Source organism: Mastigoproctus giganteus, chromosome 7, assembly GCF_048544385.1.
Source record: "Mastigoproctus giganteus isolate SK-2022 chromosome 7, ASM4854438v1, whole genome shotgun sequence".
Lineage (NCBI taxonomy): Eukaryota > Metazoa > Arthropoda > Arachnida > Uropygi > Thelyphonidae > Mastigoproctus > Mastigoproctus giganteus.
Window position 1 is genome coordinate 90,491,672 of NC_143581.1, and position 288,358 is coordinate 90,780,029.

The 288,358-nt window shown below is 36.8% G+C and overlaps 2 protein-coding genes across 3 annotated transcripts; one reads left to right on the plus strand and one right to left on the minus strand.

Moving 5' to 3' along the window:
- Positions 1–31,755: 31,755 nt before the first annotated feature.
- ecd (ecdysoneless cell cycle regulator) lies at positions 31,756–184,235 on the plus strand. 2 transcript variants are annotated; one of them, XM_090377004.1, is made up of 14 exons: positions 31,756–31,972; positions 38,207–38,321; positions 59,269–59,356; positions 64,334–64,512; positions 78,945–79,086; positions 99,049–99,099; positions 117,350–117,478; positions 117,806–117,940; positions 149,629–149,821; positions 154,909–155,023; positions 166,429–166,595; positions 170,577–170,672; positions 179,478–179,647; positions 184,000–184,235. In XM_090377004.1, exons 1-14 carry the CDS (start codon positions 31,768–31,770, stop codon positions 184,171–184,173), a joined length of 1,959 nt encoding a protein of 652 aa, XP_090233130.1. In that variant the 5' UTR covers positions 31,756–31,767; the 3' UTR covers positions 184,174–184,235. The 2 variants fall into 2 exon arrangements, with proteins under 2 accessions (XP_090233130.1, XP_090233131.1); XM_090377005.1 differs by lacking the exon at positions 99,049–99,099.
- A 27,339-nt stretch (positions 184,236–211,574) lies between these two features.
- Positions 211,575–268,961, minus strand: LOC150083066 (uncharacterized). Its single transcript, XM_090377006.1, has 3 exons — positions 268,762–268,961; positions 230,563–230,745; positions 211,575–212,567 (listed from the first exon to the last, which is right to left on the minus strand). Exons 1-3 carry the CDS (start codon positions 268,846–268,848, stop codon positions 212,322–212,324), a joined length of 516 nt encoding a protein of 171 aa, XP_090233132.1. The 5' UTR covers positions 268,849–268,961; the 3' UTR covers positions 211,575–212,321.
- Positions 268,962–288,358: the final 19,397 nt, after the last annotated feature.

Consider the following 288,358-nt stretch of genomic DNA (forward strand, 5'->3'; position numbering starts at 1 on the left):
ATGAAAAAACTAATATTTTTCTTAATTTGACTTGAATCCATAAATATTGGGCAATTTTTGATTTTTAATTAGAGTTATGGAAATGAATTCACGAATGGTCAAAATGATCTGTAAAGAATATTGGTATACATGATGTTTTCAGACTGAAAACTGGGACACTATTTTTTTTTCTTTCGTAATGTTAAGTTAAATAAAAATAGCATTACGAATATATTTGCGTAGTCCACCAAACTGGCATAGAATACCAAAAAGTTTGTAGGTGTTTTCTTCATTAATTTATCATTAAATAAGTGTTATTTATTAATGTAACTTTTTTTTTTCCCCCTCCAGATTGTTGCGTCATCGGTGTGATCACACTCTTAGTTTCTCCTGCTTGTGGAAATTTTACCCACAGATATCAGCGACAAAGAATTTTACAAGAAAGTATATCGTTTTTGTTTTGACGTTAGACTTGGTGACATCGTGTGCTGAAAATTACGAAAATTTGTGTTAGATGAATATAGCTTGGGATGGGGTGTACTTATGGTATAGCTTGAACCTAGAGACCATACATCGTATTGCTGTTTTTGCATGTGCATCATTATCGGATACAGCGCCAAGAAAAAAGTTGTAATATAATATCCAAAGCTTCTTTCAGCTATTTATCCTGTTAACCACCGTGAAGATATATAAATTCCAGTTAAACCTCACAACTTTGACACTTCACAACGCTCTGATACCTATTGTTCTCTAAAGGTCTGGAGAAGGTGAATCTTGTCACAGGACAATTCACTAGCTGAAGAAACTGAACTATCTTATACGGAACTTGGATCTGCCAAAGAATTTAGTACAGCTCTTGGGCTCCAGGTTGAGTGAAAAGAATCTAAATGTATCTGGCGTTTATTTGCTTGGTATAGGTACAGAGATAAAGAATTAACTTCCTTTTACTCAAAGGACAGATCTCTTGTGTTTTGTTCTGACATAAATGGTTTGAATGCACTTGAGTGTGTTACCTATGATCTATCGGAATGGAGATGTTTTACTGACTGCTCGAAAACAAGCTTAAAAGTAGTTCTGCTACACAATGGGAGTATATAATCCCTAATTCTGGTCGCATACTTCGTGCACTTAAAAGGGAACTTATGGCTATCTCTATTAGAAAATGTGAAATATCATGATCGGATAATTTGTGGTGACTTAAAGGTGCTAACCATACCGCTTGGACAACAGGCGAGTCACAATTTCCTTGTTTGTGCGAATGGGACTGCAGGGTTTGAAGCTGATCATTGAATCAGAAAGCAGTGGCCATAAAAAGATTAATTTCACACCTGGAAGCAGAAATATCATCAATGATCCACTTGTCTCTCCACGAAAGTTCTCCACCGCTTCGTATAAAACAGACTTAATGAAAGTTTGAGGTGATACATAAAGAGGGAGGATGCTTTCGTTACGCTATTTCAAAATTTCTTGAGATAAGTGATGCCAAACTCCACGCCGCTGCTTTTTTTTTTTTTTTTTTCTTTTCAAGCTGTTGTGATGCACCAACATGATAATTTCACAACGCATATCTCAGAAGTAGAGGTTTGGTTAGCATTCAAGGGTGATAAGAAAAACTTTGGCCATTTATGAATGAAAGGACTACGAGAAAACTGTCAATAGAATGCTTAAAAAAAAAATTACTACCTAAGTGTGAAGGTTCATTTTCTGCACAGCCAACTTGAATACTTTTCACAGAACCTTTAGCGCAGTGAGTGAAGAACAGCGCAAAACGTTTCTCAGAGATCTTCATACTATGAAGAAAAGCATTGAGGCAATGATGGCAGACCGCTGTTGGTGTCTGAAAAGGGATTGATCTAATGAATACACTTCAGAAAACCGAAAACTGTCTGCTGAATTTTTTAAATGCATTCCACGGTCTTCTACCTGTGAAATTATTGACTCCCCTAGATCTCTTAAGGACACAAATTATTGTCCTTTAAAAGAAAACCTAAACAATTTTTTTTTTCTGCAAAACGCGTAGCAAAAGTATAACTCTTGGAAGGAGAAGCATTCAAATAACGAAAGCATTTCGTGCTTAAATATTGAGTATATTATAGAAAATACCTGTTGGCCATCTTTTTCTGGTTCACTTATAAAATACTTCATAAAAGAAACACTAAAAAAAATTCTTTTGATTCAGCCTATTGTTTTGATTTCGTTTTGTCTGAACCAATTCAAATTTCTTGGAAAATTGTTATCAATATTCGACTGCAAATGCACTGTACCAGAGGAAGCCAAAATCTTGCCCTCTTTTCGTACAGTATGGCACGGATCCTAGAATTTATAGTAATTTTTCTTTGCCTCTCGCGTTTACAAATTCAACCTAAAGTTTCCATTTACTTTTGGATCGTCTCGGCAATAAGGTTTTTCTGTAACCTTCTGCTTGGAGAGACAAAAAAAAAAAAAGTAATAAATTAACATTTTCCTCCGTTATTTCCATCTTTCATTTCTACATCCATCCATCCATCCAACCAAGCAGGCAAACGGATATGTAGATGCCTCGTACCCATGGTTGATATGGGCAAAAAGAGACACTTCTAAGACTACTGATCCATTCCACTCCTAATTTATTTTGGCGTATCATTGGAATATTTTCTTTCATGAATTTTCATTCTCCAAGCAACGCGGTGAATTCTCGCAACTAGTTCAGAACTCGATATAATGCCATTTTTACTGGCATTGCAAGAATTAACTCCCGCTTATGATTTGGATTAACTGTTGCTCGTAGCCCTGAACCAGGATAAGCTTATAGAATATTCATCCAATAAGTTGAAACACTTCCTAAACTACTTTCAATTATCCAGACCGCTTAAGCAACTGAAAAAACTGCATCATCGACTCGTAGACCTCGCATGACAGAAAATGAGTCTAGTCCGCCTCACTACTACTTCTACTCTGCCATCACTTCCCCTGAACATCTGTGAAATTACTTTATATTGTGATTTGTAGCCGTCAATAAGCATCAAGTTATTTAAAATACCAGACCCTATTTATTGTTAACATTTTCCAAGCGTCCTTTATTTCTTTCTTTATTTATACAAATTTCTTCAAGAAATGGTTTGCTTTAAAAATGGAGAATATCTAGAATAATTTAGAAAATTCTCTGTTCTTAAAACATGGTCTTTACTTCTAACATATTTCAGACTCCACCAACCACTGGTTGGAATTGGATTTGTATACTAAATTTCTTTTGCGTCCTTTTCGAAACAAATGTTGATCTTGTACTTGTCTGGTGGTGCTTTTCGTATCTGTCTAATTTCGGCTCTATAATGCAACCCAGTTCTTTGTTCAGGAAAAGAACACTTCATATCCCCTTGGACAGAACAAATTCCCAACTTAAACCTGTGTGAATCCTTGGAATGCCACTAAAAAGTACGAATCATCGGACCCAAAGGTAACGTGCTATGTTTGTTTCCAACAATAAACCAACAGATTACAAATCACTTTTTACGCTTACGTTTTCTGCAGTTGCAGTCCAGGAATGTTAAGAAGGGTGTATTTCTCCTAATGTTAAATTAACTGATCATGTACTTTAGTTAAAATGCGGATTGTCAAAATACAATATATTTATTGGAGAATGAACCGCATTATGGGCCGCTTTCATGCAGAAAATAGATCAATGAATGGGAAGAAGTCCATCAGATCACCTAGAAGGAATAGTCCTAATTTCTGTTGTAAGAACACCTCGAAGAAGTAAATATTTGTTCAAAAATTAACTGAAAGTGTCATTTGCAGTTAATTTTCTTTGGGGGGAGAGAGAGAGAGAGAGAGAGAGAGAAAGAAAGAAAGAAATCCCTCCACGACAGTATAGTGGTTCCGCTAATCCTCGCTGGTTTAAAAAGGTCTAAATTCGAATTCCATCGATGATTAGAATAATTTCTAAATGCCTTTTTCGATGTTGGCGGGGGAAAGATTAAGGTTATCCTTCCGTTATTCCGAGTTTTCCAGCCTGCAGGAAAAATCGTGCGGAACGCAGATAAAATACCCAATGTTGCTAAGTGTCCCATGTCGATGATGCACCTAAAATCCAACAATAATCCCTAGGAGAGAGAAACACTTAATTTCCCATTAGGGTACCACATTTTGTTCGCGCTGAGATTTAATCAATTCGAAAATAGCGACTTGAAGAAATTTCTGTAATGGGACACTGATCATGGATTATTTCATTTGAAAACAGTCGAAGGCTTTAACAGACAACAGTCTGGATCAGCTTACAATAGTTTATTCTACATGGTCAACGTGCTGTTTCGCTAAGCAAATTTACGGTGATAGTAAGAATTAACTTACTAGCCTAGAAACATTTCAAGGACTTATTTTTAAACAACTTTAAGCTTATGGGGCGCCTCCACTCTTTCACGAAGCATTAGTGAGACGCAATTGGAAAATCACCAATCTTACATTACATACTACGCACCTTGTTAAAAGAATCTGACTTGTCAATGGTTATATAAGATTTGGAGTTTCTGAAAACTAGTTAGCATCAAGAAAATCTCCAGACTTACATAAAAGGGAAGAGATCAGGAGAATAAATCCTCCCAAATTTGAAATGACTTGTCTTTTCCAAATCTTTTTGTGTCACCAATTTTTGAAAATCAAATAAGGTCAAAAACTGTGATGGTTACGAGAATAAATATATCCTTGAGATAATTGCCAGATTAGTATTAGCAAGCCAAATGATGGAAAGAAGCGGACCTTTTCTGCATCAGAAACAAAAACGAAATAAATTTAATAATATAAAGTAGTAAAACGAAGAAGAATATTCATGTTCTCATTCCCACAAGGTAATTGTCCAATTCGGCTTCTGAATTTAACTAATTTACTACTTTGGGAGGCAACTAATTCCAGTGTTCGATAACCCGTAAGTGAACTTGATGAGATCAAATATTCTGTTATTCCTTTGTTATATTTGTACCCGTATTTCTTCTCTCGCAAGGGAGAATAGACCTTCCTCATTCATTCAACCCCTTCGGCGCTTTATACACTTCAATCATATTCCTTCAAATCCTCTTCATAGAGGGCACTGTTCTGTGATTGATGAGTTGACATTACCCGTGTGTGTGGTTCTATGAAATTGAGAGCTATGTGGATAAATCTTCAGAATTAATTCGTGCGTAAAAGTTAATTAAAATGTGCATTATTATATATATTAAGCATGGTATTTTAGCAAGTTTCAGAAATAAGAGAAACTGATTAAATTTTTCTGAAGGTGGTCGCGCTAGAATATAAACAGAATATTTTACTTTCATGTTAACTTCGCTAATAAGTAATCATTTTTACTGTTATTGTAAGTAAATAAACTTAGCTTCATGATACTCTTCTTGAAGAACTTCAAGGGAAGTACAGTATAAAGGTAGGTCTTAATTTTGTTTTAATGTTTATTTCACACAAGTTGATCATCGTTCCTTTTGGAGTCTCTTGTATTACTGTGTCTGAATGCTTTTCAGACTATAAGCGGGTGTATTCCATCGATTGAGATACCTTGTGACATTTTAGCTAGTTTGAATTACTGTACGTGTTTTTTTTTAACTGTGTATTCATAAGCTTATGCAAAATATTAGTGGGGTATGGTCAGCTACCCTGGATTCGTTATAATTCCTTTCACTATTTTTAAAGCGTGATTCGTGATCATCACAAAAGACTAATACTGTTCGTTGTAATTCCATATGCATTAGCTCACAGGTACCAACAGAGTAATCCATAAGCAACGACATTACCCAAAGGTTGCCTACAGAGAACGTAAGTTGATACTTGGCTAAAATATCTTGCTCTGGTAGATATTTAACTAGTTCTTCCACTCCCTCCCGTCCAAAATGCAACGTAAGGAAGGCGTTGCAATTTTTCACAAAGACTGAAAAAATAAATTAAAATCTGGTCACAGACAAATAGCGTTTATCTATTGTTGACTAATACGTGGAAGGAATATGAACCATTTCAAGGGTGGATGAGTAGGAATTATGACTCCAGAAGTACAGAGAAAGATAATTTTTGAGTAATCAGAAGTGCTTAGTTACGAAATACTATTTAGAGGTTACAGGTTATAATCGTAAGTAGAGCATACGAATTCTTAATTTGTGCAAGACTGGCCATTCTGCAATTTGAAGTTATACAACATGTTTACTTAAATTTACTAGTACTTTCTCATTTTATATGTCGAACAGAAAAGGTCTTGAAATGAACCTCATTCTTTCCAACGTATGAGGATGTTCAACAGGTTAGTCTAGAAATATGAAAACAGACGTTATCCTCCATGACTTTACGATGATAGTAGGGGCTAACTTACTAATCTAGAAACTTATTCAAGTACTTTTTAAACAGTTTAAAAATAAATTGTTTAAAACTCATTTGGAAAAATCTGGATAAAGTCCTGTCAAAGCCGAGGAATGTTTGAAAACTGTGGTTAGTCGATCCAGCAGAAAGGGGATTGGGATTTCTATGTGTTTCAGCCAGTGCAACATGTAAATAAGGCTCATGAGTATTTGCAGTACTGTAATGCAAATTCTTAGCTTAAATGTCAGCTTTTCCGCTATGTTAACGCGGAATGTGAAATATTTTCTTAGCTAGACTGAAGGGGGACATTGCTGGTCATAAAATTTGTCCATTAATTTTCACAAAATGTGATATAAAATAATACTTGGGAACTGAAGGATGTTATATTCCGTTAAGATGGAATTATTAATCCAAATGTGTCATCTGCTTTCTACGACTGTCCTGCTTTACTTTTGTATGAATGACAGGGGCAGAGCTAATTTACAAAAATCTGCTGATTAGTATTAAGAATGAAGGTAAGAATTGTGCTTCGATTTAAAAAGAAGCAAAAATACGGAGAGCAAAACGTAATCAGATTTAAAAAGTTGCTCTTTAGAAATTTAAAACTGAAACATCTCTAGATTTTTAACGATAAAAGTAAGAAGCCTAAAATGTAATGAATACTGTTATTGATTTATACCTTATTCTTCTATTTTAGAAGTCGGCTTTGAAAACTTACGCATTTGATTCTTGAAATATTAGCTTACAGTTGGGGAAATCTTGAGCGCTCGATTGAAAGCAAATTTGAGTGAAAAGAAAATTGAATGTTAATTTAATTCAAATTATTTATATTTTTGAAACAATTGCTTTCATCGTTGTGGTTTCGTTGTTTAGACTCGAAATACGTAGGCGTTAGTACGATTGTCTTGCGTACACACCCATTTTAATAGATACTAACTTTTTTTTATCCCTTGAGCAACTAGGTGCCTCTGTTGAGATGGTTATTAGTTTCCATGCGAGTTATTAACGTTCATAACACTGTCAATTTATTTATAAACTATGCATTTTATAATGTTTGGTTTAATAAGCAACATGTATAAACTTAGTGTTTGTACATTCATTTTATATTACTCTAACCTCTTCCTAGCCATAGTTTTAATATACATGGCTGAGGAATTTTTGGTTTCTACTAAATGAATAATCAGTTCGTAAATTATACGCTAAATGGAGCATACTGTTCTCTGGAGCTAAAGTGAATTTACGTAAATGTAACAACGTTCATTAAATATGGATAGAAGGGGGGAGCCAGGAGTTTAGTGGTTACCGGTAATTGTCTTATGGACCATTGCTGGTCAATACCCGCCATCCACAAATTAAGAGATAATACTCGTATCTCAAAGCAGCGGTTAGAAATAATTGTATTTATCGTATTGTTTTTTTAATTAACAGTAACGTTATAATTCTTTGTCGTTCTTCTTCTTGCTGTTCTTCTTCTTTGGGAGTCGTGATCTGAAGTGGCTTTTATTTGCGTAGACCAGTAGTCGTTCCGTGATAAAAGGTCATTTCTATTTTAAAGAATAATAATGAAAATAAAAAAAAAAAGTCGAGTCGGCTGTACAGGAGACTAAAAATGGTCGTGCACGCCACCGAATTGAATTTATAGATCGCGAACAGGAACTATACTAGAGCAGAAGCGTGGCCAATTTGAATTATAAAAGAGATCCTGAAGCACAGTTTTACTGTGCACCCAGAATAGTGATTCAGCGTAATTACTGTTGCCGTCATACTACTACGTACCTGCCCCAGTTGCCCACGCAAAAAGGACCAGTCTATTATTGTTCTGGTGCTATATTTTTCGAACCTTACACACGCAATATAAGCAGCTAATGACATGCACACCTAATACACATGTAATTATTGACTTTTTCTTTTTTTTGTGAGATGTGGATAAAAGCCTGTTTCTCACATTTCGTCCAATTTTCATATTTGTCTGATGGCATTATTCATTTCTCTATTCCTGTTACTGCTTTAAAAAAAAGAAAGTGGTAACATTTTTTTCTATAAAAACCCCAATACCACCTATGGCAGATGGTTGAGTATAGCGGCATCAGTGCCGAACCAACATTCCCCCCCCCACAAGTTGATAAGGTATATTCATTTTAGATCATGTCGGGACCAATCGGAATTCTCTTGGGGTGGGGCGATTTATAGTTACCCCACCTCCATTTAAATACGAGTATTCCAGATCTGAACACTGCGAAGTGAAGGTGATGTCCGTTCCGAGACTCTCCAGACAAGATTTCCACGCGTTAGAAAGCGAGACGTTCTCAATAACACACATGGTTTTGTTAAAGGAAAATCATGTTTGACTAACTTAGTAAGCTATTTTGACACAGTTACTCATGAGCTGGATGTGGGGAACAATTTCAACATAATTTATTTGTATTTTAGCAAGGCATTTGACTCGGTCCCTCATGAGAGGTTATTGTATAAGGTAAAATATGTTGGGATTACTAAAAAAAATTTAAGATGGGCGGCTGCAAGGCAGAAAGCAGGGGTTGTGATTATTAGATATTCTTCAGATTGGTGTAAAGTCGGAAGTGGAGATTCCGAGATCGGTTCTTGGACCATTGTTGTTTCTGATTTTCATGATGGGATAGAAGGCTTGATAGTAAAAAATTGCAGACCACGTAATGATTGGTAGAGTAATGATCAGTACCAAGCAGCGCTCCTTCAGGGTGACTTGAACAGGCTGCAAGAATTAGTCAGAAAAGTGGCGGCTATGTTTTAATGCAATAAAATGCAAGGTCTTACACTTGGGGAATAGCAACTCTAAAATAAATTATACGCTTGATGAGGTCGAATTAAAAGCATAAGAGGAAGAAAGGGATCGGGGAGTTTACACTGCTCAAAAGTTTTCTGAGCAGTGTAAAAAGGGAACCAGGAAAGCCAATGATGTTCTATCGATGATTAATCAAACATTATCCTGTAGAGATAGAGGGGTTATAGTCCCACTGTATAAGGCAAATATAAGACTACATTTGGAACTGTTCAAGTATGGAGACTTCATCTGAAAAAAGACTGAGCTTCTTGAAAAGATCCAAAGACGAGCGACCACATGAGGAAGACTCCGAATATGTGGGCTACAGAGATCTGAAACCAGGCACCCTAGAGGTAGCATGATTGAAGTTTATAAGGCTCTGAGACGGTTGGTAAAATGAACGAAAGCGGAATTTTCAGTAGAGAATTCCAGGACTCGTAGCCATAAATTCCAATTACAGGATAAGAGGTATAGACTAGATTGTTGGAAGTTTTGTTTTAGCCAGCGTTAATCGCTGGAACAGTTGTCTTCACGGGTAGTTGAGGCTGACGGTTTGAATAAATTCAAAGGTTCACCTATGCTAGGAGGGAAACAATTAATTTGTATTTTCTTATATACTTTTTTTTCTTTTCTTTTCTGCTAGTGCAAAAAAAGCCTCTACCTGCCTTGCACTGTATGGCTATTTCTAATTTCTGTTAACCCAATCTTTCTTGTTACCAATTTCAGCAATTCAGATAGTGAATTGTATTCGGCCTGCAAATCGACTTAAACAACTGATTAATTAGTTGACAGTGATCGACTGATTATTAGATAGTCCATTTTAGTCAAAGTAATCGATGTTAGCGCATAGACTACTTTGACGTAGTTTACCAGTTCATATGGTCGTTATGGTGTGTCAAGCGTGTTTACGGTCAATTTGTGTTGTGGGGACTGAGAAGCCCGAAATAAGCCATGAGAACTCCTACTTCCTTCTCCAATGATCTCCGATCATTGGAGAAGGAAGTAGGAGTTCTCCTCAATGGAGGCTAACTACAGCCTCCATTGAAGAGAACTTAAATTCCTCCACTTTGTGGATTTTCACTTAGATTCCGGTGATCAGATTTTTTTTTTTTTTTAAATGTTATGTACCTGTCAAACTGGCAATGCGACACGTGAGATTGTTTAAGTGTCACGAACACTTAACCATCGCATAACTCATTTCATAAACGCAGTCTCTTTCACAGATGACTGTCTCCTTTGAGTTTACGTTGTTATGCTTTACGAATGTCCATTAGAAACAGTTGAATCGGTAAACATGGTTTATCTCGTAAATGGTTATAATCTGTTATAACTGCAATCTTCATTATCTTAAACGAATATTACAGACATGCGAGATTATATTCCTATAAACCAACGATCATTCCTGTTATGCTCAATAAAATCTTTAGAAAAGTACTTATGAAATGCATGCTATTTAAAACTTTAATTTAATTTCTAAAGAAAATGGCGCTGCTGGGGGAAAAAAGGGATTGTGGGGTTTCATTTAAAAAAATATATTTTTTTTGAATTGCTCATTTACTGCATTATCTAATTCATCGTATTAGAGCAAAAAAAAAATCCTTATCTTTGAATTGTTAATAGGCTATAACTAATTATTGTTATTAATAAAATTTCTTATATGCCATATATAAAAAAAAATCACATGTCGTTCGTACCTGGATTTCTGATAATGTGGCCCACTATTAAAAAAAACTTGAACCGCCCTTCCCCAGCCTACATAGTACTGATATGCAGAGTTTGAGGCCCGTGTAGTTGTCTGTGCTGCATTTGTCAGTGGCTGTATGCCTGTTTGAGTGGAAAAACTGGAGTACTCAGAAGAGAAGACCCTTAGATCGACTCACTGAATGGAGTTAAATGAGTACGAAATTTCATGCAGCTTCCAGCTGGAGTCGAACTACCAGCTAATCATTGTGTTCTGATGGGCTATTGCAACATGCACTTTGTCACTGATATAATAATTAGAATCTTAAGTTGCTATAAAGTCTCCCTCTCCCCCACTCAGTAAGTACACCACGGACAGCATGAATATTTGTGAAGTAATCGGCTTGTGGCAGAATGATTTCAGTTATCTCAGAAATAGTTTTGTTGTGTGCTTGCTCGAGGTATTATTGGTCGCTCTCAGTCCTGTAAGTTCTGGAGATTATTCAAGTGCCTCCCCCGAAAGCATTCCAGCATGAATGATCACTCCTTATCCGTATTTGTCCATTTATGGTCTTAACTAAAGCTCTAAGCCTACGTAGCGAACCATTTCAATAACAGCCGTTACTTCTAATTTACATGGGTTTTATCACGTTTCATTATCATTGTAAAACAAAAATCGATTTTTCTGAAGTTCAGAAATGCAGTGGTGGCGCCATCTCCTGAAAAATAATGGAATTGGTCTTAGAATTGATGTGCGACCACCGCGCGCATTTCCCAATACATCTGGCTTTTTTGGGAAACTTTTCTCATAATAGTATACCCATGACACACTCATTGACGGGGGATAAAGCCCCCAAGAACCCCAGTCTTTACGAAAAATTCTTTAGTGCCCCCCTAAAACGAGGTTTCTAAACCCATATGTAATATTTAGATGTGGCCTAATCACTGTAACCTTATAGGAAGAGAACCTCTTTTTCCCTGTGGCCAAGTTTCTGTATATAATTGACAGGACCCCCCCTTCCCCCCGAGAACTGTTCAGCAGCTTGTTTACACTGTTCAGAGAATTTAATGGGGAATTACAATTACTCCTAGATCTTTTTCATAGGCCACTACTTTGAATTTAGTACCATACCAATGCTATGTTATTCTGGGATAACCGCTGCTCAGAAGCAGTATCATACATTTGTCATTTTACAGCCAATCTGCTTATTTCAGTTTTAAATATATATATATTTATACATGCCCCAGGATAGCAACATGCTAGAAGAACAGATAATTTTGCAATCATTTAATGTTAACAAAAGTTTCACTTTTAAATTTCTACAAAATTAGATCTAAAGCTATTAAAGGAGCTAGAAACTTAGATTATTCCAGTCACAAGTGAATATAAGCAAATTCATCTTCAAGCATCTGCATCCATGTATTTCTTTTGCGGACAAAACATGACTGGCTTGTTGAATATATCTAAGGTATTATGTGCAAGCATCGTGTTAATTATTTATAATTTGCTTCTGATATTCCATCCTTTAAGTCTTCCATTTGGAGTGGAGACAATTATAGACATCGAAGGAGTATCTATTCTATATGAAAGAAGTTGGCACGGAATGTTGATATAACGATGAGGTTCCAAGGTTTACTTTTAAAGTAGTATAAAGAACCAATCTGGATATCGTTTACATACGAAGACACGTTTTTGGTACAATGGAGGAAAGGAGGACCTGAAGACCGATACATAAACAAACAAACAAAATCGCTGGATTAAGGCACTTAGCAGCATAATTCACAAGCATGTTAAGTTTTTCTAGAACCTGTAGAAGTAGCATACCCCGATTACTGTCATTAGCCACTAGTCCACCTTATCATCGAAAAACTTGTACATCAAACTTATATCAATATTTTATTTTAGCTCTATAGAACCACACTCATTACGTTACCCCATGAAGAACAGTGGCCATTTATAACTACTGTCTCATTCAATCACTATCATAATAGTAACTTATCCTTAATGCTAATTGCCCTAATTTATACAACTGTCGTACATGTGGTACGGTATCAAAGGCATAAAAAGAAATATGACAAAGGATTTGGTTGCTGTTTGTTCAAATGCATTCGAAAAAATGTTTTCAGGCGTACTAAGAGAACTTTACAAGTGAGTAGTTGGTCAGGTGACTACTTGAAAAGATATCAGAAGCTTTTTTTTCATTCTAATATCTGGTTTTCTTTAAATTGAATTAAATTCGGTTCTTAATTGCCAAACCTTGTACTTTGAAATATACAACTTCACCCCGATATGGAAGTGTATGATAGTGGGATAGCTAAAACAAGAAATAACGATAATAAAATGTAAGTGAAGAGGGTAATATATACACAATATATTTTTGATATTGGGGGGGGGGGGAAGAAACTCCCAGGAAGTCACTAGGTTCTGGACAAAATATCGACCACAGAACACACGAAATTTACAGACAGTATACACGAAGCAATATGGCCCTAGTCGCTTAAAACCCTACTACAACAACTACCTCCTTCTACAACAACAGATGGTGTTTGTTGGAACGAGCAACAACCGCTGGATGAAGACAAATCCGCATATCAATCCATCAACCAATCCTTCCTCAATTCGAATTTATGCCCCCTCGTTGCGTAGTCTGAACAAGAGGATGGAGGCAGTCTGCATTTAGCTTACCCAATCCATTCAAAGCCTTACAGTTCAATCAGATCTCCTCGCAGGTGCCTAGTCTCCAGACTGCAATTTGCAGAACTAAAGCCCTTTTTCCTGATACGAGCACCCTTTTGTTTCTCTCTTTCTCTCCCCCCCCACTCATTCATACAGATCTACATAATTCCTATAATGAGGCCTTACCTGTGTGGCCTGACCATTCCCTTATACCAAGGATAATCACCTTTCCCTACTGCCGAAATTCCAGTACTGTATATATTGACAAAACCCCATGGAGTGTCCTGACAGTCCGTCTGTACTGCTCAGAGAACTTCATATCTGACTGCACAACTAGTTACCTCCAGATCCTTTTCATTCTCCACTACCTGAGCATGAGACTTTAATACTTTAGTAATCTGGGATTACTTTTATCCACATGCATTACCTTGCCTTTGCTAATGCTTCAATTGTCACTGCTCAGCTTATCGGCCTAATTTATCCAGATCGTGTTGCATATCCTGATTGTCATTAACCACCTTGTCAACCTTCATATCATCTGCAAACTTAAGACATTAGGTCTTTTATGCCTTCATTAATAAACATAGAAAATAACAGTGGGCCTAGCACTGAACCGTGGGGATGCCACTAATAACATTAGTCCACGAAGGGCAATGTACATTGATAACCTCTGTCTTCTTCCACTCAACCATCCATTTATCCACTTTCTATACTAAGGAAGCTCTTCAGTTGAACAGATGATACAGAAGAAGATTCTACGCGTCTGTTTGGTCCGAACGACAGACGCGTAGAATGCAACTGGGGAGACATCACAGAAAATATTTAGTTATGATGCTCGGATGGTAAACACCGGTACGCCCTCCAGAGGACTGCAAGGGTTTTTTCTTTGATGTAAGGTATATTGATGTCATGCGGCACCAGGGGTTCCCCCATCTCCGCGTTGCTTTCATTGTGGGTGTACCAGTTTGCTGGGAATGCCAGAGATTTAAAAGTGTGTGGGTAGTGTACATGTTCGCGAAGTGCCGCGCTAAGGTAAATTGCTAATCCCAGGTAGCTCCTAAACCGGTGTAATGCGTGACGTTATTGATAGGAAGGCCGCCATCTAATAGAACTGCGATTTTTTTTTTTTTTTTTGTTTGTTTGTATGTAAAAGTGACTTGCATCTTATTTTTATGTCGTACCTATTTAATCCTTCATATACTTATAGTAATTCAAAGAATACTTTCTTCAACCTGTTTTCCTATCCCAGCTATTTTTTTCCCACATTAGTGTGTGCTCACTGTTAATTTAGTTATTTCCCATATTTTTTCATGGTAATTTTCATGTTCTGCAAATATGCGAGTATATTTGACAATGTATGACATCACGCTACCGTCAAGCACTTGAGGCATCCCATCCCAAAACTTACCAATCCCCAGATGAAAATTTAGTTATCATACTGTTCGTGTTCCTTGCTGTTACAATGCCCTAATTTGCTTGTCTCATGTTCATTATTGCTGTTTTCCCTCCCGGTATTCATTACATATTCTGATAACTCGAGTAAGTGAATGTTGATTTTGTTAGTGGTTTAACAATAATCAATACATGCACTTTAAAATTAGAACTGTGACATGATGCAAGAAAGCAAAGCTTATGCAGCTCTAACTGGCGAAGAGGAAAAAGAAAGAAAAGAGAATCTGAATTTACACATTCCTGCTAAAATAATTAATTTATCCAAACCTCCTTTAAATTTAATCGAACTACCCATTTCCACAACACCATCTGGAAGTTTATTCCAACAACCAATTACGCTTTGGCTAAATTCAAATTTCCGTGCATGTATTCTGCAACAATCTTTTTCAATTTAAAAGGACATTTTAAATTGAAAAAGAACCCTTTTAAAGTGTTATATGCTTCAATCTCACCACCACGCAGACGCCTAGTTTCCAGAAATTTTGCTTTTCAGAACCTCAGTAAGAATATCCTTTTGCGTCGTTAACTAATTTTGTTTCTCTTCTCTGCACCCTTTTTAACAGACCTGCGCCCTTCCTGAAATGAGGACTCCAAATTTGTACACAGTATTGCAGATATGGCCTAACCGTTGCCTTTTACAATGGCATAATCACCTCTTTATGATTATTCCACTGTTTTTACATTGAGGAAAAATGAATTGGTTTTGCGTAAAACTACCCAACCGAATTTAAAATGTGATTAATGGTAGCTGAAACTGATATGACATTAAACTTTGAAAAACATTTACTTTGAGGTACTTAGGAATACGCGAAACATCAAGTTGTTTGCCGGTTTTCAGAACAGAAGACAAACGAAACCGGCAGCAACCAGGTTTAGTGGTCACAGCGATGCTCAAGCTATATACAAGTATATCAGAATCAATCATGCACAAGCTTAACAGCATTTTATTTAACTAGAAACTGCAGTGAGTTAAGAATGTTTGCTTGCCAATTATCCACATAAATCATATTGTTTTAATTTTCTTGGGTCGTCGCTGAACTTGCACCACCTCAAAGAAAGTGTTGATTCATATGCTGAAATTGCATATTTGAGACTTAGCACAGATTTCAGCATCATAAAGTGTAGAGTCCATGCGTTTTAAACTATTAGTCAAGCAACAGTCTAAACAAAGCATGCTGCGCTGTCCATCCGGCAGTGCGCATGGAATTATCCTTTGAAAGTCAATTCCAGTATTCAGTAACAATGAATTGACTCTCATTTCTCAGATAGTATAGACCAGCTTGCCATTCTCGGCCTGTTTGCTTTTATTCTCAGGGATTTAGTGCATCTTAAGGTATGGCACGTGCCACTCACATAGCTACCAGAAGAGTAGTGACAATATTTCAACAGTTATAACTGGTCGGCAAAAAAAAAAAAAATAATAATAAATAAATAATAATAAACATTTTTTTTTCGCTCCCTGTTAAAATTCAGGGTGATTCTCGTAGATTTGATGTTGCTGAATTCTAATATGGCAAACATGTTTGAATCACACCTACCAGTTTTAAGAGAGAAGGGATTCAACTCGAAAACTAAGTTTCTAATAAAAAAAAAATCTCCTATACTTTAAGAAAATATTACATACAATACTAAATATTGAACAATGGATCTATTAATCTTATTCTATTTACAAAAAAAATTATCTGATAACAAAACACTTGACTTTTATAATCGTCCATTGATGTCTCCTGCGCGAGATTCCAACAGCAGTCTGCCAACATATTTGGACTCCATTTTCCCTGGTATCTTTTTGCCATTTGAGAAATATCTTGGTGAAACCTTTCAGTGTTCATTGCAGACCGCTCCCAAGTTTTCAGGAAAAAAAAAGTCTTAAATAGGAATGTAGGAAATGAAGCTTTAACGACATGTTGCATCCCAACGCGAAATTTGTGCCGACCTAAAAGTGTCAGTAAAGCTAATACTTTTAGGTCGGCATAGATGTTCCATTTGTATTCTTGATAGCATATATTTTTCAAAAGAAATTGTAGGTTCTCGTACGTTTCTTCATATGAACTGCATGGGCCAATTGTTTTGATGGATACGATCGTGAACCATTACGGAGTAAACCTGCTTTCAAACTGACCTTGGATGAATCAATGAAAAGCCTCCACTGCGCGGGGACGTGCTCCAGATGTAACTCCTGCATTAATTCCTGGCTGGACATTGTTAGAATAAAACCAAAACACCATCCATGGAGTAATAGGTCGTTATGTTGGATTGCCTCTTCTTATAAAAAAAAATGGCGTGTGCACGAAATGTGTTTTATTTTATGTGAAAACATTTTTAGGAAACGTACACTTGAGATTGTATTTTTAAACACTTTTCATTAATCGATAGTAGATGACGAAAGAAAACAAAAACCGTTTAAAATCGAACGGCTAGAACCGAAGTTATGAACGATGTAATGTTTTATGCTCACGCTCGCTACACTACTCTACTGAATCAACGTTAGTGACTGAGTTAGGATTCACCTAGGAAGTGAAGTCATTTGGGGCTCGCATTTTCGTTACCAATCTGTTTTACTCCAGTCCGAAAAATTTTGTGGTTGAGTATTCCGTTGATATAACGGAATATGAAGAATATTTCGTTGCTAAAGCCATGATCCTAGTAACTGAAATTTGATTTTGGAGAGGTCCAAATCTCTGTCAACCCGTTCATTTCTTTCTGAGTGATTAAATGTGGCTTTGCAGTATCAAGGGTTAAAAAGTTGGGATCTGTACCCCTTCTGCATCTTCCGGTGACTCCTTTTCCGATCGTGAATCAGAGTCAAGTCCAGTTTCTGGTGGCTCGACGTCTCTGTAGCCAGGTGGGCAGGAGCAGCAGTGCGTAGCACACGCTTCTTGATTAGACTGAGGTTCGAGCCCGTGACCACCAAATACGGAGGATGCGGAAAGGTCAGGGAATGACAAATGACCACCAAGGAGCAATATGGCCTTAGTTGCTAATGCTCCTAAAAACCAAATAACAACAACATTCTGGTGGCTTTGGCACTGGCTTTGTATCATCGTGAGAAACTGGCCTTAGAGCAGAAGGTATTCCATTTAAATTCTCCAATAAGACACCACTACCTAGGCCGAAGCCTATCCGTGGATATTGCCTTAGTGGGAATTATTTACTCGTTGTTTAGAATTCTAATTTTTATTATTAATAAATTTAACTCAACGGCCTCTTAGCCTCCCATGAGAAAGATACGACCGTGACAATATGTCCATCTGTCTTAATCATGGGAGTTTCCATCCCTGCTGCTTGGAGGCGATGCTCTACTATCTATCCATCGCATCCTTAATAGTCGTACCAGAATCATTATCTATCGTACTCATCACCTCCGATAAATTCCTTTTGTTAATAAGAACTTTAAAAATCGAATTAACTTAAATGAATTTCTAAATACACAAGGGAATCTATCCTTAAGTGTGTTAAAAAACAACCCCCCCCCCAAGTTTAACAGGCGGTGGTCCCGAGAGCCAATCCAATAACTAGGATTAACTGGCGAGGGCACGGAAATGCTCTAATACAACTCAGGAGAGGAAATTTACCCCCTCCCGAGCTTTTGAAAATTTCAAAAATTGAACAAAATTTACAAGATCCTCTTCCCCTCTACACTTTGCTCAGTTCTACCATGATAGCGGTCCCCCCACCTGCCCGCCCCGGACTGCTTGGAGGTATGAGCAACGAACACAGCTTTTCAAGCTTCAAGCAAGGGAGAGTCTGCAACTCCACAGAAAAGGCACTTACTAATCAGCAAGTAACTATCCAATTGCCAGTATCGCCCCCGGGGCAGAGCAGAAGGTATGTTGAGATACTTTACGTTATGCTGTGATTTCTCAGAAAAACCAGAAATATTAGTTATGCAAAAGTAACAATCTCTTTTGTGGTCTCGCGGTTTCCGACATATCAACGGAACAGCAAAAGACATCGATTTTTGACTACTTCTAAGCCAGCCTGTTAATGTCCTTGAAACGAGCTACAGGAAATCTTTGAAGCCTCCTTGATCTCCGACCATATATATCCAAATAGTGTTTGGATATATGGTCGGAGGCTTTTCGCACAAGTTGTGACAGTGACTTCCACTGCGATTTTAATACCACTTCTCCGCAAATGCAGCAAAAGCAATCCGACTTATTTTTGAAGTACATGAAATATGTTGCAAGAACGCAACATATTTCATGTACGGTTGAGGGACGCGCACATAAGAACACAAGTAAGAAATTATAGATTATTCTTTTTAATTTGAACACAGTTCAGATTTACACTTATGCCCACAACGCTTGTTTGCGAACACTAATTTACTAAAACACTTGTTCACCACTCGCTCTCTGAAACAAATACACTTTTTGAAATACGAAAATCTTTGCTTAGTGTGGAACTCACTGCAATATATACCGGTAGAGAAGTTTCTAGAAGGCTCACAATGTTTCCAGAGAACTCCGTCGAAAGTACACTTTTAAATCTCTGTCCTTTACGGTTATTGGTAAGTGTAGTCTCGTGTACCGTTGTTCATGTCCATTTAGCCGTTGGCCCCACACTTGGCCCCGTGGAGGCAGACCAGGTACACCAGTATTTTATGTAAGTACTCTGGCAGGTCCTGCCACCTAGTTTCCTGATATTTCAGTGGGCTAGGAACTGGAAAAAACAAAACAAAACGCGGTACGATTGAGCGCTGAAAGGGTTCGAGGCCGAGAGGAATACTTGTACAATGGAATTTGAAAGTTTTAAATTTAGAGTGTGGGGCTTACGCTGTGAAAGTGAACAGAGTAGAGGAGAGACTGAAGGCTGGGGGGAAGAAACAGGAAGTAAAGGGTCGATAGAGGTGGTCAGTGGGGCAGGCCCATATCCCACCAGGAGGAGAGGAGATTGATTACACTCTTTCCTCCCATCCGGGACGTGTAAAGAAAGTACTGTGCAAGACACCACAGTTATAGGATCGCCTCTGGCGTTGCCACCAGCTCTATGGCGAGGTCAAGTCCGGTAGAATCATGTCCGTGGTAGTTCTAGAGAGACTTCAACTGCTAAGGCTGTGAGTCACTCCTGGGACAAGTCCCGTCCTTGCAGTTCAGGCTGTTGAGATTGCGGCTAGCTGTCATCAAGTTATAATCTTCTTATGTTTCAGGGAGGAGAAGCCTGGTTGGGACATGTTTTTGTCTTTGGTTTGTCATAGTAGGATGGCAATTTGCGCCCTTCTTCTCGTAAAGAGATTCTGTGCGAATCGCGACAAAGCTTTATAATGTTCTTCCGTTTCAAGGAGAAAAAATTCTTGTCCTCTAGGAAGATATCTCACGTTTGTAATCAGAATACATCTTAGATCCTCATAGATGGGACAGTCAAACATAAGATGGTTCCAGTCTTCTATCTCTCCTCAAGTGCAATGTGGGTTTTGTGTGAGTCTGAAGCTGGCGAGCTTTGCGTTGAAGTGTAGTTTTATTAAGTATATTGTATGGAGTCCTGGGAAGAACCATGATGGTGATTTCGGGAACACTCTATTTGTCTGTGGAAAAAAACTTGCGGGTGATCTCTCCTTTGATAGTACCAGTCCATCTGTTTTGCCACTCCTGCAGAAGGTGGTTCTGAAGGCATACTTTTTTATCCTTTCTATTATTAGTGGGATCAGTTGTAAAATTCAGAAAGGTAACTGAGAATCCTTTGGAAAGGTAATAGAGCATTCCAGTTCTGACGATTTCTAGGTCTAGTGGGAGGAACTTTTAGTGTGTAAAGTGCAGGAACTGTCAATGTATAGTATGTTGATGTCATACGGCACCAGGGGTTCCCCCATCTCCGCATTGCTTTCATTGTGGATGTACCAGTTTGCTGGGAAGGCCAGAGAGATTTAAAAGTGTCTGGATCTTGAGTTTCTGTAGTGTTGTGTACCGTTGTTCTTCTGGCCGTTCAACCGCTGGATCCCTACTGAGGCCCAAAGTTACCCCACTTTCGTCCCGTGGATGCAATCAGACCAGGAACCCAGTAGACTTCGATTTACTCTAGCAGGTCCTTCCGCTTACTTTCCTTAGATTTTGGCGGCTAGGACGTAAAAAAAAAAAAAAAATGTTGGGTGGGGAGATTACGCTGGAATTGGATAGGGCTGAGATTTTGGGCGAAAGGTGTGATTTGGGGTTGATTAAATTTTGAGGTGTAGGGAATACGCTTGTGTATAGATAGTGGGGGAGACTGAAGGTTGGGGGAAAGGCAGAAGCATGTTGGAACTGTTTTGTAAGCTGCATAAAAATTTGAAGACTGAGCGACTTTTTGCTATTCTCTGTGGGTAGCACATTTGGTAGAATCGCCGTCCTTCCCACATCGGCTGAAAATGACCTGAGTTCGAGTCCTGTCGATGACCGGTGGAATTGTTTGGGCCTTTTTCACAACGTGGCTGAATTGGTAGATCTCAGGCGAGTGTAGCATGGCTTCTCTACCGGAAACTCGGGTTTTTTGTCCAGCAAACAAAAATTTTTACCGCAGAACACTCGCAATTTACAGACAGCATTGCACGGAGCAATATGGCCTTAGTCGTTGATGCTCCTAAAACCCGACTGCAACAACAACGTCGTATTCTGTTCCAGAAAATCCGCAAACATTGCATAGGTGGCGCATTTTTCAGGCCGTGATTCTTAGGAGAATCGTCTCTTTCGGTTCTGCCCCCAGCCACAGAAGTCCTACCTTGTGCCCCATGCTCTTTGCTGCTCTAGTCGGGTGCTTGGTTTCCGTTTAAATACAATTTAATTGAGTAACAATGAAAATTATTCAATTTAATTGATTAATTTTATCAGTTTTGTAAATTAATCAATTAAATTGATTAATTTATATTACTACACTAAGCTAATAGATTCCTAAATGCAATGTACGTATTACGCGTTCAAGTTATAGGTTATGTACGCAGAGTTTTATATTAGTTATATACTTACTAAAAGTAAAACTTCTTAGATAAAAACAACAATAACAAAAAAAAAAAAAAAAAAAATGCTAAACTAAGTGATTAGAACCTTCTAGCTACTTATTTATCGCAATTAAAACCCTACAATTTCACTGCTACAATATTCTCGCCAAAACTGATAGAAAAGCTCTACGAATAATAAGTCGTAACTTCCAAAATCTTTAGCTAAATTTACAAATAAGCTAACAAAAGTGACTAAGACCATTAAACTATTTGCCAAACACAATTTGATACTTAATTAATCAAAAAGACCGTAAACACTTCCACAAAACTTATCTGTTCCCACAAGCTCAAAATTCTTCGTCTGCTAGCGACTTAAGAAGGAACTTCTAGCTGGACGACAAACCATCTGGAATGCTGTTTGTTGTCCAGAGAAAATAGTTCGTTGTTTCTTTTATTATGAGCATGCTAATATGCGGCGTAACCAAGATATTATTTTCAAGGTCTCTATGGGTTTTGACAATTGGTATAGCTGTATTATACAGGGTGTTTCAGTTAAACGTTTCAGAACTTCTAAGAGGGGTAGGGTACATCCTGACAACTCGAAATCATATAGCAATGTGGGGTCGGAAATGCTTTCCTGAAGCGGTGTTGTACACAGAAGCACCATAAAGAAAAGAGACCGTAAGTGAGAAATCGTTTTAATAATACATGAAAAGGAGCAAAAGGTACATGGATTAAAGTAAGTGTTCGAAGTTTCTTCCACGGGCTACAATGCACGCCTCACATCTCCGACGCATGGACATCCGAACATTCTGGAATACTCCAGGCGAATTTCGAATTTCTTCGGCAGCTACTGCGATTCTTGCAACCAGCTCCTCAGCATTGTCAACAGGGGTGTCATAAACTAGCGATTTCATATGACCCCAGAAATAAAAATCAAGACATGACAGGTCGGGTGACCGAGCAGGCCAACGCACGGGACCACCACGTCTGATCCACTGTTGACCAAATGTGACATCCAGGTAGTTACGAACATCTCCGCTATAATGGGCAGGGGCTCCATCGTGTTGGAACTACATTGACTGTTGCGTCGATGCCGAAATCTGTTCATCTCTCAAAAGTTGTTCCAATACACTTGCTGCAGAAAGATCAAGTAGATAGGTCCGGTTAGACGACACGGTAACAGGTAAGGTCCGATGAGGTGATCTCCCATAATACCGGCCCATTCATTGACCGAAAATCGAATCTGTGCTGCACGACGTCGCACGACGACTTCTGTGTACAATACCGCTTCAGGAAAGCATTTCCGACCCCACATTGCTATATGATTTCGAGTTGTCAGGATGTACCCTACCCCTCTTAGAAGTTCTGAAACACCCTGTATAGTAAATAACGTGACTCATCCGACCAGCATATCTTCTAACATCCAACTTGCATGCTCTTTGCATCCAGGTGAATCTTTTACGCCGATGAACCTTGGTTAGGAGAGGATGCTGTAGAGGTCGTTTGCTGGTATAGTGTGGGGGATGGTTTGGTAGAGGATAGTTATTCTGGGGGGATAATAGTTTTTCTTTTTTTTTTATTATTTATTATTTATTTCTTATTTTCTTTAATAATAAATCACGTTAACCTTCCAGACCCACCTCTTTTAACTTTGTATTTCTCACTTAAATTTCCCCCTTAATTTACCACCCTCCACGTTAACACCTGACTTGTATACTGCACAGAAGATCACAGATTCTGGGGGAATAATAGTTCGTGTATGTCTCCTCTGGACTGGCTGAGTATTCAGAATGACTCAATACTACACATGATAAACATATACAAATTTGTTTATTTCACAGTATATACATTAAAGAATTGCATCATACAACATCAATTGGTATAATGTTAATAACTGGCATTATATGTGTGTTAAGATGTAAAATTAATAGCAAATGATATAATATGTCTCTTCGTGTCTTTCTGCTTTTTCTCCTTCTGGTTTAGGTTACATCTCATAACATTATTTTTTACTTTCTAACAGTTAAACTTCCCAACTGGAATTACCGCAGTGGGCTTAACACCTCTATGGATATTGTCCTAGATTTATAAATCCCCGCTATAATCTTTCATTAATTTATCCCTTCCAAAATAATTCAATCTTAATATCTTGTAACGTTTCAAGTACATAGAACACCTTTACTTCTTAACTTAGAACATACCAGTCTCAAGTACATGTATCAAACTCTTTTTTGCTTTAACTCATCCTTGAGATGAAGTACATACATCTATGAACCCTTTTCTTCCTTTTACACTAATCAATACCAAATCTACTATCAACTAAATAAACATTTTTTTAAAGTCCTTCTCTTCAAATCTACTATCAACTAAATAACCATTTTTCTAAAGTCCTTCTCTTCAAATCTAGCTTAAAATTATTATCTCGTACTTACATATTAACTTAGGGAATCACTCTTTACACTACCTTTTCTCAGTTTAGGGGCGACTCATCATCAACAGCATAGGGCATCATCAGGCTCCAATTGGAATTTTTCATCGGCAAAGGAACTGCTGCTTCTACAGGGATTCTCCTACGTTCAGGAACTCGCTCTTCTTTACATACGGCTATTAAATAAGTTGCTCCGGCCTGCTTTTTGGGCGTCTGATCAGTTCGACGAAACTGGGAAGCATAATAGAATTATCAGGACTCTTCTTACTACTTTATTAAGAAGCCTGGCTATGTAGCTCTTCCTTATCTTGCTATACCGAGGCTTTTTCGATCCCCCCTTTTTTTTTTCAGCTCCAGCATAGGTGTTTCCATCTTACAACGGTTATCTCCTTCCTATTCCAACAACTCTTAAACAGCAACTCATTACTCTGTCCGCTACCTTCTGGCGATTCTCCCGGCACTTCTCGGGATTTCTTTCCAGCCGCACATCACTCAGGCATCTCCACGGGAACTCTCAAAAACTTCCAAACTGCCAAAACTCACAACTCTCCCACAAAAACCTTCTCATTCCTTTCTTGCATCTGCCTTTTGTTTCAGCCGCTCATTCTATTTTGATCCAATCGTCGTTCGTTCTCCATCATCTCATTATTCTCATTCGCTCTCTCCCACTTCTTCCGTTTTTCTTGGCCCTTCCCTCTCCTGGGGTAACTTCCTGTTTACAAAATTTCCAGCAACTTCGATGAACTACAGGGCGTCTAGAAATTTCTAGATATTTCCTTGTGATCATTCCCGATTCACTTACCGCCATTAGTCCACTCTTTTTTTTTTCTACCGCTCCTTGAAATTAATAAGTACTCAAGGAGTCGGTCTGTTTCATCTATGGGCTAGCTATTTCTACATAGTGTATATCGCATCCAGGGTTTTCTTCACCCTCTTAGTTCTTAAAATCTTTCTCTCCACAAGGGGGAGTCGGTTCCCTTGTTCTTTCCTTCCAAAGAGCTGCTCACTTTCTGTTTATGCGACCATGAACTGGCCTTGCGGTGCTCCCTTTGTACTAGTGTTCCAGTGCTCCTATTGTCTTGTGTACCGTCCTGCTACCCCCCGTTGTTACGTTAATCCTCCCCTACTTGACTGTATGGTACAGAGCGATCGCAATCTAAGCTGAAATCATCCTATGTAAATAATATTATTTAATATATACATATTTTTTTTCTTGTTATGTTATAATATTTATAACATAACACTCGCTAGGATAAGTGTAAGAATTTTGTTCTTACAATAGCCTACATGTGCGAGCGTGTGACGCATGGTCACGCTAGATATTGTTCTGGGTTAGCCCATGTTGTATTCGGTAGTCAATTTTTTAACAGTGCTGCGCCTGTTCGCCTGTACGAGTTGTTGGACCTGGCGCTCACCTCTAACATCAACCTTTCGCTGACCTTTGCAATTTGCCGTCAGGTCGGTGTTTGACCATTTTGACGCCAGTCCTGGTACACTTTAACTACGGCGGCTCTCGAATACCCCACCAGTTCAGCCGTTTGGGAAATCGAGGCACCCACAATCTGTCCTTTATCAAAGTCCTATAAATCCTTCCTTTTACCCATCACGTTCGGAATTTTACTACCTACTGAACCACTAACATCTTATCTATGCTACGTAGGTCGACTAACTGCGCACTCTCGTATCTCACATGGTCAACGGGTCGCATTCAGTTTTCATAGGGAGGTCATAATTTAGTGATCACTCAGTGTATTTTCCAGGGAGGACATGCTATGCAGCATAGATCTGCATGGGGGTTCATTGGTCTGACATGTATTTCGATCTGACGGTCTGGCGATGATATCCCAGATATCCGACGAGTTCAGTTTTCGGGACACAAGCTGAGAGAAGACAATAACGTTCATAGAGATGATCTGATACATCCAATAAATCACATTTCGATTGGACAGCAGGGCAGATTTTGAGATTGTAGGTTAGACCGGCGATCTTATTCATCCATTTTTAAATTCAGGATTCCAGTGATAAGAATCTGGTGTGGTAAGATAGGGTTGGAGAGAACCGTACAGTTGAGGTGCATAAAGGAATTGGGATTATATAGCGAAGAAAATACACTGAAAGGATAGAATTCATGGGATACCTGGTTTCTCGGCAACGCGACGCTGTCACCCCTTTCGCTAGTGGACGAATCCACCCCTTGGCAGGTTTATAGATACACTGCATCACTCCATTCATGTAGATGGTAATTCGATGTCAGTATGGATAAACGTCGTGAGTTAACCGACTTTGAAAGAGGGATGATAATAGGTGCCCGATGCATGGGTCACTATCGTGGAGTGGTACAGAAATTGCGCTATCACCGTTCGACAGTATCATGAGTGTATCGGGAATATGCCATTTTCAGAATAACGTCTCATCGTGGACAGTGTTTTTTTTTAGGAGCATTAGCAACTAAGGCCATATTGCCCCGGGATATATGGTGGTCATTCCCTGACCTTTCCGTATCCTCCGTATTTGGTGGTGACGGGCTCGAACCCCGGTCTAATCAGGAAGCGTGTGCTACGCACTGCTGCTCCTTCCCACCTGGCTACGGAGGCGCCCTGTGGACAGTGTTGTGGGTAGAGAAAGGTGGGTGCGAACATGGCCGTCGACATCTGTCTCGCATTGTTTCAGCCAACCAGAGAGCGACAGTGGCACAAATCACAGCCGACTTCAACGAGGGAGGTGCCAGAAACGTCTCCACCAAGACTATCAGGCGATCATTAGCTGCAATAGGTTATGGGAGCTGCTGATCCACTGAGTCCCATTGCTAACACCATGACACAGGACTCTACGTCTCAACTAGGTGAAAGAACATCGGTACTGGGTCTCCTGGTCTGATTAGTCCTGTTTCAAGTTATTAAAGTGAACAGGAGGGTGCGTATCTGGTGGAAACTGCACAAAGCTATGCACCTGTCATGTAAACAAGGAACTGTTCAGGCAGGTGTACTGTCTGGAATAATCTGAGGCATGTTCAATTGGCACACGTCGGGACCTCTGGTACGTCTAGACTCTCAATGGTCCAGGTTATGTGTCCATCCTTGCAGACCATCTGCACCCCTTCATGGTCATCCTGCACCCACAGGGCAATGTACTCCTGAAGCAGAACAATGCGCCTTTCCACAGAAGACAACGTCTTCTGTGGAAAGGCACATTAAATCCAGTATTCCAGGGATAAGAATCTGGGAGCTGCCGATCCACCTGAGTCCCATTGCTAACACCATGACACAGGACTAGAACATGATTCGAAGAGCATGTTCTAGAGGTTCCGCAGATTTTACCAGCATGGAATGACCTTCCCCGTTCATCGGACATGAATCCTGTGAAGCATCTTTAGGATGCTGTGGAAAGGTCCGTTCGAGCTTGAGATCCTCCATCCAGGAATATGATGGAATTATGGACAGCGGTGCATGGATGGAAATACCTGTAGATCTCTTTTGTGAACTAGTGGACTCAATGCCTCGCCGTGGGACTGCACTTATCCTGGCGAAAGGTGGGTCTACCCGTTACTAGGTAGGTAGGTATCCGATGATTTCTGTCCATTCAGTGTAGTTGATGATAAGATACAGATTATGAAAGTTGGAGATTTCCAGTTTCACTACTCATATAGCTGCATATGTTCATTTTTCTAGTGGCATTAAAATGAGGCAAGAACATAAGGTCTTTGTCCCAGATGATGCCCAAATCCTTTTAGTCGGGTGAATTTTTTAACTAGGGAGTTCTCTATTATGATGTTAACATCATTGAAATCTCTCTTCTTGGTGGTAGGAAGTTGTGCGGTTTATATGATTGAGCGAATTTTAGTATATCAGCTATTGCGTTCTTAAGCGAGTAATTAAAGTTTTCGTTGTGTATGACTTTATTCGAATTGATTCTTAAGCGTATCTTTCTCATAAGACTAAGAGAGAGAGACTTTCGGGAAGGATAAGTTGTTAGATTTAATGGCGCACCAGCTGACAGCTATGCGCACCTGCGGATTGATAATAACCTCTCTGTATACTGACACAACTAATAGCTTGATCACCTGGTGGCACAACTCCCGCGTCGCTGTGGTTGCACCTGGATGATATATTTTCTTTTAGGATGATGAAGAGTATATATATATTTTTTATCTATACAGGGTGATTCATTACCAGTGCGACAAACTTGCAGGAGGTGTAGGGGGCACAAAGACGAATCGGAATCACATAGCATTGCAGGGTCCGAAATGCCTTCGTCATGCTGTAGAGGACGTTGAACGGGAGGTCGCGTGAACAGCGATCCCGCTGGAAGTCAGCATTTGCGAACCGGTTCCCGAGGCATAGTGTTTTGTGGAAGGCGCCACTGGTGGTTTCCCACATCTGCACCATGGTACTTTGTGAAGAGTTTTACAGAATCTCTGTAAAAGCCAGAAAAAGTGTGGTGTCTGGTTTGTGACAGAGCAGTGCTATGTTCTGTTGTTCTGTCTCTGGCTGCTTAGCCACAGGGCCCCTAAGGGAACTCCACGTTGCCCGCCACCACCACTGGGAGGTGAGCCAGGCTGCCCATCATACTCTGGCTGGCCTCCGCCAGGGTTGCCTGAGCTTCCTGACCGAGACCAAAAAAAAAAAGAAATTAATAAAAAAAAAAATAAATAAATTATAATAAAAAAATAAGAATAACTAAATAAAATAAGTAATTAAGGTAACAGATTAAAAAAGAGAGAGAGAGGGGCATAGAAGAAGAGAGGATTAGAGGGTGAATGAATTAGGGTGGGTTGACAGGGAAGAATAAATCCACCCTAGTTTAGGCGAAGTATAGGAAAGGGTGTGGATTTAAAGGTCACAGGGGACAGGCGCCACTGTGTAATTGCCAATGGCATAGTGCCTGTAGATCCCGCATTGTGGTCAGTGCCAGCAATCCCGCACCTAGATCGGTGCCAGCAGTATATCCTACCCATTTCGGGTTTGCAATGACTTTTAAATCCCGCACTCCAATGAGTACAAGCATCCCGCACCTTGGATGGTGCCTGCAATAGATCCTTCTATTAGGGTTTGATGATTATGTCTGCGTTGTTCTGGGGGGATGGAGAATTATCCCATGCCGGTTCGGTTTAGTTCTTGAGCTCTGAGTTCTGCAATCTTAGTTTGCCTAAGTGCAAATGTTTCCTGCGCATAGGTGGTTAATGCCTTATAGGTATCTTCCTCGAGTAGCAGAGTGAATTCTTGATTGCGAGTGGTGAGGAATTTAAGCCTAATGTTGTTGTAGCTGGGGCACTCATACATGAGGTGCCCCCAGGACTCCTCTTTGCCGCAGTGACAACGTGGATCATTCTCCATTCCCATGGCGGTCAGTTTTTGTTGGAAGGATCCATGGCCGGTGATGATAAAGTCACATGGAGGCCAGGCGAAAACCAGGGTGGAGGTTCTGGGTGAGTTGAACATCCTTCCAAAAATGAGGCCTCCAGACCTGTACGCAGTACTCAAGGCTTGGCCTGACCAGTGCCTTATTCAGAGGGATAATCACCGCCTTTTCCCTGCTAGCAAAATTCCTATATATCATTGACAAAACCTCATGACCTGCCCTGGCAGCCTGTCTGCATTGCTCAGAAAACTTCATATCTGCCTGCACAATTACTCCCAGGTCTTTTTCATTTTCTACCAACTTAAGTGTAGTACCACACAGTTGGTACGTTTCTCTGGGGTTACTTCTACCCATATGCAGTACTTTGCATTTGTCAAGGTTAAACTTCAGTTGCCACTTCTTAGCCCATCTGCCCAAATTATCTAGATCCTGGTGCAGTAGCACACTGCCATTACTGTCATTAACAACCCTGCCAACCTTTGTATCATCTGCAAACTTCGACATTAAGCCTGATATACCTTCATCAATATCATTGATAAATATACAAAACAACAGTGGACCCAACACCGAACCCTGTGGGACTCCACTAATAACATTAGTCCACGAAGAGTAGCACCCATTGATTACCACCCTCTGTCTTCCCACTTAACCACCCTTTTATCCATTGTAGCAACTTACCCTTAATACCAATCTGCTCTAATTTGTACAATAGTCTTTCATGCACAACAGTGTCAAAAGCTTTCCTGAAATCCAAATATATGATATCAAAATTATTTGTTGCATCCAGTTCCTTTGTAACCACATCATAATATCCTATCAAATTTTTCAGACAAGACTTTCCTGGCGTCTCCGTAGCCAGGTGGGAAGGAGCAGCAGTGCGCAGCACACGCTTCTTGATTAGATCGGGGTTCGAGCCTGTCACCACCAAATATGGAGGATGCGGAAAGGTCAGAGAATGACCACCGCATATCCCAGAGCAATATGGCCTTAGTTGCTAATGCTCCTAAAAACTAAAAATAACAAAATAACAAGACTTTCCCTTAACAAACCCATGCTGTGTCTGAATTATTGCTGCACCCAGTTATGAAGTTAAATTGCCAAGGTCTAGATGCTCCTGCAATGCATCTTTAACCAGTGACTCCATCATTTTACCCGGAACAGAAGTTAAACTAACTGGTCCGTAATTACTCATGTCACCCTTCGATCCCCCTTTGTGAATTGGGGATACATTTGCACATCTCCAGTCAGTGGGAACCTCCCCTGAGGCCACGGATGCTCTCATAGTTATGGCTAAGGGTTTGCTTAGTTGTTTTACCGCCTCCTTTAATATAACTGGATAGATCCCATCCACCCCAGGTGCTTTTGTTATGTTTAACTTCAACAATTTATCCTCCACTTTGCTCTCAGTTATTACAAAATCATTAAGTATCCTGGTACAATTTGATAACCTTGTGGCATTTTCAAACCTTAATAATTCCTCATGTGTGAATGTAGATGCAAAATACTCATTCAGTTTGTTTGCTATCTGAGCAGGATCATCAACAGTCGAACCATCGATGTCAAGTGGACCAATCAGATTCATCCCCTTCCATTTAGATTTATATAAGTAAAGAAATCCTTGCTGTTTTTCTTGGCATCTTTTGCCAAGGATTTCTCGTAATCTGCCTTCGCCTGCCTAACCTCCTTTGTGACCTCATTACAGACTAGTTTATATCTGCCATAGGCTTCTGAGTCGCTTGATAATTTATATGCATCCCATTATTTTTCTCATGCATTTTTCTTCCCTGTTACGAGTCTCATTAGTTCATTAGATAACCATTTAAGCCTAAACCTTGAACAATATTTCTTAATAGGTATGAAACTTTTAGTAGCTTTCACGATTAATTCCTTGAATGTAACCTTTCCTCTTCTTTTCTCTTCCTTCAAGTAATCTCGGTATTTCACACTGCAGAAACAGAGGCTGATACATAATCAAATACACCTGATTTACAGATACAGTTTTTGATACCGACGCCTTAGCGTCAAATAAGCTAACTTTGAACAACTAACCAGCCTCTTTAAACCTTTTTTTTTTTTTTTTTGTAATAATGATCTTTTGTTCCATTCAGCCTTACGCTTCATCGCCACCTAGCGGATAGCTTATTGTGTTGACAGCAGTTAGAAATTCATGTCTAAGTATGGCTTGTTTCAGACCTGCGGTTTCTGGTGATTGTGTGTATTATATGCTTTTTCCTAAACTTGATGATAAAGAGGCGCCAACCTGTAGCAGAAAGGTATTAGAGGATATCATAGATGAATATACAGCTAAGTTAAGCCCTTATCTTTCTGAATATATCTGGCAGAACGAACCATTCAAACTGAGTGTAGCCGAGAAGCAACCAGGTAATTTTTAAAATTTACACTATTTTTCAGAGGTTGCAGGCCTTATTCGTAAAAATTAACAACTTTAGATGTCAAACACTAAATGCTAAATTAAATGTATTACGTCATGGTGGGATCACCTCTGCGTTCTAAAGGACGCTTGCCCTGCTTACCTGCGTCTGGTTTTCCAAAATATTTTTACTATTGGTGAATTCTTTTTGACTGCTCGAAGTCTTGCCTCCGTTTCAGAACCGATTTTCCGGCCATCATATAAGGTTACTTCTCTGCCACAAGAATATATGGTATGTTAAATTTGTTCATTACGCTTTAATACTAGTGATGCGAGGAAGCAAGGTTATACACATGCCTTCTAATAATTTGACCAGTCCTTTAAATGTATTCATGCTACCTACTTTCACAATACTAAGTAAACGTTTGCCGACAATCAATTACATGCTAGCTGAAAACAAGTTTCTGGACATCTATCGGGCTCCAGGGTGCATAAGTACGCGTGCCTTGAGTGACCTGAGTTCAAGCCCGCAACTGCTGAATATGGTGCTGTTTGTTGTACTCTCTGTCTTGTGAACTCCTCTGAATGTATGGTCATCCCAGAGTATAAACAGAAAATTTATTTATTTTTATCCACAACCATTCTTTTTCCAATTTAAATGTATATACCATCATGTGTTGCTAGAAAACAAATAAAGATGTTTAGTTTATTTAAAGCTTTGAACAGCTGAATCAAGTCTCCCAGAAAAATTCATATTTTTCAGACACTGCAGTTTACTCACAGTTTGAGTTATTCTTTGTAAGAGTAATCTAATCTATTGTGCTCCTGATTAATCTTGTTGCTTTTCTCTACACCCATTTTAGCAGATTACATTTCAAGTATTTTGACCAAGATGAGCTCTGCAGCAATATCTACATTTCAGTTTTTTTTGATTGATATGTACAACAACATGGTTACAATTCAATTATTTTGATCAGGATAATCTGTTGCACAGATTCTCTTGATCAAAATCTGTCAGACATTATACTGGATCATCTAGACTAGACTGCAGTTATAGTTCAGACACAGCATGGGTTTGTTAAGGGGAAGTCTTGTCTGAACAATTTGATGGGATACTGTGACGTGGTCACAAAAGAACTGGATGCAAAAAATAATTGTGATATCATATCCTTGGATTTCAGGAAAGGTTTTGATATGGTTGCACATGGAAGACTACTGTACAAATTGGAGTGGTGTGGCATTAAAGCACAAGTTGCTACAATGGATAAAAGGATGGTTGAGTGGGAGAAGTAATGTACCAACTGTGTGATACTATACTCAGGGTAATAGAGAATGAAAAGGACTTGGGAGTAATTGTGCAGTCAGATACGAAGTTTTCTGAGCAGTATAGATGGGCTGCAACACTAGCTCGTGGTGTCTTGTCAATGATATATAGGAATTTTGCTAGAAAGGATAAGGGAGTGATTGTCCCCTTGTATAGGGCAGTGGTCAAGCCACACATTGAGTACTGCATACAGGTGTGGAAGTCTCATTTTAGGAAGGATGAAGAGCTGCTAGAATGAGTACAGAGAAGGGCAACGAGAGTGGTGAGTGAAACAAAGGGTTGCTGTTACCAAGAAAGGCTTAAGTTCTGAAAATTGCAGCATCTAGAGACTAGGCACCTGCAAGGTGATCTAATTAAGGTATATAAGGCCTTAATTGGTTTGAGCAAGCTCAATGCTGATGGGATTTTTCCTCTTGTTTAGATTACTCACCTGAGGGGACATAAATTCAAATTGAGGAAAGACAATTGTAGAATAGATGTGTGAAAATTTGCCTTTAGTCAGCAGGTGGTTGATAGTTGGAACAAACTTCCATCTGTTATAGTGGAGGTAGAAAAAAGTTCAAGGCAGACCTAGACAGGCATTTGGAATGAAGGGATGGGTGAAATGGGAAGGTTCTTTTTTTTTCTTTTTTTTTTGGCTAATGCTATATAAGCTTGCTTTCTTGCATATAATGGTGAGTAGAGTAATAAGTTTATACAGTTGTTGTAATTAAACTGAATGGCTAAGTTTAAAGAATGCTAGGCTGTGGTTTTATTAAGTGTTTTATTAAGACATACAAAGTAGTGCAATGCATCAGTTCTGTATGTAGTAAATTGCTAAGGTCGGTGAAATGGCATTGTTTTCATTACATCTCATTGTGAATACCCTTACAAGTTAGCTATCAGTGGTGGGGGGGGGTAGGTACCTGATGGTATTACAACTGACAACCCAGTTATGAAGTTAACTCCACAATTTTATTTTAATCTTTAAATAAGTCCTTAACTAATGTTAAAGACTAAAATAAAATTTAGGGCCAAGGCTCAAACCATGATATTTACTAAACTTACAAGTTCTGTATGTAGTAAATCACCAAAGTCTGTGAAATGGCATTGTTTTTGTTACATCTCATATTGAGGCTTTAGCCTTCAATTTTATTTTAGTGTTTAACTATTATATGCTGTTTGGCATCTCTCATATTGTGGGGCTAACTTCATAACTCCACTGGATACCCAACCACTGATGAAGAGCCAAATAGTCTGAAACAGCCATCTGGGTGGAAGTATCCACTGAAAATAAGTAACAATGGTCTTCTCTAATGTGGAAGCGCCACTTATTTCAAGTAGTACAATGACAAGCAACTCATTGTGAAGGTATTCACAATATGAAATGTAATGAAAATGATGCCATTTCGCTAACTTCGGTGATTTACTACGTACAGAACTTTTGGTGAGAGCCCAAGTTTCACTTCCGTAAGTCATGGTGGGGAGTATACGTTGGTTCATTATTTTACGTTTCAGACTAATTGGGATATTGCTCCTCAGTATGTGATGATATTTCCTGAATGCTATCCATCCAAAATTTATTCTTCTCTTGACTTCCAGCCATTTATCACTGTTACAGCCAATGACTTATCCAAGATAAGAATATGAATCCACCTTTTCAATTTCTACTCTTTCCATGGTTATATCCCTTTCTATGGCATACTTGTTCATCATTACTTTTATTTTAGCCATATTTATCTTTAGTCTGAAATCCTTACTAACTCATTGCAAAACTGATTTTCCTCTAATTCTTCGGGATCATGGCTTATGATCATGATGTCATTTGCAAGTCGTAAATGGTTTAAGTACTCTCCATTCACATTGACTCCTTTCTGCGACCAGTTGAATCTTCTGAAAACTTCCTCAAGGGCAGCAGTAAACAACTTTGGAGATATTGTCTCTCCTTGTCGAACTCCTTTCTCAATTTTAAATTTGCTACTATCTTTGTGTAGTCTAATAAAGGAGGTAGCATTCTCATATATTTTCTTCAAAATCATAAAGTATGGGGTGTGTGTATGCTTTGTCTTTCCAGTGCCCGAAACATTGCCTTATGCTCTATGGAGTCAAATGCCAAGCATAATGGTGTTTACATTCGTTTGCTTTCTCCATTAGCTGTGATATGTGAAGGTGATCCCTAGTTGAGAATCCTGTCCTAAAACCAGCTTGTTCTTTTGGTTGGTTCTCATCAAGTATTCTTTCTAATCTGCTAGTGATGACCATTGTGAACAACTTGTAGATCTGGGACAACAAGGAATTGGTCTATAATTTCCATTTTCTGATTTGTCTCCTTTCTTATGCAGCAAAATTATGATTGCATTATTCCACTCCTTAGGCATCTTGCCTTTCCTAACATATTTTGTGAAGTCTTGCCAGTTTCTGTGTCATGTCTCTTCCTCCCAGTTTTAACAACACAGTAACTTCATCTTCATGTGGGGCTTTTTGATTCTTCATTTTTATCAATGCATGTTCTATCTCATCAGGAAGGATATCTGGGATGTTGTATTTGTTGCATATTTGTGTTATTTATTTTCCCCACTGCTGGAATCATTCCCTTGCTTATGTAATACTTCATAGTAGTCTTCTGCTATCTGAATTATGCCTTCTCTGCTATTTATAAGTACACTGTCACTATTCTTCAGTTTCGGCATCATTTGTCTTTCTGTATTACTGCTCATGACTTCTGATTTAAATCCTTTGTTTTCCCTTAATGCTTGCCTTTCTACTTGCCTTGTGTCAAATCATATGTCCTCTCTGAGTCTCTTTCTCAGTATACTCAATTTTGGCCTTGTTAGTGTTTATCTTGTTCTTTATTTGTTGTGTTCGGTTCATCATGACAAGTGTTTCTTGACTAATTTTTTCTTCTTTGGATTTCTTTTTACCTGTAGGTTTCTACTATCTTTGTAGAAAGTTGTATTCCTCGTCGATATCTTGATCCTGTAGGAGCTCAAACTTGTTCTTAAGTTCCAGTACATACTGCTTTTTCTCCTCTTCTCTCAAAGACTTTCAGTTATTATTTATTCAGGTTAGTCTTTTCTTTCTTTTCTTACATCTATATCAAGTATGCATCTTACCATTCTGTGATCACTCCCAACATTTACCTTGTTCAGGATGGTAACATCATTCGGAATATCTTCTGTTAGTGAGAATGAAGTCAATTTCGTTAGCTGTTAATCCATTTGGGCTTTTCCATGTCCACTTTCTGTTCACCCTTTTCTTGAAAAAAGTGTTCACTACTGACATTCCTTGAGATTCTGCAAATTCCACCTCTTTCATTTCTTTCACCAATTCCAAAATTTCCTATAGTTTCCCTTTGTATGCTGTTTTGTCTCTTTCCATCCTTAGCCTTGAAGTCCCCCATAATGATGGTGTAGTGAGTTTTCTGATCATCTAAAAGTCTCAATTTCAGTGTACATTTCTTCAACCTCTTCATCATCATCAACATGGCTCGATGTTGGTGCATAAATCATTATAATCTTTAGTTTTTACCTCTTAGAAATCCTGAGTAGTAATCTTGACACCCTTGGTGATGTACTTTGGTATTCCAAAATGTTGTTTTTTATATCTTTTATGGACTGAAAAGCTAACTCCACCTTCACTCTTTTCACTGTTTCCATTGGTGTACAACAGATTTCCACTTGATAAACTTGTGATTCATTTCTTCTTGTTTCAGCCAAGCCGATAATATTCCAATTCACATGCTATTAAATTTTATACTTTTTTCTTGTAACACTACAATTCATAAATATTTCTTTATATTATTTTCAATGATCTAAATGTATGAATAATATTATATTTAATTGTTTTTCATTTTGCTTTACAATTAATATAAAAATGTGTTGTTTAATTTAAAAAATGCTATTCAAGGTTTCATGTGAAACTTTGCTAGTTTTGTGTACATTTTTTGGCAATTATATTGAAATTTATTGAGAAGTGTTATTTTCTAATATGTATGTTGCCCGATATACGGCTCACCCACAATTTGTTGTATTTACATCAATATTGGCCTTCTGATGAAAAAGTTTGAGAACCACTGGTCTAGAAAAAAAGGTCAATTCTGATTTCATAGCATTCCCTCAAAATTTCAGTGCTTACTTAAAATATTTTAGCAATCTTTGTAACAAATTTTCATGTCAATGGGTTGACTTATTTTGTTATAAATCATGAATTATTACTACTTACAGATGTGCCTGAAATGTAATGCACCACATACATTAACTAACTTGTTAATTCAATGCTATTGCCTAGAAGGTGAATCTATTAATCATTTAATTAATAGGTAGCTTTAAGTTGGCAAAGGAGCATGCTATCTAACGAACATTTTGGAGTTTTTCACATTTAAAATTTCTTATTTTATCTATAGCAAACTTTATTTTATTTATTTGTTTATTTCCTTAAATCAGTATTTAAGTGTCAAACTTTGTCAGATATGGAGACACATCAGATGACAGTTGGAGACATCTTGTATGATTTCTGGTGTTATTTCCTTGTTTGGTCAGTTATGGCAAGAACGTTACATATTTATTTCATTACCACCTCAACAAGGGCATATTTGGTGTGAAGATGAAATATGATTAACAAAATTGTGATGGTAGTTGTTTTTAATACACTAATGGATACTAGGTGGGATAAGATAATAGCTTATCTCTTCCTATTTTGTTATGGGGGGGGGATTTACCTCAGAAATTTTTCAGATGAGTTTTTAAACTGGGTGGAATAGCTAGTTGGGTGTAGAATAATCCATATGTTATAAAAAATAAACTTGTCAGCATTTTCCCTTTTTGTATATTGGAGATGTAACTTTTAAATTGTCATGGATGTAGAAATGCTAAATGCTAACTCTGTATATGTCATATGATACAAAAGCAAGTAAGGATGTACACTTAAAATATTTAATTTATAGGCATTCCATCACACATCTGTGGGTCAACAAATTTTGGAGATAATATAGAGGATGAATGGTTTATTGTATTTCTTCTCATTACATTAACCAAAGATGATGAAAATTTAGTCATTAAGTAAGTATTTTAACGTTTTATTGCATATTATATTGATTTAGAATAGTTTCTGTTCCAGAAACTTATCTAACATCACTATAATAATGAAGTATATATTCTTAACTCAAGTTTGTTATACAACCAAATGCATGTCATTTGAAAACAATGTCATCTCTACAAGCACAGTATTATTAATTCAGTGGTGAAAGAAAAAAATTTTAAAATAGCTACACTTTATCATTATTAGCACTAGCTGTTTCCAGATATTCAGAAAACTATAACAGTGCACACATGGTACCTTTACTTCATCAGTAAATTTTTTGGAGGGGGGGAACAAGAAATACTTTACAATGATAAAAACTTCAAAAATGTATCCTTAATTCTGACACTACAAGCAACACGTCTAGTCTTGTTATTGTTTTAGAAACAACAGTCTTGTTATTCAAAGAAATATTTCTCAACTTACTATACAGCCATCTTGGGGTAGTGAAGTGGATTGGGCAAAAGTGTATGGTAAGTTACCATAGCAGTGGATATTATTTGATATACATTATGCTTTAGAGAATTTTTTTTTTTTTTGTGGCTAAACTTTCCATTTAAAAAATAATGGTAGACATTGAAATTAGAGTTATCAGACATCCCTAAATCTTCCTGACTTTTACAATGTACCCTTGAAAGCTGACTCATAAGCAGGGTTTCCTCTAAGTTGGATGTCTGCCTGCGTGATGGTGTACTAGTTTTGGAAGTGCTGCAAACTATTCTAGAATGCAGCCATTCTAGAATAGTTTGCAGGTCCCAGCCTGCCAGGGACTCCTCATGAAGGTTTCACTTTTCTATTACTGGAATATTAATGATGCTTTATCTTTTAATCACCATATTTGCAGTAAAACTTGGAAGAACCACAACAAAAATAATCCAAAAGACATTTTTTTACTGAAAATATATCTCCTAACCGTCACTGATAAGAGATTGCATTGTCTTATCTTATCGAAAAATATTTAAATCAGGAACCATCCACCTCAAGTAGTATTGCAATTAAAAATGAATGATTCTTTCGTATGATTTTTAATTATTACTAATAATTTTTATTTATTTATTTTCATTTTCCAAAAAAATTGAGCACTGGGAAAACTAAAATGAGAGTAGGACCGTAATAATGAGTAGGACACACACACACACACACACACACACACACACACACACACACACACACACACACACACACACACACAAAATGGGGAATTTTAACTTTATATTGACTGGAACTTTTGGGTTTGTCACCTGCAGAGGAGCAAGAAGTTTGTGGATTTATTGGATGACTGTTTCCTACATATGCTATATAAGGTTGTTTTATTGCATCATGTCTCTACTAATGCTAACATCAGCATATTAGAGAGGCAGTGAGGGGGGGGTGGAAATTCTTGATCAGATTATGAACAGCGACTCTTCGTGCATTAACTCACTAAACATTAGCCAGATATGCTTAAATATGTAAATACTCTCAAGGGCAAAGAGAGGGCTTTTGCTTTCATAACGGTAACTTCAATTGTCTCAGAGTTTTAAATTCTTTAAAGTTGGACAAATTGTTGTGTTATCAGTAGCAGATTCTAAATGGGAAGCATTCAAGGAAATAATCACTTTTAATACTGACCAAGAGATACTGTTCAAGACACAGACAGACCTAAATGGATGTCAGATGTGCTGATAAGACTTGTGGCAGAGAAGAAAAATCATGGGATGCATAAAAATTATTTGGTGATACATAGGCCTACAGTAGACATAAAGTAGTCTACACTCAAGTCACAAAGGAGGGTAAGCAATCTAAAGAAGATTACGAGCGTTTTTTTGAAAGTATGCAAAGAAAAGTAGCAATATTTATGTCAACAGAAGGAAGGGGATGAATTACAGTCGTCCACTATATGTAAATGGTTTTACTGATGATCATGCTCTGGTTACTGCATCTACTGTAATCAACACGGGGTATTTTTTAGGGACGGGGATGCCTGAAGTTTACCAAATTCTAACAGAGAGCTAAATCATTTTCTGATAACTGAGAGGGAAGTGAAAAAGAATTTATTGAATTTAAACCTATAAAAGGCACCTGAAGGTCAGGAAATCTAATGAATTATACTGAGGGAGACAGCAAAGGAGGTAAGCAAACCTTTAGCCATCATTTTGAGAGCATCCTTTGATTCAGAGGTCCATGGATCATAGATGTATGAATGTATTTACAATTCACAAAGGGGGAAAGAATCAAAGGGTGAAATATTTACAGACCTGTAAGCTTGACTTCTTTTCCAAGAAAAGAATGGAGTCACTGGTAATGAAGGATCATCTAGACAAGAATATAGTTATACTGTATTTACAACATGGATTTGTTAAAGGGGCTCACATCTTGCGAGTATGGGCTTGGCACACCCAGGGTCCTGAGCTGGATTCATCATTCTTCTCTTCCTTGGTGATTTTCTCTCTCTCTCTCTCTCTCTCTCTCTCTCTCTCTCTCTCTCTATCAGGGTAACTTGGGAATTTTTTTGGCTGGTGCAGCATAAGCCCCAGGCTTTCTTGCATCATATGGCTAATAATAATAATAATAATCTTATCTGACCAATCTGATTGGATAATATGAAATTAACAAAGGAATTGGATGCAAGAAATATTTTTTCCATTGTATACTTTGATTTCAGAAAAATGTTTTCTGTTGCACATAAGACTGCTGTAGAAACTAGAGCAGTATGGATGAGATCTAATTTTAGAAGTAATGCATAAATAGAATACTGAACTGTGGTGGGGGGAATACAAAAAGTTTGACCATTTTAGCCAATTACCTATCATTTTATAATCTTTCCAACTTTAATCAAATTTGTATTTTTATCACTGAACTAACTACCCAATCCATGGAACAAGATATAAAAAACTAGATGTAGCTTTACATTTCCAAGAGTAATAGTTTCCCAAGTAAAAGTCTGAAATAGCTATAGACATTTGAGTTGACTGTGGTTCAAGTTCATGTGACTGTTAAATATGGGGATGTTGTATTCTTTTTATTTCTGTTTAGCCCTTCAGATCTTATGTTGTAATTCTGGAGTATAAATAGAAAATTTATTATTTATTACTGAGAGTTTTTTTTTGCTAAATTTTCTAATTAAAAATGTTTATTTGGTTTCTCTTTATGTAAAACCCTTTTCCTCCCTTCTGAAATTTTATTTTCATTATACATGAACTTGCTTTCAATTTCATGTTTTCCTCAATTCTGATTTTTTTTATTACCTTTGAAATTTGTATGTTTTCTTATTACCTTTGTTTTGTATGTTTTCTGTCTTAACTACTTAGATCTCTCCTATTTTCACCCACTTATTTTATAGTTAAAACTTACTTTAAACCTTAATTTTTAAACCTGTGAATAAGATGGGAAATCAGTTACATGATCCAATTCTCACATTAAAAAGAAGATAATTTACCAAAATACTAATAAATGTGTAAAGATATACAGCCACTCTCCGACTTGTGTAAGGGTTCCATTTCACAGAACTCTACGTAAGTCGGAATTTCCCTAAATGCTTATGCAGCACTCACAACTGTGCGCACTGAATTTGATTGAAGCAAAAAAGAAATGTTTGACGAACATATAAATAGAATTATTTATTCAATTTTTTTATCTCATGTGCAGGAATAATTATAAAAGTGTACAAAATTGCAAAAATTTCAAAATTATAAAAAGAGAGAGGAGACAGGCATAACGTCAGCAAGTTTTTTACCATTCGAGCATCGTTGCCAGAATTAACTCTCCAACTGATAAGCGTGCTGCTGCAGAAGTTGAGGGCTGTGGGGATTTAGAAGGGGTTGTTTCCAACACACCACAAAATTTCCCTGCAGCTGCAGAATCAGCACTGGCAACTTCACCGCATATTTTAATATTTTGGAAACCAGTGCGATGCTTGAACCTATTAAACCACTCATTGCTTGCCATGAACTTAGCTTGGGGTTTGCCATACTTATCCTTAATATCTTCATAAATACTTCTTGCTTTTGCTTGAATGGCCATTTTACTCAGGGGCACTTGCTTCTGAATCTGATTTTCGATCCATGTTATTAATAGCTTTTCCATCTTCGATATAGCACCTGAACACTGTTTTGCGATTGCTGTTGATCTTAAATGCGTTGATCCTTTAATATGTTCTTTTATACATGCATTTAAAATAGTATTCACTGTTGAAGCAGCGAGACCTAATTCTGTGCAGTAGATGACCAACTTTGTACTGCTTTGTACTTCTTAATTAATCATCTTCATTTCTAAATCAATTTTGTTTTGTTTCCTAGCACTTGCACTTTCCATTAGTCGCTTTCCCTTCACCATTGTAATAAGTAAATAGGAATGAAGAGAAGATTCTGAAAATCTATTTATGATTTTTATATGATTGAAGATTTCAGTGAAAGGTAACTCATTTCACCATAATACCTGTAACATAGAAACCCACAGAATTCCAGTTTTCAGTATTATCGCAAATGCAATAAGATCGAGTTTACTACCCGTTTATAATAGATTGCGCTAACAGAACAGCCCAATAAACCGGAAAGTGCAGATTGTTTTTATTGTTTTATGGTAGTGACCTCCAGAAATGTGTTTTAGAAAAATATCACAAAGGCGTTCAAAATTGATTCTTATAACAGAACATATGATAACAATGAAAGAGTAGTGCAATTTCCATTATAAAAATGGCCTTTTCGAGAGATAAATAGCTTAGTTATATACCAAAATTTCAACTTCCGAGGTCTTGGAACGAATTATCAAAAAAAGAATGTGTTATTGGGTTCACATTATGATATTTTCACAATACATCCATTTTTCCCTATGGGATGTAAAATATGTTTCCATGATTTTTTTTAGATTTGCACCTGGCCAGCAAAAACTTAACGTAAAGTCGAATTTCCATAAGTCGAGTATTATGTGAGCCAGGTAGTGGCTGTATATGTAGGTGATATAGAGCACGAATGGGAAACACATGAATGTATAAAACATGTTTTGATAATACAGAAAGCCAGATGTAATTGATCACAAATTTGTGTATAATGAAAATAATTTTAAAATATTAGGAGGGATGAAAAGATTTTATTTAAAAGAAAATGAAAGGAACATTATTTATTAGAACATTTAATGAAAGAACTTTCAATAGAAACAGCTGTAAGCATATTTCAGACCAGTGGAAGAGGTTATTTAATAACAAAATAAGATGTATATGTGGGATATTTGGGTAATTTTTAACCAATTAGAAAGGTTCCTGAGTCCAAGACTATTCTTGCATATCGTTGGGTCTCTTTTGGGAATTATATTTGTGTTTTCTGGATTTTATTTTAGTTTGGAAGTAATCAAGGCATTGATAAAGATATTACTGTAATATACTTACATGCTGATAAGTGATTTTATTGTGGTGTAAAGAGTACAGTCAGTCCTCGTATAGCACGATAGTTGTGTTCCTAGAAACCCTCGTGCAATGCAAAATCGTGCAATATAAACAACAGGCTCAATGGGAAAATAGGGTTAGGTGCTGGCCACCTAAGATTGAACACACATTTGTAACCAAAACATTACCAAATACAATAAATAATCGTAATAAAATACTTATGTATTTTATTACGATTATTATTGCTAATGCTTTTACTTCTATCATAAGCAAACTTGTTTTTTGTTTGATTTTCTATCCAAACAGTTGGATAGAAAACAAACAAAAAAGAGCCGTTGCATCTTTTCCAATTCTTTGTGTCTTAATCTAATGGATTTCAATTACACTTTGAGTTGTTCCTGCTATGAAAGTTGTTTTTATTTTCTCTGCATTCTTTGTAATTCTCGGCATTGCCTCATTTAGGTCTGTAGCACGTGCTACATCATATGGTCTTTCATTTCGCTCAAAGCGTTTCACAGTTCCATATTTTTTCTCTATCGACAGTGGCGGACTGGCCATAAGCCTTACCTCGGAAATCCCGGTGGGCCGGAGGCCGGTGTGATTTTGGCCATAAACCGTAGTATGAGGCCACTATAAATTTTTCTGGGTAAGAATTTTTGACCCAGTCCGGCTCTGTTTATCGATATTGCTTTTCTTTTTCTCTCCGAATCTGCAGTGTCTTCACCAGGGCGCTTCCTTTTCACACCTTTTTAAGTATTTTACTCATTTTTACACACAAATGATATTAAGAGTAGGAGACCGGCGGAATTACTTAGCAAATACAGGTCACTGTTGAAAAAAAGCCGTGAATTAGGGTTGAATTTGAAAGTGTCTGCAATTCTGCCCAGACACGATAGGAGGGAGTATATGATGAGAGCCTTGTCGATCAATTCGGCCCTAGAGGGATTGTGCAAGGCTCAAGGGGTAGAACTTTTTTCAGCCTGGACTGTACTTGTTAACAGGAGAGATTGCTTCTACAGGGATGGGATACACTTAAATAGAAAGGGTGCAAGAATTTTTGCTGATGCTGTCAAGGCAGAGTTAGGTGGGTCGGAAAACTGCTAGTTGGGGGGGATACAAGGACTAATAGATTAACAATAGCCACTGGCAGAGGTGGAAGTGATTCTTGCACTGCTTCTATTGAAATGAGCAGAAGCCTGAAAAACAAGATGCAGGATATTTCAGGGACTGCTGGGAGTCATTGCGGTACAAGTAAACACATGCGTTGTGTTAGGGTAGCCAAGAATAGAAACGGGTGCATGTATACCTGCGTGTACACCAGTGCTAGGAGTTTGGTAAATAAATTTGATGAATTTGAGGTATTGCTCAAAACATCAAAGGCAGATATTGTTGGGATATCAGAGACGTGGTGTCACACAGATATAAGGAATGCGGAACTGGAATTTGGGGAATACAATGTGTATAGAAAGGATAGACAGGACAGGAGGGGTTATGCTATTAGTTAAGAAACACAAAGTCCAAGGAAGTGAAGCCAGTCGACATCGCTGGACAGGGCAGTGTCGAGTCAGTTTGGTGTGACATAAGCATAGGGAAATCAAAATTGAGAGTAGGAGTGTGCTATAGGCCTAATGACTCTGATGAGTATAATAAGATATTGTACAGGGAAATAGAGTGGGCCAGTAAATCAGAGAGTCTTATAAATGGGGATTTTAATTTCCCAGATATTGACTGGAATTTGTGGGTTGGTCACTCGCACACTAGCAAGGCTTTTGTGGATTTATTGGATGATTGTTTTCTACATCAGTATGTTCGTGAGGCAACAAGAGGGAGCAATACTCTTGATCTAATTATCAGTAGTGATTCTTCATGCATTAAGAATCTGCAGATAAATGAACCACTAGGTGGCAGTGATCACAGTGTGTTGAAGTGGGATTTACTCAAGGAGGTAACTACCATCAGAGGTAAAGGGAAGGGTTTTTGTTTTCGTAAAGGCGACTATGATGGTCTGAGACAGTATTTAAATTCTATACAGTGGGACCAACTGATGATGTTACCAACAGCAAACTCAAAATGGGAAGCATTCAAGGAACTAATCTTGGAGGCTACCAGGCTTTACATACCAACTAAGAAATATTGTTCAAGGTTTAGGCCTAAATGGTTGTCAGATGAACTAATGAGACATGTGGCAGAGAAGAAAAATGCATGGGATACATACAAATTAATGGGTGACATGGAAGCCTATGATAGATATAAGTTGGTCTGTAACCAAGTCACAAAGGAGATTAGGCAGGCAAAGGCAGACTACGAAAAATCCTTGGCAAAGGATGCAAAGAAAAACAGAAAAGAGTTCTTTACCTGTTTAAACTCAAGAAGGAAAGGGATGAATCAGATTGGTCCACCGGATATTGATGGTTCAACAGTTCAGGATCCTGCTCAGGTGGCTAACAATCTAAACGAGTATTTTGCATCTACATTCACGCATGAGGAGTTATTCAGGAAGGAGAATGATGTAGGTAAAGTAAACATTGGCAGTGAGCTGGATGATTTTGTAATAACTGAGAGGAAAGTGGAGGAGAGATTGTTGAGGATAAACATAAAAAAGGCACCTGGGGTGGATGGGATCTATCCAGTTATATTAAAGGAGGCAGCAAAGGAAGTAAGCAAACCCCTAGCCATAATTATGAGAGATTTTTTGGACTCAGGGGAGGTACCCATAGACTGGAGATGTGCAAATGTAACCCCAATTCACAAAGGAGGATCAAAGGCTGACACAAGTAATTATAGACCTGTTAGTTTAACTTCTGTTCCAGGTAAATTAATGGAGGCACTGGTTAAAGAAGCACTGCAGGATCACCTAGACAAGAATTCAGTTATAGCTCAGATGCAGCATGGTTTTGTTAAGGGCAGGTCTTGCCTGACCAATTTGATTGGATACTATGATGTAGTCACAAAAGAACTAGATGCAGGGAATAACTTTGATATTATATATTTGGATCTTAGAAAGGCTTTTGATACTGTTGCACATGGAAGACTGCTGCACAAATTGGAGCAGTGTGGCATTGGAGGCAAATTGCTGCTATGGATTAGGGGATGGTTGAGTGGCAGAAGACCGAGAGTGGTAATCAATGGGCACTGCTCAACGTGGACTAATGTTATTAGTGGAGTTCCTCAGGGTTCAGTGTTGGGTCCGTTGTTGTTTTCGGTGTTTATGAATGATATTGATGATGGGATATCAAGTTTAATGTCCAAGTTTGCAGATGATACAAAGGTTGGCATGGTTGTTAAGGACACTACTGACGCTATGCTGCTGCAACAGGATCTGGAAAGGTTGAACAGATGGGCTGAGAGGTGGCAAATGAAGTTTAACATTGACAAATGTAAAGTACTACATATGGGAAACAGTAACCCCAGAGCAACGTATCAACTCTGCGGTACTACACTGACAGTGGTGGAGAAAGAAAAGGACCTGGGGGTAATTGTGCAGGCAGATATGAAGTTCTCTGAGCAGTGCAGACGAGCTGCAAGAGTAGCTCATGGTGTCTTGTCAATGATATACAGGAATTTTTCTAGCAGGGATAAGGAGGTGATTATTCCCTTGTATAAGGCAATGGTTAGGCCACATCTTGAGTACTGTATACAGGTCTGGAGGCCTCATTTCAAGAAGGATGTAGCTGCTGGAACGGGTACAGAGAAGGGCAACAAGATTAGTGAATGGAACAAAGGGTTGCTCTTACGAAGAAAGGCTTAAGTTTTGCAAATTACAGTCTGGAGACTAGGCACCTGCGAGGTGATCTGATAGAGGTGTATAAGGCTTTGAATGGTTTGAGCATGCTCAATGCCAATGGGATTCTTCAGCTTGCTCAGAATAATCAGCTCAGAGGGCATAAATTCAAAAATTGAGGAAGGACGGGTGTCGGATAGATGTGCGGAAATTTGCCTTTGGCCAGCGGGTGGTTGGTTGGTGGAACCGACTTCCATCACTTGTTGTTGAAGTTGATAGCCTAAACAAATTTAAAGCTCAACTGGACAGGTATTTCGAGCGAACGGAGGGGTGAAATGGGAGTGGTGTGTTTTTTTTTTTTTTTGGCTGATGCTGAATAAGCTTGCTTTCTTGCATCATATGCCTCTACTAATGCTAATGCTAATTACAAAACGAAGAGGCACGCTTGATACACATAAACAAAGCTGCGTGCGTGTAGCAACTGAATAAACAACACCGTAAAGGCAGAGATACACTATTAACACCTCACGTTTTACTAAAGCACATTTCTAGGGGTTACTACCATAAAACAATAAAAACAATTTCCAGTTGCGTTTCTGCTTGTGGAATCTGTTATATACTGGTAGTAAACTCGATCTAATTGCATTTGCAATTATACCGATAGCTGGAATTGTGTTGGTTTTTACGTTATTATGGTGAAATGTGTTCCCCTTCACTGATAAAGAACACATAAATACATTTTCAGAATCTTCTCTTCATTCCTATTGTGTTGCGTTCAGTTGGGGTGATTCCGCGTTCGACTGCCATTTCTTGTAAACACAAAGGCGAATCGTGTATAAGCGAATTCGGTTCGTCTTATATATGATATCGTTCCCCTATTTATAAATCGTGTATGATTGAATTCGTGTAATGTAAACACGTGTTATACGAGGACTGACTGTATGTGTAATTCAGTCTTTATGAATAACCCCCCATGAAGAAAACAGCAAAATGTTTTCTTTCTTAGAATCTATTGATTACTAATCCATACTTTCTCTTTGTTTGTGAAAAACTGTGATATTCATTGTGTTATAATCAGATTGAGCAGGGAGATCATAAGCAGCAGCTTTTGTTCATCATTCAAACAGTGCAGATTTTTTTTGTCTATTTCTGGAATTCAAAGCATTGTTGGATATCCACGGCACCCTTTTATTCTAGATCCTGACAGCAATCCCAAAATATTGCAATCAATAAAAAAACATGTGAACAAGATATAGTATTGTTACATACACTCATTTTACCACTTCTAAAAAGTTTCACTCACACTTTTTCCAATCTTGACACAAAATTAAATGTTCACTTTTTGTTGTATTACTTAATGCAATGACAACATCTCAAACAACACCACAACAACTGTAATACAATTGTGTGTGAACAACTTAAACATGCAAGTAACCTTATGGTTTGTTTGTTATTTGGTTTTTAGGAGCATTAGCAACTAAGGCCATATTGCTCCGGTGATATGCGGTGGTCATTCCCTGACCTTTCCGCATCCTCCGTATTTGGTGGTGATGGGCTTGAACCCCGGTCTAATCAAGAAGCGTGTGCTATGCCCTGCTGCTCCTTCCCACCTGGCTACGGAGACGCGGTAACCTTATGGAGGGACGCAGATGTGTAGGTCAGCTGCCATGGGGCAGTCCTTCATGGTTCAACATGCATGAAGTGGACTCAGTCATGGAACTTATTGCTTGCACTACTATTCTTTACTTTTATAAAACACATTCTTCTAGACTGTAGCCAGTACTACAATTTCAGGAACGCAAATTTTCAGATACACTAATTTTAACATTATCTCATTTTATAGGAGACTGCATATTTGGCTGAATTCTTTGTTCTTAAAGCAACTTTAATTATTTATAGATTTTAGTTTATATCACAACTTTTAATCTTAATGTGAGACTTCCATTATGGCATATAGATATAAGTGCAATTTGGCACTGATTAGTAACCCTTGTGTCATTAATCATAATATATGATTGAATTTGATTATAACAAGCACAGGAATAACAAGTAATGAAAATGTGTAAAGATATACACAGTGAGCAAATAAGAAAGAATTTTACAGAAATTCTTAACTCTATGTCATGATCTTGTTAACACCTTTAATGACTGTGGTAATTAAAAGCATCACAGAAATAACAAGCAATGATGAAAGTGTTGTGTTAGGATTATCATTTCACCCTTTCCTGAGACTGGGAAAAATATTGTACCATTAATATCAGAATGTTTTTTGCTGTGAGCCACCTTAGCAACTTTGTTTTCCCACTATACCCATCTTGTCGATCAAATTATTTTATGTATAATTTTATTAGGTGGTGTGCTTATTCAGTAAATGTTTGATTAGGGGTACAGTGTATCGAGGTGTCACTGACAGAGAAGCTGATATGTGCAGCCAGTGTTCACGTGTTGAGTTGTCACGAAATGAGAATTAGCACCATTAATAAAAAAATTGATACTTGCTAATTGCATGTCAAATTTTGACAAATAGCCCAGGGGAATACTGTACATATAGGAATAAAAGTTAATCACTTAAAAAATGCATGTATAAGCCTTTAATGAAATAACGAATGAAATTTATGCTTCCTTTCTACAAGGTATCTCATATTGTTTCTGTAAGCGGCCGAGAAGCTGTGAAGTAGCAATGAAAAGATTACTCCCTCACAGTATAACCAAGGTCAGTGACGTTACTGTTTATGTCCAATAATAGCACGCAAGGTCACCTGCCATTGTTCTTACGAAGAGGACTGTGCCTTTCAAAAGACCCTCTGCTAGTTAATCTGCAGTGGTGTGAAATCCAGTACTGTTGCTTAAATGTTGTTTAAATTTAAGAATGTTGCTAGGAGTGCCTGTTGCTTAAATTAGGAATCTACTAAGCATACCTTTTAAAATTCACTCGTTGAATGAATTGTAATGAATTCTGAAGAATTTTAACTCAAGTTCACGGATACGTTTAGTACAAAATTATTTCAGAAAGCAATAATTCTGTGTTGGTTATTTCATATTTTGTATATTGTATATATTTTTTATATTTTCATCTCAAAAGAAATTCTATGTACTTATTGTTAATTACAATGGCTCCACAAATGCAAATTATTTGCCAATTGTGCAAAAGGAAATGGAAAGACTTCCTTTAATGCAATGCAGAATGTGGTCTTGTGTACTGCATTAAATGCATAGATATGTCAACAGTGAACTGGAAAAAGATGTCACAGGCAGCGATTGACTTGTGGAAGGGCCCTTGTTGTTTAAATCACAGGCAGTCAAAGAAAAAGCAGATGAAACATGAAAATAACTTAAGATCCAGCCCATTTGATCCTTCAAGCCCTCCCGATGGTGAACCTCAGTGTTTCAACTGCCCCTCATCATCAATGGATACTCAGCAGAGTGGGCTATCTGAGGCCATACCTCATGACTTGGCATCATCGCAGACAAATCACTCCTTCTCTCGCCTCCTTAACCAAGAAGTTTCACAAAATGAAAATCCAAATGAGCTGACCACAAATCCGTGATGGTCTCTTCTTGATGAAACAAAAAAATTAGGTTGGGGAAATGTGAAACTGTGTGAATTTAATTATATTTTACTACAGAAAATTTCAGAGTTGACAGATCTTATTTGAAACTCCAGTAGATTATTAAGTCCTACGTACAATCGAATGAAACCTATGGAAAATTCTACTTTCCAGCCAACCCCTGCTCCTGTTGCAGAAGCCACTTATGCATCTATTGTAAAGAAACCTTCATATCTTCCAGTATATGCTCCTGTTGCCAGTCAGTCCCAGAAAACATCTAAGAATGGTAATCAAACTTCAAATCCACTCCTAGAAGACGTCACTTCCTCTAGGTGGCGGACAGATCACATCGGAAGACAACGGAATCTATTTGCCTCTAATCACACAGGTAGACGTTGACATCCTCCTCCTGTTGTGGGAACAGCCACCAAATCTACAAGCAGAGCAATTCCCAGAACCAAAAGTTTGACCAAGAGTATTTTTGCCTTAGACTGGAACCCTAGCTCTGCAATACAGAAGTAGAGCAGCATATCAGAACTGAACTGCAGATAGAAGCAAAGGTAATAAAAATAATTTCTAAACACGAGTCGTACAGTTCTTTCTATATTCACTGTCAGCAAACAGACTTTGATGAATTATTGAAGGACCATTGTTGGCCTGTGGGAGCCATCATTCGGCCTTTCTGTGGATGATCCCCCTCTTCCTGGTACTAGGTTACCAGCTAGTGACTTAGCTATCAAAACAAGTGAGCATGAATGACAATCTGTGTGTTTTTCAGATATTCAGGAATCTCTTCAGCCTATCAGAATTTGAATGACACTAACTCATCTTTCTACCCTATCACTTGCCAACAATTAAGCCAAACAACTTATGCCTTACTGCAGCATTAAAAGTTGCAATTACTGTATTCTATATGAATGCACATAGTCTTGTAAAACATAATGATGAAATCTTCGCCCAACTGACATCATGGTATCTGCATCCAGACCTGATGGTTTTTATTGAGACCTGGTTCTCTCCTGAGGTTTCAGTCCAAATTCCTGACTACTCTCTTTTTCAAAGTTGCAGAGGCGATTCAAAAGGTGATGGAGTTGCTATTTATGTTCATAGTCATCTGCAATTCTCTGCCTTTCCTATCTCAAATCTGCCTCATCAAGCTTGTGAACTCACTTTTATCCACATTGCCTCTTTGGTCTTAGACTTAGGGTGTCTATACCGACCTCCCTCAGCTTCAGTTAACAGCTTCCTTGTAACTCTTTACACTACTCTATCTCATTTCACAAGCAATCCTAAGCCTTCTACTGATTGATGGCTTTAATATTAACATTATTCAAAGCTCTTCCTCTCAGGTGCAAGACCTCCAAGATGTCCTAGATAAATTCAAATTGAGGAAAGACAGATGTAGGATAGATGTGCGGAAGTTTGCCTTTAGCCAGCGGGTAGTTGGTTGGTGGAACAGACTTCCATCCCTTGTTGTGGAAGTTGATAGCCTAAATACATTTAATGCTGAGCTGGACAGGTATTTGGAATGAATGGTGAAATGGGAGCGTGTTTTTTTACTGATGCTGTATAAGCTTGCTTTCTTGCATCATATGCCTCTACTAATGTCATTACTTCAAATGGTTTCTCTGTTCTTACTAATGGAGGTATCCCAACTAGAATGGGAGAGTCCCACAATTCCCTTCTTGATTTTGCAATTGAGGAATGCTCTCTCACCTATGCAATACTTGATACAACTATTTTGGATAATTGTCCCATTTTAATGGTAATTAAAAATGAGATACACGAAGCAGAGATCATGCACACTCCAGACTCTCTCAATAAGCTTTGTCACGACCTGCAGCAGTCAATGTGGGATGGAGTGCTTGCTACAAATGATCCTGAAATTGCAACAAACTGCTTTTTTAAGCATACCCTAAATAGCTATGGAAAATATGTGTCATATATCAGGAGCCCAGTGAATAAAAAGACAACCAAGCCAAGAGGGAAAATATGTCAATTCATCTCAAATAAGATTTGTAATATGTTAAAGAAAAGAGACAACCTTGCAAGAATTGCTAGAGCAACAGGAATCGAGGCAGATAAAATTATATACACAACGTACAGAAACAAAGTCACTGACTGCATCCGGTCAGTGAAAATAAAATACTATAGTGCTCAACTTACAGGTATCATAACAAGCAAAAAAAAAATGGACAGTTTTGAACAAGCTATTACTGGGAAGGAAACTGAAATCATGGAGCTACGTTGGAGATGTAGTTTACAATGAGGTACTCATTTCAGATGACGAGCTAAAAGCTACTGCTTTCTGTAACCACTTTATATCAAGTGTGAATAACCTCTTTCAAGACGAACTTGACTTCGGAGACAATGAAATGAGAGAATCTGCCAAGTATTCAATCAGAAAACCCTTTTTTCTTGTTCCCCTCTCCGATAAAGAGATTTTAGGGGCAGGAAATCAACTGAAAGAAAAGGGAGCCCCTCCTGGCATAGATGAAATATCTCCTTCTCTGCTGAAAAAGGTCCTTAGCTCAGTTCTTAAACCACTGAAGTATATTCAATCTGGTAAATTCCCTCCTCAATTCAAAAAAGCAATAACTCTAATTTTCCAAACGGAAAACGTAACTCTATCAACAACTTTCACCCAATACTCTCAGTACTCTCAGCTGTACTCTCAGTTTTTGCAAAATTATTCAAAAGCACTTCCTAATTCATTTCACAAATATACGTGGTCTCATTTCTAATCTCAACGATGTCCATTTCCACTTCCAGTCTGCCAAACCCCATGTACTTTTTCTGACAGAATCTCAGTTATCGGTTGATTCAACTACTGCTCATCTCAGATGCCCAAATTATTCGCTGTATGATTGCTTTCGCCTCAAAGGTGGTACTTGTGCATATGTCCATTCTGATATTCCCTGGCAGAGACTTGGCAATTTGGAATCTCCTCTCTTTGATCTTCTCTGGCTTAAAATCTCTATAACTCATTGTGTCAAATTCATCTGTTGTCTCTACCGTTCTCCCAACTCCACTAATCACTTGGAGCTCTTTGACTTCCTCTCTTTGCAACTTGACTTTCAACAGTCGAACTTTCCTAAGAGTGAGGTAATTTTCCTTGGTGATTTTAATGTTCACAACTCCAGCTGGCTTCCATTTTCTAGTCACACCGACCCAGCAGGTCGAGATGCTGAGGCTTTTGCAATTACTAATGACCTAGCACAGATTGTTCATTTACCTACAAGAATACCGGACAATCCTAATCGTACAGCCAATACACTTGATCTTTTTCTCACAAACAACCCTTCTAAGTACACGGTCGAAGTGAGAGGTCCTTTAGGCACTTCAGATCACAACTTGGTGATTGTCTCTTCTCCAATGGAACCTTTATCGCATGGCTATTCCCAACCTCGTGTTGTTAGGCATAATAAGAATGCAAAATGGGATGACCTGTGAGACTTCTCTTCTTCTTTTCCTTGGTCGGATTACTGTTTCAAAACTTCTGATGTCGTTTGCTCAGATAGTGTCAGTGAAATTATTCTTGCAGGAATGGAATCCTTTATCCCACATTCCACTTTAAAATCTCGTCCTTTATCTAAACTCTAGTTTTCCAATAAATGTGCTAAGGCTGTTCAAGAGAAGAACGTTGCATATCGTAATTGGCTTGTTTGTAATTCTTCAGTTTCATTTTCTGCCTACACCAAAGCTCGCAACAATTGTAAAGCAGTTATTAATCAGTCCAAAATAGAGTTTGAACAGGCTAAGAGTAAAAAACTTGCTTCTTGCCCTAATGGTAGCCGATCATTCTAGTCTCTTGCCAAAGCTATTGGCCACAACTTTTGCCCATCTCTGCTCCCACCTCTGTCCAGACCAGATGGTTCTGTTGTCACTTCAGCCAAGGATAAAGCTGACCTGCTAGCATCCCATTTTTCTTCCAGCTCATATATTGATGATCTTGGTAAAACACCTCCTCCCACCATTCCCAACACACCCAATTCAATGCCTCCTGTGGTCTTCCGTCAAAAGGATATTAGAAGGATTTTGATGAATCTTGATTCCAAGAAAGCTACAGGTCCTGATGGTATTTCTCCACTTGTTCTCAAAACCTGTGCTCCTGAACTTACTCCTATTCTTTGCCGCCTTTTTTCACTTTCTTATTCCAAAGGTGTTTTTCCTTCTGCTTGGAAATTTGCTTGTATCCAGACAGTTCCTATCCCTCCCATCCAATTATCGTCCCATTGCAATTACTTTTTCTCTTTTTAAAGTAATGGAGAAATCAATTAACCGCCAACTCTTAAACTACCTAGAAGCCTTCCGTCTGATCAACAATCACCAGTATGGATTCCGTCAGTGTCGATCCATTGGTGATATTCTGGCTTATGTTACCCATTTATGGACTAATTCAATGGAAAGGTTCGGTGAAATACAAGTAGTTGCTCTTGACATCTCAAAGGCTTTCGATCATGTTTGGCATAAAGGTCTTCTAAACAAGCTTCCATCTTATGGTTTGCCAACTGGTTTTAGTAATTGGTTATCCAGTTTTCTCTCTGATCGCTCACTGAGGGTGATGGTAGATGGCTCTCTGTCTTCTAACTTCTCCACTAATGCTGGTGTCCCCCAAGGTTCAGTTCTTTCCCCCACTCTTTTCATCTTGTATATTAATGACCTTCTTCCATTGACTGGAAATCCTATCCATAGTTTTGCCGATGATAGCACATTGCATTCCTTAAATGCCGATCTTCAGGTAATTCTCCAGTGGGGCAAAGACAACTTAGTTGATTTCAACCCTTCTAAAACTCAGTCTTGTCTTATATCTCGCAAAAAGGATTCTTCTGCTCCTATGCTTATCTTTAGTGACACTCCGATTTCTAGGCAAAATGATATATCTATTTTGGGGATTACCCTGACTTCTAATCTCTCTTGGCACAAGCACATTACAAATATTGCTTCCTCTGCATCTAAAAAACTTGGTTTTCGCTTTCGGCGTTACTTTTCTTCCAAACAGCTGCTCACTCTGCATAAATCGCAAATCCGCCCTGCCATGGAATATTGTTCTCACATCTGGGGTGGTGCCTCCAAAACCTCTCTCAGGCTTCTTGATTCCATTCAGAAGAGGGCAGTTAGGTTAATTAATTATTCGTCTCTAACAGAGTCTCTCCACTCGCTTTCTCATAGACGTACTGTTTCTGCTGCATGCCTCTTCTACAAATACTTCCATGGGCACTGTTCTTCTGAATTGGCATCTATAATTCCCGCTCTCTCTTTCAAAACAGTCCGAACACTTGCTGCCACCAGCCATCATCCATTTACTGTTCAACTTCAAACCCACAGAACCAACTTTTCATCTTCCTCATTTATTCATTCAACTGCTGTTTTCTGGAACAACCTTCCTTCATACGTATTTCCTGAAAATTACAATCTACAGAAGTTCAAGTCCAATGTCAACAAATATCTTCTTTCGTCTTCTGAACGTCCAACCCAAGCACAGTACTATGTACTATAGGTTCTAATACCTCTCGTGTTTGGGGTTCATATAAAAAAAAAAAAAAAAATTCTTCATAGCAGACTCGTGGGTTTTCTTGAAATAAATCAGCTCATTCAGCAGCTGGAGTATGCTTATCGTTCTAAATGATCCACTGATCTTGCAATTGTTGACTTCTGCTCAAGGATCATTGATAGTCTTGAAAAGGGTCACTATGCTATATCAATGTTTCTTGACATCTAATGCTTTTGATTAATCTAAAGCTATGGTTTATGATTTTGCATAAACCATAATATTGTATTCAACAAACTCAATCTTGGCTTGAGAGGGAAAATTAACCTTCTGCTTGAAGACTACCTTACTGATTGGCCGTTTGTCATAAGACCAAATCAGTCATAATCCGACATCAGTTTTTTCTCCCTTGGAGAAATAACAGATGTCGGAGTATGACTGATGAATCTATACATCGATGAATTTCTCTCTCTTCTTCCATCTTCCCACATAGTAGCATATGCCGATGATATTTCCATTCTGATCACAGATAAAGACCTTAATCAGCTTCAACTCAATCTCTGCCTTGCTCTCTGTGATGCATAGTTGGCTTCAAAAGAATCAGCTTATGCTGAATCCAGAAATATCAAATTATATGGTGTTTAGAACGAAAAACAAACCACTAAATATTGATTTCGATGTAAGATACAAAGAAAAACAACTTGAAAGGGTGAATGAAACCAAGTTTCTTGGAATCTGGCTAGATGATAAGCTAAGTTGGGTGAAACAAATGATAACCCTATGAAAGAAAACTTCATCACCAGCGGGAATACTCGCCAGGGCCTCTGCCTGGGTGTCTTCTTTCCTTCTCAGACTAGTATTCCTTTCTTTAATTCAACTGCATCTCACCTATGGAATTATCTTATTGGGTACCACCAGCCAAGAAAACCTTGCAAGAATCAACTCCATTCTCAATTGACGCATTCGTTCAATTTTGGGCCTTTCCTGGAATGCATCGGTTAGTTCGAGATACAAGGAAGTCAGACTCCTCGGCATCCATCAGCTTCTACAGAAAGCCGAGGCTTTCTGTAGCAGCTGATAGATGAATAGTTCGTAAATTTCTGTGCATATATCTCATCATTTAATTTAATTGTAAAAATGTTCAATGATATTATAAGTAGTGATGGTTTATGAAGTCTTCTGTAAAGAAATGTACAAAAAACTCTAATTTATTTGTCTTTTCTGTCGAAAATTACCTGAACAATTTCAGAACTATATATTTTTCAATTGTATATTTCATTGTTTTTAAGGGAATACCCCCTAAAAAGCCATTGGCTTATTAGGGGGTATTCATTTTGCTGTTATCTCTCAAAAAAATGTAACATAAAATAGGGATAAATAAATTATTATTATTGTTATTTTCTTGAAATACATAGAGAACAAGGCTGTTGAAGCCTTGTTCTCTATGTATTTCAAGTGTTCTCTATTTATTTCTTGTAGAAATAAAAATGCCATGAAATTCTCAACCAGACATGTCTGATGTTTTTGAACTCTGAGCTACTTTCAAACATTTGTATATAGCTGTGGATGATTTAAATTTTTATTTTAAGCATTAACTTTAAAAGTATTGTACATGCTGGCCATTGCCGCTTTCTGTATGTAGCTGTGAGCAAACTGGGTTTGCTTCATAGTGCATTGATCTCCTATTTCGGAAGATTTTCACAAGTTGCCTTGGTATTGCACTGCTCCAATGGAGAAGTGTATTGCTTATTATTTAAAGTGTGTGCCACTACACAGACCAGGATTTGAATCTGCTTGGAGTTCCATTAGTGGGCAAGTAGGCATTGTGAAGAAACCCAAACAACCCTGTGACAAGATATATCCACTTTATGTGGGATTGTGCATGTAGATATAGTTAATTTCAAAGTAAAAGCCTCAAAATAAGTCAAATTGTAAAAGTCATTGTACACCAAATGGGTTTGCTGCTTAGTTGCAGTGACTGCTACATCAGACTCGGCACATTATAGCTTTAGTTGCTAATGTGCCATAAAATCCAAAACAAACCAAATATCAGACTCATATTGTGAAGCTGCAATCAGAGCCAAAATCTAGGTATGGCCAGTGGAATTCACTTTAAATAAAAGAAGTGCACTTCTCTATTAGAGAAGTGTGTTGCTTTTATTTTTCCTCCACAAGTGAATTGTTTTTATTCCTCCATAATATGAGATCAATGCACTAAGTAGCAAATCCAATTTTCTTACAGTATGAGGTTGCACCTGGTGTGTACAGGGACCTTTTCTAGCTTTCATAGCTTAAGACTTTTGTCCTGAACTTAATTGTCTACTTTAGAAAGTATAAATAAGTTTAGATGACAGAAGTGCCAGATCAGTATAAGGCGGCATTAAAACAGATAGGTGGTGTTTACAAATTAGTTGACATTTGTTGCAGCAACTTTTTTCACAATATAATTTGTTCCCTTCATGGACAAAACTATGCCTGCAGGCTAAACATTGGCTAGGGTTCTGTGCTTTGTCTTAAAAAAAATTAAAAACTTCTTGTTTTTCGAGTTTATAGCGTATGATTTTAATGACAGTACCTGTCATTTGGTAAGTTATGTCAGTACATACTGTGGGTGCATATAACTGACAGTTCTTTATTTTATTTCATTGCTACTTTTGACACAGGAGAGAATTGTTATAATGGTTACAACACAACAGATTTAACAAGCATTTTTTACTGAGTCCTCTGTATCTCATTTTAACTGTTCTTTCATTGTAGAGAATTTTTTTGGAAATATTGGAGCTTTGTATTTGTAATGTTTATTTTACAGGGTAGAAGATAATGATGGAGAGTTTTTGTTAATTGAAGCAGCAGATTACATTCCAAAATGGCTCAATCCTGACACAAGTGAAAATAGAGTAAGTACAAATATATTTCTTAGCTTTTGCCCATCACTGTAGGCCCTTGTGTCTGATGATTGAAGAATTCCTTAGTATATCATTTATGGGGTCCAATCCATTGATATATCAGCCACCAGATTCCCCTTTCACAATTTATAGTATATTGTGTCCCACTTAGCCATTGTGTAATTTTCTCAGCGTGCAGTACAATGATAGGCACACTTAGTTGTTATGGTAGGCCAACTTTAAGCAAGTAGAAGAGTCATGCTTCATGACATGCTTCATGTAAGCACTCAGAACTGACCTTCTCAAAACAATATAGGTGATATATGAAAATATATCACCTATATATATATATGTTTGTGTGTGAATGGTTGGGTTATCAGACAGTTTGAAAACTGAACTAATATTTAGGAAGTGATGAAGCTAACCAGCTATTCAATTTTTCCAAATAGTCTCCTTAACACTATGTACCAATTGCACTACTTCTGTACTAACAAAAGTACTCAAAGACATACCCTTTAGCCATGCATTGCCCACTCAGATAACACAGCAAATAGATGACAAGAAGCACACTTTCACAATTTATAGTATATTGTGTCCCACTTAGCCATTGTGTAATTTTCTCAGCGTGCAGTACAATGATAGGCACACTTAGTTGTTATGGTAGGCCAACTTTAAGCAAGTAGAAGAGTCATGCTTCATGACATGCTTCATGTAAGCACTCAGAACTGACCTTCTCAAAACAATATAGGTGATATATGAAAATATATCACCTATATATATATATGTTTGTGTGTGAATGGTTGGGTTATCAGACAGTTTGAAAACTGAACTAATATTTAGGAAGTGATGAAGCTAACCAGCTATTCAATTTTTCCAAATAGTCTCCTTAACACTATGTACCAATTGCACTACTTCTGTACTAACAAAAGTACTCAAAGACATACCCTTTAGCCATGCATTGCCCACTCAGATAACACAGCAAATAGATGACAAGAAGCACACTTTCACAATTTATAGTATATTGTGTCCCACTTAGCCATTGTGTAATTTTCTCAGCGTGCAGTACAATGATAGGCACACTTAGTTGTTATGGTAGGCCAACTTTAAGCAAGTAGAAGAGTCATGCTTCATGACATGCTTCATGTAAGCACTCAGAACTGACCTTCTCAAAACAATATAGGTGATATATGAAAATATATCACCTATATATATATATGTTTGTGTGTGAATGGTTGGGTTATCAGACAGTTTGAAAACTGAACTAATATTTAGGAAGTGATGAAGCTAACCAGCTATTCAATTTTTCCAAATAGTCTCCTTAACACTATGTACCAATTGCACTACTTCTGTACTAACAAAAGTACTCAAAGACATACCCTTTAGCCATGCATTGCCCACTCAGATAACACAGCAAATAGATGACAAGAAGCACACTTTCACAATTTATAGTATATTGTGTCCCACTTAGCCATTGTGTAATTTTCTCAGCGTGCAGTACAATGATAGGCACACTTAGTTGTTATGGTAGGCCAACTTTAAGCAAGTAGAAGAGTCATGCTTCATGACATGCTTCATGTAAGCACTCAGAACTGACCTTCTCAAAACAATATAGGTGATATATGAAAATATATCACCTATATATATATATGTTTGTGTGTGAATGGTTGGGTTATCAGACAGTTTGAAAACTGAACTAATATTTAGGAAGTGATGAAGCTAACCAGCTATTCAATTTTTCCAAATAGTCTCCTTAACACTATGTACCAATTGCACTACTTCTGTACTAACAAAAGTACTCAAAGACATACCCTTTAGCCATGCATTGCCCACTCAGATAACACAGCAAATAGATGACAAGAAGCACACTGTATGTAGCTTTGATTCTCAAGAGAACTGCCATCTACGGTTCTCTCCTGAACTAAAGCATTCCCACTACTTTGAGCTTTTTGCTTTGCTGCTCTTTTTTGAGGTATAATTCTAATCAAAATTAATTTAAAATTACCACACAAACTAAAAGATAAGAATATAACAATGCAGTGCTGTTATTATTATTATTATTAGCCATATAGTGCAAGGAAGCCTGAGGCTTATGCTGCACCAGCCAAAAAAAAATTTGAGTACCCTGAGAGAGAGAGAGAGGGGGAGGGGGAGGGATCACCAAAAGAGAGAAAAATTATGATACCCAGCTCAGGACCCTGGTGTGCCAAGCCCATACTCACCAGATGTGCTATGCTATTGCATCTCTAAATAATGCTGCTCTGACTTTCTAAATCTTTAGCAAAATACATAAATATGCCAACCTATGTGATTAGGATGTTTGAGTTGTTGATTTAGTACAATTTAGAACACTGTAATTACTATTATGATGTTCTACACTTCAAGTTACCAATTACAAGATACAGTAGTCGACTTTATATTATAAGCATCTGAATGATTATATCAACTTTTAACCCTTAAGGCCATCTATCATGGCAGGGTCTGGTGCCTTGATAGATGGCCTTAAGGGTTAAAGTTGATATAATCACACAAGATATGTTCTTGCCAAAATCACCAATAATTAAAGGCTCTATGAATATTAAGTTTTGACTTATTAAATCCTGTTAAATTTAAAAATAGGCTAATGTACATTATTAATAAATCATCAAGATTAGGATAATTAAAACTATTTATTAAACACAATTTAGTATGCTAATTAAGTAAAAAAAAGTCAGTTTCCAGAAACTTATCCGTTTTTCAGGAACTCAATTTTGCACTGTCACTCACACTAACCTGAAACCAAATATTGATTTTAATCAGCTTATTAAATCAAGTGCTTTGAAAGTTATATGTACAGACAGGAAGTTAGTTCTGTGTGCACTGTGGATAAGCTACAAGAAGGGCTTGTGATTTATTAAACATTTAATAAATCATTCTTAATGATTTATTAAACATTTGCTTGTAAAAATAGGGAGGTCATAATCCTATTGGGCAGTTGTAAGACTGCACTTAGGATACCTGTGTTCAAGTATGGAGATGTGCCTAGTAAGATTGGCAAAAGGGCATTCATATGAGGAAAGACTTTGAATATGTGGGCTACAGAGTTTTGTAACCAAGTACCTTAGCGCAGAACTAATTGAGGTATCAAGCTCCGAGTGGATAAAGTAAAATGAATGCAGGTGGAATTTTCCTTGTTATAAGTGATTCCAGAACTAGGGATTGTAAATTCAAATAATAATGAGAGAATGATTTAGGACAGAGGTTCCCAAAATCTGGTGGGGAAGCACTTGTTATTTTTATGAAACACTTTTTTCAATTAAATGTGTGCAAACTATCCCACAAATTCATGTACAAAGCATATTTTATTGTGATATTTGAGATTGAAGCAGATATAATTTATAAAAGTATGTATATCTGTAGTTAAATGCTCTGTCAGATCTGCTCATTTGCATAATGAGGAGTTGAAATTTATAAAATATTTTAAAGGGAAACCTCTAGTTTAGACTGATCGTAGGAAGTTTTCTTTTAGCTAGTGAGTTGTTAATTACTATAATTTATTTCTATGAGTAGCCGAGGTTCACAGCTTATCGAAATTTAAAAAACATTATTAGTTTATTTTTATTTTCTTAGCTAGTACAGCAAATGTCTGAGGCTTCCTTGCAGTTAATACAAATACTTTGAACAGTTCAGCATTTTATATTACAGGTTTTGACCACTCCATGAACTTCAATAGCTTTAACTAGATAAATATATGTATTATTCACATTGACTTGAGGTTTTATAGATGATCCATTTAATATATTGATAGCTTTAACTAGATAAATATATGTATTATTCACATTGACTTGAGGTTTTTGTAGATGATCCATTTAAAATATAGTTAATATACATTAACTGATTCTGCTTTAGTTGTTTTTGGGAAATTTTTGATGTTTCAACTATTTTGGGTATGGTGTGTCAGTTAAATTCATATGATTTATTATGTTATATTGATACTGGTGTGTTGAACTGCTTATTAGCAAGTTGTGCAGGATGCAAAATCTAGAACTCAGTGGGAGAAATCTCTCTCTCTGAGATCAGCTAACCCTGATTGAAGAGTTTTTGATGGGATTTGAATTAAGCTCTCTGTAAATAAGTGACAAGTGAAAAATTAACTGTAATATCATGGGGTCCATGAGCCTTAGTGGTGACTGTATTGAGTTTCAGTTATAAAAAGATGAATATATGTAAGCAGTCTGTAGTTGGTGTGCAGGGTTTGCATTGCACATCAGCAGCTGCAGTTTCCATTTATTCAGTGATAAATACTAATTTTTTATATATTTTTTCAGTGATTGCAGAAGTAACTTTTATAGATGAGTTTTAGAATATTTTTAAATAAACTTGTAAATATCTTTAAAAAACTTTATATATAATTTAAGCTGTTCTTAAATATATATGTCCATAATCTTACTTTCAGATTTTGCATATACTGTATAAAGACACATATCATTTCGTATGTGTATTTGCAGGTCTTGATGAGGGACGGGACACTAACTAAAATTATAATTGAATAGTTGTTTTTGTTGCTAAGTTGTCAGCTTGGCTGCTTCACTGTTTTGAAGTGTAGGTACAATAAAGCTATTATGAGAAGTTTAGCATTGAGTTGCATGATGGGTAAATTAGTTTTGTTGTTGTTTCTTGGTATACTTAATCAAATCCAACTGGTAGACACTGAGTGTTCTTTTCTTTCACATTTTTTGATTATTTTGACAAAAAAAAAAAAAAAGAAGAAAAGTGATATAAATAAGAGAGCTTATCACTAGGAATAGTTTACAGATTAAATAAATTAGCCACCAAAAATTATATATTGTTTGCAGCCTAATAACTAACCTTCCTAACAGAATTGTAGAAATTCTGCAATCTACTTATTATTGAACTTGACTCTTTAAATATCTGCATTTTGAATTCATTTTTATTTTTATTAGCCCATTTAACTGATGTGTTAATTTAAACTTTTCATATTTATTTTTTTAGGTTTATTTGTATTGTGGTAAATTACACATAATTCCTATTGCTCAGAATCCAGCTCAAATTGCATCTTTTTCTAAAGAATCGCCCTCAATTTTGCATGCGATTTCAGTCATTAGACAGTATTCTTCTTTTACTTTGGCTGATGGTGCTGTACAGCAGTCTATTGAGAATCGAATTTGTTGGTGAGTTTTACTAGGTTTTATTTTTATATAGTATCAGATTTTCCTATGTGGTATTAATATTGTAAAGATTAATCATTCGTCCATCCCAGAACTGTTTGTTGTTCCTGTATAGTTAATTTAATGCAGTAGCTCCAACTTAAATACAGGTGAAGAATTCTTGAACTGTATTTATCTTAATACCTGATAGCTTATAAGCTGTATAAGAAATTAGATATAGCTTTATTTAGGATGAGTATCCTAATGATGAAAGCAGTATACATTTTTTTGGTAGTACTCTCATAGTTGGAGAGTGAAAGAGGCTAAGATTCTTAGTAACCCATATTCCATTTTGAAGTATGCCAATTGATAATTTTCAGTACTTTTGTATTTCTGCTGGAATAGGATTACCAGAGGCACAACTGGGACAAAAATGAGTTTTCAAACTTAAATCCCAAGGCAATTAAAGAAAAAGAAAGGGGGGGAGCAGCGGGACAGCAAAGAACAAATATTTATAAAAGAGAAAGTATGGTTAAAAAAACACTGAACATAGCAAGATCTGTTAAAGCAATCATCTTTCCTCCCTTTCAGCTCTTCTGAAATGAAATTTTTAGCAAAGAAAACTGACTAAATAATAGTCAATTTGTCCATTTGAAATATGTATTAAAACATTGCTGATATAGAATATCAGCAATGTTTTAATACATATTTTATGCTTCTAAACTGGCATACTTTTTAAAAGCATCCATTCAATAAATTTATTGAACTGGTTTCAACCCATTTTTCTAGGTACTCACAATTCATTTTATGCATATCAAATTTTTTATCTTAAAATCATTTCTTAACCTTGAATAGTGTTATCAATTAAAATTTTACAAACAGTTAAGAGAAGTGAATTTTTCTTAAATGTATAATTTTAGCATTTCAATTGTCTGATGTATATAACTCTATCTATTATGCAATTTTCAGAACATTATATTTTTAACAGTTGCTTATTGAATATGCCAAGCACACTATGTAAAAACATAGAAGTAGGCTTCATTTACTAGCAGTTCAAAATATTTTACAGTAAATTGCAACAGCTTTTCTTCTACATGATAAATATTAAAGTTTATTCCAAAAAATTAAATATTTTGTGATAAACTTAACCAGCAAGTTATTTGAATGTGTCAATAGCTTATGCATAATGTTGCATCTTCTAAAGAACAAAATTCTCAAAATTACAAAGTTTGACAAACTAGAAATAAAAATGACATTACATCCTTTAGCTAGATCAGTGGAGAGTGCAACACTCCTCTCATAAAAAAACAATTTTCCACTGTATTTATTATGTATTTATTAACAGATATTACTTATTATTAATAAATACATAATAAATATTTGTATCTATTATATATTTATTATTATCATAAAATTAAGCTACTTTTCAAATCCTCCCTTCATATTCCATCAGTTTGTCACCACATCCCCAACAATGCTTTTTCATTGAATTTTGCATAAAATTTGAGAAAATGGCAAGTAAAATATGTTTAAAACAGTAATTGATACCGAGACATCCAGTAATTCAGACATTCAGTAAACCAGTAATTCCATTGGTTTAAAAAGGGTGAAATTCCACTGGAATATCAGGGTGAAAAAGTCAGGAGTGATGGACATTTGAGATGACACAATAATTAAGAGGTCAATACTTCCATAATGAAACAGAAGAATTCAAAGACACTTCATTCAAAAGGTGTATCCCATTGGTGGAATATTTTGGGTTTGTGCCAGTTATGATGGTATTTTGTTCCAGTAAAGAGATGTTTGATGATAGTTATTTTGGCTGTCATCATTGGCTTTTTTAACTGTCACATAGAAGTTTTTAACCTGAGATCTTCTTCCAGTCACATAGTTCCCTGAGGAGTTGTTGCGGCCACCAACAAAATCCTCCAACTTCATTTATCATATGCTATACGAGCGGCATGGCAAAATGTCACGCCCAAAGGTTCACTGATCCCATCCTTCCACCTAGTTGCAGGTCTTCCTTTAACAGCAGTTTTTGGGGTTGGTTTTGTTATGGTCTCTGTGGCATCAGATAATGTGGTGGTATGCCATTGCCTACCACGTGGCCGATTTTGAAAGGGGCCAGCTTTAATCATAGGAAGAGTCATCATGCAACCCACGAGATTCTCTTGAAGAGGAAAGGTGACTACAGCAGAACCCCACTTAGTGCCCCCCCATTATTATTATTATTATTTTTTTAATCTTCAGTGAGTGGTGATTATCCCTCTTCCTCTCTCAATCTCTAGCTAATAATGACCAATATATTAATGATTTTTGAATTTTCTTAAACATATTTTCACGGTGGTTTGTACAGGCTTAGTTCCAATGAATAAATTTTAAATTATAGCCAGATATGTTAAGTATTTACACTATGCTGTAACATAGGCAAATAATCAGCTGACCGTTATAACTAAGAACATTCCAACTGTCAAATAAATGCATATCTATACGCGCCTCCATAGCCAGGTGGGCAGGAGCAGCAGTGTGTAGCACACGCTTCTTGATTAGACCGGAGTTCAAGCCGTGACCACCAAATATGGATGATGTGGGAAGGTCAGGGAATGACCATCGCATATCCCCGGAGCAATATGGCCTTAGTTGCTAATGCTCCTAACGAAAAAAAAAAAAAAGGCATATCTATACGTAGTTGAATACTACGTATAGATATGCCTTTCCAATCAATCAATCCTAAAACACTCAATCCTAATTACAATTCATTAACAAGGTGATCACTAAGAAAAATCAAATAACTCTTCTTAATATCACATTTTAACGCAAAATCCAAGAGCACACAGTAAACGCGTTAAGTACAGACAGTGGCCAGAATCGCCACTGTCTATGTTTAACCTGAGATATGTTATGCAGTGCCTCCGTAGCCAGGTGGGCAGGAGCAGCAGTGCGTAGCACATGCTTCTTGATTAGACCGGGGTTCAAGCCTGTGAGCACCAAATACAGAGGATGTGGAAAGGTCGGGGAATGACCACCGCATATCCCTGGAGCAATATGGCCTTAGTTGCTAATGCTCCTAAGAACCAAAACAACAAACAACATACATTATGCAATAATGGAATGAATCTAAATGCAGTGCATACCTTAGCAGACTCTTATCTTTTTTTTTTTTTTTTTTTTAAGCAATATATTTTGTCTTCCATTAGCGGCAAAAATATATGAGTTCTTTCCTTTTTATATTGAAGAGCAGTGATTCCCAAATTTTTTATAGCTGGGAGCTGGTTTTTATAAATAGGGACTGAACTTTACATATCTGGTAAATGGTTTTATAAATACATATAAAAAAAAATTCACCCTTTATTTAAGAAGTCATTTTTCTTTTAAATAATTAAGAAAAGATCCAGTATGAACGATGATGTTGAACATCACAGCAACTTTCTCAGGACAAGAAACTAGTTTCACACTTGGGTATATGTCACCTCTGTTTACATTCATGAATGTTGTGCAATAATAATAGGATCATATGATATATATATATATATATATATAACCGTATAAATAAGAATAAGAGTTAAAATAAAATAATGCCAGCAGTATGGTAAGACAAGAGCGAAAATAATCAAAATTAAACCTAAATCAAACCAGTGGGGGGTGAAGAGAAGGGTAACAAGAGTAAAAATATTGCAGTAGAAACTCTGAAATAATTTAGAAAACCTAAATGAAAGAATAATAATTCATTGAATTTTGAAAGCCCATTAAATAGAAATTTAGCGGTACCCCCCTCTGATGGGTACCAGGTCCAAATTTATGTGAAATATCACCAACAGAGGTGTTAACCACTACAATAAAATAAAACAAAAATAAACCAAAAATAGACTGACTATTATGCCCCATCTTGACAGAGGACCACAAGGCCAATAATGGTCAGGGAATCTCTGCATTTCGATCGCTGGACAAATCACCGCAAAGGAGAATCGATCGAAAGATCAGCCCGCCATCTGATCCTCAGATCAAACCACCAGTGCAGAAGATTTGAACAGCGGTGGTCCTGATGCAGCGAAAATTAAAAAATAGAACAGCTACAAGCACTCCAGTGCAAAGCCACACTACTGACAAAGTAATCTCAACCAGATTATATAGACGAATAATGAACTATGGATGGCGGCGCAGCGTTAGTTAGCAATTTGCCTACTACTGTCATGTGATATAATTATACATATATTTGAATAGCGTTTAAAATAGTTGTAAACGGAATCTTTCATAATAAAATAAAATAGTACAGCATACATCAGAGGCAGCAAAAAGCATATTCCTCCACATGATGATTATTATTCTTTCATTTAGATTTTCTAAATTATTTTAGAGTTTCTACTGCAATATTTTTACTCTTGTTACACCCCCCCCCCCCCATTTGATTTAGATTATTTTCACTCTTGTCTTACCATACTGCTGGCATTATTTTATTTTAACTCTTATTCTTATTTATATGGTTATATTTCAAGCATCATGTGGAGGAACATGCTTTTTGCTGCCTCTGATGTATGCTGTACTATTTTATTTTATTATGAAAGATTCCGTTTCCAACTATTTTAAACGCTATTCAAATATATGTATAATTATATATATATATATATAAATAAACAATATGGATGAATATAAAAGTTATTAGCCAGATCAGATTAATGCCATCAAAAACAGATTGTACATTACATCAGTCTGTAATCTATTTATTATAGTAAAAGCACAATAAGTACTATACAGATGCTGAACAGGTATATGAACAAACAGTATGCAGCTTGCAGTAGGCCATAAGGCCAAAATAACTTATAAAAACTAAAATAGCCCATGCAGGTCTACATGGCCAAACCCTGGAAATAAACATACAATTAGTAATAAAATATAAATATATTATATAATGATGATTATGTAGCAAACAGGCAAGATAACACTTAGCCCTTGGGGCTAAATGTTATCCTGCCTGTTTGCTACTAAATTATAACATAATTAAGTTTAAAATTTGGACACTGTTAAACAGGCAGATAGCAATCAGAAACAGATAGCTCTGTTAATTATTGGTAGGATATATTGAGAGGGTTGCCCTTGAAAAAGTCCCTTTCAATGTATCTCCACACCAATGGTTAACTACATAATCATCATTGTATTATATATTTATATTTTATTACTAATTGTATGTTTATATCCAGGGTTTGGCCATGTAGGCCTGCATGGGCTATTTATAAGTTATTTTGGCCTTATGACCTACTGCAAGCTGTATACTGTTGTGTTCATATACATGTTCAGCATCTGTACTTATTGTGCTTTTACTATAATAACTATATATATATATATATATATATATATATATATATATATATATATACAGTGGTACCTTGGATTACGAGTAACTTGGTATGCGAGTGTTTTGCAAGACGAGCAAAAATTTTTAGTAAATTTTAACTTGATAAACGAGCGGGGTCTTGCAATACGAGTACAGTCAGTCCTTGTATAACACGTGTTTACACTACACGAATTCGATCATACACGATTTATAAATAGGGGAACGATATCTTATATAACACGAACCAAATTCGCTTATGCACGATTCGCCTTTGTGTTTACAAGAAATAGCAGTCGAACGTAGAATCACCCCAAGCGAACGCAACCCGATAGGAATGAAGAGAACATTTTGAAAATGTATTTATGGTTTTTTTATATCAGTGAAAGGGAAACACATTTCACCATAATAACGTAAAAACTAACAATTCTAGCTAGTATAATCGCAAATGCAATTAGATCGAGTTTACTACCAGTTTATAACAGATTCCACAGGTGGGAGCGCAACTGGAAATTGTTTTTATTGTTTTATGGTAGTAACCCCTAGAAATGTGCTTTAGTAAAATGTGAGGTGTTAATAGTGCATCTCTGCCTTTACGGTGGTGTTTATTCAGTTGCTACACGCGCACAGCCTTGTTTATGTGTACCAAGCGGGCCTCCTCATTTTGTAATAGTGCGAGCGATGAATCTGATTTCCGTGAAATCCTCAAAAGGAGGCAAAAGCAAGTGTCATTGGAAAGATTCCTTGTTAAAGTCGCACAAAAAGAAAAAGTCAACAGATAGCAGTGATTCCGTTAGAGAAAGTGAAAGTCGTCCTACCCAATAATTAATAAATTCGATTGCTTTATATATATTAAATGTAAATATTAAAAATATAAAAAAGGTATGTATTTTGTATTAATCATTTTTACAGTATATGAATATTTTTGAGTTTTGGAACAAATCATCTGGGTTTCCATTATTTCTTATGGGGAAATTCGCTTTGATATACGAGTGCTTTGGATTACGAGCGCGGTTCCAGAACGAATTATGCTCGCAAACCAAGGTACCACTGTATATATATATACCCGTGGGATTGCTACTGAATTATGGACCAGAAGTGACTTATGAAAGTGATCTGCAGGACATGACAATAAAACATACCTTTTTTGCAGTATGCAATAATCCCATTAATAGTGATGGGAGATATAGGTATGGCTGTAACAACCTAATGTATACTACATATGTTTAGCCTGCGTTCATATCATTGTATTTTAAAAATAATTATTAATTTTTTAATATATTTTATGTAATGCAAATACATTATTTGTCCTCTATTTCAAACATAAAAGTGGCCCATATCTGTAAAAAAGTTGGGAAATACTGCTCTAGAGCATGCATGCAACATAAAGTTGAAATAGAGTAGTCTTAAAAGAGAGAGGAAGGTCATATTGGTAAATTTCTTTCTAAAAAAAAACTCCATTTAGCACTGCAACACATGTGAATATTTAATGAATATGTAATATTGGATGTATTTAATAGCATTTTCTACTGATAATCTAGCATAGGATTATCAGTAGACATACTTATCTACGAATATTGTACTCAAGAAGTGTTTATAAAATGATCTCCAAGTGATTGAAAGCTGTGTGGTGAGATTTGTATAGCAGTGCCTTCTGAGTATAGACAGATGCAAATGGGATGAGGTTAACCTATTTATGTAAAATTTGCTACAATGTCCCAATTTTGAAAATTTCAAAAGTATTACAGCTACAATCCCAAATGAATAGAAATGTTTTGCAGGGAACAGTGGATGCAAGGAATTGGAATTAGATATAAAAAGTTTAGAACATATGCAGAAAATGTGTCGATCTCAAATGATGTATGAACATTCAAACATACTTTGATATGTATATAATATAAATAAAATAATAGGATGTATTGATAAAACCGAATATCTAAAAAAGAACAAAAAAGTTATTAATTTATTTATTCGGATTATGGATCCGGAACACTACAAGCTATAGCAGAAATACCAGCAAGCATAATGAAATATAGACAAACGTATTTGATCAGTGTGTTGAGTAGGGTTGCTGACCTGTCAAGTGTAATTACAATGGAATAAATTGAGAATGCCTGCAAGGTAAAAACAGATTACCTGAAATTAAATTAAGATTAACTTAAAAATAATAAAAATGGTACCTAATGCTGTAGGTCCTAGGACTTTAACTACGTCTTCCAAGGGTCGGCAGCCATAACTGTAGGAGCCACAGCAATAGGCAAGGTCTCTGTTTCTGTTATGATGTATATGTATGAAATATATACATCATAACCGACCCGACAGAGACCAAAAAGGAAGGAATAAAAAGAATATAATTCAAAAATAAATAAAAGTAAAATGCTGAAATAAAACCGATAAATTTTATCAAAGGAAAAAAAGAGTGAAAGAAGGCAAAATGTCCAGTTTGAAATTTAAACAAAGCAAACTTAAGATGAAAGAGTAAAGTCAGGTTTGGTCTCTGCTGGGTCGGCAACATCATATCAGAAACAGAGACCTTGCCTATTGCTGTGACTCCTACGGTTTTGGCTGCAGACCCTTGGAAGATGTAGTTAAAGTCCTAGGACCTACAGCATTAGGTACTATTTTTATGTTATTTTTTTAAGTTAATCTTAATTCCATTTAATTTCAGGTAATCTGCTTTTACCTTGCAGGCATTCTCAATTTATTCCATTGTAATTACACTTGACATTCAGCACCCTTACTCAATACGCTGATAATTTTATATAAAGGGAAAAACAGAAGAAAGTGAAAAGGAAAAGAGAAAAGATATTTACGGACAAGGACTATAAATGTCTTCATACAGACAGAAAGTACCAAACGACCATAATGAATTTAAGTGATATGTATAAGTGTCAGCGACTTAGTAATTTGGAATCTCCTCTTTTTGTTCTTCTCTGGCTTAAAATCTCTCTACTACATTCTGTCAAATTCATCTGTTTCCTCTATTGTTGTCCCAACTCCACTAATTATTTGAACTGTTTAATTTCTCTTTGAAACTTTACTTTCCTAACAGTGAGGTAATTTTCCTTGGTGATTTTAATGTTCACAAATCCAGCTGGCTTCAGTTTTCTAGTCACACAGACCCGGCTGTTCAAGGTGTTGAGGCTTTTGCAATTACTATTGACAGATTGCTCATTTACCTGCAAGGATACCAGACAATCCTAATGATACAGCCAACACTCTTGATCTTTTTCTCAAGAACAATTCTTCAAAGTACATGGGCAACATGGGTGATTCTCTAGGTGCTTCAGATCACACGTAAGGAATTAATAGGATCATATGAACATTATAATCAGTCTCTCTCTCTCTCTCTCTCTCTCTAGGTGCCTCAGATCACAACTTGGTGATGATCTCTTCTTCAGTGGAGCCTTTCTTTTGTAGCCATTCTCAATGTCGTATTGTTTGGCATTACAAGAATGCAAAATGGGATGATCTGCGAGATTTCTTTTCTTCCTTTCCTTGGTTGGATAAATGTTTTAAATTTTCTGATGTCAATTTTACTCAGGTTGTGCCAGTGAAATTATTCTTGTATGGATGATGTCCTTTATTTCACACTCCACCTTAAATTCTCTTCCTTTGTCTAAATCTTGGTTTTTTTTTTTTATTAAATATGCTAAGGCTGTACAAGATAAGAATGTTGCATATCATAATTGGCTTGTTTCCAAATCTCCATGTTCATTTTCTGCCTACGCTAAAGTTTGCAACAATTGTAAAAGCAATTATTAATCAGTCCAAACTAGATTTTGAACAGACTCAGAGTAGAAAACTTGCTTCTTGTCCAAAAGGCTAGTTGAGCATTCTGATCTCTCACCAAAGGTATTGGCCAGATGGTTTTATTGCCACCTCAATTAAAGTTGACCTAGTAGCATCCTACTTTTCTTCTAACTCGTGTATTGATGATCTTGGTAAATCACCTCCTACCATCCCAGTACACTCCATTTGATGCCTCCTGTGGTCTTCCATCAAAAGGATGTCAGAAGAATCTTGAATAGTCTTGATGCCAAGAAAGCGCCAGGTCCTTGTGGTATTTCTCCATTTGTTTTCAAAACCTGTGTCCTAATCTTACTCCTGTTCTGTGTGTCGCCTTTTATACTTTCTTATTCACTGGTGTGTGTTCCCTTTTGCTTGGAAATTTGCTCATGTTCATCCAGTTCCTCAAAAGGGTGACAGATCCCTCCTATCAAATTATCATCCCATTGCACTTACTTCTCTTTCTAAAGTAATGCAGAAATCAATTATTGGCCAACTCTTCATTAAATTATCTTGAAACCTACCATCTGATCAATGCTCACCAGTATTGATTCTGTCAGTGTCAATCCACTGGTGATATACAGTCTTACATTACCCATCTATGGAAATATTCAATAGAAACATTTGGTGAAACTCAAGCAGTTGCTCTTGACATTTCCAAGATTTTTTGTGTTTGGCATAAAGGTCTTTTAAATAAGTTTCCATCTTATATAAGAAGAGCCGACATTGGAGGATCAAAAAGCAACATCACTATGAATGCTTGGCTGCCACAAGCCAGTTATTCCTGTGGTAACTTATCTGGCACCTCTTTCTTAAAACTCTTAAAATCAAAAGAATTGATAGGCCCTGCTTTCGAGGTCCATATTTGTACTGAAAATCTAGATCAAGCCACCTTTTGCTCTACACGAGGTTTCTGTCCTCGCTGAGCTTGCTTTAGGACACCTGTGTTACCTTTCGACAGATTTGTAAAGAATTGTTTAAAAATACCAATTCTTTAACTTTTGTAAAATTTAATGAATTGGTATGTTCTGGTATTATCCCCTACCAATTCTTTAAATGCTGATCTGCGGATAATTCTCCAGTAGGGTAAAGATAACTTAGTTGATTTCAATCCTTCTGAAACTGTCCTGTCTTATCTCACAAAAATGATTCTTCTGTTCTTTTTGCTTATCATTGATGACACCCAGCTTTCTAGACAAGATCACATATCTCTATTAGGGATTATCCTGACTTCGAATCTCTCTTAGCTAGCATAAGTGCATCGCAAATATTGCTTTTTCTACATTTAAAAACTGGGTTTTCTCTTTCACTCTTGGCTTTACTTTTCTTCTAAACAGCTACTCACCTCTGTACAACTCTCAAATCTGCTCTACATAAAATATTATTCCCACACCTTGGGCGGTGTCCCAAAACCTCTCTCTCAGGCTTCTAGATTCCATTCAAATGTGAAGGTAGTTAAGTTGATTAATGACTCATCTCTAACAAAGTCTCTCCACTCTCTTTTTCTTAGACATTCTGTTTCTGCTGCATATCTTTTCTATAGATACTTCCATAGGCACTGTTTTTCTGAATTGGCTTCTGTAATTCTTGCTCCCCCTTCCAAACCATTCAAAACATGTGCCGCCACCAGTTAGCATCTTTTTAATGTCCAACTTCAAACTCACAGAACCAACTTTTCTTATTTCTCATTTATTCCTTCAACTTCTGTTTTCTAGAACAAACCTCCCTTCATGCATACTTCCTGAAAATTGCAATCTACGGAAATTAGAGTCTAATGTTAATAAGTACATATCTTTCTTCGCCTTCAACCCATGCATGGTACTAAGTGCTACAGGTTCTAATACCTTTTGTGCTCAGGGTTTTCATTAAAAAAAAAAAAAAAAAATAGAAGTAATATTAAAAGAGCAAAGAAAAATAGAAAAAAGAGTGAAGAAATATAGTAAAGAAATGAAAGAAAGAAATCACAATATATATTTTAAAAAAATTAAATTATACACAATGTACAAATAAAAATAGATAAATATATTGTCATATATCCCACAACCCTATTGTCATTATGAAGAATCAACCACTAGAATTGCTTGTAAAGGCAACAACTGAGCTTCTGTTTCTAATGTAAAGCATATGCCAAAGCATGATTAAAAAATTGTGAAATAGGGAGAATTTTTTCACTCTACATTAAACCCTCGATTTAATGGACTAATAGGGGAAAAGGGGTGTCCGTTAATGCCGAAAGTCTGTTAAATCGAATGTAACCTGGGGGGGACATTTTTTATTGTTCTTAATGTAAAAAAAAAAAAAAAAAAAAGATTTAATACAGTACTGTACAATATAAAATTATGTTGCAATTTGGCCATTGATTTATGGATATCAGAAACTGTTTTTTTATGCCGTAAATTTCACAAACACGTGCTACCGAGATGCTTTGTTCTTATTTTTCAATTAACTCTAATTTCTGTGCCACATTTAAGTTCATATGCTTTCTTTTAACTCCTGTATCACTTGATGCCATTTTAAATTGTAAGGATTACAAAATTATTTAATAAATAAAGTCACAATTCGGAAATCATAGAAACACTCTGCATACAACCTGACCGTGCAATAGCTTGAGGCAGACTGAGACCAAAACAAAGCGAGTCGGTAGACCTGCAGTTTAGTGTCCTGAGTCACGTGCAGCTCGCAAGTCACCACCTGCTCTCATCTGTTACCTGTAATTTGGAAAAACAGCTATTTGAACACGTTTTCAGAAAGAATAAAAAACAATTTCCTGAATTTGATTATAAAAGTAAAAGTAGGTAATTTTCAAAACAATGATGGAAATAGGTAATTATTATTAATTTTTAATTAATAACAACACTGAAGTTTTGTATAACCTAAAAAAAAAAATAATATGGTCGAGATTAATATGTACATTACCGTATTATTATTTGTCCAGTCCGTGAAATCCATTATATCGGGGTCTGTTAAATCGAGGCGCCTCCGTGGGCAGGAACAGCAGTGCGTAACACATGCTTCTTGATTAGACCGGGGTTCGAGCCCGTGATCACTTCCCGTGAGGACGCAGAAAGGTCAGGGAATGACCATCGCATAACCTCAGAGCAATATGGCCTTAGTTGCTAATGCTCCTAAAAAAAAAAAAAAAAAGACACCAAACAACAACCACCGTTAAATCGAGGGTTTACTGTATTTCTGTCTTTTTTTATATATATATATATATATATATATATATATATATTTTATTTTTTTATATAGTATTTAGTTGAATAGTCTTGGTGGGGGGGGGGAATTCACTGTCCAGAGAATTTTCTTCTGGACAGTGACATTACTTTAAAGTAGCGTCCTCCTAAGGGCTTACCAGGACATATCCATGCAGCTGTGATATGGGTTTGTGTAGCACCTATTCCACATTACTTCTTATGGTGCACAGGTGGCATAATTTAACCTATTGGTACAAAAGTTTGAGAATATTCTGAATATCCTAAAATTTTTGAATATTCTGAACTTTGAAATGGATTGGAGTAACCGCTCCATATATACAGAAATGTCACTGAAGATGGGTTGGAGCTGTTATGGAATTAAAGGCCAAATTCATTGTAAGGCGCCTAGGGATATATGCTTTTGATTTTACTTTTAGTTTTCAAGGGATACCTAGACATCAAAAACATATTCATTTATATATTGAACTGTTGGTTGCAGGAGGCTTTCCCAAGGTCTGTTAATAAAATACTTTATTTCCTACAACATCAATTTTGGTATTTTTGAATAGACATGTAATCATTTGACATTGTAACATATCTGTTAGTGTTTTTATTATTGTCATTTTGACTACTTCCTATACTTTATTTTATATCAAGCACATGGAGTGGGGGGAACAGCTATTTTTTTCTACTGTGAGTTTGCTATAAAATAACCAATAGTTTTATTAACCTTGTTAATATTTTTTAATTGCAAATAGATTCATTATTTGTCAATAATGGTTTTGTAACTATATACATGCTTTACTTTATTAATTGTTTTTATACACTGCCCTACCAAAAATAGAGACCATACCTAATAGCATATAGGATCCATCTATGACAGCAGCAATCCTTGGTACAGATTCATCTAAGTGTGCACAACTGTTTTTGGCAGTGTTATCCATTCATTTCAATGGTCAGTGTTGTCTGTCTTGGATATTGCCATTTCAGATTCTTATTATTATTTATATTATTTTCTTATTATATTATTCATGTATGGCAACTGCATGAGTCATGGCAAATGCTACATTATCTGTGGTGTGTCCAATACCATTTATGCATTATAATTCATGCCTTCTGGGTTGTAGCATTGTCTTGAAATAGTCTGTACATCATTATTATGAGATAAATCTGGTTCACAAGAATGTTTGGGTACTCTCTGTCCAGGTGATCCATCCATAATAATGACAAGATTCACTATATCATGGACACAGTCACTATACGAAACCCCAGTAGCATGCGCAGAGGACTAGGTTCATTTGGGATCCTTTGGTTTCTGTAGATTTTTCAACACCCTCATTCATCCACTGCACTAAACCGTGTGAACTGTGATTTGTCTGACTCTGACTGTATTACTCGTTTGTAGTGCTTCATCTATTGTTGCCAGTGAATTTATTTGTTCTGGGTAAACTCTGCCATACAGCTATGTAAACTTACTGTCTTGAATCCATTTCCACCAGTGGGTAGAAATGGATTTTGATGCCATCTGATGCTGAAGATTTTAATGTAATATTGCCCTCTAGATTCTGTGTACTGATAGGCCAGACATCTGCTGTTCCCATCATGCAGAATTCTTCAGACTGAACTTGTTCTCGATGCAATTTTGTCTGACTAGCTACTGCCCAAAGACCCTGTAAACTGTACTGAAACATGGGTAAACTCTGCTACTGCCTGTAACAATGCTCCCATTGCACAAACACCTAGAATCATTCCTTTCATGAGGCTACTGATGTTACCATGCTTTTTTAGTGGTTCACTTTTCATGGCTCCACTGAGATACTATAACCCTTGTTATAGATTTCTCATTTCATGTGACCCAGCAAATTGTGGGCTATTTTATTTATCAGTGACAGGAATATATGCTGATATTGGAATTTTTTTATTTATTTATTTTTTATTGTACTAGGTGGTTCCTGCCATCCATTATCATACAGGTTAAAATTTGGAATTCCACGAATTCCATACAGAAAATGCAGAGAATGAGGTGTGATAACCCGCAAACGGCATCATGCAGATAATTTTTTTTTTCTCTAATAATTTGGTAGGACAGTGTGCAAACAACATTCTGAATTTAATCATGCTTCCTAATTGTTTTCCAAAAACAGCTATCCACAACAAATAAAAACACTTCAGCATAGGGCTCACTGTTATGTTCCTGCTGCAATAGTTGTTCTTTTGAAGCACAAACCATCATTATTGTCAGCTGCTGTTCAGGCTTTTTATCTGAGGGATCCCATTGACATGAAAGTAAATGTTTTTAAAATATTAAAATTAAAAACATTTTTTAAATGTTGAATATCCTAGATCACTGTTTCGCAGTTTTTTTAACTTTGGCATAAAAATGTTCTTATAGATATGCTATTGGTTTCAGTGAACAGTATTCTACTTCAGCCATTCTTAATGATACACCTTGTATAGAATTATAAAAGTGCATTGCACTTTTTATTGCTTTACTTCCCCCCTCCCCCCCTGTCTAAATTCACATATGACACTCTGAGACAAGGTTTGAGAGCTATTGATTTAGAATTCTGTTTACAGTGCTGAAGTCATATAATTGTAGTTTTTGTTTTAAATATCTCTAAAGTCTGTGATCAGTATAGTTAAAAGTGATTAACATGCATTAGTTGCAGTCGTCAATCAGAAATTTGAATAAACATAAGACTATGCAGGTTGTCTAATATGGTGTTTTGTGCAAATTTTTTACTTTTTATTTTTATTTCAGTACAAAGTGAAACATCGAATGTTTAGTATCCACAAATATTACGTATAGCAACATGCATGCAATTGTATGTGCACGTGCACTCTGTTATTTCTAAAAAATAGAAAGGGGGGAAAAAAGGCCTGCATCTGATTCATTTTATTTAATGTCTGACAAAATTTTGCACCGTCACAGATGGAAAAGCTGCTTTTTTTTTTTTTTTTTTATGAAAACCCCAAACATGAGAGGTATTAGAACCTATAGTACTTAGTAACATGCTTGGATTGAACGTTGAGAAGACGAAAGAAGATATTTGTTTACATTAGACTTGAACTTCTGCAGACTGTAATTTTCCGGAAATACGTATGCAGGAAGGTTGATCCAGAAAAAAGCAGTTTAATGAATAAACGAGGAAGATGAAAAGTTGGTTCTGTGAGTTTGAAGTTGGACAGTATATGGATGTTGGCTTGTGGCGGCACGTGTTCGGAGTGTTTTGAAAGAGAGAGTGGGAATTGTAGAAGCCAAATCAGAAGAACAGTGCCTATGGAAGTATCTGTAGAAAAGGCATGCAGCAGAAACAGTACATCTATTAGACAGCAAATGGAGAGACTCTGTTAGAGATGAGTCATTAATTAACCTAACTGCCCTCTTCTGAATGGAATCTAGAATCCTGGGAGAGGTTTTGGGGGCACCGCCCCAGATGTGGGAACAATATTCCATGGTAGGGCAGATTCGCGATTTGTACAGAGTGAACAGCTGTTTGGAAGAAAAGTAATGCCGAGAGCAAAAGAGAAAACCAAGTTTTTTAGATGCAGAGGAAGCAATATTTGTAAAGTGCTTGTGCAAAGACAGATTAGAAGTCAGGGTAATCCCCAAAAGAGATATATCATCTTGTCTAGAAATCGGAGTGTCACCAAAGATAAGCATAGGAGTAGAAGAATCCTTTTTGCAAGATAAAAGACAAGCCTGAGTTTTAGAAGGATTGAAATCAACTAAGTTGTCTTTATCCCACTGGAGAATTACCTGGAGATCGGCATTTAAGGAATTGGTAGCGGATATTCGAGAAGTTGAAGCCGATTGAGCAGGCAAGGTTTCTCAAATGGAAAGTGGAATGCAATGTACTGTCATCGGCAGAACTATAGGTAGGATTTCCAGTCAATAGAAGAAGGTTATTATTATATGAGAGGAAAAGAGTGGGGGAAAGAACTGAACCTTGGGGGACACCAGCATTAGTGCAGAAGTTAGAAGACAGAGAGCCATCTACCATCACCTTCAGTGAGTGATCAGAGAGAAAACTGGGTAACCAATTACAAAAAACAGATGACAAACCATAAGATGGAAGCTTGTTTAGACCTTTATGCCAAACACGATCGAAAGCCTTTGAGATGTCAAGAGCAACTGCTCGTGTTTCACCGAACATTTCTGGTGAATTTATCCGTAAATGGTTAACATAGGACAGAATATCACCAGTGGATCGACACTGAAGGAATTTATACTGGCGATTGTTGATCAGACGGAAGGTTTCTAGGTAGTTTAAGAGTTGACGGTTAATTGATTTCTCCATTACTTTAGAAAGAGTAATTGCAATGGAATTGTAATTGGATGGGAAGGATTTGTCACTCTTTTTAGGAACTGGCTGGATATGAGCAAATTTCCAAGCAGAAGGAAAAACACCTTTGGAATAAGAAAGTGAAAAAAGGCGGCAAAGAACAGGAGTAAGTTCAGGAGCACAGGTTTTGAGAACAAGTGGAGAAATATCATCGGGACCTTGGGCTTTCTTAGCATCGAGATTCATCAAAATCCTTCTGATATCCTTTTGATGGAAGACCACAGGAGGCATTGAATGGAGCGTGTTGGGAGTGGTGGGAGGTGTTTTACCAAGATCATTAATTACATGAGTTGGAAGAAAAATGGGATGCTAGCAGGTCAGCTTTATCCTTGGCTGAAGTGACAACAGAACCATCTGGTTTTCACAGAGGTGAGAGCAGAGATGGGCAAAAGTTGTGGCCAATAGCTTTGGCAAGAGACCAGAATGCTCGGTTACCATTAGGGCAGGAAGCAAGTTTTCTACTCTTAGCCTGTTCAAATTCTAGTTTGGACTGATTAATAACTGCTTTACAATTGTTGCGAGCTTTGGTGTGTAGGCAGAAAATGAACCTGAAGAATTGGAAACAAGCCAATTATGATATGCAACATTCTTCTCTTGAACAGCCTTAGCACATTTATTGGAAAACCAAGGTGTAGATAAAGGAAGAGATTTTAAAGTGGAGTGTGGGATAAAGGATTCCATTGCTACAAAAATAATTTCACTGACACGATATGAGCAAACGTTGACATCAGAAGTTGTGAAACAGTAATCCGACCAAGGAAAAGAAATCTTGCAGGTTATCCCATTTTGCATTCTTGTAATGCCAAACAACACGAGGTTAGGAAGAGACATGAGATAAAGGTTCCATTGGAGAAGAAACAATCACCAAGTTGTGATCTGAGGTGCCTAAATGACCATTCACTTCGATCGTGTACTTAGAAGGATTGTTTGTGAGAAAAGATCAAGCGTGTTGGCTGTATGGTTAGGATTGTCCCGTGTTCTTGTAGGTAAATGAGCAATCAGTGAAAAGGTATTATTGTATTTTTGACAAGCATTAAATGGGTCAGTAGCTTGTTCATAGGTTTACATGTTTCGGGTTAAAAAAAAAAAAAAAAAGTGATGCAGCTTTTATTCTAAGAACGCAAATAATCAGACTCTTCTGCTCTACCCCTTTTGTGCAACCACTGAAGTTACGTTAAGTAGAGACAGTTTCGCTTAACCTTTAGTACACTAGTATCGCACAATTTAACAAATATGTTTATTTTTTTTCTTTTTAAACTCCCCCCCCCCCCCCAAAGACAAGGAGTCATGCTCTGTTTACTTTCCAATGTCAAAGGCCCCATCAAGTAACCTATTGATATGCTTGTAGTCATTAACTCTCCTCAAACAAACAGCAAGACAAAGCTACCTGTATTCAACAACACCCGGACTATTAGCATATCACCTTGATCTAATGATTAAGCCTAAATCATTGTACTTTGGCTGAATGCCCAGTGGCATTTGCTGCTAGAATGCATCATTATCAATTGCAAAAGCCTCAGCATCTCGACCAGCTGGGTTGATGTGACTAGAAAACGGAAGCCAGCTGGAGTTGTATACATTAAAATTACCTCACTGTTAGGAAAGTTGAACTGGAGAAAGTCAAGTTGCAAAGAGAGGAAGTCAAAGAGCTCCAACTGATTAGTGGAGTTGGGAGAACGGTAGAAACAACAGATGAATTTGACAGAATGAGGTAGAGAGAGATTCTAAGCCAGAGATGATTGAAAAGAGGAGATTCCAAATTACCAAGTCTCTGACAGGGAATAAAGGAACAGACATATGCACAAGGTACCACCTTTGAGGGGAAAAGTTTTATACAGCGAATAATTTGGGCAAGTGAGATGAGCAGTAGTTGAATCAACCGATAACTGAGATTTTTCAGATAAAGTATGTGGCGTTTGGCAGACTGCAAGTGGAAATGGACATCGTTGAGATTAGAATTGAGACCACGTATATTTGTGAAATGAACTAGGAATTGTTTGTTAGGTTTAGATCTTTTTGCAGATACGCTTACTCTATTAGTTTGACAATTCATGGTGTATTCAATAGTAAGAAAAAGTGGGGGGGGGACATTCTGTATGAAGTAATGAAATTTTTGGATATGGCGTACACATGGTAAGAATATACTCAGATCCTTGACATAACGTGGCCTCGGCAATGCCCCCTGCATACACTCAACTTGTACTCCCTCCAGTCACTGTCTGGCAGAGTAGAAGTACCAAGATTATACACTAGCTGATCCAGAAGCCTCCTAAAGAGTTACCAATAGGTTCGGTCTGGTGTACTAACTAGCGGCCGGCCTGTGAATACTATTTTAGAGCCTCGAAATGTAAGGAAGATTGGTTCTCACCATGATGATCATCATAACCTCAAAAGTCATCAGTCATACTACATGATGGAAGGGTTGACTGGAACTGAGCTGTGGAGACTAAACATGGCTTCCACCATTTCAAGCCTCCAATAAGCAAAGTGGTGGTATTGCACCAGTTGATGAGAGTCATCTACCACCTAGTATTGCCTGGTAACACAGAGGGGCAGCATTCGTCCATTTGGTGTGGGTGCCACACCTCGACCCCTGCTTATGTTGGTTCACATCTGGCTGGTCACCCACAGTGTGCTTGTGCATGGGAGTTATGCCCAGGAATACTAACAGTCCCACTATCGTGAAGGTGTAAGCAGAGGATTTGGCTTTCACAGACCGCCCGGATTTTGCTGAAATTGGATCCACTTGACTTGAGTGTCACCTGAATATCAGTTCCATCAGCATTTTAGACTCCCAGGTAGCAAGTACAGCTTGTCTGTCATATCTGAGAGAATGTCTGTGACAACCTCAAGGACCAAATTTTTTGGAATTCCGATTGCTTATTGCCATGGATATTGCCATGTTAGTACTAGTAATGGCATATAATGCTAGAAAGAAAGCTCATAAAACATCAGCCAAAAAAAAAAAAAAAAAAACACTTCCCACATTGCCTGCCCATTTCCTCCAATAATTTGTTCAGTTCTTCCTTGAAATTGTTCAAACTACCCACTAGCTGAATGCAAACCTCTGCACATTTCTCATGCAACCATCCTTCCTCAGTTTGAATTTATGTCCCCTCACATGTGTAGACTGATAAGAAGAATGCAATCAGCATTGACCTTGCCCATTCACCCAAATCCTTAAACACCTCAATTAGATCACCTCACAGGTGCCTAGTCTCCAGATGCTGCAGTTGGTACAGCTGAAGTCTTTCTTGGTAAGACAACTACCCTTCACCATTCTCATTGCCCTTCTCTGCACCTGCAGATCTACATCCTTCTTAAAACGGGGCCTCCAGACCTGTACATAGTACTCAAGATGCAGCCTAACCATTGTCTTGTACAATGAGATAATCATCTCCTTATCCCTGCTAGAAAAATTCCTATATATCATTGACAAAACCCCATGAGCTGTCCTGGCAGCCTGTCTGCATTACTCAGAGAACTTCATATCCAACTGCCCAATTAACCTCAGGTATTTTTCATTTTCCACTTCCCTGAGTGTAGTACCACACTGTTGTAAATTCATTTGGGATTACTGCTACCCATTTAACATTGACAAATGCAGTACCTCTCATTTGTGAATATTGAACTTTAACTGCCATTTCTCAGCCCATCTGCCTAATTTTTCTAGATCTTGTTGCAGTAGTGTACCTTGATTACTGTTATTAATCACTCTGTCAACCTTTTTATCAGACTAACAAACTTTGTATGCTAAGGTTGGTTACCTTTGTACATGTCCAAGCATCATATACAATGTATACATATTAGTCATTTGTGTACTTTGCTGCATGCTTCAGCAGAAGTAAAAGTCGGATTTTGTCCCATTCACCTCTTAAAGTGGTGGTAACTACTGCTTTATCTTGATGACAAAGGTTTTTGCCAACTCATGAACAGTAATATTTTATATCATCTATGCCTGAAGCAAAATTTTACTCTAAATTTACTGTTTATGTGGACAGTGGCTAATACTAATTAGCCATTGTCTAAGTAAATTTAGAGTAAAATTTTCTCTAACTTATTCCAGAAGTTGAGTGACTCAATCTTATTCTCAAATTCTGCTTAAGAGAATTCCAGAGAGGCATTCAGTTGATTTAAGACTGGGACTCTGGATTAGCCAAGGCAAGTTTGCTTGTGTTTTTCTTAAACTGCTGTTTTATTAATTTGTCTCTGTGATACAGCCACTATTCACAGAATTCATACTACCAGTAGGGAGAACTGTCCAAGATGCCAGAGTAAGTATTAGCATTATGGTTCACAATAAATAATAGGCAACCCAGAGGGCCAAGCAATTTTCTTGAGCTACATATAGAATGATTTTTCTGAGTGATTTAGTTCCGTTTTATTTCTAGTGCCATTCTCTCTTCAGTTCATTGTAAGTGGTTCTATACTTAAAAAATTTCAAGTAAGAACTCAGTAAGGAAATCACCTTTCTTTTCTTAATATATTTTTAATTTCTTTACTAACAAACTAACCTCTCTAGCTGCTTGGTCACTAAGTGACACTGCTCCTGTCTTCCTGTGGCAAGGACAGAAACCTGAGAGGAAATAGTAATCCTTAGAGAGTGAAAGCAAATACCATTACCCCAACAATGAGAATATTCAGCTGCAAACACCCCTTGAAGCAGTTACAATATGCAGTATTATTGGAATTACCTTTACAATAGTTTCACACCTAATCATACATGTGTAAAGACTGAAGATTTAGTTAACCAATTACCCACTCCATTCTGCTTGATGTGGGACTTCAGTGGGCACCATCCTCTGAGGTTCTCTCCATTTATACAGCAAGAACTTAAAACTCTTAAACACATGTATTCATTTGCCCACAGGGACTACTTCTGAAATCGATCTCGCCATCTGTTTCCCCTGCTCTTTTTCCTATTCTTGATTGATACAGATAATTCAAGAATCCCTATAACAGTGATCGTTATTCAGTGTTTGTCACCTATTAATACAGTGGTTTTCAACCTTTTTTTTAATAACGGCACCCCTAAGTCATTTATTTTATTTTGAGGCAACCTACTCAATTTTCTGCCAGGTAGATCTGATTTTCTCTCTCTCTCTCTCTCTCTCTCTCTCTCTCTCTCTCTCTCTCTCTCTCTGTGTGTGTGTGTATATATATATATATATAATATTAAAAAATATATAGAGGTACAAATTAAACATCAATTATAGATTACCACAAAATAAAGACACTGTACACCTTTTTATAATGAAAGAAACATATACATTTTTAAAAAAATAAGTTTAAGTAACTTAAACCCAAATTATGTGATACCCCTGGAATGTTGTTGTGGCACCCCGGTTGAAAACCACTGTATTAACAAATGGTTTACTGCAAACTACAGCAGTGGACAAAAAAAAAACTACATCACCTTTAAAAAAGTAACATTTGTAGTGAAAGGTATAAGATATTGTTTGATTACAGTCATTTTTTTGTCGCAAAGCAAAGGTATTGCATCAGATAACGCTTCTATTGCATCAGACAGTAATTGCAAGGTAATGCATCAGCCGTTTCTATAAATACAGTATTGGAAAGGTATACATGCTCATTAGTATCCTGTTTTGCAGATGTGTAAGCATGGCTCCATATGTTCAATTGACAGCAAGAAAAAAAAGTGTAGCTGTTGCTCTGTCCCAGGAAGGGTTTTTCTATACGTGCTATCGCTGATAAAATAGGCTGGCACACCTAATCATACACCTGTCAACAGTATCTCGAGTGCTGAAATTAAAGCTTGAAACCAGTGATTTGAAGAGAAGACCTGGATCAGGCCGTAAGAGAGTAACTACGCCTTCCCAAGATTGATATCTGAAATGGCTATGCCTTCTTAATCACCATGCTACTGCTCCTGATCTAAAACTGGACTTTGAGATGGCCTCTGGTGTTGAAACAAGTGCATGAACTGTCCAAAGACAGTTTTTGGAATGTGGTCTGCATGCCTGTCGGCCCAAAAAAAAGCCTTTGTTGACCCAAGAAACGAGGAAGAAGCAACTTTCTTGAGCTAAAACACATTTCACGGACAAAAGAGCAATGGGACACTGTTGTCTTTTCTGATGAATTGGAATTTAACCTGTATGACTCGGATGGGAAGCGATATGTCAGAAGACGAAAATTGGAGGCATACCATCCTGACTGCATAACACCGACTCAAGTCCCCTGCCAGAAACCTACACTGCTATCTTGGAGGAGTGCCTGAAACCCGTTATTAGGGATCACCACAAAGAAGTCCAAAACTGCATTTTTAAACACTACTCAGCACCTTGCCACACATCAAAATTTGTAAGTTTTATGCTATTTAGATTTAATTATGAGTTTGTCTTCTTGTCTCACAAGGCTTAAAACATACTTACACCAATGTTTTCCCTCGTTTTTCTCCCTTAAAGTGCAGTCATACCTCAGAAATACTGACATTACAGTGTTGGACTGGCCTGGTCCAGATTTGAATCCTATTGAAAATTGCTGGTACATAATGTTGTCTAATGCTCAGAAGAAGCCAACAAGTAAAATTCAGATGCAGAAGAGCATTGTAAGGTGTATCATGAAAGTGGGCAACCATATATCCAGAAGTTAATTAACTCTATGCCAGATTGTTTCAAAGCTGTAATTTCAGCTCGAGGAGGAACAACAAAATATTGGACTTATTTTTCTGATTTACAGTACATAATACTATTACATTAACTTGTCATTTCAGTTTGTTCATGTAAATGCAATAAAATGTATGTTTGGTTAAATGCAAATTTCACGTGAAAGAAATCATACAAATTGCCATTTGCATGATTTCTCATATTTCCATTATGCATTTTACCCTTTGGGAATATATTTATGGCAATTAGGTATATCAGGTGGAGTGTTTTTATTGGATTTCATTCACAAAGATATATATCCCATCTAACAAATGCATTTTGAACATTTCTGCAACCCACAATGCATCACAAAACACATTATTTGCAAAATTCACAAGTAATGCAGTTTTTTTGTCTGCCACTGTATAAGAGTGGAAAAAAATGGAAATTTTGCAAAGCAAAATGGGAAAAATACCAATGTGCTGCTCTTTAGATGAGCAAGCCATAATATGTTCTGATATTAATAGTGCTGTCACAAAGGATAATCTCTGCAGCAAATATTGCAGTGCCAAAGACAAACAGTCAGTGCTATAAACATAAACAGTGGTGGAATGAAGGCATTAGAGCAGTGTTTCTCAACTTGTGTGCCGCAAGATGCTTCAGGTGTGCTGCAGAAAATGCAAATAAAAAAAAATTAATAAATCCGAGTTTTATAATAAAAATTAATTCAAATAAAAAAATTGTTTATATACGCTGCACTGATTCCAGCTCCTTCCAGCAGTCAATGTGATGTCACATTTTGATCCCTAGTACTAGATCTGTTCACCTTTATTCGGCAATTCTTATCACTTGAGGGTCTCTCCCAGGCGCCCTGCAGTTGTATAAGCACAACTTGTAAGCAGCGTAGTAAGAAATTTCCTTTGTGTTTTAAAAGTACTTTTTGTGCTTTTATATCTCTAAAACGTCATATTCAGTTAATTCGTATAGAACAGGTTTAAATTAACTGTAATAGTACAGTCTAGAAACAACTTTAATTTTTTTTAGAAATGATTAGCGATGGATAAATTTTTAGTGAAAGGAAATCAGAAGGGACAAATTGATAACGAGCTTGAAGAAAATGACAAAAACAAAAATGAGCAACCATCAACAACCAAAAAGAAGAAAACATACTATCGTAAATATGGCGATGATTATTTGGGGATGGAATTTTCATATGCTGGTACTCAACCTTTGTGTGGCATGTGGTTTAAAATTGTCGAATGAATCAATGGTGCTGAGTAAATTGCAGCTTCATTTTTCTGTGAAACATCCTGAGAATTTATCGTCCAAAACTGTGGAGTATTTTAAGACTGCAGGCCTCTACTAGAAAAGAAAGTACAGAATTTTATAATATGGCTAAAATATCTGATAAAGCGCAAGAAGCCAGCTATTTAGTAGCCGAACTGGTGGCAAAAAAAGAGAAATCTCACCTGATTGCAGAAGATCTGATTTTATCAGTATGTCAGGTAATCATGAAAAGTATATTGGGAGAGGAAGCTGATAAAAGAATGACTGTGCCACTTTCGAACAGCACAATTAGCAGGCATATAAAAGAAATATCTGATGATATTGAAGAACAAGTTGTTCAAAATATTAATAACTGGCAACTGTTTGCATTGCAAGTAGATACTACTTGCAATTCTACAGATATTAGCGGGAAAGCCCAATTTGTCAGGTTTATCAAAATGATAAACCCGACGTTTTTATGTTGTTGTTGCGACGAACTCAATGAAAGAACAACTGGCCAAGATATTTTCAAAGTAATGAATAATTATTTGGAAAAGTGTGGTATATTATGGAAGTCGTGTTGACATTTGTAATGTCGGTGCTAAAAGGGATTTGTAAACTTAGTAAAACGACACAATTCAAATATTATTACAACACACTGTTTTAGACACAGAGAAGTTCTAGTATCTGAGACAGTTGTACCCGATTTAAAACTTGTACTTGATCAAGCGGTTAAAATGGTCAATTATATCAGAACTAGACCACAAGAAATACATATTTTTGGAAAATTATGAGGAACTGGAGTCTGATCATTTCTCTTTAATGATGCATACTGAGATTGGGTGGCTATCAAAAGGAAATGTACTTATGTGTATGGACAAGTTTCGTGAAGAAATGCTTATAAATTTTTCACTGGAGCAATCAAAATTGTAATTATTTAAGTGATGAAATTTGGTGCTGTAAATTAGCTTTTCTAGCAGATTTATTCGTGCAGCTTAGAAATGTTTCCCTTGACTGCCAAAACGAATGAAACTAAATTAATTAATGTAATAAGCAAAACATTAGAACTGTTAAAGACAAATTGAGCATTACTTTCCATCCCTTGATACCAAAAAAAAAGATTTGTGGGTAAGAGACCTACTCGCAACAAGAAACCTTCTGATGTTAGAACTTAATCTGCAAGAGGAAGAACAATTGGTTGAGATCTGTAGTGACCAGTCGCTGGAAATTCACTTTAATAGCACTAATATTAGCAAATTAAAATATTTGCGAAATTTAAAATGAATATTCAAGAATTTCGGAAAAGGCAATTAGAATTTTATTGTCATTTTCCACTTCCTACTGCAAAACAGAGTTTTCCACTTTAAACTAGATTAAGTAGAGAAAGAGAGACTAAAATAGGTAGAAGAGCTGAGAGTAAATCTATCCACAATAAATCCTCATAAAAAAACTGCGTGCTTCCATCAAACCCAACCGTCTCACTGATTAAAATGTTATAATTGTATATTTGTTTGTTTTTATATTTAAATATGTTAATTTTTTACATATTTTCTTTTAAATTTCATGTAGGTTCTTTTAAATTTCATGCAATTCATGTATGTTCAGAAAAGAACACTGAAAGCATTTAAAACAAATAAGTGTATTATTAAATATACCAAACAGAAATAACTTAGTTTGTGAATATATATATGTGTGTGTATATACATGTGTATGTGTGTGTATATATATATATAGTATTATAAATATATATTATATATATATAATATATATGAGTATAATAGTGACTGTAGTGTGCCACAAAATTTTAGCATCTTTAAAAGTGTGCTACAACAACGAAAAGTTTGAGAAACACTGCATTAGAGCAAAGAAAGAAGAAAAATACGCTTGGTAATTCAGAAAGTTCTCCACTGCTACCAATCTCATAGAATATTAGAAAGCCAGAGCAAAGGCACGTTATATATGGCAGAATCCTGTATATCTTTTGCTAGCAAAATTACAGACACTAGAAGCATCTGGAATAAGATTAGACAAATTTCAGGCAAATAGTCAACAGCCCCTATGCTGATAATGAGCTCGAAAGGTCATGGCATTATTGAGCCAGAAAAAATTGCAAACCTATTTAAGAGAAACTTTTGCAAAATTCAGCAACATCGTAATTTTTGTAATTTACGACTCACCATTATTGTTGAACTTGCCACCATTGTATAGATCGATACAAAATAGCATAATGTATATCTCGAACTGATAGTGTAAGGTAAAACTAGATAGTGTAATATGTAACACTGTATTAAGAACCTGCTAGCTTAGTATAGTATTATCAATTAATCAATTAAATTTATTAATCTTATCAAATTTCATTGTTAATTAAACTGCATTTAAACGGAAATCATGACCCAGACTTGATCGGCGAAGTAAAGATTACAGAGTAGCAGGAGTGGTGTGGCTCAGGGGAGAAACAAAAGGCCGATTCTCCAACGCATCACAGTGTCAAAAAATGTGCGAAATGTGAAATGTTTGTGGACATTTCAGGAACAGGACATGATCTAACCAACGAGAATGTCTTTGTGTGTGCTAGGTGCTAGAGTGCCAAGAAATTAGGCTCCAACTCGGGGTTCTGATGGGCGTCTATAAGAATTTGAGGTGTAGGGTAGATGCCCTCGAAGAAATTAGAGGTACCATCAAGCTCTCCACTGTCCAACTCAACGCAGAGCTCACTCCTGTGCAGCAGGCAACACAGGGGCAATCTCCAAGGCAGAGTGTGCTGGTCCCACAAGAACTAGTTATTGTTGGTGACTCTATTATCAGAGAGAGAGAGATGGGGAATATATTATGCCAAAAGATAGGTGGAACAGGACCAAGATATGTCTGCCGGAGCAAAAGTTGATGACGTAGAGCAGATATCATTTTTTAAGGGCACAAAAGGTGATGTTGTACATGTTGGTAGTAATGACCTTAAGCGTAAGAGATCTGCAGATTTAATTAGCAAGTACAGGTCAATGGTGAAAAAATGTTGAGCTAGGGTTGAATGCTAGCTTGGGGGGGGGGGGGGAATACACAGACTAAAAGGTTAACAGTGGCCACAGGCAGAGGCAAAAGTGATCTTGCACTGCTTCTATTAGAATGAGCACCAGCATGGAAAGCATGGTGATGGAGATTTCTAGGACTGTTTGGAAGTCATAGTGGAACAAATAAATACATGGGCTGTGTTAGGGTAACTAAGAGTAGAAACAGGGGCATGTATACTTGCATGTACACCAATGCTAGGAGTATAGTTAATAAATTTGAGCTTGAACTCCTCGTCAAGACATCAAAAGCAGATATTGTTGGGATATCAGACATGGTGTCACACAGATATAAGCAGTGCAGAAATGGAATTTGGGGAGTACAGTGTGTACAGAAAGGATAGACAGGACAGGAAGGGAGGAGGGGTTATGCTGTTAGTTAAGAAGCTAAGGAAGTGCATCCAATTGATGTTGGTGGACAATGCAATGTACAGTCTGTTTGGTGTGACCTAAGCACTGGGAAAGGAAAAATGAGAGTAGGTGTGTTATAGGCATAATGAATCTGATGAGCATAATGAGCAATTGTGCAAAGAAATAGTGGGCCAGTATAACAGGATGTCTTATAATGGGGGGGATTTTAATTTTCCAGATATTGACTGGAACTTGTGGTTGGTCACTTGCACACTAGCAAGACTTTTTTTTGAGTTTATTGGATGACTGTTTTTTACAGCCATCCAGCGTGTTCGAGAGGTAACCAGAGGGAGTAATACTCTTGATCTGATTATCAACACTGATTATTCATGCATTAAAAATTTACAGATAAAGGAAAGACTGGGTAACAGTGATCACAATGTACTGATGTGGGAATTATTTCAGGTTTATATAACTACCATCAAGGCTAAAGGGAAGGGCTTTTGCTTTCGTAAAGGTGACTATAGGTGTTTCAGACAGTTTTTAAATTCTGTACAGTGGGATTGACTGATGATATTACTATATGCAGGAATGTTGAATTCTAAATAGAAAACTTTCAGTGACTTAATCTTGGAAGCTACTAGGCGTTTCATTCCAACTAAGAAATACTGCTCAAGGTTCAGGCCTAAATGGATGTGAGATGAATTAATGAGGCTTGTGGCAGAAAAATGTATGGGATGCATATAAATTATCAGATGACACAGAAGCCTATAGCAGATATAAGCGTGTCTGTAATCAAGTCACAAAGGAGGTTAGGCAGGTGAAGGCAGATTACGAGAAATCTATGGCAAAGGATGCAAAGAAAAACAACAAAGAGTTCTTTACTTATGTAAACTCTAGAAGGAAATTGATGAATCAAATTGCACCACTTAACATACATGGGTTGAGTATTGATGATCATGCTCATGTAACTGATAAACTGAATGAATATTTTGCATTTACATTCACACACAAGGAGTTATTCAATTAGGGGAATGCCAGAAGTTTATCAAACTCTAACAGAGAGCTAAGGGATTTTGATTTTGTAATAACTGAGAGCAAAGTGGAGAAGAAATTGTTGAAGTTAAACATAAGGAAGGCACTTGGGATGGACGGGATCCTCCAGCTATATTAAAGAAGGCAGCAAAGGAAGTAAGCAGACCCTTAGCCATAATTATGAGAGCTTCCTTGGACTCAGGGGAGGTCCCAAGGACTGGAGGTATGCAAATGTATCACCAATTCACAAAGGGGGTTCAAAAGGTGACACAAGTAACTATAGACCTGACCTGTTAGTTTTAACTTATGTTCCGGGGAAAAGAATGGAGTCACTGGTTAAAGAAGCATTGCAGGATCATCTAGACAATACTGCAGTAATAGTTGAGACAAAGCATGGGTTTGTTAAAAGGAGGTCTTGTCTTACCAATTTAATTTGATACTATTATGTGGTCACAAAGGAACTGAATGCCAAAAATAATTTTGGTATCGTATACTTGGATTTCAGGAAAGCTTTTGATACTGTTGCACATGGAAGACTGCTGTACAAATTGGAGAGGTATGACATTAAGGGTAAGTTGCTACAATGGATAAAGAGATTATTGAGTGGGAGACGACAAAGAATGGTAATCAATGGACACTGCTCTTCGTGGACAAATGTTATTAGTGGAGTTCCCCAGGGTTCAGTGCTGGGCCCATTGTTGTTTTGTGTATTCATCAATGATATTGATGAAGGTATATCAGGATTAATGTCCAAGTTTGCAGATGATACAAAGGTTGGCAGGATTTTTAATGACAGTAAAGACAGTATACTACTCCAACTGGATCTATATAAGTTGGGAAATGGGCTGAGAAGTTTAACATTGACAAATGCAAAATACTGCATATGGGTAACAGTAACCGAAGAGAAACATACCAGCTGTGTGGTACTACACTCAGGGAAGTGAAAAAGACCTGGAGTAATTGTACAGTCAAATATGTAGTATGCTGAGCAGTGCAGATGGGTTGCCAGAGCAGGTCATGGAGTCTTGTCAGTGATATATACTAATTTTGCTAGCAGGGACAGGGAGGTGATTATCCCGTTGTACAAGGCAATGGTCAGGACACACCTAGAGTACTGTGTACAGGTCTGGAGGCCTCATTTTAGGAAGGATGTAGAGATGCTAGAATAAGTACAAAGAAGGGCAACAAGATTGGTGAGGGGAACAGAGGAGTGCTCTTACCAAGAAAGGCTTAAGTTCTGCAAATTGCAGGGCCTGGAGAGTAGGCACCTGCGAGGTGATCTGATTGAGGTGTATAAGACTTTGAATAGGTTGAGCAAGCTGAATGGTGATGGGATTCTTGCTCAGATTAAGAACCTGAGGGAGCATAGATTCAAATTGAGGAAAGACAGTTGTAGAATAGATGTGCGGGTTTTTTTGGCTGATGCTGCATAAGCTTGCTTTCTTGCATCGTATGCTCTGCTAATGCTATTCAAACCACATTTTTACATAATAGATATACTTCTTCTTTGCCAACACTATTATGTATCTATGCTCATATTTTTTCAAAATTTGAGTATAGAGGTCACTAATTCCTTTTCTTCACAGCTCTCTATTAAGTCTGAGTTTCTACTATGAATAACTATATGCCTGAAGCACAGTCCCTAATGTGGTACTGCTTTAGATACATTTATCAACTCAACCAAATATGTTCACTATATTTTCCCATCTTCTTCCTTCAGCTACTTATTACTTAAATTCCAGTTATCATTTTTATTCTCTATTTTCTCATTATACTTTCTGTTTCGGCTCTTTTTTAGGCCTCTTTCGACTTAAATTTTTTGGCTCTTGATTTTCACTTTCATTTTCCCTTCTTCACAAGGTATTAGTCTCATTTTTGTACTAACACTTACAAAGCCAGGGGCCCTTACTAAAAGCTTAGGCTTTCTCGTTCGTAAAGCTATTAGTGCAGGACGAGAGTGATAAGAACATTCCAAATATCCTCATTCTATAGATATTTTTGTCTCTATTTAATTACTCCTTTATCCCTGCTCCGTCCTCATTTATTACCTTGCCCCGTATCATTTGCTTGTTCTAAATTTAATTCATCAAATTTATATACTTTTTCCACCAAATTCTAACACTTAATATTTTTTCCAAAATTGCATAAAATTCAAATTTTTGTTTTCTTTTTTTTTCTCTACTCTGAAAACATTTTATTTTGACTTTATCCTTATTATATTACTGATGCTGCGATGGGACTACCTTGTCCATATTCTAAAAGAGTAATGCTACTTTATTTCATCTAGTTTTATTCTGCTGCTTCTACTTATATGGACAAGTATAGAAATGCAGTTCCTGATACATGGTCAGGTGTAGTCCCCTGATGAAATACCTGACCATGTATCAATATTCAGTTTAGTTAGCATCAGATTTTTGCATATTTGCTTCCCTTTTTTTATGACTTATAGCTAAATTTACCCACCCATTTCTGATGCTGGCTAGAACTCCTTTTGTTGGTTTAATTACTTTGCATTAATTATTTCACTTTACAGCTCCCTCCTTTTTAATTAACTTTTAAATTCAGCCTTTAATTCTCTTAATGCATTATAACATATAGGATATTCACATATTCATTCTTTCCTTCTTTTTCACTACTACATCTTTTCCGATTTCTACTGTCCTTCCCCTATTAGTTTTTGGTATTTTGTGTAAATTTTATTTCTATCCTTGCACTATTATCAGAACTGTTAATTCCCAATTATGTATTTTGTATTGATTTACCTAAATGTATGTTGTTTCCATAAGTAGTCCATGTTTGCTAGTTAGAAATGTCTAGCTATATAGCCAATGGGAGGTGAAGTTATATATATATATATTATATATATAGAATATCATTAGAAAAAGTAAATCAATCCAATAATAAGAATACCATCAAGGACTTAAGAAAACGCAAAAAAAAAAAAAAAAAAAATTATTATTATCGCTTTTTACCGACAATCTAGATGACTTCAACTGGGGCCAACCACCCAGAATGAAGGCAAAAAACGACAAGAGTTCTCTGTTTCTGTGATGATCAATATATGCTAAGTAATTTAAATCTAAACCAAATATAAACCAGTATAGGCCGAACATAAATCGAATATAAATAAATCGAATGAAGATAATTAATTAAGAAAAATTTTGAAATATTAGAATCAAGGGTAAGAAATATAAGTAAAATATAAATAAAATATAAATGTAAGCATATATTAATCATCGTTGACCCGACAGAGAACGTAATTTAAGGATTAAAACAAGATTAAATATATAATACATACTACATTTGACCGTATCTAGGACATAATGTAATAGTCGTCAAAATAATATGTGGTGCCCCCTATGTGATGGATACGGTAAAAATAAATAATTAAATTAAATTAACGCAAAGAGAAACATGCAGATAGTAAGAAGAAAAACTAAAGGAGTAGGAGTAATTTTTCTTAATTAATTATCTTCATTCGATTTATTTATATTCGATTTATGTTCGGCCTATACTGGTTTATATTTGGTTTAGATTTAAATTACTTAGCATATATTGATCATCACAGAAACAGAGAACTCTTGTCGTTTTTTGCCTTCATTCTGGGTGGTTGGCCCCAGTTGAAGTCATCTAGATTGTCGGTAAAAAGCGATAATAATAATTTTTTTTTTTTTTTTTTTTTTTGCGTTTTCTTAAGTCCTTGATGGTATTCTTATTATTGGATTGATTTACTTTTTCTAATGATATTCTGTAGACATTGTGGGTGTATTGCATGATTGCTTGCAACTGCATTAACCCATAAATATTAGTTATTGTCTTTTAACTTTCTTGCTTTGCTTTATTTCTTGCTTTCCTTTTATCACTAATATAACTATTAATATATATATATATATATATATATATATATATATATATATATATATATGTATGGTTGCATTTTTAGCCTATTGGTGGTGACCAACAATTTTAGTGTTGTAGTGGCAACGTATATACCTATGTTTAAAAAAGACTTAATCGTCAATGCTAAATATATACTATGTAGACCTTAAATCTAAACTACCATAGAACTAACAAAAAAGAAAGGAAATATATGCATACATCCTCATATATGCATGTATCCTTCACTGCTACTTGGCGCTTTCAGATACATCTGGCATATTGTCCTTATTTTTATCTAATAACTGACATACGTATAATAAAGTTTAATTGATAAATTAAACACACAGTAAGACATTACCAAAATTAAATATGTAATAATAAAGTGCAGCAGACTCAATTTACTGGGATTGGATTAACCAAGACACTTCAAGACTCCAAATTAAAAAAAAATATATATATCAACCAGAAATCATAAAATTCAAGTAATAACTAGAACAGATATTTTGCAAGTTGTAAATAAGCAACAAGAAATGGCGTTATAAGTCGTAATTGGGAGATTAGTGTACCTATTATCTTGTAACCCCTGCTGTCTTCACACTAAATGCCCAAAACAAAAAAAAGACAGACCAAATGTTTAGTTTGATTTAGTGCATCTTGTCGATTGTTATGTTTTGTCGCACCGCAAAAGGACAACTTTGGTTTCGTTATTTACGTTAGGGATGTCTGATGATTTTTTTTTTTGTTTAGAAATCGCGAAAATGATGGATAAACACAAAAGAGTTGCGCTTTCAGTTAAACAAAATCTTGAAATTATTCAAAAGTTTGAAAACAGTGCATCCATTAAATCTCTAAAGAACCATTATAATGTTGGTGACCAGACCATACGCGACATTGTAAAAAATAAAGGGAAGCATCATATTGGACATGCAAGTAGTATGTGTTAAGTTTTTTTTTTTTTTTTTTTCTTCCCGTGGTTAACCACAGGTAACTGAATCAGCAGATATGGGGATGTGTGTGTGTGTGTGTGTGTGTGTGTAGGTAATGAATGTGAGAGAAGAGTTAATCTTACAAAACCAGAAGTCGAAATTATGAAATAAAACAAGGGTATCTGTAAAATAAAAATAATAATACATAAAATGTACTAATGCTGCAAATTCAATGATTTTAACGTCATTCTCAAGGGTCAGCCAACAAAACCAAGACTTCCAAGACTTATCATATTATAACTTGGTTTCATTGCATCTACTTTTGCTATGTATATTTCATGTTAGAAACAGAGGCCTTACTTCTTGCTGCATTTCCCGTGATTTTGACAGCTGACCCTTGAGAATGACATTTAAAATCATTGAATTTGCAGATTTAAGTATATGTTATGTATTATTATTTTTATTTTACATGTACCCTTGTTTTATTCCATAATTTCAATTTCCCGTTTTGTAAGGCTACCTAATCTCCCTTTACCACATTCATTACCTACTTATGTTAATTTCTTTATGGTTGTTGGGTTCTTTTTACAAAACAGGATTGGATACCTGGGTTACTACTATGTATAGTAGTAACCCAGGTCTATAATCCTTAATGAATATCTATGCTAAATATACGAAATTAAAAAAAAAAAAAAAAATATATATATATATAAAATAATAATAAAATATAAATATATATATATCTCCCCACTGTCTTTAACAAACCTATCTATTGCAGGTTTGTCGAGTCATGAAGTACTTTCCTCCTGAGACTAGAGTGATGACTGAGGTACGTACTTTGTATGCTCTTATCTTAGTGTCATATTTTAAATCATTTTGGCAGTCAGTTCAATGAACACATGTGGCCTCTAGAAAATATTCCACTATCTCTATGGAGTAGTGGTTTCTTAGATTTTAAGTTTTATAATGATGAAAACTTCATGCCTAAATGATTTCAAATAATAATTTGTTCTTATTTTAACTTGATTTCCCAACATTAAACTGAAATTATTGCCAAAAATCAAATCAGCTTATTAAAAAAAAAACAAAAAAAAACTCATCTTTCTTTTTACTTACGACTATTAGAAACCCAGATAAGATATTACAACCCTTTAAAAATATGAATATATACACAGGGTATTTCAAAATACTGCATGAAATAAATGTTCAAGCATATTCTATGCTTGAACATGCTTGAGCATATTCTATGGCAACAAAAAATAATTTGATTTTTGATTTTGAATTTCAGTTTAATTTTGAAGGGGAAAATTTTTTAATGGTAATTCAGTAATGCTTATTTTGATATTTTTATTATTTAGTAAATCTTTACTTTTATTTAAATTATGGTTTCAACTAGAAAAGGTACACATAACGTGCCACAGGATGTCGTGAATGATGTGGGAATTGCCACTGACAATTCAAGTTATGGCAATATAGCCTTTTTTCTTTTACTCACTGTTACATGTATACAGAATTTTCCTAACTGATGGTGATTGTTTTCTGTGTGTTAGTTGTTGGGAGTGTGACAGCCTTAAATTGCAACTCAGTGTACTGTTAGATGAAATTGAGTCTCTGAGAACACAGGTAGATGCCCTAGAGAATATTCAAATGGGAGTGGGGCTCAAAGTGACCCAAGTTTCTGATTTTCTACTGAATGGTACTCTCTCTCAAGTTTGGCCCCAAGAGTGAATCTTTCAGTGCAGAATGCTTTGATTGTACGGGAGTTATTTTATTGAGGGATTCAACTGTAAGGTAAACCAGAAATATATTCTGTAATAAAGACAGATGGGATAGAACCAGAGTATGTTTTCCAGATTGGAAAAAATAGATGATACAAACTAACCAGCTAGCTTTTAAAAGTAATAAAGGATGTATAGTGATCCATGTGGGTACTAATGGCAAAATAAAAATGAACTGATGACTTTGTCAAGAAATATATGGCCATTCTGCAAAGATGTCATGAGATATGACAAAATGTAATCCTGCAATTCTGGCCAAACATGACAGGAGAGAATATATTATGAAAACCTTGTGGATTAACTATAGACTTAGGAACTGTGCAAGGGTTATGGAGAAAATTTTTCTCTTCATGGTTTGCCCTAGTAATAAAAGAGATTTGTTTCAAAAGTGGAATTCATTTGGACAGAGTAGGTGCAAGAGTTTTTTTTTTTTTTTTGCTATTGTCATTGAGGAAGCCTTAAGGGTTCAGAGAAATTGAAAATATGGGGGGTGGAGTGCTATTGCAATGATGTAGGTTAGTGAGACAGGCCAAAATCAGAAGTGCACCCTCCCTGTGTGTAGTTGTGTGTGACCTGTAATTATCTTATGCACAAAAAGAAATATTGAAATAAATTCAGAAACCACCAGCAGTTACACATACTGCTGGGACTATAAAGGATATGTTAGAGATGTAAAAAGCCAAAAGATACAGAATTTGTTTACATTTGTTTATGATGGGTGTTTGAAAGGTTTGTGGCCTGTGTATGAAGGGTTTATTTGAGGAATCTGGTAACAAGTTACTCTCCAGCATAGTCCCCATTGAAATTGATACATTTTTGCCACTAATGCCGGCCAGGTATTTTTTTCAAATTAAGAAATAGGTGAAAGTTTGGTGCTAGATTTGGTGAATATGGAGATGGTCCAAGATTTCAGAGCTGCCCTCGTGCAGTGCAGCCATGGCAATGACAGTCTTGTGAACAGGCACATTGTCCTGGTATAGCAGGACTCTTTTGCTGAGTCTTCTTAGTATTGTCTTTGATGTTTTTGCCTTACAAGGTCTGCATAATATGTCCTTGTGACTCTTTGGCTTTTCTGAAGGTAATCCACTAGCAACATTCCATAGCATCCACTGAATAGCATTACAAAAAACTGTGATGCCTTTACCTTGCCAGCAGAAGGATGACTTGGCTTTCTTTGTAGGGGGTAAGAGCAGTGTTTACACTACTCATTTGTCTCTGACTAATAGTGATGGACCCATATCTCATTTTTGGTTACAAACCTTTTTTACGGTTTTTACGGCTCCAGCAAATAGAGTAGTTTTTGCTTTTTTATTGACTTAAATTGGCATATTAATTTATTTTTTAGAGCTTCTTTATATTCCTAGTAACAATACTTTAGTTTAAATTGAATTTAGATAGAGATTTTGTAGGTTATTACTTAGTATGGGTAAGGGTATCAAATCCACATGTGGACAGGTTTTGCAGCTCACGCAAACGAAAGTTTTTAATTATACTTAGCCACTTTATTGACTTAATTGTTAGATTAAATTATTTTCTATAAGTAGCTTATAGATCTAGTCAAGCTCCGTGGTTTATTTTGAATTTAGATAGCGTGATTTGGAAAGTAAATAACACCTTGTGTCCGTAGATTAACCATTCGTAACTTGCCGCCATTGTTATACGATACAGCGCGTGCTAGCGTAAGGTTTAACGGAAAACTAGATAACAAGTATAGTAGTATCAATTAATCAGTAAAATTTATTAATCTTATTAAATTTCATTGTCAATTGAATTGTACTTTTTTAACTAAATAAATATAGTGACCTAGTTATCACAAACATAACATCATAAATTAATACATATAAGTTGACAGGGGATAAGAAAGTCTTATAACATAACTTGGAGATAATATTCGATACCGAAATACATATATATAGTGTTATAACTGCATTGGGATATAGGTTTGGGGTTATATTTTGTATTGGAATTTTATTGAACTTGAATAGAAATCATGACTCAGAGCAGCAAAGCAAAAGGCTCAAACTAGTGGAAGTGCTGTGGCTCAGGGGAGAACTGAGGGGAGCAGTTGTCCTCTGAATCACAGAGAATCTGAGTCTGTTGAAAGGCACTGCTTGTTTGATGTTTGTGGACAATCAGGAACGGCACATGATATTGCCAAGGGGAATGTCTTTGTGTGTGCGAGATGTAAGGAGTGTGAGGAAATCGGGTTCCAACTTGGAATTGTTATGGGCTTATATGAGAGCTTGAAGGACAGGGTGGATGCCCTCGAAGGATTTAAATTGAGGGGCCCATCAAGCTCTCAGCTGCCCACATCAATGCCAGAGCTTGCACTTGAACATCATTCAACACAGAGGCAACCCCCAAGGCAGAATGCACTGGTCCCAAAGGAACTAGTTGTAGGTGACTCTATTGTCAGGGAAACGGGGAACATATTGTGCAAAAAGGATAGATGGAACAGGCAGGGTATGTCTGCCAGGGGCAAAGATTGATGACGTTGTTGGGCAGATATCATCCTTTAAGGGCACAAAGGGTGATATTGAGTGGTGAGCTATAGTGGGCTCGCATGGGCTTCCGAGAGCCCATTATTTTATTTTTTTTTTAAATTTGCGAGCCCATTGTTGAGACTATCATTTATTTTATAAATGAAATCCTGAATGCAATTATTGAATGTCCAGAACTGAAACTACGGTGGGCCCATTCCCAGCATTTTAAAATTACTTCATTTTTGATTTAATTAGTTGGACCTCTGTTTAACGAACTTCTTTATAGCGAGTTTTTTTTTATTCCCCTTTGGTAATTACATTTAAAATACTTTCTGTTGAATGAAGAAAATTTCCATGTATCGAACGGATTAGGAGAGACAACTTTGTATGCATTGTTCTCACCTCTGGTCTTTAGGCAATTTAGATAATTAGAAAGTGCGAATTAAAGGTGAAAGGGATTACCATTTCACAATGTTAGTGGTGTCCGTAAAACCTACGCCATCACGTACTGAAGTCGCGCTAGTCAATATGCTTTCCATAGTCAGTCGGAGGATTAAGAAGATTTCGACACGGATAATAGCCCCTGGTCAACCTATGTTGTGGTTCTCCTTTACTCGGACAAACGGGCATATGTTTTTTGGAGAAGTGAGTGGAGAAGTGATCCACACCATCCAGTTAATTTCTCCTGTGTATGTTTATATGGTCACAGTAACTGAATATGCGTGTGATTCCGACATTCTGCACTGTATTCAAAGAACTAGTGATAGTAGCAATGTGGGGGGGGGATTGAAGCAACTAAGATATATAAACTTTACGAAGGTTAAATGTTGGCAGATTTTGAAACTTTGTAGAGCCTTTCACTGTGTAGAAAATGTTCTAAAATATAATGGCATACAGGCAATAATTGAAAAAAAAAAAAAAAAACTATATCACCAATCTCCAAAAAACTAGTGCAAATTAAGGATGACTGCTAAAGAACTTGATGTGGAAACTATAAAGATCGGTCGTGTGTTCGGGCCACGATGAGCAGCTTTTAGCTTGCGGACCGCAATTGTTGATTGGAGGAATTCCTGCTTTGTGCAAACATTTTGAATCAGAAGTTAAATATTCTGGATTATTAAATCGACCGTTAAATTTGGAATTTCTTAACAATTTAGCAGTAATGATCGACATCCTGCAGGAGCTCTCTTACCTTTCAGAAGCTTTACAGAATCACAATGGTAAAAGCATATAAATTAATTATTCGAACTATCAGTGCTATTGCTAATTTGAAAAATTCTGATGCTAAAATTGAAAACATGTTGAAGTGCAAAGAATTTGAAGGAATCAAAATTGAAAGTAAAAAAATTACCTCGTGACAAGTTATTAAATTCATTGTGTTATCCTTAAATGATGTTATTAATGCAAAAGGACAATTTTAAATTAAATAAAGAAAATAACGATACCATTGAAAGAAATTTTAAACATATGCTACCCGAAATTGTGGAATGTGAAAGAACTTTTGTCTCGGTGGCAAGAGGGTGAAAACCGAATAAGAAATTTGTTTTCTGATAAAATATGAAATAAAAATTAATGATTTTAGAGATTTTGTCGAAGACAGTTTATCTTTAAAATCGAGTGAAATTGCCTTTTCAATTAAGAAAGCCAGAAAATATCTTTGAAACCATTGCGATTAGCAGTGCTGAAGCTGAGTGAGCTTTCAGCGTAGTGAATAGCATTAGCATTAGTAGAGGCATATGATGCAAGAAAGCAAGCTTATTCAGCATCAGCCAAAAAAAAAAAAAAAAAAACACACACCACTCCCATTTCACCCCTCCGTTCGTTCGAAATACCTGTCCAGTTGAGCTTTAAATTTGTTTAGGCTATTAACTTCAACAACAAGTGATGGAAGTCGGTTCCACCAACCAACCAACCACCTGCTGGCCAAAGGCAAATTTCTGCACATCTATAGGACATCCGTCCTTCCTCAATTTGAATTTATGCCCTCTGAGGTGATTATTCTGAGCAAGATGAAGAATCCCATTGGCATTGAGCATGCTCAAACCATTTAAAGCCTTATACACCTCTATCAGATCACCTCGCCGGTGCCTAGTCTCCAGACTCTGTATTTTGCAAAACTTAAGCCTTTCTTCGTAAGAGCAACCCTTTGTTCCATTCACTAATCTTGTTGCCCTTCTCTGTACCCGTTCCAGCAGCTCTACATCCTTCTTGAAATGAGGCCTCCAGACCTGTATTCAAGATGTGGCCTAACCATTGCCTTATACAAGGGAATAATCACCTCCTTATCCCTGCTAGAAAAATTCCTGTATATCATTGACAAGACACCATGAGCTATTCTTGCAGCTCGTCTGCACTGCTCAGAGAACTTCATATCTGCCTGCAAAATTACCCCCAGGTCCTTTTCATTCTCCACCACTGTCAGTGTAGTACTGCAGAGTTGATACGTTGCTCTGGGGTTACTGTTTCCCATATGTAGTACTTTACATTTGTCAATGTTAAACTTCATTTGCCACCGCTCAGCCCATCTGTTCAACCTTTCCAGATCCTGTTGCAGCAGCATAGCGTCAGTAGTGTCCTTAACAACCCTGCCAACCTTTGTATCATCTGCAAACTTGGACATTAAACTTGATATCCCATCATCAATATCATTCATAAACACCGAAAACAACAACGGACCCAACACTGAACCCTGAGGAACTCCACTAATAACATTAGTCCACGTTGAGCAGTGTCCATTGATTACCACTCTCTGTCTTCTGCCACTCAACCATCCCCTTATCCATAGCAGCAATTTTCCTCCAATGCCACACTGCTCCAATTTGTGCAGCAGTCTTCCATGTGCAACAGTATCAAAAGCCTTTCTAAGATCCAAATATATAATATCAAAGTTATTCCCTGCATCCAGTTCTTTTGTGACTACATCATAGTATCCAATCAAATTGGTCAGGCAAGACCTGCCCTTAACAAAACCATGTTGCATCTGAGCTATAACTGAATTCTTGTCTAGATGATCCTGCAGTGCTTCTTTAACCAGTGCCTCCATTAATTTACCTGGAACAGAAGTTAAACTAACAGGTCTATAATTACTTGTGTCAGCCTTTGATCCTCCTTTGTGAATTGGGGTTACATTTGCACATCTCCAGTCTATGGGTACCTCCCCTGAGTCCAAAGAAGCTCTCATAATTATGGCTAGGGGATTGCTTACTTCCTTTGCTGCCTCCTTTAATATAACTGGATAGATCCCATCCACCCCAGGTGCCTTTTTTATGTTTATCCTCAACAATCTCTCCTCCACTTTCCTCTCAGTTATTACAAAATCATCCAGCTCACTGCCAATGTTTACTTTACCTACATCATTCTCCCTCCTGAATAACTCCTCATGCGTGAATGTAGATGCAAAATACTCGTTTAGATTGTTAGCCACCTGAGCAGGATCCTCAACTGTTGAACCATCAATATCCAGTGGACCAATCTGATTCATCCCTTTCCTTCTTGAGTTTAAATATGTAAAGAACTCTTTTCTGTTTTTCTTTGCATCCTTTGCCAAGGATTTTTCGTAGTCTGCCTTTGCCTGCCTAATCTCCTTTGTGACTTGGTTACAGACCAACTTATATCTATCATAGGCTTCCATGTCACCCATTAATTTGTATGTATCCCATGCATTTTTCTTCTCTGCCACATGTCTCATTAGTTCATCTGACAACCATTTAGGCCTAAACCTTGAACAATATTTCTTAGTTGGTATGTAAAGCCTGATAGCCTCCAAGATTAGTTCCTTGAATGCTTCCCATTTTGAGTTTGCTGTTGGTAACATCATCGGTTGGTCCCACTGTATAGAATTTAAATACTGTCTCAGACCATCATAGTCGCCTTTACGAAAACAAAAACCCTTCCCTTTACCTCTGATGGTAGTTACCTCCTTGAGTAAATCCCACTTCAACACACTGTGATCACTGCCACCTAGTGGTTCATTTATCTGCAGATTCTTAATGCATGAAGAATCACTACTGATAATCAGATCAAGAGTATTGCTCCCTCTTGTTGCCTTACAAACATGCTGATGTAGAAAACAAGCATCCAATAAATCCACAAAAGCCTTGCTAGTGTGTGAGTGACCAGCCCCCAAATTCCAGTCAATATCTGGGAAATTAAAATCCCCCACTATAAGACTCTCTGATTTACTGGCCCACTCTATTTCCCTGTACAATATCTTATTATACTCATCAGAATCATTAGGCCTATAGCACACTCCTACTCTCAATTTTGATTTCCCTATGCTTATGTCACACCAAACTGACTTGACACTGCCGTGTCCATCGATGTCGACTGGCTTCACTTCCTTGGACTTTGTGTTTCTTAACTAATAGCATAACCTCTCCTCCCCTCCTGTCCTGTCTATCCTTTCTATACACATTGTATTCCCCAAATTCCAGTTCCGTATTACTTATATCTGTGTAACACCACGTCTCTGATATCCCAACAATATCTGCCTTTGATGTTTTGAGCAATACCTCAAATTCATCAAATTTATTTACCAAACTCCTAGCATTGGTGTACACGCAGATATACATGCACCTGTTTCTATTCTTAGCTACCCTAACACAACCCATGTGTTTACTTGTACCGCAATGACTCCCAGCAGTCTCTGAAATATCCTGCATCTTGTTTTTCAGGCTTCTGCTCATTTCAATAGAAGCAGTGCAAGAATCACTTCCACCTCTGCCAGTGGCTACTGTTAATCTATTAGTCCTTGTATCCCCCCCAACTAGCAGTTTTCCGACCCACCTAACTCTGCCTCGACAGCATCAGCAAAAATTCTTGCACCCTTTCTATTTAAGTGTATCCCATCCCTGTAGAAGCAATCTCTCCTGTTAACAAGTACAGTCCAGGCTGAAAACAATTCTACCCCTTGAGCCTTGCACAATCCCTCCAGGGCCGAATTGATCGACAAGGCTCTCATCATATACTCCCTCCTGTCGTGTTGTTATTTGTTGTTGTTATTTGGATTTTTAGGAGCATTAGCAACTAAGGCCATATTGCTCCGGGATATGCGGTGGTCATTCCCTGACCTTCCCGCATCCTCCATATTTGGTGGTGACGGGCTCGAACCCTGGTCTAATCAAGAAGCGTGTGCTAGGCACTGCTGCTCCTTCCCACCTGGCTACGGAGGCGCCCTCCTGTCGTGTCTGGAGGACACAACAGGAGGGAGATATTGTGACAATTAAACACATTGCAGATTATGATGACCATACATCTAAATGGAAAACCATTGCTTCAATTTGATCTGGATCGTTACGTCAAATCATTCCTCTGTAATTATTGCTCAGCTATTGAGCAAAGCAGAAGATCGACAACAAATATTAATAAAGAAGTAAATTGGCAATTTTTAGAATAAATTTTTCTTGAATATTTGTGAAATATTTTTTTTTCATGTAATCTTTGATTTTTGTGTACTTTTTCTAGTGTTTGTTTTTTTATGTAATATTTGTTTTTATATTGTGGAATGTTTTGTGATAGTTTTTATGTTATTTGTGATATGGGAAATATTTCATGTTATTTTTTATTCTCAAATTAAAATTTTATCGTGAAAAAAATGTATCCATCAGTGGCATAGCTACTATATAGGCAGGCAAGGCAATTGACTCTGGGCCCGGCCCTTTAGGGGCCTGGTGTCTTTGGCTGTCTCCTGTTTTTGCAATTATCATTAATTAAGTAGGGGCCTGAACATGCTCTTTGCCTCCGGGCCCGAAAAAGGGTAGCTGCGCTACTGGTATCCATTATAAAAATTGGACGAATAAAAAAAGTTGCGCGTGGGTCGAGCATGTGCAGTAGATGGTTTATGCGAAACATCCTTTGTGTTTCTTTTAGGTATTTTGATTTGTATATATCAATTACGAAATAAAAGAGCTTTCTTATTGTAAATATTTTATTGATCATTTACAGATTTTCATAATTTCTAGAAGACAAGATATAATGGATTTATGATAACTAAAGTAAGAGATGTATACTTGCGAGTGCAACGTATCTAAATAGCTCTGTAAAATATCACCGAACATAAGCAGCTGTTAGGGCTACCTAACAATGGAATGTAACGAAAATGCGAGACGAAAAAAGAAATTGTTGACAAATATTTGTATTGTTGCAATCATACTTACTGCAGTAGTAACTTCAGGAAGCATGATCGCAACGTCATAGTATTCAAAATTTCTAAAAAGTTAGAACTCCAGACACTGTCGTATCCAGTTATCGTCGTAAGGCGAAGCATGATGACCGAGTTTTTAAGTTGTTTTTTTTTTATATAGACCTAGGAACGTTATACACATTCACTTATATGCATGGTTAAGGGGGTAATAAGTCGCATCTGTCCACCCCCCCCCTAAAATCCGCCACTGACTCAAGATATCATACCAATCACGAAAAATGCATCATGCGCTCTAATCACACTACTAGTAGTGCGAGCGTGCGAACCGCCTCTAGTAGAAGCCACAGATGACGTCATTTCCGTGACGGATCAAATTTACTCGGTAGAAAGTTGGAAAAACTGCGAGCCCATTGTTAAAATATTCACAGCTCGCCACTGGTGATATTGTTGTACACATTGGCACTAATGATATTAAGAGTAGGAGACTGGCAGAATTACTTAACAAGTACAAGCCAATGCTGAAAAAAAGCCGTGAGTTAGGGTTGAATTTGAAAGTGTCTGCAATTCTGCCCAGACACAATAGGACGGATTATATGATGAGAGCCTTGTCGATCAATTCGGCCCTGGAGAGATTGTGCAAGGCTCAAGGGGTAGAATTTTTCTCAGCCTGGTCTGTGCTTGTTAACAGGAGAGACTACTTCTATAGGGATGGGACATACTTAAATAGAAAGGGTGCAAGAATATTTGCTGATGCTATTGAGGAAGAGTTAGGAGGGTTAGAAAACTGCTAGCTTGGGGTGGGGGATACACAGACTAATAGATGAGCAGCAGCCTGGAAAGCAAGGCAATGGGAATTTCCAGGACTGCTGGGAGTCATAGTGGAACAAGTAAATACATGGGCTGTGTTAGGGTAACTAAGAGTAGAAACAGGTGCATGTATACTTGCATGTACACCAATGCTAGGAGTATAGTTAATAAATTCGATGAGCTTGAAGTGCTAGTCAAGACATCAAAGGCAGATATTGTTGGGATATCAGAGACGTGGTGTCACACAGACATAAGCAGTGCAGAACTGGAATTTGGGCAGTACAGTGTACAGAAAATATAGACAGGAAGGGAGGAGGGGTTATGCTGTTAGTTAAGAAACACATAAAATCTAGGGAAGTGCATCCAATTGATGTTGGTGGACAATGAAATGTTGAGTCTGTTTGGTGTGACATAAGCACTGGGAAAGGAAAAATGAGAGTAGGTGTGTGTTATAGGCCTAATGAATCTGACGAGTATAATGAGCAATTGTGCAGAGAAGTAGAGTGGGCCAGTAAATTAGTGTCTTATAATGTTGGATTTTAATTTCCCGGATATTGACTGGAATTTGTGGGTTGGTCACTCACACACTAGCATGGCTTTTGTGGATTTATTGGATGATTGTTTTCTACAGCAGCATGTTCGGGAGGCAACTAGAGGGAGAATACTCTTGATCTGATTATTGGTAATGATTCTTCATGTGTCAAGAATCTGCAGATAAAGGACCCACTGGGTGGCAGTGATCACAGTGTGCTGAAGTGGGATTTACTCAATGAGGTAACTACCATCAAGGGTAAAGGGAAGGGTTTTTGCTTTCGTAAAGTTGACTACGGTGGTCTGAGACAGTATTTAAATTCTATACAGTAGAACCAACTGATGATGTTACCAACAGTAAATTCAATAAGGGAAGCATTCAAAGAATTAATCTTGGAAGCTACTAGGCTTTTCATACCAATAAAGAAATATTGTTCAAGATTTAGGCCTAAATGGATGTCAGATGAACTAATTAGACATGTGACAGAGAAGAAAAATGCATGGGATACATATAAATTAACAATAGTGAAATTATAGTAACCTTATAATACCGTGATAAATCTGACTAAAAAATGAATAGCAAATGCTTAGAAAACAGTACTCACCGTGTATAAATCTGCAATAAATTTTTTTGGTGGATGGTGGTTAAATTTAGGTTGGAAGAAGCATTAAAAAGAACTAAGGCAGAGGGAATGGGGTGAAAAAATATTTTAAACAGATTTTAAAATGAGCGCAAGGAAGTAGAAATGCAGATCTCCAATCCTTGGTTGTCATAAAGAGGTTAAAAGACGTAAATGAAAAAAAGAGAGAAGACTGGTGGTGCCAATAGTCGTTACGAGGGACTTTCGTGAGTAAACCGTCATCAGTTGGCAAATGGAAGAGAAGTGAGCGCGTGTTGTATTTAAAGTTTATCTAAACTCCCATGATGCTCTTTTTGACACATGGGAACTTTAGCCGCGAGAGGTTCCAAGCCGGTGAAAGGTTGAAGGGAAGTTTAGCGTTAATAATGTTGAGATCGGAATGATGTCGGTACCATTCGATGGTGAGGGCTTCACATTGAAGAATTCTGTAGCGCGATCTAAGTTTAATAATAGTGATGGCAGAGTCAACAAAGGGCGGTGTGGTTGTGGGTTTGAGCATGGGTTGTTAACTCAGTGCAGGATTGACTTGTCTTGAAACTGTTGAAGTGGTAGTATGCGTGGGTATTGGAAGTTGTGGAGGAACCGAATTTGGTGGTAGTGCTGCCGATGTAACAGGTGTCGCAGTTCGGTTGACATTTTATGAGATATATTAAGTTATTGAGATCATTGATGGGATATTTGCATGTATCTTTATAAGAATTAAATGGGGAACCTAGTTTATTGTAAGTGGAGAAGGTGAGGGAGATGTCGGTATATTGGAATGTACGTCGGAATTGTGCTGCGAGTTCACTATGGTAGGGGAGAACTATGCGAGTATTTGTCTTGTGACTGTGTCTGGTGGGGTTATTAATACTGTTTTTAGCGGTGGATATTGTGTGTTGGATGAGTTGAGGGGGGTAGCTCCTGGCTATGAATTTATCAGTAAGGTATTGAAGTTCATTGTGTAGATCGTTTTGTGAACAGGTGAATTTGATAACGTTGTGTAGGACGGCTTTTTTGGTACTAAGGGGATGATGTGAAGTGAAATGTAGATATTTACCGGTGTGCGTGTTTTTTCTGAAAATCTTAGTATTTAAATTTGTGTCTGTTGTATAAATAGTGAGATTAAGAAAATTAATCTGGTTGTCTGTTGCGATTTCGAGGGTAAGGTTTAGCCTGTCATGTATTGTATTGAATTTTAAAAAAAAGATTGTCTGTGGTTGTTCTGTTTCATTTCAGAGAGGAAAGGTTGTAAAATTTGGTTTTCAATAGTGGCGAGATTAATTTCAGAAAGGGGGACAGAAATGCCTAAACCCATTGGTAAACCAAATGTTTGTCAATAAATTTTATTGTTGAATCTAAAATATCTAGCGTCTAGTAAAAGAGTGGTAAGTTCAAGGATGTTGCATACCACATGTTCGATGTTCAGCATCAGAATGACAGCATAATTCCTAGGCATGTTTTATTGTTTCAGGGCTATTCTTACTGGTTTCAGTAGCTTCTAAAGTGCAGCTCCTCACTTTGTCTTAATGTGGTAATATATATAGAATAAAACATGTAATCCTACACAGTGTAATTGGTAATGAGTGCTGACAACTGAATGTAGATTTTCTTGTTCAGGTATGAGCATTTCAAGAGTTGAGAAATCCATTTCTTGTAAAATATGATTAATCTGTTACCAGAACATGATTTGAGAAATTGAGGATCATGTGTACATTGCAAAATGAACTACTAACAAACGGGTGCATTTATTCATATCCTGTAACAACAGTCTTGTACAACCATACTGTGAAATGGATGCAATCATTACCTGATAACATTCTGCTAATTGTAGTAGGAGATACACGTATAACTACAACATTGAGTATTTACTCTTCACCATTGTAGCATTGTTAAAATTTTTCTTTACCAGAATTTACAGGCAACCCCTGTATAACACAGTACTTCTACAACACAGTTTTGCTCTAACACAGTTAGAGATTTGCATCAAACTTCAATAACACAGTCTTTTTGAGCTTTTATGCTGGGGAAAAAAGCCTGCTATTATGTTGGATGTAATTTTTCAACATTTCCATTCTTTTTTGTGAATCCCTGCTGTTGACTCCTCGTCTCTAAGCAAAAAAAAAAAAAAAAAAAAAATTTATTGGGAAATCCCCATATTTTATTTTGTTGAGAAATCCCTGTGTTAGGTTCTGTGCTATTGAACTTGTGCTTGTTTGAGACCATAAAAAATTGTGACTTTTAAGGTTTTTGTATGGTTATTTTGGTTTTTATTTGATTGCTTATGAATTTTTCCGGGTATGTATTACTTTGTTCTTATAAATATGGTCAGTTCGGCAGAAAATGAAATCTCTGTGATTACAGAACTTGCAAAGTCTGTAAGAGGGTAAGGTTTTGATGATACTACTACTGAAAGACGTTCAAGAATTACTGGTAGAAAAAGAGGTTTGCGAAGCAGGTTTGGTGGAAATAGCACTTGGAGGTAAACGAAATCAGTTTAGAGGATGATAGTGCAGATGAAAGTTCCAAATTTTACACTAAAAAGTGTACTGGAAAGCATAAACTTAGATGAGCAATTAGAATCTTATTTTTTGAATGTCGATCCTTTGACTGAAAGGAACACAAAGTTCAAAAGAGAGCTTCAAAAATGCTTAGCTCCATACCATGCAATTTACAAAGATCTATCAAGCAAAAGCAAACAATCCCAGAATACTGATTTTTTTAAAAGAGAGCAGAAGATACACGAAATCCTAAATGCTGCAGTAGAAAGTTCAGAAGGTGAAGATGTTCTGTAACAGAGAAAACATTCTTGTTTGACTGTACTTAACAGCAATGAAGAGGAAGAAAATTAAATGAACTTGCATTATCTGACATATATGTATCACATTTTGTAAGATGTTTGTTCAGTTATTACTATTTTTAATAAAAATTAAGTTACTGATAATTATAAAAAAAAAAGTCATATTTTTGTTAGCTTTTGGAATGTAACTCCCTTTTTGTACTGGTTCTTAGTCCTGTATAACACGGTTTCACACTACACGAGATTTTATAGGAACCTAATTACCATGTTATACGAGAGTTACCTGTACCTGAAGTAAAAGTCACATTGACAACTGTAGTTATGTACTCTGCCACACTTGTTACTTCTCTGAGTAATTGTCATGATTTATGTAGTAGCAGAACACTATGATATTAGTGTTGGTGTGTATATCTTGTAATGTTTAAAGTACACAGTCATATTTTTATGTCATAAATTTGAACATAAACATGTTTTGTCATTTTACAGGTTTTATTAAATTTATGATTAATATTTAAGCAGTATTGACTGTCTCCCTGTCAGGTACAAATTTCTTGTGAATCACACCCTGTTTGTCGAAAAACATGATCAGCATAGTCTTAATCCTGGGCTTCTGTAAACGAAACTTTTTGGGCCTTAGTGATGGTTTTGAAGTCACTACATGCTCAAGTACTTTGTCTCCTGATTGTACTGAAACGACCAATACTCATCTCCAGTGACAATGCAGTTGAGGAAATTAGGATTGTCTTACCAAGTCTGGAGGAAGTCCTCGCATGATGACGTTCCTCATTGCTTCTGCTCATCCATGAGGCTGGGCTGCACAAATTTGCTGCACAGATCTTCCCTAAATCTTTGTGTGGAATTTGATGAATCTTCTCCTTATCCATATACAACTCAGCTATCAGTCCGAGAGTCAAAGGACAATCTCTTGCTACAATTTCCCAATTTTTTGCAACTCTCCTCATTTTAAGAGGTTGAGGTCACTTCTTGGGTCATCGAGAACATCCTCACATCCATCTTTGAACTGCTTATGCCATTCAAACACACTTGTACGACTTAACGTTTCATCACCATGAACATTTTTTAATATAGCATAAGTTACTGTTGTAGATTTTCCCATTTTACAGCAAAATTTGATATTCGTTTGTTGCTCTCCTACAAAATTGTGACACAGAATGTTAATGCTACTAACGATACTGGTTGTTACTTGCAATCTGTCAGCCTAGGGATAATCTCTGCACCACTTGTTTTTTTTGTGGAGGTTTGAACTACATATACCACTTCCATTTATTTTTACTCGATGAACATGATTGCAACAGCACAAGTGCGGGAACTTTATTGCCCCAACTCATATCACTTTGTTTCTGCTTCTACATTAGAATTTGTGGTGATATAGAAAGAGTCATGAAAAAAATGATGAACCCGTCAGAATTCCAAAGAGGTCAGATTGTTGGTGCACATTTAACAGGGGCATCAGTAACAAAAACTGCTGATTTGTTTAATGTATCCAGAGAAACTGTGTCAACCGTGATGTCTGCATTCACCACATATGAAAAAACAAAATCTGACAGGATGAACAGTGGCAAAAATCAAAGCTGACTGAAAGAGACTGCCAGACACTTAAAAGTACTGTAGCCTGAAAATATAAAACTATTATATCAGAAATACCTGTAGAACTTAATGTGAGTCCTAGCAATCCATTTTATAGCAAAACTGTTTGGTGAGCACTTCATAAAGCTGAAATTTATGGCGGAACCACTATTGCCAAGCCACTTGTTACTGATGGTAATGCTAGAAAGAGGATGCAGTAGGGCAAGGAGCACAAAAACTGGAGATTGGAAAAGGTGGGGATTTTTTTTTTTTTTTTGCCAGTGCTTTGTAAGCTTGCATCATTTGCCGCTACTAATACTAATAAGTGTGTGCATAATCCAGATTTTGTATGTGCATGTTTTTCTTGTAATATTATTATCATTTTTTTTAGATTTTATGTGTACGAGCATAGTATTTTCTATATTTGGAAATGCTGTAATTCACCAAAGCTGAATTTCAGCATTTCCAGTTGAGAAGGATGCACTGTAATGGGATAACACTTTAAAAAAAAAAAAAAAAAGTCAGATACAGGCATATATTTTAACTGTTAGGTTTATGTTAGATATTCACTGTTTTATATATACAGGGTGTTTCAGTTAAACGTTTCAGAACTTCTAAGAGAGGTAGGGTACATCCTGACAACTCGAAATCATATAGCAATGTGGTGTCGGAAATGCTTTTCTGAAGCGGTGTTGTACACAGAAGCACCATAAAGAAAAGAGACCGTAAGTGAGAAATCGTTTTAATAATACATGAAAAGAAGCAAAAGGTACATGGATTACCGTAGGTACATGGATTATCAAGTAGATAGGTCTAACCGGACCTATCTACTTGATCTTTCTGCAGCAAGTATTGCCACAACTTTTGAGAGATGAACAGATTTCTGCATCGACGCAACAGACAATGTGGTTCCAACACGATGGAGCCCCTGCCGATTATAGCGGAGATGTTCGTAACTACCTGGATGTCACATTTGGTCAACAGTGGATCGGGCGTGGTGGTCCCGTGCGTTGGCTTGCTCGGTCACCCGACCTATCATGTCTTGATTTTTATTTCTGGGGTCATCTGCTGATGACAATGCTGAGGAGCTGGTTTCAAGAATCGCAGTAGCTGCCGAAGAAATTCGAAATTCGCCTGGAGTATTCCAGAATGTTCGGATGTCCATGCGTCGGAGATGTGAGGCGTGCATTGTAGCCCGTGGAAGAAACTTCGAACACTTACTTTAATCCATGTACCTTTTGCTTCTTTTCATGTATTATTAAAACGATTTCTCACTTACGGTCTCTTTTCTTTATGGTGCTTCTGTGTACAACACCGCTTCAGGAAAGCATTTCCGACCCCACATTGCTATATGATTTCGAGTTGTCAGGATGTACCCTACCCCTCTTAGAAGTTCTGAAACACCCTGTATATATTCTACATATGTAATATTGATAAAAATAAGATATAATGAAATTACTGAAAGTCTTAGCAAACAAGAAAAGGTATTAAAAATTTTAAACTGGGTTTCTACATATTACTGCATTTTCGAAGAATGTAATTTTGTAAGATTGGTTTCATTAATGAAGAACTGTGAATTAAGACGGGATGGAAGTCATTTGTTATTGCCTGCTACTGTTTTGCACCTCCTGTTTCATATAGTTAAATTTCCATATGCTTGAGATGTTGGAAGTTGTGGCATTAGGATAATTTGTTTCTGGAGATTTAAAATGCTTCCTCAACTTTTCAGATTCAGTGGTTTAGTTTTTTAATTAATATCTTATTGCTAATTTTTACTTTGCATGTTATTGCAGGCGCCTTAGGCGCCTCCGTAGCCAGGTGGGAAGGAGCAGCAGTGCGTAGCACACGCTTCTTGATTAAACCGGGGTTCGAGCCCGTCACCACCAAATACGGAGGATGCGGAAAGGTCAGGGAATGACCATCGCATATCCCTGGAGCAATATGGCCTTAGTTGCTAATGCTCCTAAAAACCAAATAATAAGCATGTTATTGTTATCTTAATTTGCAGATAAGGATACAATATCATCATTAGATGCTTGTTTACTATACAGTAATATCACTGACACTACAAAATTTGGATCTGACATTCACAAACAAAATAAACTGCACCATAGTTAATTACTTAAAAGACCAATATTAATGCAAGCAATAAATTGCTGTAAGGCTAACTTTGCAACCAATTATTGTTCTCTCTCTCTCTCTCTCTCTCTCTCTCTCTCAATGTTTTTGTATGTTGGAAAGAAATAGTTAATTTAGATTATAGCATGTATATTGATTGTGTTAGATATATTGTGAATATATATATATATATATATATTGCTATGTTTGTAGGTAATTTTCACCAGGTGTTTATATGCCCAGCTCTTACAGCAGGATTATTTGCCAGATAAAAAGATTGGTTGGAATATACCTTCATTAAGTAGTCCAGAATACCAAGCATATAATCTAGGAATGAAACTGGTAAACTTCTCTCTCTCTCTCTCTCTCGCTCTCTCTCTCTCTTGCTCAGCTTCTATGAAATGAGATTCACTATATTGGTTAATTCCTTAACTCAGTAGTAATATCAAAAGATTTTAATAGTTAAATTATTGAGCAGTATTAAAATTGAGGTGCATATAGATCTCACAGTATTGTTTTAAAAGTATTAATTTATTATTTACTTAAGAATTTTTTTAAACACTTGGAGTCAAATTTTTAAAGTTTAAATTTTCCCTAAATCTGATACTTGTAAAGAATCTGATTCAAAGTTAATTTTTGAATATATTGATAATCAAAATTTTTCCATAGGCTTGTGGATTTGAAATCCTTGTAGCAGGCGCTGATAAATCTTTTAATTCTTTGAATTCTGATGATGCAGATTTTGAACAGGATTGCCGATGGAAGCACTTTGTTCACATTCTAAAAGCAAGAGGTTATTTCAAGGTATGTACTAGTTATGATGTATTTAAACATAATGTGAGGGCACACTAAATTAAAATATCTAGGGTTTCTACAGATCGTTATCTCAAGTTAATTATAAAAATGTGCTCTTTTACAATTTGTGAGATAAGTTGTTCATTGAAAGTTATCTCATTATACAATAAAAGATATTTTGGCAATGTTTTGGGATACTATTGAAACCTCACCTTCAGGCCTAATGTGCTTGCAAAGGAAATGTGGAGCAGGAACTTAAAGTTCCTGCTGTCATTTATTTATCTTTATATTCATATTAATGCACAGTGTTGACTTGTCTGATGCACAACCCATTTTAATATTTGAAATTAAAATGAGTTGTACATGATCTATCATTCCATAATGTAACTTTCAAATATCCATTAATATTTGAAAGCTACATTATGGGATGATAGATAATGGTGTGTGGTTTTTGCAATCTGATGACCACGTTTGGGTCTGGCAGATGCTAATGAATGTTGTTTACTAGGCTTCGCAGTTGTTTTGTCCCAACTATGAAAACCCCTTGATGTTGTGAGGAGATTATCATCACTGGGATCCAACGTTCACAACCTAAGTTCCAGACTAACATAGGAATCTGGCATGTTTGCTGTGCACTGCAGCCTATGAAAACTTAGAAAGGGGAGTAAATCCCGGTGATTAAGGGGCTTCAGCACACCATTTTGGATCCTGCTTTGACAAGGAGGTCCTGGTATTGCTCACCCAGCATCATTCGGCTAGCGGGTTTGCCTCTAAGGATCAACCGTCAGTGCTACACCCCTTACTCTCATGGTCAAGGGACAGGATTCAGGCTGGCTGAGGGAAGTATGGTGCCTCTTGGTATCCCTGACATCCTACTCCCGGGTGCATTTATTGCTTGCTGGATAGGGGGCATCCCTTTTGGTTCCATGATGGATGGGGAGCCTGGACACTGAAAATAATTAAAATTCCCAGAATCTTCATAATAAATTCTACTGGAGCCCCAACACAGTCCTCGGAAGAATTTACATTTATGTGTTCCTGTGGATTCCTGATTTTGCATTCCGACACCAAGAAACTTTTTTTTTTTTTTATGAAAACCCCAAAAACAAGAGGTATTAGAACCTATAGTACTAAGTACTATAGGTGCATGGGTTGGAGGTTGAGAAGACGAAAGAAGATATTTGTTGACATTAGACTTGAACTTCTGTAGACTGTAATTTTCAGGAAATACGTATGAAGGAAGATTGTTCCAGAAAACGGCAGTTGAATGAATAAATGAGGAAGATGAAAAGTTGGTTCTGTGGGTTTGAAGTTGGACAGTAAATGGATGTTGGCTGGTGGCGGCACATGTTTGGACTGTTTTGAAAGAGAGAGCAGGAATTATAGATGCCAATTCAGAAGAAGAGTGCCCATGGAAGTATCTGTAGAATAGGCATGCAGCAGAAACAGTACATCTATGAGACAGAGAGTGGAGAGACTCTGTTAGAGATGAGTCATTAATTAACTTAACTGCCATCTTCTAAATGTAATCTAGCAGCCTGAGAGGTTTTGGGGGCACTGCTCCAGATGTGGGAACAATATTCCACGGTAGGGCGGATTTGCGATTTGTACAGAGTGAACAGCTGTTTGGAAGAAAAGTAATGTGAGAGCAAAAGAGAAAACCAAGTTTTTTAGATGCAGAGGAAGCAATATTTGTAATCTGCTTGTGCCAAAAGAGATTAGAAGTCAGGGTAATCCCCAAAAGAGATATATCATCTTGTCTAGAAATCGGAGTGTCACCAAAGATAAGCATAGGAGCAGAAGAATCATTTTTTCAAGATATAAGACAGGACTGAGTTTTAGAAGGATTGAAATCAACTAAGTTGTCTTTGCCCCACTCGAGAATTACCTGGAGATCGGCATTTAAGGAATTGGTAGCAGGTATTCGATCGAGAAGTTGAAATTGATTCAGTATGGCAACGTTTCTCAAACTGGAAAGTGGAATGCGATGTGCTATCATCAGCAAAACTATGAATAGGATTTCCAGTCAATGGAAGAAGGTCATTAATATACAAGAGGAAAAGAGTGGGGGAAAGAACTGAACCTTGGGGGACACCAGCATTGGTGGAGGTTAGAAGATAGAGAGCCATCTACCATCACCCTCAGTGAGCGGTCAGAGAGAAAATTGGATAACCAATTACAAAAAAAAAAAAAGTAGACAAATCATAAGATGGAAGCTTGTTTAGAAGACCTTTATGCCAAACACGATCGAAAGCCTTTGAGATGTCAAGAGCAACTGCTTGTATGTTTCACCGAAATTTTCCATTGAATTTGTCCATAAACGGGTAACATAAGACCAGTGGATCGACAGTGACAGAATCCATACTGGCGATTGTTGATCAGACGGAAGTTAAAGGGTTGGTAGGTAGTTAAAGGTATTTAAGTAGTTAAAGAGTTGGTGGTTAATTGATTTCTCCAGTACTTTAGAAAGAGTAGAAGTAATTGCAATGGGACGATAATTGGATGGGAAGGATTTGTCACCCTTTTTCGGAACTGGCTGGATATGAGCAAATTTCCAAGCAGAAGGAAAAACACCTTTGGAATAAGAAAGTGAAAGGAAGGTGGCAAAGAATAGCCATAAGTTCAGGAGCGCAGGTTTTGGGAACAGATGGAGAAATACCATCAGATCCTTGTGCTTTCTTAACATCAAGGTTCATCAAAATCCTTCTGACATCCTTTTGATGAAAGATCACAGGAGCATGTTGGGAATGGTGGGAGGTGTTTTACCAAGATCATTAATACACGAGTTGGAAGAAAAATGGGATGCTAGCAAGTCAGCTTTATCCTTGACTGAAATGACAATAGCACCATCTGGTTTTGACAGAGGTGGGAGCAGAAATAGGCAAAAACTGCAGCTAATAGCTTTGGCAAGAGACCAAAATGCTCAGTTACCATTATGGCAAGAAACAAGTTTTCTACTCTTAGCCTGGTCAAAATCCAGTTTGGACTGATTAATAACTGCTTTTACAATTGTTGCAAGCTTTGGTGTAGGCAGAAAATGAAAATGAAGAATTGAAAACAACCCAATTACAACATTCTTCTCTTGAACAGACTTAGCACATTTATTGGAAAACCGAGGTTTAGATAAAGGGCAAGATTTTAAGGTGGAGTGTGGAATAAAGGATTCCATTCCTGCAAGAATAATTTCACTGACACGATCTGAGCAAACGTTGACATCAGAAGTTTTAAAACAGTAATCTGACCAGGAGAAAGAAGAAAAGAAATCTCGCAGATCATCCCATTTTGCATTCTTGTAATGCCAAACAACATGAGGTTGGGAACGGCCGTGAGGTAAAGGCTCCATTGGAGAAGAGACAATCACCAAGTTGTGATCTGAGGTGCCTAAAGGACCACTCACTTCGACCGTGTACTTAGATGGGTTATTTGTGAGAAACAGTTCAAGCATGTTGGCTACATGGTTGGGATTGTCTGGTATTCTGGTAGGTAAATGAACAATCTGTGCAAGGTCATTAGTAATTGCAAAAGCCTCAGCATCTCAACCAGGCGATTCTGTGTGACTAGAAAACGGAAGCCAGCTGGAGTTGTGAACATTAAAATCACCAAGGAAAATTACTTCACTGTTAGGAAAATTGGATTAGAGAAAGTCAAAGAGCTCCAGGTGATTAGTGGAGTTGGGAGAATGGCAGAGACAACAGATGAACTTGACAGAATGAGGTAGAGAGATTTTAAGCCAGAGAAGATCAAAGAAATACTGGAAAGAGCCCCCCATTTTTTATACAGAAGGTCTAGAGAGCTTGGCAGGATGCCTTTCTGTCTAGTCAATTAAGAGACTTCATTCTGCAGATCTCATAAGTGAAACAGAAATGAAAGGCATCCAGAGAAATCTCTCCAAGCAACTACTATTTGAGGAATATCAATTATGGTAATTTGATACAAAACATTTAATTCATCACAAGGCATCATCTCAGAGTGCAACCTTCTTGACACATCATAGAAGCAAATCTGCACTGAATTGAAATCCCAGGGAATGATGGCATCCAAAAGAATATTTGTGCACAGCAGTTGAAATCTAGTTCCAACAAGGAATATTGTCCTTACCTTTAAGTTGCCAATATCACTTACCTTCATCACAGCTGGTTATATTCACTGCACATTACAGCCATACGTGATAAATCCAGTCCACTGTTTTAAATGTCAGAAATATGGACATTTGCTCATGGCTTGTCATGGAATCCTCATGTGTGCTCAATATGGAGCTAAAGACCACAAAAACCAAACTGTGCCAACCATCAGGCAGAATATGCCAGCAGTGGAAAGAGGAAAAGGAAATCCAGAAATACAAAACTGAGTTTAGCATCTCATATCAAGAAGCAAGAAAAGTGGCAAAGCCAATAGCTACCAATAAACCTGTGTATGCTCAGAAGGTTTCAGAAAAGCATTCCACTGGAGTACAGATTAAGGTGACCATCCTGCGTAAAGAGTCTTTCAGTCCCATTGTGCACTACCTTTTTGGTTTCAGAGGCCAGTACAATGAATTCAATCAGCAGCTATTCCTATTTCATTATCTACTATTGCTCCATCCCTACAAAAACAAAATGGTAAAGAAAATCCATCAAAGTCATCACCTCCTCCAAGCTAAGAACAGATTAATGTTAAAGAAACACCTGATGAGTCAGACTGGAAATTTTTGTTGAGGAAAAGAGGGACACAAGCCAGCATCTATACTTCCCCAAGAAAGATAAAGCCAAATCAAAGGCACTAACTCTTGAAAAACAAATGATGAATATACCAAACTGAAACAGTTTTTGCCACATTTTTGACAAATTTCAATTCTTTGTCATTCAGAGTGGTTATAATTAAATTACTTTATTATTATTATTTTTTTTTTATAAAACCCCAAATACAGAAGGTATTAAGAACTCACAGTACATTGTATCTGAGGCATGGGTTGAAGGCTGAGAAGATAGAAGATACTGGTTGAATGAATTTTTGAAAAATTTTAACTTTTATACATGTGCAGGAAGGTTGTTCCAGAGAACAGAAGTAAAAGGGAAAACTGATAGAGAGGAAAAAGTTGGTTCTGTAAGTTTGGAGTTAGACAATGAAGGGATGTTGACTGCTTGTGGTAAGTGTTCAGACTGGCTTAGAAAAGAGAGGAAGAATTAAAGATGCCAATTCAGAAGGCGTATGCTCATGAGAAGTATCTATAGAAAAGGCATGTAGGAAAAATAGTGTCTCTGAGACAGAGAGTGGAGAGACTGTAAGAGACAAGCCATTAAATATCCTGACTGCCTTCTTTTGAATGGAATCTTGAGAGGTTTTGAGACCACCACCCCAGGTATGGAAACAACATTTCATGATAGGATATATTTGAGATTTGTACAGAGTGAGTAGCTGTTTAGAAGAAAAGTAATGTCAAGAACAGTAATCAAAACCACAGTTTTTTTTGATGAAGAGGAAGCAATATGATGTGCTTATGCCAAGAGAGAAAGATTAAAAGTCAAGGTACAGCCACTCCCCGACTTATGTAAGGGTTGCGCTCCGCAGAACTCTTCGTAAATTGGAATTTTCCTAAATGCTTATGCAGCACTCGCAACTACGCACACTAAATTGGATTGAAGCAAAACAGAAATCTTTGAAGATTTAAACAGTCACTGGCGACTTCACCGCATACTTTAATGTTTTGGAAACCAGTGCGATGCTTGAACCTATTAAACCACCCGTTGCTTGAACTTGGCTTGTGGTTTGCTGTACTTATCCTTAATATCTTCGTAAATACTTCTTGCTTTTGCTTGAATGGCCATTAGATTCAGGAGCATTTGCTTCTGAATCTGATTTTCCATCCATATTATTAATAGCTTTGCCATTTTCGATATAGCACCTGAACACTGTTGATCTTAAATGCCTTGATCCTTTAACATATTCTTTTATATGCTCACTGTCCTTTAAAATAGCATTCACTGTTGAAGCAGCAAGACCTAATTCCCGTGCAATAGATGACAAACTTTGTCCTGTTTCGTACTTCTTAATAATTTTTATCTTCATTTCTAAGTCAGTTTTGTTTGGTTTCCTACCACTGCTACCACTTGCACTTTCCATTGGTTGCTTTCCCTTCACCATTGTAATAAGTAAATAGGAATGAAGAGAAGATTCTGAAATTTGATTTTTATATGATTGAAGATTTCAGTGAAGGGGAAACATTTCACCATAATAACGTAAAAACCCAAACAATTCCAGTTATCGGGATTATCGCAAATGCAATAAGATCATGTTTACTACCCATTTATATAATAAGATGCACTAACAGATAAGCTCAATAAACTGGAAAGTGCAAATAGTTTTATGGTAGTGACCTCCAGGAATGTGCTTTAGAAAAATATCACAAAGGTGTTCAAATTTGATTCTTATAATAGAACATATGATAACGATGAAAGTGTAGTGCAATTTCCATTATAAAAATGACCTTTTAGAGATAAATAATTTAGTTATATAGCAAAAATTTCAACTTCCGAGGTCTTGGAACAAATTAACAAAAAAAAAAAAAAAAAAAAAAAAAAACACAACAATGTTCTATTGGATTCACATTGTGATGTTTTCACGATACTTCCATTTATTCTTACGGATGCAAAATATATTTCCACAATTTTTTAAGTTTGCACCAGCTGGCAAAAACTTGCGTAAAGTCGAATATTACATAAGTCAGGGAGTGCCTGTATTTCTTAACCCCTTCCCGGAACATTTTTTTCCAGAAAATGTGCTGTAATGGATTGACTTTTTTATTTTACAGATTAAAAGTATGCATCATGCAAATACTCATTGTATAGTTTGTGTTTTTTATTAATTTTTTCATAGAAAATACATGGGAGTAATTAACCCATTTGGGCTATCCAGAGTTATCTTGTGTATGCCAAAAAGTATGCAAATTATACAGATTTTTTTAATAAATTTGAAGAAAGAAAGGAACAGAAAACTCTTCATTATTCATTATATAAATATATTTAAAAAAATCAAGTGGAATGCACAAGCAGTAACCTCCCACCACAAGCAATAATCGCAAACTAACTACATTCTGACACACGGCCGCCCCAAGTGGATAGGTGAGGTAAGCGTCACTTATGGGTGGCAGTTCAAGAGGGTGCCGAAATATTTTTGTGGGTTCAGTATTCTGCATTTAGGACAGCAAATTATATTTTGCTTACTGGTGACACAGGAATGCACGCTATCGTTCTTATATTGCCATACAATATAAGTAAAATGAAAGCCAGTTGTCTGCTGCCAGGTGTAAGAAAATCCTGAAAAATCTTGGGATTTACCTCGTAATGCAAAATTTGCTAGATAAATGCCCGAGAAAATACGTTTCAGTCCTAAATTTGGAGGTATTATTGTTTGCTTTGGGTATTATTGTATCCCGAGATATTTCATGTAGTTCCAAATTACTTTTTAAACTAAAAACAAGATATCTCAGGATAATCCATGATAATCCATGAAGGGGTTACTAGACATATGCGATTTTGTCCAGAAATCCAAGTGTTACAGAAGAAAAGCATAGGAGCAGTAGACACCATTTTTGCAAGAAATAGACATAATTGAATTTTAAAAGAACATTTTTCTCTGCTCCATTGGTCAGTTACCCAGTGAAATCCATTTAAGGAATTGATGGTGCATATTCAAGAAATGGAGACTGTTTATGCAGGACAAGGTTTCTCAAAGTGGAAGATGGATTGGAGAGTGCTGTCATCAGCAAAACTATGAATAGGATTTCCAGTCAGTGGAAAAAGGTCAGTAACACTTTTGCTGATTACTTTTACCACTGACCTTTCTGACCCAGGATTGAAAATGGCAAAAACATTTGTGAGCTTTCTGTTCAATATGACTGAATTAATTAGCCTCTAGCGACGGTTTCTTGGTAGAAATATCTGGTTTTCCTTCTGTAAAATTGGAAGAAAAGTTCTAAAGGTAGGGTGAGTACCCCCTCCAAATGGATTAAAAATCTGAAGCTTCATAGTTGTGTGACACTGCAGTCAATGTTTTAATATACAAGAGGGGAAAGCGTGAGAGAAATAACTGAACTTTAGATGACACCAGCATTAGCGGAGAAGTTAGAAGACAGGAAGCTGTTTACCATTATCTGCAGTGATCAGCTAAAGAGAAAATTGGTTGGTCAGATCACCCACAGTGAGCAGTCAGAGAGAAAAAGGTCTTTGAAACAAATTTCCATCTCATAGATTGCCAGTTGGCAGTCCATAACAGGGGAGTTTATTTAGAAGATATTTATGTCGAACACAATCAAAAGCCTTAGAAATGTGCTGCTACCATCATTGCTTTGCCAAGGTGACAGCCATGTAAAGGGACATTATCTTGAAAAAAGAGTAATAAGTTTGGTGATTCTAGTATTGTGTTTTCTTGTAAAAAAAAAAAAAAAATTATAAATAATAATAGCCAACACATCAAGTTTGAACCACCCTCATACACACACACAAATTCATGCTGCTGCATACTGTCAATCCTAATGTCAGTTGCTGCTTATGGCAAATCACGTGCAAACTAAAGCGTTATTGAGTTTTCAGAACTCATATTACATATGCTACATATGTAAATATTATATATAGCATACACTTTCCAGTCTTACATTGTATAATTTTGTCTGCCAAGTAGATACCAGTGTATTATAACAGTTATAATTCTTGTATTTTTATTCTTACAAGGGGTGTCTGAAAAGTTTTAGAATTGATTTTTTTTTTACCTATACTACTAGCACCATACATTGGCTACTTTTGAAACTATTCACTATAAAGTCTGAACTGGATTTGTGCCAAGTTACTTCAATGTGCACAAAGTGTTCTACTGGAAAGATGTTTAAGTTTGTCATGGTAAAATCATGTCATTATGAATTCAAGGACTGAGCAAAGAGTGGGGATAAAATTTTGTTTTAAAGCTATAAAAAGTGCAACTTTACGGACACAAAGCCCTATCATGATCCAACATTTTTTGCTGGTACGGGCAGTTTTCATGAAGAGGGAGAATGTGTTAAGGATGATACTCATCACTCATCCCAGTCTTGTATGGTCTCAGCCATCGATAAAGTTTGGTAGGTGTTAATGGAAGATTATCATCTGTTCTTCCAAATGGTAGCAGACCAGCTTCATGTTAGCAAGGATACCATACATTCAATTGTTGTCAAAGATTTGAATAAAAGGAATGTGTGCTTGCACTTCGTACCGCATGCATTGATGGCGAAACAGGAGGAAAAAGTTGCTGTGTCGAGATTTGATTGTAATGGCTGATATTGATCCAGACTTTTTAAATAAAAAAAAATCATAATTGTGATGAATTGTGGTTCTTTATGTATAAACCTGAAACAAAAAAGACAGTCACCTGCATGGGTTGGAGAAAATTCGCGAAGGCTGAAGAAACTTAATTTCCAAAAGTCTTGAATCAAAACGATGTTGGTGATTTTTGATTGGCAAGGAGTTGTGCATAAAGAATTTGTACTGAAAAGACAATCAGTCAACTCTGAATTTGACAAAGGCATAACAGATAGAATGTTCAAAAGAATTTGGTGTGTTAGGCCTGACTCAGACAAGTCAGATGACTAATTCTTGCTTCACGACAGTGCACTTTCACAATGCAACCATCATCAAATCACACAGAAGGGCATTACAGTGCTTCACCTTCCCTCAGATTTGGCACTTTCTGATATTTTCTGTTCCCAAAGTGAAATCCCATCTGTAGGGGCACCATTTTGACAGCATTTCAGAGATCCAAATCAGTGTGATGAGGGAGTTAAAAAAGGGTTCTAGAAGATAGTTCCACAGAGCCATCCAGAAGCTGTATGACTGTGCAAAGAGATGTATTGAGTTACAAGGGATATACATTGAAGATTAAATGGTAATAAATTTTTTTCTTGAGATTTTGATTTTTTTATGAATATAGTCCTAAGACTTTTCAGACACACCTTTTGTTTCTGTTTGTATTAGTGAGTTCTACTTTGGTATTTTTGTATTTGTGATAAAACTTTTTTTTTTTTTTTTCACTTCTAATGGCCTTAGAAATTTCTGTTCAGAATCCTTTTTTGGAAACAGGTTTGCATTCTTGGATATACCTGAGCAAACACTAATAACTTATATATTACTATTAGTCATTCTAAATTCTTCCTTTTATTTCCTTGAAATTGTTACATTTCTTGAGGACATTTGGTAAACTGTGTATTTACCATACTACTATTTACCTTTGAAGAATTTAGTATCTACTCCATTAGTTATTTTCCTATTTCATCATTAAGTTACATTCTAAATAAAATAATAAATTTTCTGTTTATACTCCAGGACAACCAAATGATCAGAGGAGTTCACAAGATAGACAGAATACAAGAAACAGCACCGTATTCAGCAGTCACGGGCTTGAACCCCAGTCACTCAAGGCACGTGTACTTATGCACCCGAGGCGCCTCCGTAGCCAGGTGGGAAGGAGCAGCAGTTCGTAGCACGCACTTCTTGATATTGACCGGGGTTCGAGCCCATCACCACCAAATATGGAGGATGCGGAAATGTCAGGGAATGACCACCGCATATCCCGGAGCAATATGGCCTTAGTTGCTAATGCTCCTAAAAACCAAATAACAAAAACATCATTATGCACATAGTTGCCCAGAACACATTAGGTACTGGTCAACTGTAGTATCAGTATGCATTTTTATTCACAATTTTAACATAACTATTCTCTTCGATACAGAGGTCACCAATAACTTTGCGTTACCTTGCGTTTAAATTTCATTTGTTGTGTGAATTTCAGTAGTCTGCATTATGTGGATACCTTGCGTTTAAATTTCATTTGTTGTGTGAATTTCAGTAGTCCGCATTATGTGGATTTCCCTTTGGATACAATATGAAACTGAAAATGATTAAGTTGTAATTTTAGTTCTCTGTTGAGTTAACAGTAATCATTATGCAAGGCAAATAATTTGAAACTAATAAATTCATTCTCAGACTTTCTCTGATTTGAGTAAAATATATATATATATCTTAAACCCAAAAATATTATTTTATTTTCACTTTAAAATTTTTTATTTAACAATTTTTATGTAACTGACATTATTGCTTGCATACAGATTATTATAAAAACAGAGGAACTACATGTTGTTGTTTTTTCCTTTCAGTCTTGGTGGTTGATCCTTGACAAAGTCATTAGGATTTGCAGTATGCAGCAATATGAATTATGTATATGTTTGGGACATGTTCTAGGGTCCAAAAATAAGGGGAAAAAAGAAAGTCATGTGAATGTATCCAGTTCTGAACAATTGCAGAGCTGTATGACTATGGAGTTTTGAATGGTAAAAAATAATAAATAAATAAGAATAAGCAGAACTGTGTCGGAACTTTTGCATATGCTTTGATGAAATGCCTTGATATATATAGTTAGTTGACAATTACTATGTATTAGTATTTTATATTAATTTTATGTATTGTTTTGCATTAATTTTGGTTTTTTTATTATTATTTCTATGGTATTTTGATTATTTGTTTTACATTTATGTTTCTGGAATATAGTTCTATGTTCAGTACATGGTAACTGTCAGCTAACTTCATGCATTTACAGTATACCCTGCTGCATTCTGACACATTGCTGCTTTGCACATGACAACTAGTAAGGTAATATCTTATCCTTTTACTTTCTCGACATATCACTGTGTGTGTGTGTGTGTGTGTGTGTGTGTGTGTGTGTGTGTGTGTGTGTGATAAAAAAAGTTTTGGGACTGAACTAATATTTGGAAAATGAAATTACTGGCTTCATTTCCCAACTCTTCTGGAAGCATTCCTGATAGCTTCTTTTGGAATTGCTAATTCCAAAATTCCTGTAATGATTGAGAAAATTATTCATAAGGCAACATCTTATTTAGAATAAGATGTTGCCTTATGAATAATTTTCTCAATCATTACAAATCTGTGACCTTTGAAGGGGGACACTGTATCTGTGACCTTTGAAGGGGGACACTGTGTGTGTGTGTGTGTGTGTGTGTGTGTGTGAGAGAGAGAGAGAGAGAGAGAGAGAGAGAGAGAGAGAGAGAGAGAGAGAGAGAGAGAGAGAGAGAGAATATCAGTTTGCTAAATCTGGTTGAGTATGGCAGATGGAGAACCACAGTGTTGGAGTGCTTTACAAGAAATTCCTGAGTGGAAAGCACAAGCAATTTCCCTAAATTGCATAGTCATTGTAAAACTCTTGTAGTGTTTTGGATTCATTGTTGACTATGCAGAACAAATTCATAATGAATAATGCCCTATGGGTCAAAACGTATGATAAACATGATCTTCACATTTATTCAGATTGTCTTGCATTTTGGGCCTTGTAGAAGATGTCTTCCATCGAGAGAGCTGGGCCTTTGTTTCTGGATCATAGAATATACCCACAATTCATTGCCAGTAACGATAGAAGAAAGGATGGATGAGGATCTCAGTGAGGATAAGGCATGAATTTGCATTCCCCAAATCTTGTGTTAAAATTAATTGACATGTCATATAAGAAATACAAATTGCACTAGCAGTTTTGTGGAGGGTTGAACATTGATCTCTCTTGATCAGATCACTGGTTTTTGAAGTTGAGGAGCAGTCAGAGTGAGAGTCATCAAACTTTGTGAACCTCTGAATTGTCTTCATCTGACACTTAGCATCATTTTCAGTACATGGTAACTGTCAGCTGACTTCATGCATTTACAATATACCCTGCTGCATTCTGACACATTGCTGCTTTGCACATGACAGCTAGTAAGGTAATATCTTATCCTTTTTCTTATAATTTTGTGGGTTTCTTTTACAGAATTTGAAACAAAATCTCACTTCAGATAAATGGGTGATTCGTACATTACTGTCTAAATTCACTATGACACCATAGTTTCAAGATACAGAGAGAGAGAGAGAGATACAAAGTCAGTCCCCAAACTTTTTGATCACATTTTCTGTGTTTTGTGCACTAGATGATTATTTGCAATATTTCATATTATGCATATAACTGTTTTGCATCTGTGTAACTGCAGCTTCACTTTAGTATTATATTCTGTGGATATTTTCATTATGATGGTTGTAGAGTTTAATTGCTTTGAATATCTTTAATCCATAAATTCATATATAAAACCCAGAGTTGCAACTATCGTAAGTCACAAGTATCTTCAGAACCACAATCATTTTTGATATCGAGTAACAGTAAAGGGGTCTGAGTTCCACACATGTCCAAATTTGATGAATTAAAAACATCATTGAAGTATTAACAGAAACTGATCCCTTTTTTTTTATTATTTTATTTATTTTTTTATAGCTTATTCGGTAAAGGCACACGATTTTTTATTTTCTGATAATGAACTGTTGCACGTAGTGGGAGGACCTCACAGTGATGGGAGGTCTCCCACTGGTTGCTGCTAAAATGCCAGATAAGCATCACTGGGATCTAACACCCCTGCAATCAATGGAAACTTGGAAAGGGAGATCCTGGTGGTTGAGGGGCCCAGCTTCAACTACTTTGGCCTTTGCTTTGACAAAATGGGTGGTTCTGGATAGTTTGACCAGAATCAGTTGGCTAGGGGGTTTGCCTGTCATCTTTGTCAGTGCCATGCCCCTACCCTCATGGTATGAGAGACAGGATTCATGCTCGTAGCAGTGCAGGTATATAATGTCTGGATAGCCCTGGTGTTCCACTCCCAAGTGCATTTGTGCAAATAATGACACAGAAGCAGACCCCACCACTTCAGCAAAGAGGTTGTCAAGAAATGTACAAAAGGAGATACCCAATACTCCATTCCACCAGAGAGAAACCTATGTGAAAAATGTCACCCTTATTCAGAAGGTTTGGCAGACTTCCTGAAATTTGCAAAATGGCTGTGTTCTGGGGATACCTTCATTGAAACTAAGTTCAAGAAACACTCAGAATGACAGAGGAGCCGTTCTGAGCCATTTCTGTTGGGGAAATGCCAAATGCACTCCACAAGACACTAAAATCCCAAGGTGTGATCTCTAAATGGGATTTTGAAGTGTCTGAAGAGGAGAACTAAAATCCCAAAGAGTTACACCACAAAGAATATTTTTATACAGGAATGGGAATCTAGTTCTGACTAGAAACCTCAATATGCCAGCATCTCCAAAGTGAGATTAAAGCCAGTTATCTGAACTGCGCAGTATGTCCATATGCACCAAACCCACCTTAAGGTGCTTAAAGTCCCAGCAATATGAACATTCACAAACGGCTTGCCGTGGTGCCTTTGCATGTGCTTGATGTGTGGTGCAAAGGACCATGGAATTACATCATGTAAAGCTGTCAAACCCACCTGTATTATTTGCCAGGGAGAGCACCCTGCATACTCCCGAGCGTGTGACATGTGGAAGGAAAGAAAATGAAAAACAGTAACTTAAGGCAAAGCGGAACATTTCATACCAGGATGCTAGAAAAGCAGTTAAACTAGTAAATAGCAACAAGGCAATATATGCTGAAAAGGTTGCCAAGAAATGTTCTATTGAAACTCAAGCCAGTGATTATACCACCAAAACAGTAATTGATTATATGATTATACCACCAAAACAGTAATTTACACCCATTGCCCACTATTTATTGAGTTCAAAACGCCTGCACAGAAAACTCATTCAGTTGCTACTTCCATATTGATATCTCCTCGTTTTCCAGAATTACAAAAATTTGCAAAATACATGGAAGTCAAAACCAAGGAGGTACCTGACGAAACAGTCTTGGATCTCTTTGCAGAGGAAGAAATGGACAGGAGAGCATTCATACTTCCCCAAAAAAGACAAATGCAAGACCGAGAAAAGTAAGCCTTCAGAAGCCAACCAATGGATCCACCAAGCTTGAATAATGGCTAAATTTCTGTAGTGGAACTGCCGTGGATTCTTGCAAATTGCAGAAGACATCAAGACACTCCTGCAAAAGCATGAAATGCCCTGCATTTGCTTATAGGAGACTTACCTGAAGGCAATTGATGACCCCTACTACATAATATTACTATTATTTCTAAGGAGAGAATTGTGGATGGCCCTGCACATGGTGGAGTTGCTATTCTCGTGGGGAACCAGACTCCATATGGGTTCTCCTGCTTAAATAGTGGGAAACCGTGTTTTCTTTTTAGGTTACTGTGATGAAGATTGATAAGGCTGGCTGGAATGTCTTTCACCATCTGGCAAATTTTTACATCACTAGTCATTCGGGAGCCTATTAATGATGCTGTCACATACATCACAGAAAGTATCGTTATACATCCAGTTTAAACCATTTCCTAAACCGTGGTGGAATTCAGAATGGACAGCAGCAAAAGAGACACAAAACAAAGCATGGGTGATATTCCGAAGGTATCCCACCACAACTAATCCCGTAGCCTTTAAATGTGCGCGTGCGCACGCGCACACACACACACACACACACACACACACACACACACACACACACACACACACACACACACACACACACACACTAAAACATGCTATATCTGACATCAGAGCCAAAAGAAATTTCAATCTGTTTTATTTCTATCACTCAGACAACCAACTCTAAGGTGATCTGGGATAAATTCCAGAAAATGAAGAGAAAATACACCCATCATCAGTCCTGGAATATAATGGATACACTATTGCAGACTCAACTACAATTGTCATGCCCTTGGGGAAACATTTTCTACCATCCCAGCAACATCCCAGGCTTTCTGGTCCTGATATGCCTTAAATGATGAAGGCATATCAGGCTTAATGTCCGAGTTTTTAGATGATACAAAGGTTGGCATAGTTGACAGTAAAGACAGTGTACTACTGCGACAGGATCTAGAAAAGTTAGGCAGGTGGACTGAGAAAATGACAGTTGAAATTTAACATTGGCAAATGCAACTGCATATGGATAGCAGTAACTCCAGAGTAATCGGGGTATTGGAAAATGAAAAGGAGTTGGGGTAATCATGCAGTCAGATATGAAGTTCTCCGAGCGGTGCAGACAGGCTTCCAGGACAGCTTGTGGGGTTTTATCAATGATATACAGGAATTTTGCTAGCAGGGATAAGGAGTTGATTATCCCATTGTATAAGGCAGTGGTCAGGCCAACCTTCAGTACTGCATACAGGTCTGAAGGCCTCATTTTAGGAAGGATGTAGGGTTGCTGGAATGAGTACTGAGAAGGGCAACGAGATTGGTGAGGATAACAAAGGGGTGCTCTTACCGAAAAAGACTTTAGTTCTTAAGGCTTTAAATAGATTGAGCAAGCTCAGTGCTCCCTGATGGGATCCTCTTGCTCAGACTATCTATGCACATGACGGGGCATAAATTCAAATTGAAGGACAGTTGTAGATTAGATATGCAGAAGTTTGCCTCTATTTGAGATGCTTTCCTAAAAAAGAGAGCACTTGGTAGATTTGGTATTTTAAAAGATCTTTATAACCTCAGTCTAAAAAGTCACCTTACCGTTTTTATTAAAAACTTTATATCCCATCATTTTTTTTTTTTTTTCCAAGTTCAAGTAAGATCCATCCTCTCTCGCGGATCTGTCTTAAGCGTAACACTCTTTGCCATTAAAGTGAACTCCATTACTGAACAAATTCCTCCAGCCACAAACTGTGCTCTGTGGCAATGACTTCATATTATCCTGGTCATGCAACATGAGGGTTATCGAGAGACAACTGCAACAAGCCATTGATTACCTTAACTCCCTGGGCAATGGCCAGTAGTTTCAAGTTCTCTCCCGAGAAACCCTTTGTGTCCATTTTTGTCGCAAGTGTAACCCTCAACCCGAACCTAAGTTAAGACTTGGACAAAGCACCATTCCAGTAGTATTGGAGACAAAATTTTTGGGACTCATATTTGATAAAAAGCTGACATTCTCCAACATATTTGTCAGCTGTGCACAAAGTGCATGAGAGGACTGAACATTCTCTATGCTCTATCTTCTACTTCTTGCAGCACAGACCGGAGCACTTCACTTCATCTGTATCATACACTTGTATGATCAAAATTATTATAGGTCTCAGGTATACAGGGTTTTGAAAAGTTAAGCAGATAGGCTGTGAAATTGCATTTGAAGTTTAACATTGGCAAATGCAAAATGCTGAATATGGAAAGCAGTAATTCCAGAGTAACATACTAACTGTGTGGTACTACAATCAGGATATTGGAAAATGAAAAAGAGGCGCCTCCGTAGCCAGGTGGGAAGGAGCAGCAGTGTGTAGCACACGCTTCTTGATTAGACCGGGGTTCGAGCCCGTCACCACCAAATACGGAAAGGTCAGGGAATGACCATTGCATATCCCGGAGCAACATGGCCTTAGTTGCTAATGCTCCTAAAAAACCAAACAAAAAAAAAAAATGAAAATGAAAAAGACATGTGGTAATTTTACAGTCGGATATGAAGTTGTCTGAGCTGTGCTCTTTCTTCCTGCACAAATGGAGTTTTATCAATGATATACAGGAATTTTGCAGGGATCAGGTATTGCTACCGATGCATTCAGAGCATCACTTTCTTGTCCAATGTCTGTATGTCGAAGCAAATTAACTATCCTTGCCACTTTGACAAAAAAAACAGTTGTCTCTGCAGTATGCTTTAAGTTGAATTCCCTACAAGACCACCCCACGTGGACATCCATTTTTGAGCCACAGTGGGAAAATCTTTATAACACTGCCAACTATCCATTTGGTATTTCTGTATCCATCAGCTACTCAGAGAGCTTAACATAAAGTAGACAAGATTGCCCGATTGCCAAAGCAGCCTCTTCCACCCGGCATGCTCAAATATCAGCATGTGACCTCGCCTAAGAACAGAACAAAGTCCAATACTCCATCTTACATCTACCTTCAGCTTTATTTAGATCAGTGTTTCCCAACCTTTTTCGAGTCGCAACCCCTTTTATAATAGCCAAGCAACCTGCGACCCCCGCCACATTTGCATAAAGAGGCATTTTTAATAGGGTAAAGAAAACACATTAAAAATAGATTTTTCAGAATATAATTCTTACCTAATATTTAATGCGATGGTTGTACTTGCATCTGGGCAACCAGCTTCAAAATTCGTGATTGAGTGTTTGTTAAAGCAAACCTCATGTCCTCTTCAACATTCAGTATGTTTCTTGTCTTTGTTTTGATATGAAGAATCACTGAAAATCCACTCTTGCGGGGATATATAAAGGCAAATGGAAGTAAAACTCGAAAGGAAAGCATGGTGATATTTGGATACGACTGATACATAGCACTCCAGAAGTGAGTCAGCAGTTTTTTATAAAACAAATTACGTGCTGAGGAATCATTCCCCAGATCCAAGAATTCATCCTGTACTTCATCGGGAATGCTGGCTACATCCAGGGAAGCAGAGAATGGGTTTCGTACCAGTGCGGCTTCTTCTGTAAGCTCAGGGAAGTACCGCTGAAATTCCTTTTCAAGGAATTGAAGTTGCCCAGTAATCTCTTCCTTCAGATTCTCATCCAGTTCACCTTCAGATTCCTCTACCACACTGCACAGTTTTTCAAACATGGTAATGTTTCCAAGATTTACTTTCCAATGCCAGTTTTGCAGATTAGCATTAGCATTAGCATTAGTAGAGGCATATGATGCAAGAAAGCAAGCTTATTCAGCATCAGCCAAAAAAAAAAAAAACACACACACCACTCCCATTTCACCCCTCCGTTCGTTCGAAATACCTGTCCAGTAGAGCTTTAAATTTGTTTAGGCTATCAACTTCAACAACAAGTGATGGAAGTCGGTTCCACCAACCAACCAACCACCTGCTGGCCAAAGGCAAATTTCTGCACATCTATAGGACATCCGTCCTTCCTCAATTTGAATTTATGCCCTCTGAGGTGATTATTCTGAGCAAGATGAAGAATCCCATTGGCATTGAGCATGCTCAAACCATTCAAAGCCTTATACACCTCTATCAGATCACCTCGCCGGTGCCTAGTCTCCAGACTCTGTAATTTGCAAAACTTAAGCCTTTCTTCGTAAGAGCAACCCTTTGTTCCATTCACTAATCTTGTTGCCCTTCTCTGTACCCGTTCCAGCAGCTCTACATCCTTCTTGAAATGAGGCCTCCAGACCTGTATACAGTACTCAAGATGTGGCCTAACCATTGCCTTATACAAGGGAATAATCACCTCCTTATCCCTGCTAGAAAAATTCCTGTATATCATTGACAAGACACCATGAGCTACTCTTGCAGCTCATCTGCACTGCTCAGAGAACTTCATATCTGCCTGCACAATTACCCCCAGGTCCGTTTCATTCTCCATCACTGTCAGTGTAGTACCGCAGAGTTGATACGTTGCTCTGGGGTTACTGTTTCTCATATGTAGTACTTTACATTTGTCAATGTTAAACTTCATTTGCCACCTCTCAGCCCATCTGTTCAACCTTTCCAGATCCTGTTGCAGCAGCATAGCGTCAGTAGTGTCCTTAACAACCCTGCCAACCTTTGTATCATCTGCAAACTTGGACATTAAACTTGATATCCCATCATCAATATCATTCATAAACACCGAAAACAACAACAGACCGAACACTGATCCCTGAGGAACTCCACTAATAACATTAGTCCAAGTTGAGCAGTGTCCATTGATTACCACTCTCTGTCTTCTGCCACTCAACCATCCCCTTATCCATAGCAACAATTTGCCTCCAATGCCACACTGCTCCAATTTGTGCAGCAGTCTTCCATGTGCAACAGTATCAAAAGCCTTTCTAAGATCCAAATATATAATATCAAAGTTATTCCCTGCATCCAGTTCTTTTGTGACTACATCATAGTATCCAATCAAATTGGTCAGGCAAGACCTGCCCTTAACAAAACCATGCTGCGTCTGAGCTATAACTGAATTCTTGTCTATATGATCCTGCAGTGCTTCTTTAACCAGTGCTTCCATTAATTTACCTGGAACAGAAGTTAAACTAACAGGTCTATAATTACAGTTGGTCGTCGACTTACGACCGACTTCTGTTCTGACTGACAGGTCATAAGTCGATCTGGTCGTATGTCGGCCATATATTTATTAACAGTATTTTTTAACCTTTCTAATCTTTTTATTATCTTTATAATTTATTTTTATAATCTTTTAAATTTTTATCATCTTTTATTTTTCATTTTAAATACAGTAATGCTTTTATCTTTTACTTCGTTTCTACGCCTAGGCTATCTCTCTCTAGGAGGTTAAATTCAAACGCTCTGTACATTTTAATTGGTTTATTATTCATACTGTTTATAAAAAATACAAAACTACAATCTATAATTACATAATGTACTGTAAACACAAAAATACAATCTAAAATTAATGTAAAAATTAATACAAATGAAATTTACAAAATCAAATTTTTTGTGGTCGTAAGTGCGGCCGGTCGTAAGTCGCATAGGTCGTAAGTCGACGACGAAGTGTACTTGTGTCAGCCTTTGATCCTCCTTTGTGGATTGGGGTTACATTTGCACATCTCCAGTCTATGGGTACCTCCCCTGAGTCCAAAGAAGCTCTCATAATTATGGCTAGGGGTTTGCTTACTTCCTTTGCTGCCTCCTTTAATATAACTGGATAGATCCCATCCACCCCAGGTGCCTTTTTTATGTTTGTCCTCAACAATCTCTCCTCCACTTTCCTCTCAGTTATTACAAAATCATCCAGCTCACTGCCAATGTTTACTTTACCTACATCATTCTCCTTCCTGAATAACTCCTCATGCGTGAATGTAGATGCAAAATACTCGTTTAGATTGTTAGCCACCTGAGCAGGATCCTCAACTGTTGAACCATCAATATCCAGTGGACCAATCTGATTCATCCCTTTCCTTCTTGAGTTTAAATATGTAAAGAACTCTTTTCTGTTTTTCTTTGCATCCTTTGCCAAGGATTTTTCGTAGTCTGCCTTTGCCTGCCTAATCTCCTTTGTGACTTGGTTACAGACAAATCTATCATAGGCTTCCATGTCACCCATTAATTTGTATGTATCCCATGCATTTTTCTTCTCTGCCACATGTCTCATTAGTTCATCTGACAACCATTTAGGCCTAAACCTTGAACAATATTTCTTAGTTGGTATGTAAAGCCTAGTAGCCTCCAAGATTAGTTCCTTGAATGCTTCCCATTTTGAGTTTGCTGTTGGTAACATCATCAGTTGGTCCCACTGTATAGAATTTAAATACTGTCTCAGACCATCATAGTCGCCTTTACGAAAACAAAAACCCTTCCCTTTACCTCTGATGGTAGTTACCTCCTTGAATAAATCCCACTTCAACACACTGTGATCACTACCACCTAGTGGTTCATTTATCTGCAGATTCTTAATGCATGAAGAATCACTACTGATAATCAGATCAAGAGTATTGCTCCCTCTTGTTGCCTCACGAACATGCTGATGTAGAAAACAATCATCCAATAAATCCACAAAAGCCTTGCTAGTGTGCGAGTGACCAACCCACAAATTCCAGTCAATATCTTCGAAATTAAAATCCCCCATTATAAGACTCTCTGATTTACTGGCCCACTCTATTTCCCTGTACAATATCTTATTATACTCATCAGAGTCATTAGGCCTATAGCACACTCCTACTCTCAATTTTGATCAATTTTAGATTAGATACAAATGCCTGAAGATTGTCTTGAAATTGGATAATGTGTGTTTCCTTTCCCTGAAGTTTCGGGTTCAGCTTATTTAGCTGGTCTAAATAACTCTTTTCTAAACAATTTGCCATAGACGTGGTAAAGAATACCATCCAGACTGTATGGTGTTTACAGTGAAATTCCCTACCAGCCAAATGATATGGAGATGCATTTCGTATCGTGGAGTAGGGCACCTGCAGTTTATAAAAGGTTCCATAAATTCCGATGGATACCTGGCTATATTAGAAGGCAAATTGCTGCCAACCATTAGAGACCATTTCAACCTGCCAAGTAACTGGATCTTTCAGGACAACTCTGCTCCTTGTCATTGGGCGAAAAGTGTAAGTAGGCACTTTAGCTTCATTTCTGCATTAGAGGTTCAACAGTAATGTGTGTACATTTGTTATAGGTGAAAAAATGTTGGAAGAACGGTCCATTACAACTCTTAGCTGGCCAGGAAACAGCCTGGACCTGAATCCTATAGAGAACTGTTGGCATTGTGTGGAATCTGCAGTTGCCAGAAAGAAACCAAAGACCCTTCATGAACTTCAGGAAGCCATAATTTGTGTTTGGAACCATGAACTATCAGTTGATTATCTTCAGAAATTGATCTTGTCAATGCCTCAACTGTGTGCTGCTGTCATCAGGGCCAGAGGCAGTTCAACTAAATATTAGTTTGCACCTTGTGAACTTTTCATTTTGTTTTCCATTTAAAATAATAAACTGAAGCAAATTGAGGGCTTCTGTAACATTTCTGCCATAATTGTTGTGTTTACCAAAACTGTTGTATAAAAGTTGCAAATGCTCATTTTGGAATATTTTGAGAGCACCTGTCAAATATTACTTAGCTTTGCCTTAACTATTAATAAATATCTTTTGTTTATATTTCTATTTGTGATTAGTCATTAATGTAACATACCATTGCGAAAAAGAGTTAGAAATGCGAAATTCCTAGGTGATGCACTTTCTTTGAACACCAGTGTATATGATGCTAAATCACAGTATTTCAGGCTACATTGCATGGGAGTCTGAAGCAGTACGAACAAATATGACAAGAGTAAGTAGAATATACCATGGAAAGGATGCCCAATGTGGCCAAAAAAAAAAAAAAAAAAAATTTTTTGCTAGCTATGAGATATCAGGACTGCGGGACATTGAAATACACTGAGGTCTAAAATGTGAAATACCAGCAGTAATAATCCAATAGTACTAAAGAAAAATGAAGAAACAGGGTTGTGTCAGCCGCAAATCTGTTCTATTCAGAAAGTTAGACTGTTCAGATCTAACTGTATCAGTTTATCTTTTAATCTCAAACTGATAAAATATTTTACATAGTAAAGTGTCTTTTATTAAATTTTCTTATTTTGTAGACCTATCTCAGTCATGGTTTCAAATTACAAGGTACATTTTCTAGAATTTATAGGCAAGTGTTTGTTCAAAGATTTGTACTTAAATGTGTGCATGAAAATCTCAGCAAGCAGTGGGGACAGTGGGTTCCTAATGCTAGACCTTTGGTTGAAGAATGAATCCTGGAACCTAGAACAAGCAGGGTCACTGGTTCAAGAATATTATTTATAGACGACAGTCTTATGTATTGGATGGCACTTCTATGTGGTGGTCTTTTTTTGGTTTTTTTTTTATCTTGCTGTCTTGGGAATGCTCTCTTTCTTTCAGCAACAGTAACAGGTTTGGATTTATTCTCACTTTAGAAATTACATCATTATACACAAGTCAACTTAAAATTGTTGATATTGTTTTTAATTGAATTCATTAAAAACTCAACAGCACTGCTATGACAGCCTCAATAAGCATCCTTGTAGTGAACATTGACTAATAATATTGAGTCTGTTGTATATTGGCTCTACAATAAAGGGTGTAAAAAGATGTAATTTTTAGTATTAAAGAGCTCATTCCAAAAACAATGTAATTTATCTGATACCTTTCACTTGTTTAGGTACTGATCATTTACTACTATTAGTGAAAGTACTCTTAGACTTAAGTCTCTGCTATCTTCATCTGCTGTAACTTCAGAGATGCATACTATTTTTACTATATTCAATTTTTTTTTTTTTTTTTTTTTTTTTTTTTTTTAAATAGCTGTATCTTTGTGAACCATTATGGTTTTGGCATATGATCCAGAAGCAAAATATGGCAATCCCACCCTAAGCTGATTCCTTTAAGCAGAATTCCATTTTGTGCCACTGGATTTATGAGGGGTGGTGAAAAAGTTCAAGGATTGACTTTGTATATAGAAATTGTGGTGCCATAGCAAGCTGTAACAACACATATTAGGTGACTCACCTGTTTATCTGCATTCAGTCTAAATTAGCACATGTTCAATAGAAAGTGTTTTATGTTGTTCTTTGCATATTAAAATGAGTGATTTTACTGAGCAGGAAAGTTGCATCAAATTTCACATTAGAGAAAAGTGTAACACAAACCCACAAGGTGTTAAAAATAGCTTTCAGAGAAGGTGCTATATGTAATTTGTTTCTTTAAAATTTTAAGTGTAAAGAGCTGTTTGTCCATCGAAGATGATCCTTGCTCAGCCTGAGCAAGGATAATCAGGTTCAGGCTTCAGCTTCAAAATTGTATTTCTTATGGGACATACCATTAAATTTTAACACAACATTTGGGACTGCAGTGTGTTTCAGCCAAGTTTATCAAGTTTATGCTGCTCATCTTCACTGGTGCTCACAGATGTTAAGATCTTCATTAGCATTCTGCTGCTGACCTGCACTTTATTTCTTTCATCATTACTGGTGACAAATTGTGGACGAAACAAAGGCCCAGTCCTCTCAGTGGATGACTCCAGTTTCTCCATGGCTCAGAATAGCAAGACGATCTTGATCAAATCTGAAAATCATTCTTATATTTTTTGACTCATAGGGCATTGTTCATTATAAATTGATCCTGCATGTGGTCAAACAGTGAATTGGAATACTACAAAACAGTTGTACAGTAATGCTGTTTATAGAAAATGACTGGAAAAGCAGGCTTCAGAATCGACACTTGCATTGTGCCAACACCCTTGCTCATTTGGCATCTTCCATTCAAGAATTGATTGTGTGGTTCCCCTCATCTCTCCCAAGCTTTAAAACTTGGAAAGGGAAAAAAAGTGACACAGGTACTAGTAGCAGTTTCAAAAGAAGCCTGTCAGAAGCATTTTAATTGCCGTATACAGCTAGGCCTTGCATAACGCGAGTTCGATTAACGCAATATTCAGATAACGCTATTTGAAAAATGATACCACTTTTCACTTTACACGATGCAAATTTCCAGTTAATGCGATCTTTTTTTTATGTGATAGTTGAAAAAGATTTGAATCGCGCATTAAGCTTACTGCGAGTCATACGGTCAATAAACAAACGTTTGCCTGCTGCCCGCCTCGGTGTGTTCCATCAGCCATCGGAAGAAGACGTGTTTGTCTCCTGCTAATAGTCAATGCAGACTTGCATTTAAAAATTCAGATTTTTAAATGAGCCAGATGAAAATGTTACTGCGGAGGAAATAACAGTAAAAGAATTAGATGAAATCTTTCGTATCGCATAGAACCTCAAACAAAAGGTTTGATGCTCTCTGCGATATTTATTTCGCCAGGGCCCAGAGAAGATTGTTGTCGGCTATCGGAAATTGATTGATGAAAAGAGAAAGTCAACACTGTTCAAATATTTCTGCAACAGTAATTTCTTCATTGTGTATTTTATGTCAGCGGTTCCCAAAGTTTCTCGGTTCACGGCACCTTTAATGTCTCAGTAATTTTTTCAAGCCGCACCCAGACCAAAAGAAATACCTAACAGTTTCGTTTAGTAGTTAGGTCCAAACAACTTAATAAGAAATGCTGAAACTGTGAACTACCTTGAGCTAGTAGTTTGCGTGGTGTCCGACAGATGTCGAGTATCGTTGTGTTTCCCTCGAAAATTTAAAATATTCCGCGGCGCACAGTTTAAGAACCGCTGTTTTATGCAATAAACATTTAATTCCATAATTATTTTCATTATCTTTCACATTATATACAGTTAAAAAGTTATTTAAAAGGTATTTTTAAAATTCTTTATGGACATTCCAGAAGATCAAGGACCAATTATAATTTTTCCTATTGGTTATGATATTCGATTAACGTGTTTCCGTTTTGTGCGATGCGCTCGCGGGACGAATTAGTCGCATTAATCGAGGCCTGCCTGTACAGTGTCAACGAGGCTGCTTTGGGGGAGATACAGCCAAAATGTTGGTAAGTTTCATCATTTCCTCATTGCACAAAAGCCTGTGGCTTCCTTGCACTATATGGCAAATACTTATTACAGTAGAGTATCAGTTATCCGGAATAATTGATGTCAGACCTCTTCCGGATTGCCAAATTTTCCAGATAATTGAACCGGAAAATTTTACGGATCATTTTTCTGGTAAGATTAAGTAAATTTAATTAATAAATTAAATTAAAATAGATTAAATTAAATAAATTTAATCTCGCCTTACAATTAAATTAAATAATTAAGATTAATTAAATAAAAAATTATAAACTAATCTCGGAAAACAGGAAAATTAGAAAGATTGTTAAATGCTCTTGGTTTTTACGACTTGCCAATAACGAGCATGGACAATCTGTGCATCCCAGTGGCATTTGCACACATAGCAATTGTAACTCACTCTTTTCTCATCTTAAAACTTGGGTAGGGCATTTCTCTTTTATTGGCTAGGGTTTTTCTCAGTAATGATTTCCAAATAAGCCCGTCTCATCAACATTATAAACATTTTCTTTCTCATAATTTGCTATAACTGAAGCAAACTTACAAGGATACCGTTGCCAATTCGTCTGCAGAAAGTTTCTCACATTGACTGTTTAGTTCACGTATACAGTGTCTTAGTTTAAAATTTTTCAGCCAACCTGTGCTTGCCTTAAAATCTTCATTACCTCTTAATTTTTGATTAAAATCTAATGCTTTTTGACACAACACTGGTTCACCTAAATTTTGTTTCTGAAGAAAACAAAAAAATAAAGTGCACTCTCTAAAGCGGCATTTTCAGGTTACAACATCATACTTTTCCTGCTAGATCCTCTTCCACTATTCATAATCGACAAATTCTGTTATAGCATTGGAATTTTTCTTGACATTGTAAATTATTGAAGTGCCCACATTAAACTCTTTGGAGAGATTTCCTAAATTTTCACCTTTTCTAATTCTATTAATAATTTCCATTTTTTGTTGCATTGTTAAAACTACGCATTTTCTTTTCGTTCACGTTTTACCGTAAAAAATAATAAATCGCAGCTTTGGGCCAATATTATTCTTACTGAATTTGGAGCTAAACTAATCTGAAATCCACTCATGGTTTTCGAGAAAACCCAGTAGGCTCTGTGATATTTTTCTAAAGCACATTTCTGAAGATCACATAGAATTCTAGAGGACACAACCATAAAACAATTAACAGTTTTCGGTTGATTTCACTTTTTGTTTGTGAACAATCTGTTTATAACAGATTGTTCACAATCTGTTATAAACAGGTAGTAAACTCGATCTTTCGCTTAATATAATCAAAATTCAATTTGCAAACATAATCACTATAATCGGAGCTTACTGTACTACCTTTTTACAAGAAAAAAGAAAAGAAAAGAAAAAAAGAAGAAAGATCAGCCTTTAAAATTATTCTGGATAACTGACATTCTACTGTATTAGTTAACTCCCCATGATTGGTGTAATTGGGGACTTATTAGTTAAGTCCCCAGTCACACCTCGTATGTCTTCCGATATCCTGATTCATACAAGAGGGAGTCAGAATTATTTATATACGCTTACTTTGATATGATGTATCTCAGAAAGTTTATTGAATAAATATTAAAAAAAAAAGGTTTCAAATACATTAGGTAGATAGAAATTGTATGCATTACAGAAGTTTTATGTTCAAAATGTCTCCCACCAACATATATATATATATAAGAATGTCCCCATTGCACATGCTTTTGCCTACTTCCTGTTGTATTATCACCCACATATCCTGCAGTGTTTGTGGTTTATGACTATGCTTTATCTTTTAGGTATCACCATGCAACAAAAGTTAAACACCCTACCTCAAAGCTGGAAACTTTCAGGTGGGGTGTTCAAAAGCATTCATTTTATGGAAAATTCATTGTCCAGATAAGCACTGACATCAGAGTGAAAATGTGGAAGTGTACCACTGTATCCAGGAAAATATTTCTTATTGTGGGAACTACATCATTCATTAACAATTCAAAAAATTCTACCCCATAACAGTATCATTGATTCTGTAAAGTTCCACAAGAACCTTACAGATGTCACAACTTTTCACTGGCCAGTGAAAACAGTTGTAATGATTTAAATTAAAAATTGCCATTTAATTTGTAAGGTCCAGGATGTAATCATATGGTAAGACTTTATCTCAATGATCCCATCCTGGAAATCACAGCTTTGTTATTCTTTTGACATTACCATTTGAAAATTGTACTAGTTAATGAGGATCATCATCCCAAATCATAGCAATAGCTGAGGTAGAATGGTTTTATCTCTATACTATGTTCTTTAATATTCAGTTGACCCAAATGCAGTTCTCAGGAATACTCTCCTGTTGCTATATCCTTGGTGGCTGGTTGTATGCTCTTCTGATGGCTTCGATATTTTTGGCACTTCTTGGTGATCTTCTCCTCCCACTGCTTTCTTTATTAATGTTGTGAATAGTTCCATGTTCTATAAAATTTATCACAGAAATGGATTATTGTTAGATGCATTGGTGCTTTTGTCTCATATTGACACTCCAGTGCTTGCTCAATCTCTTTAACATTTTCATTATTCTCCATACTCACTGGGGCACCACTTAATCTACAATATAATGAAAACTTGAATGAAAAATCCTAATTGCATTTAATTTAATTATATAATGACATTTGTTTGGAGCAATTGCCTCAGGTTATGAAGAAGTTAACTAATGTATAGGTTTGTGCTATAGCATAACATTTATACGTAGCCAATTACTAAGTAGTTATAAAATTGGCATCATTTAAGTATATCTCATATTGTGAGTGCCTTCACAACAAGTTGTCATGGTATTGCACTACCTCAAATAAGCAATGCTTCTCTAATAGGGAAGACTACTGTTACATTTTTTGGTGGATGCTTGGTGGGTAGTCTTCTCTATTAGAGAAGTGTTACTTATCCGAGGTAGTGCAATGTGTCATGTTTATGTGTTACTTTATGGTGAATAACTTTTTATTCAAACTGGTCATTCTGTCTACAGAATATAGCTATTTAAAGTTTATATAATTCTGGCTCACCCTATATAAGTAATAAGAAAAGAAAAGCAGTTGTTTAATTAAAATGAGAAAATTAGAAATACACTGCAGCCAAATAAACCATAAATTAAGTTTCTAATTTTTTTTCCATTTTATTTATTTCTTGCAATATGCTCTTCAAATCTAGCATTAGAGCTTTGTAACTGCTCTTGACTTAATTGCCTTGTATAAGGCAATGGTCAGCCCACACCTCGAGTACTGTATACAGGTCTAGAGGCCTCATTTTAGGAAGGATGTAGATCTGCTGGAACGAGTACAGAGAAGGGCAGCAAGATTAGTGAATGGAACAAAGGATTGCTGTTATGAAGAAAGGCTTAAGTTTTGTAAATTACAATGTCTGGAGACTAGGCACCTGCGAGGTTTGTTTGTTTGTTTGTTTTAGGAGCATTAGCAACTAAGACCATATTGCTCCGGGAATATGCAGTGGTCATTCCTTGACCTTTCCGCATCCTCTGTATTTGGTGGTGACTGGCTCGAACCCCGGTCTAATCAAGAAGCGTGTGCTACGCACTGCTGCTCCTTCCCACCTGGCTACAGAGGCGCCACCTGCGAGGTGATCTGATTGAAGTGTATAAGGCCTTGAATGGTTTGACCATGCTCGATGCTGATGGGATTCTTCCTCTTGCCCAGATTAATCACCTGAGAGGACATAAATTAAAATTGAGGAAAGACAGTTGTAGAATAGATGTGCAGAAATTTGCATTTAGCCAGCGGGTGGTTGATTGCTGGAACAAACTTCCATCTGTTGTTAAAATTGATAGCTTAAATAAATTCAAGGCAGAACTAGACAAACGTTTGGAGCAAATGGATGGGTTGAAATGGGAAGGGGTTTTTTTTTTGGCTGATGCTGTATAAGCTTGCTTTCTTGCATCATATGCCTCTACTAATGCTAATTCTAATTTTCTTCTTGTTTATTTATACTCCTGCATGACCACCAGGTCAGTAGAGTTTACAATAAATCAATACAAACGTTAATCGTATTTAGCAATCATGGGCTTAAACCCTGGTCCACTCAGTGCTGGCTACTCAACTCTTGCTCCTGACCACTGGTGATTACTACACTGGTTAAATCTGTTTCTTTTGAATTGTGTTTCTCCATAACTTTACCATTTGTTACAGAGAAACAAACAGTCTGATGAAAAACTTATTGACCAAAGTGTTAACTTAGTATGTATAAATCCCAAGTGAAAAAGAAAGCTATTAATTAAAAAATAAATTTAAACCGTGCACAATTTACTACCATACATAACATTCTTAAACATGTTACTCACAAGGGTGTTTTGTAATAACTACTCTAAAAGAAATGAAAACAAACTGTTGTTTATCGATTTTATTTATTGATGTATGCAAATACTATGTACAGAAGAAGCATAGACAAAAGGCAATATTGTGCCCCACAAAAGTAACACAAAGAAAGTGTTTTCAGAATCTGAATTTATAACTACCAGCTACACTTAAAAATTTCATCATGCTTTATTTGGTACAAAGTGAAGATAGATAAATATCATTTTTGTGTCACTTTACAATAATTTAATATCAAAATATTCAAGTTGTGACATACCATACATTAAGAAAGAATTAAGACACACCATTAAGAATGAATGTACATTATGGAAATATTTTTTTATTACAAATGTGTTACTGTGAAATATTAAAATAGTAAATTCAGTTTTTTTTTTTTTTTATATATTTTAAAAAATAATTACAAAGTAGAAACAGAATTGTAAAAATTAGCAATTTGACTTTACTGTACTGAGCTGAAAATATCTAATTTCTTTTATTCACATAAAGGAAGGTTTTAGGATAATTATTTTTTTGATCTGGCTGCTTTATCATTAACAATCTCAATTTTTTTATGTCAAATGTTTTGTCCTCATATGTGAATTTTTAGGAAACATTACAAGCATTTGCATAATCCACAAGACAGTCAGAGAAGTTGGATGAAAGGTATGCACCTATAAATCCAATTGTTAAATCAAATTTGTGGATATATGCATCCACCTGGAGGCATGTTAGGTTTTGAAATGTAAGTGTTCACTTATAGCATGATCATTTATGAATATTTTTGTAACATTCCACAGTTCTTCTTCATGCTTCCTAAATAATATGAAATAACCAATTCATCATAGTAGTAATTTTTTTTTAAAGCTTTTTGTAACTTGTTGTCATCAGGCTGTTGTTCCCCCCCCCCCCCAATCAATTTTGGCTTATATCATAACATCCAGTAGAAGTTTGATCAAAATTCATCATTTTGATCAAAGATCATTTTGTTGTATTACTGACTATGATACAACAAAATGAAATGTAAAAAAAAAACCAAAAAAAAAACCCTGCATACTTTCGTAATATTATGTTGCGAACAGTACAGTTTTCTTAGCGAAATTTCGTTTAAGACAAAAATATACTCCTTTTTGGATATCCTTGTAATTTAAGTGCAGCCATTAATTCAAAATGATATACTGAAATTTTGTCCCCCCCCCCCACACCAGTAAGATATGTATGGAAATCTGCCCTGCTTCTGTTTTCTTTCTTATCCCACTCCATGTAGATTGAGCATCACAATTATTTTGATTATTTTGGTTTTTTTTTCATGCGAAGAATATAATAAATACAATTGTGGGTGTAATTTTCCTTAATTGCTTCATTGCTGAGACTTTAATAGTATTTATTGCCAGTGTAGAATATAAAAACATCACAAAATGGGAGAGGTGAAAAAAAGAACAATGGAGTATGTTAAACTTGTACATTCCGATACATATTTTAAGACATTAAACTATATTTCATTAATTCTTTATAGGATGAAATTGAAGGGTCAGCCTTCTACAAAAAATTACTGTTTGAGGCTAAGCATTTCTATTGTCAGACAGTGGATAGTACAAGAGATAATAGTTCTATAAAGCCTGGCATGTACATAGCCCATCTTTTAAACTCCTTAGTGATAAATTTTGATGAACTGAAAATGGCTGAGAAGTATCTTAAACCTGCAGATGGTATGTCATCTTTTGTTACTTTAAGTGTTTATTTACAAAGCTAATAAATAATGCACCCTAAGGTTTTGAATTATTTGGTTTAGTATACATAAATGAAATTGCTTTTCTGATGGCTAACAACACTACAATCATAATTTTTAATATACACCGATGAGCCAAAACATTATGACCACCTACCTAATATGATGTTGGTCCTCCATGTGCAGCCAAATCAGCTTGTATGCGGCAAGGCATGGACGCTACAAGATTTTTAAATGTGTCTTGTGGTATCTGGTACCAACACATAACCATCAGATCCTTTAACTTCTGTAAGGTCCGTGGTTGAGACGCCGCAGATCGGAGTTGCTGTTCCAACACAAACAACAGATGCTCGATGGGATTGATGTCTGGGGAATTTCGTGGCCAGGGCAATACCTGGAAATCTTGCTCGTGTTCCGCAAACCAGTCTTAAACAATCTGAGCGGTGTGGCACGGCGCATTATCCTGCTGAAAGACTGCACTGCCAGAGGGGAAGACCATTGCCATTGAAGGGTGTACCTGGTCAGCAATGATGTTTAGGTAGGTGGTAAATGTCAGAGTGGATGACTGGACCCTAAGGAGGTGATTATCCCCTTGTATAAGGCAATGGTCAGGTTACACCTTAAGTACTGTATACAGATCTGGAGGGCTCATTTTAAGAAGGATGTAGAGCTGTTGGAACGAGTACAGAGAAGGACAAGATTAGTGAATGGAAACTTAAGCCTTTCTTCGTAAGAAGAAAGGCTTAAGTTTTCTAAATTACAGTGTCTGGAGACTAGGCACCTGTGAGGTGTATAAAGCCTTGAATGGTTTGAGCATGCTCAATGCTGATGGGATTCTTCCTCTTGCTCAGAATAATTGCCTCAGAGGGCATAAATTCAAATCGAGGAAAGATAGTTGTAGGATAGATGTGCGGAAGTTTGCCTTTAGCCAGCAGGTAGTTGATTGCTGGAACAAACTTCCATCTGTTGTTGTTGAAGTTGATAGCTTAAATAGATTCAAGGCAGAACTAGACATCCATTTGGAGCAAGTGGATGGGTGAAATGAGAAGTTTTTTTTTTTTTTTTTGGCTGATGCTATATAATCTTACTTTCTTGCACCATGTGCCTTTATTAATTCTAATGCTAATTGTCCTCAGGTATAAGTATTAAAAAAAAGGCAGCTTAGGAGCTCCCAAAAAAAAGCAATCTGTTCTTCATAATCCATGGTAGGTCTAAAACTGTAGTAGTAATGGTATTAAAATAGGAGTTCGAACACTTGGAGATAATAGGCTGTCCCTGTTGTCTTATAATTTGTGTGCTGAAAAGGGAGCTGCATGTCTTCCTGTGGAAATGGATGAATACAGGGGGCCCTGCTTTACGATATTAATCCTTCCAGAGACACCATCATATCATAACATGAACCAAATAGTATATTATTTATTGGTAATTAGTTCCAAGACCTCGGAAGTTGAAATTTTCGCTCTATAACTAAGCTGTTTATCTCTATAAAAGGTGATTTTTATAATAGAAATTGTACATAATGATTAAAATAAAACACAAAAAATCACTTCAACTAAAGGATGCAAAAACAAAACACACAGCCAACACGTTTAGAAATGCTGCTATTGGCTGAGTGGAGGGACCACGTGGTCTGGTTGGAGACAATTTGAAAATGAAATAAGTAGGCACCAGTTAACTTGATCACTGGTTAGTAGAATTAGCCACTTTGTAGGATAAAATTGCAAAAAAACCAATTCTAAACTAATGCAAAAAAAACTAATGCTAATTGTCCTCAGGTATAAGTATTAAAAAAAAGGCAGCTTAGGAGCTCCCAAAAAAAAGCAATCTGTTCTTCATAATCCATGGTAGGTCTAAAACTGTAGTAGTAATGGTATTAAAATAGGAGTTCGAACACTTGGAGATAATAGGCTGTCCCTGTTGTCTTATAATTTGTGTGCTGAAAAGGGAGCTGCATGTCTTCCTGTGGAAATGGATGAATACAGGGGGCCCTGCTTTACGATATTAATCCTTCCAGAGACACCATCATATCATAACATGAACCAAATAGTATATTATTTATTGGTAATTAGTTCCAAGACCTCGGAAGTTGAAATTTTCGCTCTATAACTAAGCTGTTTATCTCTATAAAAGGTGATTTTTATAATAGAAATTGTACATAATGATTAAAATAAAACACAAAAAATCACTTCAACTAAAGGATGCAAAAACAAAACACACAGCCAACACGTTTAGAAATGCTGCTATTGGCTGAGTGGAGGGACCACGTGGTCTGGTTGGAGACAATTTGAAAATGAAATAAGTAGGCACCAGTTAACTTGATCACTGGTTAGTAGAATTAGCCACTTTGTAGGATAAAATTGCAAAAAAACCAATTCAAATCATTAAAATGCTCTACACTTTCATCATTATTGTATGGTAAGTTATAAGAATCAATTTTGAATGCTTTTGTGACATTTTTCTAAAGCACATTTCTAGAGGTCGCAAGCAATAAAAACAATTTGCAGTTCTTGGTTTTTTTGGCTTTTCTGTTAGTGCAGTCTATTATAAATGGGTAGTAAAGTTGATCTTTTCACGTATCATTTAATTTTGTTAATTGGCAAGGTAATAAAGTGTAAATCCGTGCTTTTATACCTTTTACTTTTATAGCCCGTGGATAATATTCCTCCTATTTTCGCTTATTAGAACAGCTGTTTAATAGAATTAAAATTCAATTCGCAAACAGGATCACAATGACCACTGCTTACTACATATCATATAGTGAACTGTATTTTTATTATGAAGAGTACATTGTAAAGCATGGGTCCACTGTATATGGTGGAAATTTACTACTGTCTAGAAAAAAGCTCTAAAAGGAAAGATATATTTAGAGTTCTATCAGTGCATGTGTGTACAGGTTGGCTTTCTTTGGTTAAATGTGTAAATAGACTGGTAGATATTGGCAATCTTTGACAAGTGCATTTAAAGAAGAGGTTAGAAGTGATAAGAAAAGCAATATGAGAACTTTTCTTCAGAATTACCAAATTGAAAAGTACACCAAACAAACACTGGTGAGTGGCACTGACTCATGTTTAAATCCAGCACATAAACCAGTAGTTTTGAAAGAAGATAATTTGATGAACTCAAGAAAAAAAAAAGAACTTTTAAATTTCATGTTTCTCTTCTGGTTTGAATAAAGTAATTTGCTTGTTTCTTTTAAATGTTATGCCAACATCTGAAAATCCAAACATATCTCTTCACTCCAACACACATCACATATGGGTACTGATATATTGAAGAAGGCTGCGCAAATTTATTTTAACAACAGCTTTTGAATATTCTACTCCTGTCTTTGAAACTGATTACCAAACCAGACACGACTCTTAGTCATGGAGAGTCTAAAACAAGAAGAGAAGATTCTGTTGAATCGTTCAGTGAGGAAGTACTTTATGGCTGTTTGTGATTATATGGTTCACGAGTTCCCTTCGAAAATTATGTTTGTATAAATGACAAGATAATATTTATTAGCACAAATTTCAATTTTTTTTTGTGGACAAGTTTCCATTACTTTGTAAGGTCATTAAAGATAAAGAAATAGATGTTTTGCAGTATTAGTTCTATCAGATGCATCGTAAGAACCTACTAGACATTATTATTAAAGATTTAACTTAGAGTGGTCCGTTAGGAATATTTTTTCTTCAGATAATATAACAAATTATCCCATGTCATGCTTGGCATTTTAACAATTCCTTGTGGTAGTGCTAAGTGCACATCTCCTCTTTCTGGGCCGACCGGGCTAGCCGAGTGGGTAAAGTACCTGCCCGGCAACCCAAAGGTCGCGGGTTCGATTCCCGCCTCGGGCTTGGATCAAAGTACTGCAAAAACCTTGGGAGGTGCAATATGGCCACAGAAGCCGATGCGCCAACAACTACCAAAATCAAAATCAAAACCTCTTTCTGGTGAAACTTTGGAAATGTTCCTGACAGCCAAATCTAAACAGCACGCCACTGTTATAAACAAAACTCCGACTTATTTCTGAAGAGGGCAAAGTCTGCTACAGTATCTTTCTTGAAGCAGTCAAAATCAACATCAGTTGATGTCTAATAGAATATCCAGACAAAAGAATGTTAGGTAAGCCATTGTTTTCTGGTAACCATATGGCTATATTTTAATTTAAAATATGTATTTGCCAGTGGGCTTTAAGAAACCTCCAGCTATGCCAAAAGCATGTGGGATTCCTTTAGAAAACTGTTTGTCACTTATTGTTGAAATAAGTGCCCTGTTATAGTAGGTCTGAAAGTGGAATAGCAAAGATTTACCACTTACTGATGATTGGTTCCTTCCTGTGAAAGTGTACGAGTATTTGATGGACATTCTAATATGCAGAAGTGCTAAAAAAGGATAGACTAAAACTGTTTCGAAGAATATCTGTACGCATTGGGCAAATGTTTAATTATACTGGTAGAACAGTGGCAGACTTTTAGAATTTAGTTAATGATGCTTGAAATAGTGGGAAAAGCCATATGAGCACTTTTCAAAGTTACTTAATTAAAAAGGGCAATGAAAAAGTCATGAGTATCACTGACTCATGAGGAAAAGAAAAGTTCAGGTGGAGGCGATTCAGAACAGTCCAAGCAGGCTGATAATTCTAGATTGTTCTCTTCTAGCTGTTCCTTTGATGTATTATATGCCATTGTTTTAATATCCAAATATAGTTCTTAATGAAATATATGCCACATCCATTTATTGAGGTCCTTACTCTTTGATATGTTGAAGAATGTAATGGTTCAAATTTGTTAGACCAACAGCTTTGCAATCTTCCATTTTGAAAGGTGATTACCAAAACAGACTAAATCAGAAGTCTGATTTTGACTTATTCAGTGGCAGTTATGCTAAGTTCTGGTGGAAGATAAACAGGAGGACAAATGTAGACCCAATGGATGGAACCTATTCACTAACCCTGTTCTTGCTAATCACTCTCTTAGCTCTACAAATCTTTGCAAGAGTTTGAATATTCTTTAAACCTTTTTTTTTTTTTTTTTTTTTGTAGATGGCAATTTGCTAACCATAACACGTTTTTCTTTTTGATAGATGACAGTTGGCTAACCATAACACCTGAACAGTTGGACGAGACTTTAGAAAAAATGTATCCTAGTGAAAAGTCAGGAGCAAAGTTACAAACAAATAATGAAGTTGATAAAAAAAGGTAAAAAAAAAAAAAAAAAAAAAGCTCATTATATGATTAGAACAATGAAATTTATAACCAAATAATGTAGTTTATAAATCATTTGTGTTGTGAGCATCTCTGGCTGGCCGCGCTTCCATAGCCAGGTGGGAAGGAGCAGCAGTGCGTAACACACACTTCTTGATTTAGACCAGGGTTTGAACCCATCACCACCAAATACGGAGGATGCAGAAAGGTCGGGGAATGACCACCGCATATTCCCGGAGCAATATGGCCTTAGTTGCTAATGCTCCTAAAAACCAAACAACAAACAAACTCTGGCTGGCCTGCAGAGAATGAGGGATATGGAAGAGGTTGCTAAAGTTCAAGGACTTTTAGAAATGGTTAAAAGGGGATAACTCTTCTTTAAACAAAATTGGTTGAAATTTACTTACCTTTTTCAGTTTGCATATCCTGGTAACACGATGTTTTATAAGTTGCTGTTATTCTAAAGAATCGTAAGCAGAATTATTTGATTTGTTTTTAAAATGCATTACTTCTATAAATTTGCACTGCATTGTAATATACTTAGGTTTCAGGACACTCGTAGTAAGTTTTGATATTGGCGAGCATGTGTTTTTTTTACAGAAATTGTTTAATTTAGATACACCTAATGCTTAGTGAACATATTTGCATAACACTTTAAATATATGTTAACTAAGTTTGGTACACTATAATGTTATTTTGGAAGAAACTACTCTGATTCCTGCAATCGTTCCAGAACAGAATATTTATTTAGAACATTAGAAACCAATCTACCTTATAAATCCATAACTGAAACAATTGTTTTGGTTTCAGTAGTCCCAAGTATTGCATGGTTTATGCATTATAGTTTCAGCCTACGAATAACTACAAGTTATTCGTAGGCTGGTAAGTGAAAAGTAAGGTCAAGGTGAGTGAAAAGAAATAACGGAGCCAGGGCGCTCCTGGAAATGATGGGGTGAGAAAGAAAAAAAAAAAACTACAATTACGTTTCAAGAGCTGAAAGTTGTAAAAATATGATGGCTATTTGCTGTGAGTTGATCAAGCTCGCTCAGCAATAAGTATACAATAGCAAAGGATAAACAGCGAATTAAGAAACATGGGAGAATGGGTTTGAGCAGTGAGCAAATTACTTCCACTCCTGTGTGTAGTAATTTGTACACAATTAAGACTTTAAAATATGGATTGATGAAAAATGTATGCATAAAAAATCAAATTATTCACAAATGTTTGGGAACGTATCTCAGTAAGACCGTTAATTAATGATTAAAAATCTGATTTTTTTTTCTTTCTACCTTTCTAAATATAGTCAAACTTTTCTACAATAGTTTCTGGAGTGATTTTCATATAGAAATCTGGCATGGGAATTTGTCAGATGCCCCACCACCATTTTTGGATTTTGCTTGAAGAATGGCATTGTACCAGACAAGTGTGATGCTGTGTTTGTTTAAAGTGTCAGGTTACTTATTTTTCCCCCTCTCACTAGGTCAACAAACATCTACCATCTTACCCTGGTTATTTTTGAAAGATTTATTATTTTCGCAACACGAAACCCAGTGTTCTCTCAAAATAGCTACTACTCTGCAGGAAGCAGTTTCAGATTATGTGCACTGTGAAGGTGCCAAATTTGAAATAAATATTGAATAAACCCAGAAATGAAAATAACTAATAGTACCGAATATACACACACAAGTGCCATATGAAATTTCATGCACTTAATGGTCTTTTAAATTAGAAAATGGAAGAAACTAAGAGATTGCTACTTCTTTTTTGGTTTTTTGAAAATAAAAGGTGTAAAACACAGTTTGTTTTTTAAAAAAATTTATATTTTTTAAAACTTAAACATACAATAATCATTGCAGCCCATTGAGAAAGATGAAATATTGGCATTATTCAAGCCAATAAAAAATTTCCAAAAATTAAAAGAAAATGGGAACCGAACAGATGTACTACTGCTGCCAGGGTTATTCACCATTCTTGCACAAGAAGTAGTCTCTTGTTGGATTCCTGGGCACTTGAGCATCCCAAACAATAGATATGCTGATTGAGTAGCGAGAAACACAACAAATCTCAGAAATCTGCCATAATGTGAGCATGTAAACAGCAATGATTATACACTTAGCAGAACCAGCTCTAACAGAAGAAGATGCAGCTCATGACAAACTATTCATGTTTCTAAAAATAATAGGTCTGTTTAAGAGAATATATAGTCATTCTTAACATCTAATAAAATTATATCATCTGTCAGGTGGAATAGGGCCTAAGTTGTTGCTGCACCTAAAAACTCCAGTAAAGAAGAAAGGTGTTTGTATCTCAACTTCTAGAAATTAGAAATAATCTTAAATGTAGGTGAAAACCTCATACCTTTTGAGTAAGACTGTTAATCACTCAATCGCGAATGATTATAATATGAATTTATCCCCCTTGTATTGTCATAAATGAATCAAGTTAAAATAACTATTAATTAAAATAAGCAATGTATTCAACTCTCATATCACGTCAAGGGAATCGGAAAGAATCACGGAAAGATGGCAGCTAACAACCTCCAAAAACCAACCAACACCACAAGCCATCATGAGAATTGAAAAACAATTGAGACCACCTTGTTCGGTTTGTTACCATGTTCACAAGAAGTACAGAAGTGATTCGCGAATGCTATCCCCCCCACCGCTGTTTTTTATCAAATTAATGACACCTGACACGAGATTATTTATATAAACCAATGTATGAATTGCTATTCATGCATGCATGTAAGAGTCCACGAGTCCGAAATATTATAAGATCTGGGTGCTGACCGGACTAGCTAGGTGGGTAAAGTGCCTGCCTGGCAACCTAAAGGTATAAGGTATGAGGTATGTTAGTGTCTAACAGCTCCTGGGATTTCTCCCATCTCCACGGGTGTACATTGTATCGGGGCCAGAGATTTGAAGTGTATGAGGGTCATGTGCTGTATATTGTGTTGTGCCCTTTGTTCCTCCGGTCTATTAGCCGCCGAGCCCCTAGTGGGACCCGACGTTACCACACCATGCCACGGGGAGGCTGACCGGGTGTACCACTGTTGCTAGAGTACTCTGGCGGGTCCTGCCACCTACTTTCCTGGGATTTCAGTGGCTGGGACCAGATTTGAGAATGAGATGATCGCTGTTTCTTGAGCAACGGTTGTAATTTTAAAAGGTCATGGGTTCGAATCCCGCCTCGGGCTTGGATCACAGTAAAATGCAAAAAACTTTGGGAGGTGCATTATGGCCACAGAAGCTGATGCACCAACTAACAAGAAAACTAACGAAAAAAAAAAAGATCTGCGTACATTAATAGAATTAACATTTAATCTCATTTCTAATGTTTTTGGTAATTAATAATTTAAAATATTCACACTGTTTATTAAGAACCTTGGATTCATTAAAAAGAAACACATGTCCATCAGTGATTGCATGAAATGCAAGCTCAGATGCACCCGTCCTACCTGCTCTAACAGGCGCCTCCGTAGCCAGGTGGGGAACAGCAGCAGTGTGTAGCACACGCTTCTTGATTAGACCGGGGTTCAAGCCCGTCACCACCAAATACGGAAGATGCGGAAAAGTCAGGAAATGACCATTGCATATCCCGGAGCAATATGGCCTTAGTTGCTAATGCTCCTAAAAACCAAATAACAAACAAACAAACACAAACCTGTTCTAACTGATGCCAAATTTGATGCCAAATTCTGCTGCGGCCAGATCACCAGAACCCCATAGCATGAGCAAGTCACAAATCCAACTGACATTCCTGTCTGCGCAGGAACTGCAGAGAGGAAGTTATTTTACCTCGTCTTCGCATAGGACGTCATCTTACACATGTTTTTCTGCTGAGGACGGCGCCTTTGTAGCCGGGAGCAGCAGTGAGTAGCACACGCTCCTTGATTAGACCGGTGTTCGAGCCTGTGACCACCAAATACGGAGAATGCGGAAAGGTCAGGGAATGACCACTGCATATCCCCAGAGCAATATGGCCTTAGTTGCTAATGCTCATAAAAACCAAATAATAACATAATAACTGCTGAGGGCCAATGACTGTCCTATGTGCGAGAACTGCGTTACCATTTTAACTATTCATCACATTTTAACCGAGTGTCCATGTTTTAGACAGGAATGCGTTTTATATATTACCTCTTTTAGTCATCTGGCTGAGCCTACACTCAGTCAGATTTTATCCGACAATGACCATGTGTCTGCTGTTTTTAGCTTTTTAAAATCAATAAACGTTTTTGCTCATATCTAAAATTTACGTTTTATTGTTATTTCTTTTATATCTTTTATACATTTCTTATTATATATCTTGATATGGTGACCTAACTAATTAGGTCACTGAAAGCTTAAATTTTTATATATGACCTGGTCTTGCCGCATTATAGCCTTAGTTGCTAATGCGCCAATAAAATCCAAACCAACCAGCCTGGTATGGTCAACTAGGAATACTACAAAACAGTTCTGTGGCATCACTTGCATGATATTGTTCAGAGAAAATGAATTGGCTGTAAAGTGGATATTGCATCATTTCAATGCCCTTGCATAGCCACCAAATTTACATCCCTGTGATTTTTTCTCAAACTAAATATCCTCTTGAAAGGTCCAAGATTTGTACTGACAGAGGGAATTATTCAAAACATGACATACAGCAATTCCAAAAAAAAAAGCCTATCAGGAATGCTTCCAAAAGTTGCAGAAGTATTGAAATCAGTGCACACAATGTCAAAGAGACCTATATGACTAGTTGGTAAGCTTCATAATTTCCCAAATTTTTTAATCGTACCTCATATATATGTACATACTCTGTAAAAGGTTAAATCTGGGAACTTATCAGGCATCCAGATGTTTAACTCGGTGCTGGAGCTTTCCCTTGTGCATCAGACTGCAGGGTGGGAACAAGAGGAGCAATAAGCTCTAGTCCCAAAAGATGTAATTATGGGTGGGTCATCGATGCTAAGCAATCTCCAAACTGAATTGCAGGTGGTGCTGAACACAATAACGAAGAAGGACTTTCAGGTAATGGCCTTTAGCTGCTGTTGCACTGTAAAACCAGCAACAACAAGGACTTTCAGGAAGCATTAAAATCATGGAAGAAGTGCCGGGATTGGTGTTTATGCTCTCGAGGGGACTACTTTGAAGGTGACGATGCCGAATAAGACCCAGGGTGAGTCTAATTTATTTTATAAATACATTTTGGGAACTTTTGGGTAATACCTTGTATATCCCTAACCTAATACATTGATTTTAATTGCAGGCAGCACAATCACACTCAAATAGACTGTAAAGCTGTGGAACCAAAGTGCCCAAATAGCAATGGACTGTAAAAAAAAAATGAGATAAAGAATTCAATTGATCAGAGCTCACTCTGCAAACTATCACATAACCAGTAAGCCAAAAAAAAAAAACCACCTAATTCAAGCTCAACCTAACATCAGGCCTATATTTTCTCAAGTAACCCAGAAATCAACTTCAACTGCTATGCAAACAAAATCCACCTTTCTCCATAATAGATTAATGTCAAACTGGGCTCTGATTACTGTAAAATATACACTCACTATGGAAAACTCAAAGGCCAAACAAGTGCTAACACCCCAGTGTTAGCACTTGTTTGCCTATTACTGCTTCTGAGCCAAAGTGCTCAGACAGCATTGCTCTCTTAGATACAGAACAAATTGACCTGTCAGGTATGAATATCACAGAATAGGTTCACACAGGAAAGCCATATTTCCTGAAAAAATCTGATCATCATATTTTCCCCTCAGAGGCAAACTGTAGCACATTAAATCTAAGTAATACCCACTTTCCCTCTCAGTGGAATTATAAAGAATACTATGGCAATCTTAATTACATTTGGTATTTCCTTCTCCAATGTGTAATCTAGTTGTCTTTTGTATAAAAAATAATCTTCAGGAAGACTATGAATATCTAGTACCTCAACTTTCTCCTCCTCCTTTCTGTATGATGGGAGATCTTGTGGGGAGATCAAGCACTTGATATACAGGAAAAAAATTATTGACAGACTAAATATAACATCTGTACTTTTGCTTTCCTACTGGATAAGGCTTGGCCATTGATCTCTCTGCCATCTGGATAGTGACCATTACTCTGTAGCCTGCCAAACAGATGAAAATGGTGACTGGGAAAAATATACTGGTCAAATTTGTGTCAGGGATGTTTGTTGCTTATGTAACAAAATAAATTCAACAAGCTGCTGAACAAACCATCCCAAGAATGTTCACAAGTCTTGGTGGAACAACTGTAACCAAACCAGAGCTAATGCCAGATTTGCATTCAACTTGAAAACAAAAAAATCAAGAAGATGATTTGCTTCTACAACTGCTAGGTCTACTAAAACACAGACCATCTGGAATAAAATCATAAAAATGTACAGTGAATTTTCTATACCCTGACTGGATGTAAATAGACATGGTTTCACCATCTAAAGATGTAGCTGACACTCTGGAGGGGTCCTTTGCTCAAGCCACTGCCATAAGTTCATGTGCTCAGAAATTAGGGTCTGGTTTTCAGCAGAGGACTTTAAAGTGGCACCAATTACATGTCAGCTTATTAAAACCAGGCAAAGACCCATCAAATCCATGCCTATCCAGTGTCCTTGCCAGCTGCATAGGCAAAACCAGAAAAAATGGTTAATCCTCGTCTAACTTGGCCATTAATCATATATAATCTTTATCAACCTGTCCCGGTGTGGCTTTCACATTGGTAGATCATGCAGAAGCCCAAATTCATAATGCATTCATCAGAAAAGAACTACTAACTACAGTTTGTTCAAACATTGATTTCCAGTCTTATCTCATAACTTCATTCAAGAGGTGATTATTAATAATAATGATGTTATCGATGTGACTTGGAAACCTGGGGTGAGGGGGAGAATCGTGGTGGTTAAGGAACTCTATTTCGACAAGATTGGAGGTCCTGGGATGGCTTGCCAAAGTTCATTCAGTTAGTGGGTTTGCCTATGAGGGTCAACCATGTGGAAGCCTTATCCCTACTCTCATGATCCGAAGGACAGGATTCAGGCTGATGGCTGTGTGGGTATTGTGCTTAGAGAACCCCAGGCCCTGAAACAAATAAAATAATTGTGAATTCTTTTCTTCTTCTGGGATCCCAGCAAAAAGTCCCTACTAGAAAATTATACTAATGACAGATAAAGAGACCCAAAATTGTAGATATATCAGGTCCAGTACCTCGATACTCGAAATACCTCTTCATACAGGAAGGGTTGGCAGGCTCCTCTAAATTAGTGAAATGGATTCATTCGGGCAACATCCTTGTTGAGACTGGATGATAAACAGTGCAAGCAGCACCACCTCCTTTGAACCATATTCACTGGAAGAATACTGATTATAGTAACACCCCACAAGATGTTGAACTAATCTGTAGCATAATCTCAGAATGGGATCTGTTCTGAACTAAAAACCCAAGGAGCTCCCTGAGTTTTTAGTTCAGAACAGATTTTCTCCTAATTTACCTTATAGTGGGGTTTTTATTACCAATGTGCCCTATCTATCTTCCATGTGTGAGACTGACAAACCCCAGACAGACCTATATGATTGCCATTGTACATTTTCCTTCTCCTCTCTTACTTCTTGGGGATTTCAGTGGATATACTAACTTGTGGGGTAGTACCAACATCAGTGGAATGGTACAAATTTTAGAGTATGTAGGAACTAACACTTTTTATCACATGCTACTCATACATTTTATACCACTGAGGCGCATTATGGCCTTAGCTGCCAATGTGCCATAAAAAATCAAATCAAATCTACCACTGATCTTTCTATCTGCTCCCCTTCAAATATACTTTCAAAAAATTTAAAATTGATCTTGAAGCTGAAGTGGAAATTACTGCTTCTGTATATTGAATTGTGCCAATGAATAATGGTACGGTTAAAATAATTTTGAGTGAGTTTTGAGAAATTACTATCTCACCTTGTGAGGGGGGGGGTCATAAAATGATATATATATATATATATACACACAGTGGATTCCAGTTATTTGGGCCACCAGTTAATCGGGGCAGCCATTTATTTGGAGCAAATCTTAAAAAACAGAACCCAATCGAGAAAATAGTCAGGGTTTACTTCGCTTAATTGGGACAACTGCCGTTTAATGGGGGCAGGAGACTGCAGCACTGGAGATTACTCTACGATTGTCAACGACCGAACTACGGATAGTAAACCTGATCTTATTGAATTTGTGATAATACTCAGCTGGAATTCTGTGGGTTATTATAGTGAAATGTGTTTACACTTCCATGGAATCTTCGAAGAATCATATAAAAAAATAAATTTTCAGAATCTTCTCTACATTCCTATTTTTAAAGCTTTGTAACTTGTTACTCCGTTTTCACTTGCACGTATCGTGTTACTTGCAATTTGTGTGTGCCGAGTTCTTTGTTATTGATGGCTTATCTTTTTACTGTTTTAAATTTTAACCCCCACCCACAAATGTCAGTGAACAGAAATGTCAACTAGTTAGTATGTACATATTACAGTAAGTATTAATTCTTCCAATTTTCGCTTATCATTTAATTTTTTTTAATTAGTAAGGTAATAAAGGATAAAGTTGTGCTTAATATACCTTTACTTTTATAGCCTGTGGATAATATTCCTCCTATTTTTGCTAATTAGAATTGCTGTTTAAAAGAATTAAAATTCAATTCACAAACGTGATCATAATGACCAGCGCTTCCTAGCCATCGTATAGTGAATGGTACTTTACTATGGCGAGTCCATTGTAACGTGATTTGATTGTACAGTGAACCAATTGTAAAGCGGGGGTGCATTGCATTTTTAACTTTTTACGTGAAACTTCGGATAATTGGGGCAGCCACGTAATCGGGCCAAAATGCACTAGTCCCGATGTGTCCCAAATAACTGGAATTGACTATATATATGCATTTTGGCCTGATTAAGCGGCTGCCCCAATTATCTGAAGTTTCGTGTAAATAGTTAAAAATACGATGAACCCCCACGTTACGATGGACTCACCATAGTACCGTTCACTATACAATGTGTAGTAAGTGTTGGTCATTGTGATCAGTGAATTGAATTTTAATTCTATTAAACAGCGATTCTAATTAGCGAAAATAGGAGGAATATTATCCACAGGCTATAAAAGTAAAGATATATTAAGCACAAATTTACCTTTTATTACCTTACTAATTAAAAAAAATTAAATGATACGTGATAATCGGAATAATTAATAAGTACTGTAATATGTACATACTAACTAGTTGACATTTCTGTTCACTGACATTTGTGGGTCGGGGTTAAAATTCAAAATAGTAAAAAGATAAGCCATCAATAACAAAAACACAGCACACACAAATTGCAAGTAACACGATACGCACAAGTGAGAAGAGTAACAAGTTACGGAGCTTTAAAAATAGGAATGAAGAGAAGATTCTGAAAACAAAAAAAATCTTTTTTTTTTATATGATTGAAGATTTCATGGAAGTGTAAACACATTTCACCATAATAACCCACAGAATTCCAGCTGTCGGTATTATCGTAAATTCAATAAGATCGAGTTTACTATCCATTTATGATAGATTGTACTAACAGAAAAGCCCAATACACAGGTGACTGCTAATTGTTTTATGGTTGTGACCTCCAGAAATTCGACTGAACTACGTGGTACAGTCACAGACAATCATAGGGTAATCCCCAGTGCTATGCTCTCCTGCCCTGATTAAACAGCATTAAGCAAAGTAAAGCCTGGCTATTTTCTCAATTGAGTTCTGATTTTTAAGATTTAGCCCAAATAAACGGCTGCCCCGATTAACCGGTGGCCCAAATAACCGGAATCCACTGTGTGTGTGTGTGTGTGTGTGTGTGTGTGTGTGTGTGTGTGTGTGTGTGTGTGTGTGTGTGTGTGTGTGTGTGTGTGTGTGTGTGTGTGTGTGTGTGTTCCATTTCATTAAATCTAGTTTTCTACACAGAAGTGGTTTTATATTAATGTCATATTGTGAATCCTTTAATAAGATGCCATACTTGTGCACTCTGAATAAGTAGCATTTTCCCTAGATGGAAAATATACTGTTATTCATTCTTAGTTCAGTGCAGCCATCACCATTTAAACTCCTTGACAGTGTGTGGTATACATGCTGAGCTGATAACACAGATGCAACTTATTTGCACAATTTGAGATGCCAAAGAGTATAAGAAGTTAAATTTAGAGCAGATGTTTCAAGCTATGGAAAAGATATATGACTGCACAGTTATGCAATAGTATTAAATTGTATGCAGCTATAAAAAAATGCATAAAGTTGCACTTTTTTGTTTTCTGAAACATAAAGTATGTGTGCTATTCAGAGATTTCAAGCTTATTTTGAAACTTGATGGATGTCCACAAGAAATATAGTGCTTCATTTAACCCAGTTTGCAGAGGAAGACTGAGGGAGGAAGGAACAAAAATGATCTCACATAGCCAGGAAAGTTAGTAAGAAGAGCAGTTCCTGAAATTGTTTGCAAAAAAGATTGCAGTCTCTTACTTATCAATTTCATTTTTATGAAAATTCACCATATGAGCAGAGAGAAGAAATGCAGTGTTACACAACACCTGGTTTTCTGATGAAGCTTATTTTCATTTTGACAAGACTACGAGCATGTAGAATATACAGTTTTGGGCAACAGCACATCCCTATCAAGTCATGTTTTATTTGGATCCTTCTTTAACAAAAATGTTAACTCACAGCAATACCACATACAGCTGTTGTCATGTTGGATTTATTTGTGCACTGTTTTGGGCTTTGCATCCAGACTTGAACAAATATGACATTTTCTTGTGTTTCTTTAAAGAGAAGTTGTTCTTACCCAGGAAACCTGCTATTTAACAAAAACATGTTGCATCATTACAAACATTGGTGTATGCCTTCAGGAACTTGTTTGTCAAAGTAAGAATGCATCTCTGAAAATTTGAGCATAAAAATTGCTAACATTTCTAACTATTCAAGAATAAACACTTAAATGTACCCATATGTCATTGCCATCCTGTAGTACAGGGCATTGCACTAAATCATACTGTTAAGTACCTTTCTCTGTGCTTGAAATTTAAACTTTATGCTTTCTTTAGGATCTCTCATATTGTGCAATCACTTCACAACTGGGTTGTCAGTTATACTCATGGTACATATCCTCCCACCAAGGAGGAGATAGCAGTCTCCAAACAGGTTGATGGTACTCTTTGAGAAAAAAATTGCAGTATACTATTGAAAGTTTTCATGAGTAGAGCAACACAGATGTTGTATAATGACAGTTTTATATAAATTTTATTTGCTTTCATACAGTTACATAAAATTTTATGATATTACACTCATTTTTTAATCTGCAAATCTACCTTCTGACTCTTATTTCTCTTCAAAATTTATGATTTTAGCCAAGAGGAGAGTGTAGCCAACAAAATAACTTCCAGTTTGAAAGCATTTGTTAACCATACATCAAGTTTAGATGGTGCTGAATTTCCTAAGTACAATTCAAAAAATAAGAAGCAGAAAGTTGACTTTGACCCAGATGTGTTTTCAGATGCTGTTAATGCTATTCTAGGTGAGTATTTATTTTCACATATTAGTATGTGAAACTAGTCTGCTAGTTTTGCCTCTTTTACATCCTCTAACAGTTATTAAAAGGGTTTTTTTTTTTTTTTTTTTAATCAGATGGGGGAAAAAACAAAAATCATTAAATGATGGAATTTTTCCCACAGAATAATGTCAGATTTTGGAAGAAGCTGAGTTTTATTAAAATTCTGAAAGAAGTATTGACAGCAATCCTGAAAACTACTTATACAGATTTATAATTTCCAGTTTAGGTTAGTTATCATATTGCATTCAAGATAAGATGGATTTATACCTGGAGAGGTGACAACCTTAGTCTTATTTTGAAAAATATTCTATCCCAAAGCGCTGTTCTGAAACACCAAAAGTAGCATCCAAGACTAGATTGAGTAATAATAAAAAATATAAAAACATTTATCTCATCCATTCAAAGACATGTTGATAAGAGCTACACTGGCATTATTTTGGAAACAAAATGGCAACATATTTTACTAAAAGACCCAATTATAAAATTTCATGAAAATTGAGTGAGTTAGATGTGAGTGAAGACAATGAAAGCATTGTGCATGCATGGTATCAGTGGCATTGAGTATCCATGGAAAACAAACTAACATTTCTCTGTTTATCAGTTCAAGCTTCTAATGGCAAACTGCCAGACCTATAATAATAATATTGCACTGTAGCCTATATGATGTTTATAAGATTTGGACTGCATTGTAACATAGTTACTCACACATTAACGACAAAAAGGCAGAGAGTTTTTAAAATGCACTGTTGCCATTTATGAGACATGGCTATGCGACTTTGAACCTGAACTGAAGTCACAATCAGCTCAGTGGAAGCATCTATCATCACCGCCAATAACCAAAAGTGAAACAAATGATCATGATGGCCTATGATTATAGAAACATTATTGCTACTTGGAAAATCAGCAGCTGAATACATTTCTTCATCAGAGTCAGCACAGAAGTTGGAAGCTGGTGTGCTCATGCTCGTGACAACACAAGGACTTGCTTAAGGAACCATTGCATGGACCAAGATTTCCCTCTTTAAATGTATTGAGTGCAGCAGTGATCTGTCTCATTAGACAGTTAAATGACATTCAAAAATTACCTGAAGGTTGGGAAGTAGTTGAAGGAAAGACTCAAAGAAGGTTTTTAATGTATATTATGTGTTATAAAATAAATTCACTTTAAATTAACTGCTTTTGGGATAACCCTCATACATTGAGCAATTTCGGGACTGTAAAAGTAGGAGACCTGTGGTTACCCAAAGTACTTTCATATTGCAGATGATTTCATACTGCTTTCACTTTCACAGCACTGATCTTGGGAAATTCCTTACTTAAGTAATCCTCTCAAATTCGTCTTGCCCATTGTTTTCACAAAGCTTTTCATTAGGCCAAGTTTAACATGGAAGGAAAAATCTTAATTGGATCCACTAATGGAACATACTGGACACTATTCATTCCTGGCTCATATGAGGCCTGTCATGTCTGTGGAAGAATGGCTGCCCCACAAACAGGAAACGTTTTGTGAATCCTCCTCCTTGTATGCCCATTAATATACCAATGACTTATGCCATTAGATCTCTGCCTACAGGAGACATTAAAGCCAATAGACAACCCCCAAGTGTACACAAATATACCATATTCAGAAAATCCAAAATTTAGTAGAGCACAGTTTGTGGGATTGGGTTGTTGTAGTTCTCATCAATCTGCAGATGAATGGTACCATGTCCACCCAGCAGGTACCATTCATCTGCAGACAGTGTGCTAAATCAGCTAACAGACTACCTGATAGTAGACAGAAATTTTGTTCCATCTTGTAGAATGTTTTAATATGGTGCATGTTAAACCACTTCTACAACCGTAATTATCTAACTTCAGAATGAAGGTCATATTGGCTTGTTTAGACATGCGAGTTCCACCCATGCCTATATGCTAAGATATATTGAAATTCTCCCCCCCCCCCCGTGTTTGGTGGCATGTAAACAACATTGACGTCCAGAGATGTTCTTACTTCAGCAAGGTTTGCAGGATGGCCAGGGGCATTGTCCAAGAGAAGAAGAGCCTTGGCTGGTAACTCATTCTCTTGACAAAAATGGAACACAGTAGGGCAAAAATAGTTTGTGTACCAATCCATGAAGATTTCTTGTGTTACCCAAGCCATCCAGTTCTATTTCCTGGCAATGTGGCTTTGTTTAGGCCCTCGAGAGCATGTGGTGTCTATGAATGGTACACCAACATTAGTTTTAATTTTAAAGTGTCATCAATATTTGCACCCAGCAGAAGCATTAGCCTGTCTTTTGTGGCCTTGAAACAGGTGTAGACTGCTCTTCATGGGCAATGAAGGTTCGTGATGGCAATTTCTCCCAAAAAGCCGGCTCTCATCAACATTAAAAATGAGATCAGGCTTGAAATCCTGCAGGAAATGCTACAGCTGCCTTGCCACTTAATTTCACACAGTGGCATTTTGAGATTTAAATCACATGAACCATCCCTTGCTACCTAAAAATATCTCATCACTACCCTATTTTTTCCTAAGATCTTCAAAAATTTGACTTTGCCTTATTAGTAATAATAGCTTGAGTCAACGGAATGTTTTTTATTTAAGTCATCCACCCACAATGACAATAATCTTCTCCATTTTTTTCTAAAAGTTTAGTTTTGCTATAACTTACATCACAGCATGTTCTTTGATTGTTTTATTTTATCTGCATTTTTCATTATGGTACTCACAGTGAATGGAGGAAATTTCATACTTTTACACACATTAGGACTTGTCTGACAACCTTCCATTGTACAAATTACCTCCATATTTTTTTCTAACATGATAAATCTATGTCACGTTTTAGCAACATTTTCATATTCACTTGGCTTTACTGCACTTTTCTTACTAGACAGGGCGGCTCTTATTTTATTACTTTAATCAACAATTTTTAATTAAAATAGTGGCCCAACAATAGTACACCAACAAGCAAACTGAGTGTTCCTCTCCTCTCTTACCTCCAGCCACCTCATTCCTGATTGGCTTAGATGGTAGATGGGAATAGCTCTCATTTCTGATTGACTATACTGTTTCTTTACATCATATCCATTATTTATAGTTGTGCATTTTTGAAATTTTTATAGTTTTTTGATATTTTTGGCCTTCTGGTTTCAAAACTGTCACCAAGGGTCACCTGTATTTCATTTTGTTTTGAATAGGGTTCTATATGGAAGAGCCCTGGCTTAGTTAATTGATACCAAGTCAATAGCTCTCGGTCCTTCCCTCCAATTTTACTTTCAAAATAATAAAGTAAACATACAAATATAATAAGCTAAAGAACCAAAGTAACACTTACCTTCAGGGGAACAAACATATGTCTCCTCTTCCAAAGAGGCACACACACCCACATCTCAAACTTGGGAAGGCTATTCTCATGCTTATTACAAATAAAATTGAAAACGTCAACTTAGAAAAACACACAAATCCCCAGATTTGTTCTGTGATTTGTCATTTTCTTACCCAAGAATGCATGACCATACATGGTTCAACATATTGTGGCAACCATCCAAAAACTGTATTTGGAAATAACTGAGTATTCAATTTACATATCAGACAATGATGCCTTGTAATTTTCACATTTGCAGATTAGCAGAATGGCAATTCCACATAGAAAGTGAAGTGAACTGTTATGAGCAAAGTATAAAAATTAGGTGAGATTAGTGCCTAAACTGTGTTGGAGAATTTTGTGAAAAATAAAGTATTAGTTATCACAAAAAAAAAAAAAAAAAGTTCTTATTTTCATTTGACTTGCCCTCATAATAATCAACCTTATTTAGTAATAAGGGCTATATGCTAGATTTCATTCACCACCATTTCTGGCAACTCTTTTTATAAATCATTCTTGCTTAGAATGTTGCTGATTATTGAATTGCAGTTTCAGTTATTGTCTAAAATATGTTAGTAATTATACCATCTTTTTTTAGATTTTTCTATTCCAGAATCAGATGGTGAACAGTCCAGTTCCTCTATGAGTGGTTACACTGATGATGAAGGGGAAGAGGATGTTCTACTGGGTGAAGGTATTCATTAAATTATGATAAAATTATGTATGCAAATTCTTCATGTAGCACCCCATTTCCTTTTTACTGTATGTTTTTTCCAGAGTGCCTTGCGCATAAACTACAATGATGACCAGTGCACCTTTACAACTAGATTTACTTTGAATTCTCATTTCTTTTTTTCTTGAAATGTGTTGCTTGATCGGGCTGGAAACCTGGAGGGTAGAGACACTCCTCCCCAAGGAGTAATGGAGAAAAAATGAACTTTAATGTGCCTTCTCACTTTTAGAGCCACTGAGCTCTGGACCATCATATTCCTCTACATATAATATGCAGGCTTTTCTCATCCAAGATAGTTTATGCACTTCCAGTGAGTAAAGAGGCTATGCAATCAAGCAATCTCTTAGTAGAAACTCTCCAAAGCATTTGTCATCATGGCTGTTGAAGCTTACTGTCTTTGACAGATTTCTGATTAGTGATTCCATATACCACTCAAAATATCTAAATGAATAGGATCTATTCAAGAATTACAGGATCAAGGAGTGATCTCCACAAAAAAAAAAAAAAAACTACAATGAACTCTATATAATGATCCCCCAGGGGAATGAGAAAAATGGACATTATATCAATCGTTCATAAAATCAGCAATAAAACAAGTAAAAGCTTGAACATTTAATGTAATTCTACTAATACAATATAGTATAATCTTATTTATAATATGTATTAAACAAGAAAATTATGATTTTAAATTTTGCATTGTTGTAGTGTGCAGTAAGGTTACTATTAAATTGTAAATTTCACTACATAGCTACATACCTATTAAGACCTAACAAGAGAATTGTTTAATACTTTAAAATAATCTGTCAAAACATGCTGTTTCAATCAATGGTAGGGCATGTTTTAAAAGAGAATTATGAAGGTGCACAATAGCAGTTATTTCACTTTCACAGTTAGGCTAGCTTGAAAAAATCATCGTAAAAGTTCTAATCTTTGACGAGCATCTTTCACTGAACTTGTTCAACCACAGTAGGTTGCTCATCTTCACTACAAATTTCAGAAGATTCCATTACGTCTGCAATGAGTTCCTCTTCATTCTTGCATATCCTGAAACATTGAGTGTCTGCATCCACTTCTGTGCAATCTTTGAAGCTTAATTTTTCTGTAAGTTTAGGTGATGATGGTGCATATGCCCAAATATTTCTTCCTATTAACAGACTATTCTTCACAATTAATAGAGGAAGAAGCAAGCGAAACTTCACACATTGCATCATTCAAGGTGGTAAATCCAGCATGTTTGAAGCAGTTAGCAATCACTTTTTCATAAACTTCATCCCATGCTGAAACACATAAATACACTGCCTGCAGGATGTCAATTTTTGCATTGAATTTTGCTTAATAGCATTCTTCGGTAATTTTTCTAAAAAACAGTGGCTGAAGAACTGACATCGTATTTGGTGGTAGGTACTTGACAGTGATTGCACGTTGGTCGTTTACTTGATAATGAGGAGTGCAATCATTCACAAACAGCAAAATTTTTCTATTCTTCTCACTCATCCAGTGATCTAAGTCTCTGATCCATTCTTTGTAGATTTGTGATGTCAACCATGCCTTTTGGTTTGCTTAATACATAATCGGTAATGTCTTCAAACCTTTCAAGCCTCAAGGTTTCTGGGCTTTCCCAATGATTAAAAGAGGAAGCTTCTCTGTGCCAGACATGTTTGCTGCTAGGAGAACTTTTATTCCGTTGTTTGGCCTTTTTTTTCTGCCACTACATTTTTCACCTTTAAATGTAGGTGTTTTATCTAGTAGCAATTTAAAGAGTCCAGTTTCATCGGCATTGAAGATGTCATTATGGTTGTATGTTAGCAAAATATTTTAAGTAACTTAAACCCAAATTACACGGCACCCCAAGAATGTTGTTGCAGCACCCCAGTTGAAAACCACTGATCTAGTTAGTACCACTAAAATATGTTATTTGTAATTGTAGTAGTTATACTGATTTTTCACTTCATTATTGATTTGATACCAGTTTTCATAAGTTTATATTGCTGCTTCCGATAAACATTTTTCTGCTGTATTAAATAAACATCCAAGAAAGAGTTATAAGTAGTGCACATTTTTTAATTTTGTGTATTATACAAAGTTTATAAAAGTGACAGAAGGCTCTAAGCCATAGCTGCAACCTCCAGCTGGAATGAATACTGACAAATGGGGAGATTCAGATGATTTAGAAACCTGCAGAATCTAATGATCTTACATGATCACTTGTGCATTGCTAACTACCAAAATATTGTCACTGTTAAAACAAGAGCTCCAATGCATCTTGTATCGCACGATACTCAAGGACAGTCTAGTTAGTCTCTCTTCTTTTTAAAATTCAAAAATACATACACTGGTGTTCAAAGAAAGTGCATCACCCCTTAAAATTGTAATTGTCATCCAATTAATCTAAGTATATGGCAATATTTCTTACCAATTGCATCACATAAGATTGACACACGTAGGCGATGACATAATATTGCATCAGCTGTTATTTTAAGTTATATAAGCACGCTCTGCAAGAGGTGCAGTCATTCCTTGCTTGTGTCAGGATGGCAAGTTATGTACAGTTGACGACAAGAAGAAAGAATACTATTGTTGCTTTACATGAGGAAGGATGTTCTTCCCATCGTATTGCTTATAGTGTCTTGTAATCAGTCAACAGTGAATTGATTTCTTTCCCAACTCAAGAATACTGGTTTTGCTGATAAGAAAAAAGGAACCGGATGCAAACGAGTCTCTACGCCAAAACTGGACTGTATTTTGAAGCATTTATGCCTTAAAAACCGTAAAGCTTCTTCGCCTGAGCTGAAAAGAGAATGAGAAGAGCATACAGGAGTGGTAGCAAGTGCAGAAGATGCCTCTTCAAAAATGGACTTGTAGCCTGTCATCCTAAGAAGAAGCCCCTCCTCACATAAAAAATGAAAAAGGTCTGAAAAAGGAGCATGTTATATGGACCCTCGAGCAGTGGAAGTCAGTTATTTTCTTGGATAAGAAGAAATTCAACCTGCATGGCTCTGATGGGAGACAAACAATTCGCTGTAGATGTGGTGAAGAATACCATCCAGACTGTATTGTGTCTACAGTGAAATTCCCTACCAGCCAAATGATATGGGGTGCATTTCATATTGCAGAGTAGGTCACCTGTAGTTTATAAAAGATTCCATAAATGCAAATAGATACCTGGCTACTATATTGGAAGGCAAAATGCTGCCAACCATTAGAGACCATTTCAACATGGCAAGTAGCTGCATCTTTCAAGACTACTTTGCTCTTTGTCATTGGGTGAAAAGTGTAAGTAGGCACTTCTGTAGTTACTTTAGCTTCATTTCTGCATTAAAGGTTCGACAGTAATGTGTTTACATTTGTTATAGGTGAAAAAATGATTGGAAGAATGGTCCATTACAACTCTTAGCGGCGCCTCCGTAGCCAGGTGGGAAGGAGCAGCAGTGCGTAGCACACGCTTCTTGATTAGACCGGGGTTCGAGCCTGTCACCACCAAATACGGAGGATGCGGAAAGGTCAGGGAATGATCACCGCATATCCCGGAGCAATATGGCCTTAGTTGCTAATGCTCCTAAAAACCAAATAACAACAACAACTCTTAGCTGGCCAAGAGACTGCTGACCTGAATCCTATAGAGAACTGTTGGCATTGTGTGGAATCTGCAGTTGCCAGAAAGAAACCAAATACCCTTTGTGAACTTCAGGAAGCCATAATTCATGTTTGGAACCATGAACTATCAATTGATTATCTTCAGAAATTGATCTTGCCAATGTCTCGACGGTGTGCTGCTGTCATCAGGGCAAAATTTGAGGCCATAATTGTAGTGTTTACCAAAACCGTTGTATAAAGGTTGTAAAATGATTATTTTGCAATATTTTGAGAGTACCTGTCAAATATTACTTAGCTTTGCGTTAACTATTAATAAATATCTTTTGTTTATATATCTATTTGTGATGCTAGTCATTAATGTAACATACCATTGCGAAAAAGGGTTAGAAATGTGAAATTCCTAGGTGATGCACTTTCTTTGAACACCAGTGTATAATCTCATAGGATCCTCAAAAACAACCAAATGTTTGAGGACTCATGTGAATGGCTCCAAATGAATCACATCCTTTGCAGGTTCATTACATTTCCCCTCGTACTACTCCAAAAACCTCTAGGTATGTAATAATTAAGTGGGATCTCATAAACCTCTCAGAAAAAGAGTTGAAAAATCAATTACAAAAAAAAGTGTTCTGTTTGAACATAGTCCTAAACTTTGATATCTCTAACATCTGTCAAATAAAACTATTCATTCCCAAAATGTCTGCAGATGTTTAGTCACTTGAGCACATTCATGCAGAGCATAAATGCTCAAATTTCAGTGGCCCACACACTGCTTACTATAGAGATTGTCCCCTCTGGAAGAGAATAAAAAAAGAGAGATTGATTCAGTGGGTCAGAGCTGAACAAAATGTACAGGCTCAAAATAACACCTGACCTGCTTTCACTCAAATAATTCAGAAGTCAACACCAGTGACTACTGCTATGCGAGTAACAACAACTGGTACCCAAACAGGTCACTACTGGTACCCTTACATAATAAAACAACTACCATAAACAAGGCTGTTAACATTGAAATCGAAGAAAAAGGCCACCAAAAAGTTCTAGTTCTTAACATTTTCACAGAGGAAGACACAGGAAGCCATACTTCACAAAAAAAGAATAAACCTGATCACCATCAGCCCTCAAAAAAGTGAAGACGACATTAAACTAAATAATGCTCAATTTCCTTCAGTGGAATTGTAAAAATGTTGATGACATTCAGGATCTTCTTGTCCAATATGACCCAGTGCCTTTTTGTCTTCAAGAAACTAAATTAACAACATTGCTTAAACATCATGTCTCTCACATGACCAATTCAATCATGGAAGAGTTGCAATTATTATTATTAGTGGTATATGGCTGCAAGAAAGCAAGCATCCGCAAAAAAAAAAAAAAATATATATATATATATATAAATTCAGTACCTGGTATTTAATATGTCCTGCCGCAAGCATATTTTTAACGTGTTTTACATTTAAAGTCATCGGTGTAAGACATTAATCTTACAAGGAGTATGGGCTATTAGAGAATTAGACGGAAACATTTGACTATGGGGGGGGATTTATACAGGGTGTCTCAAAAATATTGGTACAAACGTTTAGGGGAGGTAGGTAACATCTAAAGGAATGTGAATTGCATAGGAACCCATAACCGGAAACGTCACTGTAAGTCGGTACATGGCGCTGTTCATCAGTTCGCGAGAGGGAAAATTTCTGGTTTACTCATTCAAGCAGTAGTTGCTGCACGAAGAGCATGCATCGATATACGAACTGTGAACTGGCAGACATGCACCTAGTGTATGGATTAGCAGAGGGCAATGGACAAGCCGCTCATTGAATTTATGGAGAATGCTTCCCAGATTTTTTTTTTTTTTTTTTTTTGATTTGGTAGTTGTTGGCGCATCGGCTTCTGTGGCCATATTGCACCTCCCAAGGTTTTTGCAGTACTTTGATCCAAGCCCGAGGCGGGAATCGAACCCGCGACCTTTGGGTTGCCGGGTAGGTACTTTACCCACTCGGCTAGCCCGGTCGGCCACTTCCCAGACAGACATGTACCGGACCACCGTTTCTTTGCACGTGTGCATCAAAATTTGTGCGATTATGGGTCATTTAGAGGTAACAGGAGTAGTGCGGGCAGACCACGTTCAACACAAACTCCCGCCATGGAAGAAAGTGTGTTGAATGCCATCCAGAATAATCCTACTACCAGCACACGTGCCGTTGCCTCAGTCTTGTTGCAGTGTACAGCGTGTCTGGCACAACGATTTCTTACACCCCTTTCATATCCAAAGGGTTCAGTTACTGATCCCCCAAGATCATCTTGCACATGTGGCTTTTGCGCAGTGGTTTCTCCAAGAAAGTGTTCAAGACTTGAATTTTCCAGCCTATGTTTTGGTCACGGATGAAGCTTATTCAATCAGCACAATGCTCATGTGTGGGCTCACGACAACCCACACAGTGTGGGCAGGTATGGTCGGTGACTGCTTAGTCGGCCCATACCTGTTACCATCCCGCATGAACTCCGCTAAATATCGGATCTTTCCTGAACAAGTTCTACCAGGGTTACTTGACGATGTTCCAGCAAATGTGAGGTGCAACATTTGGTTTCAACATGACGGGGTGCCTGCCCATTATGGAAGGTGTGTTCGTGACCATTTGAACAGGCATTTTGGGCGTCGATGGATTGGCCGTGGGGGATCCGTTGACTGGCCCCCACTCACCTGATTTATCGAAATGCATCATGAAATGCATCCATCTCGTACTCCATTGTTAATATTATGTCAAATAAATGTTTGCCACTAATTACTGTCTTGTGTCATTTCTGCTACTACTTTCCCGTGTCATTTCCGGTTATGGGTTCCTATGCGATTCACATTCCTTTAGATGTTACCTACCTCCTCTAAACATTTGTACCAATATTTTTGAGACACCCTGTATACAATCTACAGTGTGACCTATGAAAAATTAACGAAATTAATTTAAAGAGAGATAAAGGTAATAATTTAATTAAATGAGTAAAATAATGCTAATCATTTTTAGGTTAGTGTAACACACACAAAAGCAACAAATTTCCAATTAGTGGGAAAGGTAATCTTAGTCACACCTGAAGGTACGCTGGGGAAGTAATCCATTGCATACATTTGTCAATCACTTCCTAATATAGAGTGTAACTAATTAGAATTTGAGAGAGGGAGAGAACCTTAGAGAAAAGGGAACAAAATTCTGAAAACTGTATGGAGCATTTTGTAGTAAGCCCTCTGATTGGTGGAAAGCTTCAAGGAAGAAAAAGAGAGAGAGAAAGCATGCATTCTGAAAAAGTTTAGCAAGGAGTGTGGAAGTCAGAGAGTTAAACAAAAATAAAAGCTGGGGGGGGAACCCCTTTGGGTATAACCAAGGCCTTAATGAAATGAATTGGTAAAGAGTGTCAGAGTGAAAGTATAATCGTGAACATCTGCCTAAAAATGGATATCATTAGGTGGTAATAGAGCTGTCCAAATAATCGAGAAATCCTGATCGTTTGTGCTGATAGTGGCCAGTTCGTCGAAATGACCAGTGGGAATAGGAGAAAGGAGGGTAACTTTTCATAGCTCAAGTCCGATGTGCTTCAAAAAAAAAAAAAAAAAAAAAGTAATACAGTAGACTGCCAGTTAACCGGCACTAATGGGGATTGGTAGATGCCGGATAACTGTAGTTTCTGGTTGTTGGAAAGTTAGTATTAAAAAAATACTTGACTATTATACTAAGCCCAATACTTAGAAAATTAGCGTCACCAGAATGTATGCCGCCCGTGGATGCCGAATGATTGCAAATGTCTTGAAAACCGGAACCTTTACTACAGGAGGCTAGCTCAAGGACTCCATAAGGAACTGCCAGTCGAAGCCCCTGGATGAATAGAAAAGTATCTCAAGTAAGTGGAATGATTCTAAATAGTTACATTAGGGACAGAATGAACTATTAATATTGTAAGAGTGGCATGGCAATGAGACAGATTATGATGATGGAAATTGTAAGATGGGGCGGACCAATTGATGAGCGGACCATTATAAGAATATAATGAGGATTCTGCAACTACAAATTTGATTCCATATATACACATATACTTTGTACATGCACTCTAAGAAGAGGAACAGAAACTAGAGTGTATATGATGGATTGTGTATATTAGTTAAGGTGATGTTAATATAAAGTGAGAGGGGGAATTAAGCATTGGAAATATAAAAAAAGAAAATTAAACATTAAAAGAAAGGTTAATAGAGGCCTGACCTATAGGCAAGCATTGCTTACAACCCCCAGGAGATTCTAGGGAAATTGTGTAACATTATGTTGATGGGAATATTTTGCCGCCCCCAAGGTAGGGAAATTATGTAACTCATGAAGAATAACTTAATTCTCATTAATTGTTCTGATCCCCATTATAAATTTAAGATAACCTTAGAGCTAACCAAGTATCTGGCTAATTAAAGGTATATGAAACAGATTATATGCCATGTTTAGAAATTACTTGATTGAATAATTTGATGTATATTTATCACTGTATAAATGTTATTTGCATACACGTTATGTATTGTGTGAGACTGAACATTGTCACTTGAGGAGAGAATGCCTAATTAATGAGGGCATGGTTACTGCCATATTGCCGTTAATAGTCAGCTAACTCTAACCCCATCATTTGTGTGAAGTCTTAATGAATTTTGACATAATTGTATATATAGGTATGTATCTTAATTGTAATTTTTCATTAATGTGCATTAAAACTGTTTTTTTTATCATGTTTACTGTTGCAGTTATTCACAGATACTGACACTTGCTTGCTGCTTTAAACAGATTTCCATTGAAATTAAGGGGAATACTTAACCCTCCACGAGCCAGGAATCACTGATAAACTTGCATTCAATTAACATATGGTATGAAGGTGGCTTTTATCTCATTTGATTTCACAATGTAGTGCCTTTCAGAAATCATACATAATCAGTAGATTTTAATTATAAATAGTGAACATTGCATGTACCATTTCCTATAGATAAGGGATTATAGGGAAAACATCCATCCAAGCAATTCATATTAAAAAAAAAAGTCTTGCATTTTGTTACCAACTCTATATCATTTATTTCTACTTAATAATGAATTTTACTTTTTGCCACCATTTGTATTGTAATAAAGTTGAGCTCAAATATTTAGTGTTTTCCCCCTCCAGGCATTAAAAAAGAAAATCCATCTCAAAAAGCAGCTGAACTCGTAGAAGACATGAACATGTATATGGAACAGATGGATAGAGAATTAGCTCTTACAAATGTTGGACTGAGTTTTGAAAGGTTGACATCATCATCTGGACCTAGTCAGGTGTCTTCAGAAATGCCGAGAAATGTAAGTTTTAAAGCATCTGCAATTTTTACCAAAGAAATATCACTAGTATTCACACTTGCAGTTTTAAAATGACATTCTATTAACAATATATGTAAATCAGGGAAACGGCATCTCATGTGAAATTAATAAAGTTAAAATTTTTACTTTATCAATACAATTTTATATAGCATTAGCAAAGGCACACGATGCAAGAAAGCAAACTTATATAGCATCAGCCAAAAAAAAAAAAACTTATTTCACCCATCCACTCGCTCCAAATGTTTGTCAAGTTCTGCCTTGAATCTATTTAAGCAATCAACCACTTGCTGGCTAAAGGCAAACTTCCGCACATGAGGTTAATTCAAAATATAAGTTACACTCAACCATTGTAGCCCAAAAGACATTTGAGGTATGTAACATTATGCAATAGAAAGCACATACCTTGCATTACTTTTGCACATAGTTACTAAGTTGGTGTGATAAACATTCGATTCCATGATGATAGAAATTCACTCTTTGGTCATTCATCCACCATCGAACTGCTGTTTGCAAATCATGTTCTTTCAGCTTTCTGAAGATGTGATGGTCACAAAGCAAAAGATCTGTTCTGTACAGTGGATGTTGCCATACCTCCCATCCAAAACTTTGGAGCAAGTGTCGTGTTGTGCGTGGCATTGTCCTGAATGAGAACAACACCTTTGCTTAACTTTCATGGCTGTTCGCAAAAACCGTAATGTTTGGCAGTATGGGGCAGCATTAATTGTTGTGCCTTTTGCCATAAATTCCGTGTAGACAACTCCTTCACAGTCAAAAAAACCCAGTAGCCATGTTTGTCATCCTACTTGTCATCGCCAGTGACGATGCGGTGTAAGAAGTCATGGCCTTCCACAGAATAGCATTGAAGGAAGGCTAGAGAAGACAAATGTTGACCTTTTTGTTCATCTGTCATTGAATGAGGAACCCATCATGCTCACATTTGTGATAGTCAAGATGTTTGCGGACGATGGAATGAACACTGCCTATTGAAATATCCAACTCCTTTGCCATTTCTGCGACTGTCAGTCTTCGTTTATTGCGAATCATTTCATCAACCTGTATCACGTCTGCGGCCTTCCTTTTCAATCAGCATCCGTCAATTCTGTGCTATCACTTCACTATGGCTGAATGTGACATTGCATTTTCCCCATACACCACCATTATTTCATGATGAATATTGGAACAATTCAGACGTTTTGCTCACAAAAATCATACTGTTCTGCATACTTCGAACTTGGAGTAACATTCTAGCCGATGTGCCATTATGAATGCTTGCTCCTACACAACTGCTAACACCAACGAAACTTGCCTACCAGGGGCACACGATATGAACTCCATTCCGTGCAGGTGCAACATTTGTTGCGCAATTATACCAAGAGATGGTTGCAGGTGTGACATTTTTTGAATGCCCCTCATAATTTGTTCTGGAAAAATAGAGTGCTAAGCGAGCGCCGTACTCCTGTAATGTAACATGTATTTGCGGTCTGTGCCATAGGATATTCCTAATCAATAATAAACGGTAGCGGAATGATACACAAATGTTGGTAAAAATATTTAATATTCAAAAATTTGTGTAAAATATTCTCCATTACATTATGTGGTAAGTAACTACATCACATATCAAAATTAAACTTAAAATGCCGATTAAGATCATGAATTTATTAATCCGATGGCCCTGGGCTGTCGAGTTTTTGTATCTTTGGTCGATTTTGGCCCTCTTCCTGGTAAACTAAAATGGGTTTTGCTTTGAAATCCCCTGCAGCGCTACCATCCAACAATAAAGTCAACTGATCCTTTGCTGCTTTGAAACTGGCTTTTTTTTTATATATGAAACTTCTTTTAGGCATTCATTTCCAAAAAAGTCTTGTTTCGTCTATGTTAAAACTTGTTGAGAAGTATCACTCCTCTTCAATAATTTTAAGTTCTTTTTTGAATGTTTCAGCTCTTGCGGCTTTTCCCTGGATTTTAAATCTATTGAACCAAACCTTACTAGTTTTATATGATTCCGCTTTTTTTTTTTTTAATAATATTTAACTTAATGCAATTCTGTGTTGGATATTATCTTCAATAAAATTATTTAGAAGTCTCTCAATTTTAATCATAATAGCCGGCCTAGCCCTAACTTTAGCTGCTTGCAGTGGAACAGCTATCTTTCCAGCTGCTAAAATTAATTCTTTATTTTTTTATAACTGTTCTTACAGTTAAATCTGCCATTCTTAAATTATTGCACTCATCCACTTGTTGTTGAATGGAATCGATTCGCTTCAAAATGTCTAATTTAATTTTCAAATTCAGTCTTTTTCTTACCTTTGTACCATGTCCAGATGTTGCTTTTTTAATTCTTATCCGCCATTATTAACTCTTTGAAAATGTAACTGCATTGCATTAATTATGATACAGTATTCAAGTAAACTGTCCATTATGGACAATGTCTAACACTGTAATGACTGATGTTTAGACTTCGGGGATAAATGCATATGACACAAATATTACAAGCAATATACTCGATCGTTTTTTAAAATGTTGATCTCAGAACTACATGACAAGTCACTGTACTGCAATTGAATTAATGTGGGAAATGTTTTAATGCTGTTTTGCTATTCATTTTCAATAGCTATATCAACTGCATCAGATGAAACATTTTTGTTAAACATGCCAAAAATTCAATCTGTACGCTGGTAAAAGAATGTTAGAGTGAGATACGAGTTATAATATAAGAATAGTAAACCGTGTTGTAATGAGGGCCTGCTGTTCAAGCACACTGGTCAAAAAAATATATATACAAACCATCATTCAGTATCGAATTGGGTGGTCACCTTTGTTTCAGATAACAGCAAGTGTGCGGTGTAGCATGAATTCTTTAAGGTGTGTTAGTGCATTTTGGTAATGAGTGCAATAATTTCAATTCAATAGCTTTAACCATATAAATATTTTGTGTTAAAATAGTGAAACTGGTTCTCTAGTCATAAGGAACCCTGGAATGAAATATTTGGGCCTGTGGCCAGGATATTTCAGTGATTTTCCAGCCAAGGGGAACTTAATTACATCATCAACAGATGAAGCAACAAGTAATGGTTAAAAAATGAAAGTAAAACCAGGTTTCACTCATTAATTTCTATCTTCATTACATCAAGCCCACTATGTACTGTCTTCTTTTGTTAAATATTTACAGTATTTATGCACATAAAGGCTAATCACTTTTTTTTTTTTTTTTTTCATTCATTTAAGTATTTTCTGTTTGCAAGGGTATCTGCCATAGTCAGTGAATGGATACTTATAGTGCTTTGAATTTTTTGTGTGTGGTTAACAATATTAATGAGAAATTTGACCACTTAGTTTTAATTAGCTATTTCTATAATCTAGAGATAAAAAATATACAAGGTTATCCCAAAAGTAATGTGCACAGCTGACATTTATCAGGATAATAATTTTAACCTCAACAGCTTGAAACGGAGTTTCTGTTTCAAGCTGTTGAAGTTGGATGGTGACAATGCTTCAGGTCAGATTAAAGATCTTTTATCAAAACTGAAGCTTTACATGGTTGAATGCCAGCACAGATTTGGGAAGTGTGTGATGAGTCAGCAGTAATTGATAACATGGTTTAAGAAGTAATCAGCAAACCTCAATTGAGGTATTACAAAACTGAAAAGTCACCTCCTGCTACATTTGCTGTCAGATGAGCAAGACTAAAGAAATTGTAATGCAAAGATTTTTTTTTTTAAATACCCTGTTGCCAGACTTTGAACCTGAACTGGTCACAATCACTTCCCTCTAAATGTTGCTGTCAGTAATCAAAGGGTCATCAGCAACTAGTGACCACAGATGCTGGACAATGAAGGTCTCATATTGCACAGTCTGTGCAACTTGCTTTCACTGATTACATGTGGGAAGCATTATCTCTCCATCCTTATGGTCATGATGCGAGTCCATGTAATTGTGATCTATTCCTCAAGCTTAAGGAATCACAAAGATTTTTATCTTTAGACGTATTGAGTTCAGCCATGGCCCATTTCATCAAGACAGCTTAATGGTTCAAAATTACCCGAACATTGGGAGGCAAGAAGGAAACTACATAAATTCATTTTTAAATTAACCACTTTGGTAGAAGAGAGTTATACCCAAACAAAACACAATTCATCATGTTTACTGGTCATTTATAATATTAAGATATGCTTAATTAATTTTTTTATCCTGGAAATGTATCTGGTTTCATAAAGGTAACTTCATTCTAAAATGGAAAGGAAGGTATTAGAACTTGATCACTTTAACCAGTGATATTTATGTCGAATGTAATAAATATTTAAGCTTTTCATATAATTGCCTTATCTCTTAAACAGGATGAAGATCGGGTAGATATTGATGATGAATATGATGATTTTCATCCAGTTGACGTTGATCTAACAGCCCTCAAGAATATTCTAGAATCATACAGTGCTCAGCAAGGCTTATCGGGTCCTGCCAGTAATATTTTATCCTCTATGGGAGTACAACTACCAATGAATGAGGATTAGGTACTATCTTCCATAAATGGATGAAAGCCCTTCAAATAAAATGTTGCTCAGGTTTGATTGAATCATTTCTCAGAATTTGTAAGACTGAAAATAAGAATGGACAGTTTTGGAGTATGCCATATAAGTGTTATTGTATTCATATTTAGTTTTAGTACAATTATGAAATCCTAAACCTAATTTACAGGGTAAGCATGAAATAGATTTCAAATCTTACCGTCACAATGGCAGAGTTTTTTTTTCATTGGTGCCCAATAATTTTAAGCTATCTGTATATCTCAGTTTTTGTAACAACTATCTTGATAAATTGACATAAAACAGGTTTTTCCCACCTCTCTGTAGCATAGCAGTAATTATTGTTGTGGGGAGGGAAAGTTTGTAAATACCTTTGAAATGTGACTATATGCTGTTTTTGTTTGTAATATGGTCACAACTGAAATTCTGTATCCATCTCACTAAATGTATAGTTTAAAATACAGAGTGCCTGATAACTATTTTGAGATATAAGAACAGTATTTGACCTGAAAAAAGATTTTCATGAGATTGGTGGCTTTAGTTAAAACTATTTCTTTGTGGGAAGCTTTCATGGACAGATGCAAGTGTTGCACCTATTCACCCAACAGAAAGTGGAATGACACATTACATAATCCATCCCAAACATGAAAACCTTATTATGCCCAAGAATTGTTTATAGGAGATTGATTTGCTGATCAGATATAGAAATTAACAGTCAACACAACTCTCATTGGACAGATTAAGATCTAGGGGTGATAGTGGAGAAAAGTCAACTGTTTGGTTTAGCATGAACAGCTTCTGTTTCAAAAAAGATGAAGTCTTCTCTCACTATGCGTGCAGAAATATTATTTTTAAAAATTAACTATTCTTTTAAAGGGGATAACATCATTTAAAACTATGAAGAAATTCAATGAATTTTTCACACACAATATCTAAGATTCATTTACATATATGAACTGTTAAAATAAGCATTGTTGTTTATTACACATATCTTGGGATATATTTTTTTTTAACTTTTGACTTTAGAACTGTTACTTTAGAAAGTTACCACTCCCAAACATCATCCTATGATAAGCTGTCTGATTAATAGGTTCACTTTGACTCTCTTTAAAAATTCTTGTTTGCTAAGCTAAAGACAACTGGTCCTACAGCTTTTTATCACTTCTAGTTCAAGATTCTTATTTAATCCTTAAGTAGTAATTTAGCAGGGTTGATAAGCTTAAAATGAATTTCATTTTTTTTATCGAAATGTTACTAAGCCTTTTTAGTTTGTTCCCACTGCAAATTAATGGGAATTACTCCCATTTGTGGATTTTTTTTTTTTTAACTTTTGACTATGACATAGTAGCCAATTCACTCAACTACGGGGGGGGGGGGGGTTTCCAGGTCACATTACAAACTGAATTGATAAGCACTTACATTTTTCTTTATTGTTGGCCAATATTTATATTAGGTGTATTGACCTTAATATTTCTTGTTATTGAAACAAAGGGTAATTGATACCCAATGCATTTCCCAACTGATTGCATAGATAATTTCCATGTCCACAAGTATATACCTCAACAAAATCAATATGTGTTGCTTAGTCATGACAGTCATTTATGCAGCTACATATTAAACTTTTATCAGAGTTTATTCTTGTGTGCAGCTTTTTTGTATACGTTTGTAATGATTGTGTTAATTGTTTAAGAAACAAAATTTCTTGCAGTTTGCAGCAAAGCCATATGTAGAAATTTAAAGAGGGGGAAATGTATCCTATTACATTAATTCTATGTGAGCAAAAACAGTGAAATGCTCTAAACAAAGTAATTTGTGTTTTCAATTCACAACTTTTAGGAAAAATGATCAAGCAACTGGTTACATCAAATTATTGAAACTGAACTCAACAGATCAGCCACCTTCTAACCCAATGACATGTTCTTTATTGCATCTAAATTTCAAAAAACTGGTGTCAAATACATAATGTATATATTTGAAAAAAAAATTACTAGAAAATATCGCTGTTGAAACCACTGCATCCATCTTACCTTGTGTGCAAAGCCCTTCAAAATTTGTATTGTTACATGTCACTGTTTTACCCTAGGTAGTTTTATAACCACCTGGAAATAACAAATTATATACAGGCATACCTCGAATAACGAATAGGATGCGTTCCACGAAATTACTTCGCTAAGCGAAACTTCGTTTTCAGAGGTAAAAATACTATGGCCAGAATAGGGATACGTTCCTACGTAAAGAAAATGAAAAGCTTTTTTTTCGAGCAAAGAAAAGTTTTATTAAATAAACAGTCAACTTACATACAAAGTGATATCACATTTTAAAATATGAGTCTAAAGTTGATTGCTTTTTTTCTCTTTCATTTAACAATTGCCTATATGGAGTTATTGCATTTAACACTGATCGCTTAACAATAAAACTTCTTCCTAAATCAGGATCATTTTCACTAAAAAAATTAAAACGTTTTCAATGTCATTTAAGCACCTTTTTGAAATCTTTGGTTGTTAACACTTTTTCGGCAGGAACTGCTTTAACTTCGTCTTCATTATCTTTGTCTTCGTTGCTAACAAGGTTTTCTAAATCTTCCACTGAAAAACCATCATCTTCTGCATTCAATAAATTTCTAACATCCTCTTCATCGACATTTTCGAAACCTATTGATTGAGCCATCTGGATAACTTCATTTCCAATTTCTTGGATGTTATTTTCTTCTTCTAGTACAACTTCTGGCCATATTTTGCGCCAAACTCCATGTAAGCATTTCTTAGTGACTTCTTTCCAAGAACTATCAATGTTTTCAATTGCATTTTTAATGGTGTAGTTTTTCCAAAAAGTTTTAACTGTCATTTCCTCTTTATCCTCTAGTTCAGTTAAATTGCTTAATGTTCGACGCAGATAATAAGCTTTAAATGATGCTATTACTCCCTGATCCAATGGTTGAAGCAGGGAAGTTGTGTTTGCTGGAAGAAACACAACTTTGACAGGAATGCATGTGTCCAACGTGTTAAGATCAGTAGGATGTCCCGGAGCATTGTCTAACAACAAAAGAGCTTTTTCTTCAAAGTTGTTTTTTTGACAATACCGTTTTACTTCAGGACAAAAGTGGTTAACAAACCAATCAGTAAATAACTCCTTGGCAACCCACGCTTTTCTATTTGCTTTCCATATTACAGGTAAATTCATTTTTACGTTACCTTTTAACGCCCTCGGATTTTCTGAATGGTAAACTAATAACAATTTTAATTTATAATCGCCAGAGGCATTTGATCCAAAGAGTAACGTTAACGGTCTTTGGCTGCTTTGAACCCAGCAGCTGATTTTTCTTCAATAGAAATGAAGCTTTTTGTTGGTAGCCGTTTCCAGAACAAACCGCTTTCGTCAACATTGAACACCAAATTTGGTGGAAAATTTTCACGTTCAATTATTTCGTTTAGTTTTTCTGGAAACTTCTGTTAATTTTACACTATGAATCCTGGCCCGTTTTTTAAATTTCTCGAACCAACCACGAGAAGCCCCAAAGGTTTCCGTAATTTCTTCAGTTTGTTTAGATTTCAGGTGATTAAACTGGAATATTTTTTTATGTTAAATGGGGCTTGAAATTGCGGACTTCGTTATATCGAAGCTTCGTTATCAGAGGTAACGTTAACCGAGGTATGCCTATATTCTCTCCTCAATGGGTATTGCATTTACTAAAATTTATCTGTTAGCAGCCATCTTACTTCACACACAAAAAAAACCTGACTATTCATTGCATAAATGTTATGTTTAGAGTTTTAATTCATGAAATGCAACAAATATTCACTTATTGGCCCACCAAAATAATGGAAATACAGTCTGTTGTCCAAAGATTTTCTAATAGAGAGAGTACCTGCTATCTGATGAGCATTCAATTGTCTTATATTATGACTGGTGAAAACTTGGCCTCTTTCCTTTCTGCTGCCTTTGCAAAAGACATAAGATAGCTCTCCTGACTATAATTGATTTGTAATTTCTGTTCCATCCTTAACTTTAAGAAGTACATCACAATCTGCTGGCCAACTTCACATGCCACAGTAAAGTTTTGGAATGGGTTATTAGGTCCTGTTTAATCCATGCCAAAAATGTGGCATTTCTCTCTTTTAACACTAGTCTAATTTAGAGTGAAGAGATTGACATGGAAGCTGCATCCTCTGTTTCCAAGTTACTAGAAAATGACACAATTGTAGAAAGTACTACAATTGGCTACATCAGACATTGATATAAAAATTTTATTTTAAACCACATGGTCCTGCAAATTAGCATATGTATGCCAAGTAACAACTTTATTAGATATCTAATTGTGAGTAGCACTGCTGCCCCCACTTCAGAACAACCTGGATTCAACATGTTGGAAATGTGGTAGATGACTTTCATCAACCGGTGAAATACCACCACTTTGCTTATTGGAGGCTTGAAGTGGTGAAACCCATGTTTAGTCTCTAGAGCAAAGTTTCCAGCACCCCCCTCCCCCCATACTTCTCCTTCAACCCATTCACGGTACTAAGTACTATAGGTTTTGATACCTTTCGTGTTTGGGGTTTTCATAAAAAAAAAAATGTGCCACACAAATACTGGCCCATTGAGATTTAGTGACTGGGGAAGCAATTGCAGTAGATTGATTTGTGGTCCTTGGACCAGGTCTGACAATTCATTTGAGATGACTGTGGTAAATAATTGTAATATCGATACATTGTACCCATGACAGGACAGGCTAATATCTTCATATTTATGCCATATCAATTTTTTTTGAAAATAAAGGTAAAAGATGAAATAATTGGCATACTCCAGGCAGGTATAGCCCTCTAATTGTTACAAACAATTACAGGCACCTCACACATTCCTTTCCAACAAAAATTTTTTTTTCATACCTTATAATATCAAGAAGCACAACCTTAAGCTTTCTGATAATTTGCATTTGTTAACATCAATAAACTGATCACTACTACTTAGTGGTTCCCTTTGCATGAATATTCTTAGTGCACAAAAGTCAGTGGTGATAATCTAGTAGAGGCATTCCTTTACTAGATAGTTTTCTAGTAAACCTTTGAAAATAGTTTTCTGATTCTCTGAGTGACCCATCATCTACAACTTTATAGAAAGTTGAATCCCCCATTATAAAACATTGCAGTTCAGTGGGCTCCAACATTTTTTTTTTGGTCACATATTCCAAAATAAAAAATTAAATACATTTTTTTTTCGGTAAGATATACTCCAAGCCCAAAGCTGTTTTGGTTCTGACATGGATAGTGAAGTATTAAAAAAAAAAAACATTTACTTTTCATTATTGCAGATCATCTTGTGCACCCAACTTTGGAGACCACTGCTATAGTTGATCTTAAAATTTTTGTTCTCCTCCATTTTTAAGTTCACATACTACTTTTAGAATTTGAAACTATATTTCATCACTGCCATGTTTTTTTTTGTAACTGAAATTACACATTTATCCTGTTAAGATGAGCAACCAACTTTTGAACCCTTTAGGTGCAACGGTATTTATGCTAACATATGTTAGCATTTGTAGGCATAAATAATGTAACAGATGCAGGCCATAGCTTGGCCTGATCCTTTCCTTTTATTCATAAATAAAATTTACCTTTTCAGAGTCATTTCAAGATTAATTACAAAAAAAAAATAAATAAACGAACAGTTGAATTTTTCGTATATTACTGCATGAATAAAGGTTAGAAACCATTGTCACGACTTATAAATGATATTAGAATTCTGCTTTACAAGTGTTTCAGTTTGTATTAATAGAAATATTATTTTTCCAGTCTATATTTCTCTGAGAGACGTGGTATCTTTGTCTATTTCATAAGATTACATTTGTTTAAAGAATTAGTAGACAAGGTGAAACCAGGTAAAAAAAAAAAAAACCCTGAAAATTTACAGTCACACCTCTGATAAAAGGAATGAGGAAACGCTACTATATATATATTTCCTCCCTCTCTATTGACTGCTTCTGCAGAAATCATTAAATTAACTATTTACAGCATTGCATTTTGTCTTGCTTTGTTATATACCTTACTGTCCGCAGGTAAAGTTATCAGTTTCTTTTCGGGACTCTTATCTCCAGGGGATCACATCTGGTGAGTATGGGCTTGGCACACCCAGGGTCCTGAGCTGGGTATCATCATTTTTCTCTTTCTTGGTGATTCCCTTCTACTTTTGACTCTCCCTCAGGGTAACTCGGGAATTTTTTTTTTTCCTGTGCAGCATAAGCCTCAGGCTTCCTTGCACCATATGGCTAATAGTTCTTTAATTAACACCTGTAACATGATTTAAAGAATGCAAGCAGTCTTTTAATGTTAGTTTTCTGAAAAATTAAACACCGTCTTGCTCCTACTTCTACTCGCATTCAATATCCCCTTACAAAAGTACATAAGAAAAACCTGTGCCTTTGTGTTGACTTAGTCTATGTAATGTCAGCAGAGTCATTTGGATGGTTCTAGATCCCTTTCCAGAGACCACAATAGCTAAGAACTTCACCATAAGCAGGCTGGATAATTTCCAGAACAAAAAAAAGTATGTTTTTTTTTTTTTTTTTTTTTACTGGCTTCTAAAGTAACTTATTCCAGTGTCCTTAACTCATAATGGATCAAATTTTATTATGTATTTACTAATTCTAACAAGGAATTAGTATAGGAAAATAATGTTCCTTGAAAGGCATTTGTTAAGCAGAAATGAATTCCCATTAAGATTGGAGGCAGTGCATACATAAATCAGTATTGTAAATATTAAGTACACATGTATTTATTATAATCGACATCTGATTAGCTTGTTGTTTCTTTTTTTTTTTCTTAAAGCTATGTCCATAGGAAAATGACAAACTCCTGTTCTGCCATTATACAGTAATTCAACACAGTCGTTTCTTATATAGTTATGCAAGTATAAGACTATAAAAATAAATGTGCTTCTCTTATGTGAACGTTTGCAAAATGTAGTCAATTTTCACCAGCACATCATAGTTTTAAATTAACCTCTGATAGACTAAATAATATAAAAGTCCAAACTAGCTGAATGCATATTCAGCGAGTTTGGAAGTACCCACCAACTTAATATAAAACTAGGAAGGCAATAAAAATAAAATGTAGTCACAGAGCAATTTTGCTACTGCTTCTCATGGTAGTTCATTACACCATATTTTAGCATTAAATCAGCTCACACACCAACCATAAGAATAAGTATTTACAAATTAAAATAAAATATTTGCTATTATATTAAATTAAATACATGTAAAAAACATTAAAACTGTGATAAAATACACTAAAAATCTCTGGAGCTTTCAGAAGCATCGGCTTCCTTCCTCAGCAGTAACAGAACTTCCTGCAGCACGTCCATATATAACAGGCTCACAGTAATTATACATGTGGTACAGTCGGCGCATGGTCTGAACTGGAAGCGGAAATAGCTCGGGAATGTGTTAAGCAAAACCGTTCATGCATACGCATACCTCTGTCCCTATTCATAATATTGTGGTCGGATGAACAGATTCGTAGGCTCTGGAGCCATTTACGGTTCCAGAACCCATGCTGCTTCTCCCAAAAATGTTCGGCCACAGCAGACTTATTGTAATCAGCGGTTTTTATAGCATTTGCATGCTCCCCCAGACGATCCTTGAGCCGTCGTTTTGTCTCGCCCACATAACATTCCCCACAATCCGGGCATTTTATCCTGTATACTACTCCACTACTCAGGGCCTTTGCTATTTGGGTCTTTTACCTGAGACAACACTGTGTGCAACCTCTGCCCGGGAAGCTGTACACAACGTGTTTTATTACCCTGCAAAACTCTAGCGAGATGCTCAGTAACGCCCGGATAGTAAGGAATGTATGCGGTAGCCACAGGAACAAACGGTTCCTGACGGTTAGACTCTGTTCCTCTACTAAACCTGTCTATGAAATTAGTCTAACCGTCAGGAACCGTTTGTTCCTGTGGCTACCGCATACATTCCTTACTATCCAGGTGTTACTGAGCATCTCGCTAAAGTTCGGGGTCATAAAACACGCTGTGTGCAGCTTCCCGGGCGGAGGTTGCACACAGTGTTGTCTCAGGTAAAAGACCCAATAGCAAAGGCCCTGAGTAGTGGAGTAGTATACAGGATAAAATGCCCGGATTGTGGGGAATGTTATGTGGGCGAGACAAAACGACGGCTCAAGGAGCGTCTGGGGGAGCATGCAAATGCTATAAAAACCGCTGATTACAATAAGTCTGCTGTGGCCGAACATTTTTGGGAGAAGCAGCATCAAATCTCCCCAGAGGATGCGGTTATCGTGGATCGAGCGCATGGGTTCTGGAACCGTAAATGGCTCGAGAGCCTACGAATCTGTTCATCCAACCACAATATTATGAAGAGGGACAGAGTATGCATAGTCTGTTTGTAACTATCATCCTAAGTACGGATGAATGGTTTTGCTTAACACGTTCCCGAGCTATTTCCGCTTCCAGTTCAGACCATGCGCCGACTGCGCCACGTGTATAATTACCGTGAGCCTGTTATATATGGACGTGCTGCAGGAAGTCCTGTTACTGTTGAGGAAGGAAGCCGATGCTTTCGAAAGCTCCAGAGATTTTTATCATTTTTAATCCGGTTTATTTTAGTGTATTTTATCACAGTTTTAATGTTTTTTACATGTATTTAATATAATAGCAGTTTTTGTAAATATTTTAGTTACAGTAAATACTTATTCTTATGGTTGGTGTGTGAGCTGATTTAATGCTAAAATATGAATTTGCCCAACCTCAGAGGCCTTTTTCAGGATTCATTACACCAGCCCATGACTGAATTTGTGTCTTCTGCTCTTTATTTACATCAACAAGAATGGCCAATTTTATTTTTGAATAAGCTGTTTAACTTATGTGACATTGGCTGCATTTTTAGCCCTTGGTTACTCCCATTAGCAACAAAGTTGGCACAAAAAACAGGATTGTCATGTAAAAAACATTATTCCTGTTGAGGAAATAAACCAAAGGTTTTTTCAATTTAAAATTTTATAAAGTGAACAGCATTATATCAGAGACTGCCTGTTACACAGAAATCAGAATTTTTGGTAATAAAATATAACCAATACAAAAGTTATGTACGATTACCCACATAATGGAGATGCCCTGACTGTGATAGGAATTAGAATGTTGTACTCAAAGAATAAATTAGTTTATTATGGAGATTCTCTCCCCCCCCCCCCCAAAAAAAATCTTTGAATCAGAAGATTGTTTAAAATTAGGATTACTTTTGTTAGGTTGCTAATGAGAAGTATCAAACTTTAATTCACAATTAAATTATAAATAAACCATCAATAGATAATTAAACTTATGTTATGTAGGTTTAACAACACTCAGGCAAAAATGTGTCTCAGAGTCATCATCACTATCCATTTTAGCTAATTATGGTTAGAATATCAAAGAACGTTTATTATACATAGTGCACATAGGTTTTTTTTTTTATCACCAAGTATATGAGAGAGTCAGAGAAGCTTGCAGGTTTGCCAAAGATTGAAAATGGACAATCAGATAGAAAGTGAAGGATAAGAAAGGTATGCCCAGAATGCACTTGATTAATATAACTTCTTTCCACCTTCGTGAACTAAAATTCTATAAACTATGTGCATGGTTGATCTCTCCAGATGGAAATCTGTATCTGGATTTTTTGCAGCTCAATCTGGCTGGAATCCAACAGATAGCAACTTGTTTTTTGAAAATCTCTCAGTTGATTCTTAAGATATTGAATCAAAAGTGTGAAAAACAGTGATTGTTCAGTACAGATGGAAGGCAAGAAAAAAGCTGGTGCTTCCTAATACCATCCAAGACTATTTTAAAAACTGTTCAGTTTTGATCCATCTGTATATAACTGTGTCTGCTTTCAAAGCAGTACAACATTGCGGATATTTCCTTTTTCTTCAGTAAGAAGTGGATAGCAGGCTCTATTTCATTCTGCTAAATTAAGGCTGAAGTTTCAATGACAGGTTTCTTTTATTGAAACTGAGTCACTTTCTGGCAATAATGGCCACTCCAGCTTTGTGTTGCAGATGCCACAAAATTAACTGCTCACACTAAGCACAGTATTTTTCCTCATGGGGATACAGCCAGTATTACTAACAGCATAAAGGTGGGAGCAGAGGATTTGCTTGTCACAAAACTACAGTTTAGATTCCCATTATTATAGCATCAGAATATCTGAGAAACAAATCCTGAAGGAGCTAAAATGCTTCAGTGTGAAAATATTTACGCTATATTTCAATCTGATATCAAATTGTACAGATTTCCATGCAATGTGAACTGGCTAGGAAAGCATATCTTGGGAATGATTTATAGGATCTTGGCTGGCAAGGAGGATATCATCATCATATCAAAATTTATGCAAGACAATGGTTAGACTGCATTTGGAATATTATATACAGGTGTAGAGACTTCACCTAAAAAACAACTTCTGGAGAGGATTCAAAGGGCAATACAATTGGTTATATGTGCAGATGAAAAATAGCTTAGAAGATGTGACTGTAAAGTTTGCCAGCTGGACACTAGGGAGAAATCTGATTGAGAGGTATAGGGTGCTGAAAGGGTTAAGCAAAATAAGTCTGTTCTTCCTCATGGGGGAGGAAATAACAGAATATTGGATATCACAAAATAAGTTGAATTCCAGCAGAGGCAGTAAATCTAAGTCCAAAATGAAATTAGATGGTTACTGCATGGGAATTAGAATAATATGATTTTTTTTTTTTTTTTGCCAATACAGAAAAAGTCTGGATATGGAAGAATAAATACTTAAGCAAAAACTAGAATTTACAAAACAGTTTATAAGACCTATATGTGGTGGGAAAAAGCTAGACTAGATAAATCAGTAAGCAAAATAGATGTAGTGATCAGGGCTCCCATTCACAAATTTTAAAAAAAACCTAGATTGCAACTTAAATAAACTCCAAAAAAAACCTAGTTTTCATCATATAGTACAGCAACACAAATAAGCTAAAACTTACCATGCATAAATATCTTTTATTTAATTGTAATCAGAATTTTCATGCCATTCAGTTCCCTCCACATTTATTTTTTGAAGTTCTTTTATGACAAGTTCCTTGTATGGCTTGTTTTGCCATTAGTTGATCTTTCACAGTTCGTGGCTTTTGTTTTTATATGGTTTACTTGGGAGAAGATGCTTTCTACGCTTGCTGAAGAGTGAGGTAAAATAGTTAGACTGGTCATAAAGTTAGATAAAAATCTTATATTTAGAATTATTAAAGCCATCTTTTACATTACGTAGCAGATACCAAAACTCAGGGATGGTTTTGTAAGAGAGATCTAAATCTTGATTTAAACGAAATGATCTCCATTCATCATCTAGAAGATCTATTTTGTCTTCAGAAACAAGGTGAGGGAACTGCATTGCTAAATGGAAAATTGAGGATGGCGATTTGGCAAAGGCTTATGATTTATTGCATTGCTTGGATCAATTTCAACCAGCTTGCACGAAGTAATGACTTCTTCTTTTATGAAAAAACTTAAGAATATTTTTATACTCAATTGAAATTCAATATTCAGGCAGTTTATTTTCTCCAGTACATATCCTAAAAACAACAACATATGCTTGGTTCCTTTGGTGATCATAGTATTCCCTCCACCATTGATTTTGTCAATTTTTGATTGAGACTGAAAATAAAGAACTAACGCATTCCACTGCTCAATAATAATTTTTATTACATTGCCACGGGATAACCAACGTGTTTGTGTTAATTTGGGGATTTTATGCTTAGCAGTATCTGCAACATCTTGAATCATTTTGAACTTGTTTAATCTTTTACTACTACGGGAAAAAATAACAAGAGATATTTTTAATAAATATTTCTAGATATGATGGTAGTACCTTGACTGAATGACTAGCACATAATGCAAAAGAATGGCAAACACATCCCATTATAAATACTGATGGTACATCCTTTTTTAGCAATGACTAGAATCCACTCTTAGTACTCATTATAGTGGCACAATTATCACTTCCAAAGCCAACGAGATTACTTATTTGAATGTTTATTTCTATGAAAAGATGTTTTACAGCTTGATAAAGCCCTTCTGAAGTAACAAGTAACACTTCTACAACATCAAGTTTTTGAATATCAAAATATCTAACAACAGCAGCTAGAACTTGCAATAAAGATAAATCTGTACTTTCATCTATTATCATTGAAAACTTGTTTCTGCATATGTTAGAAATGTATATTTTTTCATGATAGGCTATACTATCTTGGATAAGATAAGAGACTTTAGTCGCCTTCATCTGAACTTGTTTTGCAATATTGCTATCATGAAATGCTTTCTTACATACTTCTATAAGGTGATCACGTTGCACAGGCGCCTCCGTGGGCAGGAGTGGCAGTGCGTAGCACACACTTCTTGATTAGACCGGGGTTCGAGCCCGTGACCACCAAATACAGAGGATGCGGAAAGGTCAGGGAATTACCACCGCATATCCCCGGAGCAATATGGCCTAGTTGCTAATGCTCCTAAAACCCAAATAACAACAACAACACATTGCACAAATGGAATATTATGCTCAGAAATGAGTGCAGCAATTGTTAACTCTGCCTTTGCTAATTCTTCATTCTCCGTAGGTTTACTTTTTGTGAAGAACGTGTCTAGCGTTGAACTTGTCTTAGCAATATTTGCACCTTTTCTATGTTTAACTGTATTTTTATTCGCTAGTAACATCGATTTATTGGCATTCTTTAATTTCATTTCACAACAAATACAGTAAGACGCACCTTTTTCATTACTGTCTTCTTTCAACCAATCCTTTTAATTCCGAATCTTCTAACCATTCATTTCTAAAATTTTGAGTATACCACTGTTTACTCATCTTTCTCTGTGGGGAACAAGTTTCGGACATTGTGGGTATGGCTAGTTAGCAGTTATCTTATTTAAAAATGTTCTATAAAATAAAGCACTAATCCATTAACATGAAATAGTCACTATAATTTAAATTTATTATATCACTGTTTGTAGTACACGCATAAATGTAAAAATCACACCAAATAATGCAATAATATCACGAAAGACTGTGCCAGTAAAGACCGCCTTTCACCTGCTCAATAGGCTGCCTGCGCATACATGTTAGTAACACGAACAAAAACCATAGTGTAGAACCCTGCGAAAACTTTGAAATCCTTTTAATTTGTAGTATTTTGTACAAGCACTTGAGAGATTACAAATTATGATCAGTATTATTAGAATATACAATTAAGAAAATTGTAAACTGTTATTAAATTTTATTGTATTTACAAGAAATAAAAATAAATTTTGACTTAAAATTAGCAGAAAAACCCAGGCATGGGAGCCCTGGTAGTGATGCACACAAGGGACTGTTTGCCACTTGGCTAAACTGTCCCTTGTTACTGCACTTAAGATTTTATCCTATCATGCCAATTACTACATAAAACACAATTTTAAGGTTTCAAGAAGAATTAAATAGTCTACAAATGAAAATTATAACATCTAATGAATAAAGATGATTTTTTTTTATTTTTTAACCCTTGCTGAAAACTTAAATACATGCTTTTAAATATTCATTTCTTTTTAGGAATGGAAAATACTTCCCACTAATAATTTGTGTAGTTCCTTTTAAAAGCATGGATGTTGCTGAAAGTAAATTTCTGCACACTTCTCATTTTGAATTAATGCCATCAGCAATGATGCTTACTCAATCCATTCAAATCCCTGACAGGTCAGTTCCGGGTCTTTTTCATTTTCTACTAATGTGCGGCACAATAATCTGCTATCCATATTTAAAAAAAACTTCTCAGCCCATCTGTCTAATTTTTGAATATTTTGCTGCAGTAGCATACCCTGATTACTATTCGAAAAACTCTCTTCTCACCACTCAAGTTAACTATCCCTTTAACCATAGCTGGCATTTACTCTTTATTCCACACTGCTCCAATTTGTGTAACAACAGTATCAAAAGCTTTTCTGAAAAAAAAATTGCTCTCATGACAAATTTTCTGTTTATACTCTGGGACAACCATACAGTCCAAGTGGACAGAAATAATGGAATACCTGCTTGGATAAGGGCAGTCACAGGGCAAGGCATTGAGTTCACTAGTTTATAAAAGCATTCCACAGATATTTCCATCCATGCTTGCTGCACCGCTGTCCATAATTTCATTGCATTTCTGGGTGGAGGACTAGAACTGGTGACTAGAACATGGTTCACGGCACATTGTCTTGCTGGAAGAGTTCGTTTCACTTTGGGTGCACAATGGTTCGACATGACAGGTGCATAGCTTCATGCGGTTTCCACCAGATGCACACCCTCCCGTCCACCCAACTGACTGGAAACGAGACTCCTCAGACCGGTCTCCAAGGTCCAGTGCTGATGTTTTTTCGCCCAGTTGAGGCTTAGAGTCCTTTGTTGTGGTGTTAGCAATGGAACTGGTGGGTCAGCAGCTAATGATGGTCTTGTTGAAGACGTTTTTGGCACCTCCCTCATTGAAGTCTGCGGTGATTTGTGCCACTGCCACTCTCCAGTTGGCTGAAACAGTGCGTCAACAGCCACGTTCATCCACCACCCACAGCACAGTCCATGATGATGTTCTGGAAATGGTGTATTCCTGATACTGCCAATAGTACAATTTCTGTACGACCTCTACTATGATAAAGTGACCCATGTGTCAGGCACCCACTACCATCCCTCTTTCGAAGTCAGTTAACTCATGACGTTTATCCATACTGACATTGAATTACCATTTGCGTGATGCAGTGCACCTATAGACCTAGCGAGAGGGGTGACAGCGTAGTGTTGCCCAGGAACCACGTATCCCATGAATTCTGTCCTTGCAGAGAATATGAGAAATAGCACCATATTTGGCAGTCACTCAGAGCACATTGTACCTTCCCACAGCTTGTATTAGCCTCTTTAACCATTATTTTTCATGGAATGGAAGTCAAGCAAACACCCTGAATCCTCTTAGGATTATGACTGAAAGCTAGCCTACCTCATTTAACCTCCCTTGATATAGTTGAATATCTCCAACAATTTGTTCCCCTTTCCCTCACTTATTAGACAAATCATTTAGCTTCCTATTAAGATTTGATAAATACACGTCTAACCATGTGTAAATGTAGACACAAAATACCTATTCAGTATGTCAGCAACCATTTATACTGATGGACCAATATGATTCACACCTTTGTTGATTTTCTTTCTTCTAAGCTCCTTAATTACACACTAGTTTATATCTACTGTTGGGTTCTGTATAATTTGTTATCAGTTTTAAGTTGGTATAAAATGCCTAATAGCTGCTACAATTACTTAACTGAATGTGTTCCAGTAAGAATTTGCTGTTTAAAAACTGAGACCATCTGCACAAAAGCTCTACCCTCGACAGCAGTTACATATTTAAGTAAATTTACTGTTAAAAATTAAACAATAATGCATGAAAAAAACTTTTTTTTTTTTTTTTTTTGCTCATCTATAAAAATCATGTTTACAGTGAGAAGCACAGATAAAAGTAAGGCGCCTCACTTTTTTTAATGAAACCCCAAGCATGTATTATCATCTGGATGAGATGAAAATAGTTGTTGACTTTGAATTTCTGTGGATTGTAATTATCAGGAAATATGGATGGAGGTTGTAAAAACTGAAATTGAAGAAAAGTAGGGTCTGTGATTTTGAAGTTGGACAATAAAAGGATATTTGACTGGCTTGGAAGAGAGAGTGAGAATTATAAAAGCCTATTCAGAAGAACAGTGCCCATGGAAGTATCTATAGAAAAGACATGCAGCAGAATGAGAACAGCTATGAAACAGAGAGATCTTGTTAAAGACAAGTCAATGGAAAAAGAATCATTTTTGCAAGATATAACAGAGGACTAAGTTATCTTTGCCCACTGTAGGTTAGCATTTAAGAAGTTGAAATGCAATGTGCTATCACCAGCAAAACTATGACTAGCATTTCCACCCACTGGGAAAAAACTGAACCTTCAGGAGCATCTGATTAGCAAAAAAGTTAGAAGACAGCCATCACTGAGAAAACTAGATACCAAGGCACACCATAAAATAAAAAAATATTTAAAAGACCTTTATGCCAGACATGATCCCTTTGAAATGTCAAGTGCAACTGCTTGAGTTTCATCAAACCTTTCCACTAAATTTTCCATAGATGGGTAACATAAGCCAATAGATCGACAGTGACTGAATCCTTACTGGCAATCATTGATCAAGTGGAAGGTCCTTTACAACCCTGCACATACATGCTACACTATTTGGTTTGAGTTCCTGCACTGAATTTCAACAGTTTCAGATCACAGATCTTTTATCAATACTGGAACGTTGGATGGTCAACACAAATTTATGAATTGTGTAGATATAGCAATGGTCAGGTAAGCCCGAGCATTGCTTGGTTATTATTACCACTGATTTTGAGGAAGGCAGACCTATGACCTGTGAAGAAATCAGCAACAAATCTGGAGTACTAGGCACGCTGAATTTGAACTGATGTGTTACAAAATCCACTGTCAAGTGAACAAAGTATGAGGAAATTATGATGCAGATAATCGCACATCTGACAAGGTGAAGTTTTTAAAAAGCATCATTGACGAAACAAATAGGCATCATTTACTGTTAATCAGAGCCACTTGAGGATTGGAAGATGGTGTGCTTGCACTCCATGACTGCTTTATATCACACAGTCTGCACACCTTGTTTTCACCAACAAGTGGGAAACACTACCTCCCCCCCATAGTGCTGATATGAGTCCTTGTAATTATGATTTATTCCCCCAACCTCAAGGATTATGTCAACAAATATTTTTCTTTAGAAACACTGAATGCAGCCAGGATCCAATGCATCAGATAGCTAAAAATTACCCAAAAGTTGGAAGTCACTACATTTCGTTTTTCATGTTATTTTAATAAATTCTGCTTCTCTGAATTACATTTGAGATAACCCTTGTACGCCAAATTATTAAATCAGGTGAACTTTCTGATTCTACCTTGCATTTATATATATACACACACATGCCCAGCAACCATCCCACCTGGCTGTGCAAGTCAAAGTGATAAAGTAATAGATATCGGGCATAATAAAGATATCACAGAGTTTCAAAAGGGCATGTTGTGGGAGCTTGTGCAATGGGTTCTTCCATATCTGAAACAGCACCACAGTGGTTAAGGTGCACAAAGAATGGTGTCAAACCACCTTCCATCAACAAAACTAAAGGATTACACAAGATGGGTGTTTGTGGTGAGCAAAAGATATAGCTCAATGGCAGGTCACTGTGATGTCACACAGTGACATGCAAGAACAATATCCCAAATTATGATGCACCGCACACTCAGACATATGGGGTTCCACAGCAGGCAGTCTTTTCTCACTGCTGATCATCATCAACGGCAAATGCTGTGGTGGTTGGATGAGTCCAAATATCTGGTGCAACATGCTGACATGTGTGGCACAAGCAACAGGAGTCCATGGAGCCATTGTGAATGGTACCCACTGTCCTTGCAGGTGGTGGTGTGGTTGCTTAATATGGGTCATGTTTTGCTGGCAAGAACTAGGACCCTTAGGTGAGGTCGACAGCAGCTATTAGGAGGCCACATGTGCTGCCTTCCCCCCCCCCAGATAGAGACAGGATTTTCTAAGAAGGTGATGCACTGTACACAAGTGGTTCAAAGAACACAGTGAAGATACCACCCATGATTGGCCTCAATCCAATTGAACACCTGTGGGATGTTTTGGAATAAGGGAATTTAAGCATATGGGCACCTAACTGTCATCTATTCCAACACTGGAAAGCCTTGCAGTCACATTGGATGTCTTCAGACATCAAGTTCGTGCCTAGTGAATATTGGCTGTTGCATTGTGATGTCAGGCTGTCGCAATGACCTGCTGTTGAGCCCATACAGTAGGCAGCTACAATTCAGTGATCACTGAGTGCATATAGGTCTTTGCACCCTTTCTCATTTAGTAGATTACTTCTCTGTGCATAGGCATATAATATTTACTTTAGCAGTTAAGTTAATTTAAAACACCTTAATTTCTAATGGGCCATGTTGCTGACTAATGAACTAGATCCCAAAAATTTTTGTAAACAGTGGCAGTCCTTGGGAAGGTTATTTTACCACTGTTTCATTTCTTGTTAAAGATGCACATTGATCAACACAGAAAACAGGACTGCAGTTAGACAAATCCGTTCTCCTCTCATTCTATATACTAAATATGTTAAGTGATTGTTTTGTATCAGAGTTAGCATTAAAAGAGGCTTATGATGCAAGCATCAGCCAAAAAAAAAAAAAAAAAAACCTTCCCATTTCACCCATCCATTTAAAACAAATGTTTGTCTAGTTCTGCCTTGAACTTAAGTTGTTGACCTCCACTACAACAGATGGAAGTTTGTTTCAACTATCCACTGGTTAAAGGCAAATTTCTGAGCAAGAATCACATCAGCTTTGAACGTGCTCAAACTCTAGGCCTTGTTTGGTTTTTAGGAGCATTAGCAATTAAGGCCATTTTGCTCCGGGATATGCGGTGGTCATTCTCTGACCTTTCCGCATCCTCTGTATTTGGTGACGGGCTCGAACCCCGGTCTAATCAAGAAGCGTATACTATGCACTGCTGCTGGCTACAGAGGTGCCTTCTAGGCCTTATACACCTCAATTAACCTTGCAGGTGCCTAGTTTCCAGACACTGCAATTTGCACACTTAAGTCTTTCTTGATAACAGTAACCCTTTGTTTCAATCTCATTGCCCTTCTCTGTACTTGTTCCAGCAGCTCTACATCCTTTCCCAAATGAGGCCTCCAGACCATTAATCAAGGTACTGCTTACAGGTCTGATCACTGCATTATACAAGGGGGAAATCAACTCCTTATCCCTGCATACACTTATTACAAATCCGTTGAACCAAATGACTATTCTTGTTGCCGTGCAGCCGCTAGGCTTGTCTAGTGAAAATTCATGCAGTTACATCGAATTCTTATTTAGCTTACTTAATATTAATAACTGGACAATACTTATACGTTAATTTAATACCCTTTGCATACTACGAAAAAGAGTAAAATGTATTATTTTCATCAAGAGTGGGAACTAGAATACTTTTTTGTAATGATAAAAGAAAAATGTTTGATTTGCAATGCTTCCATGGCTGTACCCAAAAAAGAAAATTTAGAAAGGCACTTTCACCGCACTCCTGGTAAATACCAATCGGATTTTCCACCCAACCTTAGAAAAAAAGAACTTAAATCCAGATTCGCACAACAAAATTTCTTCGTTACACCTAATTTAAAATCTAAAGCAGTAACTGCAGCATCATTTAAAGTGAGTCGTCATCTTGCAAAAAATGCAAACCATTTTCTGATGGTCAATTCACCAAAGACTTTTAGAAATAACAGATTTATCTTTTTGAAAATTTTAAGATCAAAAATGAAATTAAAAGTGCTCTTCAATATCTGCAATTATCTCGAAATACTGTGATGCAACGCTTCATAAAAATGTGAGCGAACAATCCATGTTCATATTGCTAATTGTGTGTCCTTTACAACTGGATGAATCCACAGATGTCAGTGATACAGCCCAATTGCTGGTTTTTGTTCGTATAGTTTTCAATGTTTCTGCCTCTAGAGAAGAACTGCTGGGTATGGTTTCGTTAAAAGAAAGAACTAGAGGTCTTGATATATTTAACACATTCAAAAATATTATTGAAAAAATTTTATTACCACTATTTAAGCTTGTATCAATAACAACAGATGGAGCTAAAGCAATGACAAGGCATCTTAACAGATTCATCGCATTGTGCCAAAAGGATGACAAGTTACCACTGTATAATTCACCAAAAAGTTAGCCAGCAAAAGATTAAATACTAGAAGTGTTATGGACATAGCTTTCAAAATCGTGAATTCCATCTCTTCAAAGGAGACTTTAAAATGCAACTCGATGACAATGAATCAGATCTGACATTACAGACAGACAGATGTGATGTGGCTGAGTAAGTTTCTACAGTTTTGAAATTTGTTGATCAAAGGGTAGATGGATACAGTGTGGTTGTGTGAGCTGGCATTTTTGCCACATTTTACCAGTAAATTAAGTGATTGGAATTACAAGGGAAGAAAAAAAAAAAAGATTATTTTGCAAATATGCCCTGTTTCTGAAATTGTGGATGATTTTGAAACCAGATTGTGATTTTAAAACAAATGAAGACATTGTTCAATATATTTCTTATCCATTTAATGTTGAATTAGTTGCAAAACAAATTGCAGGAAAAAAAAAAATCTGCTGAGCTTTTGCACATGGAGAAAATATTACTTGAAAATGAAATTATTACATTGCAAGCGATATCTTCCTAAAAGACTTTTGGAAATATGTTTGTCGAGAAAAGTACTCAAATGTAAAAAAAAAAAAAACAGTAAACTTTTAATTTCATGTTTTGGTTCCACATATCTATGTGAATCGGCCTTTTCATATTTGAAACAAACAAAGAAGAAGAATTGCTCTACTCTTATGGACTTACATGCAGAAGATTCTTTACGGTTGGCCTTATCACAGTATATTCCCGATTTTGAAAGCTTGGCAGATGACATTAAGACACAAACTTCACATAAATTAAAAATTTTAATTCTGAATCTTATTTAATTTTAAAATTTATAAACAACATTTTTCAATGTGTTGATTAACCATGTGCAAGAGACTGTAGATCGCAGCACAATTTGAAGAAAAAAAGTCAATCGCATCACAAATTAAGTTGGCCACCCCTGCTATCATTGACAATACACCATGAGCTGTACTGCACAATTACAGATTCTTTTCATTCTCCACTACCCTGAGTGTAGTACCACCCAGTTGGTATGTTTCTCTGGTATATGCTGCACATGGCACTTTAAACTTCAGTTGCCACCTCTCAGCCCATCTGCTCAACTTTTCCAGATCCTATTGCAGTAGTGTATTGTTATTAACAACCCTGCAAACACTGACATTTATCCTGATAAATCTTCATCAATGTCATTCCTAAATACAGAAAACAACAATGGGCTGAACCCTGGAGGACTCCACTAACAGTGTCTTCTCCTACTCAACCATCCTTTTATCCATTATAGCAATTTGCCCTTAAAGTCATACTGCTCCAATTTGTACAGTAGTCTTCCATGTGAACAGTATCAAAAACTACTAAAATCCAAGTATATAATATCAACATTAGTTTAAGCATAACAATAAACTGCAACCTTTCTCCTCAGTAAAATTCACTTTTTTTTGTCAATGATTTAATTGATGTCATCCATATCCACAACTATGTAATATCCTCTCAACAAATTCTTTCAAGGACTTTCATCACCCGGGATGAGAAGTCCATACAGTTCTCAGAAAATTCCAGTATCAGGATTTTTCAAAATCTCTCAGTGATACAGAATGTGTTTTTTATTCTTGTCAAAAAGAACAATCTATTTCTGGGTTAAATATGAAAAATTTGGTCTCTGCTGTGAATGAATTTAAAGCTTGTACTGTAGCATGACTAAATAGGTCAGTCACAACTAACATTATTTAGCATTTGAGTTCGAACCATGCTCAATTCAAATGCATGTGCTGCTGTACTTTGGGTTGAGGACAATGAGAATGCTACCATCAGTACTTTAAAGTACTATTTCTTTTAATAAAGATTCTTGTTTTTGTAATTAATGATTAATCATACACATGATGTTTCTTTTGTAACAAAAAAAAAAAATAGTAACTCTTAGAATATTAAAATAAGGTTTACCGTATTTTATAATGACATGCACAAGTTTTTGTTATGCCACATGATTCTAGAACATCTAAGTTTTTTTGGATTCTTAAAATTTGACATCTACATTAATGCCTTTTCTTCCTAAACTTCATTTTGAATTATCAGCAAGTGGAGATTAACATGACTAGAACAGTATAATGGTTGTTAATCATATATAAAAAGAAAGAATTCCTTTGAGTATTATTAGTTGTGCACAACTGTAGCTTTACATCATAGCATTAGTCATCACACATATTTCTAACTTGATATCTCCTTTATTGTATCAGTTGTCTTTTAAAAAGTTATGCAATACATTATAAAAATTGTTTAATTACTATTTGTACATAATTTAAATAAACAAGTAATCAGCTTTGTGTAATAGAATAAAAAAAAAAAAAAAGATCTGAGTCCAATATTTTCATTGATAATTATACAACCAAAAAATACAAAATGGCTGTGTAGGGGGGATATTACTGATAAGTAACTTTGTACTTATTAGTAGTGCAACATAAATCAACTTGTAATAGTTGATAGAAAAATACCTTCCATAAAACTTGGCATCTTTTTTTTCTCCAATGCTATAAAATATGGATTTAATACACAAAAAATCAGAACACTTATTAGCCCATCCAAAAATGTAGATTTCTTAAAATTTGCTTGCACATACACATTTCAGGAAAAAAAAAAAAGGAACTAATTCTGAACCATCCCATTAAAAACAGCAATCAAAAGCATGAATAAAGCACTATTATAAAATCAATTAAAAGGAAAAACATACACACAGAAGATGTTTCATATGTGCAAAAAATTCTGGGCTGTATTCTAGGATCCAAAATAAGAATGCACCTGAACACTTAGGAGCTATGGAATTTTGAATAATTAAAAAAATTCTCATCAATATGATGAGAATTTTTTTAATTATCGGCTGTGTGTAAGAAAATAAACAGACATACTTAGAGAAATGTCTGTTTATTTTTTACCATCCAAAACTCTATATCCATTTTGGAAATTTGAAACACCCTCTGTCTGCATAATGGGAAAAGAATAACTTGGTGGTCACAGTATACTTGCCTTTTATTTATCAAAGTAATAAAACTACTCATGAAGTATTTATGTTATTTCATACTGTAAACTTCCTAACAAAAATGGACTTTTGTAACAATTTCAACTGTGCTAAAGTACATGTAGTGTTCAAACACTGGAATAAGATTCAGTCAGCCTCAGGTGGTGCAAAAGTTCTCTAATTACACTAATGCATGGTAAAGTGGTACCCCTAATTCAACTGTATTAGAAGAACCAAATATATTTAAATTAAATAACATGTAACTTATGCTTTAAAAAGATCCAACCACCTTTTCAAAATCTCTGACCCAATCCTAAAAATTTTCACATAAAGTACACATTTTAAGATTACACTGTAAACCGTTTACTTTTATACAGTTGAAATTCTGGTTAAGGACTTTATCAACAACAGATCTTCCCCATTACAGAAGACTACTGTTACTTATTTTCAGTTGAGTATCAACCACTCAGACAGCACTGTTAGGTACCCAGAGATAAGGGGTGACAATCCAGTTGTGACTTATTTACACACTATGAAGAGATACCAAAGAAAAATTGAAACAGTATTAATCTAAGAAATACACCTTTTGACATCACCTCTATACCTCTCTCTAGATAGCTTCTAAACAATCTTAGTACTCAATTGAAAATAAGTAACAAATTTGTTGCAATAAAGATTCTCTCTCTAGTTTTCTCTAATGGGGAAGTATAAGAAGAGCAACTCATTAAGAAGGACGTTACAATAATGATGCCAATGTACAAACTTAAGTTTGCCTAAACAATTTTGACTGCGTAGCAATGATGCAAATGCGCTAACCAATGTCAGAGTTAAAGGCTTTATGCCCTAAAGCATTACACTGTAACTAAAATTTTAATTTGTTAAAATGTTACTTATTTCAGAAAAAAATTAATGCAGGAACTGTTTACTTTTATAGAGTTGAAATTCTGATTAAGGACTATCAACAACAGAATTTAATACAGAGGCTGGAAAATCTTTAAACAGAAATAAAACTATAATTACCTTAACAATACCAGAAATCCCATTACTTGCTTGATTTCGTAATTAAGTAACTGACACTCTTTTTAAAATAGCTCATGTGATTGATATAGTTTAAAACATTATGATAAATGATACAGGTATTATTTTGTTTAAGGTACATTCAACCTCAAAATGGAAATTTAATTTTTTATATACCATACAACAAAAATGTAGAGCCCAAACAGATTTCTTAAACCTGAAGAATTCTCCATATAGATTTTCAATGTATGAACAAGAATATTTTTTTCACCACTCAAAGTAAATACTACGTTTTATGAACTCACAACTTGCTTGCCACCAAATGTAAGATGGGTTCATGTAGTACAGAAGCAAGCCACAATTACCGAATTTATTGCTAAAGCACTTAATGGGCTTACACAGAGTTTATAAACAGCTCAACTCTCAATGATTTACCACACAGAATTAAACTATACTGAAAAAAAAAAAACAAACAGAACATGTTGGTTTTATTTCTATAATGCAGAATATGTTATCAGTAAAAATAATGGAAGGAGAAACTTGCAACCAAGAAGCATGGCAAATCAAATTATAAACAGTTTTTTTTTTTAATGGAATATCCAAGCAATTTTGTCATTAATCACTTGGCATTTTCATTTTGCTTGAGTTTCTCATTTCCAACAGCCAAAGGGAATGTTATATATTCACTGTCTAGGATTCCCCTACAACCTGCCGATTAGCATCTCTACAGAGCCAGAAAAACCTGCCTAGAATTTACTGGCTGGCTCCATCAATTTTTATTTTTTTTTAAATAATTCTATAACTGGCATACTTTGTTTTAAAATAGATATACTTGTAATAGTGTCAATCTCATGACTATTTTTAAAACAGCTCATGGTTTGTATAAAAAAGTTACCCACTGGTTTAAAACTGTGGTATAATGATACAAATAAAAAAAAAAAAACATCACATTCATCTCAAAATGGAATGAAAAAACGAGCACTTCAGCTTGCATTGTGCATAACCTGCCTTTAATTCCTTAAAGAATTACAGATTATTTTCAGATGTTTCATGGTACTTCCTGTACCATTTCTTCAGTGACAGTACAGACAGCATAAATGGTAAATTATAGTGACTTCATTTTTTCGTAAAAGAATAAGAGAAGTTTATCTCAATATGATACTCTCCAGAAATTAAAACGAATATAACATTATGGTAAAAAATTAAATTGAGTACAATTAAAAAATCTAAAATATTACATTACAGTAAAAAATAAATTGAAAACATCAACTGATTCAAATTAAAATTGTTTTCAACTTATTTTTACTGTAATGTTATATTTGTTTTAATTTCTGGATCATATTGAGGTAAACCTCTCTTATACTTTTACAAATATTGAGATTAACATAGAATGTATTGAGCGTGATCGCTCTGGTTTATACTATCAAAGTGACTTCATTTATACAGAGTTAATCTGATTAAAAATTTCTTAATTGTTAATATTTAGCCTTTAGTAATTATATGTATAATAGATCCTGTGCTTCTTTCTTGATGTAGCTGCACACCATACCAGTAAAAGAATATTTTAAGATCCATATATCAGTTTTATTACTTTTTTTTTTCCTATACCATTGTACAACCCAAAAAAAATTGGGTTTTAACAGGCCAGCCCTTAAAAAATTACAGTAAATAAAATAAAAGAGGGAAAATGCATACCACTGTATATATCCCCAAGAATTCCAGGATTAAGCTTGTGGATGTGTTTCCCACACCATTTGTATCAGTGGCAGCTATCCCTTGACAAGTTTAACCATATAAATTTTTTTTTTTTTAATCATTCTTCATTTCTTTGTAGCATTCATTACTTCTCCCTTTTCTCTCAGAAGCTATTTAAATGATTTACTAAAAGCAGTATCCAACCCCAGGGGCTCACATCTGGTGAGTAGAAAACACACCCAGGGTCCTGAGCTGGATATCATCATTCTTCTTTTTCTTGATGATTCCCCTTCTACTTCTGACTCTCTCTCTCTCTCTCTCTCTCTCTCTCTCATTCAGAAATTTATTTATTTTTTGGCTGGTGCAGCATAAGCCTCAGGCTTCCTTGCACCATGTGGCTAATAATAAGGCTGCAACTTCTTAATGAGACCAGGTATGCCTGCCACTTTCTGTTCTGAGCTATGAAGGAGTTTGCCATTAAAAATGAAGTTACCCACCCTTTTTTTTTCATTAGTCTTAACTATTACTCTTTTGGAAAGGCTCATTTAGGATAGATTTTCTATCCCTTCCTCCCCCTGTCCCATCCCCTTGGAATAAGATCTTGTCCATGTTTCTGAAGTGGAGGAGTGACTTTTCATATTTTTATTTACAAAAAAAAGACTAAACGGAGGTGCAGGGTTCCCCCCCCCTGGAAAATACAGTCACATATCAGTGGATAGCTTCCAGTTATCTGTTTTAAGCTTTAAGTTATGCACCGCAACTGAAAAAGAAGTAGCAGATGTACCTAATACATCTTAAATTGAAACTTTCGAGATACTGGTGATGAATTCACCAACTATTAATAAATTTGAAATTTATTTCGCGTGTGTGCTTTTGTAAAGTAAAAAATAGTCTATCCCACACGTAACCTATGAGATTCCTCCTGAAAATACAATACACTGCTCACACAATGAATTTATTTACTTATCTCAGAATAAAGTAGTGTGAGTCATAAAAGTTTACATTATTCCTACAGATTTATATCTTTACAGTAATTCAACATAATGACCATGTTATCTGATTTAAAAATTCTAAAATGTGCAATAAAAAATATAGCACTGTGTGACAATACATATAAAGTATATTCTGATTGGATTAGACCTAATAACAGCTATAGTTATTTACAAAAACAATTTCAGCTCATCAGCAAATTATTAGACGCCCAAATTGAGGCATCTTTAATTAATATTTTGAACTACAAGAAATAAGTATGACAGTGTGCTGCTTCACACAAAAAACAAATAATTCCTATATACACCAGTATTCCAACTTCATATAAAAAAAACAGATGCCAAATAACTCGCAATACACTTCATTTAAAAATATGAACTACAGACGTGGAACACTAAATTATCAGTAATACAGTCAGTAAAAGTTTCTAATCCATAAATTTTAAGCCATTCCAACACATACACTACTTAAGTACTGTACAAAGCTTAGATTTCAACAAACCTATCTTTATTTCAACAATCATATTTTTGGAAAAAAACAAGGCAGGAAAATATAAAATGTTATTCTTAATTCTGACAGTATATTATAAAATAAGATCAAAACATCATTATCAGAAACAACAACCTTGTTATCAAAAAAAATAATAAAATAAATAATAAAATCCCAACTGAAACTCCATTTTAAGTTTCTGTAGCAAAACTGTTTTTCAATGCACGTAGCGCCATAAAGAATTTCTTTTTCCAACTAAAAAATAATTAATAGAGATAGATTGAAAGTGAATATCATACTGGAGAAACACTAAAATTCAAGCTTAGGTTATGAAACATAATTGTTCTGTTTTTGGCATTTCAAAAACAGTGCCAGCTACAGGGTTAATTCTAGATCATTCAGATAGTTAAAACTGGTCCAGAAAATAACTTTCAAAAGATCAATACAAAAAATTCTTATTTCTATCTCATCTTTATAAATTTACTTCACTACATGAAGAAAGTTTATAAAGCTTAAGTTTAGAACCTTTACCTATACTGTAAAAGCCCAGCTATCTGGTATCCATCCAACATATTACATAAACATTTGTACCAGCAACTTTCAGTAACAAAGGGACTATGAATTAAACATTAAATATAACCAATAATGTTTAAGAAAACACGTTGATAGAGGGCTGGCAAGTATAGTGTTTACATTAAAAGTGACCACCAAAAGGCACCAGGTCTGTCTACCACCATTCAAATATCAGTTATTTGAGCAAGTGTATACATCATATCTTTAAATCCATACATCCATTCAATATGGTATCCACAGAAGTTCAAAAGTTGATGATAAACCTCTGTGTTTGTGGTAACCTCAAAACAAACTGGATATTTGTAGACTAGAAACAAGTTAAAATCATAAGAGTTGTTCAACAATTTATGATGTGAAAACAGCCATTATTTTAAAATTAAGACAAAAAAATAAACTATAGTGTATGCATTGGTACAATTACAAAGTTTAACTTCTCATTACAGAATTTCACTGTTTTGTGTAGGCTCCTATAAGAGTAATGCACATGCAACTGGCATCCCCACGGATGCTGGATAGCTGGGCTTATACTGTAATTACTTTCAAGTTATCAAATTCAGTATATTCATCAGGGATTTTTGCTTACTACTAGTTCTTGAAATCCCGTACTATCATCAAACTCTCGAGTGAATGTCAAATCAGGACAACTGCCAATTACAATTTCAGCTGTCATGAAAACAGTAAGGTCACCTGTCAGATGCCCACCAATTACTTGACCCTCCTTATTTCCTAACGAAACTTGTAAGTGTCCTCTTTCACCAGATAACGTTCCACTTAAGGATAAAATCTCAAAATACTCTTTGAAATGTCTTTCCTAAAGAGACAAAGGGGAAATATATATTTGCAAAATTTAAATAACCTCAATATACATGTCTCACACACACACAATATTAATTTGGTATGTTTTCTTTAGAGAGAGATTCAATTCCTTTCAACTAATTTTTAGATTTCAGAAAAGCTTTTGATACTGTCACATATAAAAGACTACCTGTACAAACTGAAGTAGTCTGGCATTAAAGGCAAGTTATTTTAATGGATAAAGAAATCGTTGAGCAGGAGAGAACACAGTCAACAGGCATTAGTCTTCTTGAACTAATGTTAATAGTGAGTCCACCAGGGTTCAGTGCTGGGCCGATTATTATTTTCTATATTCATTGATCTGGGTAGTAACTGTGCAGTCAGATATGACATTCTCTGAGAAATGCTAGGACAGCTCATGGGCAATGATATACAAGAATATTGCCAGCAGGGATAAGAAGGTGATCATACCATTGTATAAAGCAATGGTTAAGCCACATCTTCAGTACTGCATACAGGTTTGGGAGCCTCACTTTAGGAAGTGATGCGGATCTGCTGGAATGAATGCAGAGAATTAGTTGGGGTTTTTTTTTTTTTTTTTTTAGGAGCATTAGCAACTAAGGCCATATTGCTCCGTGGATATGCAGTGGTCATTCCCTGACCTTTCTGCATCCTCCGTGTTTGGTGGTCACGGGCTCGAACCCCGGTCTAATCAAGAAGCGTGTGCTATGCACTACTGCTCCGGCCCACCTGGCTACGGAGGTGCCGAGTGCAGAGAAGAGCAACAAGTGGGGGATAAAAACAGTGCTCTTACCAAGAAAAGTTTCAGTTCTGCAAATTGCAGTCTCTGAGCCTAGGCACCTGACTAGGATATCTGATTGAGGTGTTTAAGGCTTTGAATGCACTGAGCAAGCGCAATGCTGATGGGATTCTTGCTCAGATTGGGGATATGCTTTTGGATAGATGTGCAAGTTTTGCCTAACATTCTTTGTTATACTGAGCATTTATGTAGAAACTATTATAATAGTGTTCACACTCCACTTGCCATATGTCTGTCTCAAAGTATAAACTAAAAAACTTTTTTTTTTTTTTTTTTTGTTTATGCTTTTGCCAGAACACTGTTTATATAAGGCAAAACTGTTGAAAGAAGATAGCAACTCACCTATAAAAACTGGCATTATGCTCTTGAAAAAAAAAAAAATAAATAAATAAAATAAAATATATATATATATTGTGGAATGAACATACCAGGCAGAACTGTATTGTAAGAACCACAACATTCCAATATCACAATTATTAGGTCTAAAACACTCTTACTCACATTTTTGTTTTTAAATGTATCCATCCCTGTATAAACGGGTCTCTCCTTTTAACATGTGAAGACCATGCTAAGAAAAATTCTACTCCATGCATAGTCTCTCTTGTGCCACTGATTACCAAGACTCATGTATATGCCTTCCCATTGTGTCTGGGCAGAATTGCAGACACTTTCAAATTTAATCCTAACTCATGACTTTTTCTCATTGCCCTGTACTTTTTAAGTAAATCCTCACATCTCCTACTTGTAATATCATTAGCACCAGTATATTATAACAATGTTACTTTTGTGCTCTTAAAAGATAGCTGCTGTACATCAACTTTTGCCCCAGGCAGGCCCTGGTCCTTTTTATGAAGATTATTCTTCATTTCCCTAGAGTCGCCAAGAACAGTTCTGTGGCTGCAGAAGATAGCTTTTCTTGGCAACTATTGTCAGGGAGGTATCCTCCTTGATTTTGATTCAAAATTGATTAAAAATAATGAGGATTGCCTGACAGGCAATCCTCATTATTTTTAATCAATTTTGAATCAAAATCTGAAACAGAAAATTTAATTTTTTTCTACCTGCCCAAATGTGGTCAAATTTTTACTGTAATAGTTTCTGCAATATTTTTACAATTTTGGTGCAGAAATTGTATGCAAGAACCTGTCAGATGACTTGCCCATCTTTGCTTTTTTGCTCATAGAGTGACATGGAACTGGACAAGCACTGATGCTTTGTTTCAACTTTCCCACAGATACAGATTAAAACCTTTGATGAAGAGAATATTCCACCAAGAACACAGAATATCAATTGTCTCAACTCCAATAACCAATGAAGCCTTTCTAACGAAATGGTAGAATAGTTAGCTGATGAAAATTGACCCAAAGCATTAAAACTGCTTTTTGGAATGCCTTCTCCAAAATGGCATGTAGTAAAGTTCCATAGATTAATCTATTGCATTCCTTTGTGGGGGTAAGGGAGAGAAGTCAAAAAGGACTGTAGATTTCAAAAAGGAAAACAGAAAAATTAGTAGGTCAGACGCATAAAAACTTAGGAAATAATGAGAAAATAAATGGAAGAAATAGATCAATATTTTTCACTTGGAAATCAGGACATGTGACTGTGCCCATCCTCTTATTTCGGGTCCCGAATAAACCAAACAATGTTTGTTATAATTCGTGGGAACAATGTTATAAAATACTAATACTAAGTGCCTTTGTCTTATAGTAAATCATTCAATTTACTGTTATATTCAGATTATTCACAAGCACTACCAAATCTCCTTTATCTACCTTTTCGATCACTAATTAATATTTTCAACTAATATAAATTCATCCTTGGTCAGATTCAAGGTTATTTTTGATTAAAAAAAAATTTTTTTTTTACGAAAATCTAAAAAAAAACGAGTTGGGTTTCAACCTATACTAAATAGCACAGTGCATGGGTTGAAGGTTGAGAAGATAAAAAATTGTTGACATCAGATTTGAACTTCTGTAGATTGCAATTTTCATGGAATACATATGTTGTTATTTGGTTTTTAGGAGCATTAGCAGCTCTGGGGATATGCGGTGGTCATTCCCTGACCTTTCCGCATCCTCCGTATTTGGTGGCTCATGGGCTCGAACCCCGGTCTAATCAAGAAGCGTGTGCTACGCACTGCTGCTCCTGCCCATCTGGCTACGGAGGCACCAGAACACATATGAAGGAAGAACAGAAGTTGAAAGAATAAATGAGGAAGAAGAAAAGTTGGTTCTATGAGTCTGAAGGTGGACAGTAAAAGGATGTTGACTGATTGCGGCATGAGTTTGGACAGCTAAGAGAGCAGGAATTGCAGAAGCCAATTCAGAAGAACAGTACCACAGAAGTATCTATAGAAAACGCATGCAGCAGAAACAGAATATGAGACAGAGTATCAGAGAGGTGGTAAAAAAAAAAAAAAAATTTATGCTGAGGGAAATGGACCATAATCTGGGTTGGCAGATCGACCGTATTCAGCAGTCAGGGGCTTTAACCCCGGTCTACTCAAAGAGCGTATGCTACTGCACTCCCGCTCCTGACCACTCGGATACGAGAGAGATGAATCATTAACTGCCCTCTTTTGAATGGAATCTAGTAGCCTGAGAAAGGTTTTGGGGCACCGCCTCAGATGTGAGACCAGTATTCCATAGTAGGGCAGATTTGCGATTTGTACAGAGTGAACAGCTGTTTGGAAGAAAAGTAACACTGAGAGCAAAAGAGAAAACCAAGTTTTTTAGATGCAGAAGAAGCAACATTTGTAATGTGCTTGTGCCAAGATAGATGAGAAGTCACGGTAATCCCTAATACAGATATATGATCTTGTCTAGAAATCGAAGTGTCATTGAAGGTAATCATAGAAGCAGAAGAATCCTTTTTTGAGATATAACACAGGATTGAATTTCAAATAAATTGCAATCAATTAAGTCATCTTTGCCCCACTGGAGAATTGTCTGGAGATAAGCATTTAAAGAATTCAGAGGGCTAATTGAGAAGTTGAAGCTGTTGGTGCATGGCAAGGTTTCTCAAACTAGAAGGTAGAATGCAATATGCTATAATCAGCAAAACTATGGATAGGATTTCCAGTCAATGGAAGATCATTAATATACAAGAGGAAAAGAGTGGAAATAAGAACCGAACCATTGGAAATACCAGCATTAGAGAAAATGTAGAAGACAGAGCATCTACCATCACCCTCAGTAAGCAGTCAGAGAGAAAACTGGATACCCAATCACAAAAAACAGTTGGCAAACCATAAGGTGGAAGCTTATTTAGAAGACCTATATGCCAAACACGATCAAAAGCTTTTGAAATGTCAATAGCAACTGTCTGAGCTTCACCAAATTTTCGAATTTGTCCACAGATGGGTAACATAAGCCAGAATATCACCAGTGGATCGACACTGACGGAATCCATAATGGCGATTGTTGATCAGATGGAAGATTTCTAGATAGTTTAACAAATGGCAGTTAATGGATTTCTCCCCCTTTTTAGGAACTCGCTGAATATGAGCAAATTTTCAAGCAGAAGGAAAAACACCTTTGAAATAAGAGAGTGAAAAAAAATAAGGACCTGGAGCTTTCTTATCATCAAGATTGTTCAAAATCCTTCTTATATCCTTTTGACGGAAGACCACAGAAGGCATTGAATGGAGCATGTTAGGAATGGTGGGAGGTGTTTTACCAAGATCATTAATACAGGAGTTGGAAGAAAATGGGATGCTAGCAGGTCAGCTTTATCCTTGGCTGAAGTGACAACATAACCACCTGGTCTTGACAGAGATAAGAATAGAGATGGGCAAAAGTTGCAGCCAATAGTTTTGACAAAAGACCAGAATGCTCAACTACTATCTGCACAAGAAGCAAATTTTCTGCTCTAAACATGTTGAAAATCTAGTCTGGACTGATTAATAAATGCTTTACAATTGTCGCGAGTTTGGGGTAGGCAGAAAATGAACCTGGAGATTTGGATAAAAGCCAATAACAATATGCAATATTCTTATCTTGAACAGCCTTAGCACACTTGTTGGAAAACCAAGGTTTAGATAAAGGATAAGGTTTTAAGGTGGAGTGTGGAATAAAGGATTTCATCACTACAAGAATAATTTCACTGACACGATCTGAGCAAACATTGATATCAGAAGATATGAAACAGTTATCCAAGGAAAAGAAAAAAAAAAAAAAAAATCTCGCAGATCATCCTACTTTGCATTCTTGTATTGCCAAACAGCAAGAGGTTGGCATGAGAAAACGGCTTAATTGGAGAAGAGACCATCACTAAGTTGTGATCTGAGGTGCCTAGAGGACTACTCACCACAACTGTGTACTTAGAAGGGTTGTTTGTGAGAAAAACATCAAGCGTGTTGGCTGTGTGGATAAAGTTGTCTGGTATTCTGGTAGGTAAATGAACAATCTGTGCAAGGTAATTGCAAATGCCTCAGCGTCTCAACCAGCCGTGTTAGTGTAACTAGAAAATGGAACCCAACTGGAGTTGTGAACATTAAAATCACCGAGGAAAAATTACCTCACCATCAAGAAAGCTGGGCTGGAGAAAGTCAAGTTTCAAAGAGTCAGTCAAGCTGGGAGAATGAGGTAGAGAGATTTTAAGCTAGAGAAGATCAAAAAGAGGAGATTCCAAATTTACTAAGTCTGTTATCAGAACACACATATGCACAAGTACCACCTTTGAAGTGGAAGGAATTGTACAGCAAATAATTAGGACAACACACACACACATATATATATGTGCGACAAGCTCCACTGTTAAAAAGAAATACTAATAATACATCTATTCTACAAAGTTCACATTATTTTGATGAAAAAAAAACCTACAACTATTTTTATTGGTTAAAACCAAAAGAATTTTCGATCTTAAAAATTATAAAATAGCTAATGCTATTTCTTCTTACTGAATTTTTATACAGTTAGGACTATTCTCTCCTATCTTTTATGTGGCTAGCATGATCTAAGATGCTTACTTAATTCAATGGTCTTAATGCTCACAGCATAACAAACCTTGCCTTCAAAACAAGTGGTCACAGTGCCCTAACAATGAGAATCAGTAATGCAAAACTGATTGTGAAGGCAAAGTTGGTTGTTCTGCTGCAAGCATTAAGACCTCTGCATTAACTAGGCATGTGTTAAATGCCAAAGTAATTAAGGTCACGAGGTGTCAGTATATTATGTATGTATGTATGTTTGCTTGATTGATTGATTGATCAATTTGGTTTTTAATGGGGTATTGGCAGCTAAGGCCATAATGAGCTAAGTCAAGTGTACGTATGTAACTGCTTGCATATAAGAAATTAGAGAAATTTCTTAACAGCTTTTGGCCTGATCACAGTTGTTTTTTTTTAAAACAATTGCATTTATCCCAGTTCATTTTATAACATAGCTTCCAAAAGAAAAATTTCCCTGCAGCTTTGTTATCAAGAAAATTTTCATCAATGCAACATTCTGTAATGACAAAAACTTCAAAAAATCATCCCTTATGAGCAATGCATTTTATTTTTCTTTTGTATGCAAAGTTAAAAGGGTGCTCTTACAAAGAAGGCTTCAGTTTTTCAAACTGCAGCATATGGAGACTAGGCACCCGTGAGGGGATCTAATGAGGTGTTTAAGGCTTTGATTGGATTGAATAAGCTTAATGCTGATGAAATCTTTTCTCTTGCTCAGACTGCACATGGGTGAAGGGCAGAAGTTCAAACTGAGGGAGAATGGTTTCAGGATAGATGTGCAGAAATTTGCCTTCAGCCAGTGGGTAGTTGGTTGTTGGAACAATCTCCCATCTGGTGTTGTTGAGGTGGGTATTTTGAATGAATTCAAGTAAAAACTAGACAACCTCTTACATGGGAAGTGTTGGCCTTTTTTTCTTTTATATCTACCATAGGCTTTTGTCGCTTGATAATTTATATGTACCCCATACATTTTTGTCAGGTGAACTAATGAGTCTCTGCCACGAGTCTCATTAGTTCACCTGACATTACATTCATTTAGGCCTAAACCTTGAACAGTATTTCTTAATTGGTATGAAAAGCCTAGTAGCTTCCAAGATTAATTCCTTGAATGCTTCCCATTTAGAATTTGCTGTTGGTAACATCATTAGTTGGTCCCACTGTATAGAATTTAAAAACTGTCTGAGACCACTGTGGTCACCTTGATGAAAGCAAAAACCCTTCCCTTCACCCCTATTGGTAGTTACATCTTTAAGTAAATCCCACATCAGTACACTGATCACTGCCACCTAGTAGTTCCTTTATCTGCAAATTCTTAATGCATGAATAATCAATGCTGATAATCAGATCAAGAGTATTACTCCCTCTCGTTGCCTCTTGAACATGCTGCTGTAGAAAACAATCATCCAATAAATTCCAAAAATCTTGTTAGTGTGCTAGTGACCAACCCACAAGTCTGAGAAGTTAAAAACTTTCCCATTATAAGACAATTTGATTTACTGGTTCACTCTGTTTCTCTGTTCATTGTACTCATCAGAGTAATTAAGCCTATAACACATGTCTACACCCATTTTTGCTTTCCCTTGCTTATGTCGCATCAAACTGACTCAACATTGCACTGTCCACTGGATACACTTACAATACTTTTCAATAGTGTTCTAGATACACTGTACAACAGTGTTCTACATACTGTACAATAGTGTTCTACATTTCCATCAGATGCTGTAGTTCAAAACTTTGCTCAGTTTTTTTTTTTTTCCCTCCATAATAGCACCAGAAGGTTGGTGTTCATATATAGAAGATAAATATGAGCATTTCTGATAAACTGAAGTTTCAAGGTTTGAAAATTTTAAGCTTTTATGCTACACAACTGATAAGTGCAATAAAATAACCATGAATGCATTTATACTGCAGTCACAGAATAGATTTATTAAAAGTCAGTCTTGTCTGACCAACCTGACTGGATACTACAAAACAATGACAAAGGAACAGGATGCAAAAAAATAATTCTGCCATTATACACTTAAATTTCAGAAAAGCTTTTAATACTATTGCACAAAAAAAGTTGCACAAATTGGAACAGTGTGGTATTAAGGGCAAGTTACTGCTATAAATAAAGGAATGACTGAGTGGGAGATGATAAAGAGTTGTTATCAATGGGCAATGCATTTCTTGGACATATATTATTAGTGAAGTCCCCAGGACTCTGTGTTGGACCAGTTGTTTTCAATGTTTAAGAATATTGATGAAAGCAGTTCAAGACTAATGTCTAAATCTGCAGATGATATGAAGGTTGGCAAGGTTGTTAATGGCAGTAATTAGGGTATGCTACTGCAGCAAGCTCTAGACAAATTAAAAGAATTGGCTGAGAAGCTGCAACTGAAGAATAACATTGACAAATGCAAGGTACTTCACATGGTTAGCAGTAATCTCTGATTAACATAACTGTGAGGTACCACATTCAGGGTAGTGGAGAATGAAGATCTGGAAGTAATTGTGCAGTCATATTAGAAGTTCTCAGAGCAGTATAGACAGGCTGTCAGGACAGCCCATGGGCTTTTGCCGATTATATAAAGAAATTTTGCCAACAGGGATAAGGAGGGGTGATTATCCCATTGTAAGCAAAAATAAGGCAAAGGCCACATCTTGAATACTGCATACAGGTTTGGAGGCTTCATCTACAGAAGGATGTGGATCTGTTGGAGTGGGTGCAGAGAAGAGCAACAAGATTAGTGATAGGAATAAAAGGGTGTTCTTACCAAGAAAGTCTACAATTTGGCAAACTACGGCATCTTGAGATTAGATATCTGCAAGGAAATCTGAGAGAGGTGTTTAACACTCTAAATAGATTGAGTAAGCTCAATGCCAATGGAATCCTTCCTCTTGCTCTATGCACATGAGATGGCAAAATTCAAACTGAGGAAGGCTGCAGGCTAGATGTGCAGAAATTTGTCTTCAGCCAGTGGGGAGTTTATTATTGAAACAAACTTCCATCTAGTGTTGTAGAAGTAGGTCGCTTGAATTAATTGAAGGAAGAACTACAACTGTTTTAGGAGATGGACAAGTAATGCAGGAAGTATTGTGTTGTTTTTTTGGACTGATGCTATAAGCTTACTTGCATCATTTGCCACTAAAATCAAAGTTTTTTGTATAAATATATTAATAGTGCTGTCATTTAATAATTATAATGATGAATTTTAAAAAATAAAAAAAATAATAATAAAAAGAGAAATGTGCAAATGCGACAATACAGTGAAATGTCAGTCTGACAAATTCATGTCAACCAACAAAATATATTCATTATAATGAATTTTTAACTTTCTTTGCAGTGAAATGCAGTAAGAAAAAAAAAATACATATTACAAAATAATCATAACAAAACTTTCTTAATAAATAAAAAATGTTTTTTTGCACTAATTTTTAGCGAAGCAAAAACTTATTAATTCTATTTAGAAAAAAAGAAAGACAAACATGAACAGCCAATTCCATTTTTCAAATTTATAAAACCCTAATATACACAACCAGGTAATATGATAAACAACTGTATTTCTTCACACAAAATTGTAAACAATTTCAACACTGGCACCAACAGATTTCACTAAATATACAACTGTACGTAAACAACACCTGTCATTTTCAAATTTACCCAAGGAAGACTTCAGGAATGTAGAAAGATCAAAAGCCACTAACAGACAATTAGCTGCTGAATTAGTAAATCATTGCAGCATTGTCAAATGCTAAAGATCGAGAATTGTCTGTTGCACTGCTTAAAGATTTTTTTAGAAATTTCATTATAACTTTTTTTTTTTGTAGCAGTATGAATTTTTATTGCACTAAACTGATATTTTCATTAAAATGATATTTATTAAAATGAAAAATTTTACATAAAGATACACAGGAAAGTGGCAGAGGATTGGAAGTCACTTTGTCACTCTGGTATTCCTTATGCCAACATTTTACTGTAAATGGCTAGAAACTGAGTTGTAAAGAGAAGCCTTTCTACCTTCAAAGCTTCAAGTTAAACATGGAATAAACAAATATCACTTGCACACCAGGAACAATTTCTATGAAATAAACTGCACCATAATAATTCCTAGACTTTAGTCTCTATTAGGGATTGAAAGGGAAAATTTTACAAAACTGAATGCTCATTAATAAAATATCTTATTTTGAATAATCAAGTATGTACATGACATTACCAATGTGCATGATGAACCAGAACAGCATTCCAGTGCACTCCAGTCCATTCCGAGCTGATCTCTATCATCCCTTTCCCAAAGCCAAAAACCAAGAGGAAGGAGGATTACAGTAATATCAGAGTTTAATCCTTCTTGGGACCTTAAAAAAAAAGCAATATAAGTGGGAAGGCATTTTAAATGGGAGTACTATACACTTTAAAAAATGCATGGTACTTCATAGGTTTGACCATGGGAGACCAGAAGAAAAGTGTTAAAAGGCAAACGACACTAAGCAGAAGTGTTATTCCTCAGCAAAATATTCCAGTGCTGCAGTTACTCGAGAAATATGCAATGATGAACTTGACATGATATCAGGCAAAATGCACACAACTTTTGCTATTTTACACTATAAAGAACCGTGAATAAGTTTTAAATAATTTTTCAAAAGCTGTACATTCTTTCTTAAAAACCAATGATTTATTTCTCATTCAAGCCTTTCACAAGTTCAGAAGCTCCAAGGCCAACAATTTCCATGAATTGAACTGAATGACTTAAAATGATTTTGCATCCATATCTACGAGCTTTGGAGGAGATTTTACCATAAATACCATCTTTCTTTACAAATTGACTTAGAATGCTTTGCAACATTTTGTGAAGATCAACAGAGAGAAATGAAAGCAAAGGGTTGTTTGAGTGATATTTAGTTAGAAAAGATTCTTCCAAATGCAATACAGTTTAAGCCCTGTTACCAAAAAAGTTTTGAGTTATCCTAAAAATTTTGTTTTTACGTGTTTATCTGATATAGTAGGTGTAACTGTTGCTTACCTTGCCTTCGAAATTGTTTAAAAAACGAAATTCGAGGTGGGAGTGAATTCTGTTGCCATTTTTTATTGAATCGATATAAAGAACAATATTGATAAAATTTTCCGCTAATTTAATTAATATAAGAAGTACCGGGTGATTATAAAATAAGTTTCCCTATTCAGGAGACCCTAGTGTCAAAACTGACAGTGGTAGAGAATGAAAGGGACTTGGGGGTGGTTGTGCAGGCAGATATGAAGTTCTCTGAGCAGTGCAGACGGGCTGCAAGAGTAGCTCATGGAGTATTGTCAATGATATACAGGAATTTTTCCAGCAGGGATAAGGAGGTGATTATTCCATTGTATAAGGCAATGGTCAGGCCACACCTAGAGTACTGTATACAGGTCTGGAGGCCTCATTTCAAGAAGGATGTAGAGCTGCTGGAACGAGTACAGAGAAAGGCAACAAGATTAGTGAATGGAACAAAGGGGTGCTCTTACGAAGAAAGGCTTAAGTTTTGCAAATTACAGTGTCTGGAGACTAGGTACCAGCGAGGTGATCTGATAGAGGTGTATAAAGCCTTGAATGGTTTAAGCATGCTCAATGCTGATGGGATTCTTCCTCTAGCTCAGAAAAATCACCTGAGAGGGCATAAATTCAAATTGAGGAAAGACAGATGTAGGATAGACGTGCGGAAATTTGCCTTTAGCCAGCGGGTGGTTGGTTGGTGGAACAGACTTCCATCCCTTGTGGTGGAGGTTGATAGCCTAAATAAGTTTAAGGCTCAGCTGGACAGGTATTTTGAACGAACAGAGGGGTGAAGTGGAAGTGGGTTTTTTTTTTTTTTTTTGGCTGATGCTGCATAAGCTTGCTTTCTTGCATCAAATGCCTCTACTAATGCTAACGGTTAGAGATAGCATTGAGAAAATTGGTGGGTATGTCATTTAAGGTATGGGGAAATGATTTGTAGAAGAACAATTAGTTCAAATTTCTGCCACCAGGGGAGAAATTGGCACTGTAAAAATGAGATGGAATACTTAACTTAGGATTACATTTTAATATCAGAACTTAGAAATATACACATATTGTTCTATGTGCTTTCCTTCACTTGAGATGACATTCTGAAAATGGAGGACTGCGTGTTGCATGAAACAGTTTCACGTAGCATCTCATTGGGGATGTTGGCTACATGCTGTTTAATACTTGCTTCCAAATTGAAAAGTGTCTGTATGCCATCATGTTAAACTCTGTCTTTCAGGAATCCCCCACAGCAAGAAATCAGAGGGATTGAGATCTGCTAACTGGGCTGGCCAGAACTGCGGAAAGTCTCTAGAAATGATTTCCGAATGTTGAACGGAGCAGTTCCTTCACTTGTCGACCAATGTGGGGAGTGGCATCATCTTGTGCGAACAATATGGTCTCCAAGCATTGCCTTTCTTGCAGAGTGGGAATAATGTGATCTCTTAGAAGAGCGCAGTACCGTGCACTAGTTACGGTACACCTTATGGGGGGGGTAGACTCTTCAAAAAAATGGCCTGATTATAAACTCTGCTTTGAATTCACACCATACTGTAATGTGTGGACTTTGTAGTGGTCTTTCGTGCACAGTAGATGAACGAAAAGTCCCCCATATTTGGCAGTTTTGTGCAATTACAATTCTACGAGGAGTGAAATGTGCCTCATCAGACCACAAGATCATTCGAGCCCATGTATTGTCAAGTTCCATATGAGCCAGAACTCATAGAGCAGTCTATTCGTTGTTGCTGATCACAAGACTTTAGTTCTTGCACTACATGAACCTTGTACAGGAACCAGCATAAAATTATTCAAAGCACTTTATGTACAGTAGACCAAGGAAGGTTTAAGTCTCTTGACACACCTCTGGCACTACTGACTGGTAGCATTTCGCATTTGGACCATTGTAACCACCACTTCATCCACTACCTCCGTTCCGATACGTGGTCGTCTCCTGTCTGGAATTACACCTAACTCCCCAGTCGCTTCAAATTTCTTTATTTATTAGTTTTCAAAGCCCCCACTGATGTCAAAGGCCCTTTACGCAACCCTTTTAAGTTTCCGATATTCGTGTAGTGCTGCATTAGCATTACTATTATTCTGGTAGAACAGTTTTACTAAAAGGGCACGTTCCTTTTTTGTTAGAGCCATAATAGTTATTGACAGTAGTGTTGGGCTTTCTGCTTTTATCTAACAGGATGTTATTTGCATAAGCATGTCTTGAAGTAAATGACAACTTTTCATATGTGTAGCGACGTTTCCCCCTGGTGGCAGAAATTAACTAATTTTTTTTTTCTTCTACAAATTGCTTCCCCATGCCCTAAATTACATACCTACCGATTTTCACAGCACTAACTCTAACCATTTTGACACTAGGGTCTCCTAAATAGGGAAATTTATTTTATAACCACTCTGTATATTTATTACGTCTATAAACTTATAATAATACAAATGTGATTTAATAACATAATTGTATCATATAATACATAATGTTAAAATAGTTTAATAAATACTTAGAATAGTGCATCGTTATTATATTTTTATCTCCTACTTTCATGTGGTACTTAATTAAAATCATGTCAAGAGCAGTCAAGCAAAAAGTTCAAAGTGCTTTAGCTTAGGTGAGAATTGTTGATGACAGTTCTCTTACATGTCAAGACTTTATACCATGCACTATTTGTCACTTGTTTGTCATGTCATCGGTATAGGGGCATTATATGGCCAAAGGAGATGTCTCTGTGTGTGCTTTCAATGCAGAGTGTGAGGAGATTAAGTGCAAATTTAGTGTTCTCTTTGGACTATACAAGTACTTGAAGAACAGGGTTGATGCCCTTAATAAATCTATCAAGCACTCAGCTGTCCAACTGAATGTTAGAGCCTACACTTATACATAAGCCAACACAGTGACATACAGCAGAGGGCACTGGTCCCACAAAAAGCAGCTATTGTTGATAACTCTACTATCGTGAAAACGGGAAACAACTGTGTAAAAAGGATAGGTGAAATAAGACCGAGGTATAACTAACAGGGACAAAAGGCCAATGATGTTGTAGGGCAGCTATCATTGTGTTGTACACATTGGTACTAATGATATTAAGAATACAAGATCCGAGGTTTTACTTAACGGGTAAAGGACAACGTTGAGAAAAAGTGGAAATTTGGGATTAAAATTCAAACATGCATGAAACTCTCCCAAACACAATAGGAAAGAGTACATGATGAGAAACTTGTCAATCAATTTGGCCCTGGAGAGACCATGCATGGGGTAGAATTTTTCTGTTTATTAACAGAAACCATTTTTACAGGGATGAGATACACTTAAATTGAAGGGATAGAGAGACTAATGGATTAACAAAAACTGCAAACTAATGGATTAACAAAAACTGTGAAAGTGATTATTGTGCTGCTTCTTTTGGTACATACAGGAGTCTGGAAAGCAATATGTTGGAAATTACAATGCTTCTGATGGTTCTCATAGGACAGGCAAACATGTAAACTGCATTAGTTACAAAGAGCAAAAACAGGTGCATTGATACTTCCTTGTACACTAATTCTAAGGAGCATAGTAAACAAATTCTATGAATTTGAAGTATTAGTTAAGTCATCAAATGTAAATGTGATATTGAAAACATAGTACCACTCATACATAAAGGGCATGAAATTTGAATGTGGCAAGTACAATGTGTACAAATGTGTCCAAGTTCTTGTGTGGCGGTCTCCAGAGACACTATATCTAACTGATGTGAGTGGCCAGTTTTTGACATAAGCAGTGGAGAAACAAAAATGAAATTAACAGTACATTACATGCAAAATGGCTGCACTGGGTATAACATACAACTATGCAGACAAATAGAGCGGGTCATCAAATCACAATAATGTCTTATAACTGGGATTTTAACTTTCCAGATAGTGACTCGATTTAGTGGGCTGGTTGCTCACACAGTAGCAGGCTTACTATGTGACTGTTATCTGTGCCAGCATATTAGAGAGGCAACGAGAGAAAGTAATATGCTTCTCCAGATAAATGAAAGCACATTTCAATGGATGTTATGCACAAACTAAACTTATTTGCATCCGTAAACATATATACTGAGTAAAAGATTTTTACAAATGTTTAAAGTGTACATAACAGTTTAATTTGTGAAATATGAACAAATGAAAATAAACAGTCACAGCAAATGTTAGAATATCAATGGATATTTTCCAACTGTACTCAACTGATGTGCTTCAGAGCAAAAAATTCTTTTACAATGGAGCATAAGAAGAAATAATTATTATAACAAGGCAATCTTTATCAATTTACATGACATTTTGCTCTTAATAACGTACTGTATGTAAAAAATTCTATCAGTTTCTTGTACACACGAAAGATCAATAAGTTTCATATAAACAGCAAGAAAAACAACCAGCAGGCAAGGTCACTCACTAGACCTCTTCCACAGCATTAGTATAGAGTGGGAAGCCAAATGAGTGATCTTCACTGCCTCTGCCCCCTCTCTCTCTGCTATAGTTATAATCTATTCTTTACATGCATCAGTAATTTATTTAATGAAGCAGAATGCATACATTTTTCCAGCTATACTCACCCTGGACATCTACCTCTCTTCAGCCCCAGCTATGTTTTCAAGTGACATCAAACTGGTAACCAGTTTCATATATTTATGTTCACATAAATGAACATAATTGCTCTTTCAAATTACAGCCGCACAGCTGTAATTTTCAAGAGCAGTTCATGCTAAGTTAGGAGGTTTGCCAAATAAGAAATAGCATAAAAAGAGAAAAATTCAGTTATAATAGAGATAAAGCTATATGGTTTCAAAAAATTATAAGATGCTTGCAGGACTACCTTGTCCTTTCATCTGTTTTTGCAGCCAGCAGACTTAAACTGCATAGGTAATTTAAACTGCAATGGTGTAAAAAATAATTTTCACATCATTGAGCTAATTCTCACAATAGAACAAACTAGCTTTTGCAATGAGTTACTTTCAAACAGATGTGTGTTGCCACTAGAGACTACCTGTTGAGAGACCAGTTATTCTTCAAACAGACTGTCACAGCAGTCTCTTAAACAAATGTCAGAGGGGCTGTCATAGCAATCAACAGAAGGAGAAATGCATCAGCACTTGTCAACTCAAAAAAGATCATATTACAATCACTGACTACTATCCCTATGCTTTGCAAACACAAAAAGAAATTAGCAAATTAAACTCAAAATTAAAAAGTATGCCATTGCTACCACCCTCTAAGTTAAATAAGCAAATGGAAAGAAGTGTAAATTTGAACTTCAGTCAAATCAATTAACAAGTCCGGAATAATTAAAATATGCAAATTAGCACTGCAAACTAAATCTTAATTTAATTATGATTTAGTTATTAACACAAACCAAATAACTGACAGAATATGTTAAACATCAAGAAGAAACTAAGGGATGACCTTGAACATCAAAACCTGAATGTCCATGACCACATTCAAGAACAAAAGAGGAAAAAAAATTGGCAGGAAAAAAAAAAAAAAAAAAAACAAATTGGGAGGGGGAGACAAAAGAAAATGTTAATTTGCCACATTAGTATCATTTAGTGTTCGTGCTTGTCTTTTAATAGTAAAGTTATTTTTGATATAAATGTAACATGGTCTACTGCATTTTATTTCGCCCTTGATTTTTATGTTTCTTCTGCCCCATTCTCTCCTCTTTAGTCAACGATCACAACTACCCCCTTGATTTCTCCATTATTTTTATACTTATTCTGTCATTTGTTTTGCATTAATTATTTGATAATTTAACTCAGGGTTTGCATTAATTATTTAACTCGGGGGTTTATGATGATTTGGTTTTCAACAAACGATGCATGAAAGTCAACATATACAGCATCAGCCAAAAAAAGAAAAAATATATATAATAATGATAATACATTTCCCATATCACCTGTCCACCTCCCCTCTGACAGTTTATCTAGTTCTTCCTTGAATTATTTAAAAAATTTATTTATGCAGGGACTTTTGTTGACATTTGGCTGTATAGCAATCTAACTGAAATACTATCCTTTTCGGAGTTCAGGAGTGCTGGTACACGTGAATTTCCTTGTCTTCATTTAATTTTGTTTGTTATGATAGTGACACTCACCCTTTAGTGAGTGCAAGAATGCATCTCCTAGGGCACGGAGTTGTGCATTTGCACTGCTAAGGGTGGGTGCTGATTTCTATTTTAATGATTTTTTTTTTATTTTAACTAAAATAAAATATATATTTCAACTAAGACAAAGGTGGAGACAGCTCATCAGAGGAACTGACCAGTCACAAGACTGATTTACTGATGACAATGATGATTTTATTTTGAATATTAGGGTAATTTGGCAATCAGGCAGCAGAATTGCACACCTTGCCAAGTATAACTCAATTGTAGCATTAATCTGTTTCATTAGTTTTGTGATATATTTAGTATTTTCCTTTTTATACTCTTCCAGTCTTTAAATAATAATAAAGCAGTCTTTCTTAATAGTTTTGAGGGAAAATTTAAAAGGAATGTCAAAACTTTAAAAAATACATTATTTTCATTGCAATTGGCAATGCATAAACTGAAAATTAACAAATAGTGATGGAAATCTTATGCAGAAAAATAAGTTACATATTTTCCTGCCATAAAATGTGAATAAAATCATAATGTGAAGGAAAAAAATGGCAAATTCAAATTAATACAAATTTTGATTGTAGACTATTCAAATGCAAATGCTTACATCCAAACCTCTCAACTTTTAGAAATCAAAAATAAGAAGACTTAAGATATCCCGCATTAACTAGAACTCTCTGGTTATACAATTAGATGACTGCATTCTGGCATTGTTCAAACATTGCAGACTTTATTCCATATTAATAACTAATTAATGCAGCTCATATACCACGGTGGTAAGGTAAATTATACGTCACATTGAAATGCAATAACTGATTTAAAATTCTTTGCTTGGTCCACAACTGAAAAAAATAACATATCTGCATATTTGACAAATAATACAAACTTGGTCAAAAATAGAAAGAAAACAAAACTTAACACAAAACTATAAGATGTACCCAATTGTCAAAAGACTTCCAGTTAATTAAATTGGAAGAGTTGGCATGAGCATTATCATGGAGAAGATACTGTAAAAATAACTATAATTCAATGGTTTCATAATATAAAACTTAAAAATTACAATTTAAACCTTTTCTTTTTTTTATGTAAAACTCATTAAGAGTAATATTAGCTCATAATACATACTTTTATTTGTCCATTTTCATCTTCAGCAAAGCGAATTGTAGCTTCAGACACACTTCCAACACAACTTAATATAAAGGCAGCAGTTAAACACTGATCTTTCACAAACTGAAGTAGTGCAGCTTTTATTGAGTCCCCTTTTGTAAGTCTTAATGGATAACATATTAACCTACTGGTAAATGGCACCTATAACAGAATAGAGTAATATATTTTCTAATATTTCCTACTCATTGAAGTATAATATTTCTTTGTGCATTAAAAAAAAAAACAGAAGTTAAATTTTCAAATACATAATACCGATTTAAACCACAGATATTATACGTATTACTGTACATCTGCTTTGCACACAAATTTTTATATGGCTTAAATACTTAAAACAATCTATCTTTATAAATATACCTTATTATATACCTATCTTTATTAATATACCTTAAAAACTTAAAACAATCTATCAGCCTTTGACAGATCTATATAAAAAGTTGCATATTAAGCACTTACTTTCTCAATCATATCCACCCACCCACACACACACACACACACACACACACTGCACTTCTTGTGCCAGAGTTGAGAATGCTTGCTATTTATTTTAGTTTGAGAAGTTTGTAAAAAAATGACTGAAAATAAGTAATAATTAAAATACAGTAAATAACTTTTGAAACACCTTAGTGAATGAGGGCATCATATTACATATGAAAACATCACAATATTCAAGAGAGCTCTACCATACATAAACAAATTCTGTTAACTTATATAACAGAATATTCACAAGTTAGGTACAGTTCTTTTTTTGTCAACTGCTGTACATTCACCTAAAAGGTACAATTAATTATTAGATTTAAAATTGTTTTATCCCCCATCACCATTATGGCATTTCCAGACATGAAGAGCAGACAAAAATATGACACTTGTATTTGTTGTTGTTATATTATATTGCTTCTGATTATGAAATTTGCACTCAGTGCTTCAGAATTAGAAATTGAATTAAAAAATAACACTAAAAATGAATCTTTTTTGAAAAACAATTAAAAGTTCCTAAAAACTGCAGATTAAAAGAACACTAACTTAGGATTGCATTCATCACGGTAAATTCAAAATTGCTGTATAATTTAAGTGGCTTATTGTCGTGCATACAAAATCTTCTGCACTTTCATTTTTTACTGTTTATTAAAATTATTTTTACAAAGTGCATATTTGATTTGAATTTTTTATGGCACATATGCAACTTAGGCCATGATGCACCAAGTCCAAGCATATATAAAGAAAATGTGAGGCATTTTAAAATAGAAAATATAGAATACGTATTACTCATTATATAATTAAGAAAATACATATTTCGAGTTTGAAAATGGAGCTAAAAGTTGAAGGGGGGGGGGGAAATTCGGTGAACCCACGACAATGCAATGGTGGTTGTAGTTTTAGCCAACTGCACAATCTGCATAAATTTGATTGCATAAGTTAGATCACCCAGGTCCATAAATAGAAGGTAATATTTTAGGGTATCCAGTTTCTTCTGGTTTTTGTCAAATACATTCCACCCCTCTGCTGGAGAATGGGAGAGATTTAATTCTTACCATCCCTGTTAACAGTGCAGCAAGCATTCAACTCACTAAAAATTCATAAAATTAACTATACGTTTCATTTTTTTAGTAATATATATATATATATATATATATGTATAGAATCCAAATATTACAGAGTTAAATTGTAAAAATATATAAAATTATTAAGTGTTACATATAGAACTAACCGATTAATGCCATCAAACGATAGAACATTACATCGGACGTTAGGTATGTCCAAATTAGATAAGTTATAGTGTAATGTAAGTTTTTTTTTTTTTTTTTTTATGTGAACCCCAAACACGAGAGGTATTAGAACCTATAGTACTTAGTACCGTGCTTGGGTTTGAGGTTAAGAAGACGAAAGAAGATATTTGTTGACATTGGACTTGAACTTCTGTAGATTGTAATTTTCAGGAAATACGTATGAAGGAAGGTTGTTCCAGAAAACGGCAGTTGAATGAATAAATGAGGAAGATGAAAAGTTGGTTCTGTGGGTTTGAAGTTGGACAGTAAATGGATGTTGGCGCCACGTGTTCGGACTGTTTTGAAAGAGAGAGCAGGAATTATAGAAGCCAATTCAGAAGAACAGTGCCCATGGAAGTATCTGTAGAAGAGGCATGCAGCAGAAACAGTGCGTCTATGAGAAAGCGAGTGGAGAGACTCTGTTAGAGATGAATCATTAATTAACCTAACTGCCCTCTTCTGAATGGAATCAAGAAGCCGGAGAGAGGTTTTGGGGGCACCACCCCAGATATGGGAACAATATTCCATGGCAGGGCGAATTTGCGATTTATACAAAGTGAGCAGCTGTTTGGAAGAAAAGTAACGCCGAGAGCGAAAGAGAAAACCAAGTTTTTTAGATGCAGAGGAAGCAATATTTGTAATGTGCTTGTGCCAAGAGAGATTAGAAGTCAGGGTAATCCCCAAAAGAGATATATCATTTTGCCTAGAAATCGGAGTGTCACTAAAGATAAGCATAGGAGTAGAAGAATCCTTTTTGCGAGATATAAGACAAGATTGAGTTTTAGAAGGGTTGAAATCAACTAATTTGTGTTTGCCCCACTAGAGAATTACCTGAAGATTGGCATTTAAGGAATTGGTAGCAGATTTTCGAGAAGTTGAAGCTGATTGAGCAGGACAAGGTTTCTCAAAATGGAAAGTTGAATGCAATGTGCTATCATCGGCAAAACTATGGATAGGATTTCCAGTCAATGGAAGAAGGTCATTGATATACAAGAGGAAAAGAGTGGGGGAAAGAACTGAACCTTGGGGGACACCAGCATTAGTGGAGAAGTTAGAAGACAGAGAGCCATCTACCATCACCCTCAGTGAGCGATCAGAGAGAAAACTGGATAACCAATTACTAAAAACAGTTGGCAAACCATAAGATGGAAGCTTGTTTAGAAGACCTTTATGCCAAACACGATCAAAAGCCTTTGAGATGTCAAGAGCAACTACTTGTGTTTCACCGAACCTTTCCATTGAATTAGTCCATAAATGGGTAACATAAGCCAGAATATCTCCAGTGGATCGACACTGACGGAATCCATACTGGTGATCGTTAATCAGACGGAAGGTTTCTAGGTAGTTTAAGAGTTGGCGGTTAATTGATTTCTCCATTACTTTAGAAAGAGTAGAAGTAATTGCAATGAGATGATAATTGGATGGGAGGGATTTGTCACCCTTTTTAGGAACTGGCTGGATATGAGCAAATTTCCAAGCAGAACGAAAAACACCTTTGGAATAAGAAAGTGAAAAAAGGTGGCAAAGAATAGGAGTAAGTTCAGGAGCACAGGTTTTGAGAACAAGTGGAGAAATACCATCAGGACCTGGAGCTTTCTTAGCATCAAGATTCATCAAAATCCTTCTGATATCCTTTTGACGGAAGACCACAGGAGGCATTGAATGGAGCGTGTTGGGAATGATGGGAGGTGTTTTACCAAGATCATTAATACATGAGCTGGAAGAAAAATGGGATGCTAGCAGGTCAGCTTTATCCTTGGCTGAAATGGCAACAGAACCATCTGGTTTGGACAGAGGTGGGAGCAAAGATGGGCAAAAGTTGCGGCCAATAGCTTTGGCAAGAGACCAGAATGCTCGGCTACCATTAGGGCAAGAAGCAAGTTTTCTACTCTTAGCCTGTTCAAACTCTAGTTTGGACTGGTTAATAACTGCTTTACAACTGTTGCGAGCTTTGGTGTAGGCAGAAAATGAAACTGAAGAATTAGAAACAAGCCAATTACGATATGCAACATTCTTCTCTTGGACAGCCTTAGCACATTTATTGGAAAACCAAGGTTTAGATAAAGGACGAGATTTTAAAGTGGAGTGTGGGATAAAGGATTCCATTCCTGCAAGAATAATTTCACTGACACGATCTGAGCAAACTTTGACATCAGAAGTTTTGAAACAGTAATCCGACCAAGGAAAAGAAGAAAAGAAGTCTCGCAGGTCATCCCATTTTGCATTCTTGTAATGCCAAACAACACGTGGTTGGGAATATCCAAGAGATAAAAGGTTCCATTGGAGAAGAGACAATCACCAAGTTGTGATCTGAAGTGCCTAAAGGACCTATCACTTCGACCGTGTACTTAGAAGGGTTGTTTGTGAGAAAAAGATCAAGCGTATTGGCTGTATGATTAGGATTGTCCAATATTCTTGTAGGTAAATGGATAATCTGTGCTAGGTCATTAGTAATTGCAAAAGCCTCAGCATCTCAACCTGCTGGGTCGGTGTGACTAGAAAACGGAAGCCAGCTGGAGTTGTGAACATTAAAATCACCAAGGAAAATCACCTCACTGTTAAGAAAGTTGGACTGGAGAAAGTCAAGTTGCAAAGAGAGGAAGTCAAAGAGCTCCAAGTGATTAGTGGAGTTGGGAGAACGGTAGAGACAACAGATGAATTTGACACAATGAGGTAGAGAGATTTTAAGCCAGAGAAGATCAAAGAGAGGAGATTCCAAACTGCCAAGTCTCTGACAGGGAATATCAGAACGGACATATGCACAAGTACCACCTTTGAGGCGAAAGGAATCATACAGCGAATAATTTGGGCATCTGAGATGAGCAGTAGATGAATCAACCGATAACAGATTCTGTCAGAAAAAGTACATGGGGTTTGGCAGACTGCAAGTGGAAATGGACATCGTTGAGATTAGAATTGAGACCACGTATATTTGTGAAATGAATTAGGAAGGCCTTGGGAAGTTTAGATCTTTTCGCAGATAAGCTTGCTCTATTAGTTTGACAATTCATGGTGTATTCAATAGTAAGGAAAAGTAGGTGGGACATGCTGTATGAAGTAATGAAATTTTTGGATATGGCGTACATGTGGTAAGAATATACCCAGATCCTTGACATAACGTGGCCTCGACAATGCTCCCCGCATACACACTACTCGGACTCCCTCCAGTCACTATCTGGCAGAGTAGAGGCAGCAAGATTATACACTAGTTGATCCGGAAGCTTCCTAGAGAGTTACCAATAGGTTCAGTCCGGTGTACTAACTAGCGGCCGGCCTGCGAACACCTTTTAGAGCTGTACCCTCGAAATGTAAGGAATATTGGATCTCGCCATGACGTTCATCATAACCTCAAAAGTCATCAATCATACTGCATGATGGAAGAGATAGGGAAAGGTTGACCGGAACTTAGCTCTAGAGACTAAACATGGGTTCCACCATTTCAAGCCTCCAATGAGCAAAGTGGTGGTATTTCACCGGTTGATGAGAGTCATCTACCACCTAGTACTGCCTGGTAACATAGAGGAGCGGCGTTCCTCCATGTGGTGTGGGCGCCACACCTCGACCCCTGCTTATGTTGGTTCACACCTGGGTGGTCACCCACCATGTACTTGTGCATGGAGGTTATACCCAGGATTACTAACAGTCCCACCATCGTGAAGGTGCAAGCAGAGGATTTGGCTGTCACAGACCGTCCGGACTTCGCCGAAATTGGGTCCACTTGACTTGAGTGTCACCCGAATATCAGTTCCATCAGCGTTTTAGACTCCCAGATAGCAAGTATAGCTTGTCTGGCATATCTGAGAGAATGTCTGTGACAACCTCAAGGACCAAAGGACTCAAGTACCTCCATAGTTTGAAAATTGATGTAACCACTGGCCAACCGTACCTCCAGTATACATGAAAAAATACATGAAAAATATAAAATATTAGGTTAATTAACATAATAAGCCTTACATGGGAACCCATTTTGCAAGAGACTTTGTCGAGGGCTAAACCCCTACAAAATGACCAACCCATGTTAGACTGAGCCATCGGTTTCTGTTATCATCTGCCTGTATGCCAAATCCAAATATCCATAATAATGGATAATTCATCTAATTTAAAATGATTATAGTAAAGACTATAAATCAGTATAAATCTAGCAGTCCAAAAAGGGTATGTCTAACCATAATTTGTAAGAATACAGGCTGGATGATATTTAGCCCGACCGATCGCTGCAACATTATAAGCACAACTGAGAAATTATTAATATTTGCTGAACAATTTGCAGAAAAATGGCTAAATTAGCTAACTAAAGGCGAACGGAAAGCAGTGTAGTTAAAGCAATAGTACCTCACTCCCCCTCGAATTACTCTAATAGTTCGTGAGATATGAAAAAATAAGGCAAGAGGATAGATAAAAGTGAAACAGTAAAGGAAAAGCAATTTATCGATATTACATCGGATATAACCGGGAGTATATGTATGTATGTATGTATGTATATATATATATATATATATATATATATATACATATACACACACACACACACACACACACAATACAATAAAATATTAATAATATTAAAAATTAAAGTTACTTATCGTATACTGGCATGCTGAAAATTTAAATTTTCTTAATACATGTACTATATTTTTTCTTTTTTGAAAGAGCAAACAATGCAGGTTGAGTTCTAGTGCAGTTCTAGTTATTTCAAGTGCAGGTCTAATACAGTGGACCCAGGTAGGACTCTGATGTTCAGTCTTTATGTAAAGAACATATTCTCATAATGCTGTATAGTGAAAAAATTAAGGTTCTCCGAATTCAACTGTATCAAAACACCTTTGGTTGTGTGTGTGTGTGTGTGAGAGAGAGAGAGAGAGAGAGAGAGAGAGAATATATGGCAGCAATTGTCAATCACGTCAGCCCTGGAATAATTGTACAAAGCTCATGAGGTGAATGTTTCTCAGGTACTTGATAACGGGAAGGATTTTACAGCGATGACATACACTTAAATAGAAGGGAGTAAGAATATTTGCAGATCTCATAAAGCAGCATTAGGTGAGTCATAAAAGAGCAAGTTGGAGAAGTTCGGAGGGAAGGTGGAATGCAGACTAATAGATCAATGGCAATTAGCAAAATACAGTAAATGCTTTATTTTTTATTTAAGCCCTTGAGGCTGTCAAACACATTTCATGTACATGGTCGAGGTGAATGGTCCTTTAGGCACCTCAGATCACAACTTGGTGATTGTTCCTTCTCCAATGGAGCCTTCATCTCATGGCTATTCCAAACCTTGTGTTGTTTGGCTTTACAAGAATGCAAAATGGGATAACCTGCGAGATTTCCTTTTTTCTTTTGCTTGGTCATATTACTGTATCAAACCTCCTGATGTCAACGTTTCCTCAGATCGTGCAGTGAAATTATTCTTGTAGGAATGGAATCCTTTATTCCACAGTCCACCTTAAAATCTCTTCCTTTATCTAAATAGTTTTTTTTTTTTTTTTTTTGTTAGTGCATCGGCTTCTGTGGCCATAATGCACTACCCAAAGGTTTTGCATTTTACTCTGATCCAAGCCAGTGGCGGGATTTGAACCCACAACCTTTGGGTTGCCAGGCAGGCCCATTACCCACCTGGTTAGCCCGATCGGCATCTAAATCTTGGTTTTCCAATAAATGTGCTAAGGCTGTTCAAGAAAAGAATGCTGTATATCCTAATTGGCTTGTTTCCAATTCTTCAGTTTCATTTTCTGCCTACACCAAAGCTCGCAACAATTGTAAAGCTGTTATTAATCAGTCCAAACTAGATTTTAAACAGGCTAAGAGTAGAAAACTGGCTTCTAGCCCTAATGGTAGCTGAGCATTCTGGTCTCTTGCCAAAGCTATTGGCCACAATTTTTTTTTTGTCCATCTCTGCTCCCACCTCTATCAAAAACCAGATGATTCCACTGTTACTTCAGCCAAGGATAAAGCTGACCTGCTAGCATCCCATTTTTCTTCCAACTCATGTATTACTTATCTTGGTAAAACACCTCCCACCATTCCCAGCACGCTCCATTCAATGCCTCCTCTGGTCTTCCGTCATAAGGAAGTTAGAAGGAATTTGATTTTGACGAACCTTGATCCTAAGAAAGCTCCAATCCTGATGGTATTTCTTCACTTGTTCTCAAAACCTGTGCTCCTGAACTTATTCCTGTTCTTTGCCGCCTGTTATCACTCTCATATTCCAAAGGTGTTTTTCCTTCTGCTTGGAAATTTGCTGTTATCTAGCCAGTTCCTAAAAAGGGTGACAAATATTGTTCCCATCCAATTATCGTTCCAATATTGTTCCCATCCAATTATCGTCCCATTGCAATTATTTCTACTCTTTCTAAAGTAATGGAGAAGTCAATTAACCGCCAACTTGTAAACTATCTAGAAACCTTCAGTCTGATCAATGATTGTCAGTATGGATTCAGTCAGTGTCAATCCACAGGTGATATTCTGGCTTATGTTACCCATTTATGGAAGAATTCAATGCGAAGAATTCAAATTCAGTTGCGCATGACATCTCAAAGGCTTTCAATCATGTTTGGCATAAAGGTCTTCTAAACAAGCTTCCAGCTTATGATTTGCCAACTGTTTTTTGTAATTGGATAACCAATTATAACTGTTTTTTGTAATTGGTTATCCAGTTTTTTCTTTGACTGCTCACTGAGGGTGATGGTTGAGAGCTCTCCATCTTCCAACTTCTCCACTAATGCTGGTGTCCCCCACGGTTCTGTCCTTTCCCCCACTCTTTTCCTCTTGTATATTAATAACCTTCTTCCTTTGACTAGAAATCCTAACCATAGTTTTTCTGATGATAGCACATTGCATTCCACTTTCCAGTTTGAGAAACCTTGCCCTACTCAATCAGCTTCAACTTCTTGAATATCCGCTACCAATTCCTTAAATTCTGATCTCCAGGTAATTCTCCAGCGGGGCAAAGACAACTTAGTTGATTGTAATCCTTATAAAACTCAGTTCTGGCTTATCTCGCAAAAAGGATTCTTCTGCTCCTATGCTTATCTTTAGTGACACTCCGATTTCTAGGCAAGATGATATATCTCTTTTGGGGATTATCCTGACTTCTAATCTCTCTTGGCACTAGCACATTACAAATACTGCTTCCTTTGCATCTAAAAAAAAAAAGAAACTTGGTTTTCTCTTTCGCTCTCGGTGTTACTTTTCTTCCAAACAGCTGTTCACTCTGTACAAATCCACCCTACCATAGAATATTGTTCCCACATCTGGGGTGGTGCCCCCAAAACCTTTCTCAGGCTTCTAGATTCCATTCAGAAGAGGGCAGTTAGGTTAATTAATGACTCTTCTTTAACAGACGCTCTCTCTCCATTCTCTGTCTAATAGACGTTCTGTTTCTGCTGCATGCCTTTTCTACAGATACTTCCACGGATGATGTTTTTCTGAATTGGCTTTTATAATTCCAAATTCGTGCCGTCACCTGCCAACATCCATTTACTATCTAACTTCAAACTCACAGAACCAACTTTTCATCATCCTCGTTTATTCATTCAACTGCCATTTTCTGTAACAACCTTCCTTCATATGTATTTCCTGAAAATTAAAGTCTACAGAAGTTCAAGTCTAATGTCAACAAATATCTTCTTTCATCTTCTGAACCTCTAACTCATGTATGGTACTAAGTACTACAGGTTTTAAACCTCTCGTGTTTGGGGTTTTCATAAAAAAAAAAAGAAGTCTGAAACAAGCTAGAATTGCTACCAGCACTGACTCTATTGGAACATGCATTTGCCTGGAAATGCAAAGTGAGGGGGATTTCAGGCACAGCTATAGTCATCATGGAACAAGTAAATACATGGGCTGTGTTAAGGTAACGTAATGAATGAATGTTTGTTTTTTTTGGTTTTTAGGGGCATTAGCAACCAAGGCCATATTGCTCCGGGCATATGCGGTGGTCATTCCCTGACCTTTCTGCATCCTCCGTATTTGGTGGTCATGGGCTCAAACCCCGGTCTAATCAAGAAGCGTGTGCTACACACTGCTGCTCCTTCCCACCTGGCTATGGAGGCGGCGTAATGAAGAGTAAGAACATTTGCACGTAAACTTGCATATACACTTATGCTAGGAGCAATGTTAATAAATTTGACCAATTTGAAGTACTAATTAAGTCAACAAATGCAGACTCTGTAGGGATAGCAAAGACAGTGTCACTGCAGACATAAGCGATGCTAAATTTGAATATGGGGAGGGAGTACAATGCATACAAGAAGGATAGACAGGAGAGGGCAAAGAAGTTATTTCTTAGTTAAGAAACATTAAATAAAAAGCACTACGTCCAGTCGACATGGGTGACAAGTGCAATGTTGAGTCAATTTGGTGTAACAGAAGCAGGGAGAAAACAAAATTGAGAGTAAGACTCTGTTATACCAAACAGCTATACAGAGAAATAGTGAGCCAGTAAATCAGAATGTCTTATAATGGGGAATTTTAACTTTCCAGACATTGACTGGAATTGTGGGTTGGTAACTCAGACACTAGAAAGACTTTTATAGATTTTTTGGATGACTGTTTTCTTCAGCAGCATGTTAGACAGGAACAAGAGGAAGCAGTACTCTTTCACTGGTCATCAGCAGCATGTTAGAGAGCAAGAGGAAGCAATACTCTTTCACTGGTCATCAGCAGCAATTCATCATTCAGGTAAAAACCTGCACATAAAAGACCCACTGGGAAATACTGGTCACACTGTACACTGATGTGGAATGTACTTAAAGACATAAATACTGTCAAGTATTATTATTATTAGCCATATGGTGCAAGGAAGCTTGAGGCTTATGCTGCACCAGCCAAAAAAAAAATTTCTGAACTACTCTGAGAGAGAGAGAGAGAGAGAGAGAGAGAGAGAGATAAAAAGGGAATCACCAAGGAAGAGAAGAATGATGATATCCGGCTCATGACCCTGGATGTGCCAAGCCCATATACTCACCAAATGTGAGCCCCTGGAGTTATATAAAGCTTTTGCTTTCCTGTGGGTGACTACAGTTGTCTCAGAGTGTTTTTAAATTCTTTACAGTGGGACCAACTGATGATGTTACCAACAGCAATTTTCTAAAGGGAAACAATCAGGGAATGTAATCATAGAAGCTACTAGGCTTTTCATACCAACAAAGTAATACTGTTCAAGGCTTATATGTAAGTGGATGTCAGATAAACTTAGCATTAGCAGAGGCATATGATGCAAGAAAGCAAGCTTATGCAGCATCAGCCAAAAAAAAAAAAAAAAAAAACCCTTCCACTTCACCCCTCCGTTCGTTCGAAATACCTGTCCAGCTGAGCCTTAAATTTATTTAGGCTATCAACTTCCACAACAAGGGATGGAAGTCTGTTCCACCAACCAACTACCCGCTGGTTAAAGGCAAATTTCCGCACATCTATCCTACATCTGTCTTTCCTTTTGAGACATGTGGCATGGCAGAGAGGAAAAGTGCATGGGATGCATATAAATTAGTCTTTTGATTGATTGATTTTGATTTTTGTGGCACAAAACAGCAAGGTTATAGTGCACCATGAAAAGATGAAAATTCAAGAAAGTTGAGACTGGTAACCTTTTAAAAAAGGTTACCTTGTCGAAAGTGCATATATATATATATGTGTGTGTGTGTGTGTGTGTGTGTGTGTGTGTGTGTGTGTGTGTGTGTGTGTGTGTGTGTGTGCGCGCGCGCTACTACCCCGAATGTAGTACCACCTATTTGGTATGTTACCTGCGTACTGCTATCCATATGCAGTACTTTACATTTGTCAATGTTAAAATTCAGTTGCCACCTCTCACCCCATCTCATCAGCTTTTCCAGATCCTGTTGCAGTAACATGAGTAATATAAATATATATACAGGCATACCTCGAATAACAAATAGGATGCGTTCTACGAAATTACTTCGTTAAGCGAAACTTCGTTTTCAGAGGTAAAAATACTATGGCCAGAATAGGGATACGTTCCTACGTAAAGAAAATGAAAAGCTTTTTTTTCGAACAAAGAAAAGTTTTATTAAATAAACAGTCAACTTACATACAAAGTGAAATCACATTTTAAAATACGAGTCTAAAGTTGTTGTTTATGCTCTTTTTCTCTTTCATTTAGCAATTGCCTATACGGAGTTATTGCATTTAACACTGATCGCAATAACACTTCTTCCTAAATCAGGATCATTTTTCCTAAAAAAATTTAAAACGTTTTCAATGTCATTTAAGCACCTTTTTAAATCTTTGGTTGTTAACACTTTTTCGGCAGGAACTTCTTTAACTTCGTCTTCATTAACTTTGTCTTCGTTGCTAACAAGGTTTTCTAAATCTTCCACTAAAAAACCATCATCTTCTGCATTCAATAAATTTCTAACATCCTCTTCATCGACATTTTCGAAACCTATTGATTGAGCCATCTGGATAACTTCATTTCTAATTTCTTGGATGTTATTTTCTTCTTCTAGTACAACTTCTGGGCCAAACTCCATTTAAGCATTTCTTAGTGACTTCTTTCCAAGAACTATCAATGTTTTCAATTGCGTTTTTAATGGTGTAGTTTTTCCAAAAAGTTTTAACTGTCATTTCCTCTTTATCCTCTAGTTCAGTTAAACTGCTTAATGTTCGACGCAGATAATAAGCTTTAAATGATGCTATTACTCTCTGATCCAATGGTTGAATCAGGGAAGTTGTGTTTGCTGGAAGAAACACAATTTTGACAGGAATGCATGTGTCCAACGTGTTAAGATCAGTAGGATGTCCCGGAGCATTGTCTAACAACAGAAGAGCTTTTTCTTCAAAGTTGTTTTTTTTTGACAATACCGTTTTACTTCAGGACAAAAGTGGTTAACAAACCAATCAGTAAATAACTCCTTGGTAACCCACGCTTTTCTATTTGCTTTCCATATTACAGGTAAATTCATTTTTATGTTACCTTTTAACGCCCTCGGATTTTCTGAATGGTAAACTAATAACAATTTTAATTTATAATCACCAGAGGCATTTGATCCAAAGAGTAACGTTAAACGGTCTTTGGCTGCTTTGAACCCAGCAGCTGATTTTTCTTCAATGGAAATGAAGCTTTTTGTTGGTAGCCGTTTCCAGAACAAACCGCTTTCCTCAACATCGAACACGAAATTTGGAAAATTTTCACGTTCAATTATTTCCTTTAGTTTTTCTGGAAACTTATTTGCAGCTTCTCCTGTTAATTTTACACTATGAATCCTGGCCCGTTTTTTAAATTTCTCGAACCAACCACGGGAAGCCCCAAAGGTTTCCGTAATTTCTTCAGTTTGTTTAGATTTCAGGTGATTAAACTGGAATATATTTTTTTTTATGTTAAATGGGGCTTGAAATTGCCGACTTCGTTATATCGAAGCTTCGTTATCAGAGGTAACGTTAACCGAGGTATGCCTGTATATATAAAGGAATATCAATAAATAAAATCAGTACAGTGATAAAAGCAAATTGTATATTTCATGAGTGTATATATATTAATCAATTTTAAAAATTTAAAAACTGCTGACACACTGTCATTGTCATTTAAAATCTGACTGAGTGTATAAGGCTCAGTCAGATTGGTAAAAGCAGTAAAAAAGCATTTCTAAAACTGATAAAAATCACATAAAATATGTTGAATGGATAAAATGGTGTCACATTGCTCGCACATAGGAGAGTCATCAGCCCTCTAAATTAGGGTGTAATCAATTGACAAAGGAAGTTAGGCAAGCTAAGGCAGATGAGACATCTCTGGCAAAGAATGCAAAGAAAAGCAGCAAAAACTTCCTTCTACTGTTAAGTAGAAGGAAGGGATTGAACCACGACGGGCCACTTGAAGTGATGTCAATGGACTAACTGTTGATGATGAATTTAATAAGTATTTTGCTCTACATTCACACATGAGGAATTCTTTAGGGTAGGGGATGACAGAAGTTTATCAAACTCTAATGAGGAGCTAAATAACTTTGCGATAACTGAAAAGGAAGTGGAAGAGCAATTGTTGAAGTCAAATATAAAATAAGCACCTGGTGGTGGATGGAATCTATACAAATATATTAAGGGAGGTAGCAAAGAATGTAAGTAAAGCCATAGCCATAATTATGAGAGCATCCTTGGATTCAGGGGAAGTCCCTGTGGACTAGAGATGTGCAAATGTACCCCCAATTCATAAAGGGGGATCAAAAGGTGACGAGTAATTACAGACCTGTAAGCTTAACATTTGTTCCAGGAAAATTAATGGAATCACTGGGGAAAAAATAATACAGGATCATTTGGACAGGCATGCAATTATACTGTAATCACAACATGGATTTGTTAAGGGGCAGTCTTGTGTAACCAATCTGATAGGTTACTAAGATTCAAAAAATAATTTTGATATATACTTGGATTTCATACACACTTTTGATACTGTTACACATAAAAGACTGCTTTACAAACTGGAGAAATGTGACATTAAAGGCAAGTTACTGCTATGGATAAAGGATGGTTGAGTGGGAGAAGACAGACAGTGGTTATCAATGGACACTGCTCTTCATGGAATAATGTTATTAGTGGACTCACCCAGGGCTAAATTATGGGCAATTGTTGTTTTCTATACTTATTAATGACATTGATAAAAGGTATATTAGGCTTAATGTCTAAGTTTGCAGATGATACAAAGGTTATCAGGGCAGTTAACATTAATGATGTCATTAATGTTGGTACTGGAACAAAATATAGAAAAATTAGGCCAATGGACTGAGAAATAGCAGTTGAAGTTCCTATATATCATTGACAAGACACCATGAGCTACTCTTGCAGCCTGTCTGCACTGTCAAAAACTTTATATCTGACTGCACAATTACCTCAGGTCCTTTTCATTCTCCACTACCCTGAATGTAGTACCGCCTAGTTGGTATGTTACTCTGGCGTTACTGCTATCCAGTACTTTACATTTGTCAATGTTAAAATTCAGTTGCCACCTCTATCTGCTCAATTCAGTTGCCACCCAATCTGCTCAGCTTTTCCAGATCCTGTTGCAGTAGCATACTATCACTACTGTCAATAACAACCCTGCCAACCTTCATATCATCTGCAAACTTAGAATTAGCTCTGATATACCTTCATTAATATCATTGATAAATACCGAAAACAACAATAGGCCTAACACTGAACCCTGGGGGAGTCCACTAATAACATTAGTCCATGAAAAGCAGTGTCCATTGATAACCACTCTCTGTCTTCTCCCACTCAACCATCCTTTTATCCATTGTAGCAACTTGCCTTTAATGCCAATACTGCTCCAATCTTTACAGTAGTCTTCCACATGCCACACTATCAAATGATTTCCTAAAATCCAAGTACAGCAGACTCTCGATTTACAGGGACACTTCAAGACTCCAAATTAAAAAAATTCAACCAGAAATCATAAAATTCAAGTAATAACTAGAATAGGTATAAACAGATATTTTGCAAGTTGTAAATAAGTGACAAGCAGCAGCATTATAAGTTGTCATTGGGAGATTAATGTACGTATTACCTTGCAATCCCGGCTGTTTTCACACCCACCACTCAAAAAAAAAAAAAAAAAAAAAAAAAGTTTTGTTCGTTTTAGTGCATAATGTCGATTATTATGTTCCATCGCACTGAAAAAAGGCAAATTTTGTTTCGTTTTTTGTCAGGAGTGTTGATTTTTTTTTTTTTTTTTTATAATAAATATATATATTTTTTGTTTAGAATTTGCGAAAGTGATGGGTAAATGCAAAAGAGTTGTGCTTTCAAAATCTTCAAATTATTCAAAAATTTGAAACCGGTGTATCCGTTAAATCTTTAATGAACTATTATAATTTTGGTGACCAAATCATACGCGACATCATAAAAAATAAAAGGAAGCTATTAGATTTAAAATCAACATCGTAAAAAATAAAGGGAAGCATTGTGTTGGACATGCAAGTAGTGAATTTTTTTGTTTTTTTATCTAACGCCATATTTTTTTATGTAGGTTGCTGAACATTTTGTGATACAGTAAATCCCCGACTTACGTAAATTTTTTTCGATCAATTTTTTTTTTTTTATGATTGTAAAATTTAAAACAGTAAAGAAAAAAAAAATAAAAGAAAACAATCAATAACAACGATCACATCAATGAGAAATTCTGGGAGTGAAGTTGAAAAAACTGTAATTAACGATGTTGAAATTTCACACATTTAATGAAAAAAAACGTTCAAGCCTACAGGCCAGTAAGGCTCCTGGGGTTGATAGCATTTACCCTATAATCTTAAGTGAGGCAGCAAGTGAGTGCATTGAACCATTGAGGCTAATTATGAGGGTTTACGGAAAAGTGGCCCCCCGCATTTCCCCCAGTAGATAATGAGTAGGCTACAGAAATGTAAATACTGTACAGTCAACTCTCAATAACTCGAATTTTTATTGAAGTCCCAGCCCCTTTAGTGGAGATTCCATGTTAAACTCTCTCGATTACTCGAACTGAACTTCCGATAACTAACTTTTCTGAACAAATTTTCAAAATGACATTTGTGTACAAATTGTCACGTAGCTTTTAAACTAATTTCTCCCCTTTTGTATGTGTTCAGGGTTCTCTTTCCATTGTGAAGGATTAACTGGAACTGTTAATCCTTTCACAATGGAAAGAATACATACTCGACCACAAGGGCGATAGTCACGTGGTTAGTGATGGACATGGGGGAGGGAACAGTGACTAATCTTATAGGAGTCTTTTCAGTAACAAGTGTTCTGATTTGTCTAAATTCAAACAATAAAAGTTCCTGCATCTGGCTCTCCTCACATTTCGTGGCGCAGTTGACAGCATGCGTTTGCTGTTTTTGCTGCCTCCACAGAGAAGTAAGATACAGAGTGGACTCTTGCTCAATTCAAAAACGTTTCACCTGCAAAGAGCATGTTTGGACAGAGGGTTTGGAAGGCCCAGTTGTGAAAGTCGTAACTAAACATAACCATGCAGCTCAAGCTGCAAGTCAAAAGCATTGCAATTGATTGGTCAAATACGGAAAAATGCAACAACCACGAACGAACGGCCACAGCAAATTGTTGCATCAGTTATTGCAGAGGCTCATACCAATGTCACAGAATTACTTCCTAACAAGGATTCACTTAAACGAACCATTCGTCATGTTCGATGCAACAATGGTACTCTTGCCTTACCGAGCAATCTCCAGGACCTAATAATTCCACAAAATTATCAAGAAATTATTATTGATGGCAATGTACAACAGTTTTTAATTATATTATAAATCAACAGGGATTACCTTTATTTTAGATATAGGAAGCTTCTTTTCCAACTCTCCTAGTCCAACTCGCTAATAATTCTTGAGGATGGCGATATCAATGATTAATTGCGAGTTGCTCTATTCCTGTGAACACGACACCCGAAAAGTTCTAGTCCGACTTAAGGAATGCAGAGAATAATCCCGGCCCCCCATATCCAATTTTATTAGACCCCTAAATTTAACTCTAAAGTCCAGCTACAGGACCAAAAGAAATAATCAGTCCATATTTATTAAACAGTTCAGACCTTCAAAAATCTAATTTTATGTCAATCCACGTAATGGTTTCCTTGCTGCCAGAGGTATGGTGTTTGAAGACAGAAGTCTTGGGCGCTCATTGTTGAGACCACACGGTCTGAACACTATGGTTCTGACAGTGGGGAAGATGTCCCACCTGTTTTGCAAAATTGATATCGCCATCCTCAAGAATTATTAGTGAGTTGGACTAGGAGAGTTGGAAAAGAAGCTTCGTATATCTAAAATAAAGATAATCCCTGTTGATTTATAATATAATAGAATATGGGAATTATCGAGCACTTAATAGCTCTCAATTATCAAATCTATTAAACAGTTTTTAATGTATTATTTTCAGGACGAACTGCTCCCGGGTCGCATGCTTATTTTTTCCACTAGTAACAATCTTCAGTTATTGGCACGTAGCCAGGAGTGGTTTTCTTGATGGAACAAGAAGTATGCTGCAATTTCTGCTAGGATCAAAAGAATAGTCCAAGATTTTCAAAATCGTAATCACATTACGATTCACTCTATTAAAACCTTAGAGGCATTGCATACAACTTCAAGTTTTAAACAATAATAATGTGCATTTATTCTATGATTGATTACCTTTGATTTGATTACCTATACCTTTGATTGATTGATTACCTTTGATTGATTCATTCTATTAAAACAAAATAAATTAGAAATAATAAAAAATTAGGTGTATTTACATTTCTATAGCTTATTCATTACCTACTGGGGTGAAATGTGTTGGGGGCGAAATGTGGGAGACGAAATGCGTGGGGGCAACTTTTCGGATCCCAACTATGAGAGCATCACTGGACTCGGGAGTGCTGCTGTTGGATAGGAAAAGTGCCAATGTATCTCCAATACATAAGGGTGGTTCTAAAAGTGAAGTGGGAAATTATTGGCCGGTTAGTCTATCTTCAGTAGGGAAAATCATGGAGACTAGGGTCGTGGGTGGAATTCAGGTTCACTTAGATAGAAATGGAATTCTGAAGGATACTCAGTTTTGTAAAGGAAAAACCATGTTTAACTAATCTGGCCAGCTATTTTGACAGCCCTAAGTCTAGCTCTTGAGGGTCACTCAAGAGCTAGACTTAGGGCATAATTTCGACGTTCTTTATTTGGATTTCAGCAAAGCATCTGACTCAGTCCCACATAGCGATTATTTATAGGCTGGAACAGGTTGGAATCACAGGGAAAATCCTTAGATGGATAGCAGGGTGGCTTCAGGGCAGGAGGCAAAGGATTATGATAAATGGTTATTCCTCAGAAGTGGGGTTCCCCAAGGATCAGTATTAGGACCATTGTTGTTTTTGATTTTCATAAATGACATCGATGAAGGGAGAGATGTCTAAATTTGCAGATGATGTAAAGATTGGTAGAGTAGTTGAATGCCGCCAAGCAGAGCTTCTTCAGAATGACCTAGATAGACTTCAGAGATGGTCAGAAAAATGGCAGGTATGCTTTAATCCAGCAAAGTGTAAGGTATTGCACCGAGGGAATAGTAACTCCAAAAAATAACTTATACACAAAGGGACTTGGGTATTACGATATGGTCAGATATGAAGTTCTCCAAGCATTGTAGACTGGTTGCAAGGAGGGGCCCATGGTGTCCTAATGATGATTTATCAAAAAATCACTAGTAGAGATAAGAATGTCATAATCCCATTATATAAGGCTATTGTTACACGATACTTGGAATACTGTGTTCAAGTATGGAGATCGCACCTAAAGAAATGTCTTTCTTTAGGTGCGATCCAAATTTGAAAGTGTCCAAAGATGGGTAACTCGCCTGGTGAGATGACCAAAAGGACGTCCATATGAGGAAAGACTTCGAATATATGGGTTGCAGAGCTTGGAAACCAGGCACCTTACAGGAGACTTGACTGAGGTGTTTAAGGCTCTGAGAGGCATAAGCAAATTTCATCTTTATTCATTTTGAATAAAGATGAAATTTTCACAGTTATAAATGATTCTAGAACTATGGGCCATAATTTCAAGTTACGGGGGAGATGTTTAGACTGGATTGCAGGAAGTTTTATTTTAGCCAGCGAGTTATAGATTACTGGAATAAGTTACCTACATGGGTGGTAGAGGTTGACAGTCTGGAGAAATTCAAAGGTCAGCTGGATCTAAAGGTCCTAAGGGAGGAGGGGAAATGCATAGGTTGTCCATTTCCTTTTCTCTTATTAATTTTTATTTTTAATTTTCTTCTTATTATTATTAATTTGTTTTTATTCTTATTATTTTATTTTATGTATTTTTTGAAATTTTATTTAATTATTATTTTTTTTTTTTGGCTGGTGCAGCATAAGCCATAGGCTTCCTTGCACCATGTGGCCATTACTAATACTAATCACGGCATGCACAAATTGCACAAGTGAGATACAGAGTAACAAGGTTAAAAATAAGAATGAAGAGAAGATTCTTAAAATTTGTTTTTTTTTATATGACTGAAGATTTCAGCGTAGGGGATACACCATAATAATGTAAAAACCCACAGAATTCCAGCTATTGGTATTATCAAAAATGCAATTTCACCATAATAACATAAAAACCCACAGAATTCCAGCTATTGGTATTATCACGAATGCAATAAGATCAAGTTTACTACCCATTTATAATTACATTGCACTAGCAGAAAGCCCAATAAATCAGAAACTGCAAATTGTCTTTGTTTTATAGTCGTGACCTCCAGAAATGTGCTTTAGTAAAATGTGAGCTTGCGTTGGGTGATTGTGAGTTTTCACCTTAACTCTGTGAAGTTCTTTATTTTGACAGTTATCATGGCGCCGACTAAGAGAATAAGTCAGAGTGGTACTAGTAATTCTACCAAGAAAAGGAAACCGATCGAGTTGGATCAGAAAATTAAAATAATAAGGATGCATGAAAATGGTCAAACATTAACAAGTATCACACGGAATTCCGATTTGTCAGTGTCAACGGTGAACACGATAATAAAGGAGAAAGACAGAATAAGAGAAGGGATCGGCACCAATGAAGTCAACTATAATAACCAAGGCTACGAAATACATATCAGTTTTTACAGTACAATAACATGCGTTTTTTCTTCCTTTTATGTTTTCTTTTCTTATGTGCCACTCTGGCTACTTCACAATTGTCTCCAGACAAAGTTTGTTAAATTGAACTAATTAAAAATATATAACTATTTTTCTTCATTCTTCTGCAGATATTATGTGGTTTCTGTAATTTGGCATATCAGGGATATAGTAGCAATATTTTATTAGTCATTCCCGAGTTATGTAAAATTCTACTTACATAAGAAGTTCTGGAACATATCTCCTACGTATGTCTGGGACTTACCGTATTTTTGGATTAACTGGGAAATTGATTATCCGGGATTTTTTTTTAACATCTATCCCACAAAATCGAAAGTCTACTGTATATGATATCAAAATTATTTTTTGCATCCAGTTCTACTGTGACCACATCGTAGTTTCCAATCAAATTTGTCAGACAAGACTTCCCCTTAAACCCATGCTGTGTCTTGCACTCTTTCTATTTAAGTGTATCCCATCCCTGTAGAAGCAGTCTCTACTGTTAACAAGCAGAGACCAGGCTGAAAAAAAAATCTACCCCTTGAGCCTTGCACAATCTATCCAGGGCCGAATTGATCAACAAGGCTCTCATCATATACTCCCTCCTATCGTGTCTGGGCAGAATTACAGACACTTTCAAATTCAACCGTAATTCATGGCTTTTTTTCAACAGTGACCTGTACTTCTTAACTGCAATCTTGTCCAGATGATCCTGCATTGCTTCCTTATCTAGTGACTTCATTAATTTTCCTGGAACAGAAGTTGAACTAATAGGTCTGTAATTACTTGTGTCACACTCTGATTCCCCCCCCCCCTTGTGAACTGGGGACACATTTGCACATCTCTAGTCCATGGGGACCTCAACTAAGTCCAAGGAAGCTTTCATAATTATGGCTAAGGGTTTGCTTACTTCCTCTAATATAACCAGATAGATCCCATCCACCCTATCCATGCCTTTCTTATGTTCAATTTCAACAATTTTCCCTCCACTTTTCCCTCGGTTATTACAAGTTCATTTAGCTCCCTGACACAGTTTGATAACCTTCTGGCCTCCATTTCCATGCAGAGCTCATATGTGAATGTAGAAGCAAAATACTCATTCAGTTTGTCAGCTACCTCAGCAGGTTCATCAACAATCGAACCGTCGATGTCAAGTGGACCAATATGATTCATCCCCTTCCGTCTAAAGTTTACGTAAGTAAAGAAGTCTTTACTGTTTTTCTTTGAATTGTTTGCCAGAGATTTCTCGTAATCTGCCTTTGCTTGCCTATAATTTTTTTTGATTTGATTACAGACAATCTTATACCTACCATAGGCATTTTTGTCTCCTGATAATTTATATGCTTCCCATGCATTTTTTTTTCTCTGCCAAGAGTCTCATTAGGTCATCTGACATCCATTTAGGCCTAAACCTTGAACAGTATTTGTTAGTTGATATGAAAAGCCTAGTAGCTGCCAAGTTTATTTATTTGAATGCTTCTCATTGTGAATTTGCTGTTGGTAACATCATCAGTTGGTCCCACCATATAGAATTTAAATACTGTCTCAGACCACCATAGTCACCTTTACAAAAGCAAAACCCTTCCCTTTACCACTTATAGTAGTTATATATTTGAGTAAATCTCACATCAGTACACTGTGATCAATGCCACCTAGTGGTTCCTTTATCTGCAGATTCTTAATGCATCAAGAATCACTGCTGATAATCAGATCAAGAGTATTACTCCCTATGGTTGCCTCTATATCATGCTGCTGTAGAAAACAATCATCCAATAAATTCACAAAAATTTTGCTAGTGTGAGAGTGACCAACCCACAAGAAATATCAAGACTTAGATTACAAGCGTAACATAATTAATTAATACATAACTTGATACGGAAGTTAAAAAAAACGGAACTCTTAGATAATACTCGATACTGAAAAATATATATTGCATTATAATTGTGTTGGGATACAAGTTTAGGGTTATATTTTTTAATCTGAAATTGAAATTAAATCGAAATCATTACTCAGACCAGAGCAGCAAAGCAAAAGGCTCAAGCTAATGGGAGTGCTGTGGCTCAGGGGAGAACTTTCAGTTGCCCTCTGAATCACAGCCTTTTAAAATGTACTGCTTGCATGATGTTTGTGGAGCAATCGGGTACGAGACATGATATTGCCATGGGGGATGTCTTTGTGTGTGTGCGCGATGTACGGAATGTAAGGAAATCAGGCGACAACTCAGGTTTGTTATGGGCCTATGGAGAGCTTGAAGGACAGGGTGGATGCCCTCGAAGGATCTAAATTGAGGGCCCACCAAGCTCTCAGCTGCCCACATCAATGCCAGAGCTTGCACTTGGTCATCACCCAACACAGCGGCAACCCCCAAGGCAGAATGCGCTGGTCCCACAGGAACTAGTAGTTGTTGGTGACTCTATTGTCAGGGAAACAGGGAACATACTTTGTAAAAAGGATAGGTGGAACAGGACCAGGGTATGTCTGCCAGGGGCAAAGGTTGATGATGTTGTAGAGAAGATATATTTTAAGGGCACAAAAGGTGATATAGTTGTCCTACTCTTAATATCACGTTGGCACTAATGATATTAAGAGTAGGAGACCAGCAGAATTACTTAACAAGTACAGGTCACTGTTGAAAAAAAAGCCGTGAATTAGGGTTGAATTTGAAAGTGTCTGCAATTCGGCCCTGGAAAGATTGTGCAAGGCTTAAAGGGGTAGAATTTCTTTCAGCCTGGTCTGTACTTGTTAACAGGAGAGATTGCTTCTACAGGGATGGGATACACTTAAATAGAAAGGGTGCAGGATATTTGCTGATGCTATCGAGGCAGTGTTAGGTGGGTTGGAAAACTGCTAGCTTGGGTGGGATACAAGGACTAATAGATTAACAGTAGCCACTGGCAGAGGTGAAAGTGATTCTTGCACTGCTTCTATTGGAATGAGCAGCAGCCTGGAAAACAAGATGCAGGATATTTCAGAGACTGCTGCAAGTCATTGCGGTACAAGTAAACACATGGGTTGTGTTAGGGTAGCTAAGAATAGGAACAGGTGCAGGTATACTTGCGTGTACACCAGTGCTAGCAGTTTGGTAAATAAATTTGATGAATTTGAAGTATTGCTCAAAACATCAAAGACAGATATTGTTGAGATATCAGAGACGTGGTGTCATACAGATATAAGGAATGCAGAACTTGAATTTGGGGAGTACAATGTGTACAGAAAGGATAGACAGGACAAGAAGGGAGGAGGGGTTATGTTATTAGTTAAGAAACACATAAAATCCAAGTAAGTGCAGCCAGTTGTCATTGCTAGAGAGTGCATTGTCGAGTCAGTTTGGTGTGACATAAGCACTGGGAGATCAAAATTAAGAGTAGGAGTGTGTTATAGGCCTAATGACACTGATGAGTATAATAAAAAACTGTACAGGGAAATAGAGTGGGCCAGTAAATCAGAGAGTCTTATAATGGGAGATTTTAATTTCCCAGATATTGACTGGAATTTGTGGGTTAGTCACTCACACACTAGCTAGGCTTTTCTGGATTTATTGGATGATTGTTTTCTACATCAGCATGTTTGGGAGGCATTTAGAGGGAGTAATACTCTTGATCTGATTATCAGTAGTGATTCTTCATGCATTAAGAATCTGCAGATAAAGGAACCACTAAGTGGCAGTGATCACAGTGTGCTGAAGTGGGATTTACTAAAAGAGGTAACTACCATCAGGGGTAAAGGTAAGGGTTTTTGCTTTCATAAAGGCGACTACGGTGGTCTGAGACAGTATTTAAATTCTACAGGGTGTTTCAGTTAAACGTTTCAGAACTTCTAAGAGGGGTAGGGTACATCCTGACAACTCGAAATCATATAGCAATGTGGGGTCGGAAATGCTTTCCTGAAGCGGTGTTGTACGCAGACACACCATAAAGAAAAGAGACCGTAAGTGAGAAATCGTTTTAATAATACATGAAAAGAAGCAAAAGGTACATGGATTAAAGTAAGTGTTCGAAGTTTCTTCAACCTTGTATTGCTTTCGCACAGTGGTACCTTGGAAAATGTGCTACAAATCCCCTCTTTCCTGCTGAAGTGTTGTTTTCCGATGAGGCATCCTTCACAAGGGAAGGAATTTTCAACACGCATAACGACCATATCTGGGCGGTCGAGAACCCGCATGCAATATGACGTCGTGCAGCACAGATTCGGTCAATGTATGGGCCGGTATTATGGGAGATCACCTCATCGGACCTTACCTGTTACCGTGTCGTCTAACCGGACCTATCTACTTGATCTTTCTGCAGCAAGTATTGCCACAACTTTTGAGAGATGAACAGATTTCTGCATCGACACAACAGACAATGTGGTTCCAACACGATGGAGCCCCTGCCCATTATAGCGGAGATGTTCGTAACTATCTGGATGTCACATTTGGTCAACAGTGGATCGGACGTGGTGGTCCCGTGCGTTGGCCTGCTCGGTCACCAGACCTATCATGTCTTGATTTTTATTTCTGGGGTCATATGAAATCGCTAGTTTATCACACCCCTGTTGACAATGCTGAGGAGCTGGTTGCAAGAATCGCAGTAGCTGCCGAAGAAATTCGAAATTCGCCTGGAGTATTCCAGAATGTTCGGATGTCCATGCGTCAGAGATGTGAGGCATGCATTGTAGCCCGTGGAAGAAACTTCGAACACTTACTTTAATCCATGTACCTTTTGCTTCTTTTCATGTATTATTAAAACGATTTTTCACTTACGGTCTCTTTTCTTTTCTTCTCTTTTTTCTTTGCTTTTGTGTACAACACCGCTTCAGGAAAGCATTTCCGACCCCACATTGCTATATGATTTCGAGTTGTCAAGATGTACCCTACCCCTCTTAGAAGTTCTGAAACGTTTAACTGAAACACCCTGTATACGGTGAAACCAACTGATGATGTTAGCAACAGCAAATTCAAAATGGGAGGCATTCAAAGAATTAATCTTGGACACTACTAGGCTTTATATACCAACTAAGAAACATTGTTCAAAGTTTAGGCCTAAATGGATGTCAGATCAAACTAATGAGACATGTGGCAAAGAATAAAAATGCATGGGATACATATAAATTAATGGGTGACATGGAACCCTACGATAGATATAAGTTGGTCTGTAACCAAGTCACAAAGGAGATTAGGCAGGCAAAGGCAGATTATGAGAAAACTTTGGCAAAGGATGCAAAGAAAAACAGCAAAGAGTTCTTTACCTATGTAAACTCTAGACAGAAAGAGATGAATCAGATTGGTTCACTGGATATTGATTGTTCAACTGTTGATGATCCTGCTCAGGTGGCTAACAAACAAAATGAGTATTTTGCATCTACATTCACACATGAGGAGTTATTCAGGGAGGGGGAATGGCAGAGGTGAATTAAACTCTGGCAGTGAGCTAGATGATTTTGTAGTAACTGAGAGGAAAGTGGAGGAGAAATTGTTGAAGATAAAAATAAAAAAGGCACCTGGGGTGAATGAGATCTTTCCATTTATATTAAAGGAGGCAGCAAAGGAAGTAAACAAACCCTTAGTCCCAATTATGAGAGCTTCCTTGGACTCAGGGAAGATACCCATGGACTGAAGATGTGCAAATGTGACCCCAATTCACAAAGGAGGATCACAGGGCAACACAAGCAATTATAGACCTGTGAGTTTAACTTCTGTTCCAGGAAAATTAATGGAGGCACTGCAGGATCATCTAGACAAGACTTTAGTTATAGCTCAGACACAGCATGGTTTTGTTAAGGCAAAATCTTGTCTGACCAATTTGATTGGATACTATGATGTGGTCACAAAGGAACTGAATGCAGGGAATAACTTTGATATCATATATTTAGATCTTAGAAAGGCTTTTGATACTGTTGCACACAGAAGACTGCTGCACAAATTGGAGTAGTGTGGCATTGGAGGCAAATTGCTGCTATGGATAAAAGGATGGTGGAGTGGGAGAAAGCAGAGTGGTAATCAATGGACCTGCTCTTCGTAGAATAATATTATTAGTGGAGTCCCTTAGAGTTCAGTGTTGGTTCCATTGTTTTCTGTATTCATAAATGATACTGATGATAGCATATCAGGCTTAATGTCCAAGTTTGCAGATGATACGAAGGTTAGCAGGGTTGTCAAGCAGCGTAATGACAGTACACTGCTGCAAAAGGATCTAGAAAAGTTGAGCAAATGGGCTGAGAGGTGGCAAATGAAGTTTAACATTGACAAATGTAAAGTACTACATATGAGAAGCAGTAACCCCAGAGTAACACATCAACTCGGTGGTACTACACTGAGTGGTAGATAATGAAAAGGACCTGGGGATATTTGTGCAGGCAGATATGAAGTTTCCTGAGCAGTGCAGAAGGTCTGCAAGAGTAGTTCATGGTGTCTTGTCAATGATATACAGGAATTTTTCAAGCAGGGATAAAGAGGTGATTATCCCCTTGTATAAGGCAATGGTCACGCCACACCTTGAGTACTGTATACAGGTCTGGTGGCCTCATTTTAAAAAGGATGTAGAGTTGTTGGAATGAGTACCGAGAAAGGCAACAAGATTAGTGAATGGAACGAAGGGTTGCTCTTATGAAGAAAGGCTTAAGTTATGCAGATTACAGGGTCTGGAGACTATGCACCTGCGAGGTGATCTGATTTGAGGTGTATAAAGTTTTGAATGGTTTGAGCATGCTCAATGCTGATGGGATTCTTCCTCTTGCTCAGAATAATTACCTGAGAGGGCATAAATTCAAATTGAGGAAAGAGAGATGTGCGGAAGTTTGCCTTTAGCCAGCGGGTAGTTGATTGATGGAACAGACTTCCATCTTTTGTTGTGGAAGTTGATAGCCTAAATAAATTTAAGGCCAAGCTGGACGGGTATTTGGAATGAATGAGGAGTGAAATGGGAGTGGGCTTTTTTTTTTTTTTTTTTTTGGCTGATGCTGCATAAGCTTGCTTTCTTGCATCATAAGCCTCTCCTAATGCTAATGCTATTCCCTGTACAGTTGTTCATTGCACTCATCAGAGTCATTAAGCCTATAACACACTTCTGCTCTCAACTTGGTTTTCCAAGTGCTTATGTCACACCAAACTGACTCGACACTGCACTGTCCACCCATGTCAACTGAATGCACTTCCTTAGATCTTATGTGTTTCTTAACTAATAGCATCACCCCTCCTACCTTTTCTGGGGAGGGCAATAGGCCCTCCCCAGATTCCAATTCTGCATTCCTTATCTCTGTGTGACACCATGTCTCTGATATCCCAACATGAGCCTTTTATGCCTTCATCAGCACCTCAAATTAATCAAATTTAGTTACTATACTCCTAGCAATGGTGTACATGCTAAGAGTAAGAATAGGTGTATACATACACCTATTTACTCTTAGTTTGAGATATACATTATCAAGTTACAGTAAAGATATAGTCCAAAAAAGTGATTAAAACCTTCAAAATACTTATTTATTACAATTAAAACCCTACTATTCTTCTGTGCTATTGGTTCGCTACGATATTACCCAAATCGATACATTAATGGCATTCTTACTCTTGCTGAGACCACACACAAGTGGGCATAAATTCAAGCTGAGGAAGGATAATTGCAAGATAGATGTGCGGAAGTTTGCTTTCAGCCAGCAGGTGGTTGATTTTTGGAACAGGCCTTCATGTGTTTTTTTATTAATATTATTAGCTACATGGTGCAAGGAAGCCTGAGGCTTATGAAAAAATTCGTAAGTTATTCCCGAGAGAGAGAGAGAGAGAGAGACAAAAATAGAAGGGAATCACCAAGAAAGAGAAAAATGACGATATCCAGCTCAGGACCCTGGGTGTGCCAAGCCCATACTCACCAGATGTCAGCCCCTGGGGTTAGTGGAAGTGGATGGTTTGAATAAATTCAAGGAAGAACTAGACAAATTCTTGGAGAATATTGATGGATAAGGTGTGTAGATGGTTGTTTTTTTTTTTTTTTTTGCTGATGCTATATAAGTTTGCTTTTTTTGCATCATTTGCTACTACTACTTGGGAGTCAAATGCTTATGGAACTGATATTCAAGTGACAGTCAAGCGGACCAAATTTCTGTGAAGTTCGGTCTTTTTGCAACAACGAAATGCTCTGTTTGCAACTTTGTGATAGTGGGGCTGTTAGCCACCCTGGGAATAAACCCCATGTGCAAGTTCTAAAATAAGGCAACTAGTGTACCATAGGCAACTACTCATGTGTGAACCAACAAAAGGGATCATGGTGTAGCATCCACACCAGTTCATGGAATGCTGTCCCTCTGTGTTACCAGGCAATATTACGTGGTAGATGACTCTCATCAAACAGTGAAAATCACCACTTTGCTTATTGGAGGCATGAAGGGGTGAGCCCCACGTTTAGTCTTCAGAGTAAGGTTCAGACAGCCTCCCATCTCTTCCGCCATACAATATGATTGATGTCTTTTTTGGTTATGATGGAGCTAATGGCAAGACCAATCTTCCTTACGTTTCCAGGGTACAGCTCTAAAATGGTGTTCACCAGTGAGCAGCTAGATAGTCCACCAGACCAGAACAGACCTATAGTAAACTCCCTAGGAGGCAACCAGGTCAGTTAGTGTATAATCTCACTGCCTCAACTGTGCCAGCAGTGACTGGAGGAGAACACTGTTGAGGCCTCGGTATGTTAAGGAGCTGGATACATGCTTGCTGTGTGTATGCGGTATCTAAAAATTTCATTACATCATAGATTACACCCCCCCCCCCACAACCTTTTCTTACTACAGAATACATCATGAATAGTCAAACCAATAGAAAAAAAACTTTGACAAAAAGATCTAAACATTCCAAACACTGTTAATTTCACAAACTATATGTGATTCTCAGTTCCAATTTCAATGATTTTCATTTCCTTTTCATTTCCACTTACATACCGAATTATCGATATGATTCAACCACTGCTCATCTCAGTTGGCTTAATTATTCAGTGTACAATTCTTTTCATTTCAAAGGTAGTACTTGTGCATATGTCCACTCTGATAATTCATGTCAGAGACTTGATAATTTGGAATTATCAAGTCTCTGACATGAAATCCTCTTTTCAATCTTCTCTGACTTGAAATCTCTATCCCATTCTGTCAAATTCATCTGATGCCTCTATCAATCTCCTAATTCCACTAATCATTTGAAACTTTTTGCTTTCCTCTCTTTGAAGCTCAACTTTCTTAACAATGAGGTAATTTTCCTAATTAAAAATAAATTTTTTGGGTTTCCCATGTACAACTATTTTTTGCTGTTTATTTAAAAACACCTCAATGGTGAAGTCTGTGAACTAACATAACATGCATGCTTGAGGGTTAATATAAAATAGTTACAATAATGAAGTGGAAAATATACATATTTTTGCAGTCTTACAGTGGATAGCGAAAGTTTTCAATAATTTGCAATTATTATAGAGAAATTCAATATAAATAATCCAGATCAACACAAAAACTACACAACTAACACATTCTCCACAACTTCTGTTTCTGGAAGAGTGAAAAATGATTCCACCTTAAAATACCAGTGGAATAAGAAAGCATAAAAATGCAACACAGAACAGTAGGAAGCTCAGGAGCAGACCAAAAAAGAATGTTTTATAACTGTGCAAAAGATCTAGTTTGGAGAAAGGAAGTACCAGAGAAGTAGAAGATGGTACTCTAGAGAGCTTATTATGTACCAATAATAAATAAGCTTGGATTGGAATCATGGGTAATATGGGAGAAGGTTATTATAACAATGCCAGCGATGGAAAATAAGTTTCTGAGACGTGCGAGCAAAAAGACCAGGGAGAAAAGGGAGGGAGAGAGAAATGTGGCCATTCAGAGAAAGGGGGGAAAAGAACAATTACAATTACTGAGAGGAACAAACAGATGGTTGGGTCATGTAAAGAGAATGGAGGACAACAGACTTCCAAAGAGGACATTAAAAATGAAAATGGAGAATAAAAGACCAAGAAGAAAGTCAAAAAGAAGATAGCAAGTAGAGATGAAGACAAATGTGGAGAGGAGGCTTAATTTTCTTCTGAACTCTTTCTTTCTCACTCTGTACAAATCTCAAATCCACCCTACGGTGGAATATTGTTCCCACATATTGTGTAATACCCATAACCTCTTTCAGACTTCTTTAGCATTAGTAGAGGCATACGATGCAAGAAAGCAAGCTTATGCAGCATCAGCCAAAAAAAAAAAAAAAAACACTTCCATTTCACCCCTCTGTTCGAAATACCTGTCCAGCTGAGCCTTAAATTTTCACCAACCAACTACCCGCTGGCTAAATGCAAATTTCCACACATCTATCCTACATCTGTCTTTCCTCAATCTGAATTTATGCCCTCTCAGGTGATTATTCTGAGCAAGAGGAAGAATCCCATCTGCATTGAGCATGCTCAAACCATTCAAGGCTTTATACACCTCTATCAGATCACCTCGTGATGAGTGATGAGTCATTTACCACCTAGTACATAAGTGAGCTATTCTTCTGTTTGATATGTGGTGCAGTGTTTCTGACCCTGCATATGGGGTTATACCCCAGATGACTTACAGTCCCTGGTGCCTAGTCTCCAGACACTAATTTGCAAAACTTAAGCCTTTCTTCGTAAGAGCAACCCTTTATTCCATTCACTAATCTTGTTGCCCTTCTCTGTACTCATTCCAGCAGCTCTACATCCTTCTAAAAAACATTCAAAAGAGAACAGTTAGGTTAATTAACTGACCCATCTCTTACAAAGACTCTCCACTCTCTGTCTCACAGACATTCCATTTTTGCTGCATACCTTTTCTATAGATACTTCCATGGGCACTGTTCTTCTGAACTGGCTTCTATAATTCACCCTCTCCTCAATACCAGTCCAAACACATACCACAACCAATCAACACCCATTCAAATTCAAACTCACAGAACCAACTTTCCTTCTTCCTCATTTATCCCTTTAACTTCTGTTTTCTGGAACAACCTCCCTTCATACATATTTCCTGAAAACTTACAATCTACAGAAATTCAATTCTAATGTCAACTAGTACCTTCTTTCATCATCTGAACCGTCAATCCACACACAGTACTAAAGGTTCTAATACCTTTTGTGTTTGGGCATTTCATAAAAAAAAATAAAAATTGGTCGCTGAAATGTGTACATTTCAGTGTACAAACAACAAGAGCTGCTACCTGGGAGTCAGATGTTGATGGAACTGATATTCAAGTCCCACTTGTAAATTAAATGGACCAAATTTCAGCAAATTCAGTGACAACCAAATACAATTTGCATCTTCACAAAGATGGGACTGTAAGTCATCTGGGGTATAACCCCATATGCAGGGTCAGAAACACTGCACCACATATCAAATAGAAAAATAGCTCACTTATGTAAAGTAAAAAAAAAAGTAAAGTGCAGCCATTATCAACCCACTGCAGGGTGGAAGCCTCCTCAACAATTCATGCTGAGGGAAATGGACCATTATCTGCCACGCTGGTCCAGTGCGGGTTGGCAGATCGACCGTATTCAGCAGTCAGGGGCTTGAACCCCGGTCTACTCAAAGAGAGTGTGCTACTGCCCTCCCGCTCCTGCCCACTCGGCTACGGAGGCCGTTTTTGTACTAGATGGTAAATGACTCATCACTCAATGCAGCACCACCACCACTTTACATACCGGATGCTTGAAGTGGTGAAACTCACGTTTAGTCTCTATAGTAATGCTCCAGCAACCTTCATTCCTTCTGTCATGCAGTGAGTAATTTCTTTTGAGGTTAGGATATGCATCATTGTGGGATCTAACATTCCTTACAATGATAGTACAACTGTAAGAGTTTTCACAGGCCAGCAGTCAGGTAGTCCACTGGACCGAACTTAATGGTAATTGTCTAGAAGTAATCTGGATCAGCTAGCATAAAATCTTGCTGTCCCCTACTCTAGTAGAGTAGAGGCAGAAGGGAATACGGGTAATGTGTATGCAAGAAGCAATGTCAAGTGCATATTATGTCAAGAAGCTGGGTATATCTTGCTGTGTGTACACAATACCCAAAAATTAATTCGTACATATCCTCCCCAATCTACTTTTATCTTATCTACTCAATGTATCATGAATAAATAAACAAATATCCATTATTTGTATGTAAATAATTAATAAGATATCCAGCCATTCATACTGGCCCGGTTCAAGATTGCGAGCTATGAAGTCAAAGAATTTTTAGCTCCAGGGAATGGATAAGTTTTTTGAAATATTTTGCCATTTTGTTAAACTAAAAAAAAAAAAAAAAAAAATTAAGTAACATTATGTAACATTAATACAATGTAAGTAACATTACATTGTATTCAATAAATTGCTTCGTTAGTTTATTTTTAAATTTAACTAAAATTTTGTAACTTAATACAAAAAGAACCTCTCTATCGGTGATTTGGCATGAATATCATATCTCGTAACTTATACCATAGTGCTTGGTAAGGGAATTCTAGTGGTGTAATTATGGTAAATAGTACCTTGAAAGTAGGTTGGTGTTAATTACATAACTTTTTTATCTATTATAATTAATTTAACATTATAAACATAACAAGTACAGTGTAACAGATATAACATAAACTTGATAAAGTAATACATATAACATGAACTTGACAGAATAATAGGTATTATTATTACTGCATAACTGGTGAATAGAGTAGTGTTATTACTGCATTCAGGAATATATTAGCTTAGTGTAGTATTATCAAATTAAATTGAATTTAAATAGAAACCATGCCCCAGACTAGAGCAGCAAAGCAACAGTAGGAGTGCTGTGGACTGCAAGAGAACTACAGGGGCCAATTCTATTACGAATCACAGTCTAACAATATTTGCTGCTTGCGCAATGTTTGCAGACCTTTTTGGAAAAGGTCATTATACAGCCAAGCGGGAAGTCTGTGTTCAGTGCACAGACACTGAACACACAGACTGAACCAACTTAATTTTATGTGCTTAAGTAGCACATAAAATTGAGTTGGGCAGCTGTGGTCCAGCTGCCCAACTCAATGCCAGAAACCACAATTCTGCACTGGGACAACACAAGGGCAATCCCAAAGATAGAATGTGCCATCCCACAGAAGGTGGTTATTGTGGGCGACTCTATTATCAGGGAAAGGGAAAATATTGTGCAAAAAGGGAATGTCTGCGAGGCAAAAGCAGATGACACTGTAGAGCAGAGTTATTTTTCGTACGAAAATGCCCATGGAAGAGGTACGGGAGACTACTGAGATATATCCCATGGTTGAAAGGGAAAAACTTCTTACAGAATTACAAGTTTTCTATAGCAGACATAATCTACACAATTATGCAAATTAACTGCTGTGCTGAAATTTATCTCGGAAAATAATCTAGCTGAAGTTCTTGGTGAATTTACAAAAGTCATAAAAGTTCTTTTGACCATTGTGATGACTACTTCAGAGCCCGAACGTTGCCATTTGACATTAAAAAGAATAAAAACATTTTTAAGGAGCACTATGAATCAGGAAAGCTGAATGCTCAAGCAATGCTTTCAACAGAGAAAAGCTTGGTCAACAGTGCACCAAACGTAAATGAAAAAGTTATTAATCTATTTTCAACAAATAAAAACCGAATACAATGGATTTTGTTTTTAAATAAAAGTTCAAGTCTGTTAATGGTAAATGTCTAGTTAATGTTTTGTAGTATTTTTAACTTGCTTATTATTACTACTGATTATGTCTACATCTTATAACCAAGGCAACTTAATGTAACTTTAAGACGCAGCACCCTCAAACATCAGAGTCACAAGCCGCCACTGGAGGCAAGATGAATCTGAGAGAATTAGGCAGACATATCTTAAAACAGAGATTAAAGAGGGGATATTCTAAATTAGGAAATCTCTGACAAGGAATAACAAGTACCACCTATGAATCGAAAGGAATCAATGAAGTAAATAATTAGGGAGACTGAGATGAGCAGTAACTGAGGCAACTGATAATGCAGATAGTGAGTCCTGGCAGACTGCAGATAGAAATGAACATCATTAAAATGGGAACTGAGACCACATGTATTTGTGAAATACATTAGGAAGTTTGGTTTTTTTTTTATTTAAAAGTTTCTTCTGTTAAGTTTCAGTATTCATAATGTATTCTGTAAATAAAGTAAAAGCAGTGGTGGACAAGCAGCAAATATAAAGCCTGCTTCTTAACATAATGGCCCTGGACAGTGCCTCCCATATACACACTACTCGGATTCTCTCCAATCATGCTGCCTCTGCTGACAGAGAAGAGGCAGCATGATTATATACTAGGCCAAAGATTTCTCGTAATCTGCCTTTTCCTGCATAACCTCCTTTGTGACTTGATTACAGACTAGCTTATATCTTTAGGCTTGCGTCGCCTGATAATTTTAAAAATGCATCCCATGCATTTTTCTTCTCTGCCATGAGCCGCATTAATTCATTTGACATCCATTTACGCCTGAACCTTGACAATATTTCTTAACTGGTATCAAAAACCTAGTAGCCTCCAAAATTAAGTCCCTGAAGGCTTCCCATTTAGAATTCACCGTTGACAACATCATCAGTTGATCATATTGTATGGAATTTAAAAACTGTCTGAGACCACTGTAGTCACCTTTACGAAAGCAAAACCCTTCCCTTTACTCTTGATGGTAGTTACATCTTTAAGTAACTCCCACATCAGTACACTGTGATCAATGCCACCTAGTGGTTCCTTTATCTGCAAATTCTTAATGCATGAATAATCACTGCTGATAATCAGATCAAGAGTATTACTCCCTCTGGCTGCCCCTCGAACATGTTGCTATAGAAAACAATCCTAAAATAAATCCACAAAAGTCTTGCTAGTGTGCTAGTGACCAACCCACAAGTTCCAGTCAATATCTGGAAGGTTAAAATCCCCCATTACAAGACATTCTTAATCTATATTCTATATGGGCCAGTAAATCAGAATTTATACAAAATTCTGATTTACTGGCCCACTATTTCTCTGCACAACGGTCCATTGTACTCATCAGAGTCATTAGGTCTATAACACACTCCTACTCTCATGTTCCCTTTCCCAGTGTTTATGTCACACCAAGCAGACTCGACATTGCAATGTCCACCCATGTCAACTGGATGCACTTCCTTAGATTTAATGTGTTTCTTAACTAACAGCATAACCCCTCCTCCCTTCCTATCATTTCTGTACACACTGTACTCCCCAAATTCCAATTCTGCTCTGCTTATATCTGTGTTACACCATGTCTTTGATATCCCAACAATATCTGCCTTTGATGCCTTGATCAGCACTTCACATTCATCTAATTTATTTACTATACTTCTAGCATTAGTGTACATACAAGTATACATGCACCTGTTCTTACTTTTAGTTACCCTAACACAGCCCATGTATTTACTTGTTCCATGATGACTCCTAGCAACTTGTTCTCTACGCTGCTGCTGCTCATTACAATAGAAGCAGTGCAAGAATCACTTTAGCCTCTGCCTGCGGCTACTGGTAATCTTTTAGTTTGCAAATCCCCCCAAGCTAGCAGTTTTCCGACCCACCTAACACTGCCTCGATAGTATCAGCAAATATTCTTGCACCCTTTCTATTTAAGTGTATCCCATCTCCGTAGAAGCAGTCTCTCCTGTTAGCAAGCACAGACCATGCTGAAAAAAATTCTATCCTATGAGCCCTGCACAATCTCTCCAGGCTGAATTGATTGACAAGGCTCTCTTCATATACTCCCTCTTATCGTGTCTGGGCAGAATTGCAGACACTTTCAAATTTAACCCTAACTCACATTTTTTTCAGCATTGACCTGTACTTGTTAAGTAAATCTGCAGAGCTCTTACTCATGAGGTCGTTAGTTCCAATGTGTACACAATATCACCTTTTGTGCCTTTAAAAGATGATATCTGCCCTACAACCTCAATTTTTCTTTCCCGGCAAACATACTCTGATCCTGTTCCTCATATCCTTTTTGCATAATATATTCTCCGTCTCCCTGATAATAGTCACCAACAATAACTACTTCCTGTGGGACCAGCACATTCTGCCTTGGAGATTTCTGTTGTGTTGCCTGATGCACACGAGTGAGCTCTGGTGTTGAGTTGGGCAGCTGAGGGCTTGATGGGCCCTTATATTAATTTCTTCGAGGGCATATACCCTACACCTCAAACTATCATAGACACCCATCAGAATGCTGAGTCACCTCCTAATTTCTTCAGTCTCTGCACCTTGTTTAAGGGCATCAACCCTATTCTTCAAGTCAGTCCTCATACAAGCATATAAGAATAGTCAATTTGCCCCTAATCTCCTTAGACTTTGTTCTAATCTCAGCCATGATTTTAGTCTAAATTCAATTTAAAAATACTATATGAAACTAAGAGATACAAGTATTATAATGCTACACCCTTTCCAGGTTATGCATCTAATGCCTTTCATTACTGAAGTAAAACTACTTCAAATGTTTGCAAGCTAAAATCGATAGTTACTTTTATGGATGAAAATTTATAATTACTAAAGAATTTAGTACAATTTTTATTTGTTTCAATTACAACAACTGTTCCCTGCCTACCTGAACATAACAAAAGCCCTATAAGGCATAAAATTTCAATTACTAATTTAAAGGCTTTTAATATAATTACTTTGTGATTATTGATTCAATCCAAAAATCAATTGTAATTTCTTATATTTTAATAGAGAAACCGAGAAGGGGAAGGGAAAACTTGCCTTGAAAGATATTGTGAGTTACTCTTTGACTTTATAAAATAATGGTTTCAGAATGCAAGACATATTTCAAAAAGGTAACCATCCTTATAAGTGTCAATAGGTTAAAAATCGCACTCTTCAACAAACGTAATTTTATTGTTGATTCATCTATTCTCCCCCTCCCAACTACACTGCTTTTTTTTTTTTTTTTTTATATATCTCTTACAATTAACTGCAAACCATCCTTCACTTCAATTGCAAACATTACAACTAAGGTACAGTCTTCAAACTAGTGCTGACTACCCTGCGATAGTCATATGTTCCACAAGTCTTAAATTTACAAAGTTTGCATCATATACATTTACAAGTTCTTTCTAAAAATTTATACAAAAAAGTTAAAACCTATCAGCTGGACTAAATACCACTGGCTATTTTAACTACATTTCATAATACGCCAATCTGCTTAGTTATACTGACCTGTCTTTCCTCTGAGATGGCAACAACACCAAAATAGCTGTCCTCTAACATCACCTTATTACAAACAAAATTTTTAATGCAGTTAGGGTAATATTTCTCAAAAAAAAAAAAAAAAGAAAAAAGAAAAAAAAAGTTTATTTGAAATAGTGCAATATGAGGCAACCGGTCCAAAGGCACAACAGCATTTGACATTATGAACCTAAACATTTGTTTCTCTAATATATAATTTACCATCGCAAGAGGATATCCTGACTAACAAAGTAATGAAACATTTAATTTAGATTGCATATAGGTATTCTTATAGCTACCATTACTACAAAAATCTGTACTTTTATCTATAGCATTACTTCCACAACTGTTTGAATACAGTGCCGTTTATAACTATTCATTTATTGCGCATGGCACACCGCTGTACGTAATCTCTCCATAAATTATAGAAATATTGCAAAAAGAATTAAATAGTGTATTTAATTATTATAAACTATTTCAATATGATGAAACAAGTAAAAATGCGCTTAACTTCATGTTTGTTTACTTTCAATACTAAGGTTTACAACCTGACATCTCACACTCTGTTCTCATATTCGTCATTACATGTATACATAATGATGAATATCACACTATAAGAAATGCACACAACCACTGTAGCTGAAAATTACCAATTTCTCGTCTTTCTCTATCCGGTTCACTGTAAGATCCATAGCATTATCATTACTAGAATCACCAACTTCTTCTACAAGACTCATCTTAATTCTACTAACTACTAAGAACAACAATGAAAAATCATAAATATGAAGAGCGTCGCTGTAAAATACAATACTTCATTGGGAACATTATTGTAAATAACCATTCTTCAAAATAGTTCGAGATGAACATCTGTTTAACTCAAGTTATAGCGAACAGCCAAATATACACTTTTTTTTTTTTTAACATGAATAACTTCTAAGAGGAAACCAAAGTCCATTCGAAAGAAATTTTTCTGAAATATTCAATGTTTATTATTTCACTTGTAAATACAACTGAAAATATATTTTATAATAACTCAAGCACAACTTCGATTTTTTTTTTTTTTTTTTTAATTTTTATGTTTCGGATTGGGTTGTTTTGAAATCGCGATTAGCAACTAATGCCATTAGGCGTCGGGTTACAGTAGGTAAATTATGTGTATTCTAGGGTTGGTTTGCATGGTGTTATCTGGATGAAAATCTACTTTCCGAGACAGACAGATGGGGTTGGGAGAGGAATCTTCCGCATATTATTAAAAAATATATATCATTAAAGTCCGTCAAACTGTATTGATATTAGTATAATGTACAGATATTGATAAAACTGTCACAAATGGTAAAAAAAAAAAAAAAACTGTCATATTAGGCTACCCGAAAATTATTTTATACACCCATACGTATCATGTCCATAAATTGCATACGATCTTTATTTGGTTTACCTGTTTTTTTTTTTAAACCTGAGTTTCCAAGAGAAAATACACTACGTCCTAAGAGTTTCGCATCGCGTTTCATTTTTCTTAATTTTCAAAGTTTTTACTAAAATAGAACCAACTTATTTACTAATTATTATTATTATTATTATTATTATTATTATTATTATTATTATTATTATTATTATATTTTCTTGCCTGAGGACCATAAAAATTCGAGACCGACTACTTGGTCGGTCTCAGGCGAGACAAGAAAACTTTTTGCTGGACGAAAAATCCGGAATCTCCGATTTTCGTTAAGCAAACAGCAAATAATATAAAGCGTTTAGGGCGTAAGCTTCAAGCTATGGAAAAGTCTAGACTATGTATAAGTATAGTGCGAAAGCATCAATAATACATAGCCAAATCTGAATGAACAGAATATTAGCAAAGCGGCATCGTTTTAAGTTATATCTCATATTGTGAATACCTTCACAACGAGTTGCCATGATATTGCACTACTCTGAATAAGTAACGCTTCACCTGAGGAGAAGACTAATGTTACTAATGCCGTCTGGGTGGTGGTATCCATCTGAGATTAAGTAACATTAGTCTTCTCCTCAGGTGAAGCGTTACTTATTCTAAGTAGTGCAATATCATGGCAACTCGTTGTGAAGGTATTCACAATACGAGATATATCTTTAAAAATGCCACTTTGCTAATATTCTGTTCATTCAGATTTGGCTATATATTATTGATGCTTTCGCACTATACTTATACATAGCAAACAGCAAATCAACGAGAGAAGACGTGCAATTTACAGACTAATATACACTGGTGTGCAAAACTTAAGGACCAGTCAGGTTTTCACCTGTAGCTTCTAATAGGAGTGGCCTGGATATTGAAAAAGGATACCAAAGGAACCTCGTGAGGTACAGAAATGGTGAAAGAAAGAACACCGACCCAACAACGGAAACAAAACGGTACAGATGAACTTTATTCAAAAATGGCAACATAGCACTGGCTACCATGATACAGATGCATCACTGCCAAAGATGGAACAAAGGGAAGAGGTGGTCCTCAGTAGAAGATATGGCCACCTCTAATGTCGACGCAGATTTGCACCGCATGTCCATACTTAGAACAATGTTGTTGATAAGTTCTTGCGGTAACATCATCCATTCCTCTGTCAGCGCCATCTTTAGCTGGTGAACATTTTCTGGTGGGTGAGGACGTGCCACTAGGCATCTCCCCAGAGCGTCCCATATGTGTTCGATGGGATTTAGATCGACAGGAACGGGCAGGCCAATTCATACTAACAATGTCCTCACTTTCCAAAAGCATGTCAACAGCTGCAGTGCGATGAGGAAGGAACACCTCAATACAGTATCGTGCACCGGTTACAGTACCGCCTTCCAGTATCGGGAGTTGTGTACGTCATTCAAGATAACGCCTCCACAGACGAGAACATCCCGACCGCTATATCGATCCCTTTCAGTGATGTTTGCGTAACGATACCTTGTGCCACCCTCTCCCCATAATAGCTGACGTCCAGAATCGTTGCTAAGACTGAATCTACTCTCATCAGTAAAGAGTATCTTACCCCATTGCGCTGCCGTACAGTCATTGTGTTCGATGCACCACGGTAAAGGGTGTCTTCGATGGGCAGGTGTTAAAGGGATACAGCATACTGGCCATCGGGCAAAATGTCCACCTTTGTGGAGTCGCCTGGCCACAGTAAACCGCGAAATCCTGCGTCCTGGGCTCCTATGCAGCTGGTTTGCAATGGAACCCGCTGTCTGGTGTCGGTCCCTCTTGGCCTGTAGGAGTATATAGCGGTCACCATTGGGCGTTGTTTTTCGTGGACGACCACCACTGGTCAATCGAACAGTTGTACCTGTTGTTCTGAAGGCCGACCATGCACGTAAGACGATGCTACGGGCGATACCGAACTCTGCGGCTACATGCCTCGCACTTCAACCTTTCTCGAGCTTCCCAATTATTCGACGCCGGGTAAAGTCATCCAGATGTTGTCTACTAGCCATTTCGTTGTCTGTAGCACTGTATGAAACCAATCGAATATCTGTAACAATCGTGCTCACCATCGAAAATTTTCACATAACTGCTGAACTGCTGTTTTATTCTGTTTATGTGAGCCCTCTCATCACGATTCAAATTTTTGCATGTGCACCAGATTTCTACTGAACGGCCACAGTTCTGCAAATCGCCGCAGGCTGTTTCGTTTGATTTTGTGGTTGTAACCTTTAGAAATAATGTTGGTCCTTAGGTTTTGCACACCAGTGTACATATGGTCTAAGTTGATACTCCAACTCTACTATAACACTCCCGATAGAGAAAACCCATGTTCGATTTCCATCAATGACGCGAGAAACCTCTATGAGCTCTCTTCATACCGTGCCAGTCAGTCTCGGGCGTGGACAGCAGGGCTTTTCCCAGGAAACTCGCACTTTTCATAAAGCAAAACAGACAGATTGACCAAAGAACACATGCAGTTCGCTGATATATACAAATGAGCAGATGAGCTGGTTCTCGGGTGGCATTAATATGACTTTTTTTCTCTCTCTTAGTAACTAAGAGACCAGTCGAACAATACTCATAACACTCTACTCACTTACCCCACACTGCTTACACTGACTGATTTTGCAAAATTCTTGAAATATTACAGGAATTCTCCTTAGTTTAGAGATTTGTAGAAAACAAGTAGAAACGCCTTAGAGATAGACATGTGTCATATAAGTAATTATCATAGTTTATTGGGCAGGTGTACAGGGTGAATCAATATTTTCTCTTTCTTTGAGAACTTTTGCGAGAACCCAGGCGCCCTTTTTGCCTCCTTATTTGCTAATTTATATGCTTCTTTATCTTCCTGGCTACCTGTTAAATCTTTTCTTCATTTCCTTTTTTTTTATCACCGATTGCACTTCCTTATTCCACCACCAAGCCTCCTTTCCTTCCGGCACCCCCTTTCCTGATGTTTTCCCCAACAACTCTTCTCCGACTTTCCTTATGATACAACTATTTAACTTCCACCACTCTTTCATGTCTTCCGGTAACTTTTATTCCTTTTAGCACCTTTTCCCTAAACTCCTTCCTCAAACGCTCCTCTTTCCATCTCCACCATTTTATCGTTTTCTCCCTCTGTCTCGAATATTTCCTACCTTTGTCCACTGCAACCTCCCAATCGACCACAAGCAATTTAGGTTGCGCAGATACACTTTCTTCGTTTATCCAAGTAATTTCATATACTTTTTCATATACTGAAATCCAAGTATATCATATCAAAATTATTTTTTTGCATCCAGTTCCTTTGTAACCACATCATAATAACCAATTGTGGCTGTGGCAATAGCAAAGGCGAGGGCAGCAGACGAGGCCTATGGGGAACTGGAAAGGAAAGATGGAGTAGGCAATTGATGAGAATAGCTAAAGCGAGAGACAAGGCATCAAAGGACTTCTCATCAATAAAAAAGATAAAAGATGAGTAGGGAATGGTTAAACAGGACCAGGAGAAGGTTAAGAAAAGGTGAAAAGACTATTTTAAGAAGTTATTAAATGAGGAAAACCCAGGAGCATTATGCGAGGATAGAGAGACGAATGAAAGAGTAGTGGAAGGCATAAGCAGGAAAGAAGTGGAAAGCGCACTCAGAAAAATGTAGAGGGGGGAAAGCGTTAGGTGTTGATCAGATACCAGTAGAGGTATGGAGAAGTCTGGGAGAAGAAGGGATCGATATCCTATGGGACTTTATGGAAAAACTGTGGCAGCAGGAGAGGATACCCGATGAATGGAGGGAAAGTATACTTGTGCCAATCTATAAAGGAAAGGGTGATGTGCAGGAATGTGGGAACTACAGGGGAATAAAGTTAATGTCTCAATCGATGAAGATCTGGTAAAGAATTGTGGAAGGAAGGACAAGGCAGGAGACGGAAATAGGAGAGGAACAATTTGGTTTCATGCCGGGAAGAGGAACAACAGATGCGGTCTTTGCTTTAAGGCAGGTGATGGAAAGATATAGGGAGATGCAAGTAGAGTTGCACATGGTGTTCATAGACCTGGAAAAAGCATATGATAGAGTGCCCTGACAAGAGGTATGGAGATGCATGAGGGAGAAGGGTGCATCAGAAAAGTATGTAAGGCTTGTGAAGGAAATGTACAGTGACTCAGGTTAAGAGTAGTGTAGGAATGACTGAGGGGTTCTCTGTAGAAGTTGGAGTGCACCAGGGATCAGCTCTTAGCCCATATCTGTTTGATCTGGTAATGGATGTGTTGGTGAGAGAAGTGAAGAGTAGAGCACAATGGAGTATGCTGTTCGCGGATGATATCCTACAGTGCGAAGCATCCCAAGGAAAGGTAGAGAAGAAATTGGAGGAATGAAGGAAAGCGTTGAAAGAGACAGGCATGAGGATAAGTAGAACAAAGACAGAATATATTGTATTGAATGGAGAAGATGAGAGTTCTATAAAACTGCAGGAGGAAAAGCTACCATCAGTTTCGAAATTTAAGTATCTGGGATCGAACGTTGAGAGGGATGGAGGATTGAATACAAAAATACAGCATAGAGTGCAAAGTGGATGGTTGAACTGGAGAAAGATGAGTGGGGGTGCTGTGTGATAAGAAAGTAAATTGTAGAATGAAGGGAAAAGTGTATAAAACTGTGGTTAGACCCGCATTGATGTATGGTGCGAAGACACGGGCGATTACAAGGGCCCAGAAGAAGAAGAAGCTGAATGTGGCGGAGATGAGGATGCTAAGATGGATGTGTGGTGTGACGAGGAAGGACAGGATAAGAAATGACTACATCAGAGGTACGGTTAAGGCGGGGTCTCTGAGTAAAAAAATGCAGGAATCTAGGTTGAGGTGGCTTGGACATGTGGAAGGAAGAAGTAAGGAGTATGTGGGGAAGAGGTGAGAAAAGTTGGAGGGGATAGAGCAGTTTTTTTTTTTTTTTTTTTTTTTGGTAGTTCTTTGGCGCATCGGCTTCTGTGGCTATAATGCACCTCACAAGGTTTTTGCAGTACTGTGATCTAAGCCCGAGGCGGGATTCGAACCCGCGACCTTTGGGTTGCCAGGCAGGCACTTTACCCACCCGGCTAGCCCGGCCGGCGTGATAGGGCAGAGGAAGAGGGGGAGACCTAAACTGAGATGGAAGAACAAGGTGGTAGAGGATTTAAAAGAGAGAGAATGGAGAGAGTGGAAGCCCAGGATAGGGAGGAATGGAGGAAAAGAATTAAGGACGGAAATGGCGACCATATAAACGTGGGAAGAAGGCGAAGATAAAGAAGAAGAAGAAGATACTTGGATTTCAGTAAAGCTTTCGACACTGATGCCCATGAAAGAATACTGTACAAATTGGAGCAGAATGGGTAAGGGTAAGTTGCTACAATGGATAAAAGGATGGTTGGGTGGGAGAAGACAGATGGTAGTTATCAATGGGTGCTGCTCTTCATGGACTAATGTTGTTAGAGGAGTCCCACAGAGTTCGGTGTTGGGTCCACTGTTGTTTTGTATATTTATCAATGATATTGATGAAGGCATATCAAGCTTAGTGTCGAAGTTTGCAGATGATACAAAGGTTTGCAGGGTTGTTAATGACAGTAATGATAGTACCCTAGTCAAACAGGATCCAGAAAAGTTGTGCGGATGGTTTGAGAGGTGACAATTTAAGTTTAACATTGACAAATGTAAAGTACTACATGTGGGTAGCAATAACCCCAGAGAAACGTACCAACTGTGTGGTACTACATTTAAGGTGGTAGAAAATTAAAAATACCTGGGAGTAATTGTGCAGTCAGATGTGAAGGTTTCTGAGCAATGCAGACAGGCTGCCAGGGCAGGTCATTGGGTTTTGTCAATGATACATTTGTATATAGGAATTTTGTTAGAAGGGAAAAGGAAGTGATTGTCCCTCTGTATAAGGCAATGGTCAGGCCTCGCCTTGAGTACTGCGTATAGGTCTTGAAGCCTCGTTTTAGGAAGGATGTAGATTTGCTTGAGCTTGTACAGAGAAGGGCAACAAGATTGGTGAGGGGAATGAAGGGATCCCCTTACCAATAGAGGCTTAAGTTCTGCAAATTGCAATGGCTGGAGCCTATACACCTTCGCGGTGATCTGATTGAGGTGTATAAGGCCTTGAATGCTGCACAAGTTCATACACTTGCTTTCTTGCATCACATACCACTACTACTACTACTACTACTACTTTGTGCTACCAGAAAGGCTGATCAGCCTTTGAGGAGGTCTGCGCGGTTGGCACAATGATATCGTCACCGTCCTACCCAGGTCGCTTGGAAAATGCCCGGAGTACGAATCCCATCAATGACGCGACGAACATTTATGGGCTTTTATTCACTCTGTGGCTGAGTTAGTCGGTCTCAAGTGTACATAGCAAGGTTCCCTCCCCTCCCCAAGAAAATGGAGTTTTTACGTCAGGCAAAATAGGCATATTGACCTGAGAATACCTGTAATTTACAGACACAAATACAGGTTTATGTAATGAATTATGGTTGACCCTAATATAATAATTTGATACAATAATTTGAGGCTTTTCATCTACCAAAGTTGAAAAATCGACCAAAGAATATATTCAATTTAGAGACACAACACACATTGTTAGTTGAAGTGACTTTCTAGGTGACTCTAATATAATAGTTGTTGCGTTTTTTTTTTACACGATAAGAAATTGGGTCAAAACTAACTATCAGTTTTGCCTACTCTACCAACGATTAGGTGAGCTTGATTTACTCGTATGAGAGTGAAAACTAAAAGAATCCCACAACCACTGGACAAAGTGCAATACCAGTCACAAATAATCCGACTGCCTCGACTCGACTGGAGCCTTAAGCATCAACGCATTCGTGTTCTTTACCAGGCTGTCGTTTTGCCTATTATCACTTCCCGCCCGGGAATTTGATTTCATCGGGCCATGGTTCTCACCGCTCAGAAAAAAATAGGTTCATTTCAAAGAAGCTTTTTGTTAGTTCTCTTGAGAGCTCGTCGCACCGTTTCGCCCCTTGTCCTACAAATTGTCAGTGGCTTTATGCCCATCGCTTTCATTGAATTTACCGTGGTGTGCGCTACCTTATTCTAAATTATACCTATCGACTTTTACGATTTTTATTTCTACTACACCATCTCCCAAAGATGAGAAACTACACCGTCTTAATCTTCTTTGGGCCAAGTGGCAGTCGTTGGTTATAATCCAGCAAAGGACTTACAACAAAGCAATTCATTTCATAAACTATGTTTGTAAAAAAAAAAAAAAAACGTTAATTAGTTCATTTCAAGTAGGTGTTTCACCTACTTACTGATAGGTCATGGTTCGTTTAATCCAAAGTTATCTTCAGGTCCTTAAAGGCGCAGGAGGCGCTAGCCTCGAGCTTCACCACAGAGGGGGGCCTCTCAGGGTCTCTGTAATCTCAATTTTTAAAACGATTTCTTTTTTTTTTAACGCCATGTTCGTAACTAGGGCACACTTGTGTTCCCTAGTTAAAAACTGTGTTGTCCATTGTTAATAATTACCGTAATAATTATTACGGTAATTATTAACAATGGACAACACAGTTTTAAGTCGTACTACCCTCAGCATTAACAGCATTTTACAATTAGTCTCCATCATAATCAAAGCAAGACATTTCCGCTTCCAAAATGAAATTATTGAGCAGATTTATGGTCTCCATATGCGATTAGGTATTTCAGCTCCTCTTTATGAGATTTACCAAGCTTCAGTAGAACACCAAATATTTCACCTAATCCGCCCTGAAGTTAAATTGTTTATACAATATGCTGATGACATATTACTAATTGGTAATAGGACTATCATTGATAATCTTTTAACCAAATTCAACTCGGTATACAACAACCCCAGGGACCCACATCTGGTGAGTATGGGCTTGGCACACACAGGGTCTTGAGCTAGATATCATTCTTCTCTCTCTCTCTCTCTCTCTCTCTCTCTTACTCTCTCTTTCTTTCTCAGGGTAACTCGGGAATTTTTTTTTTGGCCGGTGCAACATAAGCTTCAGGCTTCCTTGCACCACATGGCTAATAATGATAATGACTTAAACACACTCTTGAATTAGAGGAAGACAATAGTATTAATCTCTTAAATTTAACAATATAAAAAAGAACTAAGATATTCATAAGGAAAACTCACACAGGCAAATATTTACATTTTCATTTTCACCATTCATATAACACAAAACAATCAGTACTACATAACCAAATATGCAGTCAAATATAGCCACTCACAACATGATTTAGCCATAGAATCGCAATATTTAACAATCACAGCTGGAAAATATTCCATACAGTTAATTAGAAACACAATATCATACGCACAATAGAATATCAATAACCCCAATAATAATAATATCTGTAGAAATTATACAGTGTTTGAAGGTACAGACATCAAACTAATATTCTTCTTACAACAAACTAGGTGCTAATTTCAATATATATATATATGGAAACATACACATACCAATCACAAGACATCAATAACATTGCATATCTTATTAAATGTTAACCAGATTGCGATGCTTGCTACATAGGCAGCACCGTGCAGCCTATGTAGCAAGTGGTAAACCATATTTTGTAGTGAACCACTACAAAATATGGTTCATCAAAAACAGCAAAATACTCGAAATAAGCTCAAGGAAAAAAACTGGACGGATCTCAAGGGTAATGATCTAGGCAATGGATACAGGAATACGATTAAGGAACTTAAAGTAGCAACTTGGAACGTTAGGGGAATAAATCACAAATTGGATGAATTGACCATGGAACTAGAAAATAGAAATATTGACATAGCAGTCATTACCGAAACAAAAAAGAACAAAGTATCCAAAGAAATAGGTAACTTCATAATGATATACTCAGGCGTACAAAGTGAAATGTGGGCATCATCGGGAGTTGCTGTTATAATAAAGAAAGAATGGGAAAACAAAATATTAGACTACTGTTCCGAAGTCGTTTCTGTAATAACGTAGGGCGCCTGCTGGGCAGTGTTTAATACGAATATCAAGACTCCCAGGCAGGTTTCCAGCACTAAAATGAGAAACCAGAAAGACTAGGACTTTATATGAGCGTCTAGCGTTAAATTAGGACAAAATCCTGTGCTCTAAAACTCACCCAGATGGACGTTGGGCAAGAATGCAGCAACGAGAATTGCGTTGTGATGATTAAACTCTGAGGCCCTTTTGTGTATTGGCCTTTGAGCCCGCCTTTAACGATGGTTTGTTTAAATATTTATGTGTATGCAATCAAAAGTGTGTATTTAGGAATAGTCCTGAAGAAAGATAGATCAACAAACAAAGTGTAGTTTATTATACATACATGGACTTGTGTATTTATTTACAGTAAAAGAATTAATAAGTAAAACAGGGAATTAGAATTATATTATGTTGTAAGTGTTAGCTTTACTCAGGATAGCTTTACTTTTACTAGTTAATGGATAGTGGTAACATGGCACCTTTCTGCCATTCTGTCTACATTCTTTATGTAGTTTCGGTAAACAATCGTTGTTAATATACAATAAGTAGAAGAGCATCCAGCTATTCGAATTTATAGGCGAATGTGTAAGATTGACATATAGTTATGTTTACCGTTACTGGAAACGCAGTATCCAGTAGTTGGTACAATAGATGACACATTCTGACCTTAATATAGAAAATACATCTGTGAATTTAGCTGGGAGGAGAGAGGTTAGTATGTGATATTAGGTGGGGAATATAATAGCAGATGTGGTCGTTCGGTAATTCCAGATAACCGGTCGCTAAACTAAAAGACGAACTTACCCAAATACTTTCCTAGCGACTTGCCACGTACTACTTCTTCTTCTTCGCTATTTCTCATCATGGAAGTTTTTATCTCTTTTTCCATCTTCATCCAAAAAGCCCCTCGTTTTTCCCATAGTCCCAATATATACATCCCTTTCCCCTTTGGATGGCCCCTTTCTTGATTGGTTAGGAGCCTACTTCTTGGGGAAAAGCAAATCTAGGATCACCTGTCCTAGTAATTAGACACGTTTAATTTGAGAAATCTACCGTGAGAAAGGAGTAAATTATTAATTGATATACGATGATACTTCCGGGTTATACCAAGGTATTGGTTATACCAAAATTCTCTTCATACAAAGTCTATTTACCTCTGTCCATTTTCCGACAAGAGTCAATTCCCAGTAATCAGTTCGAATTTCTTTCAGGAATACCTTCCTGACTCCGATTTACTCACTAGCCCCCACAGATTTTGCCACTGTATACCTGAGTTATACTAACGTGGCACTACTTAGCTGATCCTATCGAATGTCGGCTTCATGCAGTGGATCGACTGAAACTATGTGAGTGAGATGGAAATTCGATTACTGCGATTACTGCTTACTAAGAATAGAATCGTACAAAACAACTTTCAACACGGCCTTATTACTTCACACATATAGTGACTGGCAAAAGTAATATATGGCTATTTATGAGAATATTTTACGATGTAAAAATGTTCACATTGTTACACTACTCTTGGATACACCCAGAATATTGAAATTAAGGCTAAAAATTCTTAAAAATCTTATACAATAACAATCATTGGCATCTATGCACCAGTAGAAGGCAACATTGAAACCACAGAATTTTATGACGAATTATTGTTGTTGTTAAGTTTTTAGGAGCATTAGCAACTAAGGCCATATTGCTCTGGGAATATGCGGTGGTCATTCCCTAGCCTTTCCGCATCCTCCGTATTTGGTGGCGACGGGCTCGAACCCCGGTCTAATCAAGAAGCGTGTGCTACGCACTGCTGCTCCTTCCCACCTGGCTACGGAGGTGCCATGACGAATTACAACAGATCGTAGACCAAACTAACAAAAACGAGTATCTCATACTAGCAGGAGATTTTAATGCAAGGGTTGGTGCTCAGTCAGTAGACAAATGTATAGAATGAGAAGGCGAACCCGTGGTCAACAATAATGGAATATGCCTGATAGACTTCTGCATTTTTAATAAACTTAAAATTACAAATACCTTTTTCAGACACAAGAATATCCATAAATTCACATGGGAAGCAAGAAACACAAAGTCTATAATAGATTATATTATTATTAATGAAATTTAAATGACAAAATTAGAGACACTAGAGTATTAAGAGGCAGTGAAATTGACAGCGGTCACTACCTAGTAGAAAGCACTTTCAAAATGAAAAGAAATTATCTTAATAAAAAGAAGAAAATACCAACAAAAACTACTAAGAAATTAAAAATACATTTGTTGGAAGACGAAAGCATTAAATTCCTATATAAAAGTAGATTGAAAAATAAACTCAAATCAGATGAAAGTGATAATGTTGAGGAAATCTGGTCAAACATTAAAAAATGAAATCTGAGAGCTGCTGAAGAAAGTCTTGGATATAAACCTATAAAAAATAAAAACTGGCTAAGAACTTGGAATGAAGAATTGAAACAAACAATCTATGAGGAAAAAAAGACCTATAAACTGTTCCTACAAACTAAAGACCTACATCTACACATAAAATATAAAAAGCTTAGAGCAGAAGTCAGAAAACTAACCAGAAGAATCCGACGAGATGACTGATAAATTTGTTAAATCTTTAGAACGTGATATCACGGGCCCACAGAGAACTGGTTTTAAAATTTTTAAGAAGTTACAACTAGACACAAATGATCAAATAAAAACCAACTCCATCTCCCAAGCAGAATGGAAGCAACACTATTCCAAACTGTGGTATAACCCAGGCACTAGGGAATTGGAAGATGAATATGTGATAACCAAAGATGAAGAAAATACAACAATAGAAGAACTAGAGTTAATATTACAAAAATCAAAAAACCGAAAAAGCCCAGGCATAAACAATTTGAATGTAGAACTATTTAAATATGGGGGAACGTTACTAAAAAACGCACTACTAAAATTATTTAACATCATATGGCATAAGCAACAGATACCCAAAGATTGGGAAATAGGAATAGTAATCAACTTACACAAAAAAAGTCTCGTGAAATAACCCTAACAACTATAGAGAGATAACACTGCTGTCAACTGCTGCAAAGCTATACTCTAATATACTAAAGAATAAACTTAATAAATACAGTGACCAATTCTTAGAAGAAGAACAATGTGGGTTCAGAAAAGAGAGAAGCACAATAGATGCCATTTTCTCACTACAACAAATTTCGGAGAAAAGAAGAGAATGCTACCTACCAACATTTCTGCTCTTTATTGATTATGAAAAAGCATATGACAATGTCAACCGGGAAAAACTTTGGCAGATTCTACGTGAAGAAAATATCCCAACCCAACTCCCGAAAGCGATCCAAATCCTATATAAAAACTCAAAAGTCTGTATAAAATATTCTAATGGCCAACTATCAGACCCAATTAACACCAATAAAGGAGTGAAACAAAGATGTGGACTATCACCAAATTTATTTAATATCTACATCAATAAAATTCTTAAAGAATGGAAACAAACAATTAACAACTGAATACAGTTGAACAACAGGAATAAAATCCAAACTATATTATATGCAGATGATCTAGTTATAATTATAAAATCAGAAGGTGAACTACAGATAGCAGCAAATGAACTTAATAAAATAAGTAAAAAGTACGAGATGAAAATCTCCACCTCAAAAACAAAATCAATGGGATTATGTGGAAAAAACATATACAGAGTCAAAATTGTTATTGATGATAAAATAATAAAACAAATATCTGACATCACCTATTTGGGAAATTTAATATCAAATGAAGGGAAAGACATCCACACTAAACTACAAAAATATAATAAAATGAATGGAACGATTAATCGCCACTTCGGAAAACAAATGACAACTGAAACAAAATTACGACTGCACAACATCACTTCAAAACCAGCCATCTTCTTCAGCTGTGAGACTTGGATCATAAATAAGAAATATGCACACAAACTAGAAGCAGGCAGCACAAATGAGATTTTTAAGACCATTATTAGGCTTTACAAGACTAGACCACCAAAGAAATTTAGATATCCGCGAGAAATTAAAAGTAAATAACATAGTAAATGACAAAACAGTATCAGGAAAAATGGATTAGCCACATAGAAAGAATGAACCCAGACCGGATCCCAAAATTAGCCTTTAACTACAAACCTACAGGCAAGAGAGATCGACCAAGGCAACGATGGCGAGATCAAGACCACCTCCAAGAGCTACAACGGAACAGGTCTTACAAGACTTAAAAGACCTAAACCGGACCAAGTTCATGATGATGATGATGATGAAAAACAGCAAATACGCGTGCATATTACCAAGCTATTATTTTTAAGCAACCCGAATAATGAAATTCATCTGCCGTGCTGTGTATCTTATGTCTGTTAATTGCCTGTGTTCTATGGTCGATTTGTCTGTTTTGCTGGACAAAAACCCTAGTTTCTCGGTGAAAAACCTTGCTATTGATGCCTGAGACCATCTAACTCAGCCACGGAGTGTAAAAAGCCCATTAAAGTTCCTTGCGTCATCGACGGGATTCGAACCCCGGCCTTTTCCACCCGGTGTGGAGAGGACGGTGACGATACCACTGTGCTACACGTGCATATTACCATTACAATAATTTTAGAATCAATTAGTCAGGTGACGAGCTCACACAACAAGTACAGGCCTATAATCATAATCCTTCAGTTGATTCCGCCATTATTCTAATTAAATTAAAATCTAATTATAAAACAGTTTCAATACGAAACGCTAGCAATAGAATGGTTCCATCATAACTCGTCATTTGAAATATTGAGCACCAAATTAGCAGTTAGCCTTTCCCCAATATGGAGTCTCGCGCGCATCAAATTTCCAAGTGTCTGAGTAGTGCATTATGGGGACTCGGCAACTCTCCTTGAACTGTCTTCGCTAACACCTTAGCCAACTGACGATATACACTTCAAAAGTCTACCGTTTAGAATCTTGGCTTTTTAAGTTTTTACATTACAGCTTTTAAAATTTCAGTTCGTTTACATATTGATTTTATAGATGACAGCCGGGGAATGGGCGCTGCTCTTCTTCTTCCTCCGAGCGTAGTCTTAAATTATTATGTAATTAGATCTGATATTTTTATTAACTATTTTTTAAAGTCTTCACTTTTTACTCCGAAAAAAACACGGATAATTGAAGTGAGTACCGACAATTACACAATTGCTATACTACTGATTGAGCATTAAAACAACACGGTACTTTAAGATTCACTATAAAAAAACTTTCAATTGATTTAGAAATGAAGGTGAAAATGGTGAAGTAAGTAGAAGGGCAAAGTTTGTCATCTATTGCACGGGAATTACGTCTCTCGCTCTGCTTCAACAGTGAATACTATTTTAAAGTACAGTGCCCGTATAAAAGAATATGTTAAAGGATCAACAATGATCACAAAACAGCGTTCAGGTGCCAAATCAGAGATTCAGGCCTGACGTAGCCCAGTGGTCAGGAGCGAGAGTGCATAGCAAGCGTTCCTTGAGTGGTTCAAGCCGGTGACTACTAAATACGATAAATATTTACATTGATGATTTATTGTAAACTCTACCGACTTGGTTGTCGTGCCGGAGTATAAACAGAAAATTTATTTATTTATAATAAGGATGGAAAAACAGAAAACAGAAGGGACTCACATCTGGTGAGTATGGGCTTGGCACACCCAGGGTCCTGAGCTGGATATCATCATTCTTCTCTTTCTTGGTGGTTCCCTTCTACTTTTGACACTCTCTCTCTCTCTCTCTCTCTCTCTCTCTCTCTCTCTCTCTCTCTCTCTCTCTCTCTCTCTCTCTCTCAGGTGTACTCGGGAACTTTTTTTTTTCCTGGTGCAGCATAAGCCTCAGGCTTCCTTGCATCATATGGATATTAATAATAATAATAATAATAATAATAATAATAATAATAACTGCCACAACGACAGATGCAAGTCTGAACCAGCAATTAACCACCCGCTGGCTAAAGGCAAATCTCGGGACATATATATATGATCTTTATTATAAGGTTCCTAGGTACACGCAGGTACCCCACATTTACAAACCCTTCACGGTATTAAGAGAGGGTTCTATTCGATAACTGTCTTTCCTCAATTCGAATTTATGCCTCCTGATTTTCATAATCTGTGCAAGAGGAAAAATCCCATCAGAACTGAGCCTGCTCCGCCCATTCAAAGCATAATACACCAAAATCAGATCACCTCGCAGGTGCCTAGTCTTCAGCCGCTACAATTTGCAGACTTAAACCTTTCTTGGTAAGAGGACACTTTCGTTCCCCTCACCAATCTTGATGCTCTTTTCTATATATGCTCAAGCAACTCTACATCCTTTCTAAAATAAGTCGTCCAGACCAGTACGCAGTATTCAAGGCGTGGCCTGACCATTTCCTTATACAAAAGGATAATCATCTCCTTTTCCCAACGAGCAAAATTGCTGTATATCATTGACAATACCCCATGAATTGTTCTTCCAGCCTGTCTGAACTGATCAGAAAACTTCATATCTGACTGCATGATCACCCCCAGGTCTTTTTTGTTTTCTATCACCCTAAGTGTAGTACCAGACAGTTGGTACATTCCTCTAGAGTTACTTTTACCCATATGCAGTACTTTACATTTGTCAATGTTAAACTTCATTTGCCACTTCTCAGCCGATCAGCACAAAATTTTCTAGATCCTGTTGCAGTAGCACACTGCCATTAGTCATTAATAACCCTGCCAACCTTTGTATCATCTGCAAACTTCGACACTAAGCCTGATATACCGTCATCAATATCATTGATAAATACAGTATACAAAACAACAGTTGGCCCAACACCGAACCGTGTGAGACTTTACTAATAACATTAGTCCACGAAGAGCAGCTTCCGTTGATTACCAGTCTCTCTCTCTCTCTTCTCCTACTAAACTACTCTTTTATCCATTGTAGCAACTTACCCTTAATACCATACTGCTCCAATTCATACAGTAATCTTCCATCTTCCAACAGTGTCAAAAGCTTTCCTGAAATCCAAGTATATGATATCAAAATTATTTTTTGCCCCCAGTTCCTTTGTAACCACATCATAATATCCAATAAAATTTGTCAGTCAAGACTTTCCCTTAACAAACCCATGCTGTATCTGAATTATTGCTGGAGTCTTGTCTAGATTATTCTGCAGTGCATCTTTAACCGGTGACTCCATCGTTTTACCGGGAACAGAAGTTAAACTAACTGGTCAGTAATTACTCGTGTCGTCATTAGATCCCGCTTTGTTAATTGGGGATACATTTGCAAATCTCAAATCCTTGGGGGCTTCTCCTAAGTCCAAGGATGCTCTCATAATTATTGCTAAGGATTTGCTTAGTTCCTTTGCCATCCTTTAATATAACTGAATAAATCCCATTATCCCATTCACTCCGGGTGCCTTTCTTATGTTTAACTTCGACAATTTTTCCTCAACCTTACAATTTGATAATCTTCTGGAATTTTCCTCCCTTAATAACTCCTCATATGTGAATGCAGATGCACAATACTCATTTAGATTGTCAGCTATCTGAGCAGGATCATCAACAGTTGAACCATCGATATTAAGGGGACAAATCTGACTCATCCCCTTCCTTTTAGTTTAAATACAGGGTGATTCACCACCAGTGCGACAAACTTGCAGGAGGTGTGGGAGGCACAAAGACGAATCGGAATCACATAGCATTGCAGGGTCCGAAATACCTTCGTCATGCGGTAGAGGACGTTGAACGGAAGGTCGCGTGAACAGCGATCCCACTGGAAGTCAGCATTTGCGAACCGGTTCCCGCGGCAGTAGGATGGACGAGTATTCAAACGTTGAACTGACCGACACACATCACCATCTAACTTATATCAGAGCCAAAATCAAAAGATACTCTGGATTGGTGGCTAGGATCGTCAGGCGGGACTGGGGGTTAAACCAACGCACCCTGTCATTGTTTTATAAAACAACCTTCCTACCGATCATCACTTACGCCTCAGCAATATGGTTTTCCAAAACAGGTACTGTAGTAAACCGACGCATCCTTGATGCAACGCAAAGAACAATCCTACTGACAGTTACACGTGCTTGTAGGACAACCAGTACCCACGCGCTGCAGGTCTTGGCCGGAGCTCTTCCCCTTGACTTAGAGATCATGTGTAGGGGAATGAACTACCACATAGAGAAAGGAATACCTTGTACATACCATGGCTATACTGTGGACGTTAATGCACCACAAAAAAATGAAAAGACAAGGCTGCAAAAACACCTGATGCAAGTTTGGCAGGAGCGCTGGGCCAACTCAAATAAGGGAAATATCACCAGGAAATTCATTCCGAACATCGACAGGATGTACCCCAGTCCCCCAACTTGGTTTCAACCTGGCTTATACACCACCTATTTATTGACTGGTCACGGGGCCTTTACAGCCAAGCTGGCAGCGCTGGGGATTGAGGTGGAGCCGAGATGTGCCTGTGGGGAGCTTGAGTGCTGGGAGCACATTATGTATGATTGCACCCATTATGAGGACCTCAGGTGCAGACTGATCACTGCAATACACTACCTCCCCAAGAACTTGGAATCACATCTATTGGACTCACTTGAGGAATACAGGGAGCTAAAGGAATATGCCCCAAAACTATTTGGTAGGCGTAAAACATTGATAGCCATCTACAGAAGGTAAAAAAAAAAAAAAAAAAAACACAGAACATGCGTGGAGAGGACTCAAGGAGAACCTCGCCCAGGAACCTGCTTACTACTAATCATCTAAAACCAGCGATCGCAAGAATAACCCCATAGAGCTGCGGATCTTCCCATGATGAAGAGAACCACAGCCATAGCTAACAGACCAACAATGGACCTGACCAGTGTTCATAGCTGAGGAAAAATATGGCTACCAATGACAGAGAAGACCAACGAAGATAAACTCCAAGTTGCTGCCTCAACGGAGCCATATTGGCTCTGTGCTCTGCACTCTCTTGTGCAGTGCAATTCTTTTACTCCCACACCCGGCAGGGGAGGGAGGTGACGGCTTGCTGTCGCCTCTCTTCCCTGCCACACCATTTCTTCCATCTGGTGGGGCATGGGCATGCCTCACTGAAAAATTGGGGGTCACCTACCCTATCGACCCTCTTCTTCCTATTTCACCCACCAGCCTTCATTCTCCCCTCCCAGCACTTTTTCTTGCACAGCGTATAGCCCTACACGTCCAAATTTAAATACACCAAAAAATTTCGCCCAACCTTTTAGGCACTTCAGAAACAGGCTTTCAGCGTCAAACCCAATATTAGTGCTTTAATGTAAGTGATTTAAATCAACTGCGGTCGTTCCAATTTTATTTTAGGTCCTAGCCACTAAAATCCCAGGAAAGTAAGTGGCAGGACCTGCCAGAGTACAATTGACTCAATGGTAACACCCGGCTAGCCTCCACGTGGCGAGGTATGGACAACGTCTGGTCCCATTAGGGGCCTGGCGGCCAATAAGCCGGATAAACAATGGACACAACATATAACACTACTCATGACCCACACACTTCTAAATCTCTGGCTTTGACAGGGTACTGTCACCGATACATAGAACATTCGCGGAGATGGGAGAAATCCCAGGAGCCGCTAGACCCTCAATATACCTCATACCTCATACCTCATACCTCGCATATGGAGCTGCGGACTGTAACGGGCGCGCCGCTCTGCGCTTGTATCAGGAACGTTTCCCGCACAGGCGTGTTCCTCATCATACGATTTTCGCACGTGTGCACAGAAGGTTACGTGAGACTGATTGTTTCACGAGAGGTACCATGAATCGAGAGCGAACGACGAGGACGCCAGACAATGAGGAGAATGTCCT

Coding starts and splice junctions, on each gene's coding strand:
- ecd (XM_090377004.1), top strand. CDS start 31,768: ATGGCTTGTTTCAGACCTGCGGTTTCTGGTGATTGTGTGTATTATATG. Junction 99,100..117,349: donor AGACTAGAGTGATGACTGAG/GTACGTACTTTG, acceptor CTATGTTTGTAG/GTAATTTTCACCAGGTGTTT. Junction 166,596..170,576: donor TGCTGTTAATGCTATTCTAG/GTGAGTATTTAT, acceptor ATCTTTTTTTAG/ATTTTTCTATTCCAGAATCA.
- LOC150083066 (XM_090377006.1), bottom strand. CDS start 268,848: ATGAGTCTTGTAGAAGAAGTTGGTGATTCTAGTAATGATAATGCTATG. Junction 230,746..268,761: donor TAGAGAAAGACGAGAAATTG/GTAATTTTCAGC, acceptor ATTCTGTTATAG/GTGCCATTTACCAGTAGGTT. Junction 212,568..230,562: donor ATGAAAATGGACAAATAAAA/GTATGTATTATG, acceptor TTGTCTCTTTAG/GAAAGACATTTCAAAGAGTA.